Below are 256,352 nucleotides of genomic sequence, written 5' to 3'. Positions count from 1 at the left end.
GAGCAGGGCAAGCACTGCTCCTGCAGGGGCAGCTGTGTGGACCTCTGGCTGCTGCTGCTGGGGGTCCATGACTGCGTCGCCAGAGGTGTGCGTGCCTGTGGCTCTGCAGACCGCGTGCTGTGCAGGCTGAGTGTGTCTGGCAGGGGCCCTTTAAGGGAGTGGCTAGCTGTTGCCCCGGAAGTGCTAGTCCGCCCTGTGACCCTCTCTGCAGCTGTTCCTGGCACCCTTATTTCAATGTGGGCCGCTTTGGCGTGTAGACACTCCCTTGCAGCACCTACTTCGATGTGGTGCTGCCCAACGTCAATGTTGAACGTCGACGGCACCAGCCCTGGAGGACGTGTAGACGCTATTCATCAAAATAGCCTATTTCGATGTCGCTACATCGAAATAAGCTCTGTCGATGTAGCCTTCACGTGTAGACGTAGCTTAGGAAAGGTAATGAGGTAAAGAAGGAAAAGGACATCCGGGGGGCGGGTGGGGAGGAGAAAAAGTCTCACATCTCAGGTGGTATTTAGGATGTGGCTGGAATTGGTGGAGGGGGCGATGTCATTTGTGTCCCTCTCTCTGGCCCAGGTTAGATCACTCTAGGAATAGGTTGAAGAATGCCTGGAACAGTGTTCCCTGTAAGCTGAGCACTTGGGCAGCCTCCCAGGAGAGATTCAGGTGTCGCCCAGAGAGCCTACAGCTGGCAGCGTGTGTTTCTATTGGTGACACACATCCACGCATGCCTTGGTGCACATAACAAAATTTATTGTGCCCATGGATGGAAAAAATTAGAGGGGACCCTGGTCTGGAGTCTCAGAAGATGGTGGGGGTTGGAGCAATAACCATAAGCCTCACTGGAGATGGTGTGGCTGACTGCTGTTTCCTCTGAGTCTTTTCTTTCTGTGAACAGTTCCGCCAGCATTATTTTATCTAACAATAGGGCTCATGTTGGACACACCAATTTTAGTTAGCTGGCTTCTAGAACTTTGGCTTTCTTTTCTTCTTGCTTAATAGAGTCCTGGAGGGGTATCGGTGAAACCTTTCTGTTTAAATTAATTCAGTCTTTCCGATTCTTTCTTGCAGCTTTTCCTTAGACGATTTTAGATGACCGCTCACCTTGGCCATGTAGGAACTTTTACTCCCCTTTTACACATGAGCTAAGATCAGGGTAAATCTGTACATCCCAGTGCTGCAACAGACCAGACCGTGGGATTCTGCACATGCTTCTGGGCCAAGTTTTATAAAAGGATCTTCAGAAGTTGGGGGCAGTGTAGAGAAGTTCCACAAAAATAGTTTGCGGTCTGGAAAAGTGCTGTCCCGGTGGAGATGTAGGGCTGGTCTGTATCTGAAAGGGTTCTTGGTGCAACTGTGTTTGACATCGGTGTGTTACTTTGCCAACATAATTGTACATGTAAAGGTTTTAGTGTTAACTAATTCCTACTGCATTGCCCCAGCACTGCTGTTCATCTCCCTCCCTGCTGTCCTCCACATATCTCCTGGAGGAGGCTGAGGGACTGGACCTCAGCTTAAACCCACGTGTCAGGGCATAGGCTGATCCCTGACACCCAGCGATCAGACTATTTTCTTACGGGATTTCTTGTTCCTTCCTTTAAAGTCGCTGCTGCTGGCCAATGTTGGGGTCAAGCTACTGAGCTAAATGAACCATGGGTCTGACCCAGTCTGGCAAACCTCATTTGGTTCTGTGAATTGGAACAGTGAGATTTTAATTTTGAGTCACAAGAAAATAAATTAAGTATAAACACCAGGGAAGGCTTTTGCTTTCATTCACCAAGTTGAGCACTGTTTATCCCAGGCCTTTTCCAGTTATGTTACACAAGCCTGTATAAACAGGAAGGAGGAAAAACTGTCTCTCTGATTGATTGGGACTGAGTCAGGCTAATCCTAACTGATAAGCAAGGCATTGCCCCACCGCCTACTAACCAAATATCCCTATTGAGTGGATGGCATGAAGGAAATACTGAGAAAATCACAAGGAAGCAGACACAAGGACTAAGGACACTAGGTTAGGCCCTGCTGGTAAACCAGGACACATGTTAGGATGTGAGGCTATATTAACAATCCCCGAGGGCTCAGCTGAGTGCTAGTTCACCATTAAGTAGCTAGACGTTCCCTAAGAAATAGTCCACACACTGACTCCGCCACCTCGACCAAGCGTCACAATCCCCATCTGTATGTACCGGAGTCAGATATTGGTTTGAAATGGTTTAAAACTTCCACTGTACATGTATATACTGACTTTTGTCTGCTGAAGAAATTTCCCCGGCACTGAATCCACCATTTACATTAAGTCCTGTGGGCAAATTAGATTCAATTCCCATCATTCTGCTGAAAGGACTATTTTTCAGGAACCAAATTCAAGTGTTAAGTGAGGGAGTTACTGGACCTGGCTGCCTGCTCTCACTATTTAGGTACCAGTGACATTCTCAAAACCACCCTTTAACTGCCCCGACCCTGTAGGATTCAGAAATCCTCCAGAAATTGACTCCCAACCATGGTTAGCAAGATGCTTGGAGCCTTAGCAATGCTCTCAACCAAGGCAGGTTACCACCCTCATTAAGTAAGGGTCCCAGACTTTCTCAGCAGTGAGCCCAATGCTGTAGCCACGCTCTGAGGACACCTCACGGACCCTGTGTCAGGAAGAACAAGTGAAGGACCCCCACTGGTGAAGAGCAGCATGGCATGAGTAGATAGGACAGCAACATTGTTTAGACCTGGTTTGGAACCAGGGCCCACTGGGCAAATGTAAGAACAACCACACTACAGAAGCCACAGCTAGAGAAACCATGTGCATGTCCCCCGGTGGTTGGGGCATTCCCCAGGCATGTGAGACTTGAGTCAATTTCAACTCCCTGCTGTACATGATTGAGAGCAGGGATCTGAGCCCAATCTCTCACGCTCAGGTGAGTCCTCCATTCACCAGGCTTGGGGCTTGTCTGGTTGCTGTCCCTGTCTCCACTCTTGTGAAAAATGTCGACAGGGCTGAGATTCGGCTTGTGGGGCTTTGGCTGCTGGGGCAAGGGCTAGAGAAGGAGCTAACCTGGCTTCGGTGCCTAACTCCAGGAGGGTTTTCAGTTGAGAATCCTATGTGGAGGGAGGTGTTTTTCTGGACCTTACTTGTTGGTCTACAGCCCTTGGTTGAAAGTTAGCCTTCTATTGCCCATGCCTAAATAAATAAGCCAGTTACACTGACTTATGTAAGAGAATTTTCAGCCAGCGGTGATGGATCATCATCACCTGTCAGGTCTGATCAGTAATCTCATGTACTACATATGCATCTTTGACCTTAAGGCTAATGGCGCACAGTCACAGGCGGAGGAATACTACTCCTGGGGAAATTCTGCGCACGCGATTTAAAAATTCTGCAAATTCTGCATATCTTATTTATAATCACGCCGCTTTCACTTATTTCAGTAACGTATTTCAAGGTACCTACCGCCGAGTGTGCCCATAGCACACAGATGTTCTCTAGGAGTGGAGAGTTTAGGAAACCCCCGTGACAGCCCTTGTTTCTCTGCTCATGCACCCTAGAGTCCAGCTGTGTCCTCTTCTGAGCCAGACACTTGCACACAACCTCTCCGTACTACTCAAAGCCCAGTCCTAGGATGCTCCCTAACCCAGATACACCCCGGCTGTGGGCCCCCTGCCCAGGCAGCCACACCGCTTCTCTCACCCACCCCAGATCCCTGGGATTGGATCCAGAATGACCTAGACAAATTGGAGGGTTAGGCTGTGGAAGTATAACGCTGTATAAGTATAACGTTGTATGAGGGGACATGCTGGATACATTGTATGTGAGAGGGACGTGCCAGAACACGTTACAAAGTATCCGAGGGAGCACACGTAGGGACAGTTCGCTTTTGAATGGAGAAGCAATTAAGATGGAGCCAGCGCGTCTAAGAAGCAGGCATCAGAATGGAAGGTGTGAAGGGCAATTAGTTAAGTTAACTGGAAGCTGTTAAAGGAGATTGTTAAGGGTGGCAGGTAATTGAAGATACGTGACTGGTCTCAGGGATCTCGAAGGGTGGTGGCTAAAATCTTTTTCTTCTTTTGTCTGTAACTTCTCCGTAACTTGTTCTCCAAAAAACTGTATAAATTAAGAGACACAAGCCCCAGTCGGGGGGCTCACTTCTAAATGTATTAGCAGAGCGGCTTTGCTAATAAAACAGAGTGGTCTGATAAATTGTGAGTCTGAGTCAAACTTTGACAAGGCCAAAAGAAATTTGAAGAGGTTCAACAGAGTCCTGCGCTTGGGACAGCAGAATCCCAAGTATTGTTACAGGCTGGGGACCAACTGGCTAAGCAGCATTGGCTACTGGCTAGGTAGCATTGCAGCAGAAAAGGACCTGGGGATTACAGTGGATGAGAGGCTGGTTATGTCTCAACAGTGTGCCTCTGTAGCCAAGAAGGCTAATGGCATATTGGGGTGCATTAGGAGAAGCATTTCGAGCAGATCTAGAGAAGTTATTACTCCCCTCTACTCAGCACTGGGGAGAACACATCTGGAGTATTGCATCCAGTTTTGGGGCCCCCATTAAAGAAAGGAGAGGCCAGGGAGGTGCAAGAGGTAGTGAGATCATTACCCACATTCTCCATGCTCCGCTGCTTGTGGGTTATCCTGGGAAGGAGCAAGGCTAAGGGAGTAAACCCTGATAGAAAATCCGGAGGGGAGTCCTTAGGTGGTTCTGTGCCAACTTCTGGCTTTGATCCGGCAACTCCTGCAGCTGAGCTGGTACCAGACGTAGAGGTTATCCTCTCCTTTGGACTATATCAGCAAAGCCGAGAGGGGGACACTGGCGTCTGGGCAGCCCAGGGTCCCAAAAAAAAAAAATTGCCCAGGCTCACGCCTGGAGAGGTACTCCAGCATCGCTTAGCAGTGTTGAACCAACACGGGAGGTAACAGATACTGGTTTTAAGCTCTTGCTCGATTGGCGTAAAGAACGAGCGCCAGGGGTTGCCTTCGATGGTAGGAGAGATCATCGCATCTCACTGGACAGTCACTGCCCACCTCAAGCTGGGCAGCCCCCAACCAGTATTTTTTTTTTGATCCATAGTCGACTTAGGCTGAAGGATGCCTGCTACTACTACTATTAAAGAAAGGACGTGGACGCAATGGAGCGGGTTCAGCAGAGGGCAACAAAAATGATTAAGGGGCTGCAGCAGAAGACTTATGAGGAAAGACAGAGATCTGGGCTTATTTAATTTGCAGAAGAGAAGACTGAGGGGTGTTTTAATAGCAGCCTTCAGCTTCCTGAAGGGGATCTCTAAAGAGGATGGAGAGAAACTGTTCTCAGTGGTGACAAACAGCAGAACAAGGAGCAATGGTCTGAAGTAACAGAGGGAGAGGTCTAGGTTGGATATTAAGAAAAACTATTTCCCCAGGAGGGAGGTGAAGCGCTGGAATGTGTTACCTAGAGAGGTGGTGGATTCTCCATCCCAAGAGGTTTTTAAGTCCCGGCTTGACAAAGCCCTGGCTGGGATAATTTAGTTGAGGTTGATCCTGCTTTGGGCAGGGGGCTGGACTCAATGACCTCCTGAGCTCCCTCCCAGGCCTAGGATTCTCTGATTCTATGATCCCAGGGAACAGAGGGAGAAACAACCTGGCGCTGGGTACTGACCTTGTCTGGCGATTCTTACATGCCACCCCAATCCTTCAGGATGTGCTGGGAACTGCAGCTGCTGGGATCCTTCCAGCTCCCCACACCCCAGCAGTGTCTTCTACATGCCAGCTGGGCTCTTCCGGGTTCAGTGGCCTCCAGTTGCAATCAGTGGCATCACAGCTAATTTCTGTGGAGGAAAAGGAAATTGTCTGCAACACACATTAACTTGCGGGCAAATTCTGAATGGGCAGTGGTGTAGGATTCCCCAGGAGGGAAATACATTGAGCACCTACCCTTGATTCTCACGGCTGCACATTTCTTGGATACCTTTACTTGAGTGAATTGTCCAACATGCCTCTTGTTAAAACCTGGAAGGGTCTGTGATTGGGCCAGAACCTGAGCCAGAAGGAAGGGCAAGGCTCCCCAACAGCTCCTCACCAATGATCTAACCACTGAGGGCCCTGCGTTCTGGGTCTCTCAAGCCCCTAACCAGGGGAGATGGCGCTTCCTCCCAGCTGTGCGTGGTGCTGGTGGTGGGTGTTTCAGGACTTGCCATCCTGAGCTGCTACCTATGCAAGTCCCTTTAATGGCCGCCCAGGAGAGATTGTAGGGTGAGATTCTCACCTGCATAAAGCCAATGCCCACACCGTTGGGGCACCTCTGGAGCCTCCCCTGAGCACAGAAAGACTTCCTTGCCACCAGTCGCTGCACTGGGAGGCAGGTTGCATCTGTGCCTGCAGGCCAGAGTCTAGCGAGCTCCTGCCTCTTTGCCGCTCAGCCTGACTGAGCCTGCCTGCCTTCTTCTCTCCCCACTCCAGGCCTGGAACTGGCTGCAGCTACAATGGGTCAGGGCTAGTCAAACCCACCAGTTTTCTTTAACCCCCGGCCCCCCCGCCCCCCCCCGTGCCCACCAGCAGTTGCTCTGCTCCTTTGTGGCGTCAGCCACAGGTGAACTGATTTGCCAGCGCCACCGAACCCTGGCTTTTCCCTCCCTGTCTCAATGAGAACACACCCCATTCTCTAAATTCCTTCCTCCATGACAGGACAGGCCAGCTGCTTTCAGCCATTCCTGACTGCTTCACTTCCTCACAGTACAATGCCCGACAGCTCTGAGTCAGGTACTGGAATCTGTTGTGACCTTTTCAAGCAGTGTGTTGCTGGGGTAAAGTCTGAATACAAAAGGACTCGCTGCAGAGAGCACGAGCTGTTGCTGCAGTTCTTGCAAGGAGAGGTTTTTGTTCACATGGAGAAGTGGTGTTTCAGCTGCATAGGCAAACACTGCGTGTGGTCTTCTCGCGGTGTAGATCTGTACAGCCATTGAAATCCTGTGGCTGGCCCTGGCCAGCTGATTCAGGCTCATCAGGCTGTTTCCTTGGGCCTCTCGGGGGGCAGAGGACCTGGGTTGAGCCATCTACCCTGCAATTAACCAGACCCTTCCCTCGAGTCCTGCGAGCCCGAGCCAGCCTATGTTGAACTGCAGTGACCAGTCCTGAGATCCCTTATGAGCAGGACACCAGAAGTAATTCTTCAGCTCTACTCTGCACTGATACACCCAGAGCTGGAGAACTGAGCCCGGTTCCAGGGCCCATGGACACTAAGCTAGGGGAAGAGGTAGATACACTGGAGGGTAGGGATAGGGTCCAGATTGACTTAGACAAATTGGAAGACTGGGCTGCAAGAAATCTGATGAGGTTCAGTAAGGAAAAGTGCAGAGTCCTGCACTTGGGCCAGAAGACTCCCAAGCATTGTTATAGGCTGGGGTTCAACTGGCTCGGTAGTAGTTCTGCAGAAAAGGACCTGGGAGTTGTAATGGACAAGAAGCTGGACATGAGTCAACAGTGTGCCGTTGTAGCCAAGAAGGCTAATGGCACATGAGGTTGCATCAAGAGGAGCGTTGCCAGTAGATCCAGAGAAGTGATTATTCCTCTTTATTCAGCTTTGGTGAGGCCGCATCTGGAGTACTGTGTCCACTTCTGGGCCCCCATTTATAGGAAGGATGTGGATACACTGGAGAGGGTCCAGCGGAGGGCAACCAAAATAATTAGGGGGCTGGAGCATATGACTTATGAAGAAAGGTTGAGGGAATTGGGACTGTTTAGTCTGCAGAAGAGAAGACTGAGGGGGGACTTGGTAACAGCCTTCAACTTACTGAAGGGAGGCTGCAAAGAGGCTGGAGAGAGGCTGGTCACAGTGGTCACGGATGGCAGAACACGGAACAAGGGTCTCAAGTTGCGGTTGGAAAGCTCCAGGTTGAACATTAGGAAAAACTTTTTCACTAGGAGGGTGGTGAAGCAGTGGAATGGTCTGTCCAGGGGAGTAGTGGAGTCTCCATCCCTGGAGGTGTTTAAGTCTCGGCTCGACAAAGCCCTGGCTGGGCTGATCTGATGGGTTTGGTCCTGCTTAGAGCAGGGGGCTGGACTCGACGGCTTTTTTAGGTCTCTTCCAGCTCTATTGTTCTATGATTCTATGATTCACGTCCATCCCACTGTAGGTGACACCCACGCAGTCTCCACCCAGAGGCAGGTGAGAGTCCAGGGCTGAGCGGGAAGCAACACAGCTCTGCTGAGCCCAGCAGCATCGCCCCTTGTTTCGTTTGGCGTGTAGTGGATGTCTGCACTCACGGCCACGTGGCTGCCCGACAAACATCCTGGGTGGATACATGCGGCAGGAGCGCCCAGCAGAGTCTAGTGACCTGGCTGAATAAGCTCTCACAGTCAGTGGTGGGTGCACCCCAGCTAAGCCTGGGGAGGTTAGAGTTAGGGTTAGGCTTAGGGTTAGGGTAAGGGTTAGACGAAGACATGGAGATGGGCCGGCTCCTCATCCTCTTCACCGCAGAAGTGAACCGTGGGCAGATTTCCAGAACGGTTTACTCCAGTCTAAGGAAGAGGTCGGGGCCCTTCTTACCAGCAGGATGTCGCCTCTCACTCAGTGTGCTTGGGGGCAGAGGCCTGGGAGGAAGATGTTCTGGCTCGTGTGAAAAGTGGGCACCACCTAGGAGAGAGATGCTGCGTATAGCTGGATCTGGACCCGATCCTTGCGCCACACCATGGACAGAGGTTCGAGGACAAGGCAGAGCGCTCAGTGTCACGTGGCTGGTGGTACAGCCATGAGGCGAGCTGCTTTCCAGGACGGATGGAAATGCAGTGCCAGTCGGAGAAGGCAGAGCCATGGGGCGTGGGCGGGGGGATGGAGTGTGTGTGTCGGGGGGGGGAGGGGGGCTCAAGTATAGCTCTAGTCAGGGGCAAGGAATGAGGGGTAACACAGGGCGACAGACCTTGTGACCCCTCCCCAGCCTGGTTAAGGGCTGGGAGAAGCTCCCTCCTCCCCAGGTCCCACATCTTCCCCCATGGATGCAGCTTGGAGGACTAGCAGGGCAGGGATCCCAGCAGTGGCAGAGGGGTGTGCCCCCACCTCCACCCCACATGCCCAGAGGCAGCTGTGGCCCCAACACAATCTATTCCCCTGGCCACATCGCTCCACTTCTGCAGGCGAGTGCAGGGCGGTCCCACCCCTCCTCAGGTGATGTGCCGGGACAGCAGAGCAAGCTGGGGCCACTTTCCTCTGCTTCCCACTCCGCTGCCGGTGACTGTGGGGCAGGGCAGGGCAGGGCAGGGCAGACAGCTCCCCCTTGTATCCCCTGAAGGCGCAGAGACCCTGGGCCTGCCGGCTTCTGGCCAGCCCCGGCCCCTCCCGCCCATGGCATTTGGGGGCATACGCCCTCCTGTTGCCCTGATGTGTCACCTCTGGGTGTAGTCAGACTTCTCTTTTGGGGACAGTGGCCAGCAGGCTCAAGCCAGCTCCATATGGCACCCCTGGGGAGGCAGCACCACCTCAGCAGGGCACCCAGCCAGGCCTGGCAGTGGTGGGTGTGGTGAGGAGCACCCAACAATTCTAACTCAAATGGGGAGTCAGCTCAAAAAGCTCAAAAACAGCCTAGGGTGCAGGCAGGGGGCAGCTTGGGGTGTAGGAAGAGTGGGTAGCTGAGGCTCTGTGGAAAGAGGGTAGCTGGGGCTGTGTGGGAAGAAGGGGTAGCTGGGGCTGTGGGGGGGGGCGGCTTGAGGTGTGGAAAGAGGGTAGCTGGGGCTGTGTGGAAAGAGGGTAGTTGGGACTGTGTGGGGGAAGGTGGGCTGCTCCGGCTGCAGGCAGGGAGAAGCTGTGATGGGGTTCAGGGGTCCCCATGCACTGCACCCTGGCCTCAGGCAGGAGTGACTTTCACTCAGCAGGTAGAATAGGAAGTTTATTAGGCAACAGAGGCCCAGTTTCTCACCGAAGTGTCACTGCAGCAGTCAGAGACAGTCCTTCCAACCCGTCCTGGGGAGAGGAGCCCGAGGGGTGCCCCTCTGGGGTGTAGCTTCCCCCTCGCCCGTCTGGCTGCCTTCCAGCTCCCTCTCCCCTCAGCTTCTAACTGCCGCCTCCATTCACACCCAGCTCAGCTCCTCCCTCCTCTTTGTTCAGGGCAGAGGTGTTACCTGCCAGCCTGGGCTATAGCCCCAGGTTCATCCTTAGCCACTGGGAGCTGCTCTGCTTGTCTCTCACATCTAGCCTGAGTCTCACACGTGCACTCCCCCCACTCCATCACAGAAGCTAAGGACTGTGTGGGAGCAGGGGTAGCCCAGGAGGGGGTGCGAAGTGTGTAGCTAGGGATTTGTATGGCTAGGGTGTAGCTAGGGGCCGTGTGCGAGGAGAGCTGCCCTGTGGCCCATTCTCTGAGGACTCTGCCAGCCATGGGGCCAGGTACCCCACCGCTGCAGCTGTTACTGGCTATATAAGAGAAGGAGCTGGGAGCTGAGGGGCAGCTTCATCCCACTGTAGCAGCAGGAGAGAAAGGGGCCCCGTGGCTGTCGGCCCCTTGGCACCTGGCAGAGCTGTTGGCTCCTTGGCACCCAGCTCCACCTTCCTGCCTCCAAACTGGCTGGGCGGACGTGGGGCGGGGGGAAGAGTAAGAAGGGTGGTGTCTGTTCCCGGGATTACCCTGCACTTCCACTGTAGCTTGGGGGAACAACCTCCCCAGTGCCCCCCGCTCTGCCCACAGGCTCGAGGGGCTTCTGCTGCGCGGGACCCTGGGATTCAGCCCTGCCACTCCTGACTGCAGCATGGGGTGGGGAGGGAGTCGGGACTTCACACAGGGCCAGGGGCTGACTAAGAACAGGTGGGGCCCTGGGACAACACGGTCTCCAGGGCCCCCCAGTGTAGTAAAATGTGATGCCTTTATTTACGCTTTAAAATCTACTCGTGCTTGTTACTCCTGCTGTGTAAGAAAGTGACGCTTGAATTCCTTTTAAGAACGATGCCCTGTTCCGTGCATGCCATGAAAGCAAATTGTTTAAACCACATGGAGTTATGAAGCCATTATGAAGCCACTCCTGAGGGCTGTGGGGCAAGTGCCCCTTTGGCCTCTATGTTACTCTGCCGCCGGACAGGGCACGCCCGGGATTCAGGCTTCAGCCCCACAGCTCCTGCTTCAACCCCGAGGGGGTCTCTGGGGTTCAGGCACAAAAGGATTTAAGTGGGAGGTCATCCCCCCCACAAGGTGGACTCCCCGTGTACCTGAGATTACCTCTGTCTGCATCTCCAGCCAGCCCGAGGCAAACGCTTGCTCTCCCTGACCAGCCACTGCCTACCTGCTCTTACTGGCCGTGGGAACAAAGGGGGCTGGGAGCTGAGGGCCAGGTTCACCCCTCTGCAGCAGGAGGAGAGGGGAGGGGAGGGGAGGGGAGGGGAGACAGCTGCCCCATGTCTCAGGCTCCTGCCTCTGACCTGGCCAAGGGACAGGGAGAAAAAGGGCCAAGGAACTGTCCCTGGGACTGCTCTGCCCTGCTAAGGAGCCCCCCAACTCTGCCCATGGACGCTGGAAGCTTCTCCCCCAGTGGGAGCACCGCGCATGCAGGCTCAGGCCCAGGGATTGGGACTTTAGCCGGAGTTGTGTCCTGGGTGTTCAAGGCACTGTGGAAGAGGTCACTGTGGAGCAGGCCTCCAGCCTGGGGGGTTCTGGGAATTCAGTGTGTGTGTGGGTGGAGGGTGGGGAATCCACTGGAGCTGGTGGCTTCAGCCCCACACAGGGCACTGGAGATGGTGGCTTCAGACTCACAGCCTGAAAGGGCTGGCAGGTGCCCCCCTCCAGCAACTCTACCTTGCGGTGCACATGGGGAGGGTCAAGAAATATCCCTCATTCACTTACCCCACACACGCTCTACCCCTCTATCACACACAGCCTGCCTCGCCTACTGGCGTCCCATGTCTTCTGCACCCGTGCCCTGCCTCAGAGCACCACCTGCTGGCCACAGACGGCCCTCCTTCACCCACCAACTACCACAAGAGGCTGCTGTGGCTGCACCGACCACAGGTTGAGCAGCAGAAGCTGAAAAAAATAGGCCAATTTGCCTGTTTTTCAATAAAAAGTCGGGACACCCACAAGATGCTGTAAATGAGGGTCACCCTACTCCACATCTTTTCTCACCTCTTTTATTTAATTAGCTGTTTGCTTTTTACATTTATTGCTTTTTTTAGTAGTAGTAGGCATCCTTCAGTCTGCATAGACTATGGATCGTGCCCTTTATAGTTTCAATTGAGGACTTAATTTACAGCGTCTACTGTGACTATGAAGACCCACACGAGAGTGACAGTCCTTGCTGCATCTCTTGCAGATGTGGTGGGTGTCTGGCAAGCCCTTAGTGTGCTTTCTGTGCGCTCACTTCTCCTCTGCTAGCTGTCTGATCCTCATCTCGCCCTTCTGAAGGCCCTTGTGTAACCCCTGCCTCCATCTGCTGCGGCCGTCTGCTAGTTCTTCCCAGTTGTCCAGCTCGATGTCTACCTCTCTGAGGTCTCTCTTGCAGACATCTTTGTAGCGCAACTGGGGGCGTCCGGGAGGTCTTTTGCCAGAGGCTAGCTCACCATACAGGATGTCTTTTGGAATCCTTCCATCATTCATCCTGCGGACATGGCCAAGCCAGCAGAGCCGACGCTGCCTGAGGAGGGTGTGCATGGCTGGAAGTCCAGCTTGCTCGAGGACGGCGGTGTTGGTCAGTCTGTCCTTCCATGATATTCCAAGGATGCGCCTGAGGCAGCACAAGTGGAAGACGTTCAGCCTCTTTTCCTGGCGGGCGTACAGGGTCCAAGTCTCGCTGCCATAAAGGAGGGTGCTGAGGATGCAGGCTCTGTAGATTTGCATTTTGGTGTGAGTGTACAGCTTGTTGTTATTCCACACTCTCTTGCTGAGTCTGGACAGAGTTGTGGCCGCTTTTCCAATCCTCCTATTTAGCTCAGTGTCCAACAACAGGGTGTCAGTGATGGTGGACCCGAGGTAAACGAACTCGTGGACGACCTCTAACGTATAGTTGTCAATGCTGATTGATGGGTATTCAGCAACATCCTGACCGAGTACGTTTGTCTTCTTTAGGCTGATGGTAAGCCCAAAGTCCTTGCACGCTTTGGAGAACTGATCCAGCAGTTTTTGAAGCTGGTGTTCTGTGTAAGACTAGAAACACGAACGACTGGTTCGAAGCTAACTCCGATGAGATGATTCCAGTCATTGAAAAGAAGAGCGCTGCACTCCTGGAGTACAAATGCTGACGGAGCCAGAGTACCCAGCAAGCACTTAGAGCAGCCAGAAGAACAGTACAACAGACAGCCAGGTGCTGTGCCAACCACCACTGGCTCCAGCTATGCAGCAGCATCCAGACCTGTGCTGACTTTGGTAATGTGAGAGGAATGTACGAGGGTATGAAGAAGGCTTTAGGACCCACCCAGAACAAGATGGCACCTCTGAAATCCAAATCTGGTGGAGTCATAGCTGACAAAGCCAAACAGATGGAGCGCTGGGTTGAGCACTACTCTGAGCTGTACTCACGCGAGAACGCTGTGGTTGACGCAGCCCTCGATGCCGTCGAGCTCCTACCAGTAATGGACGAACTGGATCAAGAACCGACTGTGGATGAACTGAAGAGCGCCATCGACAGCATTGCAGCAGGAAATGCCCCTGGTCAGGATAGTATACCACCAGAGGTAATCAAGTGTGCCGCGGACACACTCCTAGAACCCCTACATGAGTTACTGTGCCTGTGCTGGAAAGAGGGTGAGGTTCCACAGGATATGTGCGACGTTAACATTGTAACGTTGTATAAGAACAAAGGAGACAGAAGCGACTGCAACAATTACCGTGGAATTTCCCTCCTAAGCGTCAGTGGTAAACTGTTCGCTCGCGTCATCCTTGGCAGACTCCAGAAGATTGCTGAGAGGGTGTACCCCGAATCGCAGTGCGGATTCCGTGCAAAGAGGTCTACCGTTGACATGGTCTTCTCTCGAAGGCAGCTGCAGGAGAAGTGCAGGGAGCAGAGGAAGCCACTCTACATAGACTTCATCGACTTGACCAAGGCCTTTGACTTGGTCAGCAGGGATGGTCTGTTCAAACTGCTCCACAAGATAGGCTGTCCTCCACGGTTACTCAAGATGATCCAGTCGTTCCACGAAGACATGAGAGGAACCATCCAATGTGATGGCGCATTATCGGATGCTTTCAGAATCAGGAGCGGCGTCAAACAAGGATGCGCGCTTGCTCCGACGTTGTTCGGGATCTTCTTTGCACTCCTCCTGAAGCATGCCTTTGGATCTTCAACAGAGGGCATCTTGCTGCACACAAGATCTCGTGGGAAACTGTTTAACCTTGCAAGGCTGAAAGCTAAGTCTAAGGTGCGGGAAGTCCTCATCAGAGACATTGCTTTTTTTATTTTAAGTCATTCTCACATCAGTCAACCTATTCAAAAATCTTTGGCTACGTCTACACTACAAGATAAATTCAACTTTTAATAAATTCAACTTTTTAAACTTGTTCTTATGACTTCAAATTTAAGTGGCCTCAAATCTCCTGGAACTTTGACCCACCTTTTCTCCGTGTCGAGTTACTACATCCCCAGTGCCTTATCCAAGTTTGACTGCGTGAGCAATGCAACGTGGGTACCTATCCCACAGTGCCTTAGCCCTGTAGCTGGTCTGGGAGTTTTGTTGCGGGGAAAAAATATTGCCATGGTTGCTTGTGGCCGTTTGATGTCACTATTTGAGAATGCAAAGCACTGTCCCAGAATTCGGAGTACCCATTCATTGCATGAAACGAATACGAGACAGTGCCATTTTTTTCTGGCACAGCGCTAGCATGAGCATGGATCCTCAAATACTTAAAGTCATTGCACACACTGTTATGGCTCCTTCCTGGACTGGGAGGCACTTTTTCTTTTGACTACAAAGGGCAATGATGATGGATATTTTGAAGAGGAAATCACACACAAGACCTCACAAATGCTGGCTGCTCTGCATACATTGGTGACAGCGGAGTTGCGGTTTTGGACTTGTGAGACCAGCACACACTGGTGGGACTGCATCATTTTGGAGTCCTGGGCTGACCAGCTGGGGGGGCAGAACTTTTGCATGCGTAAGTCCACTTTTATGGAACTTTGTGATGTGCTGAAGCGCAGCAACACAAGAATGAGGCCAGCTTTAACAGTTTGGAAGCGAGCGGCAATTGCTCTGTGGAAGTTTGCAACACCCAACAGTCAGTGGCAAATCAATTCAGAGTGGGCAGGTCTCCACGGGGTGGGGCACATTGGTGCAGGTAGCCAGGGCACTCTGTCGGCGTCTCCTGAAGAAGACCGCGACCCGGGGAGATGCACAGGCCATAGTGGAGCATTGGGGTTTCCTAACTGCGGTGGGGCAATAGATGGCGCACACATCCCTATCATGACCCTGGACCACCTGGGCTCTGAGCGTACGTACAGAAAGGGGCACTTCTCCATGGTGTTGCACGATCTCAAAGGCCGTTTCTACACAGGCTACTTTCTCCGAAAGTGGCATGCTAATAAACGGCTCAAAATATGATAATGAGGCACGGATGTAAATTCCCAGTGCCTCATTAGCATAAGGTCACATGATCTGGAGTCCTGGAGAGCTTATTACGGACCCCCAAACAGGGCGTAGAAGCTCGGGCCCCGGAGCATCTTCCGGAAGGACTTGTTTCTTTCGGAGGCCCCTTCTTCCCGAAAATTTTCAGGAACTCACCTCCGTGCCTCATTAGCATATTTCAGGCCGTTTATTAAAGGGCCCTTGCTGGGATCTTTGGCCCAAGTGCCTGGTCCATTTAGGGTGACCATTTTTCCCCCTCTGATGAATACGGGGCACCTGGTAAAATTGCTCAAATTCCAGCGAGCTCAATGGCAATCGAGCAGAACTACGCGCCACCCTCCCCCGACCTGGGCCAATGGGGCGGGACGGAGACACACGCCACCCTTTGACCTTGACCTCAACTAAAAAGGGGGGGGGGGCTCAGATTTAGACAGTGTCACTTCAGCATTCAGCTCCGCCGCTCTCAGCGGCAATGGAGGCGGGTGGGGGCTGCGCAGCCTGAAAGGGCCGGTAGAGCCCCACCCCCAGCTGAGAAGCGCCGCGCCGCGCCGGGCCGCACGTGGTGCGGGGCAACCGGGGCAGCGAAGCGCTTTCGGTTTCCCGGGTACGAGAAACGAAACTGCGGCCGGCGCTGCACTCACGTGTCCGCCGCAAGGGGGCGCCGCGGGGCCGCCGTTCCCAGCAGCGTGGGAGCGCTCCGGCCCCGGCCCTCCGGCAGCGGGGTGGGGCGGAGGGTCTGTCTGGCCGCGGCAGGCGCCGCGCTCCGGTCCGGGACGAGCAGGCAGGCGGTGAGAGTCGTTCCTGCGGCCGGGGTGCGGAGCGGGTGGCGGGGTGATCTGGGCCCGGAGGGGCGGAGCGGGGCGCGGGTGGAGGGGCTCGTGCCCGGATCGGGGCCGGTGCGGGAGCGGGGCTCGGTTCTCCTTGCGCTCAGGAGCACGGTGCGGGGCGAGCCGGTGTCCGGCTATTGCAGCGGGGTGGGCGATCCGGGGGTGGGGGCTGCCGGGCCGGGCGCTCTACCAATCTGCTCTTCAATATTGCCAGCAATGGAGATTCCACAACCACCTTAGGCGATTTGTTCCAGTAATTAAGCACCTGACACTCAGGAAATTTTTCCTACCATCCAACCTAAACCTTCTTTTGCTGCAATTTAATCCCATTGTTTCTTGTCCTGTTTCCAGAGGCTAAGAACAACAATTTTTCTCCCGTCTCTTTGCAGCACTTTTTTAGGTATTCGAAACCTGCACCATATCCTCTCTCAGCCTTCTCTTGTCCAAACTAAACAGTCCCTGTTCTTTTAATCTCTTCTCTCATAAATCATGGTCCGCAAACCTTTAATAATTTTAGTTGCTCTTTTCTGGACCCTCTCCAGTTTCTTCCCACCTTTTCTGAAATGTGGTGCCCACAACTGCACACAATACTTCAGTTGAAGCCAAATCAGTACTGGACAGAGTAGAGCAGCAAGATTTTTTGTGTCTTGCTTACAAGACTCCTATTAATGCCTTCCAGAATCTCTTGCGTGCGCGTGTGTGTGTGTGGCCACAGCATCACACTCCTATTCAGCTTGTAGTCCACTATGAGCCCTGGGTCCCTTTCTGGTGGACTCTCTCCTTTCCCATTTTGCATGTGTGAAACAGTTCCCGCCAATGTTCAGCGCTTTTTATTTGTCTTATTAAACATCATCCTATTTGCCTTAGACCAGTGGGTCCCAGCCTGGGTCTGTGGACCCCTATTGCTGGGGGACCGTGGGAAACAAAAAGAAAGGAGTAAAAATGATCGTAGAAAATAAATTTTAAATAAATTGCAAATTGACAATCAGTTATTTTGAAATTAACTATCTTCCAATAATGCTATTAATTTCTGCCTGAAAATCTATGTTGTGGTTTCCTTTTTCATTTTATAAAGTGTCCAGAGTGGTTAAAATTGGCTTTGATGATGGTCCAAGAATGGCTGGAGGGTGATTGGGGGTTCACCACGGCCTCAACCCATTGCTCCAGTTTGTCCAGATCTTTTTGAATTCTGGCCCTATCCTCCAAAGCACTTGCAGCCCCTCCCAGCTTCGTATAGTCCTCAAACTTGATAAGCCTACTCTATGCCATTATCTAAATCATTGAGGAAGATATTGGACAGATATTGCTTGCTTTTTGTGATGCTACAAACTGGTAAATCCCCACTGGAGTATTTCAGCCCGTGCTAATCTCAGGAGGAGTTAGGCAGGCAGGCTGGTTCCTTTCTGTGTGTTTCACTGTTTCTTCTGAGACAGTCTGAAAGTGAGTGGGGAAATAATTAATCCCCTGGAGTGGTTCCCAAGTCAAGCAGCCATATTAGAAACAGGGGCTGTGGCCTGCTGAGCCATCCACTTGGTTGTGTGTAATGTTTAAGGGAGCTCTCTGTCTTTCGTTGTTTCAGGAACGCCATGGCCATGCAGGAGAGTATTCTGCACCTCGATTGTTCCATAAACTACCCTGATGTGGTTGTAGAAGTTGGAAAAGTAACTTTCGGCGAGAAATCCAGGAACCAGATGCGGGATGGCAATTTAAAAAGAAAACAAACTGGTAACATTTCCCAAGCAGCATGTGCCTTGCTGAACTCAGGTGGAGGCGTGATAAAGGCAGAGGTTGAAAATGTGGACTACGATTATAAAAAACATGGGATTGGACAGGATATAGAAAAAGCTCTTACAGAACTTATTCCATCTCAAACATTTCTAAAATATTTTGATTTTGAATATATACAGAAAAATAAGTATGTTTTAATTTTTGTGAAATCATGGAGCTGTGACAATTCATCCTCTCCGCGTATTTGCAGCCTAAGAACAGGTTTGTGCCGAAGATCTTTTACTCGAACTGAGACCATGAGTCCTACTGAAGCCGCACAATTTCTCAAAGAGAAGGCAGATTTTGCCAGGAGACAGTGCGATGAGGAGTCAGAACCAAGAGCTAAGAAAGCTCTACTTAGTGATGTTCGGCAAGAACAAAACATATATGTGTCTGCTGAACGCTTTTATACAAGAGACATTCTCACCTTGGGGGAAAAACTAAATTTCACTGAGTCAACACATGTTGAATTTAAGAATTTTGCAACAAAGAATGTTTTGAAATACGTTAAAGAGATCCTGCCGACTTACATCTCTGCCTTTGCAAACACACAAGGAGGATTTCTATTTATTGGGGTGGATGATAGTGGGAGAGTTGTTGGATGTAGGAGGGACAGAGTAATTATCGATGAATTAAAAGAAGCGGTAGAACATGTTCAGGGGAAACTGTCCATTGCCCATTTCTGTACTTCTCAGCATAGAATTAAATTAGAATGCAAAACGATGGAGGTGTTCGATGAACATGAAAGCTTGTATGGCTATGTCTGTGCTGTGAGAATCCAGCCATTCTGTTGTGTTGTGTTTTCTAATACTCCGGACTCATGGGCTGTAAAGGACAAAAAGATCACGAGGATGGCAGCTGAAGAATGGACAGACCTGATGATGGCAACTGACCCAGGTCAACATGGGGGGGCAAATATCAAGATTTGTAATTTTTATTTCCATATGAACACTAATTTCAGCATTTCTAGCATAACAGTGTCATGGTACCTTCATGATCAGTCACTGATTGCTACCCCAAACTCAAAGTTACAAAACTTTCTATCTGAATACATATTACCTGATCTGATAAATAACATTTAAGCAGAGTGGCCTTCTACTCTTTTGGTCAGATGCAAACAGCACTAATCTTTGATTCATGGTGCACCCTGTAACCAGTCAGTGCTAACTGTGCCAACCCAAATTCTGCAAAGCCATCTACGTGTCGAATCATAAATAATGGAAAACTTATTGGTGTCCAACTTTGCCTTTATAGCGTGAACCAAATACTGAGGATATTTATCCCAGGACAATCCAAAAGATAATTACAGATAAAAACAGCAGGACTAAGGTCCAATATCCTTAACCCTTTCCTCCCTTATCTCCTTTTGAGGATTTCCAAAGGGATGGAGGAACTCAATTGTTTGCAACTGAAATCTCCCCCTATACCCCAAGCTTCTGGCAATAAGATTCTGCCCTTTCAGCCGCTCGAAGGGACACACTGAGGCTGTGGATGTGTTCCCAGATAAGCATTTCCAGTTACTTAACCGCATCTCATTTTAAGTGTCCACAAGGTGCATATGCTGCACCAGTTTCAATTCTCTGCAAACAGAATAGAAGTCCGTATGATTAGGGTCCTACCAAATTCATGGTCCAATTTGGTCAAGTTCATGATAATAGGATTTTAAAAATCATAAATTTCATCATTCCAGCTCTTTAAATATGAAATTTCATAGTGTTGCAGGGGTGCTGGTCCCTAAATTATAGGGGTGGGGGAGAGTTGCAGTGTTGTTACCTTTACTTTTACACTGCTGCTGGCACTTCAGAGCTGAGCAGCAGAAAACAGTGGATGCTGGCCGGGAGCCCAGCTCTGATGTTAGAGCCACCAGCAGCAGCAGCAGAGAAGTTAGGCATGCATGGTAGGATATTAGCCTGCTTACTTCTGTGTTGGTACTTGCACTGAGCAGCTACCACTCTATGGCTCCCCAGCTCTGAAGGTACCAGCATGGAAGTAATAATAGCATTGTACAGTGTTATTTGAGCAGCTGCAGACAGGAAACTGCCTCCAGAGCTGGGTGCCTGGTGAACATCTGTCGCTTCCTGACAGTGGCTCTGCAATTGTAAGAGTAGCAATACTGTGACGCCCCTAAATAATCTTGTTTTCCCTCCCCACTCACTTTTGGTTCAGAACTCTCAATTTGAGAAATGAGTGTTCCCAGGGTAAAAGCGCACACACAAAAAATGGGATTTCATGGTGCGAGACTAGATTTCATAGCATGTGATCCATTTTTCATGGCTGTGAATTTAGTAGGGCCGATGTATAATGATCAGGGGATGCAGTAATAGTGTGTTAACATGAGCTGTAATTTATTTTTCTAGTGATTTCAGATTTATGTCAAACTTTCACAGCTGAGCTGAGTGTGTCCCGTTCACCCCCACTCACCAAAACAGTGTTTTCCATCAAAGGCCTCAAGTGTCTGCGTGACCTGCCACAAGCTCTATTTTCAGGTATGCATTTTTGTTGTATCAGCCTGATTTACATACGTAAACACAGAGATCAGAGCTTTCATTCAGAATGAACATTAGGATGTAGTGGCAAATTACTCCCCTTTTGCCTCACATGGTATTTCAGATAAGCATGAGGATGACAAGGGTGTGTCTACACAGTAAATTTATTTCGAAGTAACGGCCGCTATTTCAAAATAACTTTGCAAGCGGCCACACAATGCAACTGTGATTTTGAAATAATTTCAAAATAGCGGTTGGTTTATTTCAAAATTGGTAAACCTCATTCCACAAGGAATAGTGCTTATTTCAAAATAGGGGCTCTGTAGAGAGGAACTAGGGGCTATTTCAAAATAAAATATTCCAGAATAGCTTATTTTGAAATAAAGCTGCTGTGTAGACATAGTATTTCAGATTAGCGCTCTTCCAGGGGCACTAATCTGAAACATGCTCTATTGTGTATAGACAGAGGAAATGCACAGGTTAGGTCATCCAAATTCTTACCCATCTTCTTCTGCTACCCTTTACTGCTGCCAATCTTTCATATTCACCTTAAACATTTATTGAGTGAATTTGTTTTCATTTTTTTAAAGTGGAATAGCAACTCTTTTATACGGAGTACATGTGAAACACAGTAAGTATGTAAGAATGTTTAATATGGGAAAAAAAGTTTATATTAAGATAGGGTTGCTCTTGGGTACTTTAAAAGCAATAACCTAATGCCCTCAAGTCTGGGAAATGCACAGTTAAGGAAATGACAAAAATATTGCAGTATTTTCCAACTTTTTTTCCTTTTTGTAGTAATCCTTTCAGTTATATTAACTAATGAGTTGTACAGGTTGAACCTCTCTAATCTGGAACTCTTTTGTCTAGCAGCATCTGTAATCCGGCATGATTTTAAGTCAGCTGGACAACCACTTGTCATAGGTGTGGCCAAGTTTCCCATGGTCCCATAAAGTTGTTTCCAGCCACCTGTCCTGGTTCTGAGTGTTCTGTGATGTTATTTACCTGTAAATTACACCTATGTATCTTCTAAGAGTCCAGTAAGAAGTAGAAATGTTGATAATGCTGATAGACAATACTGACCTCTGGTGGTCTAGTAAATTCTCTCATCTGGCACCAATCAGGTCTTGAGGGTGCCAGATTAGAGACATTCAAACTGTAATATATTTTCAAGCATAAATTCAATTGGAATAAGTTGTAAAAATGCTTTGTGGTGCTTTTGAAAAAAGAGAATTGCTATAAAAATATTAACGTTTTTCTAATTCTCTCAATTCCTAGTAAATTGTGAAGGGATAGTATACAACCCAGATAGCCTCTGCAGAGAGCTGTTCTCGGAGTATCCAGGTCTGGAGGAGTTAATGAAAGAGGAAATGGAAGCGCAGCAATGTTCTCAGGGGCTGCTGATATTTGCAAGAAGCTGGGCTGTGTCTATCGGATTGCCAGAGAGTCCACATGTTGTCTGTGATGCTCTCTTAATAGCTGCAGGCAAATACCCAACGTTGTACACAGTCAAAAAGAAGGATTGTTCTGAGATGATGTTTGACTATTCAAGATTAATTGCTCATACGTTAAAACAGAAACTTGTAAATGATGGGGGATACACTCAGAGAATGTGTGTGATTCCCCAGCTCCTAGAGCTTGGAAGCAACAGACAGGACAGTAATGACTTGCATGTAGAAGTTAAGTATCCCCTTACCTATGTTCTTTCGCCTGAAAACAGGCCAGACTTACTTCAGTCACTTGTGATAATCTTGTTGAGTTTTAGATCCTTCTTAAGTGACAGGCTTAAATGTGAATTTTTCAACCTTCTCACCATTAAACAGTATGAGATACTAACAAAGAACCTTCACAAATCCAAGAAGCTGTTTATCTACGGCCTGCTGGGAACAGGGAAGACAGTTGTGGCCCTGAATATCATAGAGAGGATTAAGAACGTGTTCCACTGTGGATCTGATGAGATTCTGTACATTTGTGAGAATCAGCCCCTGAAAACAATTGTACAGTGAGTATTTTGTAGCTAATTCAAAAATGCTGTATAATAATAATAATATCCAGTGTCAAAGGGATGATGGGGAATAGATGTTGGCAAAGAATGTTTCTCACTCTTTGAAAAGGCCTTTCATCCTTCATTAAAAAGGTATGTAGCTGTTCTGTCAAGCATTGGCTACATTAAAGACCATCAACCCATAATTCTCCATCAGTGCAGTTATACTAACTAGAATCACATAAACCAGCAGGTAAAATATGCATATATACGTGCTTTCAACTGGCGCTTAGCTTGTGTTAACGCAAGTTGAAATCCTGGGGTTCCTGGGGGCTGGCGGGAGTGTAGCTCCCTGCTCCAGACCCCCCTGCCCCAGTTTCCTCAGCTGGGGGAAGCTGGACAACTGTACTGCTGTAGCTTCTCCGTGGCTCCCCACCACTGTGGGAGCTGGGAAACTGACCAGTGCTGGTGCTGCCTCTCGGTTCCCAGCTCCATCCAACTTGCATGAAACTTGAGTTATGTGAGGTTGCCCAGGAGTGCAGCCTTTGTGTAACTTGGGGTCTGCTGTATCCTCCCATTGCTGCCACCAGTGGTGCTTTATCCGTCAGAAGTATTCCAGTGCTGCAATGCTGCCGTAGGTGAGAAGGTAGTTTGCATGTTATTGGAAAAGGCGGGGCACGTCTGATGGCATTTGGAGGGTCATTCTTGATAAACCATTTGGGGTCGGAGTCATCCCTCAACTGGAAGGGAAAAGCTGCACCTTTGTGGGCTGGCTAAGCCCTGGCTCCCGGGAGTGGTTCACCTGCTAGGAAGATGAGGCAGTGTTTCTTTTCCTCTCCTCCCTTGGGTCCGGATGTGGTAAGGTCAGCTTTGCTGCATGGCGCCTTCCTCACATTTTACCTTTAGTTTCCTCTTCACCATTTCCTTCCCTTAGTCGTACTGTCTCTCCCACCTCTGTTTTCTTTGCCTGTCTCTCCTTATCCAGAGCTGTTCCCTTGCTCCACACTACCCCGCTTCCAGTCCTCTTCCCCGACCAGCAGCCCGAGTCCTTCCCCTCTCCTGTACTTATCAAGCCTCCAGATCCATTTCCATTGCCCAGCATTGAGGTTATATGCTACTCCTCAAAACCCCTGCCTCCCCCTTCAATCCCTGATTCTGCATCCAAACACACACAGGCGCTGCTGCTGCTGAGGATAAGGAGGTGGCTGGTGAATCAGCTGGTAGCTGCTTCCTACACCCACCGCCTGCCAGGAGGGGAGGTTTGCCGTTGATGCAGAAGGCTGTAGATGGTATGACAGTCCATTTAATAGTTTGCTCATCTGGCCTCATTCCTCCCAGGAGTCAAGCTTGATTTTCTTGCCCCCTCCTCCATGGCCAGGCAGGAGGTGTTTCGCTTTTCAGTCCTTGGGAGTCCAGTTGAGCAGCATCCCGGTCAACATGTGATCACTGACCCACATCAAAGACGTAAATAATTTATCTACTGAAAGAACCCCCACTTACAACAGCTCTAATCACATTTACACTAAGGGTACAGCTGTGCCACCAGCCAGATTGACTCGGTCATGGTCAATCCTCTTGGGTTCATTTTTGTGCTCCTAGTGGGGACTTGAGAAGTAGAATCATCAGGGGTCCACATCAACCCCTCTCCTCGTTGGTCTCATGAGGAGTAAGGGAGGTTGACGGGAAGGTTCTCAGTGAGGACGGATAAGTTGATCATAGGTACACCGATTCCAGCTATGAAATTACCGAATCTGGAATTGCATATCTACAATCGACTTTAAGGTCTAGTGTAGACCCGACTTAAGGCTAGAGGGGGGTATAACGTGGTCTTAATGTGAATGAGCATAAGGCCCATACCTTACATAGTACTATATAAGAATCATGGTGAATGAAATCCTAAGTACATGTTGTTTAATATATAAGCAGGTTTTACATGTCTGCAGTGTCATAAGTGTTAGAACTGTAAAATGGCAGACAAATTATAAAGAGCCTCATAACTGGCTGTTGCAGCAAATTATAATGCTTTGTTTTCTGTAATGTTCTTATTGTGTTGTGTCAAAAACAATGTTTGTCACTCTTTTGTCCCTAGAATGACAAACTGTAAATTAATAAATTTTTGTGTGGGGACTATATATCATTGCATCCTTCCGACAATCTGCATGAGATGTCTCCCAACAACAGTAATGATTTTAGTAACATTTCTACTTCTGTTATATCAGATGTTCATTTTTTGGCTGAAAAAACTCTCACATTATGTAACACATTTGAGATATGCAATTTCTGGCATAACACCACTAAAGGCATGTAGTTAATTGATTAATGCCTGTTGCCGTTTGTAAATTTAGTCTTTTCAATATCAGCAACCAAATTTTGAAGGCAAAAAGTTTGCAAGCTTCTTCATACTCAGAAGTGTTTTGATACACTTGTCACAGGTGCACAAACCAACAGAAAATTCACACTAATTATGCCACATGTTCTTTTATTTTGTAGGGGGAGAAACATTTGTGAGTCTGTGACCAGGGTTGCTTTCTTAAAAGGGATTTATCCATCAGTGAAGCACATAGTTATTGATGAGGCCCAGAATTTCCGGTCAGAGGATGGTGATTGGTACGCTAAAGCTAAGTGCATCACCCAAGGAAGTATTCACCGTGAACCTGGTGTTCTCTGGATCTTCTTGGATTATTTACAGACAAGTCACCCATTTCCATGTGGTCTTCCAGATCCATCAGAACAATATCCTCAGGAGTGGCTAACCGTAGGGGTCCGGAATGCCACACAGATATACGACACCATGCTACGAGAGATGCAAACTATTGTCAGAAATCCACAAATTGCTATTCCTTCTGACCGGTTAAGCATGTTGCTCGATGAGGCCACATGTGGCCATCCCTTGCCAGGTCTTTGCACTGAAGAAAAAAACTTGGAGAAGGAGGAAATAGCAACATACGTGGCTGACGCCTGTTCCCGGTATTTTCGGAATGGTTACAGTGGGAAAGACATTGCTATCCTGTGCAACACAGTGAATGAGGTGAAGTGGTATAGGCATCTACTCCAACTCAAAATGAGACGTTGCAGACTAGATGCCTGTTTCACAGGTGCAGATGGTGTGCTGGAAAATGCGATTGTTCTCGACAGCGTACGCCGCTTTTCTGGCCTGGAAAGAAACATTGTGTTTGGTATCAACCCAGTCCCTCTCCCTAAGCAGGCAGAGATTTCTAGCAATCTTAAACTCTGTGCGGCATCCAGAGCTAACTTACAACTTTATTTGCTGTACGAAAGGTAATGCTTGAAAACAGGAGCTGCTTAGTCAGTCAGGAGGGATTTCCTGTAGCTGTGTGTAGAGACTGATAGTCGTGTCGCCTTTGTGCTTTTTCACTCACAGTTCAGTACGAAGCTAGCAAAGTTCCACCTTCGAGGGCTCCCAGGCTAATGAACTTCACGAGACTTGGCAAGCCCTCAGCATCTGAAAAAGCCCGTCCCTGATAGAAAGCAAAGGCGTTACCTGGGGTATAGCCCACCTGCAGCTAATCAGTCCTCCCTGCTCTTGTGTCCATGTTCCCTGCAGCAACACCTGCTTTGGCTTTGGTTGTCGGGTGGCAGGTCAAGCGACTGACAAGTAGGAGGCAATGCGCTCTTGCAGCCAAACTGGCAAGTGGGAGAGTTCCTAGCTGCAGTGTCCAGCTCAGCGTTGATTCTCTCTGCAATCCAGGGCCCAGTGTTTCAAGAGCAGCCTCTGATTTGGGGTGCACCAGTGCTCTGGTTCCCAAGATGCACCGAGCAGGATCCATGAGGAACTTAGGTGCCTAAACTCTGGATTCAGGCAGTTAAGTCTCTGCACAGCCCTCACTGTGACCCACAAAAATCCAGCTTGGCTTTCACCCTCACCTTAGCAGGGCCTAAATTCACTCAGTCCCGGTTAGGGATGTTAACCAATTAAATGGGATTTAACTGGTTAAATGCTAGGTTTAATGGGAGAACCAGTTAAAACAGGTGTGGAGTGGGGCTAGGGAGCCTGCAGCAGCCCTGCTGGTTTGGAGCAACCCCCTGCCTGCCGTGCCATAGCTTTAAAGGTTTTAAATGCTTCAAAAAAAGTAAAAATTAAGATTGAACAAATTAATGGTATTTTAGAGAATGGCAATCATTTTTAACTTGCAATTTGTGTCATTCTGCATTTGGATTGAAATTGGACTTCTATTAAAAGTGTGCAAAACCAGCACTTTTTAAGGTTGTTTATTAAATAAATGCCTTAAATGTGTTGGCTAGAAAAATAAAGATGTAACAAACCATGTTTTTCATTGAAAATGAACTCATTAAACAAAGGACGTATTCATTGCAGATAGCGGATTGATGGATTGTTTCTGGTCATCCCAGGGGAGATTTTCAAAGGTATTTCGATATAAAGATTTAAAGAGATGTCTGAGGAGAGTTACCTTAAAGAGTGCTTAGTTTTTTAAAAATAAACATATTTTCTTTGTAATTTACTCAGATTTCAATTGGATTCCCCACGACGAGGAAACCAAAGTGAGCCAGTTGTCGCAGGAAAAGAGAACGTTTGACTTTATTTCTATTCCTACTTGACTACAAAGCACTGCCTTTTACTTTGGGGCTTGCGTGGGTTCGCTCTCATTCAAAATTTTTGCTTTTTATTCATTAGACGGCAGCTCTTTGGAAGTCTACAATGTTCTACATCTTTTACAGTTGAATAACTTGTACCACATCTACAGAAGAGGTACCAGCGCGTTTCTCTTGTTGCGGTCCATTAGGGTTTGAGCAGGTTCAGTTAAAGGAGTGGTTACTGAAGTTGATCACTGAACCTTGATTAAAGGAGTCTGTTCCACCCCCTCATGTTACCCCGCAAAAGAGCCTTCTGCTCTGCTCATTGTCCTTGGATACTCTGAAAAGTGTAACTTGCAGGGGACACAGACTATAGACTTCCCATGGCATAGAACCACCCTGCTGCTTCCCACAACAGACTATGTAAGGCGAGTTTGACCCATGCCTCAGCTGTGCTCTCCAGAGAATTGTCCCACCTCTCTCTGGGCTGACTGGCTCCCTCCATGACACCATTCCACAGGAGCTACAACATTGCTACCCTCAAGGTGAAGCACACATGCTGGTTTGAGCATTGGCCTGCTAAACCCTTGGTTGTGAGTTCAATCCTTGAGGAGGCTATTTAGGGATTGGGGCAGATAGATGTCAGAGATGGTGCTTGGCCCTGCCAAGAGAGCAGGTGACTGGACTAGATGACCTCCCAAGGTCCCTTCCAGCTCTAGGAGATATGTATCTCCAATTCTAGCTTATAGAACTGACCCGGTCAGCAGTGAGATTTGCATCATGCTCACCTCCACCAAGTGATAGGGGTCATCAAACTGTCAGGCACTGTGGAGCTGTTCCTCATCAGCCTCAAACATACCAACGTGATTGCTGTGATGTATCGCTTTAGGTCATCGCACAAACAAACTGCTTAATATTCTAATAGTGAAGAGAAATGGTGATGACAGGGTGACTGAATTGCTGGGTCTGTCTTAACTGCATGGTGTGTAGACCAAATGATTATCACTTTAATAAAAAAAAAACAACTGCTTATTGCATGGACTCATGACCCGGTGTCTCCCACCCTCCAGAAGAGGACTAACCGGGGGGGGGGGGGTCTCTGTGAAGATGGTAGATCTCTTGGAGGTGAACATTCAGGGGAGAGACTGAGGGGAGTCACTCACTCTGGGGTGACTCCCTTGGGGGTGGGGGAAGGACTGGACATTGTCTATGGGACTGATGGAAGCTGAGGGGTGATAATAGCAGATAGGGGCCGTGCACACATGCACAGGGAGGCAGAGCATGGACAGAGCTGGGCTTCGAGTGCCCAGAAACAGCCTCAGGCAGCTGGACCGCCCTGGTCCAATCTCAGTTGCTGGGTCTAGAGCGTGGGGCCAGTTGCCTGCGGTGTACAGGCAGATTGCAGTTGGGAGCCAGAAGCTCCAAGGCCAAGAGGACAACACAGACTGTTTGAGCATTGGCCTTGTAAACCCAGGGTTGTGCGTTCAATCCTTGAGGCGGCCACTTAGGGGTGTGGGGACACAGATTAAAAAAAAGAAAAATCTGTCAGGGTGGTGCTTGGTCCTGCCCAGAGGGCAGGGGACTGGACTCAATGACCTTGAGGTCCATTCCCATTCTATGAGATAACTTATGTATAACCTTACAGTGAAGGCTATGGGGTAGAGGCCTCCCCTACACACAGATGGGGAGGAGGAGAATAACCAGGAGCATCTCTGCAAGCATATTCCAGGGGATAGTGCACTAGACTAGTCCCCATTTCTTGTGATGCTCCTCATGCTGTGTCTCAGGTAGCTCCCTCCTACTCTTCCTCAGCACCAGCATGGCAGCTTAGGGACCCTTTCCCTGCTGCCGTTGGCTTGAGTGACAGAGCAGCTCCAGGTGGTCAGAAGGAACATTTATGGAAAAATTTCACTTCCACCAGGCAGCACTAATGGGATGCCCGGAGAGGAGAGCACGCAATGCTTGGCACGTCTGCCGAAGGGCCAGCTGCTGGTGCACTGGTCGTACATACTCAGCATACGCGGAATCTGCAGAGGTTTTTGCTCCCATCCCCATAACGCACTCTATTGAACACATCCAACAACTTTGGCGCCAGGGGCTTCCATAGCCACCGCTTCTGGTTATAGGACCTACGAAAGGCACCAGGCTCCTACCATGTTAGAGTTCTAGAGTGCAAGGTTTGGAGCAGCCACTTGCAATGCAGACAACTTAATTGTAGTTTTTTTCCATAATGTTAAATATAGGCGTCAGCTTCAGCTCTTCATATAGTTTCTTCTTGCAACCGTTGCACAATGAAAGCTAGATAAAGTGAGAAATCTTTCCCTAAGCCTTAACTGCACACACTAGATTTCAAGTTTCAAGCATACTAGGGCCATGTCAAAGCAACCTAGCTACCTTTACACAGTTGGACGTGCAGGGACATCACACAATCATATCACAACATTTGACTACAAGATTGTAGCTGGGTTTTTTTTGTGCCATGTTTCTGAGATTCACTTGCTTGGTTGGTACAGTGGGAGATTGAGAGAAGGAACCCACATAAAACAAAGCACAATTTATTAATGAAGACCCCCACCTAATACTCCCACTAAATATTTGCATTCCATTATAAAAACATCAGATATTTTAATAAATCCAAACACACACACTTGTGATGTCACAGGAGACAACTCGACCTTTCTTCTCTGTTCTTCTAATGTTATTGGAACTGCTCAAATATGAAAAGTTGTGATTATCTTTCAGGAAAAACATCTACTTGGAACCTCTACTTTGCCCTAAACTTTTGAGACTTCTTGAGCCAGCAGCAGTTGAATGCAGTGCTGGGATTTATTCTTTTATGGTGGAACTTTGATACATTAACGGCTAGCAAATGGAATCCTAGCACTAAAGATGGTGTAGGAATTACTCAACTTGATTTTTCCCAGGCATAAAATAAGAGGTGTTCTGAACACAGCAAAGCCTCAGCAATTCAACTGGAATTCCTTCTATGGATCCAAGAGATGTCCACCCCTTCCACGTGCTTTCTCCTTCTGCTCTGTTTCTCTCGACAGGCCGGCTTTGCCTTGGGTCTCATGGCTGGGAGAAAGGTTTGATCAGCCCATAGTCCATGAACTTCACAAGACACTCGCGAGCCACATTAATGACATGCTGCTTTGTGGAGTTATCTTCCTGTTTGCCAACAATTGTCAGGATTTCCAGCATCTCGCTCCCCACCAGTTTCTTGGCCAGCTCTTGGTCTGCGCTGATGAGGTTGTAAGCAACCACCAGCCCCCGATGCTGCACATCCAGCTGATCATGCAGGCAGAGCCTCTGCAGGATTTCCAGCCACTGGGTTGTCTGCAAGGAAGCAAGAGCAGTAAGTTTTAAAAAAGTTGAGGTTTTCTGTCACAGAGGAAATCACTGACATGCCAGGTTAATTTTCCCCTCTGTAAGGCACTTTGCAAGGAGGTGATCGCCGCAATTTAGAATGAGGAGAATCTGCCAACAGGCCAATTCCGCTTGTGGCAGGGTCAGGGTGGAGGGCCCCTCAGAGGCAGCCCAAACAAACAGAAGGGCCTGCAGGACAATCACAGGCAGCTGGGTGGGAGATGGCTCAGCCTGACTGGGGACAGCTGTCCCCAGTGGATGGGCCAATAAGAGGCCTTTAAAAACCTTTCACAGTGGGAAGAGCGAGGAGAGAGTGTGAGCGGTGAGCAGAGAGACGCAGGGAGACCGGAGTAGTGGGAAAGAAAAGGTTTGAGAGGAGCAGAGGAGAGCAGCAGGAACGCCAGAGATCACAGAGGGAGAGCGGGAGCTTCTACAGATCAAGAGTGGGGACCCGTGAGTGCTACAGCCTGGAGAAGATACCAGGGGAATTGTCCCAGGGAGCTGCTGTGCCAAGGGAGTCAGCTCCTCCCACTGGCAGCTGCACAGGGTCACTGGGCTGGAACCTGGCATGAATGGGTGGGAGCCAGGTTTCCCCTAGACCACTCCTTGCCCCAGCAAGGGCCACTGGGCCCTTGAGTGGTCCCAATGGACTGAATAGAGGCCAAAGGCCCAGGAATATGACTGACTGCCACACACCGCGTGAAAACTGGTCTCTGTAGAATACATATGAGCTGTGTGCAGGCAGGTATGTGAGAAAAATGAAATAAGCTAGCTACAAAACCAACAAGGGGTTAAGAGCTCAGGTAAAGGGTGGCTGAGAAGGAACCGGGGATGCAGTGCATCCCCTCACCATCATGACTCCACTTGGAGAGAACAGATTATCAGTAAATGCTGGTAATGATTTCATCGCACACACACAGATGAAAAAATATTTCCATCAATAATCATCCAACTGCTCAACCAGGCAAAGAGAAAGGCTGCTTGAGAACTTGAGCATTTGTCAACATATACCAAGTAAATGACCTTACGTCAGTTTGGGTTTTACCTATGATAGAGCTTCAGCTTTTTAAATCTCAGCATTTATTTTCATTAAACAATTGTCTGACAGCCCCACAAGTTTCCTACAACTGCACAGAATGCTAAAACTGGAAGGAAATTTGAGAGGTCAACAGGTCTATTCCCCCACCCTCATGGCAGGAACAAGACCATCTAAGACCATCCTGGATAGGTTTTTGTCTAGTTGCCTTAAACATCTCCAATGATGGAGATTCCACAACTTCCCAAGGTAATTTACTCCAGTGCTTGACCACTCTGTTGGGAAGTTTTTCCTAAAGTCCAATCTAAAGCTCCTCTGCTGCAATTTAAGCCCATTACGTCTTGCTCAGTCATCAGAGGTTAAGGAGAATAATTTTTCTCCCTTCTCCATTTAACAGCTTTTTAAGTATTTGGAAGCTGTTGTGTTCCCTCTCGGTCTTCTCTTCTCCAGCCTAAAATCCAATTCTTTCCATCTTTCTTCAATCATAAAACCACAAAAATGGAAAAAATAATTTATAACAATCCACATTATCCACTGCTGTGATAAACTAACACAAATGGAACCCTGCTAAGCCTAGTTGTACTGATCGTGAGGTTGCACCAATCAAAGGCTTTGAATCAGAGTGTGACTAGGGACTTGTCGTAGCAGTCTCTGTCCCTGCACAGAGATGTGTAGCCACTCACAAGAGGGCTCAAACCTAGGACCTTGGGAGCTTAATACAGGAACACGGTTGGAGCTGAAAGCCAGCTGACTCTCAGCGAAGGCTCTAGAGCAGACCCATTCTCTCTCTGTGTAAAACCAAAAAAGCAGTCCAGTAGCACTTTAAAGACTAACAAAATAATTTATTAGGTGATGAGCTTTCGTGGGACAGACCCACTTCTTCAGACCATAGCCATACCAGAACAGACTCAATATCTAAGGCACAGAGAACCAAAAATAGCAATCAAGGAGGACAAATCAGAAAAAAATGATCAAGATGAGCAAATCAGAGAGTAGAGGGGTAGAAGGCAGTGGGGGTGGGGGGAAGGTCAAGAATTAGGTTAAGCCAAGTATGCAAACGAGCCCCTCCAGTGACTCAGAAAATTCCCATCCCGGTTCAAGCCACATGTTAATGTGTCAAATGTGAATATAAAAGACAGCTCAGCTGTCTCCCTTTCAACAGTGGTGGGAAAATTTTTCTTCAGAAACACGCAAACTCTTAAGTCATTAACAGAATGGCCCACTCCATTAAAATGTTGACTAACCGGTTTGTGGATCTGGAGTGTTTTTATGTCTGTTTTGTGCCCATTAACTCTTTGTCTAAAAGTTGTCTAAATTTGTCCCTTAACTTAAGAGTTTGCGTGTTACTGAAGAAAAATTTTTGCACCACTACTGAAAGGGAGACAGCTGAGCTGTCTTTTACATTTAAATTTGACACATTAACATGTGGTTTGAACCAGGATGGGAATTTTCTGGGTCTCTATAGGGGCACATTTGCATACTTGGCTTAATCTAATTCTTGACCTTTCCACCCTCCCGCCTTCTACCCCTCCACTCTCTGATTTGCTCACCTTGGTCATTTTTTTCTGATTTGTCCTCCTTGATTAATGTTTTTGGTTCTCTGTGCCTTAAATATTGAATCTGTTCTGGTATGGCTATGGTCTGAAGAAGTGGGTCTGTCCCACGAAAGCTCATCACCTAATAAATTATTTTGTTAGTCTTTAAAGTGCTACTGGACTGCTTTTTTGTTTTGATAGTGTATAGACTAGCACGGCTCCCTCTCTCTTACTCTCTTTGTAAGTGATCTAAGTCCCACTAGATGGGACAGTGAACCACAACCAGTAGGTGTGTGGGTTACAGATGCATGGGTGCACCTCAGGCAGAGAAGGGTGTTTCAGTCCTTGGAAGCGTTAACATGGGCTAAACCTGACGTAGGGACTTCAGAATCAGTTTTAGTAGGTCACGCTGTTGGAAATTAGATGGCTACCTTGAACACATATGATTTTATACCCCAACATTTGAAAGACTGCTGTAAGATTTAACATAAATACTTTGTCTGTTGCTATAGAACTTCTTTGAAATGCTGAGGGGCTCCTTTGACCAGAATTTTACAACATACTCTGGCTGCAGTTGAGTTTTTTTGCTGAGTTTGGGGCATCTGATTTCTCCTCTTACCACTTGGGTCATCTTATGGCAGAGTTTCTTGTGCGCCGCTGTCAGCATGGCCAGAGCTCCTGCCGCTGCATTCTGCAGCTTCACATCATCCTCCCCACACAGTAACACAACCAGCTTGAGTCTGTCGTTCCCATCGGCCAGAAATCTCTCTTGAACCTCAAGAGAATGAAATGTGAAAATCGGTGGTGAGCTGCAAGGCTTATGGAACTCAGACTAGCAGTTTCACAAGCCATCAGCTGGAAATACACAATAGAAAACAAGCTTTAAAGAGTAGCTAGGAATGGCCCCGTTACATTGGACCAGTGGCCCATTTCCATAGGGCACCCTGTCTCAAACAATGGCCAACACTCGATGTTCCTAAGGCAAATGCAAGCAGCCCCAGTGGGGAGATGTGAGAAACTGCTTCCTGATGAGCGTTAGCCCAACCCTAAACTCTGATGCAGGACAGTTTATAGAATTCCTAAAAAAAGTTTGGCACTAGCTATTATAGCTCTAGATATTCTTGTTATTCTAATAGTCCAACCTCTCTCTGAATCTTTCCCAGGTCCTAGCCTCCTCCCCATTCTGCAGAGTAATTACGTGTGGAGCCAAAAAGTTCAGAGTTGAATTGGACTTGTCAGTTTTACTGCACTTCCTTGTTCTTATCCAGGAGACCAATAGTTTGTTTAATTGGAGAGACACATCTCCTAGAACTGGAAGGGAGCTTGGGAGGTCATCTAGTGCAGTCCCCTGCCTTCTTGGCAGGACCAAGCACCATTCCTGACATCTACTGGACCTAAACCCTGGATGGCCTCCTCAAGGATTGAGCTCACAACCCCGGGTTTAGCTGGCCAATGCGCAAACCACTGAGCTACTCCTCCTACCAAAAAAAAACCACACAGGCCTCACCGTGAGCAGGACCTGAACCTGCGCAGGGAACCCCTCTTAGATTTCAAGTCCAGTTCCTGATCCACCTTCTATGTGCCACTCAAAAGGCAGTGCATCAAGTTAACAGCCAGCCGTATGGCAAGCAGCACGGTCTTTACCTCTTTGTTCACAACCAGATTGCACATGCACTCTGTGGCTGCCTGTCTGAGCTGGTCGTGGTTCTCAAACATGTAGTTCTCAATGTCCGGTAGGGCTTTTTCTTTGATTATCTTCTGCCTGAATTGAAGGAGCAAAAAGATGCGATCATAGCATGTGCGACAGTGTGCTTGCTAGGAAGGATCAGCCAGCAGAAAGTGGCGGCAGGGAAAACCCTTTAAAGACAAGCTCTTTCCATCTAAGCCATGAAACATTTTCTCATCTGCTAATTTATGAAGAGTCATTCCTTGAGTCATCCCTACGTACCCCTTCCTTCTTAGAACAGGAGTTACTCTCAGATCACGGCAGTGCCCACCCTTCCAGATTTATCTCCGTTACATATTCTTCTAGGGTAATAGAGTTACCCAACAGCTAGAGATCAGTCAGAGCCCCATCGTCTTATTACTTAACATCTAGATTGTGCCCTGTGGTCAGAATCATAAAGTCCTAGGGCTAAAAGAGTCCTCAAGAAGTCATCAAGTCCAAGTCCCCTGTCCAAAGGAGGATCAACTCTAATTAAATCATCCCAGCCAGGGCTTTGTCAAGCCAGGACTTAAAAACCTCTAGCGATGGAAATTCCACCAACTTTCTAGGTAACACGTTCCAGTGCTTCACCTCCCTCATGTAATTTTTCCTAATATCCAACCTGTACTGCACAAGTGCAGGCATGACAGAGCTCTGCAGCTTGAGCTCCTGCACTGTAACAAGACCATTGCTCTTCTTTCTGCCATCTATCACTGAGAACAGCCTCTTTCCATCCTCTTTAGAGCCCGTCCTTCAGGAAGTTGAAGGCTGCTATTAAATCACTGCTCACTCTTCTCTTCTGCAAACCAAATAAGCCCAAATCCCTCAGCCTCTCCTCACAGGTCATGTGCTCCAGCCCCTTGCTCATTTTGGTTGCCCTTCACAGGACCTTCTTGTATGGTTGTAATGGTCTCTTCATGGATAGGTTGGGGAGGAATTCAACGGTCCTTTTGCCGAGTTGGAAGAGTAACTACTGCAGCTGTTGATCAGAGATTCTGCATGAGTTCAAGTTGAAGGAATAAAATTACAATGTAGACCCTGACTTATCTTCCTAATAAACAAGCAAGTTAACAAAGACAAGTCAGTATTGTGACAAATGGTGATTTATTGGGCACTGAGATTTGACATCCTTTTCAGGATCATGAGAGAAGTATTGAGTATTCCTTATAACTAGGGGGTTTGGGTGTTTTGTGAGATCGGGGATGGGGAGAGTTATTTTTAGAAGTTGTTTTTTGAATGTCCAAACATTAGGGAGGTTCAGGACTCCGACACTGTCATGAGAAGATAGTTGTGTAGTGGTTTCTAAAACTTTTTTCTAAATAAAACCACCCTCCCACTCATGCACCTGATGAAGCAGGTCTTTGCCCATGAAAGCTTACGCTTCAAAATATCTGTTAGTCCATAAGGTGCCACAGGACTTCTTGTTGTTCTCGAAGCTACAGACTAACACAGCTCCCTCTCTGATACTTCTAAATAAGGTCTACTTTAACTTTTACCGAATGTACAAAAATGACTTGTGCTTTGTTCCTTCTTATTGAACCCTTTGTGCAGCTAGTTCTGCCTTTGTTCAAAAGTGTGTTTCAAACTAGCCCATATGACTCTGGACACCATCTTGGGATGGCAGTATCTTTCCATCAACAGATCTGGGAAGCCAAGTTTTGGGTTCCCACCCTATGTAAAAGTGCTATGAGGCAGGGAGTGACATCAGCGGTGGTTCTTCACTCCCCACACTTGGAAACACCTGAGAAACAAACTGAACTGGGAGAAGGGTTGCACCCAGGCTAAAGGGATTTCTAGCCTGTATTTGCAAAACCTGGGGTTGGGGTTGGGTTAGGAAGGAGACAGTAGCTGCTGGCCCTCCCCCAGAGCCCCAGGGAAGTAGCAGTTGCCAGCACTTCCCGAGCCCTGGGGAATCAGCAGCCACCAACCCTCCCTGAGAGCCCCAGGGAAATGGCAGGGACGCAGCAGCCACCCACTCTCCCCTGCTTCCCCAAGGCTCGGGGAAGGCTCCCGCCAGCAGCTGCACCTGCGCAGCTGCTGGCAGAAAAGGTAAGCGGAGGGATGGCCCAAATACAGAGCATTAATCTATTTTAAAAAATAAGTAGGGACACTGTTTTTGGCACACCAAATACAGGACCATCCCACCTAATACTGGATGGATGGATGGTCACCCTAGCTGAAACCTAACCCAGAAGCTCTACTTATCACTGAATTTCTTTATCCCTGAATTCCGTCAGTGCAAACTGATGGGGCAAATGCCTGCCCCACTGTGAATGCACTCTCACAGCCAATTGGCAGAGACCTGATCTGCAGCCACTTTAGTTTCTTTCAAGAATTTCTGTCTTTCCGCCTGTTCTATTCCACGCAGCTACACATCCTACAAACACACCCTTCTTAAGGGATGCACATGGATACGTTATCTCTGGCTTTTCTTCAGTGTGTCTCCATGTTTTGCTGCTCCTCTTATACCTTTCCCCCTCGAAGCAAATTCAGTCACAAAAACCCCGTTGTTTGTGGCAGCATGGTGGCAATGAAACCCGGTGGGATAACTGAGCCACAAGTTTGCCTTTCTTTTGAGGCCTGCATCTGTTTTCAAAAGTTCACAAAGCATCACAGTAACCTGCAACAATAGATGTTATATTTGCTCCTATCAAAAGGGAGACAAAAATGAAAATAGTTCCAACCAAAAGACCTCCTGATCAAGGTTTTCTTTAGTTGTTTCCATCCACATGTGGATTTTTCCATGCACGTGCAAAATAAATTATGTGAACGTGCACACCAGTGGAAATAAAAACTAGCTGTGGGTGCTGTGCTAATCAGCTGGGCAGCATCAGAATCTCTCCTGAGTGGCCGCACAAGCACCCAGCTGACAGGGAGAGCTGCCCCTGGTATTACTCAAGGACCATGTTAAGCTCACACCTGGTAACCAAGAAAAGCAGGCACCAGAAATCAGCGAACCAGAGTGGGTGCGTCAAAAATTAGGCCTAGTTGGCAAACACAATAATGAGGGGAAGGGCTTTTCCACCCACCTCTCACTTCTGGGATTCTTAAAAATAAAGAGAGTTCTGGGGGGAGACGAGCAGATATGGATGGACGAAGCTACAGCAACTCCAGCCGATCCTGATCCTGAAAGGTGTCCTGGCCTGACAGAGGGAGCCAGGTGACATTGCCACCTCAACGGGCCCCTACCAGCACCTGGGATGTGACATAGTTATTATTTCCCCTTCTGACCACCACCAAATGTTTTTTTCCTTACCCGTCTAATTTCTCCTTTGTTCTATCCCTCTCCTTTTGCCTTCTATTTATTAAGACCCTGGCTTGGCTGGCCCTTGGTGAGAAAGAGTCAGCTAAAAGGGATGACTTATACAGCCAAATACTGGTACAGGTTTACCAGGTCATGGCTGGTCAGACGATGTACCAGGACAGTCCCCCCCAGCAGTGAGGCTGCAACTGAGAGGCAACGCCAGAGACAGAATTTTCTATTCGTGTTGTTCTTTCCTCTCCTGCCTGGTATGTGCACGTGTCTTGTTTTGTCTTACAAAGAGTGGGTTGGACTTGGACAGCAACCATATTTCCAGTCCATCTCAACTAACTTCTTCTGTTTCCCTGCACAGGACAGTTCTTACCCCCATAGAGACTAGAGATTAAGGCAGATGAGGCAATGTCTAAATTATCTCATCCACCTCGTGCTGCCAATATGCAGAAGCCCCCATGGTTATAACACTGCAAACACTTTGTCTCTAGGACATCTTTCTTCTCCCTAAAAATTCTCTCCAGCTAAGGGATAAAGGAACAAAGGTTGGTGTTAAATTGAATTTCTTACTTTATCCTTTCCCTTTCAAAAGCTTTAACTGTTTTCCCTTCTTTTCTGTCTCTTTAACAGGGTCATAGTACTAAGCAGGTGGAGGTCATAGAATCCTAGGGTTGGAAGAGGTCTCAGGAGGTTATCGAGTCAAGCCCCCTGCCTAAAGCAGGACCAACCCCACCTAATCATCCCAGCCAGGAAACTGTTAGGTGGGACTTAGAAACCTGAGGTCTTGGTATCCCAAACAGTTTAAAACTCTTAAATGCTGGACAGTGACAGAGTCCTGTTAATATCTTCAACACTCAGTGGCTTATATCAAAATGCTCGGTGATCTGTTGTAGTAATTAGATCATGGTTTCCTAAAGCGGGAGGGGGGGTGCCCCATGGGGTTGGCATGAAGAAATTCCAGGGAGGCAGTGAGGTGACCCCCCCAGCCCTGCTTCATTCCCCCTACTCCAAGAAAGAGTCGGCCTTTGCTTCTGGCTCTCAGCCCATGCTATTTTACATGGTTGACCCAGTGCAGCTGCTATAAAAAGCAGGCTGCTGGCAAAGACCCACATGGAGCTAGCTGCCTTCTGCAGAGGAGTGCAGGTTGTGGGGGAGGGAGGAGGATGGGGTTAGATGGGGGTTAGGGGAGCCTGGCTCAGGGAAGGGGAGGGAGACACGGTAAGAGCAGGGGGCTGGTGGTACCTGGCTTTGGGGGAGGGGAGGCTTGAGTGGGCAGCTTGTAGGGCTCGGGCGGCTGGCCCCAGCTTGGGCTGGCAGGGAAGAAGTGCTACATATTATTCTTCCATTTTTGTAAATACACCCCTGTGAAAAATGCTTTTCAAGTTTACTGTCATTAAAAATGAAACAAAGAAATCGACTGGCTGTCAAACAATTTGCATTGTGCATTTTCGCCTATCAAACTGAGGATTTCCCAACTTGTGAAGAAAATGCAGCGCCACCCTTCACATTAAATTAATTTTGTTTCTGCTGTTTCTGACATTCAATTACATTTTTATTAACTTTTTGGGCCAAGAAAAACTATTTGTGCTTATTTTTAATTTTAGATAACATTTTTACATCAAGTTTTTGTGTTTATTTTAAGTTATGAATTGAATTTTTGGTTAAAAGGAGGGTTGGATGATGGCAAAGAAAAGGTGGGGGGACGTGAAAGTCTCAAAAATCAAAAGCAGGGGGCATGATGCTGAAAAGTTTGGGAACCACTGATTTAGATGGAATATGTGGATGCAGAGGGCTAGAAATTTTGGGCACTGGTAACCAAGTGCTGCAACAATATGTATCTGTTTAAAAAAGTTCCCTGGAGATTGGTTATTAAACTGGGAGGGAATCTGAAGGGGAGGACAACTCAGGTATACTGCCAACATATGCCAAGGGAAATCTGAGAGAGAGAGATTAAACGGAATTCTCTTCTCCTGGTCTTGAGTTGATACATAATGATAGCACTGCTCCACAGTACAAATCCAGCTCCCGGGACAGAACTGACTAGAGTGGGGTGAAAATACTTCACCCATATTTTCACATGAAAAGTGGCTTTCAATAATTTAGCTTTTAAAAACCAGTTATGTTCCTATTTTCAGTTTTCAGAGAAAAACAATGTTTTAGCTTTTCAACAAAAAAAAAAAGAGCTAAAGGACATTTGGATAAAGGCTACAAATTGTAGTGGGAGCAGGGGGAGAGAGAAATCTTCACACGCATCTAGGACTGACAGCTGAATCACGGATCTGCAGGGGCCATTTACCGAGCTACACTGACCCAGCCCGAACTGAGAGTCTGAGTGATTCTGACGTTTATCGGACATCCCACAGTCTGGTTCCCACAGTCTAGTGAAGTAGCAGCCTGGGATGAAGGGGACAAAACCACCAACTTACCTGAGTTTGTCACTTCTTCCTGACAAGTTAGTGAGACTTAACAGAGCCTCGTAATTCTGCAGCCCGTCTCTCTCCGTATTCAACAAGCTGACCAGCGGCCGCACCACTTCATATACCTAAGAGTAGAGAGCATTGGATTGTCATTGTTTGGTTGCTGATTCCCCATCTGTTTCCACTGGCTTATCCAAAAAAAAACTGCAAGGACAAAGTGGCAAATACTTACCCTCTCCCCTGGGAATGCAATGTCTGGATTAGAGATGGCTGCAATTTTGGCTAGGGCATAAGCAGCCTTCACTTTGCCAACATCTGTACCTTCCAGAGCCAGAGGTATCAGGGCCTGTTTTACACAACAAAGAATTTAGGCTTATGAAAAGATTTACCATAGTCTTTATTTTAGTCTCATTTATTACAGAAAAGTCACTGGAAGAGACTAGGGGTTATGGTGGGTGAAAGGCTGGATATGAGTAAACAGTGTGCCCTTGTAGCCAAGAAGGCTAACGGCATACTGGGGTGCATTAGGAGGAGCATTTCGAGCACATCTAGAGAAGTGGTTGTTCCCCTCTATTTGGCACTGGTGAGGCCACATCTGGAATATTGTGTCCAGTTTTGGGCCCCCCAGTATAGAAGGGATGTGGATGTGCTGGAGCAGGTTCAGTGGAGGGCAAAAAAAAAATCATTAAGGGGCTGGAGCACAAGACCTATGAGGAGAGGCTGAGGGATTTGGGCTTGTTTAGTTTACAGAAGAGAAGACTTAGGGGTGATTTAAGAGCAGCCTTCAACTTCCTGAAGGGGAGCTCTAAAGAGGAAGGTGAGAAACTGTTCTCTGTGGAGTCAGATGGCAGAACAAGGAGCAATAGTCTGAGGTTGAAGATGGAGAGGTGAAGGTTGGATACTAGGAAAAACTACTTCACCAGGAGGGTGGTGAAGCACTGGAATGTGTTGCCTACAGAGCTGGTGGAACGTCCATCCCTTGAGGATTTTAAGTCCTGGCTTGACAAGGTCCTGGCTGGGATGACTTAGTGGGGGTTGATCCTGCTTGAAGGAGGGGGCTGGACTAGATGACCTCCTGAGGTCCCTTCCAGCCCTGTGATTCTGAGAGTTAAATTTTGTCCACATTTGGCAAACAGCTCTGAATTGCAAAGCACATTGGATCTCATGCTTCTGTGTTGGCAAATACCCACACATGAGCCTGCAGACAACTTCAGAATACTTGAGTCTTAGTATTGGTGGCATGCATGGGGCAGGACAGAAGGATCAGTGCTCCAGGAGTCCACTTCAAAAGACAACTTCTCTTGCACAGTAGAACAAAATTCCTGGCTGATGGAGGAGGCAGTAGATACTAGAGCATGGTTTCCAAAACTGGGGGAGAGGATGAAGAAAGTCCTGGGAGGGGTGCAGCCTAGCCCCCTCTCATCATTCCTCCCACCCCAAGGAAGAGCTGGCCCTTACTTCCGGCTCTCAGCCCCAACCATTTCACATGGGCGACCCAGCACAGCTACTATAAAAAGCAAGCAGCTGGCAAAGGAGCTAGCTACCTCCTGCAAAGGTGAGGGAGTGAGAGTTGTGGAGAGGGAGGAGAATGGAGCTAAGATGGGGGGCTGGTGGTGTCTGGCTTTGGGGGAGTAGAGGGGCTTGGGCAGCAGCTCAAGGGCGGCTGGCCCTGGGAGCGCGGTGGCTTGGGTGGCTGGCAGGTGGGAATCTGGCCGCGGCAGTGGGGGGCTACGGCGGATGGCCTTGGCAACCTGGAGGTTTGGGTGGGCGGCTGGCACCAGGAGTGCGGGGCCTTAGGTGGCTGGTGGCTACTCCCGGCAGCACAGGGGCCTGGGCAGGCATCTGGCCCCAGGAGCGCAGGAGTTCAGGCAGGCGACTCAAGCAGCTGGCCCGTGGTTGCTGGGCAGGTCGTTTGAGTGGCTGGTGGGTGGGCAGCTGGCCCCAGCAGCATGGGGGTCGGGTGGGCAGCTCAGGTGGCTGGCCCATGGCTTAGGCGGGCATCCCCAGCAGCATGGGTGACTGGCTAAGGCAGCTGGCCAGCTTGAGCGGCACCAGGCACCCACAACTTGGGGCCTGTGCCATTAGCCTGGATGGTCGATAGTCTCTTAAGATTTCACAACTTCTGAAGAAAACGCAGCAGCATCTTTCACATTGAATTAATTTGTTTCTCCTGTTTCTGATGTTAAATTACATTATTAAGTTCTTGGGCCAAAAAAAAATTATTTGTGCTTTTTTAAAATTTCAAATAACATTTTTAGATCAAGATTTTATGTTTATTTTAAATTACAAATTGATTTTTTTTAAAGGAGGGTTCGATGACGGTGAAGACGATGTGGGGAGGGGACATGAGGGTTTCTCAAAAATCAAAAGAGGGGTGTGATGCAGAAAAAGTTTGGGAACCACTGTAGTAGAGGAAATCATTACTGAATCGCCTGGTAGAGGCACTACCTTGGGGAGTTAACAGCACAACATCAGCTAATGAGCTCAGCCATCAAGCATCTCATTAAGAAACGCCATCCCTTAAGAGGATGCAAGAAATCAAAAGCCACGTCTGATCTGGCAAACCTGCTAGCTTTGCTCTAAATGAGGCAGCTAGCTAGGGCAAATATTTGAATCCTTGATTGCTTCCATTTGTTTGGGGCTGACATGAGTGTACGTATTTAAAATACTGAGGAAGGTGGCTTTCCTTTGGAGAAAGTGCCCATTTTACAAGACCAGCCTAACCTTTCCACAGCTTTGCTTGTCTAGAGGTGTTGCACATGTTCATTTTGTTGGCGGTATTTTTCTGAGCTCCAGTGGTGCCCATCAGGGCAGCCCGAGAGCTCTCTGCTGCCTCTGATGCTGGCAAAGGACTGAGCTGCCTGGAACCTCTTCAGTTCCTGTTTGCTGGAAAGACTCAGATGGCAAGGATGTGGGTCGGGGTGTGGGACGTGGGGTGGAAATGGGCAATGTATCTTGAAGAGCAAGTTAGAGAAAAGGTTTTTTTCCAAGTGTCCAACCCACTCTAGGTGATTCATGAGGAAGTGATGGGTTTGGAGTCTGTTTGAACAAGCACCAGGTGCTACTTTGCAAACATTCAATGTGGACATGCTAGCCAGAAAAGCCATAGAGGCCACTTGGGACCTAGTTGAAGGACTGAATACTATTTGGCAGCTTTATGTTAGCTAACTGGTCACATAGTTGGATACAACTGGGTATCTATGACAAAATCCTTAGCATGGAAACACGATTGCCTTTTAGTCTCTTCTCAAATGTAATGGGCAATTGAAAGGAAGACCTCAAATGTTTTCTCTGTTCCATGTAAAATGTTTACTTGCTAATATTCTGTTGTATCTTCTTCCCTTTATTACCATGAGGGTTTGGGAACAAGGCTGGTTTAAAAAAATTGCTTGGTTAATATGAAAAGTGGAGGCCACTGTAATAAGAAAACTTGGGTGAGGACAAAGGTAGAATTAGTCTGCAAAGAAATCCAGACACAAAGGCTCAGATACTCCACCACAGTGTCTGCAAAAATGCTACCTTCTTTGACAGATGTGACAAAGAAGGTCACTAGAGGCTCATAGCAAAGACTCACCAGCTTCGTCAAGTCTACATTCAGGCTCTGTACCTGCAAGAACTGTCTGTCCAATCCCTTTAAAAAAATCTTGTAGCCATAGGGTTGGAACAGAGAGAACAGTTCTGCGCTTGTGAGTGCAATGCTGAAATAGCCCTGAGGTAAATTCTGATGGAGCTAATCCCCAAACCTAGTTGGTGACAGACAGAAGACGTCTTTTGAAGTGGACTCCTGGAACACAAACCTGTCATGCCCCATGCAGACCACTACCGAAGCAACTGTAAGACTCAACCATCCTGAAGTAGTCCACAGGCTTGCATGGGGGTATATAACAAGTGCTGAATACAAGCGAGAACAGGGAAAATCCTTTTCAGTCTGGACCAGATGGAAAACCTCTTCCATTTAGGTAGGTAAAATACTTCCATCTGGTGAATTCCTACCATTCAGCATGACATCCTGAAATTCTCTAGAGCGGGACCCCTCTGCAAAGATAACCACAAAGCTTCCAGGTGCAGGCCTAAAGACTGGGGTGGAGGAGGCAGCTGCAATTCTGTGATTTGTGGGTGATGGGGGCCGACAGAGCAGAGCCCTTGGAGAGCACAAACACTGATGGGGAACAGGCATGTGCAAGCATGCAAAGAAGAATTTTGTTTTCCTGCATGCTCAAGTTAAAAATCTAAGATGTACACTTTCCCTTGTTTAGGGGTTAAGGTTTTAGACCATTTAAAAATATGCGTAATTGGTTTAGGTGTTCCTCCAGCTAGTGTTAAACTATGAGGTTCCCCACAGACGCAAAAATAGATAGCTTGGAGTGGACAATGTTACCTTTCCACCACCTTGAGCTACGATGGTACCACGGTCCTTGGGATCCTCGCACAAGGCAAGGAAGACCCTGCAAATAACAGCAGTGCAGAGTTAAACAGATCCACAAAGAGACAATATCCCACCTGCTCACACTGTTACGATTGTACGTGCAGGGGGAACTGAGAGCCATTGAACCAAGCTATAAGTCCTAACGGCCCCACTGAGTCAGACCAAAGGTCCATCTAGCCCATATCCTGCCTGCCAATGGTGGCCAATGCCAGATGCCCCAGAGGGAGTGGACAGAACAGGTAATGACTGAGCACAGTTATTTTGGAATAATGGCCACTATTCCAATAAAGCTTTGTGAGCATCTATGCAGCAAAAATGCTAATTTTGAAATAGCAGGTGGCCTATATTGAAATCTGTAAACCTCATTCTACAAGGAAGCGTGTCTATTCCAAAACAGATATTTCAGAAGAGGGGCTAGTTCAATTTTAGGCTGATGTGTAGACGTAGCCTATTTTGAATTAGAGTGCTTCCAGGGGCTTTAACCTGACATAGGCTCTATTGGGTGTGGACACACTGTTTCAGAATAAGTTTTGCTTATTTTGGGGCTTCTCTATAGCATGGAAACGTTATTTCAGAGTAGCTTATTTTGGAATAACAACTCTGGAATAAACTACTCCAGAATAACACTGTCGTGTAGACATACCCTGAGTGAGCCTCTTCAAGCCAGGAGGTGCAGCAGTGCCAATTTCCAGCACTTACAGGCCTATTCCCCAGTGATGCCAGAGCTTTATTACTGTGCCATAACAGCCTAAATTAAGCACTGCTGCAGCTTTTAGCCCTTCTCCAGTTTCTCCAACATTCCATAGATTGAGTGTTTTGTAGGATTAGAAATTCAAACTGCAGCCGAGTGCTAACGAGGAGTCCTGTGAGCCCCTGAAGAGTAACAAATTGATTTGGGTACAAGCTTTCATGGGGTGGAACCCACTTCATCAGATGCATGACGTGAACACTTCCATTTGGCTGATACATACACAGGGAAAGACGTGTGTGTTACAGGGTGTCAGGTACCTAAAAGGGTGTCATGAGGAGGAGGGAGAAAACTTGTTCTTCTTGGCCTCTGAGGATAGAACAAGAGGCAACGGGCTTAAACTGCAGCAAGGGAGGTTTAGGTTGGACATTAGGAAAAAGTTCCTAACTGTCAGGGAGGTCAAACAGTGGAATAAATTGCTAAGGGAGGTTGTGGAATCTCCATCGCTGGAGATATTTAAGAACAGGTTAGATAGATGTCTGTCAGGGATGGTTGAGACAGTACTTGGTCCTGCCATTGGGGCAGGGGGTTGGACTCGATGGCCTCTCGAGGTCCCTTCCAGTCCTAGTGTTCTATGATTACAGTGCAGAGGACCAATGCTACTGAGGTCAGTTCAGTCAGGGTGGATGCGGCCCACTCTCAACAGTCATTGAGAAGGATGAATCGTTAGTCTTCAAGGTGCCACGTGACTCCTCGTTTTTGCTGAAACAGACGGACACGGCTCCCCTCTGAAACTCGTCAGCCTTGTGGTAGATTGCACTCAAGCTCTGCCAATTCATTTCAGGACCAGCATTCCGATTTCTGTAAGAATTCATTATTTTCCTCTGTTGCCACCTCCTGCCTTGATTGGCAGAGCTCACTGGTGTGAATCCACCCCAGTACGTCTGTCTTTTGGGCTAAGAACTTTCATGTGGCTCAAAGGTTAACACCAATTTATGCTGTTCAAGCTCCTGAGCTGTAGAACACAGTGCGCCCTCCCTAGGGTTATATTGCCCATGAAGATTTCCTCTTGGAAGCCCATCTACAGTAAACTGCCCAAACAACTGCTCTGCAGAGTGGCATTTGCTGCTCCTGGGCCTCACCACTTTTGAGTGAAGGAGATATACCTGGCGAGTAGCTCCTTGGTCTGGTCCGTTAAGATGGCGTTATCAGCCTTCACCATGCAAGCCAGGGCCGAGATGACCCCAGCTTTGAGCAGCCGTTTCACTCGCTTCACAACAAAATCCTTTTTGTCCTGAAAGGGACATTAAAAAACAAGAGAGGATGTCTCCAATCAGGTCTGTCATGCAGCCAGCACCCCTCTGATCACAATCACACGCTTGGGCCCTGTCTGCATGAGATGTTACGTTGGAGAAAGCCAGACTGCATGACAGCTTGGTCCCATGTGGACACTGGCACTGTGAGCTAAGGCTGGGTCTACACTAGAGCGCTTTTGTCAGCAGAAGGGGTCTCCCTCTGTTGACATAGCTCAGGGAGCGCCCACCCACTGAAAGCATTCTGTCAACAGAGTCTCGACAGAACTCTGCATTTGCCTCGACAGTTTTATTCCTCAAAAATGTTAAGCATAACAATCTCTCAACAGAGAACTGCCGACAGAAGTGCAACATAGCTACTTCCATCGACAGAGAGGACCTGCAGCTGCCCGGCAGCCTACCTTGCAGAGCTGCCATTCTGCTTTCTGGCACCAGAGGGCAGTGCAGTCTGGCAGCCCTTTGTAGACACAAGTTGTGTGTAGCTGCAATCTATTGACGGGGTTCTGTAGAGACTTATCTGTCGACAGTAACTTCTGTAGATATCAAAACAAAAAGCAGTCAAGTAGCACTTTAAAGACTAGCAAAACATTTTATTAGGTGATGAGCTTTCGTGGGACAGACCCACTTCTTCAGACCCACTTCAGTCTGTTCCACGAAAGCTCATCACCTAATAAAGTATTTTGCTAGTCTTTAAAGTGCTACTTGACTGCTTTTTGTTTTGATAGCGTATAGACTAGCACTGCTCCCTCTCTGTTACTATTCAACATGCCAGGCACTACATTTCGCCGATCGGAATGGAGATCCATCAACTACATGAAAAAACTTGCCCAGATCCAGACAGACATCATCTTTCTCTCCAAATGCAAGAAAATGGACATTGTACCCAAGGGACTGACAGTGAAAAACCCATTACAATAACATACTACACTGACTTCAGCGAGTATCTATGCAACATGCTCTCTAAGAAACTGAGGAACCACTTGATCAAAATCCTTTACAATAAACAAAAGGTGATAAAAAATGAACTTTCTGTAGATATATGCTTCTAGTGTAGATATAGCCTAGAGTTCTGTAGTGTGGGGTAACTACTTCCTGTTTTAAATGATGGTCTGTTACTGCTCACTCTGCGGATATGCCTACACTGGAAGCATCCATCAACCAATGTTACTGTCGACAGAGAAATCTCGAAGACCGAACCTCTGTCGACAGGGTGCATCTGCTCATGCCTTGCTCTGTCGACAGAGCCCTCGCAGACTGCGCTGCCCTCTGGTGACAGAAAGCGGAATGGCAGCTCTGTAAACGACTGCCCACACTGTCAACATAAGTGTCAACACTGCACTTCTCTCGACAGGACTCTCTAGTGTAGACACAGCCTCACATTTTTGAGGGATAACTCTGCCGAGGAAAGAGCACAGTTCCGGCGAGAGACTGCTGGCAGAAGGCTTTATGAACATAGCCGTTCCTTGAGTTCTGTCGACAGAACTCTCCAGTGTTGACACAGCCTGGAGCTTTTAGTGGCCAGCACCAACATCCACACAGGACATCACTGCAGTGCAGGCTATTGTGCTGGACAGTCACGCCCTGCCTTGCTACCTGCTGAACTCCTGTCTCCTCAGGCAGGCAGGCACCATGAGTGTAATGGGCTAGGACTCAGGAGCTCCTGTTTCTAGTCCCATCTCTCCCACTGAGCAGCTGTGACACCTTGGACAAATCACTTCACTCTGCCTCAGTTTCCCTCACCCTTTTTTTTACCTATTTAGATTGTAACTTCTTCAGGACAAGAAGAGACTTGGTGGCTATACGTTGCCTAGCACAACGGGGAGGGCACTATCTCAGTTTGGAGCCTCGAGGCAACCCTGTAATAAAAAGCACTACTTCATTTTAAACATTCTGCATCTTCCTTTAGTGCCTGGCACACACAACCCAAGATGCAAAAACCTGAACTTCAGGCGACAGGTGATGTTATTAGTTGGAGGCCATAGTTAGGTCTTCCCAGGAAACAGAAGTAGATACAGCACTTCCCAGGAGAGTTGTGGGCAGTGGGTTTTATTTTTGAATTTCTACCATCTGACGCAAACAATAGGGTACTACAGTCCGGCATGTAACCAGCCTACCTTGGGGTGCTCCTCAGGCACGTGCTGTTTGGAAAACTTGGCCAGCTGCACAAGCTCTGGGATTAGCTCCTTAACATCATAACTGTTGGTACAGTTCACCAGTGTGGAAGCCACTGAGTACAGGATGGTCTTGTCACTTGTCTGCAGAGCAAATAGGAAGACAAGAACGAAATGACACGTTGGGAGCCCAGCTGGTCGTGTGGTGTAGCCACGGGAGAAGAATATGGGGATTTGGACTCTAAGAATTTATTTTAGGTTTTACAGTGAAGTTACTTGGCCTTATTACCACCACGTTAATGGTGCATAGTTGCCGCACGAGGCAAGTAACACGCGAACACGCCAAAGGGAGATACCGTTCAGCTGGTGGATGACTATTTTTGGTGGCCTGACTGGACAGTAAAAGGCATTGTCTCTTTTCAGGAATGATGGCAACCAACACCCTTTCGCTCTGTCACCCATCAAGACGACTAACCTGTGCAATGTTCGCCAGGTTGGAGGCAGAAGACAAAGGATTATTTTAGTTTGGCAAGAGGCTGAAGAGAGGAGACTGTACCTTCGCTAATTCAAACATGGCTTGCAGGGCTGGCTTATCTTCCACAAACTCATCCTTCACATCTGCGTCCAGGGTCAGGTACGCCAGACCTTCCACGGCCCACTTCCTGGTGCAGACATCGATACTGGGGTTGCACAGCCACCTGAATGAGACAAAGGCCCCATAATTTTACCTGAATTTTGCTAACAGAGTTTCAGGAGCGGAAGAGGTGAAAACTCAAAGGGATACTGGGGAGCACCTTCCTATTGCACCACGAAGATGACACAGGAAACCATAGAGCTTAATGGTGAATGTTATCTTTGGATATGAAGTTCCTTAGGGAATCTGGGGGCTGTGTTGTTGTGCTTATTCGTTTTACAAGAGAAACACCTTTAATAACAGGAGCAGCTAACGGGGAATTTACCTGGGAAAGCATCCAAGAAGAGCTCAGGTGAATGTGGCTTTTGGGGGGTTGCATTGTGAGCTGGTAGGTTAAATATCTGCCTGTATGTCTGAGCATCTGTTTTGCAAGAGGAGCAGTTTGAAAGCGTGTTTGGCAGTTTGATAAGTTCTTCCTTTCTTGTGTCAGGAAGAGCATTTGATAAGTTTGCAAGGTATGAATTGTGGGTGCTTTGTTCCAGGTAGGTCTTCGGGGGCTGATTACATTGCAGGCAAGGCTTTGAGCCAGGCCTAGCCAGCCCCACAGCCTTATAAGAAGACAGCCAGAGCGAGCACTGAGCAGTGAACAGGAGCAGCTACCAGGGAGTTCACCTTGGGGGTGAGCCCCATACTAGTTGTCCCTCTCTTACAGGTTTGTTTCTCTTGTGCCCTTCAAGGCAGCACTAGAACCATTGAGGGGAACTCTCTGAAGAAAGGGGAATAATGGATGGTGACAAGGCTACTGAGAAATCTGCTGTGGGTCCATGCCATGCAGGTTACATCTTTGTCTTTCTCCTGGACAATAGGAAGAATTTTATATGTCCCAGGTGCAAGCTGGTTGCCATTTTGGAAGAGCAGGTCAGAGGACTTGAGGTACAAATATCAACCCTTAGAGCCATCAGAGAAGGTGAAGACTTTCTGGACAGAAGGCACCATTTAGTACTGCAGGAACAGCAGGTTGTTCAAAACAAGGCAGAGAACTGGAAGTATGTTACCTCCAGGAGAAGAAAACCAATCCAGGTCTCTCCAACTCCAGTGGAGATAAGCAACTGCTTTCAGTCTCTCTGCACAGGTGATATGGTGGGGCAGACACTTCACAGGAAATGGATAAGACGATGACCCGACGGATTGTAAGGCATGGGATATGCAGTTCTAGGGATGGGAGATTATGACCACCACCCCTAAGAGAAGACGACGGGGGGGGTGGTCAGGGACTCCCTCCTAAGGGGGATGGAGTCATCCATCTGCTGTCTGGACCTAGAATCACAGCAAGTTTGCTGCTAGCCAGGTGCTAGAATCCAGGATGCGACGGAGAGTCTTCCAATAATCATCAAACCCACAGACTTTTACCCCTTCCCACTTCTCCATGTAGGAACTAACGATACAGCCAAGAGGACCTTGACGAGATCACTGCGGATTATGTAACCCAAGGAAGAATATGGAGCACAAGCGGTGTTCTTGTCCATCTTTCCTGTGGAAGGAAGGGGGCCGGGTAGGGATTGTCGAATCACTGAAGTAAATGGTGTTGTACCAGAGAAGGATCTGGTTTCTTTGGCCATGGGATTCTGTTTCAGGAACAAGGACTGCTAGAAAGAGATAGGATCCATCTAACAAAGAGAGGAAAGAGCGTCTTTGCAGGCAGGCTTGCAAACCCAGTGAGGAGGGGTTTAAATTAGGTTTGTCGTGGGAGGACGACACAAGCCCTGGGGCAAGTGGGGAAGGAGTAGGGTACAACAAAGTAGGATTCCTGGGTGAAGAGGAGAAAGTGGGTCAATCAGCCACTTCGCTAAGGTGCTTGTACACAAATGCAAGAAGCCCGGGAAACAAACTGGAGGAACTAGAGGTCCTGGCACAGTCTAAGCAGCATGAAGTGATTGGAATAATGGAGATTTGATGGGATGACTCACGTAGCTGCAGCACAGTCATGGAAGGGTGCAAACTGTTCAGGAAGGACAGACAGGGGAGAAAAGGAGGAGTTGTGCTCTATGTGAGGGAGCAGTATGATTGCTCAGATCTCCAGCATAAGGAGGGAGAAAAGCCAGATGAGTGTTTTGGGGTTAAATTTAGTGGTGGAAGCAATAGAGGTGATGTTCTGGTTGGTGTCTGCTACAGATGGCCAGACCAGGGAGATGAGGATTTCTTCAGACAGCTAAGAGAAGCTTCCAAATCACAGGCCCTGGTTCTCATGGGAGACTTTAATTATCTAGACATTTGTTGGGAGGCCAATACAGCAGCACACAGACAATCCAGGAAGTTTTTGGAGAATGTTGGGGATAACTTCCTGGTACAAGTGCTGATGGAACCGACCAGGGGCCGTGCACAACTTGACTTGCTGCTCACAAACAGGGAAGAACTAGTAGGAGAAATAAAAGTGGGTGGTAACCTGGGCGGCAGTGATCACAAGATGGTAGATTTCAGAATCCTTACAAAAGGAAGAAAGGTGAGCGGTAATATACAGACCCTTGATTTCAAAAGAGCAGACTTTGACTCCCTGAGAGAACTGATGGGCAGGATCACCTGGGAAACGAAGATGAAGGGGAAAAGAGTTCAGGAGAATTGGCAATATTTTAAAGAAGTCTTGGTGAAAGCATAGGAACAAACAATCCTGCTGCATAGTAAGAAATGCAGATAATGGTAGGCAACCATCTTGGCTTAACAGGGAAATCCTTGGTCAGCTTAAACTCAAAGAGATGTGTATAAAAAGTGGAAACTTGTACAGTTGACTACGGAGGAGTATAAATATACTGCTGGAAAATGCCGGGCAGTAGTCAGGACAACAATGGCACAATTGGAACTGCAGCTGGCAAAGGATGTGAAGGGTAAGAAGGCATATTAACAATAAGAGGGTTACCAGGGAAGGTGTGGGGCTGCTACTGGATGAGGGAGGTAACCTAGTGACAGATGATGTAAGAAAAGGTGAAGTACTCAATACTTTTTTTGCCTCAGTCTTCATGGACAAGGACAGCTCCCACACTAAGGTGCTAGGCAGTACATATGGGAAGGTGAAGGGCAGCCCTCGTTGGGGAAGGAACGAGCTAAGAGCTACTTAGAAAAGCTAGATGTACACAGATCCATGGGTCTGGATTTAATGCACCCAAGGGTACTGAGGGAATTGTCAGACATGATTGCTGAGCCTTTGGCCATTATCTTTGAAGGCACTTAGAGACTGGGAGAGATTCAGGATGATTGGAAAAAAGGCAAATGTAGTGCCCACCCTTAAAAAATGAAAGGAGGACAATCCAGAGGACTATAGACTGGTGAGCCTTACCTAAGTCCCTGGAAAAATAATGAAAGAGATCCTCAAGGAATCTATTTTGGAGCACTCGGAAGAGGGGAAAGTGAAAAAAGTAGTCAACATGGATTCACTAAGGGCAAGTCCTGCCTGACCAGTCTGATTAGCTTCTATGATGCAGGTCACAAGCTCTGTGAACATGGGGAAAGTCAGTGGACATGATATACTCTGACTTCAGTAAATCTTTTGATACAGTTTCCCGCAACATTTTTGCCCATAACTTAAGAAAGTATGGATTGGCTACGTGGAGTATAAGATGGATAGAAAGCTGGCTTGATGGTCAGACCCAACAGGTAGTGGTCAATAGCTCAATATCTGGATGGCGGTCAGTTTCAACTGAAGAGTCCTAAAGCTTGGTTCTGGGGCCAGTGTTGTTCAACATCTTTATTAACGACCTGGATGAGGGACTGGATTTCACCCTCAGCAAGTTTGCAGATGACACTAAACTAGGGGGAGAGGTAGATACATTGGAGGGTAGTGATAGGATCCAGAGTTGGAGGACTGGGCCAAAAGAAATCTGATGCAGTTCAACAAGAAGTGTAGAGTCGTGCACCTGAGACAGAAGAATCCCAAGTACTGTTATAGGCTGGCGACTGACTGGCTAAGCAGTAATACAGCAGAAAGGGATCTAGGAATTATAGTGGATGAAAGGCTGGGTATGAGTAAACAGGGTGCCCTTGTAGCCAAGAAGGCGAACGGCATACTGGGGTGCATTAGGAGGAGCATTTCCAGCAGATCTAGAGTGGTTATTGTTCCTGTCTGCTTGGCACTGGTGAGGCCACATCTGGAGTATCATGTCCCATTTTGGGCCGCACCCCAGTATAGAAAGGACGTGGATGTGCTGGAGCAGGTTCAGCAGAGGGCAACAAAAACGATTAAGGGGCTGGGGCACATGACATATGAGGAGAGGCTGAGGGATTTGGGCTTATTTAATTTGCAGAAGAGAAGACTGAGGGGTGATTTAGTAGCAACCTTCAGCTTCCTGAAGGGATGCTCTAAAAAGGACAGAGAAAAACTGTTCTCAGTGGTGAAAGACAGCAGAACGAGGGGTAATGGTCTGAAGTTACAGAAGGAGAGGAGTAGGTTGGATATTAGTAAAAACTACTTCAGCTGGAGGGTGGTGAGACACTGGAATGTGTTGCCTAGGGAGGTGTTGGAATCTCTGTCTCTCGAGGTTTTTAAGCCCCAGCTTGACATAGTCATGGTTGGGATGACTTAGTTTGGGCTGATCCTGCTTGGGGCAGGGGGCTGGACTTGATGACCTTGAGGTCCCTTCCAGCTCTGTGATTCTATGATAACTTTTAGGCAATAGGGTGATCTTCTCTTGTTTCTTAACAGATGAGTGAGTGAGGAACCAGATGGATTTTGGTGCTAACAAAGGCAATGGAGGGACATGGATTGATAAATGTTTCCTGAAGTCCTAACCTTGATTAAGCATCATCAGGATGTTATCAGCAACTCAGTGTTAGGCAACTGAGGGAAAGTACTAGCTCTGTAGTCAGGGACCTTCTCCATAGAGATGGAGCTGAAAAATACTTTGGCATGCAAGGAGTGGAACACATACAACAGGGGAAAACTCGCAGAGCATGTTTGGGTCCTGCTTACTTTCTACACTGTTTTGCCAGCTTTTCCGTAGACCCCTCAGCAAATTGTCGCAGGCCATAGTCAGTGCCACCAGCTGATCCCAGTTTGCAAAGACCCTGAGAAAGAGAATGAAAGGGCATTATGCAGCTAGGTTCAGGAATATGTAACATTTCCAGTGCCAGCTTCAAGTTGGAAATTTAAGAAAAAAGGTAATAATCTTCCATATAACCCAAAACAGATTACAGCAAATAAAGTTCTGTATTGCTTTAAGCAGGTTTTCCATTTATATTCCAAATACTGCTTCCATTCACTGTCCATTACTGGAATGAAACCACTTCAGTCCTCATGCACAAGCCTTGAAAGAAACTTGACACAGCCATTCAGCTTTGTATAGCTGTCACTGCTATTCCACTGCCTCTTGGAGAGGAATCCAAGAGAGCAGGTATAAGCGGGGGCGAGAGTCTTGTAGCATTAAAAAGCTTGTTCTCTGTTGAGACCTGCAAGATACCACGTCCTACTCCTCCCCCTTCCTCTTTAGAAGGATGCTAATTCAAGCTCTTACTGATGGTACCTGGCTGAGCAGAGGATGCTCTTACTGTGCAGAATGGAAAAAGGCTAGATGGAATCTGTCCCCTGGAATGGGTACAGAGGTAGAGCTCACTTGAGGGTTGAAAACTCACCACCAGAGCTCTAATTTTGATCTTCTCATTCTTGGTGTTCTTGTAGACTTCCTTCAACAGCGTCACTCCATTGGTAATGATGAAGGTGGCCCGGCTCAGCTTAGTGGAGGCATGGATGAGGGCCTCCACAGCCACCAGCTGGTCAATCTCTCTTTCCGAGCCACACAAAGCAACCATCATCTCCATGACGCCGCTCATGCCCAACAACTTGTTGCCCAAGTCAAAAGGCCCTTGCATGATCCCAGAAATCGTCTGGATGGCATGCAGCGTCTTATCCATGTCCTGGGGGTCAATCTTGCTCCTGTAGGGGGCAGCAGAAAGAACATCAGAGGGATCAGAGTGGAGGGGGAGATTGTAGAGCTGTTGTCGGCTCTGGCGTGTTACCAGACTCCTTCCTTGAGGGCTAGGCAGTGTAGCCACTGTACTCTGTCAAATAGGGCACCCTTTCCAAACTGGAATTTAGTCCAGCACCTTTTATCACAGAGACCACCTCTGAATGAATTTACCTCGTTTTTATTCGCCAGAGAGGAACAGCAGAGAGTCATAGAAACCTAGAACCAGGAGGGACCCCAAGAGGTCATTGTGTCTAGTACCCTGCCCTCACACCAGGACCAAGCATCATCTATAGCATCCCTGTTTGATATTTATCGAACCTGTTCTTAAATATCTCCAATGATGGAGAGTCTACCACTACCGTAGGCAATTCATTCTAGTAATTAACCACCCTGATAGTTAGGAAAATTTTCCCCATGTCCAACCTACACCTCCCTTGCTGCAATTTAAGGCCATTGCTTCTTTCCCTACTTCTAGAGGCCAAGCAGAATAATTTTTCTCCTTCCTCCTTGTAGCACTCTTTTAGGTACTTGAAAGCTGATACCATTCCCCCTCCCAGTCTTCTCTTTTCCAAACTAAACAAACCCAGTTCTTTTAATCTTCTCTCATAGGTCATATTTTCTAGAACCTTTAATCATTTTATTTAGTTGCTCTGCTCTGGACCCTTTCTAATTTCTCCACATCTCTCCTGAAATGTGGGGCCCAGAAATGGACACAATACTCCAGTCGAGTCCTAATCAGTGCAGATTAGAGTAGAGTAATTACATTGTGTGTCTTGCTCATAACCACTCCTGTTAATGCACCCCAGAATCACGTTTGCTATCATGACTATGCCATGGCTTGAAGGTTAGATCTTGGTGGAAACCTGGAAAGGAGTGGCTCAGTCCTTACACTGACAATTTCTGCACCTTTCCTGGTTGCCACCAGAGCTATTTAACTACAGAGGAAGAAAAAAGACGACATAGGACACATCTTATGTTTGCCCAGCTCCCCGATAAGAATCTGAAAGGATTACACAGCATTTGACCCAGTCCCAGGCTCCTGAGAGTTCTACATAGCATTTCTGTGTGTCCACGCCTGCTGCAACTCACTTGATGTACTCTTCACAGATCTCTCTGAAGTTATCTCGCTCAGGATCACATCGCAGATCATCATACAACTTATTCAGGAGAATGGAAGCGATCATCCGGGTGTTCTCTGTTAATGGCAGGCAGTTGGGTAGCTCGTGAACTTGGCCTACAACTTTCAATATCTTTTTTAGACCTGAAACACAGAATTAATAGAGGTTTTAGAGAGGACAGTTCTGTCTCGCGTTCTTTATACTTTGCAGCATAAATTCAACTGCAACAAACTATGCACCATGCAATATTTTTTGATACCTGGCATGTAAATCATTTTAATACAATCTTGTTGAGCCTTAAACAAACAAGCCATTTACAGAAGCTAGTAAGGACAACCCATGACAATAAAGTTTGCAGAACTGAGTTGGTAAATAGATGCCACAAAATTTATGAGTAAAATAATGTCTTTTTCACAGCATTTATTTATCAAGGCTGCGTCTACACTACAACGCCCTTTTGAAAGGGCAACTTTTGAAAATAAATGTCGATACACGGCCTTTCGAAAAGGAGCATCCACACTGGCAAATGGGAAGAGAAGGTCCGACCTGCCCTTTCGAAAGGCCCCACCACACTTTTGAAAGAGAGCGTCCACAGGTCCTGGGAGTTGTTTGTGAGGGGTCAGCAGCCAGGGCCAGGTGGGCGGTCACGGCCTGTATCAGGGCTTCCAAGTGGGCCACCACCCGGTCCCCAGACTGGCCGCTCCATGGCATGCCACTGCCACAGCACGTCCATGAGGTCCTGCAACGTTACAGTGTGGGCAGGTTTCCCCGCTTCCTCCTCTTTGGCCGGGTGCCAGCTGCCAGTCCTGGATGATCCTCAACCTCTGTCCCCATCTCCAGCTCTGCTGTGGCCTCAGGCTCCGTGGTGTTGAGGATAACAGCTGGGGAATCCCGCCTGCTTGGGCTGGAGGAGGTGGTCCTGTTTTTTATAGTAGGGGCAGCTGGTGGGTGCTACCTCTGATGGCCCGCCTGGGCCTTGAAGTAGCCCCGATGTAATTCTTTAACTTTCGAGGGGACCTGGTCCGGGGTGTGGCTGGGGTGGCCCTGGGTGAGGAGGCCCTTAGACAGCCACTTGAAAGCCATGGCCTTGCTGCACCAGACTCCTGTCTGATGCAGGACCTCCCCATCCTCCCAGAGGGAGAGGATGTCCCAGAGCTTGGCCTCTGTCCAGGAGGTGGCCCGGTGCTTTGGGGCCTGGCTTGCCTCCTGGGAGGACTCCTGGGGTGGGCAGGGGTCCGCCTGGCTGACCATGGGTCCTGGGAGGCTGGCGGGCTGGCTGGGCTCCCTGCTGTCTGCAAGCTCTCGACTTCTGGCCTTGGGGTTTGTGAGAACCTGACTCTTTAAACACAGGCAAACGCTGGAGCCAAAGAGCTCCACTTGTGCTGTGAGTAGCACCACTGCCCATCAGCTGATCAGCGCCATGGAGGACTCCCTCTTTCGAAACAGCCGTCCATGGCGCATCTACACTTGCTCTGTTTCGACAGGGGGTAATCTTCCGACTCCAGGAACAGAGGACCGACTGCAACGGAAAGGCTCTATTCTTCCTAAGCCAATTTCAAAAGCCTGCAGTGCGTGTGTAGAAACTCCATGGGGAATTGCAAAAGAAGGCCTTCTTTCGATGTCCTTTTCGAATGTGCTTGCTAGGGTAGACGCAGCCCAACTGTATCTGTCCCTTAAAGAGACACAATGTCCGTGTCTGCACTAGCCAAAAACTTCGAAATGGCCACGCAAATGGCCATGTCGAAGTTTACTAATGAAGCACTGAAATGTATATTCAGCGCCTCATTAACACGTGGGCGGCCGCAGCACTTCGAAATTGACGCAGCTCGCTGTCGCGCGGCTCGTCCAGACGGGGCTCCTTTTCTAAAGGACCCTGCCTACTTCGAAGTCCCCTTATTCCTATCTGCTGAATAAGGGGACTTCGAAGTAGCCGGGGTCCTTTCGAAAAGGAGCCCCCCTGTCTGGACGAGCCACGTCAATTTCGAAATGCCGCGGCCACCCGCATGCTAATGAGGTGCTGAATATGTATTTCAGTGCTTCATTAGTAAACTTCGAAATGGCCATTTGCGTGGCCATTTCGAAGTTTTTGGCTAGTATAGACGTAGCCGATGCCTGCTGTTGTTAAGTGTCATGATGCCCTGGCAATGAGGAAGAAGGGCTCTGAAACGGAGGAGATTTTGAATCAAGTGTTGATAACACCTTCATTCATCGCAAGATACGAGGGTGGAAGGGCTTCCACAGCACCCAGCTCAGCCCACAAAAACAATATTAAATCCACACGCACACACAAAAGTTCTTCCTTTTTGGATAACATCTCGACTTTGGGAGGGAAACCTCACCACATCTGATTACTTTTCTAGATAGGAGGGTCCCTACGGGAGACAGGGTCGAGACGTTTCACCCCACATGACACACATTCACATCTAGACATGGGGAAAGGGCATTCACCATTGTCAATCACAAAGATGGTTCTAGAGTTGTCATGAATCCTCAGATCCTTTCTTGGTATGTTCTTGCTGAGCAGGTTGAGAGCCTGGTCCCGACCTTGCCCAGACACCTTCTTACTGACCAGCATGTCCAGCAGGTGCACCATGATCATCTTCAAATCCTTCTTTGTGTCTGCACCAAAGACAGGGCAGCAGCATGAGGTTAAGAGAAGGGGCACCCTGAAAGCAGGTTACCTACTGAAAATTTATTAGAATGTACATGAGCCTGTGTCCTAGCCAATGTATCAGTTCCATACAAGCCCACAAGAGCCTTACAGCTGTGCATGCTAGTTATGGTTCTGGGGCCTGCAGGTTGTGTAATAAAGGTGTTTCTAACAGTACTCATTGCTGGGCACTAAGTAGCCTAGATGCCACCTATTTGCAGGCTCCACCCACAGGCAATTAAATGCCAAATTTGCATAATTACTGTTAAGAGCAATGGGATCCCTAGATCTTTTCACATCTCTGACATCATTCAGTGGCTACGCGTCATTACCCAGCACCATGGCATCTTCTTTTCCAGGGTGCTCCTTCTTTCCCTCCCCTGATAAGGAGTCCGTAATGGCTTGTAGGAGGTTGCAAACGGCCATAGAGATTTCTTCATTATCCACTGCCATCCACATGCATATTTTATCAATTCCCAAGAGATGGAGGATTGCTGTGGCCTGCTCGGATAAAATATAGGTTCAGTGTTACAGTTCACGCCATCTGTATAAAGCCATTTTCTTCTCACACATTGAAACGTCATGCTTGGCATGGACAATGGAACAACAGCAGAATACTGAATTCGTCCACTATGGGCACAGGGAGTGGTTTCGTACTTCATAAGAATGGCCATTCAGGGCTGGACAAATGGTCTATCCTGTCTTCTGAGGGTGGCCAGTGCCGAGTGCCCCAGAGAAAATGAACAGAACAGGGTAACTGTCAAATGACCCATTCCCAGCACGTGGCAAACAGAGGTTAAGGACACCATCCCTGCCCATACCGCTAATAACCAGTGATGGAAATATCCTCCACAAACTTAGCTAGCTGCTTTTGGAACCCTGTTATAATCTTGGCCTTTATAACATCCTCTGGCAAGGAGTTCCACAAACTGAGTGTGGATTTTGTTTGTTTTAAATCTGCTGCCCATTAGTAAATGTGGAAGTGTTATTTACTCCTTCTCATAATGCAAGAACTAAGAATCATCAAATGAAACTATATCATCCCCCCTTAGTCATATCTACCAAGCTGAAATATTAACCTCTCTGTGTAGGGAAGCTGGGCCTTGCCCCTAATCATTTTTATTGCTTTTTTCTTAAACTTTTTCAGTTCCATAGTAACAGAGTATATAGACTAGCATGGCTTTCTATCAAAACAGAAAAGCAGTCCAGTAGCACTTTAAAGACTAACAAAATAATTTATTAGGTGAGCTTTTGTGGGACTGACCCACTTCTTCAGACCATAGCCAGACCAGAACAGACTCACTATTTAAGGCACAGAGAATCAAAAACAGTAATCAAGGTTGACAAATCAGAAAAATACTATGAAGGTGAGCAAATCAGAGAGCAGAGGGGCAGAAGGCCGGGGTGGAGGTGGAGTCAAGAATTAGACAAAGCCAAGTATGCAAAAGAGCCCCTATAATGAGCTAGAAAATTCCCATCCCGGTTCAACCCACATGTTAATGTGCCAAATTTGAATATAAAAGAGTTCAGCAGCCTCGCTTTCCAAACTGTTATGAAAATTGCTCTTCAGTACAACACAGACTTTGAGGTCATTAACAGAATGGCCCACTCCATTAAAGTGCTGGCTGATAGGTCTGTAAATCAAGAGTGTTTTTATGACTGTTTTATGCCCATTAATTCTTTGTCTAACAGAGTTTGAAGTCTGTCCAATATACAAAGCATCTGGGCATTGTTGGGACACGATGACATATATGATGTTAGTTGAGGAACATGAGAATGTGCCCATGATTCTGTGACTACCCTGGTTAGGTCAAGGGATGGTATCCCCAGAATAGATATGTGGACAAAGTTGGCAATGGGCCTTGTTGCAAGGAAAAGTTCCAGGATTGGTGTTCGTGTGGTACAGACTGTGGTTATTGGTGAGAATCCTCATAAGAATCCTCCCAACCTTATACTTGGCTTTATCTAATTCTTGACCCGCCCCCCTCCCCCACTCCCACTCCACTTCTGCCCCTCTGCTCTCTGATTTGCTCACCTTCATAATATTTTTCTGATTTGTCAACCTTGATTACTATTTTTGGTTCTTTGTGCCTTAAATATTGAGTCTGTTCTGGTATGGCTATGGTCTGAAGAAGTGGGTCTGTCCCACAAAAGCTCATCACCCAATAAATTATTTTGTTAGTCTTTAAAGTGCTACTGGACTGCCTTTATTTTTTTCCTCAGTTCCAGTTCTTTTTTTGAGCCAGGCAACCACACCTGCATGCAGTATTCAAGACGAGGGCTGGGGTGGGGGACACAATTATTGCAGATTCTTGGGATAAAGAACAGCGGGGAATGACTAGCTCTTGGGGTGAATTGCCTATGTGGCTCAGGGTGGGGTCAAGAGGCCTAAGGAATCATGGTATAAAGGGTCAGCCTGACTGAGTGACCTGCATTTGACTTTCCACTTGCCAGGAGAATAGTAGAGGCGTAACTCCAGAGGCACTGAGACCACTGACAAGGGTCGGCCAGCTGGCTCTCAGCAGCACGTAGCTTTAGCCCCGAAGGTTGCGGGTACAATCCCTCCGGCCAACCACCAGGGTCCTCTGGCCTTGCAGAGGCCCAAAGCCTCTTGATAGGAGAGGTGGAGGTCCAGAACCTGACTGTATGCAGACTATCTGGTTTTGCAAGATGTGTTCTTCAACGTGCTTTTATTCTAAAAAAAATATTTACTGACCCAGCAAAAGGTGACTGGTCACTAGTAGACACTAGAGTGCTGTCTAATGGCGTAGTGTCTGTCCCCATTTACAGCCACAAATCATGGTCTCAATCGCGGCTGCTTTTTCCACTCAAAACTTGAAGTCTTACTGCTTCTCAGTACAGAGTCTGGGCTGTCGCGAGTCTCACATGCTGCTACATAAAAAAGAGCTACTTTTTGACAGCCGTGGGAGGCACACATTGCTCTCAGGGGCAGATTAACTTAAAAGGTGGCTCATGTTCCACCAACATGTTGGAGCTCCCACTTTCTAGAGCCTACCAAAACTTTCTACCAACTCTCTAGATACCCTGATCATCCTCCTCCAGGCCCTCTGCCCTCACCTAATGGAGCTCTTGGCTAATCACCTCCCAGCCTTCTCAGAGACCACGTGTCTAACTGCTCTATGAAGCCACCTCAGACTCCTTGGCTTAACTCACTTTTGGTCACTGCCTCCTAGAAGACTGTGGCTGTCCATATGCTTCATTTCACCAGCACCCCTGTTAAACCACACATCTCTAGGTGCTGAAAAATATCTTTGAACCTGAAGCCCAAAAAGACGTTGAGCCTAGGAAGTCATCACCCCATAAACTAACTTTCACCCACCAGCTTCTCTATATTGCATTCAGTGCAAGGGGCATTTCTCATTTTAGTTTTAGAAACAGACTCTGTTTCGTGAACAGCCAAACCAAGACTGATTTTCCTCGTCCTTCTAGAAAGTGAGGATGACATGGAAGTGAGAATGATCATTCTGAAAACAGTCAAGTCCTTTGATCACAGTGAGAGACCGAGGCAGAGTCTCAGAGCCATGCAACTTACCCGGGCCTTGTGCCCAGTGCACATGCCTGAAAGGGTCCTTACAGCAGCTAGGATCAGCTCAGCATTTTTGGTTTCTATCAGCTGCAGCAGCAGATTCACCCCGTTGTTCTGGAATATCTGCTCGGCCCCTGCTTCCTCCCGCCCCAGAACGATGAGGTTGTTCACAGCCTGGGGAAAACGGGTGAAAGAAGTCCAAGGATCAGTCAGCAGGGAGTGGTGGCCAATGGCCCTTCCTCGGCCTCTGTGTTGATCGCCTCAATCCATGTCCTAGTGGACTGGCTTCAGAAGAAGAGTTTGATGCATGAAGGAAGGGAATGACTTACAATAAGCGTACAGCGCATGCTGCTCTCAGCAGAACATCCAGGGAGCCCTCGAGCCCACCAAGGATATAAATAGTGCCATCAGGGACGTCCATAGGATTTAGGATGCCCTACACACATTCCTCCCCCATGGGACTAGTACCTGCCCCCAGCCCTGGGCTCCCCTCCCCGTGGCACATTCCCCAGCAGCTGCAGTGCCACATGGGCACCAGGTACAGTCCAGCAGAGAGGGGGTTAATTACCGGGCTGCCGCTTGGTTCACTGGCATCAGAGCCGCTCTAGCAGCAGCGGCGGTAACAAGGACAGGGCACAGCACTGACCCACTCTTACTTGCTGTCCCAGCAGTGCTCTTACAACCACATATGCACAGGGAGGGCCCTGAGCAGCACCGACAAAGCGACCTGGCTTAGGTGAGTAAAGACGCCTGAAATAGTTGAGTAGGTACGTGGGCCTCTTGTCACCCAAGCCGCACCCCCAGCGATGCTAGCAGGGCAGCATCCCACTGCCACCTTGCTCCCAGAGCCCTTCTGTGTGCTTTCGGTGCAGCCCCACATTGGGGAGAGAGCACCACAGGGGGGCAGAAAGCAATATAGCTCAGCTCAGGGGCGGTTTGGGAACCTCAGGAACAGCCTGCAAATATTTGAAGGCTTAATGCCATGACCAAAAGGGAATCATGGAGGGTGGCATAAAGGGGAACAGATAGGAATAGTGAGAGAACAACAGTTGCCTGATAGCAAGATCCGTTCGGCTGGAGAACCCTGTCCCATGGAAGTGGGCGAACGCCTTCTGCATATCCCACCTCCGCTGGGCAAAGAGCTGTCCTGCAGACAGAACTGGGCTCCATCCCTCGGAACACCAACAAAGGTTTTGGGAAAAAGGGAGCGGTGTTCAGAACAAGCAGGAGGAGGAGGAGGAGGAGGAAGGACAGATGTGTAGCTAGAGACAGGCCTAAGCTGCAGGCTCCAGAGCTGGTTTCGAGTGGAGTGTGTGATTCGGGGGCTCTGCAGGGCTGTCCGTGAGGCAGGAGCAGGCCAGTCCTCTGCTGTGTCACTGAGCTCAGCTCCTCCTCTCCCTGCTTCTTTGTTCATGGGTATTTGGAGCCCTGTGAAAACAGCTAGAGGACAAGGAAGACTTTGGCTCCTGGCTGTGGGCTTTGACACCTGATACAGCAAATATTAGGAATCTCACCAGCTGCCTGTGACTCACTCTCACCTTTTCTCGCTTCTCTTTCTCACTGTTGCCATCCAGCAGGATTTCAAACATTTTCTGCACTCTGGCATCGGTGGAGAACTGAACACGGAGCTGTAGAAGGATGAAAGAACAAGCAGGTGTAGGGCCCAAGGGCAGAAACCTGAGGTGGACTTCTCCCTCCCACCTCTGGGAGAGCTGTGGGCAGCCTCAACGAACAGCAGGCATTTCAAACTGCTTCTAAGTCAGCTTCAACTAGGCACAGAGTTTGGGTTTTGACTTTTTAAATGCCCCTCTAGCCACCTCTGAAGCTCAGGGAGAGACCCAGAGAGTCAGCCTGTAGTCAGCAGTTCTTGGTCTGGATTGCTGGCCTTTGAACACATGGCCAGGCATCCTCCAGCCCTTGAGGAGCAATACCTAGACTCAGCAGATATGCTTGCTCTGGAACACGCTAGTGCATCTGCAGCTTTCACACGCCTGGCCTCAAAACTCTGGGTGCACTGCCCACATATGCAGCGTTTGCAAAGGCATTTACCTTTTCCTGAATATTGGCTCCCAGCCGCCGCAGGGTGTCCTGGAAGTTTTTGTTGCGGGGCTCAATGGTGGCACACCTCTGGACATCTTTGAAGGCTTGGTCCAACTTTCCCAGCTTCTCCAGAGCCTGGCTGCGCCTGTACAGGGCCTTAATATCCGAAGCATTGATGTCAATCGCTAGAAAAGTGATCAAGTACAAAAAAGGTGTCAACACCTGCTTCAAAACCTGCTCCGTCAGTAAACCTCTTTCCTGTCTGTGTCAGCGATCTGTACACCTGTTTCCAAAAGCCTAGAATGATGCTCAAAAGAGCAGTGACTTAAAGTTGGTGGTTCTTCGAGATGTGTGGTGTGTCTTGCCCAGAAGCTTGAGGTCCGATTCACCACCAGACTTAGGATCAGGAAGGAATTTTACCCTGGGTCAGATTGGCCGAGACTCAGTTTTTCCCCTCTCTCTGCAGCCTGGAGCACAGGGTCACTTGCCAGTTTAAACCATGGTAGATGGCAGATTCTCTGTCACACGAATCTTTAAACTACGGTTTGAGGACTTCAGTAACTGGCCAGAGGTCAACAAGGTTCTACGATGGGTGATACGCAGGAGTCAGATTAGATGATCAAGCGGGTCCTTCTGGCCTTAGAGTATGTTGGCAGCGTGGGTTCTACTTTAAGGGCTTGACAACCAGCATCCCACTGGAAGGAGAGGTTGAGTCAACCTGACTGATCTAACCAAGCGGGGATAGTAAGACATGATGTAGTGGGGCAAGTGCCCCACTCTGGTGTGAAAAGGCTTAAAAAGCAGCCTTAGAGATGCAGTGCAAACCAGCAGCCAGTCAGAAAGGGCACATAGGGAGCCAGTCAGGGTAGGCACACATGATGGGGCTGAGTCTAGCCCTGGCCAGGGAGGGCGAAGGACTTGCTCCCCGTAGAAGGAGCGCCTTGGAACAAGCTGTGCCTGGCAGGCTGAGAGAAGCAGAAGGAGCACTCCAGATGGACACCAACCAGGCTCAGGCCCCTGACAAAAAGGGCTGAGCAGGTGCAAGCCCACATGGATGCAGCCCAGGGAATATAGGCAGTAGAGGGGAGCACAGGAAGGCAGTATATGGCTGCCGCTTGAAGGTCCCTAGTCAGGGAGTAGCAGGCAGGCCTGGGTCAGCCCCTCTCTCCTTGCAGTGAAGACTGTGGTTTGCCCTGAGGCAAGGGGCTAGACCTTGAGGCCACAGAGGCAGGCGCAGAGACTACAGGTGGACTGCCAATTAGAATGAATTTGGAGGTACAGCTTCAGTGTACCCTGGCTCTGGGAGTGACACAGGTCCATATAGTGGAGACAACCAATCAGACAACAGGCAGGACATGAGCCAAAGGTGGCACGTGCCATAACTGGGCTGAGCTCATTCTCTCACTGACCAGCAGGAGGTGCTGCAGTGGTGCGTCAGTTACAGTGGAAAGGCAGTTCAGTGATGAGAGCACCAATGTGGAATAGGAGTGGAATATGGCAGGACAGCCCAGTGATTTGAGACCCATGTTTCAATTCCCTGCTGTGCCACTCCTTGGGCACCCTGGGGCAAGGCACTCTCTGTGGGCCTCAGGTCCCCATCTGTGAAATGGAATGACAGTCTAGCCCATGGGCGTCCAACCTTTTGGCTTGCCTGGGCCGCATTGAGTGAAGAGGAATTGTCTTGGGCCGCATATAAAATATACAATATAGTTAATGTATATAAATCACATAATAACGTTAAAAGTTTACAATCTTGTGGGGCCGCATTACTAGCTGTCCAGCGCCGCATGCGGCCCGCGGGCTGGACATGCCTGGTCTAGCCCCACCTCACAGGCTGGGAGCTGCTCAGATGCTACCACAATGGGCACTAGAGACACACTTCAGTTAGCTAGACTCACAGCGAGGCAAGGAGGGCAAGTGGCAATCACTGAAAGGGGTTAAGCCATTGCAATATGGATAAGCCTGAAGCTCGGAGTCTGCCCTTAGTTGCAAAGTGCTAAATTTGGCAGTTTTGAATTAAAAAGGAGACCAATAAGGGTGGACCAAATGGATTCCAGTTGGACTCAGAATCAGAGGAAAAAGCACTAAGCCTTATGGGCCTAGTTCTATCTCCTGCCATGGGTGGAAAGAACGACCTGAGAGATGGGAGTGGTCACCATGGCCTTCAATTTGAGGACGGGGAGCCACAAGGACCTGAATGACAGCCGTAGCCCTATGGACACTGCTCATCAAGAGATTCAGATCTTGCATGCGTGAAGCTCATGTGCACCTCAAGCAGGATCCATGGAGTTTTGTCTAGACAAGAGACTTTTCCCTTTTGATTCTCTGTATGGATTTGCCAAAGTGAACGTAAGAGTGGCCATATTGAGCCACACTGGTGATCCATCTAACCCAGTGTCTTGTCTTCTCCCAATGGCTGATGTCAGGTATGTTCAGAGGATATGGACGAACAGGCAAACTGAGTGACCCAGCCCCTGTTGGCACTCCCAGCTTCTGGCAGTCCAAGGGTAGGGAAACCCAGATCACGGGATTGTGTCCCTGAGCATCTTGGCTAATGGTCATTGATGGACCTATCCTCCATGAGCATATCTAATTTCTTTAACCCCACTATAGTTTTAGCCTTCACAATGTTCTCTGGCAACAAGGTCCACAGGCTGACAGAGCACCGTGTGAAGTGGCTCTTCCTTTTGTTTGTTTTAAATGTGCTTCCTCCAAACTTCACCGGGTGATCCCTGGTTCTTGCATCGTGTGAAGGAGAAAACACAACTTTTCTACTGACTTTTTCTAACACCATTCTTGATATTACTGACCTCTATTATATTGCCCTGTAGTGAGCCGGTGTGGCCTCCTGCTGACTCAGAGGCAGAGGAGGCTGCGCAGAAGCCCTGGTGGGCAGGCCCGGAGCCAGAACACCAGGGGCCTGCCCCTCAGAGGGCAGGGCCTAGAGCCAAAAGGGCCAAGGGCAGGGCTTGGGACCCATTAAAGCCTGGGCCTCCGGGCAGGGAGGAGGTGCCTGCGTGAGCTCCCCGGCGCCAGGGGCAGAGAGCCTGTCGCCGCCCGGCCGGTCCGGAGGAACAAGCCCCCAGCGGCTCCGAACAGCCCCGGATCCAGATGCCCCAGGGGGACTACCCGGACTTCCCAGGACCCTCACGCCGGCGGAGACCCCCTGCCTTGGAGGAAACCCCAGGCCCTGCCAGTCCAACAAGGGGCAGCGACCACGAGGCCCCAGGAGCGGCCTGCCCCGGAGCCCTGGAGGGCCCCTGCAGCCCCCAGGCCCAGGATCGTCTCGGGCCCACCGTGCTACCGCCGCCGGACTACCCCAATGATGTGGACATGACCAACCGGCCAGAGCCCCCGAAGGTGGACGACCTGGAGGGGGCCGACCCCGCGGGACCCCCTGACCAGATGGACTGGGACCTTCCGCCGGGGAGGTGGAGGTAGGAAGTGGCCCGGGGAACGCTGCTCCCGAACCCATGGCGGGGTGTTGCGGCCTGGATCCCCACCGCCGCGGTCGCGTGTGAGCGACCCCCAGGGCCCCGGGCTGGGGCGCAGTGGAGTGGGAGGGCCTGCGACCCCCTACCCCCTCCTTGACAGGGGCAGCCTGCGCTGGGCCTGCGCTAACCTCCTTGTGCTGCTGCCCCGCCCCAAACTGAGGGCTGGGCCGGGCTTGTACTATAAACTGTGGACTGCCGCCCGCCCTGGACTGAGGGCTGGGCCTGTGCTGTAACCCTTTTGTTACTGTGCTGCCCTGAGCCAAGGGCTGGGCCTCCCAGGACCGCTGGTGTGGCTGCGGTGCCCTCCGGAGCTACAGGCGCTGCCCTAGCACTGGACGCCTACACATGGTGGAGAATGTGGGTACTCAGTCCCCACCCCTGACGTAAGGGGTGAGGGAGTGGGCCCGTGGCCCCACAGTGCAGAAGAAGTCCCAGACGGGGGCAGTAACTATACACTGGTTTTTTTTGTTGTTGCTGTTGTTATCCCCGCTCCAACGATGGAGATTGACAAGCTGCTGAAATACTTAGCAGACAGTCAGCAGAAGCAGCAGACGGCCCAGCTACAGCAGCAACAGCAGCTGCTCCAGCAGCTGGGAACGCAGCACACCCAGCTGCTGCATGAACTGATGTCCCAGAACCAGGAGCACCAGAGACAATGTCTACAGCAACTGGCAGCCCTGGTGCCGTTGCCAGCAGAGCCACGGCAGGGAGCCCAAGGGGGAGGATCCGCATCAGTCCCGCCGGTACGGTTAACAAAGATGGGACCAGCGGATGATCCGGAGGCCTTCCTAGTCACCTTCGAACGAGTAGCAGTGGTGGCTGGGTGGCCTCGGAACCAGTGGGCTACACTGCTGGCCCCTTATTTGACTGGGGGGCCCAGAGGGCTTATCGGGTGTTATCTACTGAAGACTCCCAAGATTACGATCGAGTGAAAGCAGCCATTCTTGATGCCCTGGACGTTAGCCCTGACACCTTCCGCCGGCGGTTCCAGACCTTGACCTATGCCCCGGGGGCTTGGCCGCAGTGCGTGGCGCAGGAATTGAGGGACGCGTGCCAGCGGTGGCTACAGCCGGAAGCAAGGACCCCCCTAGAACTCATGGAGCAGATCATTTTGGAGCAGTTCCTCTGCATCCTCCCACCAAGAGGGCGGGCTTGAGTGTGGCGCCACCGACCTACCACCGTTCAAGCTGCCGTCAACCTCATGGAGGACTTCCTCGCCGCAGAGGAGCCAGAGACACCCACAGGCTCGGCCCCGTCATCACGACCCACGTGCCGGGGAGTCGAGAAGCAAGGGGAGCCCTGCTCTGAACTGCCCGGCCTGCTACGGGAATCACCCGGTCTCCATCGGAGGCTACCGCGGAAGCCAGGCCCCGGTAACCCCCAGATGGGACCTGAGGGGGCCACCAACATGCGGCCACCAGGTCCAGGGGGGCGCCAGACCCACAGGGGGCCCCAACCAGCGCTAGGACCCTGCTTCATCTGTGGGCAATGGGGACATCTCCAAAGGGACTGTCCAGAACAATTCTGCAGTTTTGGCCAGGTATGGACAGCCGAAAGGAGGGCCTGACCCCCACAGGCACCCCCGATTATGGTCCTGGTCCTCGTTGGAACTGAGCCCACGACCACCTTAGTGGACTCAGGATGCAGCCAGACCCTGGTCCGCCGACGGGCTGGCCTGGAGGCTAACTCTGCTCTAGGGACCATTCGACTACAGTGCATCCATGGCAACGTGCGTCCATACCCCAGAGCGTGGGTGGGCCTGACCGTTGCGGGGGTGACCCATCATGCGGTGGCTGGCTTAGCGCCCCGACTGGCGTACCCAGTAGTATTAGGGTGGGACTGGCCAGGCTTCATAGGCATCTTCCGTCCAGCTGTCGGACTTAAGGGGGAAGCGACCTCTGTCCTGGAGGGGAATAAGCCGGAGGATCTGCCCGAGGAGAGGGTAGGGCTGGACCTTGAACCCCTAATGGAGGGGCCCACCGAGGGCTCAAAGGGGACCAGCCCCAACGATGAGCTAACCTCAGATTTTTGTAGGGACCAAAGAGACGACCCCACGCTAAGCTGGGCCTACGCCCAGGTTGCGGCAGTCAATGGGGTGGCAATGGACCCCCCAGCTCATGGCACAGTGGCCCCACTTTGAGCTGCACCAGGCATGGCTGTACCAGGTGGACTGGGATCCCCAAACCGGGGAGCAAAGAACGCCGCTACTGGTGCCGAAATGCCACCGACGGGCCGTAATGAAGTTAGCCCATGATATCCCCGCCACTGGCCACTTGGGCCAAGAAAAGACATTAGCCCGGATACTTTCCCTGTTCTTTTGGCCAGAGGTCCACCAGGAGGTCAAGAACTATTGCAGTTCCTGCCCCGCGTGTCCCTAAGGCCCCGTTAATCCCAATGCCAGTTGTGGGGACCCCGTTTGAGCGGGTGGCCATGGATCTGGTGGGCCCGCTCCCTAAGAGTGTGGCGGGGTATCAGTTCGTGCTGGTCCTCATAGACTATGCCACATGTTTCCCAGAAGCCATCCCGCTACGCAATATTACAGCCTGTACCATTGCCGGAGAGTTAATGAAGATCTTCGCCCTAGTGGGGCTGCCACGGGGGCTTCTCACAGACCAAGGGACCAATTTTACGTCCCGCCTGATGAAACAGGTCTCCTGGGGATCAAACAGCTACATACCTCTGTATACCACCCCCAGACAGACAGCCTGGTAGAGTGGTTCAGTCGGACCCTGAAAGACATGATGCGGAGGTTTCCTCCGGAGGACCTGCGCCGATGGGACCAGCTACTACCCCCCCTACTCTCAGCCATCCGGGAGGTTCCCCAGTCTTCCACGCGTTTCTCCCCATTTGAATTACTATACGGTCGCCGCCCGCGGGGAGTGCTTGACCTCATGCGGGAGGTTTGGGAGCAAACCGCGTCCCCCTCAAAGGGGCTACTAGACTACATCTTCCAACTCCAGAAGTGCCTGGAATAGGTGGGGGCCCTCGCTGAGGAAAACCTGAAAGCTGCACAGGTTTCCCAAGCCCGAACATACAACCGGGAGGCGCGGAGCTGCAGTTTCGAGCCAGGTGACCGGGTCTTAGTCCTGCTACCCTCCAGTGAATTGAAGTTACTGGCTAGGTGGCAGGGACCGTATGAGATTATTCGAGCCGTGGGCCCTGTTACCTGTGAAGTTCATCAACCAGACCGCTGAAGGAAAACGCAGCGATACCATGTCAACCTCTTAAAACCATGGCGGGACCGGGAGGGCTTCATGATCAATCCCTGCCCCCCGGACCCTGAATTGGGACCCCAGGTGCCCCGCGGGGAGGAACCTGCACAACCGGCCCTTGGGCCCACGCTGACAGGAGAACAACATAAACAGGCCCAGTACCTCCTCCAAGCATTCCAGGACAACTTTACCGCCCTCCCCGGACACACCTCCCTGGTCTGCCACGTTATCTGTACAGAGCCTGGGAAGGTGGTTCACGACGCCACGCGCCCACTACCCTTCCGGATGCGGGAAATAGGGAAGAGGAGGTACAGGCGATGCTGGGCCTGGGAGTGACAGAACCGTCTCAAAGTGAGTGGCGCAGTCCCGTAGTGCTAGTACCTCAGCCTGACGGCACTCGCAGGTTCTGTATTGACTTTAGACGGGTGAACGCAATCTCCAAGTTTGATGCGTATCCAATGCCCTGGATTGACGAATTGTTGGGACATCTGGGTGCGGCCCATTATTTCAGCACCCTCGACCTCAGTAAAGAGTACTGGCAGATCCCCTTAGCACCTTCGTCGCAGGAGAAGACGGTCTTTGCCACTCTGTCGGGACTGTACCAGTTTACCTGAATGCCCTTTCGTCTCCACGGCGCTCCAGCGACCTTCCAGAGGCTTATGGACCATCTACTTCAGCCTCACTGGGACTACGCCGCAGCCTACCTCGACGACATCGTGATATATAGTCGCCATTGGGAGGAACATCTGGACCGGGTGGCTGCGGTCCTTAGGTCACTGAGGGCAGCCGGCCTGACGATGAATCCGAAGAAGTGCCGCATTGGGTGGCAAGAGACAACCTACCTCGGGTACACTGTCGGAGGGGGCCAGGTAAAGCCCCTCATGGACAAGGTGCAAGCCCTAGCGGCCTGTCCTCCCCCGAGTACTAAACGGCAGGTACAACAGTTCTTGGGACTGGCGGGGTACTATCGGCGCTTCATCCCGCAGTTTGCCTCAATTGCTGCCCCCCTGACGCAGCTGTTGACAAAGGCCCAGCCGCAAAGGGTGGTATGGACCACGGCCACGGAGAAAGTGTTCCGAACATTGAAACATTGCCTAACGCAGGAACCCGTCCTCTGTAGCCCAGACTTCGCCCGTCCGTTCATCCTGCAAACTGATGCCTCGGGGGTAGGCCTAGGGGCCGTCCTATCCCAGGAGATTAACGGGGAAGATCATCCGGTGGTCTACATAAGCCGGAAGCTTCTCCCAAGGGAACAACGCTACGCGGTAATAGAAAGGGAGGCCCTGGTGGTGAAGTGGGCCTGTGACGCCCTTAGGTATTATCTGTTGGGAGCCCCCTTCACCCTAGTCACGGACCATGCTCCTTTACAATGGCTGTCCCGGATGAAGGACAACAACGGCTGAATCATGCGTTGGTATTTGGCGTTACAGCTCCACACCTTCGATGTACATCATCGGGCAGGTAAGGACCATACCAACGCTGACTTCCTTTCCCGTCTGGGGGAGATGGAGGAGTCCACCCCCATGACACAGGAAACGGGCTTGGGGGCGTGGGGGGAGTGTAGTGAGCCGGTGTGGCCTCCTGCTGACTCAGAAGCAGAGGAGGCTGCGCAGAGGCCCTGGTGGGCGGGCCCGGAGCCAGAACACCAGGGGCCTGCCCCTCAGAGGGCAGGGCCTAGAGCCAGAAGGGCCAAGGGTAGGGCTTGGGACCCATTAAAGCCTGGGCCTCCAGGCAGGGAGGGAGCACCTGTGTGAGCTCCCTGGCGCCAGGGGCAGAGGGTCCGCTGCCGCCCGGCCGGTCCGGAGGAGCAAGCCCCCAGCAGCCCAGAGCAACCACGGATCCAGATGCCCCAGAGGGACTACCTGGACTTCCCAGACCTGCCAGGACCCTCACGCCGGTGGAGACCCCCCACCTTGGAGGAAACCCTGGGCCCTGCCAGTCCGACGAGGGCAAGCGACCATGAGGTCCCAGAAGCGGCCTGCCCCGGAGCTCCGGCGGGCCCCTGCAGCCCCCAGGCCCAGGATCGCCTCGGGCCCACCGTGCTACCGCTGCCGGACTACCCCAATGATGTGGACACGACTGACCGGCCGGAGCCCCCGAAGGTAGACAATCTGGAGGGGGACGACCCCATGGGACCCCCTGACCAGATAGTAGTAGGCGGCATCCTTCAGTCTGCATAGACTATGGATCGCGCCCTTTATAGTTTCAATTGAGGACTTCATTTACAGCGTCTACCGTGACTATGAAAGCCCACACGAGAGTGACAGTCCTTGCTGCATCTCTTGCAGATGTGGTGGGTGTCTGGCAAGTCCTTATTGTGCTTTCTGTGCGCTCGCTTCTCCTCTGCTAAGCTGTCTGATCTTCATCTCACCCTTCTGAAGGCCCTTGTGTAACCCCTGCCTCCATCTGCTGCGGTCGTCTGCTAGTTCTTCCCAGTTGTCCAGCTCAATGTCTACCTCTCTGAGGTCTCTCTTGCAGACATCTTTGTAGCGTAACTGGGGGCGTCTGGGAGGTCTTTTGCCAGAGGCTAGCTCGCCATACAGGATGTCTTTTGGAATCCTTCCATCATTCATCCTGTGGACGTGGCCAAGCCAGCGGAGTTGACGCTGCCTGAGGAGGGTGTGCATGGTTGAGATTCCAGCTTGCTCGAGGACGGCGGTATTGGTCACTCTGTCCTTCCGTGATATTCCAAGGATGCTCCTGAGGCAGCGCAAGTGGAAGACGTTCAGCCTCTTTTCCTGGCGGGCATACAGGGTCCAAGTCTCGCTGCCATAAAGGAGGGTGCTGAGGATGCAGGCTCTGTAGACTTGCATTTGGTGTGACTGTACAGCTTGTTGTTGTTCCACACTCTCTTGCTGAGTCTGGACAGAGTTGTGGCCGCTTTTCCGATCCTCCTATTTAGCTCAGTGTCCAACGACAGGGTGTCAGTGATGGTGGACCCGAGGTAAACGAACTCGTGGACGACCTCTAACGTATAGTTGTCAATGCTGATTGATGGGGATTCAGCAACATCCTGACCGAGTACGTTTGTCTTGGGACCTTTCCCCGGTGGAGGTAGAGGTAGGAAGTGGCCCGGGGAATGCTGCGCCAGAACCCCTGGCGGTGTGTTGCGGCCTGGATCCCCACCGCTGTGGTCGCGTGTAAGCGACCCACAGGGCCCCAGGCTGGGTCGCAGTGGTGTGGGAGGGCCTGCGACTCCCTACCCCGCCTCCTTCACAGGGCAAGCCCTTGCTGGGCGTGTGCTCCAAACCCTTGTGCTGCTGCCCCGCCCTAAACTGAGGGCCGGGCTTGGCTTGTACTATAAACTGTGGACTGTTGCCCGCCCTGGAGTAAGGGCTGGGCCTGTGCTGTAACCCTTTTTGTTGCTGTGCCGCCCTGAGCCAAGGGGTGGGCCTCCCAGGACCGCCGGGGTGGCTGTGGTCCCCTCCGGAGCTATAGGCGCTGCCCTAGCACCGGACGCCTACATGCCCCCTGAGTAGTCCCAGTCTTTTCAATCTCTCTTCAGATGGAAGTAGTTCTGTACGCCGAGGAGTTTGTTGCCCTTCTTTCTTCTTACCTCTTCCAATTCGAATATACCTTTTTTGAAATGGTGTCACCAGAACAGCGAGCAGTATCAAGTATGATGTGTGATGGATTCATACAGCCACACGATGATATCGGACATCTTATCTCTTTCCCACTGAGTTTTGGACCTTTTTACCTTCAGTTTTTAAGGACGTTTCCCTGGGCAGAACACTTTTGTCCTGTAAGCACAATGGTCAGGAAGAGATACCACCTCTTGCTTTGACTTCCACACCACACCCTAATCCATGAGTACGTGAAACAATGATGGTCACATTTAATTCTAAAGTCAAGAGGATTAACTTTATATGGGTTGGTCTAGAATTCTGATATTTAACATTTGAAGCCAAACAATCACAGAGGATAGCTGTGTTAGTCTGTAGCTTCCCAAATTTGCATTCATCTGAGGAAGTGGGTTTTACCCAAGAAAGCTGATGACCTAATAAATTTGTTAGTCTTTAAGGTGCTACAGGACTGCTTGTTATAAGCAAAACAGTGAATAGCTAACATCTTGATCCACACAAAACAGTAAAGCTACCCAAGTACTAGGGCACCTTATAGACTAACAGAGATTTTGGAGCATAAGCTTTCGTGGACAAAGACCTGCTTTGTCAGAGCTTCAATTCATTTGCAAATTTGAGTCCATCCACCAAGGATGGAACAGAGACAGGGAGTGGTTGGCCCCTTACAAAAGCAGTTTCTCCACTCTTGATGCTCACACCTCTAGATCAGCAGCTGACAATGGGCCACATCCTCCCGACTGAACTGATTTGATTTCTCCTCTCAGTGTTCACAACTCCACATTGAAAACAACAAGTAGTCCTGTGGCATCTTATGGACTAGCAAATATTTTGGAGCATAAGCTTTCATGGGCAAAGACCCACAAAATCTTATGCTCCAAAATATCTGTTAGTCTCTAAGGTGCCATGGGACTACTTCTTGTTTTTGAAGATACAGACTAACGTGGCTACCTCTCTGACACCTCCACATTAGCAACTGACAATGAGCCACATCCCCCGACTGAACGGATTTGATTTCTCCTCTCTTGATGTTCACAACTCCACATTAACTGCCAATAATGGGCTATATCCACCCTGACTGAATAGACCCTGTCAGCTCTGGCCCTCCCCTTTACTGAGACCCCTTCTTTAAATCCTCCTCTGAAAATCCCCCACTCACGCATCTGACGAAGTGGGTCTTTGCCCACGAAAGCTTATGCCCCAAAATATCTGTTAGTCTATAAGGTGCCAGAGGACTTCTTGTTTTTGAAGATACAGACTAACTCAGCTACTAGGATACCTCTTCTGTATTTTCCTTTTCATTTATACCACACCTGCTTATAAATCAAAACTGAAAAGTATGACTATGAGTTTAATCTAATTATATTGAGCTGATGTAAAACCAGATCTGAGGACAGAATAAATGAAGGAGGAAGTGGGATTTGATTCTCACTACCTGCACATTTTAGAAATCTGCTTACCTCTAGAAGCGTCCGATGCTGCTTGGGCATAACTCTCCTGTCAATTGAAAGGGAGTGGAAATTAATTAGCTACAAAGGTGGGTGACGGCACATATTCACAATACTGATTTTGCATGGTGATCTTGGGCAACTCACTTAGCTGTACTTTCCAGGGGGGTAAACAAAGGCAAATGCTAGCTACTTTTGTAAAGCCCCAAAATCTGTAGATGAAAAGCATCCCATGAAAGTCTTATGATATGACTGAAGATGACAGAATTGTAGACACATTTCCATACTGGTATACTGCAGGGGTGCAGTGACCCATTCTGGAAGGAGAGATGCTGTGCAGAGCCCCGCCAATGGAGAAAGGTCCCTTTGGAAGGGAGGAAGGTTTAGAAGCAGCCAGTAAGGCCAGGCTGGGCCCCATAACAAGAGCTGAAGGCAAAAGGAGCTGAATCTCTCGCTGGGCTGGAAGGGAGAAGGACTGGCTGCCTGCAGGGGGACAGGCAGAGCAGTGCTGGGCTCAGTAGGAAGTCCCAGTCTGATCACTACCAGACTGAGGCTGTGATTCAGGGGCCGAGAGGGTGCTGGGGCTACAGGGAAGTAGCCCAGGGAAACAGACAGCAGAGCTTGCAGGAGGACAGGGAGTAACAGCTGATTAGGTGTCCCTGGGCCACGACGCAGTAGTGGGTGGGTCTGGGTACCCGCTCCCCACCTCCACTTGCCATGAGAGGAGCGGCCAGCAAACCACTGATAAGAATGGCTAGATCAGGACTCCAGTTTGCCCCCAAGGCTGAGGACACTCGGGCACAGAGCACGCTGATGGAGTTAATAGCACAGGACCGTGGCTCTGGGCAGGTTGGGAATAACAGAAAGCCTCTATTTCTATGGTCCCTGGTGCCTGTTTCCTTTGGTTTGTTCTGGACCGTGGATTCCAGCGAGACCCTGTTTGTCCTCAGTTGCTTGTCTTTGCATTAGGGCTATTCTGCCTTTCTAACAGCATCCCAGCTCCACCCCCCAGTTCACAAACCCCTCCTGATTTCTAGTCCTTCACACTAGACCTCGACACATATTCAGGCCCACAGTGAAATCCTGCCACAACAGCAACACTCCACTGAAAGACGATGCACCTCAGCAAAGTTCCCTCCAACTTTTTCCATTCATGGGTGGAATAAATTTTGTTATGTGCACCAAGGCACACGCAGATGTGCACCCCCAATAGAAACACAGGCTGCCAGCTGTAGGTGTTCTGCTAATTAGCTGGGTGGCATCTGAATCTGTCCTGGGCGGCTGCCGAAGTGCTTAGCTTACAGGGAACACTTCCCCAGAGAATCTATGTCGATGCAAGGCGTTAGGAACTAGTTGTGTTGCAGGGGCTGAAAGCTACAGGGAAACACCAGTACCCGGGATGTTTCCGGGCTCACAAGTTTATAGGCTGAAGAGAGCAAAACAGTTTGGTATTGGGACAGTGAGCAGCAGTGGGAGCCGATAAACCCCTGCCCCCCAATCTCCTATCCCACCTGTCCATCACCACCTCCCCTCCCACCCCCACATCGAGACCCAGTTTGGAGGTTCTCCCCTTACCTTTTTCAGGAAGCAGGCTGCCCTGTTCCTGTACAGCACGGCCTGCAGGGACTTGTCCTTGGTAAGTTTCAGGGCCTTTGTGTAGCTGTTGAGCGCATTCTCATAGTCCTCAGCCTGAAAAAACTTATTACCTTCCTCCTTCAGTTGAGCTGGGTCCTCCATCTGGGAAAGAAAGTGACCATTTAGTCCAAGAACTTTAGAGAACGTATCCATTTACATTTGTCTTTTGAGCAATATGTACACAGCACTCGGCGGGGCCAACAGCCGCTCCAGGCTCTGGGGCAAGGCAGGAGGGAGGCCCAGCTCCATGCCTCCAGAAGGGACAAGCGGAGGCATTCAGCCCTTAGTGCTGTTCAGACTGTGGTGCTGCCCCGCCAACCCCTTCAGAGGGGCGAAGCATTTCCCTAGCATTTCAAAGGGACCTAGAGCTCCAGCCATGATCACTGCCAAAGTAGCAGCAGCCAGAGCTTCAGAGGCCTTTGAAAGACTGAAGGGGGGCTCTAAAGAGGCTGTTCTCAGTGGTGACAGATGGTAGAACAAGGAGCAATGGTCTGAAGTTGAAGGAGGAGAGGTGTAGGTTGGATATTAGGAAAAACTACTTCACCAAGAGGGTGGTGAGGCGCTGGAATATGTTACCGAGAGAGGTGGTGGAATCTCCATCCCTAGAGGTTTTTAAGTCCTGGCTTGACAAAGCCCTGGCTGGGATGATTTAGTTGGAGCTGATCCTGCATGAAGCAGCAGGCTGGACTAGATGACCTCCTGAGGGCCCTTCCAGCCCTAGGATTCTTTGAACTGCCCCGCCTTGCCTCTCTCACCGCAGGCCTTGAAAACCCTCAGAACTTTCTATGTGCAGTTACCTACCACATAACATGCAGGGAGAATTAAACATCTCCCTTGTATTGTGGCACATAATGGTAGGTAACTAGCGCAGGACAATGCAGCAAGTCAGAGGGTAGCAATACTGGGAGTGGGAGCTACTCAGTCTTTTCAGAGCCCTTTCTGGACACTCCTGAAAGCTCAAACACCTTAATGGGGCCAGGCTGAAGAGAGTACCACACTGGAGACCTGAGCTCGTTAAAGGAATCAGCACCATGAACTACAAACTCAATAAGGATTTCTAATAAATCTGTGAACTTGGGGGGGGGTCAGACCCTATGGTGGAAGAATTGCTAATATAATTCATATATTTAAGAAAGGGGGACAAAGTGCCCTGGGAAACCATAGGCCTGTTAGTTTGACCTCAACTGCATGCAAGGTCTTGGGTCAAATGTTGAAAGAAAAAATAGTTAAGGACGTATATGGTAATTGGAATAAGACACCAAATGGTTTAGACAAGATCAATTGTGCCAGACCTACATCATCTCCTTTGCAAAGAGAAATGATTTTGTTTTAGATAAAAGAACTGCTGTGCACCCGGGTGGAATTTAGTAACGTATTTAATTCTGTTTCACATGGGAAATTTGTCAGTTAAACTGGAGAATACGGAGATGAATGAGAATTGAAAGTGGAACTGGCTGAAGAGGAGACAATTGTAGGTCCTACCGAAAGGTGAGCTGTCAGACTGGAGGGATGTTAGTGAAATTGCTCTAGAATTGGTTTGAGAACCAATTTATGATGTTGGTTACCAAACTTTATATGCAAAGTGAGAGAGTGCTCATAAAATGTGCTATTAACTGCATGGCTGGGAACACAGCCTGGGGAATTATTTGTCTCCCTCAGAAAGAGAGCATTCCCTTGGTGTGAGGGGGACAGGTCTGGGGAGCTGCCTCCACTCATAGCCATTGGTTTTTGTGGCTACATTCCTCAGGAAATGGGGAAAACAACAATGTGACAGAGTTCAAAGGTTCCAAACAAACCCAAAGTGGACAGGTAATAACATGACAGCAGTTCTGTGGTAAGCATGGAAGCGGGAACAAGACTGAAATTAATTTTGCAAGACAACAGGTGCTCAATGTCACCATTACAGGGAAACGTGTCCATGGAAGTGGAAAGCCCATGAGTTTCTCAAACAATTCAAATGTTGTCACGGCCATTTTAATTCCCTGCTCCCTTCCCAGCCCCCCGCAAACTTCAACCAACTAATTGCTTGACTAAAAACAACCCTTTAGAAATCCAGCCAATAAGGTGAGTAAGAAAATGGCTGACTAGGGATTCCCTCAGATTAAGGGCTACTTTGATCTATATTCCTTGGGAAAGCGAGGCCTTCGAGCCCTTCCCCTGTCCAGAAGGGCTATTTGAGCAGCACGGTTTGGAGATTTTTGCTAAGCTGAAGCATTTAAAACAAACCCAAACTGCTCCTTGGAATAAAAGGGCTTCACTGGGCTTTTAAAAATCTTTACTTAAAGCCAGAAGAACTTTTTAATCAGCAGCCAATTGGGGAACGTGTATGTGGGGGTGGGGGCGGGGGCCAGGGCGGACAGTTGGGCGGGATTATTATCTGAGATAAAAACTAGCGCAGCAAGTGGTGGGGTCAGCGTGCCTGCGTTGCGTGGTGAGAAAAGACCCTAGCTCACATTTCAGTTCCTAGCCATATTTGGGCAGCATTAGCTGCCCCTGTGGACCGTCAGCGTCACCTGTCACTGAACTCCAAGTGCCTCGTCAACACAGCTGAAACGTATTTCAAACGCCAAAACTCAATTCCTTAATGTTAAACCCATATTGCATTGCATCCCGCTGATTCCTGCCCACCCCTGCCCTCCTACCTGGCGTGGATTCAAAGCGCTGAGAAGGTCACAGCTTGGGTCTCTCTCTCCCCGGCTGCAGAGCCTGTCCACTATCTTCCTCCCCTTGTACTACAGGGATATGGGGCCTCTTGTGCTTTATATAGCTCAGGGGAACGGTCATGAAGCCAAGGCCAACAGATAGCCAGCAAGTGGCTGGGGGTGAGGTCAGATTTCACAGTGAAGTTTCTCAGTTGAACTGGGGGAATTATGCCACCTCCTGTTACAAAGTCCAAATGCATTTCAAACACCTGCCTTGCTGTAGCCAAAAGCTGGAATAGGGCTTTTCAAGTAGGAAAAGTTGAGAGCTGGGGTGATGGGACACCCCTACCTAGAGTGTGCAGACTCCTTCCCATCTATTTAAGGAAGCATGAGATATCTGAGCCACAGGAGCAAATGGTTTGACTCCTTTATATGGGAAGAGACCTGGCAGCAGCTGTGACAGCCAGAGCCTCCAAGCACCTTCCAGAAGTTGTTTCAGAAGAATCCCATTCACACCCTCAGCTCCTCTTCCTCACCTCCATTTGGAATCCCCAGGGAACGCCTGAAAATGAGCGACTGCTGTGTTCATCACAACCAGCCCTGCAATGCTCCCAGAGTCACTCTCCTTTTGCCCCTCAGCAAATGACCCAGCAGTTTACCTAGAGATGTGGTGGAATCTCCATCCCTAGAGGTATTTAAGGTCTGGCCTGGCAAAGCCCTTGCTGAAATGTTTTAGTTGGGGTTGATCCTGCTTTGGGCAGGGGCTGGATTCAATGATCTTCTGAGGTCTCTTCCAGCCCTGGGGATCTACGAACAGCTGAACCCTACACCCTGGTGTCATGCCTTCTCAGAGGATAATCTCTAATCTGGGTGATGAGAGCTCTGGGTCTCAATTTTGGAGACAGACTAACCAGGACAATTGTTATAGGTTGCGTGGAGGAAACAGCTGAAAATATTGGTTTATGAGCAGTCTGGTTATCTAATGCCACTGGAGAAAGAAAGAGTAGCTTATGATCAAAGGAACACAGTCACTTTTGTTATCATTAGGGTGATATTGAGTTTGCAAACTAAACTCATGAGAGTTAAGGTGCAGAGAGAACACAACAGCATAAAATAGGGTACATTCTGGAGGACAGAGATATGAAAGGGACTTTCAAGATTTTTAAGCACTGGGTCACTGTCTTCTTGAAAAGAAAAAAATACTAGCAATTCCAAGAGTCAAATTCACCACAAGTTCTGTTTATGACTGTAGCATCCCAGCTTTAATGTGGAGATAGAAGTATCCAGGTACATACATAAGCAAAGCACAAGACAGAAAATTTAGGTTGTTTTTGAGAAAATGCCTGGCCAGTGTGAACTGTCTTAATTTTTTTTTAACCAAGATGTAGAGCAGGAAGTTTAGAGGTGTACACAAACGCTCACCTGCTTGTATTAGATGAAGGGATGCAATGGAGAACTAACACTGAAGTTTGTTGCAGTTTGATACAGGAGAATTCGTTACATGTAAAGTCCATGAAGGGAAGAAAAAGCCACCTTCCGAGGCGAGAGATCCTGTCCTGACCAAATAGCAACACTCAGTGATCATAGAACAGACGTTCGAATGGAATTCCCCCTGTACGTAATAACCTTCATAGACTTTGAAAAATACCTTTGACAGAGATGAGAGAGACACTTTATAGAAACTGTTGCAACACCACGGCTTCCCATCCAAAATTATGAACTTGATTCGTTCAATGTATGAACCAATGGTGTCTTGACAGAATCCTTCAGCACACTGTTGGGAGTGCAACAAGGGTGCGTATCATCACCTTTCCTGTTCTTGATCACAATGGACTGGATTATGAACAGGAGAACAGATGGCCATCAACAAGGCATTCAGTGGACACTTTTCAAACAGGTAGAGGACATTGATTTTGCTGATGTTACCTTCCTTTCACACCGACAGGAATGCACAAAAGAAAAGGTCACAGTAGTAGACTAAACTGCCTCAATGACTGGACTGAGAATTAACAAGGGAAAGACCAAGACAATGAGGATCAACCAGTCCAACACCACCATCATCACACTGGGAGGGGATGACCTGGAAGATGTGGAGCAGTTCACCTAGTTGGGGAGTATTATGGGCATAGATGGAGGAACAGACAAGGATATCAATGCCAGGCTAGGGAAAGCAAAGCTGCATTCAAGACTCTCTGTCCCCTATGGAGTTCACAAATATCTGCGAACATGAAATTGTGGATCTTCAATACAAATGTGAAGTGCACTCTTGTATGTATGCGAGACCTGGTGCACTAAAAAGTCTTCAGATCACAAGCTACAGACATTCATAAACAGATGTCTGAAATACATCCTTCACATCAAATGGCAAGCTTTGGTCACAAATGAGGAGCTTTAGAACAGAGCAGGACAAGAACCAATTGACATTGAAATCAAGTGAAGAAAGTGGGGATACCGAGGCCACGCTCTCAGAAAACCAACCTCCACCATAGTCCCTCAGTCTCTCACATGGAACCTGCAAGGAAAACGCAAAAGAGGACGACCTTGGCCAACATTGAGAAGGTCTACTGAGACTGAAGGACCATAACTGGTGTACCCCTGGAGCTAGTTAGAAGTTTTGTCCCAAGTTAAGTGGTGGAAATTTGTAGATGACCTATGCTCCATGCAGAGTACAAAGGTTAAGTAGTAGTAGTAGTAGTAAACGTCATGGACAAAACAGCAGGTGCTCTATCATACCAGGATGTGCAAGCACTTCCTACATCTGCCTGCAAGCATACATTTTGCAGTTAGCAGCAGGCTTTGGCATTCTCTCTCTCAATCAGTAAGGCTGTGTCTATACTACAAAATAACTACACATCTACATACAATTAGCCCCTACTTCAAAGTAAGGGGCCAGGAAATGATGCAGGCATGGGGTTGCATGGCCAACAAGCCCTTCTGGGCTTGCAGCCAGCCCACACTTTAAAAGGCCCCTCCCAACACCTCCACCCTGCACTTGCTCAAGGCTGCGGACAGCAACAGAGCACATGCTGGTGAGAACAGCTGAGCAACACACCCGCTCTCACCCTCCCTGAGGCCCTCTTCACCCTGGGCCACGCTAGTCACACTTATCTTCCAGTGGCATGGCCGGGTCGCCTGCCTGGGACCCAGCCTGCAGGCCCTGGCTACAGCACTGCTGCCCCTCCCCAGGCCACCCCAATCCAGTGCTAGAGGACCTTTGCCACCACCAGCAAGTGGTGGGACCCGCTGGTGCTGGAGGACTGGGATGATGAGCCGTGGCTGGGGAACTTCAGAATGACCTGCCAAACATTCAAAGACCGCTGCCACTGCTCACCCCATTTCCCCAGAACTGAGAGATACAGATGTGGTGGACAGTGGCCATCGCCCTGTGGACGGTGGCCACCCTGACAGCCTCCAGTCCATCGGCCACCAATTCAGTGTCGGCAAAGCCACCGTTGGAGCGGTGATGATTGAGGTAAGTCTGGCCCCCACCATGCACCCACCCTGGGGAGAGGGCTACTGGGCAGGATACTGGGGGACCTCCCACTTTGGTATCCGAGTGAGCAAGTGGGAGGCTGAAGGGGAAGTTTTGCTGCATCCTCACCAGGCTGGATGTCAAACTCACAAACATCCCCTCAGTCATTGCTGCCTGTTGTGCCAGGCCTTCTTGCAGGGCCTGCCCTCACCCTGCCTGCCACACACTTCATCACCAGCCCCCCCACTCCCCCTTCTCTCATGCTCCCCCCACCACTCTCCCACCAAGCACCAGGGACTGTGGGTTAGGATGGGAACATCAGTCTTTAGTTTCAGGGAATAAAATTGTTTTGCAAAACCAGACAGAACAATATGTGAAACTATTTACAGTGCATTGGGAGAATGGTCCACAGGAACGAGGCAGGGTGCTACATGAAACGACTGAACTGGGAGGGGGGCTAGGTGGGGGAAGGCTCAGTCGCCCAGAGACACGGGGAGGGGGGGCTGGGAGCTGCATCAGCTATGGCTGCCCCTACTGTCCTGGGCCCCTTGTGGGGCTGTGACAGGGAAGGAGGCACAGGAAGGTAGGGCTGAGGTGGGGGTGCCACTGGGGCTGGGCCAGGTGCGCCTGCCTTGGCCAGCAGGCGCCGAGGCAGCTCCAGGAGGGCAGACAGTGACGGGTCTGCCGGGAAATGGGCGGCTGCTGATCAGGTTGGCGAGGGGACAGGTGTTGGGCGAGGCAGGCAGCCAAGGCCTAGGCCACGGCATCCAGGCTGCTGGCCAGTCACACCCACGCATCCCACTCCATTGCCAGCCAGTCCCAGAGCACCCCGGTCATCTCCCACATGACTGCCCAGTTGGCCGCCACCTCCTCCTCACTCCAACACCATCTGTGGGAGGCCCTGCCACGGCCACAGGGGAATGCAGGCTGGGGCGATGGGGCAGCCACCCAGCCCCCTGTGGCTGCAGCCTGCTCCAGTGGGCTTCCCGACGATGAACCTGTGGAGACAGGAGGGCACAGGGGGATGGCCCATAAATGCTGGGCCCCAACCCCACAGGTTCCCACTCTGTTCCCCTGCTGGCCCATGAGCCTGTGGGATCCCAGGTGCCCAGAGGTTCCTGCCTGGTGATGGTCAGCCCATTCTCGCCCCAGCCCTGTCCCCAGGTGGGCCCCATCTGCAGCAACATCCCGTTTGTCCTGTATGTACCGGCTGTGACATCCTGCGGCTCAGGTGAGGCTCAGCTGGGGGAGGCTTGGCTGGGTGGCCCAGAGGGGAGGACAATAGGGAGGATCCCATCGCTGGAGCCCTTGTCACCGTGCTTGGTCTGGGTTGGCCACTCCCCATGCAGGGGGGCTCACGGTGCTGGAGGGATCCACCTCATCCTTACTGTGGGTGGGCAGGGGGGGAGTGGCAGTGTCCACCACGTGCTCTGGGGTGGCTGCCTCCTTTGGCCCCAGGAGCCTGTGCAGGCCCCCGACTGGCTGGCAGCATCATGGGCCTTGATGTCGGTCTGGCGGAGTTCTTTGACTTTTATCTGCACGCTGCCGTCAGTGCAGCCAGGGTGGCCTTGAGTGGCGAGGGGGCTGGCCAGGCAGTCGAAGGTCTCTTGCATTCCTCTGCCGGATGCTGGTTTGCCAAAGGATGACCTCCTCCCCACACAGAGCGAAGTCATCCTTCAGCTCATCCTTGGTCCAGGAGGGTCCCCTCCGGGCACTGTGAGCCCCCGGAGGCGCAGGGAGGTCCTGGCATGCCACCATGGTGGCTAGGGCTGGTGAAGATGGGCTGGTGCTTCAAGCAGGAGCAGTCCAAGCGGGAGCTCATGCTGCATCCACTTGCGGCACGGTCTCAGCTGCCTGCCTGGGGTTGTTGGGGAGCTGGTTCCTTTAAGGTGGCCATCAGGGACCATAGAGCCCTGTCTGGGCTGGCCAGAGTTTCTCTGTCCTTGGGGGTGGGGGGGCGCTCCTCCATAGTGGACTCCTTACTTCGAAGTAAGAAGTGCAGAGTCTACACACTTAACTTTAGAGTAAGCCACTACTCCATTCTCAGGAATGGAGTAGTGACTTTGGAGTTAGCCTCCCTTGCTTCGAAGTAAGGGAAAGTGTGTGCAGACGCTCTGCGTGCTACTTCGAAGGAGCAGCTCGCTTTGAAGTTAACTTCGAAGTAAGGTTGTAGGGTAGACACAGCCTAAATCACACAATAAAGAGGAGAATCTGCTTTTGAAGAGGTGCTATAGATCACCTGAACTAGGTATACAAGTTAATGCCTGGATAGTTGAGGGCTATCAGAAAACAGAAATTACAGGATAGAATCTTGATATTTGAAATGGGCTATTGGGCAGAAAGGCAAAGAAGGCTTCAGAGATGCCTTCCACCAAACATCAACCTTGGTGTAGGAAACAGATGCGGCTGCTCCCTGATGCAGAAGTGGAAGAATCCCTCCCTGCACCCTGGGGAACGAAATTTAGCCCCACCCCCTTACTTACCCAGAAGGCAAGGGGCAGGGCTACCAGCGTAGAAACCTCAGCTGAGAGCTCAGTAGGGTCCCAGCCACCAGGAGACCAGACTGAAGCTCTGAGCTCTCAGGCTGGAAGGAGGATCCTTTGCACCGCGAGACTGAGGACCAGCCTGGACCACCGGGACTCCTCCTAGATGTCCCCAAGGAGGAGCTCCCTGTTTCTCATCCCTTCCACGCTCGGGGACATGCACACACCTTTACCCAACCCATAGAGCTCAAGAGGTCACCCTGTTAATTTAAACTCCCACCTTTACCCAGCTCCTAGGGCGTAATTCCTTGTGGGTCTGCAGGACCTGTGCCCCTGAAAAAGCCTTACACAGCAACATTCTTATTCTCTATTTATTTACAATTCCCAAGAAAGCAGAATACACACTGAGCACACAGTGTCATGCTCACCAATCCCGATAAGGCAGCAGCCTTCCTCTGTTGGGACAGAGAGGGTACGTCTACACTAGGACGCTACCTGGAAGTAACGAGATTGAAATAGGCTACTTCAACACGTATCATCCACACATCCTCCAGGGCTGGTGCCGTCTGTGTACAATGTCGAAGTAGCAATGGGGAACGTCGAAAGGGGCCACCCTGGAAGGAAATGCGGAGCGTCCACACACACAAGCACCCCCCTTCGAAATAAGGGGCCAAGAAAGTCCATGGACGGGGTCATAGAGCAGACTAGCCCTTCCGGGGCACCAGCAAGCCACTCCCTTACAGGGCCCCTCCTGGACACACCCGGCCTCCACTGCATGAGCCCTGCGTTGGTGACACGAGCCTCACAGACCTCAAGCCCGCAGACATGGACGTCCAGCAGCAGCTGGAAGCCCTCCAAGCCACCTCCCGTGGAGCAGGTGCCCAGCTAGATGCTGCACGGGCAGCCGCCCAGCAGCTCCTGGAATGGGAGCCCTCCCCAGGGGCACAAGGGGATGCCCCAGACCATTGGGCCCTCCTGCTCCCCTGTGCCGGCTCTGGAGCTACCCCTCCAGCATGGAGCGGTGGGAGCACCTGGTTATGGGGAAATGGGATGATGACCAGTGGCTGTGGAACTTCCGCATGAGCCAGCAGACCTTCATGGAGCTCTGCCGGTGGCTCACCCCCACTTCAGGCACCAGGACACCCGGCTGTGGTGCGCCCTCCCTGTCGAGAAGAGGGTCGCGATAGCTGTCTGGAAGCTGGCCGCTCCAGACAGCTACCGCTCCGTGGGCCAGCAGTTTGGCATTGGCAAGGCCACCGTCAGGGCTGTCGTGATGGAGGTAAGGAGGCCTGGGGCTGAACCCACTGGGGAGGGAGGCCCAGGAGGGAAGCAGCACACTGCATACCCTCACAGACACCCATGTCCACTCCCTGCAGGTGGTGCGTGCACTCAATGCCCTGCTGCTGCAGAGGGTCATCCGAGTTGGGGACCTGGATGCAGCCGTCACAGGATTCGCCGCCATGGGATTCCCTAACTGCTTTGGGGCCCTCGATGGGACCCACATCCCCATCTGCGCCCCGGACCACAGTGGTGGGCGCTATATAAACAGGAAGGGCTATCACTCCGTGGTCCTGCAGGCCATGGTGGACAGCTGTGGCCACATCCACGATGCATATGTGGGCTGGACTGGCGGCACCCATGACGCTTGCATGTTCCATAATTCGGGACTATGCTGCTGACTGGAGGTGGGGACCTACATCCCCCAGAGGGAGATCCCTTTGGGGGACACCACCGTACCCCTCTGCCTCGTGGCAGATGCAGCCTACCCCCTCTAGCCCTGGCTTATGCAGCCCTATACAGGCCACCTCAATGCCAACCAGGAGCGCTACAATGCACATCTCAACCATGCCTGCCAAGTGGTTGAGTGGGCCTTCGGGCGCCTGAAGTGCCATTGCCGTTGCCTCCTGGCCCACCTGGACGTGGGCCTCCCAAACATCCCCAGGTTGTGGGTGTCTGCTACATGCTCCACAGCCTGGTGGAAAGCAAGGGGGAGGCCTTCGTGCAGGGCTGGGACAGGAGGCCGGAACAGGCTACCCCCAGCTGGTTGCTGCCCCTAGCTGCCAGTCCCACCAGGATGGGGTCCGGGTCTGGGAGGTCCTGCGGGAGTACTTTGACCAGGGGGCCTAGTGAGCGCCACCCAGGCCATCCCTGGCGGGTCCCCTGCACACTGCCTCAGCACCTGCAACCCGCCCTCACCGAAAGCACACGGGACATGGGTTTTTGAAAAATAAAACTGCCTCGTTGTTTAAATAACCAAAAACCTCACCTCTGTTGTGCATATAAAACTAATACAAACAGCATCATGCAAAATAACTATATACAGGGTGGGGACAACTATATACAGAGAGGAGACGTGGGCAGGCCAGACATCGGCCCATCATTCCAGGGCAAGGGCACGACCCCCGCTGTGTTTGGGTGGCCGGTTCCCCCCTCAGCCAGGGTGCCCGGCGAGGCCAGCTGGGGGACAGGATGACGGGGAGGTACAGCCAAGGTGGGTCTTTGGCCCATTCGTCGGCCCCCATCGGCTCTTGCCCTGTGGAGCTGGTGGGTGGGGCAGCAGGCAGGACGTCAGGTGGGGAGGCAGGGAGGGCAACACAGAGGACATTGTGCGGGGTCAGGGGGGCAGTCGGGCCACCAGCTCCTCAAAACATGGCGGCCACCCGGTTAAAGGTGGCCATAAAGTCCCACCAGGTGGCCTCCCACTCCTCGAAGTGCTCCACTCCATGAGGTCCGCCTGGCAATGGAGGGCAGCGGCCACCTCGGGGTTGTGTGTGGTGCGCCTCTGGCCCCAGCGGGGGTGGGCCGGCCCCGGCGCAGGCGGTGACCCCGGGCAGTGGTGGTCTAGGGGGGCTATCTGGGACCATGGATGGTGCGGCTGTGGAAACAGGGGGGAAGGGTGGAGGGAGGCTGTGAGTTCCCGGCCCTGACCCGTGGCCCACGCCCCATCACCCCAAGGCCATCTGATCACCGTCCCCTGTTTGTGCATACAGTGACCCTGTGGGTGGCCCCTTCCAGTGGTCTGCCCGTCCCACCTCGGTTGGGGCACAGCCCTGCCCATGGGTGGAGGCGCTAATGGGCACTGGTGGCTGTGGCACCATCCCTGGGCCATGGTCTGCCCAGGCCATGGCAGGCTGGGGTCTTCTGGGGATATGTGGGGCCTCCGGTCAAGTGGTGCCCCCACCCCATGCCCTGAGGGTGTGTGGCCTGTGGGGTACGTACCTGAAAGTCCACTGCCATGGTCAGGGGAGGCCCGTCTGGCGGATACCCGGCTGGAACTGTGGGAAGGGCTGTCCAGCACGAGCTCCCCCTCCTCACTGGACCACTCCGTGGCCAGGGTGGAGCGTCCCGGCTCTGGCCCTGGGGGTGCAGGGCTGGGCTCCAGACCCAGCCCTGGCTCCGAGGCCTGCTGGGGCTCATTGGCTGTGGTGTCAAGGGTGGGAGGAGGTGTCCTGGGGGCCCAGGATAGCTCTGAGCTCCCAGTAATAGGAGCAAGCAGCGGGGGCGGCCCCAGACCGGCTGGCCAAGTCCTGGGCCTGGGCGTAACCCTGCCGCAACTCCTTGACCTGACTCCTGCCATGGTCAGGAGTGGGGGCAGGATGACCCCGGGCGGCCAGGCCCTCGGCCAGCTGAGCGAACGCATCCGCATTCGGCCGCTTGCTCCCCATTACGTGGAGCACCTCCTCCTCGCCCCAGAGGTCATGGAGCTCAGAGTCTGTCCAGGAGGGGTCCCGCTTCCTGCCCCACCAGCTGGAAGCCTGGGAGCCCTGGGATGGCCTGGGGAGTTGGCTTGCTGCCATGGTCTCCCTCTGGGCCATGCAGGGGTACCTTGTGGCACGGCTGCTGCCTGCATGGTGTCAGCTTCCTACTAAGGGATTTCCGGGTCTGTGCAGCTTTAAGAACTGCTGGGCACAGAGATCAGAGAACCCCGCAGGGGCTGGACAGCACGTCTCCGCCTAACAGCTGATTGCCGCCATGGCGGACCTCGCTATTTCAAAGTAGCGCGACGTGGAACATCCACATGCGTCCTACGTCGATGTTAGACATCGATGTCGGGCGCTCTTCCCATCTTCTGACAGGAATAGCGGTTTCGACGTCTTGCCGTCTAACTATGATTTCAACCTCAAAGTAGCACGTGCCACGCGTAGACGCGACATGCGCCATTTCGAAGTTGGGCTTCCTACTTCGATGTTGCATTCTAGTGTAGACACACCTACACAGTCACTCTCCAGCTGCTGGTTGCTGCACCTCAGGGTCTTGAGGTGGGGGGCGAGTCCTCCTTAAGGTGTTCCTCCTATCTTTCCGGCTTGAGGTTCTGTTCTTCCTCTTCCTGCTTGATGTTCTGTTCTTCCTTTTTCCTTCTTGGACCCCAGTTTAAGTAGTGAAACTTGAGTCCTGCTTAGCACTACCTTGACCAATTATTTTTGTATAATTTTACTAACCAATCATAACCTATTGTAACAATTACCTAACCAGTTGTAACCCACCTACTTTCACTGATTTACACCTAACAAAATTAATTATACAGCACATGGGAGTAATTACAAACCAGGCAGAGAATATACAGAAAACAGTGGACGAGCAGAGACAATCATCATAGAATGGTGATTCCACAACCTCAGCTATTGATAAGTCGTTGCCTGTCAGAAGAAATGCTGTTAACTAAGTTTTCTTTACCCATCTCGAGATCTGTTGAGCACTGGGTGGCATTAGGATGTGGTCTTCTTACGAGCCTGATGTGACACTATTATATTGAAATGTAGATGGACTGTGAATATGTGACCTGTAGCTTCACAATTCATGGCTGCTGCTCTTTATTTTGGCTGCAGACGAGCTCTAGACCTCTCAGTGTATTGGTTATACTGTTACACTCACCAAGGCACCACAGCCCCCAGAACCCAGAGGAGCCCAGCCTGCATCTGACCAAGAGGCTGAGGACTGGCCTGGACCACCGGGACCCCTGCTGGAAGACCTGGAGGAGGTGATACTCACAGCACTACCTCACCCAACCTAGAGAAGCCAACCAGCATTACACCAGGTATCAGAGGGGGAGATTGAAGTGGCCCAGGGGTTACAGGGGTTGTTGTGTTTCGGTTTGGAGCCTTGTTGATCCTGGCAGCAGACCATTGCTGCCAACAGGGGCCTGGGCTGGGCTGCAGTAGAGTGGGTGGGCCTGCATCTCCTCATTACCCCAACCTGTGGGTGATAGCCCCCAGTCGAGGCACATGCCTGGGTGGTCCTGCTCTTGCTGATTGTGAGAACCTGGGCCTGCTCTGTAATTTGATTGGTCATTTGCTGCCCCACCCTGCACCAGGGCCTGGGCCTGCTCTGTATTTTGATTGGTTGTTCAGGCCCAGGTGCAGGGTGGGGCAGGGCAGTGTTCTGTATATTGACTGTTTATTCATTACCCTGCCCTGCAGCAGGGCTTGGGTAGTTTGACTTTGGGGCTAGACTATTTGTGGGGCCTGCCCAAAGAGCTGGGCCTCAGTTCATTGGGGCCTAAACAGAGGACTGAGCCCCAGGACTGCATGGTGTAGGGAGCAGGTGTGGCCGCTCCCTGAGGCAACTTGCCTACACTAGGCAATGGGCTGAAGAGCAAAAAGAAACAAGCTGACTATGACAGAACTTCGAAGCTATGGGATCTGCCAGACTTCGGAGAAATTTCCCATGGGAGGCGGTGGAGGTTCTTGGCTTGAAGCTGACATCTAGAGAGGAAAGCAGCAGATGCAGGAGACCATATGGCAAGGCAATTGACACTCTCATAATAGGGTTGAAATTTATCAGTTTAACCTGTTTCTTGCCAGGTCGCTGGGCAAGTGTTAGGAGATGTGACGGGGCCAAAGTTACTAGGCTCAACGTTTTAAAATTTCTTTTGGCTCTTGTGCCTGAGGGTGGCTGTCCAATCCCACATTGGCATGGCTGAGACCAAGATGACCTAATTGGTCTCTTCCATCTCTAACTTCTGTGGCTGCATGACACAGCTGGATCTCTGAGCTAAGGTGACTAATTTTGCCAAGAATATTTTATAATCCTGTCGCACAAGATGCATCTCTTTAAGCAAGCAATATAGAAGAACAGGCAGGGCCCCATGGCTGGGGAACCCAGAGCCTATCTACATATGCTTTGAAACGTGACGCAAGAACTGCCAGGCCACCACGAAGTGTCCTCAGGGAGACTGTGGACCATCTCTTTCCTGGTGGATGGGAGGCATGACCACCACCTTAACACCATCACCACCTCCAGTTGGATTGCATCTATTTGTTGCATTTCCATTTGGGACAGGCTCACTCCTCCAGCATCAGGTCGGCCCCATTCTCAGACTGTTGTAGGAGCAGCAGTGAGCTGTATGTCTAGAAAGCCATCTCCTGTCTCTCACTGATTGCCTGGGATATGGCCCTCCCTCCACCCTCTCCTGGAATGTGTGTTGGGATGAATGGGCTGTTTGAACAGTTGAGATCAGCAGAGCTCCCAGCTAGACAAAGCTTCTGGGACCCTGAGCAGGCAGCAATCACATACTCAAGGCTTTTAAATTTTTTAAATTTAAATTTTAAATTCTTTTAAACCAATCAGAGCGAGAAATTTGGGAGTTGGAATTCACTCAAATTCAACACTAACACGTTAGCTGTGTCTACACGTGCACGCGACTTCGAAGTAGCGGCACTAACATCGAAATAGCGCCCGTCGCGGCTACACGCGTCGGGCACTATTTCGAAGTTAACTTCGACATGAGGCGGCGAGACGTTGAAGTCGCTAACCTCATGAGGGGATCGGAATAGCGCCCTACTTCGACGTTCAACGTCGAAGTAGGGACCATGTAGACGATCCGCGTCCCGCAACGTCGAAATTGTGGGGTCCTCCATGGCAGCCATCAGCTGGGGGGTTGAGAGACGCTGTCTCTCCAGCCCGTGCGAGGCTCTATGGTCACCGTGTGCAGCAGCCCTTAGCCCAGGGCTTCTGGCTGCTGCTGCTGCAGCGGGGGATTCATGCTGCATGCACAGGGTCTGCAACTCATTGTCGGCTCTGTGTATCTTGTGCTGTTTAGTGCAAGTGTGTCTGGGAGGGGCCCTTTAAGGGAGCGGCTTGCTGTTGAGTCCGCCCTGTGACCCTGTCTGCAGCTGTGCCTGGCACCCTTATTTCGATGTGTGCTACTGTGGCGTGTAGACGTTCCCTCGCTGCGCCTATTTCGATGTGGTGCTGCGCAATGTCGATGTTGAACATCGATGTTGCCAGCCCTGGAGGACGTGTAGACGTTATTCAGTCGCCACATCGAAATAGGCTACTTCGATGTAGGCTTCACTTGTAGACGTAGCCGTTATGAACACAGATGATATCAATTACCTCACACATTACAAGGACTACTTCCCTTTCTTTGATGCTCGTAATTATCTCAGGAACAACAATTAACATCCCTCCTCCCCATAGCCCCCTTCTTCAGTCGTATTTATTTGTCAGTTTTTATTGCAATGTTTTTGGTCCTCTGTACCTATGACAGTCTGTATTGGAAATGAGATTGATCTGATGAAGGGGGTCTGTCCCACAAAAGCTCAGCACCAACTAAATCATTTTGTTAGTCTTTGAAGTGCTGCATTTCTGCTGTTCTGTTTTGTCAGACATGGCCAGGTCATCTCTAGCCCCAGACCAGAAGGAGCAGGTCTTGAAAAGGGGAAGAAGCAAGATCCTCAGGAGCGTGCTCACAAGATTGTGTCACCTGGGAAGGCCCTTTGGGTGGACTGCCTGGCCAGTGGTCCGAGCGTCACATTCCATCGTGCCTTGGGAAGACGTATCCAGAGCTGTGCCTGTCCTGAGAGAAGCCCAACACCTCCAGCGCTTGGGAGCATGAATACGAATCTGATCCCCTACCCCCAGCCCTTTAAACTTAGTTATCATTGTAATAAACATGTTGGGTTCTGCTGAACTCTGATGGGTCATTAGTCCTCCCTAAGCTTAGCAGCTGGCCTAATTTTGGGTAACAAGATGACTGCCTGATGGCCATGACGACCTCCCTCAGTGTTGTGTGCTCTCCTGTCCCTGGACCAGGAGAAGGCTTCGATAGGGTGGACCATAGGTATCTCCTGGGCACTCTGCCGGCCTTCAGCTTCAAGCCCACATTAGTGGGCTTTCTTTGGGTGCTGTACACCTCTGTGGTGTGTTTGGTCAGGCTCAAATGGACCCTGACCAAGCTGGCCAGCTTTGGGTGGGGAGTAGGTCGGGGTGTCTGCTGTCAGGCCAGTTGTGCATCCTGAGGATCAAGACCTTCCTCTGTCGGAGGTTTTTGGGATTAGTGCTTTGGAAACCAGAGCTGCAGCTGGTCTTGTCAGCACATGCTGATGACGTGTTCCTTGTGGTCCAGGATCCCAGTGACCTGGTGCAGGTGGAGGCCTGCCAAGCTGCTCACTTGGTGGCCTCCTCCACCTGGGTCAACTGGGTCAAGAGCTCTGGTGTGGTGGTTGGGGGCAGGTGAGCTCCCTCCCAGCCATGATTCAGGACATCTGGTGGCTCACGGGTACCCTGTTCTATCTAGGTGTCTGCCTTTCTGCCATGCATCTTTCCCCCACCAGAGAACTGGCAGGGTTTAGAGGCCAGGGTGGATGAGCGGCTGCAGAAATGGATAAGATTGTTTCATTCAGTGCCTCTTCCTTCAGGGGAGGGTGCTGGTGCTCAACCAGCTAGTTCTGTCCATGTTATGGCATTGGCTCAGCACCCTGAAGCCTTTCCTGAGCTTCTGTCCTGGCTCCAGAAAATGGTGCTGGAGTTCTTCTGCCAGGACCGCACTGGGTCTCTGCAGGGGTCGAGTCTTCCCCTGAAGGGACAGGGGGCTCAGGGCATGGTCTGCATTTGCAGCCAGGTCCACATCTTTTGCCTGCAGGCCCTGCAGAGTCTGCTTTATAGGGCGGGTAGTCTGGCGTGGAGCAGGTTGGTGCGTACCTTCCTCTGCCACCTCTGAGGGCTCCAGTATGACCAGCAGCTCTTTGTTCCTCAACCCGAGAGGCCTTCTGTGAGACCTCTCAGAGCTACTGGAGTTCTACCAGGACCTCCTGTGGACCTAGAAGCTTTTTGGTGACCAGGTCCTTTGTGGCCACCCAGGGGGTAGACCTCCTTGTGGAGCCCCTGCTATACAATCCATCTCTTTGTGTGCAAGCGGCAGACTCTCCCTCGGTGTGTCAGGGGTTGGTCCTGGCAGCAACCACTCATGTTGGAGACCTCCTGTACTACACCACGGGGTGGTGGGTGGGGATCCCTGGGTGCTCATGTGCTGCATGGGGCTTTCCAGCATTCACACCCCCTTCCATGTACTCCAGGATATATGGGCGGCCTTGCTGTGCCCTTCACTCACCTTCCTGGAGCAAACCCTGCAAGAGGATACACCCTGCCCCCCACGCCACTGGAACTCCTCCAACACTGGTTTTGGGGCCCCAGTTCCACAAGCCCCCCCACACTCCCAGCCAGCTGCACCAACTGCAGCTGGTCTGTTTTAGAACCACGCCTAGAGAACAGCTGTACAAGCTTGTGCTCCATACTCTCCATTTCCTCACCCTCCGGTCCCACCCTGACACCAAATGGCAGGACTATCTGCCACCTAGGGGGGTGAGGAGCCCCGGTGGGCCAGCCTGATTTCCACCTGGATCCCGAGGCCCACTGGGGACATCAGTTGATGGCTCCTTCACGGAGCTGTGAGCCTCCGCGTGTACCCGGCCTGGTTCACCCCCACCCCTGAAGCCTGCTCTGTTTGGGGGTGTGATGGAAAACCTGGCGCACGCCTATCTAAAATGCGCCAGGTTACAGCCCTTGGTCCAGCTCCTACAGAACCTCTTCTTGAGGTTCTGGCTGTACTTCTCCCCACCCCAGTTCCTCTTTGCACACCCTATCCATGGCCCCACAAAGTCGCAAGACCTCCTCATCCTCCTCCTCCTGGCCCTCACCAAAGCCACAATCTATCACACCTGGAGGAGGATGGTGGATGAGGGGTGCTCTGCAACGGTGGGACCTACTTCCGTTCCTCCCATCTCTCTCGTATCTGGGCAGAGCTCTCCTGGGTGACATCTGGTGGCTCCTTAGCTAGCTTCGAGGAGCAGTGGGTGCTGTCTGGGGTTCTCTCCTCAGTGTCCCACTCCGGTTCCCTCGTTTTAAACCTGTGACCCACACTGCCTGTCCCTAGTTTTTTCTTGAATTTGTCCCAAGTGTTCAACTGAGTCTGGGTCCAGTTAACCCCTCCCACTGGGCTGCGGGAGGGGCCTTGGTGTATAGGTCTAGCCTTAAAACCACTGCCACCAGCAGCAGCAGCAGCATTCAAATAGTGCTACACAATCCCTCCCTTTGTCTGCAGGCTGCAGTCTCCCTCGGTGCACCAAGGGCTGGTCCTGAAGCAACCAATCCCATCAGACATCTCCAGGACTATGACGGGTGTGTTGGGTGGATCGCTGGGCACTCTGCCACACGGGGCTCTCCACCATTTGCACCCTCATGCCCGTACTCCAGGACATACGGCAGCATTGCCGTGCCCCTTGCTCACCTTCCTGGAGCGCCCCACCCTGCCCCTCCTCACTGCTGCATTTCCTCTGGCACTGGTTTTGGGGTCCCAATTCTCTGATCCCCTCCCAACTCCAGCCAGCGGCACCAATTGTGGCCATTCTGCTCTCCAACTGTGCCTAGGAAACATATGTGCACTCTCCATCTCCTCACCCTCAGGACCTACCCTGATACTAAATGGTAGGACTGTTTAACAGCCTTCATTCCACCTTGGTCCCAGGGCCCGGCACGGACATCAGTTGGTGACTCCTATATGGAGCAGCGAACAGAGGCACGTACCTGGTACAGCTCGCACACGTCCAGTGCCTGCCCCTTCTGTGGTGTGAGGGAGAACCTGGTGCACACTCATCTCGAGTGCGCCATACTGCAGCCCCTGGTCCAGCTCCTCTCCCCTGCATCTCTTCATTTCTGCACACCCCATCTGTGGCCCCACAAAGTTGCAAGACTTCCTCATCACCCTCCTCTTGGCCCTGGCCAAAGTGGCCATCTATGACACCAGGAGGAGGATTGCTGGATGAGGGGCTGTCCTGCGACTGTGGGGCCTACTTCCTTTCCTCCCTCATGTCACGTATCTGGGAAGACTTCCTCTTAGTGGCATCCACTGGCTCCCTCACGAGCTTTGAGGAGCAGTGGGCACTGTCTGGGGTTCTCTGCTTGATGTCCTTCTGCCGTTCTCATTTTGAGCTGCTGAGCTCTGGGTCTAGTAGCCCCTCCCAATAGGCCAGGAGAGGGTCCATAGTACTGGTCAGGCTTAGGCCCACCCACATTCCCAGCATTCAAATACTGCTACCTAACCCATCCTTGGGTGTGCAGGCAGCAGATTCTACTTTGGTCCTGGCAGTAGCCACTCAGGTCAGGGAGCTCCTGACTACAACAGAGAGAGCTGGGTGGATCAGGCACTTCGTGTAGCCACATGGGGCTCTCCGCAATTCCAGCCCCCTTGCACATACTCCAGGATGCATGGGCAGCCTTGCCACACCCCTCACTCACCTTTCTGCAGCAAACCCTGCAAGGGTTTGCCCTATGCCCCCTTCAGAAAACCCCTCCAACCATCTTTCTGAGGCCGAGTTCGGTGAGCTCTCCCACCTCTGAGCTCCCTCTTGTAACCCCAGCTGGCTGCATGACCTGCAGATGGCCTGGCTCTTGACCAGGTCCAGGGACCATCTGTATATCCTTGTGCTCCACCTCCTCACCCTCGAATCCTGCCCAGACACCAAATGGTGGGGCTACTCCACCTCTGGAGGTCAAGGAACCCAGATGGGACAGTATCTACTCTCCACAGTCCCACAGCAGATATCAGTTGGTGGCTCCTGTATGCTGCCTTGAACACGGGAGTGTACCTGGCGTGCTTCACCACTGTCCCACCCCCATCCTCCTCTTAAGGTTCTGTAACCAGACAGAACCCCCACTTTTGCTCTACTCCATCTTGCCTTCCCTAGGTGCTTCAGAGCATGAAAGGGTTAAAAGAAACAGCCCAGCCCTGGAATTCCCGAGAGCACAGATGGGCTTATTTTAGCCATGGCCTTTGAAGCGCCAGAGCAAACTAAGAACAATGGGCTAATTAACAGATGGGCCTCGGACTGCCCTTGGCTAATTACCATCAGTTGATTCGCCCACAGGGTCCCAGACAGGAGGAAAAATCTCCGGCCCATTAAGACACAAATGTCCTTAATTGTCTCTGCCTCACAGGTGTGAACTACGCCCTTGAACTGCCTGTCAGAACCAGTATGAGACAGTCTAATTCAATTGGCATTTTTTTTAAACCAAGGAAGACGCCTACATGACCCAATGGGTATTAAAGAGGGGTCCGGCAGACCCCCTATTTGAGCTCCAATCATCTTTCCTGCCAGACAGGAGGGTGGGGGTCTCCCCAGATCCCCGGGGACACTCGACTCCTGGGGAAAAAAGGGACAAAGGACTTCTTCTCAAGGGATTGAGAGGAAACTGGCCAAGCCACGTTGGTGATGCAGGGGTGAGGATAAGACCTGCTAGGTATTTTACTTTTTATTTCTTTTGCGCGCATTTAACAAGTATAGATCTATGAATAAGAGTGTATGCTAGCTATTTGTAATCAAAGTATAAACCTTGTAACAATTGTAACCACAAGAGCTTAGCTCGCTAGGTAAACAAATAAAGCAACATTGTAACAGTAAGAGATTAACTTGTTAGATAAACAAACAAAGTAATTGATTAAGTGGTAACCTCATGTGCCAACAATGCCCAGATGCTTTGTATATTTGGACAGACTTCTAACTCCCTTAGACAAAGGGTCAATGGGCACAAAACAGACATCAAAACACTCCAGATCCACAAACCAGTTAGTCAACATTTTAATGGAATGGGGCATTCTATTAATGACCTAAAGGTATGTGTGTTACAGAAAAGGAATTATCGCACCGTTTTGGAAAGGGAAACAGCTGAGCTGGCTTTTATATTCAAATTCGGCACCTTAACACATGGTTTAAATCGTGATGGGAACTTTCTGAGTCACTATAGGGGCTCGTCTGCATACTTGGCTCAGTCTAATTTTTGACCTTCCCCCCCACCCCTCCACTCTCTGATTTGCTCACCTTGATTATCTTTTTCTGATTTGTCCTCCTTGCTTACTGTTTTTGGTTCTCTGTGCCTTAAATATTGAGTCTGTTCTGGTCTGGCTATGGTCTGAAGAAGTGGGTCTGTCCCACGAAAGCTCACCTAATAAACCATTTTGCTAGTCTTTAAAGTGCTACTTGACTGCTTTTTGTTCTGACTCCTCCTGTTACTGTGCAAAACCGAACACAAAACAAAGAACCTAGCTGCTTTTCAGCAGCTCTCAGCCTGGTCACTAGTGACCTCTGCCCTGGCAGTTGAAATCTCATATTAATACAAGGGCATAGTGGCATTTCACCTGACCATCGGCTAACAGGTTCTGCTACACTTTTTCCCTTACCTTTTCATTTACACACACTCCATTCTCAGCCCCACGAAGTCTCGGGAGCTCCTTGTTGAGCAGAAGAGACTTATAACCGAGCAAGCTAGAGTACACAAAGTGTGATGTATAATGACTTGCTACTCAAGCTCATAACATCCTTTCACGAAAACATGAGTAACAGTGCAATAGGATGGATCTACATCAGAACGGTTTGCCATGAACAGTGGGGTCAAACAAGGGTGTGTTCTTGCCCCCTATCCTCATCAGCATATTCTTCTCAGTTCTGCTAAACTGCACATTTCAAAACTCCCGTAGTGATGTATTTCTCCACACAAGATTCGATGGCTCTCTCTACAATCTGGCAAGACTCAAAGCCAAAACTAAAGTAAAGAAGTCCTCCTTAGGGATCTCCTCTTCACAGATGACGCAGCTCTCGTTGCTTATAATGCCATGAAAAAAAATTTAACATCAATCTAAACTAGGGATCTACATCATCAGATCCAAATACCTGGCAATGATTGCTACAAGGCACATCATCCTTCAATGCTCTATGTGCAAGTCACACAAAAGAACTTTGTCGTAGAAGGAAAAACGCTCAGACTCCAGAATTCGGAAATAGACTGACATGAGATTATTGCAGTCGACCATGCAAATCCAATACTGCATCTTCTCTCATAGCTTATCTGTCGAGAGATCCTCACCACCACTGCTAACCACCGTCTCTTGAGATGAAAAGGGGCCATATATATAATGACTTACTTATAAGATTTGTAGCTTCTATTTCCCTCTGTGTCTCTCATGATTAGATAATGTTTATTGGAAGGCCTTGCTCTGTTAGCGTTATAAATTAAGTTGTAACCCTTATCTGCATCACCAGCTTAAGTAGTCTTCTAGTAATTATTGATTTTCTCGGAAACTCTATAGTTGGGTGTGAGTGAAAGCCACTACAGATGCCCAACTGGTCAAGAAGTGGAAACTCTGAAGACAACAGGAAGCATACACAGTGTTTTGAGGCGGAATTGAATTAGCAGTACTGATGAACCCTGGAGACAGGCAGAGACCGCCCACCCCAAGAATGAGACACAAGGTTGAGGAGCCAGACCATCACCATCAATGGACAACTCTGAAAAACACAGATCAACGCCTCGTAAGGGTGGGTGATTGGAGTGTGACGCTGCCAAACCCAGAGACTCAAATAAGAACTTATAGGTATAAGGAGGAAAGCTCTTGCCATGGGACTCTGGGTTCAGTCCTGCAAGCCAAGCCTCAGAGGAGTCTCAGGAGAACCACAACTCCTCACTCAGCCAGCCTTGCCCAGCCAGTAAGACTGACTTGAGCCACCATGGACTGGTAACTATACACCGTCTGCAGGACATGCATGTGTGTGCCTGTGAGTAGGCCGAGTATATCATATGCAGATAATATAATGGTGCTGTAGTCTTAATAAACCAATGTTCTTGCCTTATCCCTCTTAAAAAGAAGCCATGTGCTTCTTATAAGCAGAACACTCATCAACCTCCTCCTGGCCCTGGCTAAGGCTGCCATCTGCAACACCAGAGCTAATGCCACGTCGGATTAGTGTATTTCGACATAGACACATCAAAATAAGCTACTTCATGGCGCCAGCCCGGGAGGACGCATCAGATATTCAATGTTGATGTAGTGATGGGAAACAATGAAAGCCCCCTAACCCCCAGAGAGCACCTACACACAAAAGCAGCTTCTTTCAAAGTAAGGGGCCAGGAAAGCCTGCGGACAGGGTCACAGGGCAGACTAACCCTTCTGGGGCAACAGCAAGCCACTTGTTTAAAGGTCCCTCTGAAACACACACAGCCTGCACACCATGAGGCCGGCAGAGCTGACACCAGGCTTGCAGACCCAGCGCAAACAGCCATGGACCCCCAGCAGCAGCAGCAGCCAGAAGCCCTCCAGGCTGTCGCTGAGGCAGCAGCTGCCCGGCTCAGTGATGCACAGGAGGGCGCCCAGAAGCTCCTGGAAGGGGAGCCCTCCTTGAGGGATGAAGAAGATGCTCCAGGCTATGGGGCTGTCCTGGTCCCCCTCGCCAGGTGCTCCGCCAGCTCTAGAGCTACCCCACCAGCTCAGAGTGGAGGGACTGCCTGGTCACAGGGGAGTGGGACGATGACCACTGGCTCCAGAATTTCAGGATGCGCTGGCAGACGTTCCCGGAGCTGTGCCAGTGGCTCACCCCACCCTGAGGCACCACGACACCCGCATGCAGCGCGCCCTCACCGTGGAGAAAAGGGTCGGCATCGCTGTCTGGAAGATAGCCACTCCAGACAGCATCTGTTGGACACCAATTTGGTGTGGGCAAGGCCACAGTTAGGGCCATTGTCATGGAGATAAGAAGGCTTGGAAGGGAATCCGTTGTGGGGGGTGGTGGGGAGTCAGGGAAGGGGTCTGGGGAGGGGAGGGGGCAGGGCTGGGTGCACCCTGCACATCCTCACTGGTGCTATGTCCCCTCCCCACAAGGGATCTGTGCGCTGAACATTCTGCTGCTGCGCAGGCTCATGTGGAATGGGGGTCCTGGATGCAGCCGTTACGGGGTTTGCTGGTGTGGGGTTCTCCAACTGCATTGAGGCCCTGGACGGGACCCACATTCCCATCTGTGCCCCAGACCACAGCGGTGAACAGTTTAAAAACAAGAAGGGCTGCCACTCGGTGGTCCTCCAGGCCATGGTGGACAGCTGGGGCTGCTTCCAAGACATCTATCTTGGCTGGCCCAGCTACACCCATGACACCCGTGTGTTCTGCAACTTGGGTCTGTGCCACCAGATGGGGGTGGGGACCTGCATTCCACAGAGGGTTCTTGCTGTGGGGGACGCCACTGTGCCCTTCTGCCTGCTGGCAGATGCAGCCTACTCCCTCCAGCCCTGGCTTGTGTGTCCCTACACAGGCCACCTCAATGCCAGCCAGGAAAGGTTCAATGGCCATCTGAACCATGCCTGCCAGGTGGTGGAGCAGGCTTTTGGCCGTCTCAAGGGCCACTGGTGCTGCCTCCTTGTCCTCCTCGATGTGGGCCTCCCGAACATCCCCCAGGTTGTGGGCACATGTTGTAAGCTCCATAACCTGGTGGAGAGCAAGGGGGAGGCATTTATGCAGGAGCGGGTTGTGGAGGCTGGCATGGCCTACCCCCAGCCAGCTGCCACCCCTAGCCACCAGGCCCACCACGAAGGGGTCCAGGTCCGAGAGGCCCTGCAGGCATATCTTGATCAGGGGCAGAGTGAACGCTGCCCTGGCCATCCGTGGCAGGCCTCCCACACACTGCCCCCCTAAAGAGCAGACACCACACAGGAAACATCTGAAAACATCCACTCATCACGCAACAGCAATCAAGAAAGCAAAGACTGTGAAGAATAATTTAAGAGAATGAGAGAAAATATCTAAGTGCCTCTATATAAAGCTATGGTATGCCCCCACATCTTGAATACTGCATACAGATGCTGTCTGGCCTCATTTCAAACACATATTATATATATATATATATATAGCATTGGGGAAAGGTTCAGAAAAAGGGCAACAAAAATGATTAAAATTTTAGAATGGGTGCCATATAAAGAAAGAGTAAAAAGACTGGGACTTTTCAGCATAGGAAAGAGGAAACTATGGAGGGATATGATAGAGGTCTATAAAACTCATGACTTGGGTGGAAAAACCGAATAAGCAAAAGCTGTTTACTTGTTCCCATAAACACAGGAACTAGGGATCACCAGAAGAAATTAATGCACAGCAGGTTTAAAACTAACAAAAGGAAGCTTTCCTGCAAGCCGCGTGTGGTCAGCCTGTGGAACTCCTGGCCAGAGGAAGTTGTGAAGAGCAGGACTGAAACAGGTTTCAAAAATACTAGATAAATTCATGGTGGTTAAATCTGTCAATGGTTATTATCGCTTGCCTCTGTCAGCAGCTGGAAATGGATGACAAGAGAGGGATCACTTGATGACCTGTTCTGTTCACTCCCTCTGGGGCATCTGGTGTTGATCGACGAGCAATACTGAAAGAGCCACTTGGGCTACGTCTACACGTGAATGCTACATCGAAGTAGCTTATTTCGCTGTAGCGACATCAAAATAGGCTATTTCGATGAATAACGTCTACACGTCCTCCAGGGCTGGCAACGTCGACGTTCAACGTCAACATTGCGCAGCACCACATTGAAATAGGTGCTGCGAGGGAACGTCTACACGCCAAAGTAGCATACATCGAAATAAGGGTGCCAGGAACAGCTGCAGACAGGGTCACAGGGCGGACTAGCGCTTCTGGGGCAACAGCTAGCCGCTCCCTTAAAGGGCCCCTCCCAGATACATGCAGCCTGCACAGCACGTGGCCTGCAGAGCCATAGGCACGCAGACCTCGAGTGACGCAGTCATGGACCCCCAGCAGCAGCAGCCGCCAGAGGTCCACACAGCCGCCCCTGCAGGAGCGGTGCTCGCCCTGTTCCATGCCATGCAGGAGGCAGCTGAGCACCTCCTTGCCACAGAGGAGGAGCTGCCCGCAGGGGAGGAGGACTCAACCCCCAACCCTGCAGCACCACGCCCCCCCCGCCGCCGGTTGTGGAGCTACCCCACCAGCACCGACTGGTGGGAGCAGCTGGTGCTTGAGGAGTGGGACGACAACCGCTGGCTCAGGAACTTTAGGATGAGCCGGCAGACATTTATGGAGCTGTGCCAGTGGCTCACCCCCGCACTCAGGCACCAGGACACTGCCATGCGGCGTGCCCTCAGCGTTGAGAAACGGGTCGGCATCGCTGTCTGGAAGCTGGCCACTCCAGACAGCTACCGATCCGTGGGCCAGCAGTTCGGCTTCGGCAAGGCCACCGTCGGGGCTGTCCTCATGGAGGTAAGAGGACCCACGGGGGGAGGGGGGACCACACACACCCTGCACACCCCTCATTGGTGCTCTCCCATGTGCTTCCCCTGCAGGTCGTCCACACCATCAACGCCCTGCTCCTCCACAGGCTCGTGCGGCTTGGGGACCTGGATGCTGCCATCGTGGGCTTTGCCACCCTGGGCTTCCCCATTTGCTTCGGGGCTCTGGATGGGACTCACATCCCCATCCGTGCCCCGGAGCACAGTGGAGAACGCTATCTAAACAGGAAGGGCTACCACTCAGTGGTCCTCCAGGCCTTGATGGACAGCTGGGGCCATTTCCTGGACATTTATGTGGGCTGGCCTGGCAGCACCCACGACACCCAGGTATTCCGGAACTCGGGCCTGTGCCACCGGCTGGAGGCGGGGACCTACATCCCCCAGCGGGAGATCCCTGTGGGGGACACCACCATGCCCCTCTGCGTCATCGCAGATGCGGCATACCCCCTCCGGCCCTGGATCATGCACCCGTACATGGGCCATCTGTCAGCCAGCCAGGAGCGCTTCAACCAGCACCTGAACCACGCGCGCCAGGTGGTGGAGCGCACATTTGGCCGCCTCAAAGGGCGCTGGAGGCGTCTCCTCACCCGCCTTGATGCGGGCCCCACCAACCTCCCCCAGATTGTGGGTGCGTGCAGCACCCTACACAACCTCATGGAGAGCAAGGGGGAGGCCTTCTTTCAGGGCTGGGCTGGGGAGGCCGGCAGGGCCAATGTGCAGCCACCCGCTGCCCCCAGTAGCCAGGTGGACCCCGAAGGGACCCGGGTCCGGGAGGCCCTGCGGGCCCAGTTCAATGAGGCAGTGGGGTGAACGCTGGCAGGCCCCCCACTGCACCCCCACATCCTCCACAACACTCCCTGCCCCTACGCCCACACCACAGAGCACCCAAGAGCACACCCCGACTTTTCTTGTAAAAATAAAAGCAGACAGTTGTTTGTCAAATCAAACATCTTCTTTACTACAACTCATTATTATTATTATTATTATTATTATAAATATTCTGAACAAGACAAACTATGTACAGGGGAAATCTAACTGATAAATATATATACATTATAAAAATCGGGATAACATGAAAGGGGAAGACAAGGAAGGGGAGAACTATTTAATGGGGGGGTAAGGATCAGCATAGTAATGGGTCACAAATACAAACTATTTACAAGAAAAGAACAATAAACTGGGGGGAATATATAACAACTGGGGGGGCCACGTCCTGGGCCTCACGCCCCTACAGTCCAGCACTGGGGGTGGGCGGCCAGGATCCCCACCTCGGCCGCAGCCCTGGCCGGGGCTGGCTGGGGGCCGGGCGGACCTGGAGATATGGCCGGCGAGTGTCAGCTGGCCCCAGGTCCCGCTTGGCGGAATGGCCCTCGGTAGCGGGTGGCGGTGTGACGGCGGACGGCGCAGTGGCTGGAGCAGGCAGGGCGGGCGCTGCGGCGGCCGGCGCGGCCTGGGGGGCCAGGGAGTCCACGATGTGGTTGAGGGTCCGCATGTAGGCCCCCCATGCCTCCTGGCGCCAGGCCAGCGCCCGCTCCTGCAGGTGGAGGCGGCGTTCCTCCACCCGCAGCCGCTGCTCGGCGACCTCCAGCTGCCGACTGTGGAGGGCCAGCAGCTGGGGGTCTACCGTCTTCCCCGCTGTGGGGCTGGTCGGTGCTTCGCCGAGGGGCTGGCCTGGAGTGATGGCCCCGGAGGGCTTTCCGGGACCACTGACGCCTCACCGGCGCTCTCCAGTCCTTCCGATGGTGCAGCTGCAGAACACAGGAGGGGGGAAGAAGAGTGGAGACAGCCGTTAGTGTGGGCCCCGAGCCGTGGCCCTTGTCCCCCCACCCTTCTGCTGCAGGTTCCCCATCCCCGTCCCCGGGAGATGCTGCTGTGATGGGGTTCACGGGTCCCCCTGCACTGCACCCCGTCCGCTGGCAGGAGTGACTCTCACTCAGCAGGTATGACAGGAGGTTTATTAGGCAACAGATGCCCAGTTTCTCCCAGAAGTGACAGTACAGCAGTCAGAGACAGTCCTTCCAACCCGTTCTGGGGAGAAGACCCCGAGGGGTGCCCCTTTGGGGTGTAACTTTCCCCCTCCTCAGGCTGGCTGCCTTCTAGCTCTCCCTTCCCCTAGCCTCTAACTGCGGCCCCCGATTCAAACCCAGCTCGGCTCCTCCCTCCTCTTTGTTCGGGGCAGAGGCGTCACCTGCCAGTTGTAGCCCCAGGATCATCCTTAGCCACTGGGAGCTATTCAGCTTGTTTCTCATATCTAGCCTGAGTCTCGCATTTGCACTCCCCCCACTCCATCACATGATGCTGCTGCTGCTGCTGCTGCTGCTGCTGGGTGTCCGACCCCCCTCCCCTGGGGGACCCTAGAGGTTCCGCTCCCCCCAGCCCCGGGGATGGGGCATGGCACTGTCATGCTGCGGGGGGGCAGGGGCTGATGCATTCCTGTGGGGGACATGCCACTGCTGTCCTTGGGGCCATGGTCATCTGGGCATGTGGAGGGCCCTGGCCATATCTATTACCCCCGCCCCTCAACCCCGGGCGGGGGGTGCACCCAGGGGGTACATACCTGACGGTCCACTCCCACGGTCGGGGGACACCCGGGGGGCGGACGCCCGGCTGGAACTCCTGGATGGGAGGATGATGTGGAGGCCGACCTCACTGGAGGACGAGTCCCTTTCCTCCTCCTCCTCCTCCCCCTCCGGTGCCCCGGGGGTGGGCTCCTGGGCAGTCCCCCGGGGTGCGGGGCTTGCCTCCAGGGTGGACTCCGCCTCTGGGGCCTGCTGGGGCTCCTCGGCCGAGGTATCAAGAGTGGCCGGAGGGGAGGAGGTGTGCTGGGGGCCCAGGATGGCCCTGAGCTCCCTGTAAAAGGGGCAAGTGACGGGGGCGGCCCCAGATCAGCCAGCCACATCCCAGGCCCGGGCATAACCCTGCTGCAGCTCCTTCACTTTACTCCGGACATGATCCGGAGCGCGGGCAGGGTGACCCCGGGCGGCCAGGCCCTCGGCCAGCCGAGCGAACGCATCCGTGTTCCGTCTCTTGCTCCCCATTACCTGGAGCACCTCCTCCTCGCTCCAGAGCCCCAGCAGGTCCCGAAGCTCGGCCTCCGTCCTGGAGGGGCCCCGCTGCCGCTTCCCCTGCCTGGCTGCTGGGCTGTGAGCCCTGGCTCCCCTTGAGGGGGGTCTCCTGGGTGCGCTGGGGGGGGGGGCCAGCACGGTGGGTGGGGGTGTGTGTGGCTGCAGAGGAGCGTGCAGGCTAGCCGCGTGTTACTGCTGCTGCCTGCATGCTCTCTCAGCTTCCTGCACAGGAAGAGAGGGGGCGGGGAGCTTTAAGGGGCCACACCACGTGGCCACCATTGAGCTCAGGGGCTGGAGAGAGCATCTCTCAACTCCTCAGCTGATGGCCGCCATGGAGGACCCTGCAATTTCGATGTTGCGGGACACGCAATGACTACATGTTCCCTACTTCGACGTTTAACATCAAAATAGGGTGCTATTCCCATCCCCTCATGGGGTTAGCGACTTCAATGTCTCGCCGCCTAACATCGATGTTAACTTCGAAATAGCGCCCAACACGTGTAGCCGTGATGGGCACTATTTCGAAGTTGGTGCCGCTACTTCGAAGTAGCGTGCACGTGTAGACGCGGCTTTGGCCTGTCGAAAGGGACCACCCTGGTTGTGGAAAGAGAGCATCTATGCTTACCAGTGGCATCTTTTGAAAGAAGGGGCCAGGAAAGGCTACAGCCAGGGTTGCAGGGCAGACAAGTCCTTCCAGAGCTGCAGCATGCCACTCCTTTAAAGGGCCCCTCGGAAACACTTGGCCTGCACAGCACGAGGCCTGCGGAGTTGCCTCAAGCCATGCAGACACAGTGCCTGCAGGAAAGGACATGGACCAGCAGCAACTCGACACCCTGGTGTCTGCCATCAGTGGAGTGGGTGCCCTGCTAGCCCTAGCCCCGGTGGCTTCCCAGCAACTCCTGGAAGGGGATCTCCCTCCAGGGGCAGAAGGGGACACCCCAGATCATTGGGTTCTCCTGCTCCTACCCATGTGCTCCACCAGCTCTGGAGCCACCCCACCAGCTCCAAGTGGTGGGAGCAACTGGTCAAGGAGAAATGGTACTATGACTGGTGGCTCCAGAATTTCCAGATGCGGCGGCAGACCTTCCTCAAGCTCTGCCAGTGGCCGATTCCCCACCCTGAGGCACCAGGACATCCGGATGTGGTGCGTCCTCCCCATTGTGAAGAGGGGAGTAATAGCTGTCTGGAGGCTGGCCACTCCCAGACAGCTACCACTCCATGGGACACCAGTTTTGTGTGGACAAGGCCACAGTTGGGGCTATTGTGATTGAGGTAAGGAGAGCTGGGCACACGCTTACTAGGGGGTGGGTGGGGAGCCCAGGGAGAGGATGGGGGGGCCCAGCACACCCCACACACCCTCACAGGTGTCTATGTCCCCTCCCCGCAGGTGTTCTGTGCATTCAACACCATGCTTTTCCAGACGGTCATCTGCATCAGGGACTTGGACGTGGCCATCACAGGCTTTGGTGCACTGGGGTTCCCAAACTACTTCGGGGCCCTCGACAGGACCCACATACCCATCCAAGCCCCAGAGCACAGCAGAGGACAATTTATAAACAGGAAGGGCTACCACTCAGTGGTCCTGTAGACCATGATGGACAGCTGGGGCCAGCTCCAGAACATCTATGCGGGCTGGCCCAGCTGCACGCATGATGCGTGGGTCTTTCGGAACTCAGGCCTGTGCCACTGGATGGAGGCAGGGACCTACATCCCCCAGAGGGAGAGCCCCCTGGGGGACACCACCTTTCCCCTCTGCCTGGTGGCCAAGACCACAGACCCGGTCCAGTCCTGGCTCACGTGGCCCTATATGGGCCCCCTCACCACCAGTCAACAGCACTTCAATGGTCAGGTCAACCACACACACCAGGTGGTTGAGTGCATCTTCGATTGCTTGAAGGGACGGTGGCGCTGCCTCCTTGCCCGCCTGGACGTGGGTGTCCTCAATGTTCCCCAGCTGGTGGGCATCTGCTGCACTCTACATAACATTGTAGAAAGCAAGGGGAAGGCCTTTGTATGGGGGTGGGTGGTAGAGGCTGGCATGGGCTACCGCCCCAGCCAGCTGCTGCCACTAGATGCCAGGCACACCAGGCACTTCGACCAGGGGTCCAAGTGAGTGCCGCCCCAGCAGGCCTCCTGCACACTTCCCCCACCAAGCACATGGCAAACAGAGGTTTGGGAAAAATAAACGTGTATTACAAACTACTAAAACTGTGGCCAGAAAGTATTTGTCAACAGCACAGTGGGGATAACTATATACAGGAGGGGGCATAACTATATACAGAGGGGAGGGAACCTAAGTGGCTTGGGCATTGGGCCATCACTCCAGGGCAGGGGTGGAGGGCCATGCCCCCTGCCAGTTCCAGGTCCCATGCCCCCTGGTTGTCCAGGGTCACAGAATATCTCTCTCTCTCTCTCTCTCACACACACACACACACACACACACACACACACACACAGAATCACAGGGCTGGAAAGGACTTCAGGAGGTCATCTAAGTCCAGCCCCCTGCTTCAAGCAGGATCAACCCCCACTAAGTCATCCCAGCCAGGACCTTGGGACTGGATGGGGGCAGGGAATGCAGGCAGGTATGTCCGGGGACTGGCCTCAGGCTGGCAGTCAGGCCCAGTGGGCTCTTCTCCCGAGGGGCTGGCAGGTGGGATGGGTGGTGGGAGGGGCAGCCGGGCCAGGAACTCCTGCTGTGAGCCTGTGATGTCCCTGAAGGTGGCCATAAAGTCTCCCCAGGCTGCCCGGCGCCAGGCAGCCTCCCCCTCCTCGAAACAGATGTGCCACTCCACCAGCTCCACCTGGTGCCAGATGGAGGTGGCGATGTGAGGGTCCTTGGCTGGCAGCCTCTGGCTTCCCTGAGAGTGGAGTACCATCCTGGTACTGGTGATGCCTCTGAGAAGTCGCTATCCCTTGCTTCTGGGGGGTGTTCAGGACCATGGATGTGGCAAGACTCTCCTGGCCCTCAGATAGTGCAGCTGCAGAAATGGGGCAAGGGGAAGGGAGAAAAAAAGGCATGATCACCAACCCCTGCCCCATGCCCTCCATCCCCTTGTGGGCACCAGGTCCCTCTCCCCAGGTCTGGTGATGCTGTGGGCGGCTCCTTTGTGTCCAAGTTGCCTGGAAGATCATCTCAGGAGAGCCCAACAGAGGTGGTTGTTGTTTTGTTTTGTTTTTTGTAGTGGGTTCCTAACACCCCCCCGCCCCCCGTTTTCTCCTTCAGGACCCAGTAAATACAGCCTCTGGGCAGTCTCTCAGAAGGAAGATGGTGTGGATAGTGAGATATCAGCTGTTGTGACCTGCACAGGATGTGCCACGTTGGTCTTCCACACAGAGGATAGAAGAGATGTCATCTGTAAGAAATGCAAGCTGGTCTCCATACTGGACCAACTGGCTAAGCAGTTCTGCAGAAGAGGACTTGGGGATTACAGTGGATGAGAAGCCAGATATGAGCCAGCAACGTGCCCTTATAGGCAAGAAAACTAAAGGCATGTTTGGTTGCATTAGTAGGAGCATAGCCAGCATAGCTAGGGCAGTGATTATTTCTCTTTATTCAGCACCGAGGCGGCTACATATGGAGAGAACAGAGCAGCAGCCAACAGGGAGTTTGCCTGGGAATTCACCTTGCGGGGGAGCCCCATACTGTTTGGTGTGTCTGACAGTTGATTCTCTTCTGCCTTTCAAGGGCAGCAATAAAAATCTCCAAAGGAACTCTGACGAAAGGGAAAAATGGATCATGACAAGCCAGCTGTTGTGATCTGCACAACATGTGCCTACTGGAAGACAGAAGGGATCTTGTATGAACCAAGTGCAAGCTGGTCACCATCTTGGAAGAAAAGATTAGAGGACTCGAGGTGCAAATATCAACCATTTGGTCCATCAGAGTTGACGACGACTTCCTCGACAGAAGACAGCATTTAGTCCTGCAGGCACAGCAGGCTGAGAAAGCAGTGAGGGCAATACAGAACAAGGAAGAAAATTTGGCAGCATGTAATGTCTGGGAGAAGAAAGCCAGCTGAGGTATCTCCAATTCTGGTAGAGGTAAGCAATGGCTTTCAGGCTATCTGCACAGGTGCTATGGGGGAGAAAGCTGTGGCAGAGATGTCTCGGGGAAGGAAGCAGAAGATGACCCCACTGACTGGAAGGCAGGGTATGCATAGTCCCAGGGATGGGGGTTCTACCACCAACACCCTTAAGAGAAGACGGGTGGTGGTGGTCAGGAACTCCATCCTAAGAGGGGCAGCGTCATCCATCTGCCATCCAGACCTGGAATCTCAGGAAGTTTGCTGCTTACCAGGATGTAACTGGGAGTCTTCAAAAACAAAAACATTACCCCTTCCTACTTCTCCATGTAGGAACTAATGACAGCAAAGAAAGACCTTGAGTAGATAACTGCAGATTTGGTAACTCTGGGAAGATAGATCAAGGAATACAGAGCACAAGTGGTGTTCTCATCCATCCTCCCTGTTTAAAGAAGTGGTCTAGGTAGGGATCATTGAGTTGTGGAAGTAAATGTGTGGTTGCACAGGTGGTGTCGAAGAGAGGGCTTTGGTTTCTTTGACCATGGGATTCTGTTTCAAGAAGGAGGATTGTTAGGAAGCTAGCAAGGTATGTCAAGAGTAACAAGAAGGGTTTCTAGAGGCACATTAACAATAAGAGTGATCAGGTAGGGCATGGAGCTGTTACTGGGTGAGGGAGATAACATTCTTTCCCTACAGAGGGCTGCCCCCCTCCTTCCCATACTGCATTGCCTAGTGCCGTAGTCTGGGAGCTGGCCTTGTCTGTAAAGACCAAGGCACAAAAAAACATTGAAAACTTGCACCTTTCCCACATCTGTCACAAGGTTAAGAGCTATTCAGGAAAGCTAGAGGCACACAAATCTATGGGTCCAGATTTAGTGAATTGAAGAGTACAGAGGGAACTGGCAATTATCATTGCAGAGCCTTTGACCATTATCTTTGAAAACTCAGATCAGGAGAGGTCCCAGATAACTGGAAAAAGGCGAATGTGGTGCCCACCTTTAAAAAAAGGAAAGGAGGACAATTCAGGGAAGTATAGACCAGTGAGCCTTACCTGAGTCCTGGTGGGGGGAGGGGTTTGAAATCGAGGAGGCAATCCTCAAGGAATCCTCTTTGAAGCACTTGGAAGAGGGGAAAATTATCAAAAGTAGTCAACATGGATTCACCAAGGGCAAGTCATACTTAACTAATCCGATCATCTTCTATCATGCGGTAACTGGTTCTGTGGACATGGGGAAGTCAATAGATGCGATATACCTTGACTTTAGCAAAACTTTTGATACAATGTCCCATAATATTCTTGCCCATAAGGTAAGAAAGCATGGATTGGACATGATGGGTAGAAAACTGGCCTGATGGATGGGCCCAACAGCTAGTGATCACTGGCTCAATGTCTGATTGGTGGTCGATTTCAAGTGGAGGGCCCCAAGGATCGGTTCTAGGGCTGGCATTGTTCACCATCTTTATTAATGACCTGGATGAGGGTTTGGATTGCACCCTCAACAAATTTGCAAGGGACACTAAACTAGGTGGAGAGGTAGATACATTGGAGCGTAGGAATAGGGTTCAGAGTGACCTAGATAAATTGGAGGAATGGGCCAAAAGAAATCTGATGAGGTTCAACAAGGAGAAGTGTAGAGTCCTGCACTTGGAAGGGAAGAATTCCAAGCATTGTTACAGACTGGGAACTGACTGTCTTAGCAGAAGTGCAGCAGAAAAGGATGCAGAGATTACAGTGGATGAGAGGATTACAGTGGGTGAGAGTCAACAAGTTGTACCTTTGTAGCCAAGAACACTAAATGGCATATTGGGGTGCATTAGGAGCAGCATTTCCGGCAGACCTAGAGAAGTTCTTATTTCCCTCTATTTGACAGTTGTGAGACCTAATCTGGAGTATTGCATCCAGATCTGAGCCCACCCCGCTAGCCCCAGTATAGAAAGGATGTGGATGCATTGGAGCAGGTTCAGCAGAGGGAAATAAAAATAATTAAAGGTCTGGAGCACATGACCTATGAGGAGAGGCTGAGGGATTTGGGCTTATTTAGTTTTCAGAAGAGAAGACTGAGGGTTGATTTGATAACAGCCTTCAATTTTCTGAAGCGGGGAGGCGGGGGCGCTATAAAGAGGATGGAGAAAGACTGTTCCCAAAAGTGAGGGATGGTAGAACAAGGAGCAATGGTCTCAAGTTACAGAGCAGGAAGTGCAGGTTAGATATTAGGAAAAGCGATTTCACCAGAAGGGTGGTGGAGCACTAGAATGGGTTACCTATGGAAGTGTTGGAATCTCCATCCCTAGCGATTTAAGTCCCAGCTTAAACATCACCCTAGTTGGGATGAGTTAGTTGCGATTTGTCCTGCTTTTTGAAAAGTGTTGGGGTGCAGCGAGCAAAAGTGAGGCTTGTCAAAGTTTTGCTTACTCCTGCACGAGCTCTCCTGAAGTCTCTTCCAACATTTCTATGATTGTTTGATGTCAGTGAACGTCTGTGAAAGCCATCATGCCTGTCCAGATGGTCAAGACATGAGAAACTTGGGAGCTCATCAGAAAACATCTATTGTGCTGGAGGCTGAACAAATTAGCAGAACTGAGTAATAAGTTTGGGAAGCCTAACCATAAACATGAAAGGATAATTTTAGGCTTTTCCTAGAATTACCACCACTTAAGAGTTAATGATTGCAGTGTGTCTCTTTGCAAAACTCAGAGGCAAATGGGATCCTACAAATATAAAATGGAGTGCTTTTCCCATAGCATTCAGTCCTACAGGCCAAGCCTCAGAGCCTTGAATTGCTAGTGACAGAGCCTGGCTTTTCAGTCGTTCAGTTTAACTGGTCACTAGACTGATTTGCGCTGCGACAGACAGGTATATAGAAGATCATTTGCAGGACCTGTGTGCGTGAGTGAATGCCTAGGCTGCTTCTCATGTTGTAGTTGTAAGATGCACAGAGGCTCCTTTGCAGGGAAAAAGGCAATATGCTGCCTTAAAAGCACAAGAAGCTCATACGCTCTGGGATACTCTGAAAATCGTAACCAAGCTGGTTGAGAGTTGCTGCTCTCCATTGCATAACAGTACTGTGAGGTAGAGGAAGCTGGTAGGATCAAGACAGGATATGACTGGAGGCTTCCCAACACTGACAGGGCTGTTTAGAATTCCACAGGACTATTCTGAGAAGCCAGTAAACAATTTAAAGCTCTAGACACGGGACAGATGTTTCCCCTGGATCTCGAGCTTGTTTCCTCCAGGAGCAGGGAGGAGTAAGCCGGAACATGGTGTAGAGAAATTTCTGGACCACCCTCGGAGGTCACTGCTCCAGACTCAAAAATTGTTACACCGATTGCCTGAGCTGGTTTCCCTTCTAACAGTGTCTGCGCATGGGGCAGTGCCCTGTTACCTCTCTAAGAGGTTTGGGCCCATCAACAGCAGGTGTCTTTTGACCAAGACTGGATTATTTTTCTGCCCTCATATGAGAGGTCTAGAAAGCTTCCCCCAGGCCATTACTGGTCCTAGAAAGGGGCTGGATGTAAGGCACAGTGCAGGGCCAGGACTGACCTCCCAGGGAGACGCTGGTGTGCTACGATGCTTAAAGGACCAGAGAAGCTGACACCAAAGTGCTGTCATTGTAAATGAAGTGGGACCTCAAGACTCCCCGCACAGATAGGGGAAGCTGCCAGTGGGTAATTTAACCCTCCCATGCCCTGCCCCCATTGGAGGCATTTCACCCTACCGCCAGTTTTGCCCAATGCAGTGATGCTCTCCCTGTTAGAGGTTTGCCTCTGTAAAATAAAAATACGCAGTCTGCAGCGGCATGTGCACATTTTCCCTTTCCCCTGAGCCATGGCAGAGATGGGCTGGAGGGTGGGGAATGTGTGGCGTTAAGTCTCTATTCCAGGAATACGAATATAGTGAGGGAGATGCAATCTCCTGCCCTTTAAGGGGCTGTTTCTGACCACGGGGGCCGCGAGTTCTAGGGCCCAAGAGCAGGTGACACCCATTTGTGGAGATGGGGTGGGAGAGTGAAAAGGAGGTGCCTCTGCTCTGAAGCACCCTTGGCCATTCTGGATCTGAGGAGGAAAGAACTGCCTCAGATCAGACCAGTGGCAAATACCTGATGCTTCAGAGGAAAGTTTAAGAACTCCCAAGTGGACAACCAGGGAATCATCTGCCCCACAAACAGATTTACTAATCAGTGTGTTTCCGAGTGAGAGAGAAGGGGGTCATGCAGGTTTGGGGGACCTGCCTGGACTCTGGACCATGGTTTACATGCATACAAGCTCCATTTTAGCTATAAGACCATCCAGGACCTTCACCATAGCTCTGTAGTGTCTACACTGAGGTACAGCAGCCAGAAAGTGCGAGGACAAATACTTCAAATTGAAGGCTGCTGAACAATTTTGTATTCAAATTTGACACATTAACACATGGCTTGAACCAGGATGGGAATTTTCTAGCTCATTATAGGGGCTGTTTTGCATACTTGGCTTTATCTAATTCTTGACACACACACACACCCCACCCACTTCTGCCCCTCTGCTCTCTGATTAGCTCACCTGGATAATATTTTTCTGATCTGTCAACCTCGATTACTATTTTTGGTTTTCTGTGCCTTAAATATTGAGTCTGTTCTGGTCTGGCTATGATCTGAAGAAGTGGGTCTGTCCCACGAAAGCTTATTACCTAATAAATTATTTGTTTAATCTTTAAAGTGCTACCGGACTGCTTTTTCATTTTGATGTAATTAAAGAGTTCATGAGTCTAAGGAACGGCAAAAGAGAACAGCAAAATAAAGACCATGGATTTCAGGAAGGCAGACTAGTAAACTCAGAGAGCTGGTAGGTAAGGTCCCATAGGAAGCAAGACCAAGTAGTAAAACTATTGAAGAGAGCTGGCAGTTTTTTTTAAACAAACAGCCATACTGGGTCAGGCCAAAGGTCCATCTCGCCCAGTATCCTGTCCAATAGCTTTTCTTGATAGGATAACTAGTTTTGTGAATAAGGGAAAAAATGGTAGACATGGTATACATATATTGTAGTAAAGCATTTGATGTAGATTTGCATGACCTTATCACTAAACTAGGGAAATGCAACCCAGATGGTACTACTGTAAGTGGATACCTAAATGGCTGGATAGCCATTCTTAGAGTGGCTATTAATGGTTCACAGTCCTGCTGAAAGGGAAAAACCAGTGGGATTCCCCAGGGATCAGTTTTGTGACTGATTCAATTCCGTATCTTCATCAACAATTTAGACAATGGCATAGAGTCCACTTATGTTTGCAGGGGATACCAAGCTGGGAGGGTTTGCAAGTGCTTTGGAGGACAGGGTCATAATTCTCAATGATCTGGACAAATGGTCTGAGCTTAAATAGGATGAGTTTTAACAAGGGCAAACGCAAAGGATTCCACTAAGGAAAGAACAATCAGTTTCACATACACAAAATGGAAAGTGGCTTCTTAAGAAGGAGTACTGCAGCAAGGGATCTAGGGGCCATAGTGGGCCACAAGCTAAACATGAGTTAGTGTGACACTGTTGCTAAAACCCCAAACGTTACTTTGGGCTGCATTGACAGGAGCATTGTGAGCAAGGAGGAGGAAGTCATTTTTCTGCTCTACTCAAATAAGCTGAAATTGAATCCAGATAAACTGAAATTTAATCCAGATAAGACTGAGGTTCTGTGATCAGGAGGCCATGTATTCAGGAAGGTGGCATAGTACCAGTGCAAGAGGAGCTTACTCTTCCCCAGAAAGATCACTTATACAGCTTGGGAGTCCTCCTGGACTCTTAAAATTTGAGAATCTAATTTCTTCAGTGGCCAGGAGTAATTTTGGGCAGCTGCATCTGATCCACCAGCTGCGTCCCTTCCCGAACAAGCATGACATGGCCATAATGATCCACATTCTTGTTACACCTTGACTGGATTACCATGATGTGCTTTATGGGGGGGCTTCCTCTGAAGAGCCATTGGAAACTTCAACAGGTCCAACACATGGCTCTTCGTTCAACTAGTACTCGTTATGCCGAGCACATTATGCCAGTGCTCTGGCAGCTGCAATGGCTTCCAGTATGTTTCCAGATGCAATTTAAGATCATGGTTATGACACTTAAAGCCCTAAACAGGTTGGGTCCAGCGTATCTGAAGGACCATCTTCTCCCATTTGAAACTGCATTGTGATTGAGCTGAGCTGGGGAGGCTCTGCTCAGTATTCCTCCACGTAGGGAGACAAGATTAACATCTATGTGGAGCAGGCCCTTCTCAACTCTTACCCCCAGGCTGCGGAGGTCTCTTGCCTGGTATATTCACATGGCGTGAACGTCAGCATTGCTTCAGTGTCAAGTTAAAGCCACCCTTTTCACCCGTACTTATGTTGGGGGGGGGTGTGCTCCTCCTCTTGAGATGTCTTAGTAAGTTTTATGTCCATGTGGGGCTTTGTACATGTTTATATTTTAAAGAGTTTTGGAAGCTGCCTTGAATATTTCAAATGGAGAGGCAGGATCAAAATATTTTGAAATAAAATAAATATGTGTCCAGTTCCAGGCACCACATTTCAAGAAAGACGTAGAGAAATTGGAAAGGATCCAGAGAAGAGCAACAAGAATCGTTAAGAGTAAAAAAAAACATGACCTATAAGGGAAGACTGAAATAACTGGGTTTGTTTAACTGGGAAGAATAAAGCCAGAGGGGGCACGACAGCAGGTTCCCAGTACCTCCAAGGTTGTTAACAAGGTGGGAGGGAGATAAATTATTCTCCTTAGCCTCTGATAGGAGAAGCAATGGCAGACTACAGCAAGGGAGGTTTAGCTTGGACAACAGGGAAAGCTTCTTAACTGTCAGTGTGGTTAAGCATGGAAATAAATTCATCTTCATCATTGGAGATTTAGAGCAGGTCAGATAAACATCTATCAGGGGTGGACTAAACTGCCTGGTCCTGCCAGGACAGCAGGAGACTGGACTCAACCTCTCGAGGCCCCTTCTAGTTCTATTATTGCATAATTCTATGATAACCTGTACACCATCTAGCTTCAGGCAGAGCGGTTGCATCCTTTCATGTACTTTTTCATCCTGTAATGCATAGATAACCAAGTTCTTTCTTTATGCTCAACCTAGTTGCATGGGCCAACGCACCTTTGTACTTGTAAGGGGTTGCAAAAGCACCAGAGGAAGCTCACACAGAGTTGTAGGTTTGTCCCTCAAGGATTTTAAATTCACTTCCTAGCTAGCTATTCTCAGAGTCTGGCTGACCAGGTTAAGACAGGGTTTGGTCCGTTTGCTGGGCTCTAGCAGTTCAATCATAAAAGCACCCCCCGTTTGATTTCTTTGGAGTGTCATTCTGAAAGCTGACAGCTCAACAGACCTGAAGTTAGAGTTGGAGCAGGAAAACAAAGATTAACTGCTTTCCCAAGTGGAAATGGTGGGTAGGCTTGGAATGAGTGTGACTGGAGAAGGGAATGCAACCAAGGCCAACCCCTGTGGCAGTTTCGCCTTTGTCGCCTAATTGATGTCAGGCCAGGGTCCAGGAGAACTGAGTTTTGCACAAGATATTGCTGTTCCTTCTGCTCTTCACACCATGATGAGCTGAATTTTTCCATCTTCCATCCCTAAACTGAGCACTATGGAAAAACACAAATAAGGCATGCAGTCTGCTTGGTCCTTCTTTTAACACCATCCTAGTCAACAAGCAGAAAACCCGATGAATCTCATTCCAGCAGCTTGGGTTGGATTGTTCCCTGATTTTCAGGCAAGTCTTTTTTTTTTGTTCAAGGGCACAAAACATACAGCAAGGAATAACTTTTGTCAACTCATCATTCAAGAGCAGAAAGGCTTTAGATTAAGTTTGTTTACTGTTCGTACATGGGATTTGGAAGTGCTAACGTACTACAAAATGCTAGATCTTACAGCCTAGGCAATCATCTAAACATCAGCGTTACTGCTACCTGTTACTTTTTTCTTATAGAAAGCTTAAAACAAATGCTAACCATAGCTGGTACACAGCACACAGAATTCACATTTAAGCCTCACGTCAGAGCGGTTGATCATACAGTCCATCCAGAAATGAAAGTCCTGCCGTGTGTGCAGGGTACGGGACTAGAGGCCCTCTAGATTCCTTCCCATCCTGTGATTCTACTGTACGATTCTAGTTTTGGTGACAGAAGGGCCTGATGGGGAGACACCAGCGGTTCACACAGACTGGCTGCCGTCCCACCAAAAATATTTGGGTTAAACATGAAAACAGACATTGTCTTCAGCCAGTGCGACGCCGGAAGACGGCTTTCAGAGCAAGATGGCCTCCCAATGTCGTTTCCCCACTACTACTTCCTCTAGTGGATTTTATACCCAAGGGGGAGTTTTTATGTAAAAAAACCTGGCTGCCTCCCAGACTGCAGCAGGAGGGAGAGAAGGTACGTGGCATAGAGTTCGTATCTTGTGGAAAACGCATGCAGCAACATTTGGCTTTGCACTGTGGGCCCCCGTGGAGAACTGAGGTGGTGGGGAGGGAGAGCTCAGTGGTTTGAACATTGGCCTTGTAAGCCTGGGGTATGAGCTCAATCCTGGAGGAGGCCACTCAGAGTCCGAGGCAAATTGTGCTTGGTTCACCAGGGCAGGGGATGAACTCAATGACCTGAAAAGGTCCCTTCCAAGATTTATGTGACATGTGTCTCCATGGATATCTATAAAGCACAGCTCTGAAAGGTGAGGAGTGTTTGCTGTGTTCCTCTTCACTGATGAGTGCTCCCCAAGCAAAGAGGGGGAGACCCAAGAGAAGGACAGAGAAGCGTCTGTCATTCATGGCTTTGCCACAGCTAAAGCTAAGGGGAAATAAGCATTTGATGAGCTAACTAGAAAGTAGAATAAACTTGTCAATTTTACATAATTATGTATAGAGGTAAATGTTTGATGACTTCATAACTATTTTGCAGTATGCATGTCATACTTAAGCCCTCCCCTCTCATTTGCCCGAGGGCCCCTCAGAACTTTAATCCAGGCCCGATTCCAATAAGTGAAATTTCTTGGTGAGAAAGCGAAAAAAAGAGTGCCTGAAACCAGCTAAAGAGTAAGCATAGGCCTGCCTAGGTGAATAATTTACAGTGCAGTTCTGGGGTTGAGAAACCGGGAAGAATAAGTTTAAATGGGGCTGGGTGTCATCCGCAGATCTGGGAAGAGCACAATTTAAGCAAGGTAACTTACTAGCTCTTTGAGTGCATCTCAGAGTTGAGACTTCCTACTGTATGGTCAAACACTAAACAGAGTAGCGGAGCGAGCTGCCAGCCATGTCCAAAGCCATGTAAAAGGAAATAAACCCTGCTGTGTGATAGCCTGTAGTCTACAGGGTTTCATACCGTGTGTATCAGTACTCAAGCATCTTGCACTCACGCATTAAGCAGGGTGACTAACAGCTTGTATGGTTGCTCTCATTTTCCCCGGGGAGAGTGCATGCAGGGGGAATGCTTTATTTTGCAGGTTTTAAAATAGCATATGTACAGTGCTGTGTTTGGAAGAGAAATCCAGGTCAAACAAAACCCAGAACCCTTCACTGTAGGATGGAAAGTGGCAAAATTTGCAATAAATCTTGGATCCTGTGGAAGTTCATTTCACAGACTAGCATCTGTACCCAAGAACAGTCAGTTCTATAAAACTACTTGCCCCCATGTGACTAGAAAGGGAGATCAATTCAGTTATTCAGATGTGACCGCAGATGATTAAGGCAACAATTAAACATATCTGCTTGGCCCTTGTTTCATTTCACTGCCATCATACAAAAGCCTGCTGCTTTTTAGAGAATTAGTAGCTGGTTAGTTTGTCAGAGCCAGTCTGGTACAGGACAAAGATTTTTTTCATTGCTTTGAGGATTATATGCTAGCCACAGCAAACTCAAGGGTGCGAATGCCAGAGCCAAAGTTTGTGAAGTTGTAAGTCAGCAGCAAGTGTTACTCATTCTGAAACTATAGCAGTATGTCAAATCTCTAGAGAACCTGCTATATTGCCTAGTGATTGTAGCAGGTTTGTAGAAAGTTATTAACTGAACTAGTTCAAGCCTGGAAATAAAACATCCCTCCAGTAACCCCCTGAAGAGCATTTTAGCTTCTTCTACCTCTACACCTTTCTTTAAAGAAGGGCTTCAGCTGTTTTGCTTACAAACGGCTATTTGGTTACAGTGCTCAGAGCTAAATAATATCTGTACACTCAGCATTTTATATTTGCTACCTCAAACTACTGGACTAACTAATATGAATACTACAAAGAATGCATTTCATGAGCCTCTCCTAGATGGTAGTTTATGGAAGAGAAAAGAGTTAGACCCCAGCTTGTGTTTGTTGCTCATTCAATACTAGTAGCTATAAACTTTTGCTACCAACATTTACAGAGTGACTCTTTCTAGAAAACCAGTAGCCTCATCTTGCTCTTTGTTTCTGCACCTAGTACCTGGCTCTATTCTCTAGCTAGGAGCAATATTAGCTTCCCTGCCCTCTGCCACTCAGCACCAGCATTCTTCCCTCCAGCTAAACATTCCCCACAAGCAGCATCTGCTGCTTTGACAATCAACTGGCTAATGCCCTTTTCCCCCTATTTATAGATCCAGGGAGGCACTGAATTACAATCACCTGTGCTAAGTATGGACTGCCAGAGAGCTACAGTCTTCCACAAAGCTGCTGATTAGAAATGCATTCCAGCTGGGAGGGGGCCCCCGGCTTCTCTGTCCCTCCCCCTCTCCAAGTTGTCTTGCTGAGCCTAAGACAGGTTGTGGTGCTTCTAGATCACTAACCAGGCCATTGGGCTTTTAGCTCATGCCTCTGAACCTTACATATGAAGCATTAAGCAGGTTCAGGAGAGTTTGGGGTCATTGATGGGGGATTTCTACAGCCCCTTGGTTGGTACATTGTAATATCAAGATACTGCTGGATGGTGTACATGCTCCTTGGTCAAAACAAAAAGCAGTCAAGTAGCACTTTAAAGACTAGCAAAATAGTTTATTAGGTGAGCTTTCATGGGACAGACCCACTTCTTCAGACCATAGCCAGACCAGACTATGGTCTGAAGAAGTGGGTCTGTCCCACGAAAGCTCACCTAATAAACTATTTTGCTAGTCTTTAAAGTGCTACTTGACTGCTTTTTGTTTTGATAGTGTATAGACTAGCACGGCTTCCTCTGTGTTACTATGCTCCTTGGTGTTACTGGTCAGTGTGCTTTTAACAGGGATCCTGTTATCTTAGTTTTTCACTTTTTTGCAAATGCCTATCAAAGACAGTGCAAAAAGCTGCTGCTTTCTTGGTGGAAGAGCATTTTGGCAAGGAAGAAATACCCAGTCTCTCAAAGGTATTTAAGCCTGAAGAGTTGAAATGAATGAGAATCAGGGGTTTAAACTGCAAAGGTAGCTAGTCAGCTTTGAGGATCTGAGCTAATTTGAAGGCCTGCTCATGTATGTGTTGGGTTAGATGCATACATGCAGCCTCAGTGTACGTGATGGGGGTTACTCACAGGTATGAAGTTAAACGTACAGCACAGGGATGAGCGAAGGGGTTGGTTTTCAGACTTGTCTACTGGTGACCTCTTCTACATAATAAGCTTTGAAGTGTGACCCCTCCCCCACTAAATCCACTGCACCTGTAATATATTTAACATCATTCTGAATGCCAAGGGGAGGGTGAAGCAGGGTTTGGGGAGGGAGGAACATGGTTGCAATCCCCTTCCCTGTAATAAGCCCCAGAAGGGCTCTGAATCCCAGTTTGGGAACCTCTGGAGTAAAGGGTCTGATCTACGATAACAGTGGTTCCCAATCTGGGGTCTGTGGACCCTGCAGGTCCATGAAAAAAATAAAAGTACATAAATATATTGTAACTTTACAATCAACTATGTTAAATTACTGTAGCTATCTCCCAGCAATGCTATTAATTGCTGTCTGAAAACCTATGTTGTGACACTTTCCGTGTCTACACTAGCCCCAAACTTCAAAATGGCCACGCAAATGGCCATTTTGAAGTTTACTAATGAAGCGCTGAAATGCATATTCAGCGCTTCATTAGCATGCGGGTGGCAGCGGCGCTTCGAAATTGACGCTCCTCGCCGCCGCGCGGCGCATCCAGACGGGGCTCCTTTTCGAAAGGACCCCGCCTACTTCGAAGTCCCCTGATTGAGCTCATGGGAATAAGGGGACTTCGAAGTAGGCGGGGTCCTTTCGAAAAGGAGCCCCCTCTGGATGAGCCGTGTCAATTTCGAAGCGCCGCTGCTGCCCGCATGCTAATGAAGCGCTGAATATGCATTTCAGGGCTTCATTAGTAAAGTGGCCATTTCGAAGTTTGGGGCACGTGTAGACGTAGCCAAGGTGTCGAGGGAACCAGCGGATGCTGCCCAGAGGATTTGTGAGCCGATGGCGGAATGGAAATAGGCCCCACAGTCACAGTCTTCTGCCCCTTCCCCCAGTCTTATATTTGGCTGCTGTGGCCAGGAGGACACTGACGAGGCGGTCCCCGGACTTTGTGGGGTCAGGGATGGGGTGTGCCAGGATCAGCGGGTGGCGGGAGACGCGCAGCCGCCGGCTGCGGAGTTGCTGGCAGAGGTGGCGTTGCCGGCGATGGGTTTGGGGGGAGTTTGGGGACCCCCTGTGATCCGAGTCCTGTGCGCAGATGCCCCTCCCGGGGCCGGGGCCTGGGCACTCAGCAGCGGCGTGACCCCCCCTGCTGCACACGGGGAGGGCGCGAATCGCGGGGTGTCCCTGCGCGGAGCTGTCTGCGGGCGGGGGGCTCTGGCTCCCGGGGCCCAGCCGCGCCGCACGTGCTGCCCGAGCAGGAGCTCCGCGGGCGCGGCCCCGGCCCGGGCTCTCCCAGCGCAATGGCCGCCAGGCGGGGATAGGCCGGGGCCGGGGCGGAGCGGGAAGTGGCTGCCGCGGCCGGGGGCGGACCTGCGAGGCGGGCGCCGGGCTGGTAAGGGAGCCGGGCCTGGGCCTGCGCCTGCGCCTGCTGGGACCCCCGTCCGCCCGCCCCAAACAGGCCGTGGGGCGGAAATATGGGCCACGTGGGCCCGAGCCCGCAGCATCGGGGCCGCCCCCCTCCCGGAGGTGGGTCCCTGGGCCCCGTGCTCGGCGCTGGGCGGCCGGAGCGGTCGCGGGTCGCTGCGCACGTCCCCTCCGCCGCCGATCTGCCCTGGGGTGCCGGGTTTGCCGGCCCGGCGATGTGCCCGCGGTCACCCGCTAGCCCCGTGGCTTTCCCGACGCCGGGGGGCAGAGGGGGGACAGCGGCGGCAGGGGACGCTGCCCTGTGCCCAATCCTGCGCTGCTGGTGCCGGGGAAGGGGCTGCGGGCACCTGCTTCTCCTGGGGCACGATGGTGGCACCCCAAGGCCCTGCTCAGGGTGTGCTGGCTCCTGGCAGCCCCACACCCTAGGACCAGTCATTTCCCTTTAGCCAGGGCCGATGCCCGGGCAGTCAGGGCAGCCTGGCAGGTGGCTTGTGGGGGCTGGATGCGTGTGTCCTTCACTAGTAGCGTGCCAGTGGGGCCCCGGCTCTCTCCTTTCCACCCGCCAGCCGTGATGTTGTTAAAGAAAAGATGCTGGGTCCCGCTCAAAAGGCCGGGGGACATCGCTCCATTGGGAAAGATGGAGCCGGGGCTGGTTTTTCGTGGCGTGTGCCCAGTGCCTAGCCCAATGGATCTCGCAGGCCAGGTTGTGCAACATCTGTATTAATGACTTGGAGAAGGGACTGGGTTGCACCCTCAGCAAGTTTGCAGATGATACCAAGCTAGGAGGAGAGGTAGATACGTTGGAGGGCAGAGTGAGGATCCAGAGTGAGCTGGATAAATTGGAGGACTGGGCCGAAAGAAATCTGATGCGGTTCAACAAGGGGAAGTGTAGAGTCCTGCACCTGGGCCGGAAGAATCCCAAGCATTGTTACAGGCTGGGGACCGACTGGCTCAGCAGCAGAAAGGCACCTAGGGGTTATGGTGGGTGAAAGGCTGGGTATGAGTAAACAGTGTGCCCTTGTAGCCAAGAAGGCTGACGGCATACTGGGGTGCATTAGGAGGAGCATTTCCAGCAGATCTAGAGAAGTTGTTTTTCCCCTCTATATGGCACTGGTGAGGCCACATCTGGAGTATTGCTTTCAGTTTTGGGTCCCCCCCCCCGTATAGAAAGGATATGGATGTGCTGGAGCAGGGTGAGCAGAGGGCAACAAAAATGACTAAAGGTCTGGAGCACATGACCTATGAGAAGAGGCTGAGGGATCTGGGCTTGTTTAGTTTGCAGACGAGAAGTGTGAGGGGTGATTTAATAGCAGCCTTCAACCTCCTGAAGGGGAGCTGTAAAGAGGATGGAGAGAAACTGTTCTCAATGGTGACAGATGGCAGAACAAGGAGCAATGGTCTGAAGTTACAGAAGGAGAGGAGTAGGTTGGATATTAGGAAAAACTGCTTCACTAGGAGGGTGGTGAAGCGCGGGAATGTGTTATCTAGCGAGGTGGTGGAATCTCCATCCCTAAAGGTTTTTAAGTCCTGGTTGGGATGACTTAGTTGGGGTTGATCCTGCTTTGGACTGGTGATTGGACTTAATGGCCTCCTGACATCCCTTCCAGCCCTATGATTCTGTGATCTCACATGACAGCTTCAAGATGAGCCATAAATGAGAATCCTGCAGGAGTCTGTTAAAGCCCCGCAGTTGCAGGATCCAGGAACTGCTGTGAGGTTGAGGAGGGCTATGCAAAGGTGTAGTTTCAATTCGGTATGTGCCAGATCCTGAGAGAGGCTCTGCGGCCTGGCAAGGCCTATGCTGGGTGCAGAACTTGGCCATCAGGCTGGGATGCTTCAGTTGAGATGCATGTGGTGGCAAGGAGAATGAAGGGCTATGGTGTTTCCGGGTGCCCGGAATATCAGACCTGCCCTCGTCTGTCTCGCACAGGGTGCATGACTGGGTGGCATTTGGCCTCTCCACATGTAGGTCCTGCTCTTTCCCTTTAGGGGCTGTCACGGGGACATGGTGATCCTCCGAGCAGGCCTCTGCCCCGGCCTCACGACAGAGATGATCCAGGTTCTGAAAGCCAACAGCATCAAAACAGGTAATGTGGTAGCCTGGGGTCATAGCACCAGCATCTCCCCCACCTGGACATCTGGGGAACCAGGCTGAATAACAGTAGCAGTGGCCACTGGAGACCATCCAGTCCGTGCTAGCACTTAACTGCGCTGTAACTTTCTGACTCGGGTATGAGTCCTTCTCCCCCAAGTGCAGCACGTTCCAGCATTAGTTGCTCTGCTCGTGGAGGTACTTTATCCGGAGAGCTCGGGGTGCTGTTGCCCAGCCCTCCTGCTGGGGGCCACGCTGCCGTGTTTGTAGACAGAGCCAATGTGCGCACAGCCTGCACTGTGCGCGCTGCGGCTTCCTTGCGACAGTTACCGGAGCTTGACGCGAGCTCGTGTGCATGCTCGTGTACGGGGTACCCTCAGGCTTCAGTGGCGCGTCCATCACTTGGCACGCTTGGGATATCTCACACCACACATTTTCTGCTGGGCCTCTCCACGCTCTGCAGAGGCACTTTGAGTCTGTCCCTTGGTGCTGTCTGCTATTCAGGCCGTGAGCTTCTGCCAGTGCACCTGAATCTGGTGTTACACTCCCTGCTGTTGCAGCCTTGGGCATCTCCCGAGCAGCTAACAAGGACGGGGCAATGAATTTGCCAGTGGGAGATTGATACGTCCCAGAGGTCATTTATTCTTTGTGTTCTATTACCAACCTAGGGGTGCACGTCTTAGACTGGGCCCATGACATCTTTGATGACCCTTCTTGGGCCTCGTTCGTGCTCAGGGAGCCCTGCTAGCCACTGGGCTGAGCTCAGATAACACGATTTGGTGTCTGTATGCGTATAGCTGCGTGTAAGGGCTCAGCCCAAAGCTGGCTTGAGCTCTGGCTTGCAGCAGCAGGGAGGACATAGCAGAATAGCATCATGGTGTGTGGTACCTGAAGAGTTGGTTCTCTGGCACTTCAGAGCTGTTATGGTCTAGTGTTCAGCTGTTACCTCTGACTGTTACTTGCAGTGGTGGATCTTGTCTCCTCGGACCTGGAGGAAGTTGCCCGTAAGTGCTCTCTGTCCTACAAGGTGAGAAGAGATTCCTTGGTATGGGTGTTTAACTGTGGAGCCAAAGCTGTAGCTTTCTGAGAGAGCTGTGTTTAGTCAAATGCTTTGAAATACATGGTCTGTCTGCAGAGACCCCATCATAATGCATGGCTGGGCTAACAATGCATCATCCACCTCAGTCAGTCCACCTGCTGCAAGCTGTCGATCTGAATCTTTGTTGCCTAGGGCTGTCAGTGTAGCTGAAAAAAAAAAGAAAAAGAAGTCCTGGGGCACCTCACAGGCTAACAGGTTTATTTGTTAGTCTGTCAGGAGCCCCAGGACTCCTCATTTTGTGCAGAGAGGCTGAGGGATTTGGGCTTATTTAGTTTGCAGAAGAGAAGATTGAGGGGTGATTTAATAGCAGCCTTCAGCTTCCTGAAGGGGGGCTGTAAAGAGGATGGAGAGAAACTGTTCTCAGTGGCAGAACAAGGAGCAATGGTCTGAAGTTTCAGAGGGAGAGGTGTAGGTTGGATATTAGGAAAAACTATTTCCCCAGGAGGGTGGTGAAGCCCTGCAATGTGTTACCTAGAGAGGTGGTGGATTCCCCATCCCTAGAGGTTTTTAAGTCCCGGCTTGACAAGGTCCCGTCTGGGATGACTTAGTTTGGGTTGATCCTGCTTGAAGCAGGGGGCTGGACTAGATGACCTCCTGAGGTCCCTTCCAGCCCTATGATTCTATAACACAGCTACCCTTCTGAGCCTTGTCTCTCTCTGTAAAGATTCTTTCTTGGGGGAATCATCATTCTTTGTACTGAGGCAACCCCCAAGCAGCCCCTGTTGTGCTAGGTGCTGTACAAACCCTGGATCCCAGAGTGCTCTTGAATTCTTCACTGTCTCCTCTGGGGATGGCCGTCTGCCCACAGGCTCTGGTCGCTGTGAGACGTGTTCTCCTGGCACAGTTTTCAGCTTTTCCTGTCAATGGAGCAGATCTCTATGAGGAACTCAAGAGCTCCACGGCCATCCTGTCCACGGGGAGCGAGAGGTGAGGCCATCACGTGTGAAGGAAAGGGGGACAAGGGTTAAAGCGAAAAGGTTCATCCCCGCCCCAAGAAGCTGAGTTGGATTTTAAGCTTTGGCCTGGAGATAGCCAGTTTAGACCTCAGCCAAGTGACTCAGGCTACCTGGCAAGTTTCCCTCCCAGCAAGCAGAGAGCTGGGAGCCTTGAGCATCCGGAAGCAGCAAAGCTGCCTTTTGAATGGACGTGGACGAGCAAAGCAGAATCCCTACTATTAGCATGTTAGCACAAGTCACCTATTTCAAGCCACCAGCCTACGCTCCTGCAGCGGAGCTGTACTCTAACCCTCACACCTCAATGTTCCTGTCTCCCCGTGCAGCTACGCAGCAGCTGCATCTATGCCAGAGATTTTTATCCCATTCGGTTGCAGAATGGTACGAGCATTTGCACAGGTCGTGACTGGCGCCATTAAGGAGGGTTATTGCTCTGGTGCAGCATGGAGTCCTGCTGGACCTGAGTGCGAGGTCCTATATAGAAATGACCAGCTCGCTGTGCAGTATCAGCTTCTCCCCTTTTCCTTCCAACCAGGTGATAATCAGATGTGACCCTGCAGAGAAGCTCACCGTGTTGTATTCAAGCCTGCAGAGCTTCTAACCAGGCATAGGCTTTCCCCAGGCGGGACTCGGTTCCTGTACCTGCCGCACTGTGATTTTTTTTCTCCCCTTGCCAGAACTGGGAGGAGAGCGATGAGATGGGGAGAACTCATGGGGATGTGGATTTTGAAAGGGTTTGGCCAGTGGAGGAGTTGCTGGCTGAGTACAGCTGAGACACACATACAGAAGCTGCTGATCTCCAGCCTTCACTAGCTCAGCATTGCTGTTTCTCTTTGTTGTTCTTGTGTTTTTCTCCTTCAGCTTAGATAAGCTGCTGGACTCCGGCCTGTACACGGGGGAAGTGACAGAGCTCACAGGAGCGCCTGGCAGTGGCAAGACACAGGTGGGCAGTTGTGGGTCCAACCTTTCCTTGCCTAACAGGGCTGATGTTATAATTTCCCCCTGTCCCTGTTTTCTTGGGTGGTCTCTCTTTACACCACATCACCTGTGGCACGTTTGGCGTGAGGGAGCTTGGATCTCGTTTGCTGAGCTAGCAAACAATGAAAGGTGGAATATGCTGTGCTAACTGGGGATATTTACAACAATTGGAGACCAGTAAACAGCTAGGGCCAGACACCTGGCAAGAATCCAGACTTCTCCTACCCTCAGTGGCCACTGACCTTCTCTGCCTCATAGGCCAAAGGAGGCATGCTCAATGGGCATATCTCAAACCGTGTCTGAAACCTGAGGCTGTTGGCTGTGAACCATGCCATACCCAGAGCACATGGCAGTCAACCAGCCCCGCAGGATCAAAGGCCTGGACCTGTTTGAGTCCCTGGCTGCGTGAGTCTTGCTGGTAGCTGAGGTCCAGGGCCCAGCAGCTGTCTTGTCTTGTCGCAGTGTGATAGTGGCTTGCACGTGGCTCTTTGGCTTGGTTCAGGTGTAACCTGTGCAGTATGGAAACAAGCCCCTCCCCTCAGAACGACGGCTGGAATGGGGCAAGATCCATGTGGGTGATCTCCCTCCTAGGTGTGCCTCAGCATAGCTCTCAGCACGGCGCACAGCCTCAAGCAGAACATCCTCTACATTGACTCTACGGGTGGGTTCACAGCCTCTCGCCTGCTCCAGCTGGCTCAGATCAGGACACGGGACGAAGGGGAGCAGGTCAGTGCGGTTGCGTCATTGACCCGACAGCATCCCTAGTGACTCTTAAGCTGCTGTTGCTGACAGCAGCCAGCCTTGAACCAGTGGGGCGGGTGCCCACAACACCCAAGAGTCCCACCTTTCCTCTGACAAACTTTAGACAAATCCTTGCTCCAGCCTTTTGTCATCTGGCTCCCTCTGTGAACCAAGATTCTCCTGCCTCAGTGGGAGCTCTGGGTGCCTGGAGAATCAGGCCACCTGTTCAAGTCCCTTGTTATAGATGTAAGCTGCCAAGCAGTGGCCTTCATTGCTCTGTGCCTCAGTTTTCCCACCTGTAAAATGGGGATAGTGACACCACTGCGTGGGGACAGCAAGAAGGGATGATGATCCTTGGGTTAGGGGTGCTTCTAGATGTGTTGGCCAGGAATGCTGGGCAGCAGGATCTAACCTGTTGTAGCCATGCTGGACTTGGAAATGTTTCGATGTGGGCGTGGTACAGTTCCTGGAGAGGGTAAGGCTGGGTTTGAATCAGCTGTCTTTGTGTGATGCTGCTGCTTTCCTCTCTGCAGGTGGAGGCCCTGCAGAGGATTCAGGTGGCCCAGGCGTTTGATGTCTATAAAATGCTGGATATAATCCAGGAGCTCCGATGTAGCATGTCCCAGCAGGTGGGGCTCTGGCTGCGAGTGTGTCGAGATCCACCCACTCAGAGCAGTGGCCCGATCCTGGGAATCCTTCGGGTTGCTCACATGAGTACAAATACCCACATACAGAATGAGGAGAGACTGTCTAGGAATGACTGCAGCAGAAAGGGATCTAGGGATTATAGTGGACCACAAGCTAAATATGAGTCAACAGTGTGATGCTGTTGCAAAAACATCAAACATGATTCTGGGATGCATTAACAAGTGTGTTGTGAACAAGACACGAGAAGTCATTATCCTGCTCTACTCTGCGCTGGTTACGCCTCAGCTGGAGTTTTGTGTCCAGTTCTGGGCGCCGCAGTTCAAAAAAGATGTGGAGAAATTAGAGAGGGTCCAGAAAAGAGCGACAAGAATGATTAAAGGTCTAGAGAATGTGACTTATTTAGAAAGGCTGAAAGACTTGGGCTTGTTTAGTTTGGAAAAGAGAAGATTGAGGGGCGACATGATAGCGGTTTTCAGGTATCTAAAAGGGTGTCATAAGGAGGAGCGAGAGAACTTGTTCTTCTTGGCCTCTGAGGATAGAACAAGAGGCAATGGACTTAAACTGCAGCAAGGGAGGTTTAGGTTGGACATTAGGAAAAAGTTCCTAACTGTCCAGGTGGTCAAACAGTGGAATAAATTGCCAAGGGAGGTTGTGGAATCTCCATCGCTGGAGATATTTAAGAACAGGTTAGATAGATGTCTCACCAGGATGGTTTAGACGGTCCTTGGTCCTGCCATTCGGGCAGGGGGCTGGACTTGATGGCCTCTCGAGGTCCCTTCCAGTCCTAGTGTTCTAAATCTGCAGGATCTGGCAGGTGGCTCTGTTGGTGTCACGATTTCCAAGCTCCTTTAAGACTCCAATAGATTCATCCTGCCCCAGAGCTGCTGGTGACCCCGCATCCTGTGCTGGCAGGAGCTGTACTGCAGCCACTCTGCATGGCACTTGGCGCCCTGTGCATTGCCCTCTCATGCTCTGTGCTTTGCTCCCCAGGTCCTGAGTTCCTTGGTGCCAGTGAAGTTGCTAGTAGTTGACTCCATCTCCGCCGTGATTTGTCCGCTCCTAGGAGGCAGGCAGGCAGAGGGTGAGTGAGGGTCTTTGCAGCAAAGAAATAGTATAGCTGGCCATGGTGTGGACAGCCGGTGAGGCTTCCACCGTCCTGTCTTCTGCCCTTTACTGATGAGAATCCATCGCTTCCAAATCATCCCGAGATGGCAGGGATTGAAATAGACGCATTTTTGGGACAGTGGGGAAATTGCTTCCCATATTTCTTCTGGATCCGTTTATTACCTGGCAAATTCTCAGCTGGCGTTCGGTGCCATCCACAGCCCCCAACACTTTCTGATCCACAAGCCCCCAGGATGCATGGAACGGGGAGAGGAACAGTCACTGCTGAGCTGGGCTGCATTGGAGTACATCTGGGAGTGAGAGATTCTACTGTCAGTTCCCTCAGTTCCCTGCCCTGTGGCTTTGCAAGTCAGGGGAGAAAATGCCACCTAACAGCTGTTTGGGGGCCTGAAACAAACTGGGGACTTGCAGTCCGGTTTTTAAAGGACCAGGCCGACTGCTGGTCATCACGACCAGGGCCGCAGGGTGGCCGCCTCTGCAGAGGGGCCAAAGATTGAATGGGTTGTAGATAGTTGTGTGGCCTAGCGGAGGAAGGCATGGTTCAATAGTGGTTAGAGTACTCAGCTGGGACTCAGGAGAACTGGGATCTGTTCCTGTCTCTCTAGCTGGCTTATTTGATGACCTTGCACAAATTGTGTTCCTGCTCTGTGCCTCAGTTTCCCCATCTAAATTGAGTAACTGTGGTACAGACCTCTTTTTCTGTAAAGCGCTTTGAGGTCTACTGATGGGAAGACCCAGGTGGGGAGAGGATATTAGCACTGGTCTCCCTGGCTCAGGGGTGGTGTGTATTAACGGTGCATGCGCTGGGGAGGGTGAGGGAAAGATGGAACTGCTTCTGCTGTATTTTCCCTGGATATCTAAAAGCCACCCAGGGCGGGACTGACTCAGCAGGTATCAACTGCAGTAAGTTGACACACTGTGGAGGGGTCACCTGCATGGGTGAGAGTGCAGAGGACTGATTCACAGAGCCATGGGTCTCTACGACCCTTCCAACCGAAGCAGGCCCTGATGTACACTTGTATTCTCCTCCACAGGCTTGGCCCTCATGATGCACCTGGCCAGGGAGCTGAAGACGCTCGCCAGAGAACATAGCATGGCTGTGGTGGTGAGTTCACTGGTCCTTGCCTCTCTCTCCCTGAGCTGGGAGCAGGTGATTGGAGTCGAAAAGGAGGGGGGGCGGATGTTTAGGGTGGACATGAATCCATTCAAAGTTGCACAGGAGAGGGGACTGAGACTCCTGCAGCTCTGCAAGCATCCGTCCATCCCCTGGGAGTATCTCTCAATTGCAGCTCAGTTTCCATCCAGCCCTCACATGCACTGTAGCTGCAGGGCGAGAACAGAGGTGGTTTTTATTAAGTCTGCCAACAAGCCTCCTCTACTCACTGATCCAGAAGGAGTCAAGGACAGGTAGGTATTAGGGCTGTTTTCATTGATCTCTGATGTAACAACTGAGGTAGATTTCTAAATAATTTGAGTGCCTGTGTAGATGTCAGAGACAGAGTAGACCTAGTCCAGTGGTTTTTGGGTAGTGCAGGGCATTTATAAATGGATGGTGATTGGAATGTCCTCTGGACTCTTTTTCTTTGATTCCGGGGCTATGCATTTGCATGGAGGGCTTGACTCCCAGGACAGCCGCTGTGACCTTGATCATCGGGCTGAATGGAGAGGGCCTGGTAAAGAAGCATGGTGAACAGTTGATATTCTGGAGCAGGCATTAAAATGTGTTGGGAGAATCCAGCTTCGTTCATAGAATCCTAGGGCTAAAAGGGACCTCAGGAGGTCATCTAGTCCAGCCCCTTCCCTAAAGCAGATCAACCCCATCTAAGTCATCCCAGCCAGGGCTTTGTCAAACTGGGACTTAAAGACCTCTAGGGATGGCGATTCCACCACCTCTGTAGGTAACACATTCCAGTGTTTCACCTCCCACCTGGGGAAATAGTTTTTCCTAATATCCAACCTACTCCTCTCCCTCTGTAACTTCAGACCATTGCTCCTTGTTCTGTCATACGTCACCACTGAGAACAGCCTCTCTCCACCCTCTTTAGAGCTCCCCTTCAGGAAGTTGAACAACACCCATGGTCTCAGTGCTGGTTGACATCTGATGCCTCCCTCACTATTTCCTTCCATCTTTTCCTGTCCAATGTGGAGTGGCTTAATTTCTGTAGACTAGTTCCGCACCAATCTACTATATCATCTACCCATTCTCTGCAGGATCTGCCTGTCCTGTTTGAACCGTCAATTATGCTGAACACCAGGGTCTTGATTTTTCATTCGTCATTCATTCTGTGGATATGCCCAAATAGCTGTAACTTCTGTTGTATTACCTTCTGCAGTAGGTTCTCTTTCGGTGGTATCTTCTTATATAATCCCTCGTTGATGATCTTCTGCATCCATCCTGTTCACAGAACCACAGAATCCTAGGGCTGGAAGGGACCTCAGGAGGTCATCTAGTCCAGCCCCCTGCTTCAAGCAGGATCAACCCCCACTAAGTCATCCCAGCCAGAACCTTGTCAAGCCAGGGCTTAAAAACTCATGGAGATCTCTTCTTAAGCTCTTTCTAAAACAACTCCTTTTGAATGCCAATATCCTTGTCTTTGAATCTTTCGTTATCACCCATGGCTCACATGCGTACAACGTGCTGCTGAATACACATGTTCAAGACACTGAGCTTTGTTCTTAGCTAATCACTTTGCTTTTCCACAGCTTTTCCATCGCCTTCAAACTCTCACTTGCTTTTGCTATTCTAAATGCTATTTCCTTCTTACAATCTAGATCATATGTTATGTTGCTTCCCAGATATGTGAACTTCTCTATGTTCTCCCATCTACACTGATCTTCCTTCCTGTTTCATTATCTCCAAGTGCACTTGTTTTTGTTTTATTGATGTTCATAATCAGACCATTCTGCTTCCTTTCCTCATTTAGTACCTGCACCGTTCTTGCTAGCTCTGGAAGTTGAAGGCTGCTATCAATTCACCCCTCACTCTTTTCTTCTGCAAACTGAATATTCCCAAATCCCTGAGCCGTTCCTCACAGATCATGTGCTCCAGCCCTCTCATCATTTTTGTTGCCCTCTGCTGAACCCGTTCCAATGCTTCCACATTTTTTCTATACTGGGGGGTCCCAGAACTGGACACAATACTCCAGATGCGGCCTGACCAGTGCCAAATAGAGGGGAATAATAACTTCTCTAGATCTGCTGGAAATGCTTATCCTAGTGCACCCCCATATGCGGTTAGCTTTTCTGGCTACAAGGGCACACTGTTGCCTCACATTCAGTCTCATCCACAGTAATCCCCAGGTCCTTTTCTGCTACACTGCTATTTAGCCAGTCGGACCTCAGCCTGTAACAATGCTTGGGATTCTTCCATCCCAAGTGCAGGACTCTACACTTGTCTTTGTTGAACCTCATCAGATTTGCTTTGGCGCAATCCTCCAGCTGATCTGTGTCACTCTGGATCCTATCTCTACACTCCAACTTATCTACCTCTCCCCCTAGCTTGGTGTCATCCGCAGATTGGCTGAGGGTGCAATCCATCCCCTCATCCAGGTCATTAATAAAGATTTTGAACAAGAACAGCCCTAGAACTGATCTTTGGGGCACTCCACTCGAAACCGACCGCCAACCAGACATAGAGCCCATGATCGCTACCCATTGGGCCGGAGCGTCAAGCCAGCTTTCTATCCATCTCACAGTCCATGTATCTGATCCATACTTCCTTAACTTATGGTCAAAAATGTTGTGAGAGACTGTACCTCATCATAGAAGACAGTCGGGTCGGTCAAACATGACTCGCCCTTGGTGAATCTATGTTAACTACTCTTGATCACTTCTCCACTTCCAAGTGCTTCAAAACGGATACCGTGAAGATCCCCTCCATGATTCTTCCGGAGACTGAGGTAAGGTTGAGTGCTCTGTAGCTCCCTGGATTGTCCTCCTTTCCTTTTTTAAAGATGGGCACTGCCTTTGCTTTTCTCCAGTCATGGGGGACCTCTTCCGATCTCCATAAGTTTTCATAGACTCATAGAATAGAACACTAGGACTGGAAGGGACCTCGAGAGGCCATCGAGTCCAGTGTCCCTGCCCTCACGGCAGGACAAGTACTGTCTAAACCATCCCTGATAGACATCTATCTAACCTGTTCTTAAATATCTCCAGCGGTGGAGATTCCACAACCTCCCTTGGCAATTTATTCCACTGATTGACCACCCTGACAGTTAGGAACTTTTTCCTAATGTCCATCCTAAACCTCCCTTGCTGCATTTAAGTCCATTGCCTCTTGTTCTATCCTCAGAGGCCAAGAAGAACAAGTTTTCTCCCTCTTCCTCATGACACCCTTTTAAATACTTGAAAACTGCTATCATGTCCCCCCTCAGTCTTCTCTTTTTCAGACTAAGCAAGCCCAGTTCTTTCAGCCTTTCTTCATAGGTCACATTCTCTAGACCTTTAATCATTCTTGTAGCTCTTTCCTGGACCCTCTCTAATTTCTCCACATCTTTCTTGAACTGCAGTGCCCAGAACTGGATACAATACTCCAGCTGAGGCCTAACCAGCGCAGAGTAGAGTGGGAGAATGAGTTCTCTTGTCTTGTTCACAACACACCTGTTAATGTTTTCAAAGATAATAGCCAAAGGCTCTGCAGTGACATCTGCCAATTCCCTCAGTACCCTCGGATGGATTGAATCTGGACCCATGAATTTGTTTGCATCCAGCTTTTCTGAATGCTCTTAACCTGTTCTTTCCCCACCAAGGGCTGCCCAGCTCCTTCCCATACTGCATTGCCTAGTGCCGTAGTCTAGGAGCTGACCTTGCCCAGGAAGACTGAGGCAAAAAAGCATGAATACTTCAGCTTTTCCCACATCCTCTGTTACCAAGTTACCTCCCTCATCCAGTATTGGTCCCACACTATCCCTGATCACCCTCTTATTGTTAACATGACTGTAGAAACCCTTACTGTTGCCTTTCACGTTCCTTGCTAGCTGCAGTTCCAATTGTGTTTTTGCTTTCCTGATTACTGCCCCGGCATTATCCAGCCATATATTTATACTCCTCCTTAATCATCTGTATAAGTTTCCACTTCTTGTATATGCATCCCTTTTGAGATAAGCTCATCAAGGATTTCTCTGGTAAGCCAAGCTGGTTGCCTACCATATTTGTTTTTTGTTTTTTTTTTTTACTGCATATCAGGATGGTTTGTTTCTGTGCCTTCAATAAGTCTGTTGTTGGTCTGATCACCACCTGTAAAGCAGCCAGCAAAGAAGAGGAACAATCACAGATTCAAGGTTAAACTCATCCACTGGGATGCACTGCAGTCCTGAGGAACGTGGGAGTCAGCTATATATCAGCCTCTGCTCAGTGGTTCCCAAACTTTTCAGCATCATGACCTCCCTTTTTGATTTTTGAGCAACCCTCACGCCCTCTCCCCATCTCTTTTTTTTAACCACGCGCCAGCCACCCCAGCCACCTCTGAATCCCTCCCCTCCCCTCCCCTCCCCCAAAGCCAGGCTCTGCCAGCCCCTCATCTTACCCCACCCTACTCCTCCGTGCCAACCCACATTCACTCACCTTTGCAGGAGGCAGCTAGCTCCACGTGGGCCTTCGTCGGCTGCCTGCTTTTTATAGTGGCTGTGCCAGGTCGCCTATGTGAAATGGCAGGGGCTGAGAGCAGGAAGCAAGGGCCAGCTTTTTCTTCAGGTGGGAGGGAATAACTGTGGGGAGGGTGCGGTCACCTTGCACCCCCCTTGCACCCCTCCTCACCCCGGAATTTCTTTATGCCCCCCAGTTTGAGAAACCAAGTCCAAGCTAGTCTGTGGCCAGCATTCATTTTAAGCTGGTGCCTAGGTCTTATTGCAGCCTTCTGTGGCGTTTCAGCTCCCTCTCCTGACTGGACCATGTAAAGTGAAGTGATCCCCTCTGAGCTAGCAGACAAGTAGCTCAAGTAGTAGAGGTTCATGCTTCTAAGACCTATCAAGTGGTGGCCACACAGGGATTTGGACAGTGGTAGCCTGGAGAACTGCCTGTTGGGGGGACGCTTGTCCAGTGCTCCTTGAGCGGAAAGAGAAGCTTGGAAGCAGTAACGGATTTATAACGTACGTGTGGCGTAGCTGGTGGTAGGGCACAAGCAGCTAAATGATGATATATTTAGAGGGACAGGATGGCCAGTCAGACAAGGGCGAAGAAAATCAGTGGCAGCACCTGATTGCATGCATGAGCTCCCCAGGTATCCCGGTGCTTCGTTGCAAGTTATAGTTATTGCTGGTGACTGACTGGAACCGAGAGTAAGTTTGTCGTGTTGCAGGTGACGAACCATGTGACCAAAGACAGCAGCAGTGGCCATCTTAAACCAGCCCTAGGGCGCTCCTGGAGTTTTGTGCCCAGTACCCGGGTGCTGTTAGAGCGCAGAGAAGGATCATGGGGAAAAGCCAGCACTCAGCGTGTTGCTTCCTTAACAAAATCTCCACGACAGGTGAGACTTCCCAGGAGGGCTCATGTGGGAATGGGAAGGTAGGATGCCAGCCAGGGATCATGTCCTTCGGAGAGTTTTGCTGGGGTTCTGGCCTCAGCCAGGAGACAGTGTGCTGCCTCTGTGATGGACTTTGGGAGCTTGAAGAAAATGCAACCGAGCTATAAACTGTGGAGTGTTCATGCATTTTCCCCACTTTCTAAGTGGCTCATTTTCTATTTCCATGCACTACAAATCAGCCGCACCACTTCTGATTTGGATTATGTTGATGTAGTTGTCCCATTCAGTTGCACCTCTGACTACGCACAGTTGTTAAAGATCCTGAACCCCTTCTTGCAAAGTGGGGAATGTTTGCTCAGATGTCCTGGCCACTTACCAACATGGGCGACTATCATATTGTTCTCATGGCAGCTTCAAATTCGATATTATGGGTCAGGCCCTCCGGTAGTATAAGTCCATGTAACTCCATTGAAGTTACAGGATCGATGCTGATTTAGACCATTTGAACATCTGTTTCTCTTCTGAGCCAAATTGCTGTTGACTGGTGGTATTGGTATTGCAGTAGCATTGAGAAGGCCAAATCAAAATCACAGCTATATTTATCCTGGACACTAAATAAAATAGAGATGATCCCTATCCCCAAAGAGCTTACAGTATAGTGCTGATACCAGGTATGGATGTGCCATTAATTATGGGTTCTTAGGGCTCTTTGACATGGAGACATTAAGGAAAGTTAATCCAAGTTAATTAAAGGCATTGAAGAGGATTACTTAAACCGTACTAGATCCCTTTGTATATTTACTTAGTTTACTTTGGAAGTGAATTCAGATAAACTGGAATTAAAATCAGTTCAAATTTGTGCTTTCTGTTAACTCAGATTAATTTTTCTGAATGCCTTGCTATAGACAAGCCTTTGGGCCTGTGAGCTTAATTTCCCCTTGGCTTCCCTTGCAGCCGACTGGAATTGAAGTGGAGGTGGACATTGGAAGCTGTGGGATGTTGAAAGAAAGCCCAGCTGCATCTGGAGAGGGACCCTCATGAAGGCTGAAAAGCAAATTACAAGAGCCTTTAGCTGTGGGCATCTTTGTAGCTACTCTTCTCTGAAGACTGTGGAATCAGATTGCGTTGGCCAAGCCATCTTGGGGGCAAGGAGAGATGACTGGGGTACTAGTAGAAACAGTGATATCTCCTGTTACCCCCAGCCAAATAAGGAACTCCCTCCTCCTGAGGCTCGACAGAGGCTTGGGGTTCCAAGGAGAGCTTGGAGGGAGGTTAGCGAGTCAGACAATTGCTGTCCTTAACTGTAGCTCTTTCCTGGAGTGCATTAAGACCATAGAATCACAGGTCCTTTCCTGGGGGCTTTGTGGATCATCAGAGGAACCTCTGTCTTAGGGCTTCAGGAAATCGGTGGGAAATTTGCTGAATTCTTTGATGGGTAAATATCTTGTCTGGGTAAATGTCTTGTCTGTATAAACATGCGGCAGTTGGCCATGTGGCTTTTTATAGGCAGCTGCTGCCTGATCCCAGGAGCACCAGTTCTCTGGGGAGGGCGCCTGCTGGCTTGGCTCTCACTCTGCTTACCCCATAGCAGGGCTGGAGGGGACACAGGCTGCTAAAAGGAAACCAGATGGTAAGTTCTCAGAGGTTTTTATGGTCACATGTTTGCTATCCAGAGTAGTCATGGGTAGTTTGTAGGCAGTGGTAGTGGTATTTTCATTACACTGAATGAAGAGTTGCTGTTACCTCATGGAAAAGGGATAAGCATCTTGGGCCAGATCCTTAGCTGATGCAAATTGGTGTTGCTCCTGATTTACACCAGTGGAGCATCTGGTCCTGTGTTTATGCACTTTTTGGCTGATGTATTTGATGTCACTTTCTGTATTTGTCTTCCTTGGACGTTTAAAAAATATTATTAGGAATATTTTTGCTTGGAAAACAGGAACCTCATTTTTGAATGAAATTACTCTACACCTTCGGCTGTGCCTGCAAGTGATTGTGATCTCATGTGATGACTGACAGGAAGCCCTGGAAATTGTAGAGAAAAACGCTCACCTGATTCAGCTGAATCAGTGCTTGCATCCATTAGGACGCTAGTGTGGAAAAGGCTCTGGCATCGAGATCTATTTTACTGTATGTCGATTAACCTACTTTTCACTAATGCTGCAATATAAACAAATTTAGCTTCTTTCTATATCACAGGTCCCATTAGTGCTAGCATGGCTGCCGCCGAACCACTGTTGGACGCAGTAAGGAATTTTTGTAAATTTCTTCATGCTGTGCTATGGGCAAATGGTCTCCTATTTTTGTCTCTAAACAAACATCCCTGGCAATGCAAGAGACAAAGAAAAACATAAAATAGATGTGAAATCTCCATCTAATCACCCTAGATTGCATATTTTTCAGAATTTCCAAGGAAACAACAGCAGGTTGCAGTTTTGCTACCAATCGGTTTTTGGTTGACTCACCTCTGAGTTGCTACTGTGCTCGTGGGAACCTGAGATCTCTATTTTACTTCTTGTTTAAATTATATCCCTAAGAGAACAGCTTCTGTTAAGTCAGCCAGCGACCAATTTAATGCATATGCATTGCTGCATAAGCCAACAATTAAGTACGGTAGTTGTCATCACTGTAGCCTAGGAAAGTAGCAAAGAACAGTATGACCTGATATAAATAAAACTGCTTCCAATGACGATAAACATATATGTAATTATTATTATTGGTCAGGAACCAGGGCGCCTATGTTCTGCACTGTACGAACACAAAAGGAACAAGCTGTTGAGGATCGCTTACAATCTTTTCTGTGCAAATAGTCATCATGTATGCATGGTGGAGACATAGTGGACCCCAAGCAAATTTGTCCTATTTTGTCTCTTGTACCAGTTGTTTTATCAGGTTGTAAACACATTCCAAGTAAGCTTCTATCTGTCATACTGTGTCCATTTCGTTTGGGCATCATCTTCTTGTGTGGAAGTGGAGTACAGACTGGAAAATATGGAGTAGAGAAGGAAACAGATAAACACGTTTCCACATGCTGTCATGGGTCTGGAGTTTATGACAAGAAGGGACCATTCTGACCTCAATTTTATGTAAACTGCATTTGGTTTGAGATTGTTTTAAAGCTGTCCAAGATATGGGGATGGACACTGGGCATCCAAGGCCCGTAGGTGGCTTTGAAAACTTCAGCGTTAAGCCATTGACATGTGCCTGCAACTTTACTGGCTTCAGCAACATTCTGAGAGTGCTGTATTTGGCGTACCTTGAGAAGACTGTTAGCCTACTAGGGATCTGTGCATGGTCACATTTTCCAAGGGTGTCCAAGTCATTAGGGTAGAGTTGAAAACTTCCATGGTGGTAGAGAGCGCTTTGTTTCTAGCACATGACTGTGCTCTGTCTAGCCACCACCCATGCCAGTCAGAGGAAGGAGTCAAGGTGAAGTGACTTGATGATAGGGAAGGAGAGAGTTCCAGTTACCTGGTGCAAGGCAAATGAAGGAAGGTTCCACAACTGGAGAGGATGAACTGTGGGCTGGAAAGTCTGGGGATCATAGAATCATAGAACACTAAGACTGGAAGGGACCTAAAGAGGCCATCGAGTCCAGCCCCCTGCCCCGATGGCAGGACCAAGTACTGTCTAAACCATCCCTGACAGACATCTATCTAACCTGTTCTTAAATATCTCCAGTGATGGAGATTCCACAACCTCCCTTGGCAATTCCAGTGTTTGACCGCCCTGACAGTTAGGAACTTTTTCCTAATGTCCAACTTAAACATCCCTTGCTGCAGTTTAAGTCCATTGCCTCTTGTTCTGTCCTCAGAGGCCAAGAAGAACAAGTTGTCTCCTTCCTCCTTATGACATCCTTTTAGGTACCTGAAAAATACCTGATGTGTGATTGGAGGGTGGGCACAAGGAGCTATATGAAAGACCACCTCTGAATGTCATGGTGGCTACTCTAAGGGGGAGGAAAGCAGGCAGGGAGGGAGAGGGTCCCTGGAAAACTTCAGAGAGCACGTGTGGGGAACAGTCACGAGGCCCCAAAAGCTAGATCACATGAGCCCTGCTGCTTGTGCCCCAGCTGGTGCAGGGTTTGCCAATTTCCTCTTGTGGTGGCTCTTTGAAGAGCTGCCACGAGGGTAACTGCCAACCCTGCAAAAGCCCATTCGTGCTGGGAGGCAGCTGAAATGCCACTTCCTTGCCCAGAAGGGCTGGTGGGGAGCTCACATCCGCTTCCTGCTATGGCAAGTGGGGAGGGAGGGTGGGAGCATGTTGGAGCTGGGATGTGTTCAAATGCTGTCACGGTTCCAGCGGGCTGGTGGGGAGGGGAGCCTGCTCTCTGAGTTGCCTCCCCGCAGGTAAGTGAGTGAGTACTCAATTACTGTACTCAACATCCCATTTGATCCCTGTTTAGCTTGTTGTATGTGCTCCTATGTTGCAAACCTCTGGAGGAGTAGTAGTAGTAGGCATCCTTCAGTCTGCATAGACTATGGATCGTGCCCTTTATAGTTTCAACTGAGGACTTCATTTACAGCATCTACTGTGACTATGAAGACTCACACGAGAGTGACAGTCCTTGCTGCATCTCTTGCAGATGTGGTGGGTGTCTGGCAAGTCCTTAGTGTGCTTTCTGTGTGCTCGCTTCTCCTCTGCTAGCTGTCTGATCTTCATCTCGCCCTTCTTAAGGCCCTTGTGTAACCCCTGCCTCCATCTGCTGCGGTCGTTTGCTAGTTCTTCCCAGTTGTCCAGCTCGATGTCTACCTCTCTGAGGTCTCTCTTGCAGACATCTTTGTAGTGCAACTGGGGGTGTTTGGGAGGTCTGTTGCCAGAGGCTAGCTCACCATACAGGATGTCTTTTGGAATCCTTCCATTATTCATCAGCATTGGTGGTTCAGTGGTAGAATTCTCACCCACCATGCGGGAGGCCTGGTTTCAATTCCTGCCCAGTGCAGAAAACCTCTGGAGTAAGCCCATGATGATAGTAAACGTGATGTTTATGAGGAGGCCGTTCAGCTGAAAAAAGTGGGGGTGCTATGGGTTGTTTATCTCATTGAAACGTGCTGTGTTACTGGAAAGGTTGAGAACTGCTGGCTTACATGTTGGGGCATAAGCTGCCCACCAGAAGGGGTGAAATGACCTTCCTGGATCATGTACCTAGCCTATTTGGTATTTTATGCCTTCCTCTGAAGTAACGGACACAGGCTGCTGCTGACAACAGCATATTGGAGGAGGTGGACTGTCAGTTTGGGTGGGGGGGTTGCAACCTTCCTGTGGTTGGCTGTGAGATAAATAAGTGGGGACAGGGTTTCATAAGAGATAACACACCCAATCTTCTGGCTGCAGTTCAAGCACTTTGAACAGGGAAAGTGTGATACGTCACCTCTGTTTTATCAGTGACCCTATGATGATAGGGTCTTACCTTTAGCTGAAAGGGAAAGCTAGTGCAAGAAGCAGAGTACTGAATTCAGTAGACAGAGATGGGGGCAAAGGGTGACTTCCTCCTAAAGCTGACTTTCTTTATCTTTGCAGCAAAATCATGGTGGAACACAGCTTGTGACAGCATCATGAGGTTGCTGTGGTACATCCTCATCTCACTGCTCAGACCCAGCCTTACTTTAATGGAAAGCTGTGCACTGTGGTGTCCGCATGCTCTGAGATAAGGAACCTTAGACTGCTTTCAATCTCATCTCCTGCAGTTGGAAAACTGAGTGAAAAGTGTCTTTGGAGACGCCTCTATAAAGTGAAACAAATCTGATGGGAGCTGCTGTGCCTGGATTCTGTGGTCAAATACAGGAGTGAAATTATTTTACCTAACAGCACCTTTGTGCAGAGAGGACAGTATCATTGCAAGAGTGAGACACGCATGCAGCTCTACCTGGCACCACCAGTATGCTACAGGTTAGGGGCAACTGCAAAGGGCCCAGAAATCTATAATATCCCCCACCCAGACCAGGCATAATCTCAAGCCTTAGCCCCCTAAAAGCCAGGCAGGCTAATCTGCATGGAACTCAATGCATTGAAGAAGAGGAAGAGAAGCTGTAATTCAGGTCAGGAACTGAATCCCCAGTGGGGCTGGTCTTGGATTCAGATTGATTCCTGCTGCTTGACCCCATGCAGGGCCCTAAATCAGCCCCTGCCTGGGGGATGGGTTCAAAGCTAGACCCAGCAGTGGGAGTGGGATCTTACAGCCAGGTCCTGTTGGGCATGGGGAGGGAGGCTGTTGGTGGGTTATTCTTATTTGATCCCTGAACAGGGCTCTCCTTTCAGGATATCATCTGAGGGTGAGCCCCCAGCCTGGGAGCACCTGGGTGCTGGTGCCACGTCCCCTGATAGGGTGAGGGGATGTTAGGGCAAGGCCCCATCATGGGGTGAGGGGACCCTGCACAATTGAGTGGTGAGGGTGGAGTGACCAAAGGCTTTGTCTTCCGTAAGCAACTCTCCCCCTCTCCCTGGAACAAAGCTCACACTCGCTACCTGGGTGAGGGGACCCGGGAGCCAGATCCTGCCTCGGGCGGGATTCGAACCAGCTGCCCCACGGCCTCGTCGTTCCCACATCCCCCAGCCTGAGCTGCGCTACCCCGCCAGGCCAGCAGAGGTCGCCGTGGCAGCGCTTGGGCGGCCGGGCCGAGAGGCCGCTCTAGCTCTCCTCTCGATGACTCCTGCCGCTCTGGCCCACTCGTCTCTGTGGCTGGCGCCCGCCGGGGTGGGCAGTTACCATAGCGCCGCGGCGGTGCCGTGCGGAGGGGGAGGTTCGCTGCAGTCACCTCCGCCCCTCCCCCTCCCCCTCCCCCTCCCCCTCCCGAGGGGAGGGCCCGGGCGACACGAGACAGCCCCTCCCGCGAGCGAGCGAGCGAGCGAGCGGCCGCGCAGGTGATGGGCGAGGGGAAATGGGGGCGGGGTTCCTGGTGTGGGGGGCCTGGGGCTCCGCTCTCTCTGGGCCCGGGGGTGAGAGCGGGGCTGGAGAGGTGCAGCGCCCCTTTCTGAGGGCTGTTGGGGGTGACTGGGGGAGGGGGCGGGAGCTACTGTGCGTCTACCCCCGTCTTCAGTGCGTCCCGTCCCCTCGCTGTGCGCCTCAGTGTTCCGTCTGTGCAATGGGCACAGTGACACCGCCCTGCCTTCGCTTCGTTGGTTACTGTCCGGTAGTGCTGGGAGAAACAATGCGGGTGGGGGTGGGGTGGCTGTAATTGGTCAGGCGTTATTTTGCCTGAACTGCTCTCGCGTGGGCTGTATCCTCTCTAAGTGGCCTGGCTCAGTGCCGGGGGCACCAGGATGTTGGGCTTTTTATGGAGTGAAGGGCAAGCTAGTTGCTCAATGTGTAGCTTTAACTTCCTTGTTTCTACGTCATGCCTAAATGAAACCGGGTAAAGGTAAATATTTGTCCTAAAAATGTAAATAATGACGGGAATGTAACAGGAAGGTGAAGGGGCGTTATTTGTGAGTCAGGTGAAAAGGAAAGTTAAAAACATATTTTTTAAAAAAAAAGAAAGGAAATGTAGCATAACTTCTCCCGAGTGTTTTTGGTTTTTTGTTTTTGTTTTTGCTGTAAGCTAGACCAAGTGTGTCTGTGTTGTTGGGGAAATACTGACCTGCCTTGTTAATATAGGTCTCCAACAAACTTTGCAGTAGTCAGTTTAATTGTAGATAAGCTTGTCACATGGAAAACTCTCATAAACACAGTTCTGTTTGAATTTGTACACATTATGCAGTTATGAGCTGGGGCGGAGTGTAAAACATGTGCAAACACCTTACATCCATTGTGGGCAACCTGTGGCCCCTGGAGCCCTGGCTGTTCTCCCACCTTTATGTACCTGCACTTGCTAAGCCTTCCTCCTTCCTCCCAGCACTTTTGGAGGTACACGAATCCCCACTTCTCCCCCTTTCTCTCTCTCTCTCTCCCTCCCTCCCAGAGCTGGAATGCCGTGATTCAGTTTGAAAGTGCTGGGCGGGAGGGGAAGAAGCAGGTAAATATGGGGTTCCAGTGCATGAGAGGTATGTGTCAGGGGGTGGAGCATATGGGGGCTGTGGGGCTTCAGGTGAAACCCCAGTGAGCTATGGGGTACTGCAGCCCACTGAGGTGAAGGAGGCCTACTCATGTGGCCCACTTGCTATTCCTGGTTGCCTGTTCCTGTTTTACATGTTTTGAATGTTAATGGAAGGACTCTTGCACGTTGTAACCGTTCATGTATTTTAGTCTCATGTGTCATTAGGATAACAGAAGGCACTCCAGTACTGGACAGATGAGCAAGATAAAAGAATTTAAAAGGATTTAGCTTTTCAATTCACAGATTTTTGTAATGTGCAAGTTTTCTAATTTGCCAAGAGATATGGGAATTGTTCATTTATGTATTGTTTACTAAGCCTCTGCATTGCCACTATTTTTTTTTCCCACAGAGTAGATATGCAGTATGTCTTTAGCGCATATTATACCATCATTCGTAACTAGATTATCTGCTTAGAGAACTGTGATGCTATGGTGTATTATTTGGGTTACTAAAGTCTTTTTTACTTGACTGGATAAATAAGGACTTGAACTAAGGGAAATACTTGTCCAGTTTCAGCATTCCCTTTCGTTATGCTGGAGATGGGAAGGTACGGTAATTTGTTTACTTATGATTACCTGTTTGAAGGCATTGGGGTTTCTTTTTCTCAGGGTATTAACTGCAATCTGTTATTAAACAGATGGCTACATGAATCCTTTTGGTTTTATTTGAAGTTTACTAGTTGTCAAAAGTTTTACTAATACCAAATCCAAATAAATTGAACCCATGTAAGTATTAGCAGAAGACTAGTGAGTGTTAACTACTTTTATTTAAACAATATTTATTATTTCTTGCATTTTCTAGATCAGAGGTTCCCAGCCTATTTACCATTTTGTGCCACATATGTTATGTGATATGCATCCACATGATATATACAGGTAGTGATCTGTATGGCCCTGAAAATGTCACATAGGCTGCCACTGTGTGCTTGATTGTGCCATGGGTTGAGAACCACTGTTTTGGACTCTACTTCCCCACATGCTCAAAATATGTCCTTGTAACACCTGTGTTCAGTGTTGGTGGTAAAGATTTTGTGATTATAGCAGCAAGCTGCCTTAGGGATAAACATAATTGGCGTTAATGGAACAACTGGATCCTTCTAAATACATTATCTTGTCTACCACCCAGGTCAATGCTTACTGCTTTAGGGGGAATCCCATGGGTGGTTAGGGAATGGTCTAAATATAGAGTAGTATAGTTTGCACATTTTCTCTGTCAGAAATAATCTGACTTCAATGAAAGTGAAAAAAATATTGTCTGTTGTGAAACAAACAAGGAGTCATATAGCACTTTAAAAGACTAACAAAAATATATATTAGGTGATGGAGTTCCATGGGGGGCAGACCCACTTCTTCAGATCTGGAAATAGGGCCTAATAGTGCACTACGTCCAGATATGAAGAAGTGGGTCTGCCCCACGAAAGCTCATAACCTGAAATTATTTTGTTAGTCTTTAAAGTGCTACCTGTCTCCTTTTTTTTTTTTTGTGAAAGGCAGACACACACTGCTACCTCTCTGCGACTGTTTTTCCGTTGTGAGTTATATCTGTAAATAAATGTTTGTTTACTTATGCTTTTGCTGAGGTGAAATAGACTAAGAACAAGCCAAGGTTCCACAAGAGTTACTCCCTTTGAATAGTGTGTCCCTCTGTCATTTCTTCTGATGTTTACAGCATTACAAATAAATTTAAGACAGAAACTATTGGGGCTTATTAGCATGGTAGATGCCTCTATTTTGTCAAACTAATTCCTTCTTGCCTTTCCCATCCCAAGCCTGTTTGTTTGTTTGTCATTGATAGTCTATGCTTTTAGGTCTTGTAGCTAGAGATGCTTGTAATAGTATAGCTTGTAATAGTGTAGCTTAAAATGCAACCCGCCAGTTTTTTTTGGTTTCATTTACTTGTAACCTAGACTGTAAATTCCTTGGGCCAGGGACTAATTTAAATGTTTATTCAGTGTCTTAATATTTTGGAAAGAATATTAAACCTAATGTTTCAGGATTTAAGCTAATCTCTATAGAGATCATAATGAAACCTCATGCTGAGGCATGCTCTCCTACATTTGTCTACTGACCAGTCAGGATAGTTGGCAACCTTAAATCAGATTCTTTAAACTGGGAGTGAAGCACATTGGTCTGCAATTCCTGGAAATGCTGTATGTTCCCTAGAAGATACACTTCCATGTTAATGATTTTTCAAGTCTTTAGAAATAATTGTAGCTTGTAGAGACAGGATGCATCTGTTTCAATATGTCCCCATATCTACTGAGTGTATGGTAATTTACTGTACTTGTGATGTGGATTAAGGAAGGTGAATGTAAGAAATGCTCCCATTGACCTTCTTCTATGAGTTCAGCCCTAACAGTTGACCACTGGTAAGTCAGTTTTAGTTATGTGATTGGCCTGAGTCTGATCAAGCACAAGGCTGCATTGATTTAACTCCATTAGTGAAAAACCACGCCTTTAGGTATGCTAGTGCAATTTGTATGTGTATATCAAGCGTAAGTTGATATTGTCGACCTCCCTTGTCAGTGTCAAAACAATCTGCTCTAAAGCCAATGACTTTATAGCATCAGTAAATTGCTTAATATCATGCTGTTTCATCAGTTTTGTGGTTGTTAAAATCACCAACGGTAAAGATGAGAGATTGCTAATGAGGTAATTTACAGTACTTTGTTTATGTGCAATGATGACATGTTTTATAAATTTGTATCATGCATTCATAGTTTGCTTAGACATTCACATGAATATTTCTTTGGAAATATTTTCTCTTAGGTGGCTGTGGTTCAGATTCTTCAGAGCAAAGAAATTCTTTGGATGTGGAAAGTGTAGTTTACAGCAAGTTAAAGTTGCATTGTATTGTGCAATTAGTGCATTCTGATACAGCACAGCTGGTAACCCTGTCAGTGAAGTCCCCATTAAGAGATTTGAATTGGTGGAACCCTTTGTCTTACAACTGTCTGCAATGAGCTGCTTTTAGTCATTGCATGCCTGATGGACTCTTCACAGGTTGTAATTCTGAACACAAATTTGTAATTTTGAAGAGAAATGGCTATTGGATCCCCTGAATATTTTTTAAATAATTAGTATCTCAATTATAAGAAAAAGGGTGTGTGCATTTATAATTAGCATTTTTTCTTTTGTAAATCCAGGAAACTCTTCCCATATTGACATTCTATCTAGACTAACTGCAGAAATGGGTGAAATGTGAAGTGAAGCTTAATTGATTGTTAGATGGGTTTTTTGGGGGTGGGGGAGGAGAGAGGAGCTAGTGGTGGTTAAACAATAATGAAACTGTTAGATGCTTGCAGGGAAACACTGCTGCCTGTGTGTGATCTTCACGCTGGAGACAGTTTCAGTTGTTCCAAAGCAGGGTTAGCTCTAAACTATAGCTTCTGTGACTGCTAGTAGCGTAGTTGTCTAATTACTGGCTCTCTTGAGGCCATTACACAAGCATTGCAAAATATTTTTGGTAACAGTTTGTTTTTCACATTCCAGATAAAGCTGTGTCTTAAAAGTCCCTTCCCAGTATATAATCAAAAACCTAGAAACTGAGGAAGATAATTCTTATGCTTTTTTAATTCACAGAATTCTGCAGTTTATGCCTTGTAGCTTTTAAAGAAATTGAAAAACTTGTCAGTCATGGCTTTCTCTCTGTTACTTGTCAGTTGTTGAATGTGATCGCTTGTTTCCTGTAACATCACTCTGCTTCTGCTCTGTGTTGCTGTTTCATACTCATTTTGTGCACACTGACCTCTTACTATAAGGGCAAATTTATGCTACAAAATTAAGTCAGCTTGAGTTATGTCGATGTACAGCTGTCAATCATTAAATCACTTTTGAATGTCTTCAGTATGCTCCTTGTGTCAGTGGTGTGCAGCCACACTAGCAATGCTTGCACTGATGCAGAGAGCAGGGCACCATCTGTAGCTACCCCACTGTGGAACTTGTCACCATCTAGCATGGGTATTTGGATGGGAATAGGGGGAGTTAACAATGCTTCATAACGGCAAACGAGTTGTGCAGGGCTGGCTGGGAACATGGTGCAGTTCTTTCAAGATTGATGAACTCTTGCCAACTTTCATGATATTTGGTGGGTTTTTTTCAAGCCTCAATTCTAGGAAACATATTACAGTCCCAGTCCCTTGACAATCCCAGCTCTTATTTATATCTCCCTACTTCCCCCTCTCTCATTGTTGCCAAGAAAAGCTTGAAAATGTGACTCGTGTGTCCTATGTTCAAGAATCAGAAGAGACAACTCCCCAGATGTTTTTAAAATCTCATTTTCGGGGGGCCTTATTTGTGATTATTTAATATTTGGGGTTTGCAATACTGTATCAAGTTGGAAATACAATATGAACCAGTATCAGAGAGGAAGCCAAGTTAGTCAATCTTCAAAAGCAACAAGAAATCCTGTGGCACCTTATAGACTAACAGATATTTTGGAGCATAAGCTTTTGTGGGCAAAGATCCACTTTGTCAGATGCACCAGGTCTGCCTACTGCCTTGGATCACATACGAGGCATTTACTTTCTGTGATACAGATCTGGACTATCACTGATGTTTGTTACTGTGGCGCAGTTGGAGTGATCAATAGCTATTATCCACTCCCTATGTTTAAGAATTGGTGTGGCTTTTGAATTACTTGCAATGATGACAGTCTGTTGTTTACTGGGCAGGGCTCTGACATCTTGTATAACCGGATAATTTAATATGTATGGTATTGAAATACAATTTTGAGGGGAGCACTATGAGTTCCAGTTCCTTCTGGTAAATCATAATTCAGACTGCAGCACGATTTCCCTGCACTGCTCCCAACGTTCTACACAGATTTTTTTAAAGTATATACTAAATCAGTGGTTCCCAACCTTTTCAGGAACATGGCACACTTCAATGGGACAAACAGTTCCATGGCACATTCACTTTTTCAGCTGCGTGGATTGCTTATAAGTTACATTTACTATGGTTAGTCTTACAAGAGAGATTTGCAACATAATAGTGTATACAACAAGCTAAGGAAGGGCTGAAGGCATTAATGTTCCAAATCTACCACAGAATACACCATCTTAGTGAGCACAGATACATTTTCAAAATCTGCTCAATGCTGTGCTGTGGAAGTTGAGTGATTGAGTAACTGGCTACTCAGTTCCTGGTGGATGGGGGGGGGGGGGTGCCTCCAGAAAGCAGGCTCCCCTCCTCTCCAGCCCATAGGAGCATGGACGCTTAAAAAAATCCTGTGTGTGTAGCTGACACCTTAGGCTTGAAAACATGAGCTCCAGCCTGAGCCTCCAAGTCCACACTATTTTTAGCACTCAAGCTAGTACAGATCTATCTTGGCTTGGAGGGTCACTCTCCTTTGTGCTATATCTTGGTTACCATCCCTACAACCTTGTGAGATCTTTCAAACTGCAAGGTACATATTATTGCTTTATACCATTGATAGTTGGGCCTGCATGTTTCCAGATGATATCAGGCACTGGCTTCTGCTGCCTCTAGTAATTCACAGATTGCCAGCCATTTGTATCTCGCTGGAATTAAGGTTGGTTAAAGACAGAGAAGCAAGATGGCAATTGAAAAGATGTTGTTCTAAGCTTATCTGATTCTGAATTTTCCAGGCCTCAGAAAGATGTACTGTAATACCAGGACACTGAGGGATTCAGCACTGGGATACTGGACAGTTGCATAAATGCCATACAACATCTCCTGTTAGCCGTAATGATTTATATCAGACATCCTATTCAGTCCTCTTGGATTTTATCATAGCAATTGCCCAAACTGAACAGGGCAGATCTTGGACTTCAAAACGTTTGGTACTAAATGGACATTGTTTTCAGAGCCATAATTATTTTTATGTATTTTAAAAGCGTGTGTAAAGCATAGCTTCAAAATGCCTGCAGTCTTTTTCCCATACAGAACTCTTTCATTCCTATTTTACAGAGGAGGGAACAGAGGGTCTATTTATCGTACAGGGACTATACCAGGATAGCTCTGTTTTCATAGCTATGTCTACAGCCCTGTGGGGTAGATGCAGCCTACATGGACTGAAGGGGTTTTTCTTTCATTGTAGGAACACTCTCTACTTTGAGCAACTATAGCTAAGTTGATGGAAGCATTCTTCTGTTGACCTAGTTGTGCCTGTATGAGGGACTAGGCTGGCATAACCGTAGTGATCAGGAGTATGGGTTTTTCACATCCGTGAGTGACATAGCTCCATCAGCCTAATTTATAAGTGTCAAAGGCTAATTCGTTTTTCAAGACCTTGGAGAAAATTGGAGTTTAAAACCAGAAATAGCATGCAGCTCTCTTACCTGTTAGACACTTGTTAAAAAGACAACGTATCCGCTATCTGGAAACGTAAGTTTTTCCAGCTATTTTAGATGCTGTGAAGTAAACTCTGCCATCTGTGTGCCATACTGAATGATCAGGTGTTTAGTTTCATATACATTTTATTTTGCATTTCACAGCTAGTTTGGGTTGGAATATGATGTTTATCCTGACTAACACTAGTTAAACAGCAAGTTTGCTGTATTTGTAAATAACTAATATTGTATCTATAATGCTACACTCCCCCTAATTAAAATTGTGGAGATATTTGAGGTCTTGTTCAATTCAGTCAAGTAGAATAAGGACTCACAAACATGAGAATCAGCTGAAATGAGAGTTTTTTTCAGAATACAGATGAACCAAAAGGGTTTTATGTTGTGCTTACAGATCTACTTTAGTTTTATACCTTGATGCACAATTCTACTGGAGTAACATGGATCTTGACTCCTCCCTTGGACATATGCTTTCCGGCATCATGGTTTCCTCAAATTTGCATTGTGTCATTTTTTGATCTTCTAGTGTATAAATGTGAATATAAGCACATTTTGTGTATGACTGGTGGCACTGTTCTTTATTTTTTAACTTGGAAATGATTTTATAAGTTGAAGTTTAATTAAAAATGACAACAGAACACCAGACCTGGCTTGGAGAATGTAGTGAGGATTTTTTCAGCTAGCTTTATAGCAAACAATGCTCAGTGATCTCTTTTAGTTGCTACTGTGGAAGAAGTAGTGAGCACCCCAACAAAGAACCTTTAAAGAATACTTAGTTTTATCATTATTATTTATATTACTGCCTAGGAGTACTACTTATGGGGGAACCCATTGCGCTATATCCTGTCTCCTTAAAACTCTTGTAAACAGCTGTAATATAGCATATGTGTGCATCTTCCTGCCTTGGTTTAGTAAACTGGGGAGATGATGATGATGATGATTAATCCTTTGGGCTCCTAGTGGAGCATAGGGCCTCCACAGTCATTCTCCATCTCTTGTGATCCTTGTCTGTAGTCTTGATTTGATCCTACTTTAAGCCAGCTGCTTTTACTTCGCCCGGGAAACTTTGTCGCCATGTTTGTTTGGGATGTCCCCTTTTCTTCTTTTGCTTTGCATTCCATTCTGATACTTGTCTCATGATACATTCCTTGCAGTTCTTACACAGTATATGACCTGCCCATCACCATTTTCTCTTCTTGATCTGGACCACCATTGGCTTCTGGTTTGTTTTGGTCCACAAGGTTTCATCTGGCATTCTATCATACCGCTGTAGCTGGAGAATGCATCTAAGGCATTTATTAACAAATGTCTGAATTTTCTCATGTTGCTCTGGACAACGCACCACGTCTCTGAACCATACAGCAGCATTCATTTCACATTGGAAGTGAAAATACATAGTTTGGTTCTTGTTGAAATGGCTCTTGTACACCCGATTGGTTGTAATGTGGCAAAGACTTGCTGTGCCTTTTGTACTCTTGCACTGATGTCGTCTTCAGTGCCCCGTTCTTGCTGATAACACTTCCCACATATACAAACTGGTCAACATCTTGCACAGCTTTTTCTTTAATTGTAATTTTGCTTCTCTGTCTATTAATAACGTGCATCACTTTGGTCTTCTCTTGACTGATTGTGAGGCCCATTCACTCAGCTGCTTCCTGTACGGCATCCATCTTCACTTTCATATGCTGTAGTTTATCTGGAAACTCTTGATCTTCAGGTTTTCTAGTTTTGGGTCCATTGGAGTCCCCTCCTGAGTTGGCATATGCTATTTTTGTGACACAGTCTAGGGCAATCAGGAAGAGTAATGAAGAAAGAAGATAGACTTCGTGTACACCTGTTGTAACCTGGAATTTTTCTAACAGTGTTCCATCGTGGATGACATGACAGGAGTATTCTTCATATAGTTTTTTGACGGTAATCGATTTGCCTGGGACTCCATTATGTGGCGCAGTGGTCCAGCTGGGCTGCCTGTCCACACTATCGAAGGCTTTCATGAAGTCTGTGAAGTCGATGTAGAGTGGTGCTTGCCATTGGATGCATTGGTCTGTGATGATCTGACGTGTTACTCTCTGGTCTGTGCAGAATCGTCCTCTCCTAAAACCTGCCTGTTCTTCCCATAATTTGCAGTCTATGGCATCTTTCATTCGTTCCAGGATGACTCTGGTTAGTACTTGGCTTGGAATGGACAGGAGGGTGATCCCCCTCCACTTTTCATGCACTGAGAGATCTCTGGATTTAGGGAGTTTCACTAGCAGCCCTTTTCTCCAATCCTTTGGGATCCCTTCTGTTGTCCATATCAGATGTAGCAAACGGTGTAGTTAGTGCACTGGGGAGATAAGAACAAAAAGCAGTCAAGTAGCACTTTAAAGATGAGCAAAATGGTTTATTAGGTGAGCTTTTGTGGGACACACCCACTACTTCAGACCATAGCCAGACCAGAACAGACTCAATATTTAAGGCACAGAGAACCAAAAACAGTAAGCAAGGAGGACAAATCAGAAAAAGATAATCAAGGTGAGCAATATTTCCTATTGCTTTGGTTACGTTGATGTCTGCATTCAAGAATCAAGCAGTTCTGTAGTACCTTGAAGACTAACAAGCAAATTTATTTCTGTATCTTGTCAAAAAGATTTCAGATTATAATATGAGAGAGGTAGCCAAGTTAGTCTGTATCTTCAAAAACAAGAAGTCCTGTGGCACTTGACGAAGCGTGTCTTTGCCCACGAAATCTTATGATCCAGATTATGGTAGACCCCTGAATTACACCGGGGGGAGTTGCATTCCTTGCACCCTAGCGTAACTCAGATTTCTGTCAAGTTTGGGGGAAATGGGAACCAGGCTGGCTCCTGGTTTCCCTGGGCTCGTAGGAACTGAGAAATTGACCAGCCCTCCAGGGCTCATCAGTTTCTTGGGTCCCTGCCACTGGCAAAGGGCCTGTGAAATATCATGAACTTTACAAATTGCTTCCAATTTAGCTTAACTACCCTAGAGATAAGCCTTCTCCACACATGCCTCTTAACTTACTTCTCACTTGATTAACCCCAAATGCTGCTGCTCAGTTGGTGGAAAGCTGCTTCTCTCCTAATAACAAAAGTAAGGCATTACAGCAGCTTCCTCTGTGCTTCCATGGCAGCAGGAGTGCCAGAGTTTGTTTTCCCACTGTCTGATGCCTGGGACCACAATAAAATTTCTCACCTGGATTTTGTGAGCATAGGGACTAAAGCCCTGTGCTCTACACGTGAGCTAAAGGCGAGCTGCCTCCTGGATTTCGCCATCCTTAGTTCCGCTGTGTATCCAGCAGCACAGGTGTATCAGGTAAGGGGGGGGTGGGTCCAAGGTTTTTACTTGTGTTATCTGCCTTTGCCAAGGACACTGTGAGTCCATGAGCCGCTGTGAATCTCTGTGCCCTACTTTTGTTGTTAGGACAGAAGCAGCTTTCCCCAACTGAGCAGCAGCGTTCCAGGTTAATCAAGTGACAAGTACATTACCATTTCTGCTGGGTGAAGTTGAGGTTCAGTTTGAAGCAGCAACAGCCCCCACAATTTCTCCAGTGCCTGAGAGACATGCAGGCAGGGCGAGATGGGGAGTAGGATCAGCCCTCCTTGGCTTCTGGGCTGTGCCGTGTACCCTGCCTCATACTAAGGAGAACAGAAGCGGCATGCCAGCACTTCTGCCCCAGGATGCCATCCTCATTTCCAACTGTTTTTCAGAGGCTTCTTCCAAGCAGACTTTCTTCTGTGCAAAGCTGGTTGCTGAAAATAACCCTTGAAATTACAGATTGGATCCTGGCAAGCGTGGGAGAAAGTGAACTACAAATGCTCATCAGATCCCAGTATAGAAGTGCCTCTGTGCAAAAAACACAAATGAACAGAGCGATTGAGCCCAATATCAGGGGATGTCCCTGGAGTGGCAGCTGGTTCAGGGGCTGTTTGGAGGGAGAAGACTGCATGGGGTATGAAAAACGTATATGCAAGACTGCAGGAGTTTGTGTGCATGCGCGTGCAAAGCATATTTCCTCCCTCTTCCTCCCCTGCATCGCTCCTTGCACAACTTTGGGGGCACGAGCCGTAAACACCTGCCCTCTGCAACGTGGAGAACAGGAAAGTGGCTTGCAGGGAGGGCTATGCCGGGAAGAACAGGAATTGTACAGTAGGGTCCCACCCCCCACCGGACTCGAACTGTGTTAATATAAAATGCATAAGTCGAGTCCATGCAAAGCGCTGGTCTACTGTAGTTGAAAATCTGAAGAAGCAGGTCTTACCTATAAAATAATTGTTAGTCTTTAAGGTGCTACAGGACTGCTTGCTTTTTGTGAAGATACAGGCCAACATGATTACCCCTGTGAGTGCGTTCAAGAATGGCAGCCTTGTACTTTACTTCGGATTAACTGTAGATGGACATGCAATTTATTCTCCTTGGTGGAAACCAACTGTCATGATGAAATAATTGGTGCAATTGTCAATGGTCTATATGTGTTTTTTGTTGTGATGTTAGCTTGAAATCAAGCTCTAGATAGTATGGTTAAACTAGTGCGACAGGCTATTCCACAGGAACAACATGCATGTCTTCTTAAAATCTGAATGATTATTCTTTTTAATATTGTATGTGTTTGTGCCTCAGTACAGTTCTTGGTTTTCCAATTTTCTTCCTATAGGATGACCTTTGTACTAGTTTATGGTAAGATAGTGTTTACTAACACAATTTAACATAATTGTCTCATATGCTACTTTTTCAGTGGCCGTATTCACTAAGGTCAAGTAATCTGGTGGTATGCTATGCCAAAGGCAATCAATGAATAATTGTTCCCATCAATTTTAAAGACGACCAGCTTCTTAAATGTAGAGCTGCTGTACCACTGTTAATAATACAGTGGCACTGTGCATTTAGCAGGAGTTATCTCTTGCAATCTTCATTCAGGGTACTTTAACTTTAGAAGCAAAACAGTGGATTGGAATGAACTGTATTCCATGCTTTCCTCTCAAACCATAACAGCTCATCAAAATAAAAGGAACCAGAGATCCTTGTGCCACATTGATTTTTAGATTAAAGTATTTTTATTATAGTAATTCTTGACCTTCCCCCCCACCCCTCCACTCTCTGATTTGCTCACCTTGATTATCTTTTTCTGATTTGTCCTCCTTGCTTACTGTTTTTGGTTCTCTGTGCCTTAAATATTGAGTCTGTTCTGGTCTGGCTATGGTGTGAAGAAGTGGGTCTGTCCCACGAAAGCTCACCTAATAAACTATTTTGCTCATCTTTAAAGTGCTACTTCACTGCTTTTTGTTTTGATATTTTTATTATGTTTATTTCATACTTAAATTTGTGTAATGCTTACATGAGCTAGTAAACCAGATTATATGGGGTGGGGCATCCTGGTCTTTTTTTAAAAAGTACAGTGGAATTTTCACGGAATATGAGCGATCAAGACTTCCATCTGACTGTAATAAAAATGTTATATGTATTAAAACTATCTTCACTGAGGGTGAGGTATGCAAAAACCAGCTGGAAAAACAAGAACACTTGGTTATACTTCCATAAGTATAAATACTTAACCAATATCCCCAGCATGATGTTGGGAGACTTATGTGCTGCTGTGTTTTTTAAAAAAAAAAAAAAGCAGATGCCTATAGATAGTTTCTTTGGTTATCAGTCTAACAGACATCCTGAGAAAATAAATTTCTTTTAATGGGATATTTTGTGTAGCTGATGTAAATAGATATAATACTAATGAAAGTATCTAAATGCTGGTGTGTGTGTGTGTGTGTTAACTAAAACTGGTGAATTGTCCTTTAAAGAACTGATGTGCTTGACACAAATGAGTCCATTCCCCATGTTACCTGTTCCCATTTCAGAGATTCTGAAAAGTTTTGGAAGTTTACTTTTACCAAATTACTGGAGCTGTGAGTAAGACCCTTCCAGTTCATGGTACAGAGGAGAACACAGGAGCTACTTTTCACTGTCTGTCTGAAGATGCATTCACAGCTTTCAGACTAACTGGATAGTGTTGATGGGACAACCATTGTTTGTAGAAAGCATCACAGTAAGGCTTACCATCTAACTGCAATACTAAATTCAGGGGCGAGAAGTAACGTATGGCAGTCATGGAGCGCTTTTTGTAGTATTGTGTAATAGATAAAGCAGAAGTCAGAGTAGACTTTGCACTATAACTGTGAGGAGGGCTTAAAACTAGGTTCATTGGGGGACCGTGACACAAGCCCTGAGGTTAAGTGGGGAAGGAGTAGGGTACAACAAAGTAGGATTCCCGGGTGAAGAGGGGAAAGAGGACCAATCAGCCACTTCTCTAAGGTGCTTGTTATACAAATGTTAGAAGCCTAGGAAACAAACAGGAGAACCTAGACACCCTGGCACAGTCTAAGAAGTATGGAGTGATTGGAATAACGACTACTTGGTGGGATGACTCGCATAGGTGGAGCACGGTCATGGAAAGGTATAAACTGTTTAGGAAGGACAGGCAGGGGAGAAAAGGAGAAGGAGTTGTGCTCTGTGTGAAGGAGCATTTTGTTTGCTGAGTGCTCCAGTATAAAGAGGGAGAAGAGCCAACTGAGTGTCTTAGCATTAAGTTTAGAGGCGGAAGCAACAGAAGTGGTGTTGTAGTTGGTGTCTGCTATAAATGGGCAGATCAGGGAGATGAGGTAGATGAGGATTTCTTCAGACAGCTAAGAGGCGCTTCCAAATCACAGGCCCTGGTTCTCACGGGAGATTTTAATTATCCAGACATTTGTTGGGAGACCACTACAGAAACACACAGACAATCCAGGAAGTTATTGGAGAATGTTGGGGATAACTTCCTGATACAAGTGCTGATGGAACTGACCAGGGACCATGCACAACTTGACTTGCTGCTCACAAACAGGGAGGAACTAGTAGGAGAAATAAAAGTGGGTGGCCACCTGGGCTCCAGTGATCATGAGATGGTAGATTTCAGAATCCTTGCACAAGGAAGAAAGGTGAGCAGTAATATACAGACCCTTGATTTCAAAAGAGCAGACTTTGACTCCCTGAGAGAACTGATGGGCAGGATCCCTTGGGAAACGAAGATGAAGGGGAAAAGAGTTCAGGAGAACAGGCCATATTTTAAAGAAGGCTTACTGAAGGCACAGGAACAAACAATCCCACTGATAATAAAATGCAAATATGGTAGGTAACCATCTTGGCTTAGCAGGGAAATCCTTGGTCAGCTTAAACTCAAAAAAGATGCGTATAAGAAGTGGAAACTTGGACACATGACTAAGGAGGAGTATAAATATATGGCTGGAAAATGCTGGGCAGTAATCAAGACAACAAAGGCACAATTGGGACTGCAGCTGGCAAGGTATATGAAGGGCAGCAAGAAGGGCTTCTACAGGCATGTTGACAATAAGAGGGTTATTAGAGAAGGTGTGGGGCTATTACTGGATGAAAGAGGTAACCTAGTGACAGATGATGTAAGAAAAGCTGAAGTACTCAAAGCTTTTTTTTTTCCCCTCAGTCTTTACTGAGAAGGACAGCTCCCACACTGAGGTGCTAGACGGTGAAGTATGGGAAGGTGGAGGGCAGCCCTCGGTGGGGAAGGAATGATTTAAGAGCTACTTAGAAAAACTAGATGTACACAAATCCATGGGTCTGGATTTAATGCACCCAAGTGTGCTGAGAGAATTGACAGACGTGATGGCTGAGCTTTTGGCCATTATCTTTGAAGACTCTTGGAGACTGGGAGAGATTCAGGATGATTGGAGAAAGACAAATGTACTGCCCATCCTTAAAAAATGAAAGAAGGACAATCCAGAGAACTATAGACCAGTCAGCCTTACCTAAGTCTCTGGAAAAATAATGGACGGGATCCTCAAGGAATCTATTTTGAAACACTTGGAACAGGGGAAAGTGATCAAAACTAGTCAACATGGATTTGCCAAGGGCAAGTCCATGTCCAATCTGATTAGCTTGTATGATGAGGTAACAGGCTTTATGGACATGGGGAAATCAGTGGATGTGATATACCTTGACTTCAGCAAAGCTTTTGATACAGTTTCTCACAACATTCTTGTTAAAGAAGTATGGATTGGATCCATGGACTATAAGATGGATAGTAATTTAGCTGGCTTGATGGTCAGGCCCAACTGGTAGTGATCAATGGCTCAATGTCTGGATGGTGGTCGGTTTCAGGTGGAGTGCCCCAAGGTTCGGTTTTGGGACTGGTATTCTTGAACATCTTTATTAATGACCTGGATGAGGGACTAAAGTGTACCCTCACCAATTTTGCGGATGACATCAAGCTAGGGGGAGAGGTAGAGGGAAGGTTCAGTGTGTCCTGGATAAATTGGAGGATTGGGTCAAAAGGAATCCGATGTGGTTCAACAAGGAGAAGTGTAGAGTTGTGCACTTGGAATGGAAGAATCCCAAGCATTGTTATAGGTTGGGGACAGACTGGCTAAGTAGCAGTACAGTGAAAAGGGACCTAGGGATTTTGGTGGATGAAAGGCTGGATATGAATAAACAGTGTGCCCTTGCAGCCAAGAAGGGCGAGGGTATATTGGGCTGCATTTGGAGGAGCATTTTGAGCAGAGCTGGAGAAGTTGTTGTTCCCCCCTATTCGGTACTGGTGAGGCCACATCTGGAGTATTGCATTCATTTTTGTGCCCACCAGTGTAGAAAAGATATGGATGTGCTGAAGCAGGTTCAGTGGAGGGCAACAAAAATGATTAAGGGGCTGGAGCACATAACTTATGAGGAGAGACTGAGGGATTTGGGCTTATTTAGTTTGCAGAAGAGAACACTGAGGAATGATTGAATAGCAGCCTTCAACTTCCTGAAGGGGTGCTCTAAAGAAAATGGAGAGAAACTGTTCTAAGTGGTTACAGATGGCAGAAGGAGGGGTAATGGTCTGAAGTTACAGAAGGAGAGAAGTAAGTTGTATGTTAGGAAAAACTACTTCACCGGGAGGGAGGTGAAGCACTGGAACGTGTTACTTAAAGAGGTGGTGGATTCTCCATCCCTAGAGGTTTTTAGGTCCTGGCTTGACATAGTTCTGGTTGGGATGACTTAGTTGGTGTTGATCCTTCTTGACACAGGGGTCTGGACTCAATGACCTCTTGAGGTCCCTTCCAGCTCTGTGATTCTATGATTAGCAGCTCTAAGTCATTGTACTATGTAAAATTTAGTCCATTGCTGAGGTCATACTTGCCCACAGATATGTCATCAAGTATTGCCAGTGACTCAGTTAGAAAGCTGCTGTATGTTCTCCATGTGGTTCGGTTATCTGAAAGTGATCCTAGAATTCTCCTTCATATGGAGACCCTAGCAGGAGCTATCCCATTACTTTGACATGTTTTGAAATTCAACATCACCTTAAAATATTCTTTATGTCAACTTCACATATTTTTCTTTCTTTAACTAGTTTTTTTTCTTTCCTTACTTTTGCACTGGTATTCAGGAGTATATCTATATCATCAAAATCTGTAAGTTTAGGCATGCTCAGAGAGAAGGTACTTGCTAATAAAGGGCTTTTGAAGGCAATACACAAAAGGGGATAATAAGATTCAGTTACTGGAAATTTAAGCCAGCTAAGTTGAAACTGGAAGGTATTTTTAACACAGAGGACAGTTAAGCACTGAACAGATTACCAAAGAATGTGGTAAATTCCCCATCACTGAGCGTCAAAACAGAATGTTTCTGTAAAAGGTATGCTAGTTCAACCACAAATTGATTGAGCTTCATGTGGGAATTACTGGATGAAGTTTTGTGGTTAGATGGAGAGCATAATGGTGTCTTCTGGCCAGGAAATGTATGAAAGCACAGAGGTTACTAAAATTAGAATCCGGTTATCAGTGTTAATTGAGTATAAGCATGCATTTTCTGCATATTGTGGCTGCATTTACACTACCTCTCTGTTTCAGAAGGGGCATGAAAATGTAGCAGACTAAAAATGCTAATGAGGCTCTGATATGAATATTCAGTGCCTCGTTTGCATAACGTCAGCACTCACTGCGTCGAAAGTGCTGCTTTTGAAATGCAAAATAGCTGTGTAGATGGAGTTTCTTCGAAAGCAAGCCCTGTTTTCAAAAGCACCAGCTAAATCCAGGATTGTGAGCTCAATCTTTAAAGAGGCCATTTAGAGGCCTAGGGCAAATAAATTAAAAAAAAAAAAAAATTGTCAGGCATAGCGTTTGGTCCTGCAAGATGGCAGGGGACTGGACTTGATGACCTCTCGAGGTCCCTTCCCGCTCTGTGAAATATGTATGTATGTATGTAAGAAGGGTGCTTTCGAAAGCAGGGCTTCCTTTCAAAGGAACCCCATCTACATGGGTATTTTGCATTTCAAAAGTAGCACTTTCAGTGAGTGGCTGTCATTGTGCAAATGAGGCACTGAATAGTCATGTCAGTACCTCGTTAGCTTTTTCTATCCACTGTATTTACATGCCCCTTTGCCCCTTCCAAAAGGGAGGGGCACTGTAGACATAGCCTGTCAGGGTATTGAGCTGAATTCTGAATCTCATAATCTACTAAGATGTAAACCTAAATGTTCAAAGTACTTCTGCTTCACATCTATGGGAGCAGCATAGAATCATAGAAGAGTTGGGCTAGAAGTAACCTAAGGAGGTCATCAAAGCCAGCCTCCTATGCTGAAGCAAAATGAGGTAAACCTAAACGTTTCCGAACAGGTATTTGTCCAAACTATTCTTAAAACCCTCGATGGTAAGGATTCTATGTCTTCTCTGGAAAGCTTATTCTGGAGCTTAACTAACTATCCTTAGAGTTAGAAATTTTTCCTACTATCTAACCCAGAGGTTGGCAACCAAAAGAGCAAGAAGAACCATTTTTTTTTTCCAAATTCAGTGAAAACCTCAAGAATTCAAGAGCAACAATGCATGTGAACACGAGATGGTCCTTAATAAATAATGTGAAATCATACTTTTGTCAAACCTATTTTTAAGAACAGCACACACATATCCCATAATGTACTGTACATATTAAAAAGGGAGTTATCCAAGGTTTCGAGATCACATTATTCTTTAAAAAATCAAATCCTCATACTGCCTTAGGTTAAATGATCTTCAATAGTAGAATTAAATCAATTAAAACTAAAGACACCACAGTTAAGGTTTGCCCTAATTCTATAAATCTCTTTAGAGGAATTGCAGTTTCTCACGGTCAAGATCATACAGTATTTAGAGATCTACAGTGCCTAAGAGTCCCTTATTCATGGAAATAAGTGTCTTAGTTGTATGCTGTTTGACCACACTAGAACATCTGGCCCCTCAGTATTGTGTATATACATACTATTACCATGGGCTGCGTCTACACGTGCACGCTACTTCGAAGTAGCGGCAGTAACTTCGAAATAGCGTCCGTCACGTCTACACGTGTTGGGCGCTATTTCGAAGTTGAAATCGACGTTAGGCGGCGAGACGTCGAAGTCGCTAACCCCATGAGGGGATGGGAATAGCGCCCTACTTCGACGTTCAACATCGAAGTAGGGACGTGTAGACGATCCGCGTCCCGCAACATCGAAATAGCGGGGTCCTCCATGGCGGCCATCAGCTGGGGGGTTGAGCGATACTCTCTCTCCAGCCCTTGCGGGGCTCTGTGGTCACCGTGGGCAGCAGCCCTTAGCCCAGGGCTTCTGGCTGCTGCTGCTGCAGCTGGGGGTCCGTGCTGCATATACAGGGTCTGCAACTAGTTGTTGGCTCTGTGTATCTTGCACTGTTTAATGAAAGTGTGTCTGGGAGGGGCCCTTTAAGGGAGCGACTTGCTGTTGAGTCCGCCCCGTGACCCTGTCTGCAGCTGTGCCTGGCTCCCTTATTTCGATGTGTGCTACTTTGGCATGTAGACGTTCCCTCGCTGTGCCTATTTCGATGTTGGGCTGAGCAACGTCGAAGTTGAACATCGACGTTGCCAGCCCTGGAGGACGTGTAGACGTTATTCATCGAAATAGCCTATTTCGATGTCGCAACATCGAAATAAGCTATTTCGAAGTTGGGTGCACGTGTAGACATAGCCATGGTGATTTATGAAAATCTTTTTTAGGAGTTGAATATGAGCATCTAATGAAATGTATATCAAAATGCAATCCTGGGGCGTAGGCAGGTCTTTTATGAGTATTTGTGCGTCTTGCTAATTGTAACAAATTTTATTGTGATGAATTAGCAACTAAATTAAAATTTTTGTTGTGCTTTCTTATCTTACTGTAGTTGATGGAAATCTATAACTGATGATTGTTGTTTGTTATATTAATGGCTGTCACTTAATTTGTGTTCTTACTCATTTCTCTTAAATTGGGAAAGCAGTTTCTTAAGAACTTTGCAATTCCGTGCCCTACTGTAATTAAATTTTTGCACACAGTCTGAAAGAGTAGCTTCTATATCTGATAAGCATGTTTAAGGATTTCCTGAAATCACATCTGTCATTGTCAACCTTCTGATAACTCCAGAATAAAACATTGGCTTAATAACACTGAATTCAATCTTTGTTTTGTCTGGTTTGCTTATTCCTTCTTTGCGACATTCAAACTAGTGCAAAGTTTAAATGAATAATGGACCTGATAGGCTAAATGTGCATGTAGTTTTCATCTCTTGTAGAGGTGGTGAATGCCTTGTTTAGTGGGTTCATATCTTGGGTCTATAAACCTTGGGATCAAATTAAATCTCTCAAAACCATTATCATTCCTTAAAATAGCTATTGGGAAAATAACTTTTAACAGAACTTTAATGCTCTGAACTTAGAGTTCAGAAAAAAAGCATAGATAAGTTCTGGTTATATGTATTTATGGATTGTGCATTTAGAGCGATCATCACGAAATATTTGCTATACAGGATATATCCCTCTTTTTCCCCACTGTACTATCACATTAAAATATCTGAACAGAAATGAAGCAGACTAGCCGCCTCAGCCTATTTACAGAACAGCTTCAAATGGTGTAGAAGTAAAGTCCGTGCACCGTGGAAGTTAGAAAACAGGCTTTCAGCACTTGGTGAATTATGTAGATGAAAGTGTAATAAGCTAATCCATTTAATTTGAAAATTAAAAATGGCATGCATTTGCTGATGACGTCCAACTATGGCCCTAAATGTGTACGTAAATCACGGTCTGACACTATATGAACTGTTTCTCCTGTGTCATTAAGACTCTTGTTTTCTATTTGTACGTTAAAATTTGCTGAACTTGCAAGCTTACCATTGTCATGCTCAGGCATGTGTCTTCTGTAGTGACAGTGGTAACTTTGACAGGCCAAATTCAGGTAGAGTTTGACAGGATTAGAGAGTCCAGTAAATATGTTGATTACTGGAACTGCACCAAACTGCAAAAGCCTCCCTCGTTAAGTATATCAGCCCACGTTCAAATATTGGGTATTAGCTCCTCATGCCAAAAACTCCTCAGAGCTTGTATTGATTAAACATTTTCCAGAGTATGGTTTAATTGGGTCATAAAAAGTTTACCTAGTGAACATGCATTAACAGACTAGCTAAGAAGAACAAGGTTGACTCCATTGATTTGGAAAATTTGAGCAATATGCATTGAGCTGGTGCATTCTGATGCTGGCAGAAATTGGGAGATTTGAGGGGTGAAGCTCCCTGTGAATCAGAGGTGTGGAGGGGCAGTGAGGGGATCCACTGAGGCATGGAGAGGGGCAACCGGTGCAGTGCTGGGAAGAGGAATCCTCTGTGCCCAGTGCCATGTATTCATAGAATTGTAGGGTTGGAAGAAACCACAGGAGGTCATCAAGTCTGACCCCGCCCCCCCACTGAAAGTAGGACCAATCCCAACTAAATCATCCTAGCCAGGGTTTGTCAGGATGGGACTTAAAGACCTCTAGGGAAGGAGGTACCACCAGCTCCCTAGGTAATGTGTTCCAGAGCTTCATCACTCTATTAGGCTATGTCAACACTACAGAGATCTTTCAAAAGAAGCCCTTCCTGAAGATCTCTTCGAAGAGAACTTCTTTCGAAAGAGTGCATCCACACACAGAAAGGCATATAAAAAGAGTGATCTGCTCTTTCAAAAGAAAGTGTCGACAGACCCCTGATCTTTCACAAGAATGGGCCCTGGATTGAAAAATCAGGTGCCATGAGGACTGCCCTTTTGAAAAGCAGGGCCCTGCAGAGCATCTACCCACATTTTCTCTCAAAATGAGCTTTCAAAAGAAGGCGTTCTTCCTAAGACGGGTGTGGAAGAGTGTAGTCGAAAGGAGCGCTGCATTCTTTCGATTTAGTTTGGAAAGAATGCTTTTTGTGTATAGATGCTGCGTGGGATCTTTCGAAAGAGCCCCCTCTTTCAAAAAATCTTTTGAAAGAACTTGCTAGCATGGATGCAGCCTTAGTGAAATAGTTTTTCCTAATATACAACTTACACGTCCCCCACTGCAACCTGAGACTATTTTTCCTTGTTCTGTCATCTGTAACTACTGAGAAGTGCCTCTCTCCATCCTCTTTGGAACTCTCCTTCAGGTAGTTTGACGGCTGGTATCAAATCTTCCCTCACTTTTCTCTTCTGTAGACTACACCCAAATCCCTCAGCCTCTCCTCATAAGTCATGTGCTCCAGCTCCCTAATCATTTTTGTTGCTCTCTGCTGCAGTGTCCCCAGTGCTTCCACATCCTTTCTGTAATAAGGCATCCAGAATTGGACGCATTACTTCAGATGCACCCTCACCAGAGCTGAATAAAGGGGGAATACTCACCTCACTAGATCTGCTGGCAGTTCTTGTTCCTTTTGTCCATTGTTGGCTGGCATAGGGACACCTTGTCCCCAGGCACACTGGTTGGAACATATGTTCCTGCTCTTCCCCGTGGGTTAGGTGCCTTTGCCAGGACCTGTAGCATCTGTAAGGTGGAGAGAGGAGAGCATCCTGGCTGCTGCCTGGCAGTTGGCCTAGTCCAACTTGGTCCATTCATCCATTCTATCAGACATTGGGTCAGAAGATGTCTCACCTCCCTCCCAATATTTCCATTGGTGCCCTCCGTCTCTGTTCCTGCTTTATCATTTCTGCTGCCTCTGGACAGAAATAAGCTGAAAGATGTATAAAAACCTTAAAAGTGTGAACTGAAAAATGAATGCAGCAAATACAAGATAGATTGTACTGACAGCTTCTAGTTTCTGTGTTTACAAGTCTGTTCTATGCTGTGTCCCCATTGAGAGTCACATCTGACTGCAGATGGGGATGCAGACCCTAGTGACCCTCACATTCCCTGACAGCTAGTAAGCAGTGACACCTAACACATGATTTGAGTGCCCAGGGGAATGTTTACAGGTCTGTGTGCTTAGTAGATTACAAATAGGTAATATAGGTATAAAGCGGCACCACACTATGGGAAAGTTATTGCATAAGTGATTTTGCACCAAAAACACTGACGTAGTCCCACTCCCTCCTCCATCCTCTGTTTCCTGATCTCTCCCTGCCCCTCCCCTGACTGTTTCCTCAAGGAATTTAGATAAGAGTACATATCCTGCCACCCATTCTGAAACTCCACCCAGACATTTTGTATTAAGGGTTTAAAGCACGTTGTGTTGCAGATATTCATGTTTTTGGCGTATGTTTGTAGTTCATAAGAGGTGTGTCAAGTAGCTTAGTTAATGAAAAAGTATCAACATTCACTTTATGCCTGGCCTTTACTTTGGCAGCAGATATGTGGCCTCCAGTATGCTATGTAACTGATGTTTTTTCTCACCCTTTTAGTTACTATGTGGGCAACCTGTTGTAACTGGTTTTGTCTGGATGGACAACCTGAGGAGATGCAGCAGCGGCCACAGCAGGGTACCAGACCCCAGGCATATTCCAACCCAGGTTACAGCTCCTACCCTTCTCCTACAGGTTCTGAAGAGAACTGCAAGGCGTGTGGGGTGCATTTTGAAAATTCCTCCAGGAAGGTAAGTGGTGAGCTTGGTCAGTGAATTGGGCATCCGCTTGGTTTGACTGACATACACAATCTGAGTCCCAGATTGTTTATTTAGCATGTCAGTTTCAAGTGCCTCAAAAACACAGAACCAAAGGAAGCCCTTGATTTAGGGACACAGTGTATGGCAGATGATGACTTACTTTGCTTTTTTTTTTTTTTTATTTGAGTCACTTTCACAGCTGGCATAAACAAAAATAACGAACACTTTAATGGTTAAGGCACATCTTGGCTGTACTAGATGCTTTAATAAAGGATAGCAAGCTAATTTCCATCAATTAAAAGCTACTGTTATTGCCATTGTTACCTAGGATAGCTTATTTACTCTGCGTATTTGACAGCACTTTGTTATATATTCTGTTTCCCCTAGTTTTCAGTAATAGGGGAGGAGAAAACATTTTAAGAATGGGAAGCTGTCACTGCAAAGCCACAACAATTAGTTGGATGTAGTACCTGAAATCATCTTGACTATTTTCAAATGGAGTTGGTTTGAAGGTATGCCCTTTTAAGAAGCAGATATGACAGTAAGCAAAATCCATCGTGCTTACAGAGAAAAATGAGTCAACTCTTTTAGCCTTCAGCTAAAAAGCTGTAACTGTTTGTAGGGAGTGAATGGTCAGTTTAGCATTCATTCCCAAATTTGTCACAAAAAGAAGTGCAATCTTTACACTTTTTTTGTTTGTTTTGCTTTGTTTTACTTGTTATCCTGTGTTTTGTATTTCATCCTTGTGCATTGCAGTACCAAAGTTTAGTGTCACAAGATTCAAAATTAATTAGCAGCCTTAGGTTAGGGAAATGATTTAAACAGGGAGGTTCCCATAGTGCTTCATGAAAGCGTTCAGGAGCCACTTAGAATCCACACTTCATGACTCAGCTAGTGTCTGGTCTGTACTATGTTCCCAGCATTAGGGTGATGAATAAAGAGAGGTGTTTTACCTGGATAAATTAAAAGTTTTTAAAAGCTCAATTTTAATGTATAGTTTCCTGAGAGAATCTTCAAAAGGAGCTATAAAACTTGCCATAAACTCCACAACTGCTAAAGAGTCAAATCAGTTTTGACTTAATCCCGTTTTAGGCACTGGAATTTTCAGACTGGGAAATTCATAGAATTGGACTCTCATTTTTAGTCACATTTGGAAGCTCACATTGTGGGAGAAGATAATTCTCCATCAGGCTGCTTTACTTGTTTGTCCCTGGAGACATCATGGCTATATGCTTTTGTATTGTGAGAATATTACATTGCTGAAACTATTCTCTAAGGATTGCAATTTTGGAAATAAATGTCTCTTAAGCAGGGTTCAGGCACATATGTACAGTCAAAGTAGGCAGCTTACTGGTGTATAGTAGTATACATACTGCACTAGGCATCCTCTAAATATTGTCCCCAATGTGAGAGCATCTCTCTCTAGAGAATACATGGGAAAAGAATTGTTCACAATCAAACTTTGGCCCTTTCTGCAACAGGGAATAAAGGGTAAGAAGCAGATGATTTTTGTCATTACAGTGAAAGATGGAAATGCAATACTGCTGCAAAAATCCAACACAAAAGCAATGTAACCCTGATTTTTTAAAATGTGTATTTTAATAGAATTCATCCTGAAAGTGATGACCTACTACTTGAGTCATCAGTAGCATCCCCCACAGTGGTGTCAAGTTCACTGAAGGCAGAATTGTTTACTGATTCACATTTCTTGAGTTACTTATTCTCTAGAGCAAGACATTTTGGACTCACCATTCAGTCCATAATTGACTGAGATTTGTGCTCCTAAATAAAACTGACGAGTATATGTAGTGTTTTGAAGGATACCTGTTACTCATTTGTTTACCAGTATGTTGTGTACTCTAAAGTGATACCTCGTTAGGCCACCATCAGGGAAAAGAATTAAAGGACATGATAGAGTCTGGTTGTATTGCAGCAAGATCACGGAGGACTGTAGCCTAGCATAAGATGGGTGAAGGAGTTACTTTGAGCTGTGATACCTAATTAATATTTAAATAAGACACATATATAAAACATAATGAATAGGTAAGCAAACGCTTTCGACATGGAGGCCATATGCTGACCTCTCAAGAAATGTACTGTATTTTTTCAGGATATTCAACTTTTATTTGCATGTGAGAAACATTCCTAATACATTGGAAAACTTGATACTTGTTAAAAGGATCAGGGCAGAAAACAATGAAGGCATTTGAAATGAAATAAGTATGGACATTTTCTTTGTAATGAAAAAGATGCCTTTATATAATCATCAAAGTGTCTTTAAAACTTTAATTTGTTCTTGCTGATGAAAACAATCTTGTTTTTTCCTGGACTCCAAGCTAACTTCTGATCCTGGCTTCCTATATTCACAGGATGATTGTTAATTTAAGTCAGGCTTTTGTGATTTTTATTTTCCTGCTTTAGTGAAGTGTGCCAGGCATTTTTGGGGACAGAATCAAGTTCTTCTTGCCTCCTTCTCTGCCGCCCGTAACAAAAATTTAAATGTCTCTGCTAATGTCTGAAAGACCATTGTCTCTAAAAACATACCTACTATAAAAACTGGCAAGTTTGGGTGTATGATACAAAACAGCAGCTTCTGGTTAAAGCTTGAATGATGGTTTTGAGACACCTCTGTTTTAAATAAAATTAGCCAAGTGAATTGAACAGAAATTCTGGAATCTGAGCAGAAACTGAACCTTTCACAATTTACAGTGTTTGGTCAACAATTAAGTTCTAGGCAGGCTTTTGAATAAAATATTACAAGATGAGCTGAGATATATGTGACAGGTACAGCAATTTCTTGCAGTATCCTTAACAAAATAATGAATTACATTTAAGTATATCTGGAGTCCATTGTATTAAAGGTAACATATTGATCAGGGCCAGGATTGTGTAACTTCTGTAGGGGAGACATTGAAATAAGGTCTGGATGATCAGAGGATTATGTTGAATGTTACTGGCACCTGCCAGAAATGGACTTTTGGGGACAATAAATGTGAAATCCATTTCATGGGAAATATCAATAGAGAGGTGAATGCAAATTCTCCACTTCCAGTTATGCAATTACCTGGCTTTTAGAAGCTACGCCTGGAGGAGTGGGCCTTTGCTTATCATCTTTTATCAGAGACGTAGCCATGTTATCCTGTAGCTTCACAAATAACAAGCACTCCTGTGGCACGTGGAGACTAATAATTTTGTTAGGTCATGAGCTTTCATGGGCAAAAACCCACTTTGGTTTTTTTTCATCTGAGGACATGGGTTTTACCTATGAGAGCTCATGGTTTAGTAAGTTTGTTAGTTTCTACGGAGCCAGGGGACTGCCACCAGACTTCCTGCAACTGAGATCAAAGATCCAAACTGTATAAAGGAAAAACTGGTTGTTCTGGTTCTGAGCTAAAGCTGTCACCCAGCTTCTGAAAAAAACCCTTTTGTGGGGTTTGAAAGATTGACTCTTACCAGGACCTTTGTTGGAGTTGGGAGCTGTTTTATGCTAAGCTTTTTAGACTGAGTATAGGTTTGTATGGTTTTAAAACGTGTTTTCTCTGATGCCTTCGTATTAAAAATAAACCTTTGCTTGAAAAGACTGTGATAACTTGTAACTGTTGGTAATTAGAGCTGTTCGCAGCTTTTAGAGAGAAAGCAAAGCACAGATATTGGCCTCTTTTAGGTATTCTAATTTGCTGGGGAACTCAAGTGTAGGTAAGTAACTGTGCAGCCCTAACAATGATTGGTTGTGGGAAAGATGTGAGTATCGTCCCAAGAGAGGTGGTGACTGAGGAACTGGGAGCCTGTAGCAGGTGCCCTTGAGGGACCATGGAGGAGAATACAGGTTCAGTCACCCTCAACTGCGACTGTTGTTGCTACTGATCCCTTGCTGAAATAAATTAGATGATGCGCCTCATACATTTCCTTTGTGGTATCTGAACACCTGTGCACTCTGGAGTGTTAAATACAGGGACATTCTAGGCAAAGAGTCCTTATCTGTGGAATCTGGTCCCTGTAGAGTTTGGCAAAAGGCTCATCTTTGCAGATCCGACTACCAGATGCTTCTAAACTAAAACATTCCGTCTTCTCTGGTGCCTGTTTGGTGACCACTACTACATCTTTTCCATAGATGCTTGCCATTAATATTTGTTCAAGGTTTCCAGATCAGAGATTCTTTATGAAAAGTATTTGCTCCGCTAGTGTAGACCATAAACAGAGAACAGTCCCCATCTTTGCACTGAACTAGATTCCTTCAGGCATCCAGTATCCAACAGATCAGACAAGCAGGAAGATTTTGTATTAACAAGGGGGAAAACTCTTGAAGCTGGACAGTAGGCAGAGACGTACCTTCCTGACAGCAACCCATTTTGCAGTTAGTGGAGTTGAATTAGTTTTGTCTTGCATAAGAGAAATTTTGCCCTGAGATGGATAGTTTATTTTGGTGGATAGGACTCTTGAGACCAGATTTACAAGCTGTACTGGTTATGTGACTAGCTCAGGCATAACTGGGTGGACATGATTCTGGTCCAGGAATGTTTATGGTTTTAAAGGATGCAAAATCACCTGAGCCCCATTAATAGGTCTTTTATGAAGTTCCAGAACACTTGACAGAAGTCAAACAGATGTTAGCTGGGCAGGGATTCAGCTGGATATTTGCCCTTCAGTAAGGTAAAATGTGGGAGCATTTATGTTATGTGATTTAGTTTGACAGAGTGTTCATATTCATAAGTCTAGTAGCTACGCCTCTGAAAGTGCTCTGTATGAAAGGAAAACATCTGAACAGATCAAAATCATAAACCACGCCTTGAATTACTGTTGTGATTCAGAAGCATTGGCCTCTAACTCTGCTTTCTTTGAACTTTGAACAGAGTTGTAGATTTTCTCATTCACCATGAGTAATTCATAAGAAAAAAGATTTTGTCTGTGATTTGAGTTTACATCTATTACTTCCAAGTGTGAGTCTTGACTACTTATTGCATAGCTCTAAAGAGTTTTTTTGATGGTAGTGCAAATTTATGTGGAATTCAAAAGGAAGGAAAGACAGTGACTAATGGATGCAGGAATTGCGGGATTAGTAATAGAATAAAATCCAGTCCAGGCTAAAAGTGATAGAAAACGATCTGTCTGGTGGCCTTTGCAAAAAATGTATGGTCTCAGTCCAGCTGCCGGTGGATGCTCCCACACAAATCTCCTTTGTGACTGAAGTGGCAGACTTAGGAGAACACAAAAAAGTTTGCACATTAATGCATTATGCTACATATCTGTTTTGCAGCAAGCGGAATTGTCCCAAGTACTGGTGACCTTTTTACTAGCACTGAATTCATATACACATTTAAAAAAAAAATCAGGAAAGAGGAAGAATTGAAATGACTGTTTTGATGATGATCCTGCTCTCACCTGACTTTCAGAAGTGCTCAACAACACAGCTCTAGCTGAAGCCAGCAGGAGCTGTGCGAGTGTTCAGAACCTCTGAAAACCAAGGCCTGTAACCTGGATGCTGGGGATTTTAGAAGTACTTAAATATGAACTAATAGAACTTAAATATTAAAATCTGTTTAGATACCTGAAGTTGCTCAGCTCTCAGAAGAGATCAGATTTTCCAAATGCTCAGCACCTCTCATTATTGTGACATTAAAGGCCAGATTCTCAAGTGTGCTGCTGAACTGTGAAAACCTGCCTACTTATTTTGATGCCTAAATAGAAATGGAATTATTTTTTAATACTAACTGCTGTTGTAAAACTTGTTCTTGTTTCCTGTTCCTTGTGCTGGAATGCTCCCCCAGCCAGTAATGCACACATGCTACCTATTTACATTTTTAAAGTAGCATACAGATCCGATTTTACTGTAGAAGGTCTTTGACCTTATAGGACAGATAGTTTTATTGCATTCCATCTGTGATTTAACAAGCCAGATGGGTTCAGAATAAATCATTGAAAATTTTTGCAATGTTGGTGGAATTCATTATTCTTTCAAAAAAAATGTGATTTGTGTAACAGATTTTAATTTATAAGAACTGTGTGTTGAAGCCAACCACGTCAGAAATTTTTCTGTTCATTTTCTTTGTCAGCAGTGTGTTGTGTGCTTGACTTATCTTTTATACATAAGTTTGAGTTGTCTAAGATGTGATCCACAGTTTATATTATCTCTGGCTTCCATGTTGTGGTAGCCCCAATACTATTCTTCTCTTTTTCTCTAAACCTTTGTGGCTTAGTGTCTTTTCTCTCCCCCTATTCTCTTTGGGCAGCACATCTGCTTTGACTGTAAAAAGAATTTCTGCTCTTCCTGTTCAAGCCAGCCTGTAAGCAGTCCCCTTCTCTGCCATCTTTGTCAGCGGTTCCAAGCAACAGCATTTCAGCGGGAGGAGTTGATAAAGATGAAGGTGAAGGACCTACGAGATTATCTGGCACTCCACGAGGTTTCCACAGAGATGTGCCGTGAAAAGGAAGACCTGGTGTTTCTGATTCTTGGTCAGCAACCTGTAATCACCCAGGAGGATAGAATACGAATCCCACCATTAAACTCTGGCACATCTGGACAGCTAAGCTTCACTGTTCTGCCGCAGACTAGCACAGCATCGTCTACCTCACAGGATGCTTCTCCAGTGTCTGCAGATTCCATCTTGAGTCCTGTAACTCAGGAGCAGCAACAGGTACAACCAATCTCCAATTAGAAGCAACTTTCATGTATGCATTCCCTCTCATTGTCAGGTTAAGTATTGAGATGCTACTTGTCTTGCCCATTACAACTCTGCAGATATCTTTTTTTATTACAGATTAGTGCTTAATGAGGATACGGGGCTTCTATGTACTGCAAACGACTGAGTGCTTCAGCTGCGTAGCATACATCTGATCTCCCTATAGTCATAACAAAGCTGAGTTCAAGGAATCAAGCCCTAAGGTCCTTCCTTAGGCAAATACCCACAGACATCACTGTTTGCTTAGAGACCTCCCTAGGCTGTAGAACAATTCAGAACTAAAGGAATTCTGTACATATCCATTCCAATGCCTGGATTTCCTTGTTGCTGTTTGTCTGTTATGTTGTTTGTCCTTTCTGCATTAATGGAATTTATTTTTGGGTGTATATTCAATCTTATTTTGGATCTAGTTTGGATATATTGGATACTTCAGCCACCATTCTAAGGCTGATCATTGCTTTGTGTTCTCTGCTTGTAAAAGCACCAGATATCCCTGTGACTAATAAATCATGAGGATATTTGATATCTGTGCTGAAATGAAAGTATATTTTACTTCCTTTTCTGGCCAGGATGTTGCTATCATACTGACAACTACAAGCAGCTGTTAAAATATTTTACCCTCATTCTGTATTTCCTTTCCATAAGGCAACTAAAATTTCAAATAGGAGAATGGGAGAAGATGGCTGAGGAGCCTTTTGGAGTCTGCTCATCTGCTGATTTGAATTGCAGAAAGGCTTTGACTGAGGCCAAAAGTCATTAGACCTGGCACTGACACTGCCAGAAACTGCCTCACTGAACTCTTTCAGAGGCAGTTAGTAATCTGAGGATTTACATTGCTTTGCTTTTTTTAGTAGTCTCTCTCCTTACTGCTCTGGAATGTTTCCTTACAGCTTGTCTGTACAAACACTAAGTTCACAGCAGGCTGGAGTGTAACTCTACCTCATGTTAGCCCGTCTAACACGCAAAGTTCGCCATTGTGGTTGGATCTACTCCCATTTCAAAGTGGGGATAGATCAGACTGCACAGTGGAATTGCTGAGTGCATGGCAGCAGGGGCCATGCAGATGCTTAGTGCTTGCACACTAGTGTAAAGTTCATTTACGTTCCAGCTTCCCATGAGCTAAGCATCTGTGTAGACAAATTCTTAATGTTTAACATCTGTTCTGGGCCATCCTGGTGGGCTTATTTTTAAAAAGTGCACCTCTTAGTTTTTCTGTATGTGCACCATGAGGCAAGGTATCTTGTTTGAAAATGCAGTAATGGTTGAGGACCTATTTGTGGGTGTAGTTAGACGTGCCTTCTTGCTGCCATGGAGGCAACTCGTGTTTGGAGATACCCGAGTGCTGTGTTTTCTCCAGCAAACTTTAGCCCTGGTTTGACTTCTGTTTTCATTATCTGGTGGGAACTCATGGTAATATCAGCTCGTAAAATGCTTTTCATTTTGCTGGGGTTTTACAGATACTAACTAATCACAGCTCCCCTAAGTAGCAGGGGAACATTCTCTGCAAGTTTATGTCAAAGGTGGTCTGAAATGGAGAGGATAAATATCCTGAGCCAACCTACGGATGTGGGGATCCCTTTGAACAGGGATTAGAGCTCAGTTCTTCTTCGAGTGTCCCCGTGGGTGCTCCACATTAGGTGTCGGGCTCGCCCGGCGCCGCAGATCGGATCTTCCAAGCAGTTTCTGCCGGACCGCGCATGCGCCGGTGCGCGCCGCTCCCCCGCGCACTCCCGGCCATGTGCGCGATCCGGTCCCCGCCAGTTCCTCTTAACCGCCGTCGGCTGCAGACGGAATCCAACTAGGCTAAGGCCAAGTAGTGTATTCAACGACTTTATCTGTTTTTTCTTAAAGTTTTTTTCAGGCACTTAGGCTACTATAAGCTAGCCGGTTGTTATTTTGTAAAAAAAAAAACAAAAAAACAACAACGAACAAGCTAGGAGAGGGACAGCTCAGCCAGTCCCAGTAACAAGCGCCGGAGGCCAGGAGCTAGGGCTATCAGCCCTCCTGCTAAGGCAGGCCATCGGACGGGGAAAACGGCACAAAGAAGGTGCTAAGTACCCACTTAAAAACTCAAAGACTCATCAACAATGTCCTCTTCAGGCTTTAAAAAAAAAAAAAAAAAATGCTGCTTCTTGATAAGGCCCTCCAGTCAGAAGCGCCGGAGCGGCCGCAGCAGGAGGGACCCTCCGGGGCCCTTAAAAGGAAAGCTGCCTCCCTCACTCCATCAGCGCAGAAACGGAGGAAAGTATCTCCAGCCCGATCCCTGCCGGCAGCAGCAGCTAGTGGGACGGGAGGAGCAAACAGCCCCCAGCCGCAGCAACAGCTGATCGGCGGCTGCACGGAGAGCCACGTGGAAGCGGCTCAGCCTCCGATACTCAGCCAGCCGCCCCGCACCGCAGGCAGGGCGGCGGCTAAGCAAACGCCGGTACCGGCGGCACCGCAGGCAGCGACACCGACCTCTGGGGAACCGGCGGTGCAGAGCGCGCAGGCACGTAGCCTGCCGGCACCGGAGGACACCGCACATGCGGCATCGCCCTCAAGCGTGCCTAGCACGGTGCGGACGGGGCCGGAATCCCCTGTATGCTCCCCAGCCCGATCCCTGCCGGCAGCAACGGCGAGCGGGACGGGAGGAGCGAGCAGCCCCCAGCCGCAGCAACAGCTGATCGGCGGCGGCACGGAGAGCCACGTGCAAGCGGCTCAGCCTCCGATAATCAGCCAGCCACCCCGCACCGCAGGCAGGGCGGCGGCTAAACAAGCGCCGGTACCGGCGGCACCGCGGGCAGCGGCACTGACCCCCGGGGAACCGGCGGTGCAGAGCGCGCAGGCACGTAGCCTGCCGGCACTGGAGGACACCGCACATGCGGCACCGCCGTTGAGCGTGCCGAGCTCGGTGCAGACGCCGGAATGCCCTGTATGCTCCCCAGCCCGATCCCTGCCGGCAGCAACAGCGAGCGGGACGGGAGGAGCGAGCAGCCCCCAGTCGCAGCAACAGCTGATCGGCGGCGGCACGGAGAGCCACGTGCAAGCGGCTCACCCTTCAATAATCAGCCAGCCACCCCGCACCGCAGGCAGGGCGGCGGCTAAACAAGCGCCGGTACCACCGACCCCCGGAAAACCGGCGGTGCAGAGCGCGCAGGCACGCAGCCTGCCGGCACCGAAGGACACCGCACGTGCGGCACCGACTTCGAGTGTGCCGAGCTTGGTGCGGACGGGGCCGGGATCCCCTGTATGTCAGGGGCGGAGTTACCTCCTCAAGGGAGGGGGAAGACTGCACACAAGAGGAGGCATTACAGCCCCTCTCCGCACAGGGCTGTGGAGTTGCTTTCTCACAGCCCTCCGCTATGTTGCAGACTCCAACTAGAAGGCAGGGGTCCCCCCCGCCCCACTTGGCCTACCCGGAGCCCCCTTCTCCATTTCTGCAACCAGCCTCACCCTGGCTGGGACCACCTCCACCCTTCCTGGGATTTGAACCGCTGGACTATTAGGCAAAGTCGCTCTCTCCGGGGTCTCAACGGTCTCCCTCCCCCAGACGCACAGGGTATGCACCAAGGGAGTGGTCTAGGTCACCTTCCCAAGACCAGTGCTTATACTGCCATGGTTGCCCCTACCACGCAGGGCATAGACACCATCGGCAATCTACTAGGGAAAGATCCCTACGAACGATCTCGTACCCCCGAGGGCAATTGCGACCGGGGACAGAGACTTAAGCATCTCAGGGGGGACTGGTTATGGAACCCCGAGATTTTCCTCGCACACCTCTAGTGAGAGGGTGTACCATCATCAGCAGGAACCGGAAGGGTCCAGAGAGACGTACCCCAGCGGTTCCTCGCTTTCCTCCCCGGATGAGGCTACAGCCCCGGGGGCGTCCATCCTCCGGACGATCTCAAACAGTTCCAAGAGCTGTTTTACGAGGGTGGCCTTCACGCAAGGCTTCCAGACAGCAAAGGTGCAAGAGCAACACCATAAGCTCCTCAAAAATCTGAGACCTCCGGCCTCCTCCAAAATAGCAATACCGCTGATGACGCAATCTTGGAGTCTGCCACTATGATATGGCAGACTCCTGCGACTATTCCGCCTGTCCACAAAAGAGCGGGGAAAAAAAAAAAAAAAATACTTCGTGCCCACGAAGGGCATGGAGTTCCTGTTCAGCCACCCACAACCAAATTCTTTGGTGGTGGAGTCGTCGCAACGTGGGGGAATAGACAAATATGCCAAAAAGCTAGAGCTGTTGGGCAGAAAGGTCTACTCCTCCTCCACGCTACTGTTGCCAATGGCAAATTACGCAGCGCATCTAGCGAACCATAATTTCGACAACCACATTAGGTTGACCTCCCTCATGGACTCGCTTCCAGAGGGCACGAAACCAGTGCTCAAGGCCATCATCCGACCATTTTATAACCAGTGGCAAAGGATCACCACAGACAAATGGGTGCTGGAGATCATAGCCACGGGGTACGCCATCCCCTCCCAGTTGCTCCCACCGCCATGACCTCCACCCGGGGCCCCACCTCCAGGAGACCTCCCATGTAGCGAGGCTCAAGCAGGAGGTAGACCATCTCATGCTCGTAGGGGCAGTGGAAAGAGTGCCGGAGCAACTGCAAGGGAGAGGGTTCTACTCGAGGTACTTCCTCACGGGGAGGCCCATCTTAGATTTTCGAGGCCTCACCGGTACCTGCGCAAGCAACGTTTTCGGATGATCACAAACGCCTCCATCCTTACGGCACTAGACGATGGAGATTGGTTCGCAGCCCTCGACTTACAAGGTCCTACCGTTTGGGCTCTCCTCAGCCCCCAGAGTCTTCACCAAGACCTTGGCAGTGGTGTCAGCCTACCTGCACAGACAGGGGGTATTTATATTCCAGTATCTGAATGACTGCCTACTCAAAGGGGCCTCGAAGGAGGAGGTACTACGCATAATATGTGTCACAGCAGGCACGTTCTCTTCGCTCGACCTGCTTATCAATCTGACAAAATCAAAGACAGACCCCACACAGGACATAGAGTTCGTAGGGGCACGCATAAATTCTATTACAGCGAGGGCGTATCTACCAGAGACTCGTTTTCGGGCCATCGGCTCCCTCGCGCAAGGCTTCACCTTCAGCCCTATGGTGCCGGTTCTGACGTGCTTACAGCCGCTGGGCCACATGGCAGCAGCGACGTTTCGTAGAACAGAACGCCAGGTTACACATGCGCAGCATGCAGCATTGGCTGGCGAACGTATACAAACCGGCAGCACACACTGTTCACAGGATGGCGTCGCCCACAACGGAGGTGCGCAAATCCCTGCAATGGTGGGTAAACCCCGAGAACCTGCTAACAAGGGTACCCTTCCACCAACCACACGTATTGGTTTTTCTTACTACAGATGCCCCCCTCATAGGGTGGGGAGCACACATGGGCGAAGAGGTGACGCAAGGGCTGTGGTCCTCTATGGAGCAGTCACTGCACACAAATATACTGGAGCTCAAAGCAGTGTTCAACGCCTGCAGACACTTTCGAGACCAACTGAAAGGCAAGGTAGTCGGGATCAGTACAGACGATACCTCCACCATGTTTTATATAAATCGGCAAGGAGGAGCTCGGTCCCGTGCCTTATGTGTAGAAGCAGTCCGGTTGTGGAACTGCTGCATCGCCAACAATGTAACCTTGAAAGCCTCGTACTTACCAGGCGCTCGCAATGTGAAGGCAGACCAGCTGAGCAGGCGTTTCGCACTCACGCACGAGTGGCAGATCCGTCCCGATCTGCTGCAACCGATTTTTCCACGCATGGGGTTTTTCCCCAGATAGACCCTGTTTGCTACTCAGCACAACAAGAAGTGCCCACGATTCTGCTCCAGGGCAGGACTGGGACGGGGGTCCCTGAGGGATGCCTTCGCGATCTCATGGAGGGGCCCCCTGCTTTACGCTTTCCCTCCCACAGTGCTCATCCACAAAGTGTTGCAGAAAGCCAGGAGGGAAGGAACCTGAATGATCCCGATAGTCCCAACGTGGGATCGACAGCAATGGTTCCCCCTATTCCTGCGCATGTCGGACCGGCCACCGATGTCCCCTCCGGTGGCGCGGGATCTGCTCACGCAAGCCCAGGGGTCCATAGTGCATCCGCACCCCCAAAGCCTGCGACTACAAACGTGGTTAATCCATGGCTCAGCTCCCTAGAGAGCACATGTACGGAGGAAGTGCAGCAAGTCCTAGAAAGTAGCAGGAGGACTTCCACCAGGAAGACCTTCAAGCAGAAATGGACTCGCTTTACGGCATGGTGTTCTACCAAACAGCTAGCCCCCTTTCGGTGCCTATGGCTGTGATATTAGAGTATTTACTGGACCTCAAGAGAGGAGGACTCTCGCTATCCTCGTTTCAGGTCCACCTGGCCGCCATTTTGGTGTTCAGACACGAAGAGGAAGGGCACACGGTGTTCGCCCATCCCATGGTTACCAGGTTCTTCAAAGGGCTGGTAAGCCTATACCCCCCTCAGAAACCGCTTCCACCTCTGTGGAACTCGGACCTGGTGCTTAATGCGAAAGGGGACCACCGTTTGAGCCTTTGGCCACGGTTTCCCTCCGCCTCCTTATGATGAAGACGACCTTTCTTCTTGCAATCACGTCAGCTCGCAGGGTGAGCGAGCTTGAGGCAGTTATGGCAACGCCGCCCTGCACTGTTTTTCCAAGGAGGCGGTAACCATACGGCTGCATCCAGCCTTTGTTCCTAAAGTTTCTTTCTGAGTTTCATACTAACGAACCTATTGTTTACCCTTGTTTATCCCAAGCCTCATAACTCTAACAAAGAGGCGCGCCTACACCTCCTGGACGTGAGCAGGCGCTAGCCTTCTATATGGACAGGACCAAGTCCTTCCGGAGAACGGATAGGCTCCTAGTCTCTATCGCTCCCAAATCAAAAGGAGAATGTCTCTCTTCGCAGAGAATCTCTAAGCACATCGTATCTTGCATAAAAATGTGCTACAAACTCAAAAAGACTCCTTTACTGGCCACGCCCAGGGCTCATTCCACTAGGGCGGTGGCAGCATCAATAGCCTTTTTTTCAAGGGCGTTGCGCTAAAAGACATTTGCAGAGTGGCGACCTGGTCATCCTGTGACACCTTCGCCAAACATTACACCCTTCACAGGGTATTCCAAGAGGATACCCGTCTCTCGGCAGCGGTCCTCTCGGGGACAAGCTGCACATAATCCGATTACCCACCTCCTATCTTGGGTTACTGCTGGGTAGTCACCTAATGTGGAGCACCCACGGGGACACTCGAAGAAGAAAGAAAGGTTACTCACCGTAGTAACGGTGGTTCTTCGAGATGTGTCCCCGTGGGTGCTCCACTACCCGCCCATCCTCCCCGCTCCGGATCTCTGTTTAGTGTTTTGCAGGAGCATCCGAGGCGGTTGGTCAAGGAACTGGCGGGGACCGGATCGCGCACATGGCCGGGAGCGCGCGGGGGAGCGGCGCGCACCGGCGCATGCGCGGTCCGGCAGAAACTGCTTGGAAGATCCGATCTGCGGCGCCGGGCGAGCCCGACACCTAATGTGGAGCACCCACGGGGACACATCTCGAAGAACCACCGTTACTACGGTGAGTAACCTTTCTTTCCTTTCACCCAGTCCTGTGCCCAGAGCTCTGGCCCTCCCATCCTCTGCATCTGCCATTGCGGTTCCACCACTGTTCTGTCACCATTGCAGCTTCTCACCTCTTCTTGCCCAGGCAGCACTCTGTTGTAGGGAAGCTGTAAACTCCAGAGCAGCTTGTGGAGGCACTTTCTTCAAACCTGAACACTGCACCTGGGGAACTGGAAGCAGGAGGCAACTAATCCCTCACTGAGCTTCTCCAACACAATACCCCAAGCCCAGAGCACTGTGCCATTACGCTCAGTGAGTAACTAATATAAGCAATCTAGAAAAGCACCATCAAGTGATCTCACAATGATCAACATTGTACAAATTCTCATTGTAGGGATTGTGCTGTGCTGACATCACACACTGGTGCCACCTCACAATGAAAGATTGCAGAGACTTCACATCATGATAAAGTGTGTGCAATGCCATTTTGAGTGTGTCTACCACCTGTTTTCTTCCAGTCCAGACTCATAAGCCCCATGACAACAACATGTGGGGATATATTGTACATCATCCAATCTTCTAACAGGGCTCTATATATAATAAGGTGGGACATGAAAGCCAAATGTAACACTAAAATTTCATAACTGAGTTTTATTTGTTTGCATATCAGAAATGTAGTATCAGAAACTTACTTCCTGTTAACCTGGCTCCATTTTATCTTGTAATGAGTTTCTTAATTCCACTGCTGTCAAACCCACTTCCCTTATGGGTATGCAGGGAGATTCACAGTTGTTGAAAGAACTATTTCCTCTTCTAGGCAAATGGGCACGTGCCTCCGAGCCAAGACGATATGACAGGAATTGAGCATGCAACAGAAGCCCCAACGGAGGAAGAGACACAGGTTTGTGTGTCTTAAAGACTAACAATGTTATGTATTAGGTAAGACACACTTCATCGCAAGCTCATTACCTAATATATAAAATTGTTAGTGTTTAAGGACTGTTTGTTTTTTGTGAAGCTACAGACTAACATGGCTATACCTCTGAGGTTTATATATCCATGTCCTATCTCAGGGAGCTGGAAGGGACCTTGAGAGGTCAAGTCCAGTCCCCTGCCCTCACAGATTTCTGCCCCCACCAAATGGCCACCTTAAGGATTGAACTCACAACCCTGGGTTTGGCAGGCCAATGCTCTAACCACTGAGCTAGCCCTCACCTTCCTAATATCAGATAAGAGAAATGGGAAGGGTTCTTATTAGAATTATCTTGTCCATCACACAGCCAGTACAGAATTGCCACTTCCAAGGACATTTCATAGAGTAACAGAATAACAATTCAGAATACAGCCACCCTAAAAAACTTCCTTGTATATGGAGAACGGTAGAGGGATTCCTATGACTGGAGGGATTCATGGGGCAACGGTAGCTCTTGCAGCGGGAATGGATGAAAGATCATAGAATGCTAGGACTGGAAGGCACTCATGGCAGGACCAAGTACTGTCTAGACCATTGCTGATAGCCATTTATCTAACCTGTTCTTAAATATCTCCAGAGATGGAGATTCCACAACCTCCCTTGGCAATTTATTCCACTGTTTGACCGCACTGACAGTTAGGAACTTTTTCCTAATGTCCAACCTAAACCTCCCTTGCTGCAGTTTAAGCCTGTTGCCTCTTGTTCTATCCTCAGAGGCCAAGAAGAACAAGTTTTCTCCCTCCTCCTTATGACACCCTTTTAGATACCTGAAACTGCTATCATGTCCCCCCTTAATCATCTTTTTTCCAAACTAAACAAGCCCAGTACTTTCAGCCTTTCTTCATAGATCATGTTCTCTAGACCTCTGATCATTCCTGCTGTTCTTTTCTGGACCCTTTCCAATTTCTCCACAACTTTCTTGAAATGTGGCACCCAGAACTGGACACAGTAGTCCAACTGAGGCCTAACCAGCACAGAGTAGAGTGGAAGAATGACTTCTCATGTCTTGTTCAAAACACATCTGTTAGTACATCTCAGAGTCATGTTTGCTTTTTTTGCAACAGCATCACACTGTTGACTTGTATTTAACTTGTGGTCCACTATAACCCCTAGATCCCTTTCTGCCATACTCCTTCCTAGACAGTCGCTTCCCATTCTGTATGTGTGAAACTGATTGTTCCTTCCTGAGTGGAGCACTTTGCATTTGTCTTTATTAAACTTCATCCTGTTTACTTCAGACCATTTCTCCAATTTGTCCAGATCATTTTGAATTATGACCCTATCCTCCAAAGCAGTTGCAAACCTCCTGCTTGGTATCATCTGCAAACTTAATAAGCGTACTTTCTATGCCAATATCTAAATCGTTGATGAAGATATTGAACAGAACCGGTCCCAATACAGACCCCTGTGGAACCCCACTTGTTATCCCTTTCCAGCAGAATTGAGAACCATTAATAACTACTCTCTGAGTGTGGTTATCCAGCCAGTTTTGCACCCACCTTATTGTAGTAGCCCCATCTAAGTTGTATTTGCCTACTTTATTGATAAGAATATCATGCAAGACTGGATCAAATGCCTTACTAAAATCTAGGTATACCACATCCACTGCTTCTCCCTTATCCACAAGGCTCGTTATCCTATCAAAGAAAGCTACCAGATTAGTTTGACAAGATTTATTCTTTACAAACCCATGCTGGCTGTTTCCTATTACCTTACCACCTTCCAAGTGTTTGCAGATGATTTCCTTAATCACTTGTTCCATTATCTTTCCTGGCACAGAAGTTAAACTGACTGGTCTGTAGTATTCTGTTGTTCTTATTTCCCTTTTTATAGATGGGCACTATATTTGCCTTTTTCCAGTCTTCTGGAATCTCTCCTGTCTCCCATGATTTTCCAAAGATGATAGCTAAAGGCTCAGATACCTCCTCTACCAGCTCCTTGAGTATTCCAGGATGCATTTCATCAGGCCCTGGTGACTTGCAGACATCTAACTTTCCTAACTGATTTTTAATTTGTTCTTTTTTTATCTTCTAAACCTGCCCCTTTCCCACTGGCATTCCCTATGTTGGGCATTCCTTCATCAGATTTCTCAGTGAAGACCAAAACAAAGAAGTCATTAAGCATCTCTGCCATTTCCAAGTTTCCTGTTACTGTTTCTCCTTTCTCACTGAGCAATGGGCCTACACTATCCTTGGTCTTTCTCTTGCTTTTAAAGTATTTATAAAAAGTCGTCTTGTTTCCCTTTACGCCTGTAGCTAATTTGAGCTCATTTTGTGCCTTTGCCTTTCTAGTCTTGCCCTTGCATTTCTGTGTTGTTTGCCTATATTCACCCTTTGTAATTTGTCCTAGTTTTCATTTTTTATATGATTCCTTTTTTTATTTTGAGATCACGCAAGATCTCCTGGTTAAGCCAAGGTGGTCTTTTGCCATATTTTCTGTCATTTCCTACGCAGAGGAAAAGCTTGCTTTTGGGCCCTTAATAACGTCCCTTTGAAAAACTGCCAACTCTCCCTTTGTTGTTTTTCCCTCTCAGTCTTGCTTCCCATGGGACCTTACCTGAGTTTACCAGAATCTGCGTTCCTGAAATCCACTGTCTCTATTATGCTGTTCTCCCTTCTAGCCTTCCTTAAAATTGTGAGCTCTAGGATTTCATGATCACTTTCACCCAAGCTACCTTCCACTTTTAGATTTTCAGTCCGTTCCTCCCTATTTGTTAACATCAAATCCAGGACAGCTTCCCCCTCCAGTAAGTTTTTCAACCTTTTGAAATACAAAATTGTCTCCAATGCAGTCCAGAAACTTATTGGATAGTCTTTGTGTCCCTGTGTTAGTTTCCCAACATATATCTGGATAGTTGAAGTTCCCCATCACCACCAAATCCTGGGCCCTGGATGATTTTGTTAGTTGTTTAAAAAAAGCCTCATCCACCTTTTCCATCTGGGTTGGTGGCCTGTAGTAGACGTCTAGCAGGACATCACCCTTGTTTTTTACCCCTTTTAGCTTAATCCAGAGGCTCTCAACACGTCCGTTTCCTATGTCCATCTCCACCTCAGTCCAAGTGTGTACACTTTTAATACACAAGGCAACACCTCCTCCCTTTTTCCTGTCTGTCCTTCCTGAGCAGGCTGCACCCTTCCATACCAACATTCTAATCGTGTATTATCCCACCAAGTTTCTGTGATGCCAACAATGTCATAGGTGTATTTATTTATTAGCACTTCCAGTTCTTCCTGCTTATTACCCATACTTCTTGCATTTGTATATAGGCATCTAAGATACTGATTTGATCTTGCCTCCCAGTTTTGCCCTGACCCTCCTTTTTCTCTGCCTTTATAGCCTGTGCTCCCTCCCATTTCTGACCCATCTCCTGGGTCTCCATCTTTTCTACTTGCCCGTGGGCTTTGCTCCCCTGTCCCCGTCGAACCTAGTTTAAAGCCCTCCTCACTAGGTAAGACAGTCTGGGTCCAAATAGGGTCTTCTCTCTCCTCAAAAGGTGAAGCCATCTCTGCCTAGCAGTCCTTCGTGGAATAGTGTCCCGTGGTCAAGGAAGCCAAAGCCCTTCCTGGCAACACCATTTACGCAGCCAGGCATTCACCTCCAGGATGCACCTGTCTCTGCTTGGGCCCTTACCTTTGACAGGAAGGATGGTAGAGAATACCACCTGCACCCCAGACTCCTTCACCCTTACTCCCAGAGCCCTGTAGTCACTCTTGATCCGCTCAGTGTCACACCTTGCAGTATCATTAGTGCCCACATGGATGAGTAGCATGGGGTATGGAATCATAGAATAATAGAACTGGAAGAGACCTAAAAAAGCCATCAAGTCCAGCCCCCTGCCCTAGGCAGGACCAAACCCCTCAGTTCAGATCAGATGGGTAGTAGTCAGAGGGCTGGATAATCCTTAACAACACCTCTGTAACATCTCGGATACGGGCCCCCGGCAGGCAGCATACCTCCCAAGACGAAATGTCAGGGTGACAGATGGGCGCCTCTGTCCCCCTCAGAAGAGAATCGCCGACCACCACCACTCTACGTTTCTTCCTCACAGTGGTGGTAGCTGACCTCCTAGCCTTGGGGGTACGAGGCTTCTCCTCTGCTGTATGGGGTGATTCCTTGTATCAAGTACAGCATAACGGTTGTCTAGTACCACGGTGGGAGGGTTGGGAGCAGGGCTGGAGCACTGCCTGCTGCCAGAAGTAACCAGCTGTCAGTGTCCACCCTGAGCCATCTCCTCCTCTCCAGCCCTGTGTACTGGGACAGCTACCGCAGCTGTCTCCACATGAATACTGTCCAGGAATTGTTCATGGAGTCGGATACTCCTCAACCTAGCCACCTCCTGCAGCTCTCCCACCTGCTGCCTGAGAGATTCCACCAGCAGGCACCTTTCACATTGGCCGCTCCCCCCAGCCTGGATATCAGTAAGTGGGAATTGCAAGCCACAATCCTTGCAAAACCACACCAGAATCTGGGTACAGGCATCCGTAGTCAGGCAGTCTGTCTGGCTACAGGTACAGGCAGAGGAGACAGAAGCAGTGCTGTCACAGGTGTTGCGGGTCTTCCTGACCCTTGTAGGCCTCCCTCTGTTAAACTCCCCTGTCTGCTTTGCTCCCCCCGTCGCTCTACCTCTGGCTTATGAAAGCCTGCTGGCTTAGGTCAGGCCTTACCCCTCCTTAGTCACACAGGGGAAGGCTGATAAAAGGCAGTCAAGGGAACAAAGGGCAGGAACTCAGTCCCAACTGCCACAGAAAGTGAAACTGAAATCACCCACCTGAAATCAGAATCACAATTCAAAATTCAAACAGTCAAGCACACTCGGTCACCCCAAAAGCTAGTACTCTCACTGTGCCTCCATGCATGAGTCCCTGCTCGTAAATCTTAGAAAGACTGCTTTGAATTCTGGCCACACTGTAAGGTCAAACACTCTCTGTCTTTGGTCCCTTTCAGTCTGTTGATTCAGAAGATAACCTGGTGCAGGGGCGACGGGCCTCTCTTTCTGACCTCACAAGTGTAGGAGACATTGATGCGCTCTCTGTGCGACAGCTGAAGGAAATCCTTGCTCGCAACTTTGTCAACTATAAAGGCTGCTGTGAGAAGTGGGAGCTGATGGAGAGGGTGACTCGTCTTTACAAAGAGAGAGACCATCAGCTTCTGGGTAAGGTGGAGAAACTAAATCTGTTTGCAAGACTATCTCTGCTCTCAGCTGTGGCCTCAGCAGTAGCAGGCAGCAAGTCAAAGGAAGAAGGGAGTTTGGTCTCCTTTCTCTTCTTCTTTCCTTCCTTTACAATTCTTGAATGCCTCCTCTCAACTTTCTACCTCTGCCCTTTGCAAGGGAGAGTCAGAACAGACAAGAGGCCTCAAGGACTGAATGATGTGCTGTTGCTTTGTTTAGAGTGAAGGCTTTAAACTGTGGTAAGGCTTAGAAAAACAAGATGATGACATAACATCTTTTACTGAGCCAAGTGCTGTTGGTGAGAGGGACAAGCTTTGGACCTGAAGGGCTCTGTGTAAGCTCAAAAGCTTGTCCCCCTCACCAACAGAAGCTGGTCTAATAAAATATATTCCCTTACCCACCTTATCCTCCTACTATTCTGGAGCAGACATAACACCACTTCATGGCCGTGTCTACACTAGCCCAAATCTTTGAAATGGCCATGCAAATGGCCATTTTGAAGATTACTAATGAGGCACTGAAATACATATTAAGCATCTCATTAGCATGCCAGCTGCCACGGCACTTCGAAATTGCTGCAGCTCATCCAGAGGGGGCTCCTTTTTGAAAGGACCCCGCCAACTTCGAACTCCCCTCTTCTTATCTACTGATAGGAATAAGGGGATTTCAAAGTTCCCAGGATCCTTTTGAAAAGGAGCCCCTTCTGGATGAGCCATGTGGCAGCGAGCCATGGCGATTTCGAATTGCCACAGCTGCCAGCATGCTAATGAGGCGCTGAATATGAATTTCAGCGCCTCATTAGTAATCTTTGAAATGGCCATTGCGAAGATTTTGGCTAGTGTAGATGTAGCCCATATGGATAGACTTTGGCAGATTTTTAGTTTTGTTTTCTAAATTTAATAGTAGGGTTTATATTTAAGCCTTTTATTTAGATTTTTATCCATTTAAATATTCACAGTTGCATATTATGGTTGGGGGAAGTCAGGAAATTATTTAATGATGTGTTTAGATTCAAAATGTTAAAGCTAAAGTTAAAAATACAAATACTCAAAATCACATACCAAAATTACAAAGTAAATCTCCTTAAATCAAACTCTGTATTTGTGAGCAGCACTGTCTTACTTTGCTTACGTGTACATTTTAGTTATTGATGGAAATACGATTTCATCAGGTTGTGTTTATAACATGGAAACCTCTGTTTACCGATCATCTAAACTCCCAGGTCTATGGTTTACTATTGCATGTGTTTAATCATGAGAGCTTTATGTTAGTGAGAGTCAAGTGAGGAAAGCAGCTACTCAGTTTTGTTTTGAGAGTAAGAATGGTTGACTCTGACAATAAATACAAGTTCTTCCTGCTTGTTAGCCCTGCCAGAGCCAACATAGCTGTGGAAGGTTGAGCTCCAACCTAGTTCCTCCACATCGCCAGTACTGTTGATTAAATTCAAACAAGATGCATTCCCATTGCCATCAGTCTGTACAGGTTGTCGCTAAGAGGTAATTGGGAGATGGTTGAGTTATACAGGTGTCACTGAGGTCTTAGCTTTTGCAGATCCTTTGTCCCTGGTGGAGATTTGCTAGAAGAAAAGAACGCAGCTTACCTGTCAGAACTCAGGTTGAGTTTCAGGGTGAGCAATTAGGGAAAAAAATATATTTACTTGTAAACTGAGGCTGTTTTCTATACATGGAGATACACACATCTCACAGAGCAGGAAGGGACCTTGAGAGGTCATTGAGTCCAGTCCTCTACCAAGCACTATCCCTGACAGATTTAAAAAAAAAACAACAAAAACTATTTGCCCCAGATCCCTAAATGGCCTCCTTAAGGATTGAACTTTCAACCCTGGGTTTACAAGGCTAATGCTCAAACCACTGAGCTATCCCTCCCTATGAGAGGACATAATAGGTGTGTTGTGAGCAAGACACTCAGTCATTCTTCCTCTCTACTCTGTGCTGGTTAGGCCTCAGCTGGAGTATTGTGTCCAGTTCTGGGCCCCACATTTTAGGAAATGCCACAACTCTGTCCAGACTCAGCAAGAGAGTGTGGAATAACAACAAGCTGTACACTCACACCAAAATGCAAGTCTACAGAGCCTGCATCCTCAGCACCCTCCTTTATGGCAGCGAGACTTGGACCCTGTATGCCTGCCAGGAAAAGAGGCTGAACGTCTTCCACTTGCGCTGCCTCAGGCGCATCCTTGGAATATCACGGAAGGACAGAGTGACCAACACTGCCATCCTCGAGCAAGCTGGAATCCCAACCATGCACACCCTCCTCAGGCAGCGTCAACTCCGCTGGCTTGGCCACGTCCACAGGATGAATGATGGAAGGATTCCAAAAGACATCCTGCATGGTGAGCTAGCCTCTGGCAAAAGACCTCCCGGACGCCCCCAGTTGCGCTACAAAGATGTCTGCAAGAGAGACCTCAGAGAGGTAGACATCGAGCTGGACAACTGGGAAGAACTAGCAGATGACCGCAGCAGATGGAGGCAGGGGTTACACAAGGGCCTTCAGAAGGGCGAGATGAGGCTCAGACAGCTAGCAGAGGAGAAGCGAGCGCACAGAAAGCACACTAAGGGCTTGCCAGACACCCACCACATCTGCAAGAGATGCAGCAAGGACTCTCACTCTCGTGTGTGTCTTCATAGTCACAGTAGACGCTATAAATGAAGTCCTCAATTGAAACTATAAAGGGCGCGATCCATAGTCTATGCAGACTGAAGGATGCCGCCTACTACTACTACTACTACTATTTTAGGAAAGATGTGGAGAAATGGAGCAGGTCCAGAGGAGAACAACTATAATTATGTAAGGTCTAGAAAATATCACCTATGAGAGAAGATTAAATGATTTGGGTTGGTTTAGTTTGGAAAAGAGAAGGCTGAGAGGGGACATGATAGCGGCTTTCAAGTACCTAAAAGGGTGAGAAGGGAGAAAAATTTTCGATAGCCTGTGAAAATAGGACAAGAAGCAATGGGCTGAAGTTGCAGCAAGGAATGTTTAGGTAGACATTAGGAAAAATTTCCTGCCAGGGTGGTTAATTATTGGACCAAATTGCCTACGGTGGTTGTAGCATCTCCATTGTTGGAGATACTTAAGAACAGGTTAAATATTTAACAGGGATGATATAGATGGTCCTGCCATGAGGGCAGGGACTGGACTTAATGACCTCTTGAGGGCCCTTCCAGTTCTAGTATTCTGTGATTCTAAACATGGAAACCCACTATGCCAATATTGAGAATCTTTTAAGAGCAGACTCTTGTTTTAACTCTTTACTTTTCAGGTTTAGTGCTTATTTATTTTTAATCATCATTTACAGGGGCAATATCAACTTAAATCTCTCTCTGGATTTTGCCACCTACTATAGTGATAAACCACATTGATAAGAACCAGATGATTTTTTTCTCATTTTGTTTACTTCCAAGCACTTCGCATATAGTCACTCCGTTTTCCTAATGTTAGGGATCTTTCACACCACAACACAGTGAGACAAAACATTAGAAGTGGAGAAATTGTGTAAACCCACAAAAACTGGAGTTGAACTGATGGCTTTTTATAAATTCAGAAATAATTGAAGATGACCATTTTTCTTTGTAAGGTCTTAAATTAAGTATACTGGAGTTAAACAATCTATTAGATAACCCCTTGTCTTTCTACGTAATGCACTTTTTCCCCTCTTTTTTTATATTGCAGTTTCTGACACGGATGATCAAAATGGTAAGTAATTTGTTCGCCTGTCACTTCATACAGATTCTCAGCGCCGGCTGTTGCTGTGGTGCTCTCGTACAGGGGAGTCTTTGTTCTAGAAAAAACTTTTCAGCTCCTTTTTCCCCATGATCCCACATTGATATTGATCTAGACCCAGCAGCAGCCTGGTTTACAAGTCTCCAGTTGTGTTCAGTGCAAAGATGGTGCTTGTCAGCCTTGTTCTCACACAATTACATATACTTCGACATTTGACACTGAAGCCACTACTGATAAATGCATGTGTATTAGACACCATGGACTCCCCCCGCCCCCCAACATCATGGTGTCTGTTTTTTTCTAAATCTAATCTGTAAAACCCTTTATATTTTCGGTTTCTTCAGGTAATACTGGGCTCCCTAGCACTGAAGAGAATCTCTGCAAAATCTGCATGGACTCACCCATCGACTGTGTCTTGTTAGAATGTGGCCACATGGTCACTTGCACCAAGTGTGGAAAGCGTATGAGTGAGTGTCCCATATGCAGGCAGTACGTGATAAGAGCTGTCCACGTCTTCAAGTCCTGAGTGAGCACAAGCAAGCCCTCTGTTACGTGAACTCTCATCTGCTATTAGAGATGGTGACAGTCTCTACAGCTAGGTCCAAGACTGACACGTAGGACCCCACAAGAAACTTGCGGTTCCTACGCGAGATGAGGAGAGACGGAAACTTGGGGAATTGTTCTGATTGAAGCCATTGACTGGCTGTGCCCTTCACACCACAGTGCTTTACCCTGCAGTGCCTAGATGCCCGGAGCTCACTGTCAGCAGCCTACTCAGAAATACTGAACAGCCAGCATTCTGGGCTAGCCTGATCAACTGGTGATGGGGGACAAAGAATCACTTGGCTTTCCAAAAATAATTCAGGAGTCTGAGGCTTGTCATTCCTTTGCGGTAATAAATGAGGTGGACTGAGATTACGATACAGGAAATTTTTCCTTTGTTTTGCTGCTACTGAACTCTCCCATTCTGATTCTTTAATTTGATCTGGGCCAGGCCACACCTCCATTGATAATTTTATTTTCAGGGAAAAGAATCCTATTGGGCTGGTTTCCCCTCCCTTTGTGTTTTTTTTTTTGGGGAGGGGGGCAGAAAGCAGGGGGTGGAGTGTCATGGAACTTTTATTTTTCTTCTTACTTCCTTATGCTTGCAGGCCAGGCGGAACATTTCTTCTCTCTTGTTGCCTTTAGCTGTTTCGTATTTTAGAATTAATTTAATCCTAGCCTAGTGGGATCCAGGTGCAATGTTTGCTACTGCTACACATGAATGTGGAAAGGAGGCAAGACTTCAGACTGTTAAAGATACACACTCTCCCTTTCAGTGGTAGAGGCAGTGTACTCTCCTCTTGAAGCTTACACAGCAGGAGGCAGTGTTTGTCTGTCTCTCCCTCCCTCCTACCATTTACCTTTCCTTTATTGTAAGGCCGCAGGGGAGAGTATTGCTTGTACATGGTCCCTCCCAGTTTGACTGAACTAGCTGTAGAGTCAGCCTCCTCTAGTGACTAACAAGCTGAGACCCTAAGGCACTATTCCCCTGCAATATCTGCATGGCTTGAACACTAGTGGAAAAAGCCACTGTGGCCCTAATACAGTGCTTTTTGTCTAGGCTGCCCATGCTCCCAAGAAGCCTTGGTGAGCCATTTCAGTCATGTGACCCACCTCATAGGTTCATTCTTAATCATCTCCTAAAGCCTAGAGATGAAACTGTCAAAATGAGACACACTGAAGTTTGGAGGACTCCCCCCATGAACCTCTGTGGTTGGGCTGTAGATCTTCGCTTTCAGTTCTTGTTCTGTCTGCTGATTAGTCTTACGATTTGAGAAGATAATGGTGATCACTCCTCTCTTTTCTGCTGGTTTACCAATTACTGTTCCCTAGCCCTGAAGGGTTGCCAGACATGCAAAGATGGTTTGCTGAAGAGCACAAGATAAGATCTCCATTTTCCTTTTATGGGGATGAAGCTATAGATTCACCCTTCTCAAGAATTCTACAAGGTAGACGTGGGACATCAATCACAAGCTGTTGATAATTTCTGTGGTTTAGAAAGTTTCACTGGAACCAGATTTTGATAGCAGTGTTTTTTCTCCAACGGGCAGTACAGGGTGAACCTCTCTCATCTGGCACCTTTGGGATCTGAGTGGTGCTGAGCGTATTTGCTGAATTACGGAAGGTCTGTATTGTCTAAGACATTACCAGCACTTCTGCTACTTACTGGGCTCTTAGAAGACATTTAGGGGTAAATTACACCTAACTAACAGCACAGAACACTGACAGCCAGGACTGGTGTCTGTAAACAAACTTTATGGGACCATGGGAAATTTGGCTGCACTCATAAGTGGTCATCCTGCTAACTACAATCATGCCAAATTACAGATGTTGCCAGATGAGTGTGCCAGACTTGAGAGGTTCAACCTGTATTAAAGAGAAAAGACATATCCTGGAAGCACTCCATTCTGAACCATCAGAAAAACATAAATATCAAAATAATCCTATTAGCCTTAAATAGGATTTTTCTCCTCACTAATTTATAGTTACACTAGTGTCTTATCTTCTCCCAAAAGACTACTGGAGCCATTTGTGGCTTAATGTTTGCTTCAGATTGTTTTTCATAAACAGCTGTAGGACTTACATGATGCACTCACTATAATAATGTAAGAACTGAAGATACAGTTCATGGGTATTGAGAATGAACCTCCGTGTGTGCATGGTATGATACTGGGTTAGGAGCAACAGCTATATAGAAAAAAAGAGTTTATTCTAATAGAATTGGCTGCTCCTAGGCTCTGCAGTACCAGCTATGGACTTAAGGAAGCAGCCTGTATTAATGTATCTATGCACACTCATGGTAACAGTTGGTAATCTAACTGCAAATTCATGTAATCTTTGCAATTATTTAACAGAATCACAGGGCTGGAAGGGACTTTAACAGTGCTCTACAACAGTAGCAATGCCTTTGCTCCAAGAAATGCATGTCTGTCTCTCTTTTGGAAGAGAGAGTAAACCACTCATGGTATTTGATAAGTATCTCATGCATGGATATTGAAAGGAAGCTTTACTTCTGCACTGTGATCTGCAGCACCTGCACGATAGAGGGTCCTTTGCTTTTTTTGGTATGATTCCTGTGAAGGAAGGGCTGAGGCCTGGCCTAGTCCTGTGGATCTATGTCCCTCTTCATTTCATGTTAAGAGACCTGCTACTTTTGGACATTCTGACGTGTTTTAAAATCTCTGGCTCAAGGCCTAGCACAGACTTGCTTGGGGTGGGGGGGGTGCGGTGCTGACGTGTCCTTGATACCAGCAACTGAGTTATTGCAAGTTAAATACTTTCTCCATGTAAGGGATTGCTGAGATATTCAGTCATGAATGGGAAGAGGTTGTCTATAACAATCTCTAGGTGTGAGCTAAACTTATGAACCCGATCTAGCAAATTCACTGTGAAAAACATGTAATCATGCTTATCAATAACCTCAGGATAGGAGGCTTGTATGGAGGAAGACTTACCCTAATCGGTGAGCAAGTTTACTTACCTGCTGCTCTCTGATGTTCTTCTGCCTATAATCTAAAGCCGAAAGGACCCTGTGCAGATCAGTCTCGGTAGGGTTGATTTTAAGGAGATGTACACACTCACCTCAAGCTTGCAATTTGCCTTCCTAGTTTGATAGTGAATAGCTTTTCCATGGGGGCGGGGGGAAAAGATTCTCAGCTGTGGGTGTGACTGATGGCATTTATTTTAAGTGAAACTGGTTCATAACCAAAGGAATATACTGATGTGAACTAATAGTGTGTGTGAAAATATTCAAGTGCTTTATGTATAACAATTCTGTTAAAATATTTTGAAAGTTAACCATTACTTGAAATGGCTTCTATTAAATTGTTTAAATCCTAGCTGATAGTTTTGGTACAGAGTTCTGCTTTATAATTTTATAATAAAGTGAAAATTTGATTTTTCCAGTCAAATCTTGTTGGTATTTACATCTCTCTCCCCCAAACCAATCCTGTTGGTATTTATGTCCCTCTGCATCAAACAATGCAACAATGGAAAAGGACTGCTCGAGCTGCTAAGTGCCCCCCATTGATGTCAGTGGCAGTAGACAGTTCTCAGCACCTTGCAGAATTAAACCCTAAAAGAATGTTGTTTGCTAGAGCTAGGTTGAAGAACTCTGCTATTGAGAGTTGAGCATTCACCATTGTCTCTTCCTCAGATTTTTGAGGAAGAATAGCTGCAGGGTGGGGTGGGGACACGGGGATGAATATACATGATACGCAGGTTCTGCTAGCACTCAACGGAGTGGTACTTAAGAATCTTTGTTGCCTTAGAACACAAACACGTTTGGCAGAAGTTTAGCAAGTTGCTTTACGTACTGCACAGCTGAGTGGCAGTGGAAGCTGGACATGCTCATCACCTGACAGTCAGATCCATTAGACCAGTGGTGGGCAACCTACAGGCTGCATGCAGCCCATGGGGCTTCGCCTGCGGCCAGCAGACCCATGGCTGCCCCAACTCCATCCTGTGCCTCTTGTGCACCAGGGCTCTCTACTTCAATGTCTCCCCACTCCACAGCTGAAATGTTGTAAATCAGGTAGTCCCTGAAAAGGTGTCTCACCTTAATTGCGTCTTACAATGGCAGCTGTTCCACACCCCTCATTCGTGATCACATCTGCACACAGGATTCAAGATGCACGTGTACCGTGGATTTATGTAGAAGCAATGTGATATCTTCTGTCCTTTCTTAATGATTCCCCATATTCTGTTTGCTTTTTTGATGGCTGCTGCACATTGGGTGGGATGTTTTCAGAGAGCTGTCCACAATGACTCCAAGATCGTAGTTGGGATTGTTCTCCAATATGCATCACTTCATATTTATCAACTTTGTATTTCATCTGCCATTTTGTTGTCTGCTCGCCATATTGTGAGATCCTTTTTTGAAGCTTTTCCTAGTCTGTTGTGGACTTCGCTATCTTGAGCACTTTTGTAGCATCTGCAAATTTTGCCACCTACCCGAGTACCCCTTTCTCCAGACCATTTATGAATATATTGGATAGGATTGGTCCCAGTACAGACCCCTGCAGGACACTGCTTGCTGCTTCTCTCCATTCTAAAAAGTGTCCATTTATCCCTATTTCCTTTCTCTCTTCTAACCAGCTACCAACCCAGGAGAGGACCTCCCTGCTTAGTCCACGACAGATTACTTAACCCTTTGCTGACAGAACTTGTCAAAGGTGTTCTGGAAATTTTCATGCACTATATCCACTGGATCCCCCCTTATCTGCCTGCTTGTTCACCACCTCAGAGAATGTTAGTGGATTGCTGAGGACTGCCCTTTTCAAAAGCCACGTTGACTCCCAATGTATGTTCATCTATATGTCTGGCAATTCTGTTCTTTACGACAGTTTCAACCAAACAAACCAAAGCAGCAGAAATGTAGTACTTTAAAGACTAACAGAATTACTTATTTAGTGATGAGCTTTCGTGGGACAGACCCACTGCTTCAGATCCAATCAGTTTCAACCAGTTTGCCTGGTATTGAAGTTAGACTTACTTGGCTGTAATTGTCAGGATCACCTCTGGAGCCCTTTTATTAAACATTGGCATCATATTAGCTATTCTCCAGTCATTTGGTACAGTAGCTCATTTAAAGGATAGGTTACAAACCACAGTTCATATTCTGCAATTTCACATAGGAGTTCGCTCAGAATGCTTGTGTGAATGCTATCTGGTCCTGGTGACCTTTTACTATTATCAGGTTGTTACAAAACCATCTCTGACTCAGTATGAGACAGTCCCTCAGATTTGTCACCTGAAAAGAATGGCTCAGGTTTGTGAATTTCCCTCACAGCCTTGGCCACGAAGACTGATGCAAGCAATTCATTTAGTTTCTTTGCATCGGCCTTATCATACGAGTGCTTCTTGAGCATCTCAGCTGTTCAGTTGCCTTATTGGTGATTTTTACAGTCTTCCTGCTTCTGACGTACTTGAATGTTTGTTATTTTTAATTTTTGGCTAGCTGTTCAAATTCTTTTTCGGTTCTTCCTCGTATTTTTTTTAAAATTGTCAGAGTTTATGCTCCTTTCAGGTTTTCCTCACTGGAATTTAACTTTCACTTTTCCAAATGCCTTCTCACCAATTCTTTCACATGTTTAGCCATGGTGGCAGTTTTCTGGGATCTCTTACTGTGTTTTCTAATTTGGAGTATATAGTCAAGTTGAACCTGTTATGGTGTTTCTATTTGTTTCTATTCCACTTGTACCTTTTAATTTCTGTGTAACCAGCATCCTCATTTTCATGTAGTCCCCTTTTCTGAAATTAAACGCTGCAGTGTGGACTGCTGTAATGTCCTCCCCACGATTGGGCTGTTACATACATTATATATAGATATATATAGATGGTCAACCAGGTCTAGCAATATTTACCTCTTGGACCAGATCCTATGCTTCACTTAAAACTAAATCAAGAATTTCCTCTCTTCTTGTGGGTTCCAAAACCTACCTGCTCCAAGAAGCAGATCTTAAAGGTGTCACTTTGCTTCTGCATCTTGTCCTGAGGTGATGTACCCAATCAAGGTGGGGATAGCTGAAATCTCCTAACATCTTGAGCTGTTCTGTTCTTCCAAAACATTTTGTACTCTGGTAGTGCTGTTCCCCATTATCTTCATTATTCCCAGTTTGTGCGATGCCTGTTCTCTCAATGTTCGTATTCAATATAAGGCACTCTACTTCACTCATCTTACTTAAGATTTCTGGGATTTGTATACTAGTACTTTAAAAATTGTCCCTTTGTAGCCGGCATTGGACTGTCTGTCAGCTTTTACCCATATTTTACATTCTCTCATTTCCTCATAACTGGAACATAATGGGGATTCTCTAATTGATCCTCCCCTAAGCAATATCATGTTTGATGCTGGTGCTCTTCCACCTGTCTGCCTTCTCACCACCCTTAGTTAAAAAGGTTGTAAAGCAGCTCTTAAATTTGAAGTGCCAGCAATCTGGTGCCATTATGGTTCAGGTGGAGTCCATCCTGGCTCTGTAGGCTTCCCTAACACCTTTTTCCTCAATCACACATTGGGACCCTGCAGTTCTGCTGGTCTGTGGCCCTGTATGTGGAACTGGGAGCCCTTCAGAGAACACTCTTATGGAGGTCTTGGAGTTCAGTCTTACCAAGCAGCCTAAATTTGGCCTCCAGGACCTCTCTCTTATCCCTCCCTTGTCCTTGGCATTTACATGTATCATGATCATGGGGAAGTCAGTGGATGTGAGATACCTTGACTTCAGCAAGGCTTTTGATATGCTCTCCCACAACATTCTTGTCCATAAGTTAAGGAAATATGGATTGGATCCTTGGACTATAAGATGGATAGAAAGCTGGCTTGATAGTTGGGCCTAATGGGTAGTGGTCAATGGCTCTATCAGGATGGCGGTCTGTTTCAAGCGGAGTGCTGCAAGGCTCGGTTCTGGGGCTGGTGTTACTCAACATCTTTATTAATGACCTGGATGAGGGACTGGGTTGCACCCTCAGCAAGTTTGCAGATCACACAAAACTAGGGGGAGAGGTAGATACATTGGAGGGTAGAGAGAGAATCCAGAGGGACCTGGATAAATTGGAGAACTGGGCCAAAAGAAATCTGATGCAGTTCAATAAGGAGAAGTGTAGAGTCCTGCACCTGGGGTGGAAGAATCCCACACATTGTTACAGGCTGGGGACCTACTGGCTCAGCAGCAGTAGGATGGAAAGGGACCTAGGGGTTATGGTGGATGAAAGGCTGGATATAAGTAAACAGTGTGCCCTTGTAGCCAAGAGAGCTAACGGCATGCTAGAGTGCATTAGGAGGAGCATTTCCAGCAGATCTAGAGAAGTAGTTATTCCTCTTTATTTGGCACTGGTGAGGCCACATCTGGAATATTGTGTCCAGTTTGGGGCCCCCCAGTATAAAAAGGATGTGGATTTGCTGGAGCAGGTTCATCGGAGGGCAAAAAAATGACTAAGGGGCTGGAGCACAAGACCTATGAGGACAGGCTGAGGGATTTGGGCTTGTTTAGTTTACAGAAGAGAAGACTTAGAGGTGATTTAATAGCAGCCTTCAACTTCCTGAAGGGGAGCTCTAAAGAGGAGGGTGAGAAACTCTTCTCAGTGGTGTCAGATGGCAGAACAACGAGTAATGGTTAAAAGTTGAAGAGGGAGAGGTGGAGGTTAGATATTAGGAAAAACTACTTCACCAGGCAGGTGGTGAAGCGTTGGAATGCGTTGCCTAGAAAGGTGGTGGATTCTCCATCCCTTGAGGTTTTTAAGCCCCAGTTGGACAAGGTCCTGGCTGGGATGACTTAGGGGTGGGTTGATCCTGCTTGAAGCAGGGGGCTGGACTAGATGACCTCCTGAGGTCCCTTCCAGCCCTATGATTCTGTGATCACTGCCTCCCCCACAGCACTGCATCTAGCTGATGTCTTCAGAGATCTGCAGTCTCTGCAGTAGGCAGGCAATTAACCAAGTGGTTCACCTGGTCATCACAAACTCACCCTGTGTTTCTAATGATTGAATCATCCATTACTGATACATCTCTGATAACTTCTCTGAACTTATCTTTGGTACAAGAGGATACCACAATGTGTGGAAGGAGAGATTAAAGAGCAGGACTGTTCATCTTAGAAAAGAGAAGACTAAGGGAGATATGATAGAGATTTATAAAATGAGTGGTATGGAAAAGATGAACAAGGAAAAATTATTTGTGCCCATAATGAGAACTAAATGAAATCAATAGGCACCAGTGACCACAGCATACAGTCAGCCTGTGGACGTCTTTGCCAGAGGAGGCTATGACAGCTAGGACTATAACAGCGTTTAAAAGAACTAGATAAATTCATGGTTCGGCCCATAAATGGCTGTTAGCCAGGATGGGTTAGGAATGGTGTCCCTAGCCTGTTTGTCAGAGGCTGGAGCTGGATGGCAGGAGAAAGATCATTACCTCTTTGGGTCACTTCCTCTAGGGCACCTAGCATTGGCCACTTTTGGCAGACAGGTTATGGGGGTGGATGGGCCTTTGCTTTGACTGTTTGAGGGCTCGCACTATGCAACTGATTCCCTCCCCTCCAAGTGAGGCTTTCACACTTCTCAGCAGCACAGAGGTTGTTTGAGAAACAACAGAATAGTCTCACTTCTGGTCAGTCTCCTCTACCTCTTTGCCTCCTTTAGCTCCTCCAGTTCAGTGATCCTGTTCTCCAAAGCCCATACATGGCCTCTGAAGGACAAAAGTTCCTTACCTTGACTGTACATGTGCCACCTGCTCCTAGGGCAGGTAATCACACATGCTACATCAGGTGCATTACACTGGATTACCCCTACCCCCCACTGGGCTTTTGCCCCCATTTGTTTTACTCTTGGAGCTTGTTACTGTCAGGGTGGGATTTTTGATTCAATCAGGTGGTTGGGGTTAAGGAGTCAAACACTCAACAACAAGCTCCCAACCTTGCCCAGCAGGCTGCTACCCTCAGCACACCATTCTCCAGCCAAGCACCCCACAAACAGGGTACAACCACCTTACCCCCATGGTCACATAATTGCTCCTCTTGCTGAAGAACTCTCAAAAACTCCTATTAACTGATGTTAATAGGTTTAGGAAAATCTTCAGTCACCTTCAGCCAGTTTTCCTTATGGTACCTTAAATGCTACCCTGAGCACTGAAACAAGTCTCGTCCACACCTAGTCCCTCTCTTGGGTACAGCCGTCATTAGACCCTGCTATGATGGGGAAACAAATGGTGCATTCAATGCTCCCAAAAGGTCCAAATTGCTCTGAATTATGGGTGCATGGAGGCTTCGTACAAGGTAGGGCTGGAGAGAAGATGCAGGCTGGAGCTCTGGTAAAAAGGAAGTCTCGGTTCCATGGGCACTTACATCTCTACAGAGCTAACCAGCTGCCCAACGCATCCACTATTGTGCATACCATGGTCCTGACCCACCAGGAACAGCGGTGGCTGTTCTGAACCACCCTTGCCTGTAACACCACCACCATCAGCAATATTGCAGCAAGCCTCCAATAAACTTAGCCTCCCAAACCTATGAGTCTTATTTCAGAAGTTTTCAAATCCTTATTAGATATTTCTCTGCAACCTGCCCTACATGTGTTGTGGAACAACCTACAGAACACTGATATGGAATATAGGTACTTCAGGACACATTATTTTAGTAAAACCTCTGAACGACTCTCCTCCCCCCTTTCTTTCCTTGAAACATGAACTGAAGCAGACTGTTACCTCTACTTGGCACTGACAGACCTGCCTGCTACTGGAGTACTCTGGTGCCCACAATTGGAGGAGGTGGAGAAATGAAGCCCCAAGACTGGGGAAAGATGGGAACACATTCTGGCTATCAATGGTGACACTGTGGTCTGTTTATCTTAAAAAGAAGATTGTGATTGAGTCATTTTAGTCTCATAAGTACCAACCTGAACCACAAACATTATTAGATAAGGGGCTCTCTAGCAGACTGAAGCAGAGCAAGGTAACAGTGCCTGGAAATTGAGTTAGACACATTAGGACTGAAAATGAGACAAATATTCAAGAGTGAGGGGAATTAACTCTTGGAGCAACTTACCATTTTTAAGAGACTTTTTCCCCTCCAGGTCTCTTGTAGTTCAGACACAAATTCAGGAAAGTCCTATGGGCTCTTGTTAGGATTTATAATCTAACCTCAGACTCCAGCAAGTCAGCTGTGACAGAAGAATATCTTGGTAACACCAGCTCTTAGGGGAAGTTTATTTGCCCCACTTTTAAAATGAAACATTCTCTAAATGGTGTGTGGCCTATGGGTTTGATGTTTAAAACAGGAGAAAATACCATGCAGCATAAACGGCAGCATTTAACCGAGCCTGGGTCTGAATTACAGCAGTGCAACAAGTTCATACAGGTAATATGGCTGTAGAGAGTTATGCACACCACGAAGGTTGTCCTCTGTTCAGACACAGAAGAGCCTGAGAGGAACAGGTGTGTTCTTACTGGAAGGGAGCAGACACTGGAGAGTTTTTATTTATAAAAATACCCCAACTTTAAAACAACAGATGAAACCAGAACCTAGATTGAATGAATTGGTTCAAAGGATAGGCAGAAAGAGAAACTTACTCCAGAAGTGCCATCTTTTAGCAAGCTCTCAGAATTCATCTCAGCTGGCATTGATAAAAACAAAGGGGTACTATGGATCCTTAGAATCCAGCTTTGAGGAACTCTAGGCATTCACAGAGATGATGGTAGCAAAGGAGCTCAGCTGTCTTCCAGTTACTTAGTCTCCACTGTTCCCTTGGGGAGTTCCTTCCCAGACATTAGGCCAGGCAGCTGCTGAGAGTTCTTAACAGGGGGCTACTAGCCTCCGTTTCCGGATACACTCCCAGATCCAAGCAGGAGAGACATGCTTGGCCCCAGGGTTCTCATCGACATCACCTATTACATGTGTTGCTGAGGCCATGTCAAACTCTTGCACAAGGTCTCCATCATATGCCACAAAGTATCGACGGATTTTGCTGAAGTCCTCCACGGAGGGTGGTAAGTACAGCTTCACCCCTGTAAATATGTCCAGCAGTGTCTACAAAGTGGGGGAGAAAATAAGCTGGTGAGGAGAAATAGGAGTGAGAAAAAGAGCAGAGTAGTCATGGTACTTTACTAGCACCAACGCTCTTCAGGCCTGGACTGTCTCACTACGTCCAGCACCGAGCAGGATGGGACCAATGGAGATTCTTTGAGAGCTACTGGAACACAAATAGTAACGCGTCTTTTTTCAATTAAAACACTGGGAACTGAGTGGGATGCTGAAACCGTTCACTGTTTCAAATGAAACATCCAAGTCCAAGGGGCTCACCCAGCAGGAGATTAACAGGGAGCACGCAGAAGAAGTAAGATGTCCCCGAAATGCAGAGCGTGGGGCTTTACCTGCTAGCTGCCACTGCACAGTGTGAAAGCTGTAGGATGTGACAACTCCTCTGAGACACCTAGTGGTGGATTAGCAGATGGTGCTGAAGATCAGGGTGCATAAAGCCAAGGGACTTTCCCCTCTGCCAGCAGCAACATCCGCTAAGAACCCAGCAGGCTTCCCCTGAGCTGACACTATCAAACCGAACAAACGCCTTCCAGTGCCCCAGTCTGAGTCCTTTTAAAGTATGAGCCAAATTCCAAGCACAAGTACCTCCACTATACAGGCTAGCGCCCTAAGAAGCTCTGAAGAGGGGTTTGCAAACCAGGACAGAGACTGTCTCACCTTCATAAATCCCTCTCTTTGAAGGCATCAGTTACTCCATCTGCGCTGGGTCTCACGCACAAACCCACTCCTGGGAAGGCAGATGCTGTAACCGGACAGTAGGTCCATAGCCAGGTACCTCATCAAGAGCTCAATGGGCACTCTGTTAGCTCCAGTGCTAGCACCTCTAGCTGCTGCTTTCAGGGCCCAGTGACTACAACACGCTAACGCTGAGATGCCCAGTGCCTTTGGCAGCTGGTGTTTCTCTGCGTACCTGGTGCAGCACGCTAGCCAGTGCTTGCTATTCACATGAGGAGCGTTGCAGCCCCCACAAACCTAGGGACGGCTCCCACTGTTCTCCCTGGGCTTTGTCCCCACAGCTCATACCGAGCAAAGCATGCAAAAGTTACGCTGCTCTCTCCCAGGACCAGCTCAATTTTCCCTCCACGAGCTCAGCAGGGCAGCGTGAGCGGCTCCAGCAGCTAAGGCACTTGCACCTTGAAAGATCTGGTGCTGGTTAGCACAGCAAAGCCCAGTTTGTCCAGCTGTTGATCCTAAGCTACCATGGCCTGCGAAAGCGCCTGTTCCTCCCCTGCCCGTTCCTGAGCAGCTCCACCAGACTCTCCTGTTGTACTATCCTCTCTGCCAGTCTGTCCAGGCAGCTCACAAGTGGTTGGGCCATGCACTCTGCAGGGACCATCCCCCTTCCTCCTCCTGTCCCATGACTCCTACTGGCAGACCCCCAACTAAGGGGTAGAGCTGAGTACTGGTCAATTCACTTAACCCTGGCCCCCAACTCTACTGTGCTCCTCTGACTGGTCCTTCTGGCCACATGACTACCCTCCCAACAAGGGGTCACTTACGTACGTGGCAGAGTTACGCTGCTTACTGCAGAACCTGGAATGGCTGAAGTGGCCCATCCTCCAGATGAAAGCAGGCCAGGCAATTCCTCCCCTCTGCCCCCCCGACCATGTCCATATGCAGCATTGCGCAACCAGCTAGGTGCAGTGACAGGAGCTGGCCTTCTGCTGCGACAGTGAGCCCAGCCCCCATGCTACTGCCAGGAGGGCACACAGCCAGCTGCTCTGGGGTGACAAGCCCCACCTCTGTGCGCAATGGAAAGGAGGGGAGGCCCAGTCTGCACGCTGCACAGAGGAGCTGCTCTTACATTTCACTGGCCTCAGCCCCGCAGAGTGGCTCACAACCAATCCAGTGGGCAATGACGGAGCCCGTGGGGAGAGCAGAGGGGGACTGAACGCACTCTCCATAACACACAGCGGCAGGAAGGGAGCCATGTTCCTGAACAAGCCACTGTGCCGGCTAACCCCACCTCCCGGAAGCCTCAAGGATTTCCTGCAAACCCAGCTGCAGCACAACACACCCCCAGGCTCCTTTGCAACAGAACCATCTAGCCAGAGTTCCCGGTTTTGTTTCAGTCTTTAATGACTGGCTGCTCTAGGAGGGTAGCTGGGGAAAGCTTTAGCTCTTCTACATGCTGCTCTGCTAGCACCTTCCTAGGTCCACAGCTCGCCTGCTGCGTCTCTCCACCAGGTCTGCTCTGCAACAACAAACAGCCACCCTGAGCAGCAGGTCCACTTGCACCAAGCCCGCTCGGCTCTGCGTGTGCCTGGGGGTCTGAGAGCCCAGGTCCCCTGGAGTCAATCACAGCTCATTCCCTTGTACCCTTCCTCCTGGCAGCCTGCCCTGTCCCATGGGCCCACTTACCAGCTTCTCCTAGAGATTCTACTTCTAGCCTGACTGCGCTTTTTGCTTAGCCCAGAGGTGGGACACAGTTCTGGCGGATGTTCCTCCAGCAGGCGCTACAGCCAAGAGCGGCGCAAGGCTGAGGTTCAGGCAAGGAGGTGTAAAGTGCCCTTCTCCCCAGGCCAGTCCTCACATAACCCTCATTTTCTGCCCATCTTGCTGCTGACATGCTAATGCATCTGCCTCAAAGCAAGAGGCTCACCCCCGCCTGCCCCCACAGCTCCTCTGGGCCCACTACCCTGTGCGGGCAGCAAACCCCTGCAATGCTGAGACAGAAGAAGCCCCTCCTTTCTCCTCCCTCTCACCCAAGCGGCAGCTCCAGAGCTTAATCTCCCAGGGGTGGGAGCTGGGTCTCCACAGCTCCTTGGCTGGATGCAAGGAGGCAAAGCTGGAAGTGAGCTATGGACTGTGCCTCCTCCTGGCAGTAGCTTGTGCCAGGCCCAGCAGGAGGCACTCGAATTGTGGGAAGTTGTCAGGGGCTGGCTGTGGACGGATTGGGCAGAGCTGTGAGAGAGAGAGAGAGTGTGTGTGTGGGGGGGGGGGGCGGGGGGAATCTTAGGCATGGCACACTGGCTCTGTGAGAAGCCCTTGTCTGGGTGGCCATTCCCACCTCAGAGTGGAGCTGCTCCCCTGTGTGTTCCTCTCCCCGAGCCCTGCTCTGCAGGAACGGACAACTCCAAGGCAGAGGCCAGCTGCCGTGCAAGAGGCCCCCCCGGCCCAGCTGGCTAGTTATCGCTTGCTGCCTGGGCCATGCTACAAACAGCCGTTTTCCTGCTCCCCTGAGACTGCGACTGCCACCCATGGCTCAGGGGAGGGCTATGTCAGGCCCATAGGTTCGAGTACGGTGGGCGCCTTAGCGCCTCGCTGCACCTGCCCAGCACGTGGCCTCTGCTTCAGATCTGATGTGGAACATAAATGGACGGAGCAGAGTTTTCCCTCTCTCAACTGCCCCATAGCTCCCCACCTGTCCGAAGGCGCCCCTCCCCCCTTACCTTCTTCCCGTCGGTGTCCAGCTCAGCTGCTTTCCGCTTGTCCCCTCGCTTCTCCTCTGCCTTCTGGGGGGATCTGCCAGCCACTTTGCTGCCTGTCAGTAGGCATGGCCTGCGTCAGTGCATGGTGCGGAGACTGGGGTGCGCGAAGGCAGTTTGGATGCACAGAGGGGAGAAGAGGAATTGTCCTGCACCAAATTTATTATCTACCCCTTTACCTCCGTGTGGGCTGGTAGGACCACATCAGCCTGGCTTCCCCTTCTCCAACCCCAGCGAGCCTCAGAGCCAGGGCCATCCACTTTGTGCTGTGAAATCGAGCCCCTGAACCAGAGGCGCTCGCCCCTCTGCACAGGGCACGTGACGCTAACCATTAGGGATGTGGTGATGCACTCCAGACACCAGCGATTGGCTTCAGCTGACCCAACCCCCAGTCCCCAGAGGGCCTGTGCATGACCCTCACTTACCTTCTGCCTTCTTGGCTTTTGCGGGTGACTTGCTTGGGGGTGTCTTGGGAATTTTGTGTGGCGTGGAGGACCTTGAATTTCCCTCGTTCTCCCCACTGCTGCTAGCTGTGGACCCCTCCTCCTCGGCCACAACGACACTGAAGTCAGACTTCTCTTTGGAGAGCTGGTAGAGCTCCTGTCTCACAAAAGAACAGACCCTGCCTGCTAGCCACGGGGACGTTCCCCAATGCCAGACATGAAACACCCAGAAACATGAGTCAGGAGTGACAAAGGCGGCACCCGGAGGATTCCCTCTCATGCCCTTTCAGCATCCTCTGCGCTCCCCAGAATTCCTTCCAGCTGCTCTGCATGCGGGAGAACATGCAGGGCCATGATTAAAGACCCAACAACAAAGAGGAGGCTGAGACCAGCGGCCAACTGGTGAAGACAGTCACAAAACCACTTTTGTCCATCAAGGAAGATGGCAGATGGCCATTCAGACCTTACTGTCAAGCTACGGCCACCACTCCTTTACAGCCAGCTCACAGCTGGCTCCCCATCCTTTACGGGGCAACTGACAAAATGCAGCCGCCATCATGACCACCACTTCCAGCGCAAGTTCCTGTATGTACCATGCAGTCAGGATCTGCTTCTCATGTGCGAAGGGGTTTCCCTTCCAATTGACTCGGTATTGTCCTGCAATTGTTGTAAACGTACTAAAAGTCTCACCCGGAGCTGAGGCAGGTTGGTGGCCGTCTTCCAGTCTTTGTCATCTCGGATCCGAGTACAGCGAGGGAAGCGGATGGAGATCCCATCTGCAGTGTGAGCTTCTGCCTTAGAGAACTCAGCACCTGTGATCTCCCACACCGGGGCTTTCTAGATCGGGAATATTGGAGAGCCATCAGCAAGGAAACCGTGTATTATTTTCCTTTGCAATCCTCTGTATGCGTGTCAGAACTCTCCTGCCTCTTTCTCTGTAAGAGGCCTGGCCAAGCTGAGTTGAACACACACAAATCAACCCTTTTATCGTTGCCATGAGATCTTCCACCAAATACTCACAGGCAGACGTAAGTCATAGCTTTATGGTGGTTTCAGCATGGCCACATGTATCAGACAGTGGGTGAAATGTCACAGCATGAATGTCACAGACATATGGCACACAAGCTCAGACTGCAAAATTATGCGGGTGAAAGTAGCAACTGCAGAGCTAAGGTTCCAGCTCAGTTTTCACCAGATCTTTGACTCTGTGAAGTTGCTTCCTGCCTGACATTTCACATGAGGTCCCTAGCCGGGATGAGTCCTTTAAAGGCTTCTGTCAATCCACTTCTTGGCAGCAGCTTGAGCTGCAAGCCTTGTTAAAAAATTAAATCTTGATGAGGTTTGATGCATCAGTAGATTTTCCCCAAGAAAGGCTGCAAATGCAACTTTAAGGAGTTGTGCTTCCCCTCAGTGCTCTATCATGGAAGCTACTTGGCAGCATACAAAACCTCTACCTTTCCTAAGAGATAGTGCATTGCCTCATGCCCACCCCGGAAACCAGGATGCGTCCATGGAAGTACTTGCCTTTGGGTCAGGAACAATGAAGTCTGGATAATAGATCTTGTTAATTTTCAGCCAGCTTGGAATTTTACTGGGATCCTAGAAGGCCAAGAGAACAGGATCAGAACTAGAAAAGGTGATTACTATAGCAACATGCCTGTTAAAAGATGGACCTGCTCAGGTGCAAAGACCTGCTGAAAGGACAAAAGCCTGATGGATTAGCAGTTCATTGCAGCTCTGCACAAGACAGCTCTACTGCAAAGAAACAGAGGTTCTGCCTCACACCTGCTGGGGAGCAGGTACCGCACAGCACTGTATCCCTGAGGTCTGCAGTCCCCATCTCTGCTCACACAGACTTCCCAAAACTGTTTAACTCAAACAGACTTTAACCTACTCAGGTGTACAAGGCAAAGTTCATTCTCAGCCTTCGAAAATACCATATCAACGCTCCAAGCCCGAGATTGCAAACTTGGTATTTAAAAGGCAGCCCCTAGCTTTCTCAAAGGCACTCAGTTGGCCTGAGATTTGGGCATCAACAGCACTCGAGTTACAAAACTGTGGCCTGACTAGGCAGGTTAAACACTGCAACCCAAACAAATGATCACTTGCTGCTTCTCTTCTCTGTAGTAACCAGAGAGACTGGCTGAGGAGCTGCCTCCAACGTGGAGCTTGGCTACAGACACGTCTAGAAAGTGACACTCCCAAGCTCAGAACTCCAGAGCACAAGATGTGAAGGTCTAATGGCAGGACTGCTAACTGGTTCTTAACCAGCCCCCCACCAGCAGCCAGTTAAATCCGGACACAGCATTCTCTAGCTAGCTCCCTGCCCTACTCAAGCCCAAAGGGGAAGAGTCTTTCTTCAAGCCCTTTGCTGAGCACTTCCCCCAAGCAGGTACATATCAGAGCCCCCCTCACCTTGCTGATCTTCACCATGTCCAGCTCCTTCTGCAGACGAGCCAGCGTGGCATCGTCATGCCCGCCAGCACACTTTGTCACCGTGCACCACTTCTGGCTCTTGGGGTCATAGCAGCCCATGAGGAAAATGGACATCATCCCACCTGGAAGAAGGAGGAGGGGCTCCAGTACTGCAATGCCAGGATGAGCCAACCACTTCACGGCACACAGGGCCAGCAAGCCGAAGAGCAGTTCCCAGCTTCTGGGCTCAGAAGAATGGCCACATTGGGTCAAGACCAAAGGGCTGTCTAGCCCAATGTCCTGTCTTCAGGCAGTGGCTAATGCCAGACTGCCCAGAGGAAGTGAACATAACAAATAACCAAAGCGATCCTTCCCCTGTCGCCCATTCCCAGCTTCTGTCGAGCAGGGGCTAGGGACACCATTCCTGCCCATCCTGATGGGCCTATCCTCCAGGAACTTATCCAATTCTTTTTGAACCCTGTTAAAGTCCTGATCTTCGCAACACCCTCCGGCAAGGAGTTCCACAGCTTTACTGTGCGTGGCATGAAGAAACACCTTGTTTTATACCTGCTACCTATCAATTTCATTTGGTGACCCCTAGTTCTCTAGTTCTTTTCGTTACTCACTTTCTCCATATCTCTCGATTTTATAGACCTCTATCATACTCCCACTAATCTCCTCATCTAGGCTTAAAAGCCCCAGTCTCTCTCATCTCCCTCATATGGCAGCCATTCAAACCCCTAATCACTTTCATTCCCCCTTTCTGAACTCTCTCCAATGCCAAGATATCTTTGAGATGAGGCGACCACACCTGTAGGCAGTAATAAGGATGTGGGCGTACCATAGATCTACAAAGAGGCAATAAGATATTCTCGGTCTTATCCTCTTCCTTTTTTAGTGACTCCTAACATTGTTTGCTTTTTTGACGGGGGCTGCGTACTAAATGGATATTTTCAGAGAACGAGCCACAGGGACTCCAAGATCTCGTTCTAATTTAGTTCCCATCACTTCAGATGTTTAGCTGGGACTGTGGTTTCCCAGATGCATTACATTGCATTTTTCAACATTAAAATTCGTCTGCCATTTTGTTGCCCAGTCACCTAGTTTTGTGAGATCCTTTTGAAGTTCTTCCCAGGCTGCTTTGGATTTAACTCCCTTGAACAGTTTTGTATCATTTGCAAATTCTGCCACCTCACTGTTTACCCTTTTCTCCATATGGCTTATGAATAAGTTGAATAGGTCTGGTTCCACTACAGAACCCTGGGGGACACCACTAGTTACACCTCTCCAATCTGACAACTGACAGTTTATTCCTATCCTTTGTCTCCTTTCTTTTAGCCAGTTGTCTATCCACGAGAGGACAGTCCCTCTTACCCTTGGGACTTTGGGATTCTAGCCAGGTGCACTAGAACTCACAAACAATGAGCACTGCACACCAGCCCACAGTGCACCTCCATGGCAGCTCATTCAGCTGCGAGCACTCCAGCCCACAGTGCAGCTGGGCTGCTGGTTGTTTTGTGGAAGTGGCACGCAATAGCTGGTACGGCCATGTCTTAGCCAGGTGAGAGCATAGCTGTCTGCAAACCAACGAGCCAGAGATTTTTTTTTTCCCAGCCAAAGGACAGGAAGTTATTGACTCACGTTATTTCTTGGAGACACACCTTTACTGCCCTGTCCATAGAAAGCTCCCAGAACCACCAGGTCTGCCGTGTCAGCCATGGCTCCTTCATTCAGATAATCTTTTTTCACTTTCAGCCAGTGACGTTTTCCAGGCTCGTACGTGCTCTGCGCCAAACAAACAAGAACTCTGAATCAGAAAGCAGCACGCTTGAATTTTTGCAAGGACCCATTTTAAACCCAAGTCTTCTATTTCATCACACCGGCAGAGAGCCGTATTTCAACCACTGATCCCTGGACTGGGGCCAGTGCCAGCGATCTTTCTGACACAGTGTAGGAAGGCAGCAAGTTGGTCACTGAACTAGAGCGTTTCAATACTCTCATTCCCAGGGAAAGGCTTAGACTAAGTCTTCCATTGTTCATGGAAATGGCACCTACTGCAGGCTCCTAAATGAAAATGCTGCATGCCATTTATCCAAAGAACTCGCATCACTTTGCAGAGGGGGCTAATGTCTCTTTCTGAGGTGCGGGGTGATGCAGTGACCTGCCTGTGTCACACACCTAGCCAGTGGCAGAGCCACGACTTGAAACATTTCTTGACACTCAACTCAGAGTCGTTCCCACTGAACTGTGCTGCCAAAGGCACATGAGCACAGTACAGCCCTGCCTTAGGGACAGCAGGGTGTATAATCAAGAGAGCAGGTGGCAATTGGAGACCAACAAGCGAGCGGGGGGGAAAAGGAACAGCACTGGAATTCAAATGAAACCCACTGTAAGGGAACTGCCCCACTCCTGACATTGCTTGAAGGCTCTTATCTGTGTAAGAGCAGGGTTTGTGGTAAGACTGGGCGACAGTACTGGCGCATGGGGCAATCTTATCCAGAGAAAGCCCAAGCAAGGAAACACCGTGGATGTAAGCACACTTGCCTTTATGTCTTTAAGCACCAGTCCTTCCAGCCCCTCGCGGATGACTCGATTGATCATATCGACCAGATCGGACGCTTTCTGAAAGGAGAAGGAAGCTGTTAGAAGATCACCACACCAGAGGGGGCTGTGTTCATGGGCACTCCCTTTTGCAGCTCTTGGGTGGGAGCAGAAATGCCTAATGAAAGCAGAAAGTGACCATAAAGGATATGAGCAAGCCAGTTTCAGCAGAGATTTTCAAAGAGAGTCAAGCCCCACTATTTGCTTTTCTTCACTGTCTGCTTTGGGCATGCAACGGCTACTCCCACCGATATCTCCCAACACAAAGAACTGTCATTGGCTTTACAGTAAATGTGGTTATTCAAGATGCATCATCCAAATGGATCCTAATCTGGTGCACATGAATCCCACACATACAAAATCAGATTCTTTGGCCAGTGGTGTCATTTGGGACCTGTACTTAAGTGTTTGATCTCATCATGCCTCATCTTTGGGTATAAAAAGTGAAGCAGATCTAACTATCCCTTGGTTCCTTCACCATACAGAATCCAGATGGATGAACAGCAATGGGGGGGTTGGGCAGTCCTGGAATCCACATGGACAACACAATCACTAAGATAAGTAACTGTTGTCTCTTCAAGTGACTGTCTATATGGATTCCACTTCTGGTGACCAGAACGTAGTGACTGCATTCAGGAGGTGAACATTAGGAGTGCTATTTAAATATGAGCAGGACAGCGCTACCAAAGCGGGCATCAAACTTCGATGCCTCTGCTAAGATGCTGTGGTGGGTGAAAGTCTGGGCTGACCACCTGCTGAGATATCTCAAATTGAGCATCTGGGTGCTCATCTCCCTTCTTCTTGGGGATTAGATAACATTAGTAAAGCCTCTGAGCTCCAAATGCACCATCTTCCACCGCTCCAAGCCTTAGATGAAATCCACTTGTTTTAACAGTGGGGGCCAGGAATGAGGTGGAAAAGCAGCGACTAGGGCAGGGTGGATCACCCCACATTTAAAATAGCTAAGAATTGTCAATCCAAATTCAGCCCTGCAAAAATAAAGTATGTGGCTGCCAAGGGGGGAAAAAGGGACATCAATCTTGGAATGGTTCTGGCTGGCTCTCAATAATGGTGTTAAATTGCTGAGGTAGTCACAGGATGTGCAGTAGGGGAGAAAAGCAAAGGGGCTCTTGCATTGGAACCTTGGTTTTTGCCTCCGTGGCTCCAAAGTCATTTGTGGATTGTAGTAATAAGCAGAAGGTCACTGCATGGTGAACCTTTGGGATCTTGCCTGATTTCTCCTAGAGGCTGGTATGCAGACTGAGTGAGTGGAGACTGGCTCTTAACGAAGAATGCAGGATTCATCAGTAAATGCATTAAACAGGTCACATAACTCTCACATGGACGGTCCCCAGATGTCATTTGGGGCCCTCTTTCAGTAGTTCCAAAGATGGAATCCATGAAGCTCTGCTTATGTTGATGGAAGTAGCCATGGACAGAGTTGCTGTCTCTGACCCATCTAATGCAGATGTTTGAACTACTAACTATCCCTTACTCACAATGGATTGCAGCTGCTCCCTAGGTTTTTGCAGGAACCTTTCAGTGAGGGTAAGCGGACACGGCAAGGTTCTCCACTGTTTTCACAGGTGGTAAGATGACATTAAAGCAATGATGAGCCTGTTCTGCCCTTTATGCCCTCAAGCAGGGGGACTGTAAAAGTCTGTAAGATGCAGGTGCAGCCTCAGACACTGACAGCTGAATGATTCTGAGCACTCCAGAAATGGAATCCATAAGGCCAATCACTCAGATTAAAAAAATTTATACATCTCACAATTGCAGCCCTAATTATACCGTTGCTCCATTAACCAGGGAGATGCAAATACCCAGTTCACAGGCCAAGAGATGACCATTTAAGAAGTCTTTTTGCTAGTTGAAACTGAACTCACTGTGACATGCTTCATCTCAGAGAAGAGTATCCGATTGGGGATTTCCACCATGTTATCATGGAGAAACTTCCGACGCTCACGCAGAGGCCTAACAAACAGTACAGCCACATCAACCAAGGGGAAACAAAAGATCCCAACCGACACTAAGTACGAGTCACACAAATGTTTAAACAGCATTTAGCAAATCTCATCCTATGTTTATTTCTACACAGAGAAGTAGAAACTTCTGTTTTTAGCAAAAACTTGCACTTACAGGATAGTGCAAGGATCTCAAAGTGCTAAGACAACCTTGAGGAAGCCTCAGTTGGAGAATGCCTTTTTCACAATTATACATCGTGTATTACATATACTATATACAAAAAGTATGGCACATGGCAATGACCTGCCAAAGTTCACAGCATGAGAAGCTAGTGGCAGAAGTCTGAAGAGAACCAAAGGGTCTTGTCTAGTGTTCCCTACAAGCAGGGCACTTGGGCAGCCACTCAGGAGAGAATCAAATGCTGTCTAGCAGATTCGCAGCGTGTCCGTACCTACCAGCATGTGTTTCTATTGGTGGTGCACTTTGTACATGTCATGGTTCACATAACAAAATTAATTGGCATACGGATAGAAAAAATGGGAGGGAACATTGGTCCCAGCTTCTACTTTTTTGCCCTTAAATGTGGACTACAATATAAGCTGCACTAGGACTGCAGGTTGTTTTATTTCTTTCCATCGTGTACTCGATTTGCCAGTGTGCCGCCCAGACTTCTGGGGAAGAGTATGTGCCACGCTATCTTCATACTAGGTGTAATATTTTCGAAAGGAACTTCAGTATTTAGGTGCCTAAATGCTATTGTATTTTATTGTGACTTAGGCTCTTAAGTGCTTAAGTGACTTTTGAAAACAACCTGGGTGCTTTTAAAAATGTTGTCCTAGAACTATTTCTCCATCTTGATTCACCAACAAAGCTACGTCTGTCAAACACACCTGTCCATGAGGCTGGTGTCATTGAAATAGATGCAGTCAAACACGAACAAGCAGACATTGGCATCCTGGAAAGCAGCTTTCTGTAAAGGCAAAGTCAATGTCAATTAAGGAACTTTAGTAGTTAGGCGCCTTTTTAGCATCAAAAGCTATTCTGCAAGCAGGTATACAGGAGAGATGCGACTATGTGTAAAGTCTCTCAAGCATTAAGAATACTAAACAGAAAAATATTTTCCCCGCTGCACTTGTATTTTGGTAATAGCCGTAAACATTCTCCCTGATGTCAGATTTAAATTCACAGTGTCTCTTTACACGCAAACTAGGAAAATAAAACATGTTAATAATTTCCTGGTGACCTGGCAATAAAAAAAAACCATGGCTATTAATGGCTTAAAGCAACCCAAGCATGAGTAGTTACTGCTGTGAGGAAAACCCAAACAAATCTTTCATTGATTTCTCAGAAGAGGCTCCTTAGAAATCAGTAAAACAGTTCCAATTTAATTTTCAGTTTCTGGCCTTGATCCACATCTCAGTTTACCACAGGTCTGAGTTTAAAACCATATTCATGTGGATCTAAAGCTCATGTCACTGTCATTTTGGCCTTTTCCACTTGCCAAAGAACATAGCAAGCAACCCTGAACATTCAATGGCAGCAAAACCTATGACTGACTTTAGAATCCTAGAATCGTCGACTCCTAGGGCTGGCAGGGCCCATAGGAGGCCATCTAGTCCAGCCCCCTGCCTAAAGCAGGATCAACCCCAACTAAATCAGCTCAGCCAGGACCATGTCAAGCCAGCACTTAAAAACCTCTAGGGGTGGAGATTCCACCACTTCTCTCGGTAATGCATTCCAGTGTTTCACCACCCTCCTGGTGAAATAGTTTTTCGTAATATCCAACCTCCACCTCTCCCTCTAACTTCAGGCCATTGCTCCTTGTTCTGCCATCTGTCACCACTGAGAACAGCCTCTCTCCATCCTTTATAGAGCCTCCCTTCAGGGAGTTGAAGGCTGCTATCAACTCACCCCTCACTCTTCTATTCTGAAAACTAACTAAGCCCAAATCCCTCAGTCTCTCCACATAGATCATGTGCTCCAGCCCCCTAATGGTTTTCACTGCCCTCCACTGAACGCACTCCAATGTGTCCACAATGTTCCTATACTGGGCGGCCAAAAATTGGCTGCAACACTCTAGATGTGGCCTCCCCAGTGTCGAATAAAAGGGAATAACTTCTCTAGATCTGCTGGAAATGCTCTCTTACTGCACCCCAAAAGGTTGTTAGCCTTCTGGGCTACAAGGGCTCACTGCTGACTCATGTCCAGCCTCTCGTCCGCCACAATCCCCAAGTCCCTTTCTGCTGCACTTGCTACTTACCCAGTTGGCCCCCAGCCTATAACAATGCTTGGGATTCTTCTGTCCCAAGTGGAGGACTCTGCACTTGTCCTTGTTGAATTGGAGAATTGGGCCAAAAGAAATCTGATGAGGTTCATCTGGTCACTCTGGACCCTATCCCTACCCTCCAATGTATCTACCTGACTCCCTAGCTCAGTGTCATCTGCAAATCTGCTGAGGGTGGAATCCATCCTGTCATCCAGGTCATTAATAAAGATGTTGAACAATACCTGCCCTAGAACCGATCCTTGGAGCACGCAACTTGAAACCGACTGCCAACCAGACAGAGCCATTGATCACTACCTGTTTGGCTCAACTATCTAGCCAGCCTTCTATCCATCTTACAGTCCATGTATCAATCCATACTTCCCCAACTTATGGGCAAGAATGTTGTGGGAGACTGTACCAAAAGCTTTGCTAAAGTCAAGGTGTATCATATCCACTGACTCCCCACGTCCACAGAGCCAGTTACCTCATCATAGATGCTAATCAGACTGGTCAGGCATGACTTGCCCTTGGTGAATCCATGTTAACTACTCTTGATAAATTTCCCCTCTTCCAAGTGCTTCAAAACGGATTCCTTGAGGATGCCCTCTGTGATTTTTCCAGAGACTAAAGGTAAGGCTGACTGGTCTATAGTTCCCTGAATTGTCGTCCTTTCCTTTTTAAAAGATGGGCACAACATTTGCCTTTTTCCAATCATTTGGAATCTCTCCTGAGCTCCACAAGTTTTCAAAGATAATAGCCAAAGGCTCTCAATGACATCTGCCAATTCCCTCAGTACCCTTGGATGCATTAAATCCAGACCCATGGATTTGTGTACATGTAGCCTTTCTGAATAGCTCTTAACCTGTCCTTTTTCCATTGAGGGCTGCCCACTTCCTTCCCATACTGCATTGCCTAGTGCCTTAATCAGGGAGCTGACCTTGTTCATGAAGACTGAGGCAAAAAAGCATTGAGTACTTCAGCCTTTCCCACATCCTCTGTCACCAGGTTACCTCCCTCATCCAGTAACTGCCCCACATACTCCCTGATCACCCTCTTATTGTCAACATGCCTGTAGAAACCCTTCTTGTTGCCCTTCACATACCTTGCTAGCTGCAGTTTCAATTGTGCTTTTGCTTTCCCGATTACTCCCTGGCATTCTCCAGCCATATATTTATACTCTTCTTTAGTCATCTGTCCAACTTTCCACTTTTTATATGCATCCCTTTTGAGTTTAAGCTCACCAAGGATTTCCCTGGTAAGCCAAGCTGGTTGCCTACCAGATTTGCTTTTCTTACTGTGTTGGGACAGTTTGTTCCTGTGCCTTCAATAAGGCTTCTTTAAAACACCACCAGTTCTCCTGAACTTCTTTTCCCTTCATATTAGCTTTCCAGGGGATCCTTCCCAATAAGTCTCTCAGGGAGTCGAAGTCTGCTCTTCTGAAATCAAGGGTCTGTATTTTACTGCTCCTCTTTCTTCCTTTTGTCAGAATCCCGAAAATCCATCATCTCATGATTGCTGTAGTCCAGGTTGCCACCCACTTCTATTTTACCCACTAGCTCTTCCCCATTTGTGAGCAGCAAGTCAAGCAGCTATTTCTTTCTCAGACATTTTACTACGTATCCTGGGCTGATGTTGCCCAACTATCTGGGCCACCACTTGATCAAAACCCATCTTTTGAGAATAGTATGTTGCATGTCTTGGCTGTACCTTCTAATTTACACTATAACATCCCTGGCCAGTCATCAGATCTTCCTCTAAAGTTCTGTTTAGGACTGAGCATGTCAATAGCCCTAAGTGATGATAAAATACAGGATAAAACGTTTGACAGACAAAGAGCATCTAAATAACTAGTGACCACAGCCTGAAGGTTAAAGCTGTATAGGGCAAGTGCCCTCTTTGGTACCTTATGCACTCCAAGGGTCCCAAAGGGTAGTGGTTTGCCAGTTTTGTTGTCAATCAGGAGAACTTCTGAATCCAGAATCATACTGTTTCCACCAGCAAAAGCCTTGGGGATGAAGTCCTTAAAATGGGCTACCTGCAAAAGCACACAGCAATGCCTTACTTTTAAGTTTGCCTTGAGGCCTGTCTCATTCTTTCAACATAGAGCAGTACACTCAATGTTTGCAACTCAGAACGCAGCGTGGTTGGCTAGAGACCTTCTCATTCTATCCCAACAGTAAGCAACTATACACTGGAGACAGCTAAATCAATCTGAGCTACACCTGGGAACATACCAGCAGCAACCTGCAGAAGGTACAATTCCCCCTTTCAATTCTGTGTAGGAGATAATGCTGTAGTCTTAATCACAATGCAACCACGTTAAACACAATGCCATTGAGAAACCTCCTTACATCCTACTGCAACTAACCCAGGCCACAGGGACAGGCAAAGTACCCTGACAAGGACAGTGGGAAGGAGACTTGGAAAGGTACAAAGGAGGAACAGAAGTGTAACCTCTCACACTTCATGGGACAGGAAGACATTGTGGAGCATCATGGAAAGCAGAGGTAGCAGCAGGAGGGAGGAAGGACATTTGTGTGTAGAGCATGAAGATGGAGCGTTGAGTTCAGACATAGGCTTTCAGAACAAGGAAGTCAGAGCCTCTCGCTGACCCATTGCACTGATTTGCAGAAGGAAGAAAGCAGGGCTTTGGCTCAAACCAGAGTCAGAGCCTCGGTTTACTGTACAGTGTAGACATAGCCCAAGAGGTTAACAATGAATTTTGCTGACAATATTGAATGGAGCTGTTTCAAATTCCTGAAATATCTGATGTGCTCCACAATGGTTCCCAACAGAAGCTGGACTTGTTGGCACCCAGAACTGCTGGGGAATTCAGTTTGTCACACAAGTCCTGAGAGGACAAAAGCAAACAGAAGACAAATTACAAGACCGACGTAGGACTCTGCTTACTTTGTGAGGGAGGACAGGTTTGAGGCTTCGGCTGAAATAGCTGAAGTGATCTCCATTCTTGTGGACCTGAACTCGTTCCCCATCATACTTGATCTCCGCATACATCCCATTAGGGCACTTCTTCATGGCGTACTCGATTGATTTGCAGGCTTCAGCCTTACATAAAGCAGGAAAGAAGATGCCCATAAAAAAAAGACTTCACTTGCAACAGTATTAATTGACATTGCTTTTAACTACAGGTTGGACCTCACTGGTCTGGTATCAGTGTTTCCTGCAGAGCACTTGGGTGGCCACCTAGGTGCTGCCAAGCTGATTAACAGAACTCTCCCAGCTGGCAGCATGTATTTATATTGGTGGTGCACATCCACACATAACTTGGTGCACATAACAAAATGTAACCTGCCCTTGAGTGAGAAAAAAAGAGGGAATACTGTCTGACACTCTTGGCACCTGTTTGGTTCTGGACAAGAGAAATTGCCAAACCAGAGGAAGTCCCCTGCCTCAGACCACTGCTCCTCCCTGCTACCAGCTCTAATTCTATCCCAGCCAGCCCCAGCCCCACAGATCAGCTTTGGTCCCCACCACATGGATGCTAGGCCCCCCAGCCTTGGCCTGGGACACACAGATGCCAGCCCCCCAGCTCAGGCTGCCATCAGGGAAAATCTCCCGACTTTCAGGCCAAATTCTTTTTCTTAATTGAACTCTATCATATTTAGAACTCTGTCCCACTGCACGTAACCCCATTTCTGTGTTAAGCTCTTAAGAGGGGAAGGAAGGTGCTTATTCTCTAAGGAAGCCAAGATCTCAATACTGAATTCTCTTTTGTTCCAAAAACAGGAGAACAACTATTGGAACACTTCTGCTCTAAAGCGGTTGAAATGATTTTTTAAAAACCTTCCAAAGAAGAGCCAGAAGAGATGCGAGAGCCAGAGAGAGTTTGTTTGCTTAGGTCTCATCACGCCAATAACAATTTTATAGCACGCCTAAGTGTAGGCCTTTCCACAGAAAAGCAGTTTAAAGCCAGACATTATCCCAGTACCTCACACTCCATCACCCCCTCTTGCATAGCTGGGTGTGTGTTTATTGCTCAGAATCTCAGGAAGGTTTCTATGAGGATTCTCATCCCTCCCTCTGCAGGGTACTGGGGAAATCTACATTACCAGCATGGGCTGAACAGGGGTCATCAGGGAGGCCTGCACACTGAGGGTTCGCTTCCGCCCTGGTAACTTCTCAGCCTCCTTCTGGTTCCTCAGCACTCGCTCCACCACGTTCTGGAGATTGCGCGATGCTTTGAATGCCTCATAAGCATTAGGATCCAAAGCATCCAACCTTCAAACAATTAAGTGGGGAAGAATGTTACTCTCACGCCGAGCCTCTCTGAATACAGGTAAGGAGGCTGTGGCTTGCTTCCAGTTTTATTTCTCATACAGAGAACATGGAACTCACACATGCTTGGCACCAGCATTCATTTTCAGATCATGCTTAATTAGCCTGATGATGCATTTCAGGTCATTGCCCGTGCACCTAAAATGAAAAGAAGATTCCATCAGTGGATGTTCATCTGAATTACTCCTTTCCCATGGGAACGGGATAAGAAATCTGCTCCACCCCTTAGTAACAGGAGGTAAACCCCAGAGCAGAGTGAGAGCAGGACTGAACAGAACCAAAAATCAAAGCCAAGACTCTCCCCAGGCCTCTGAGATTGGAGTCCCAGAGAGGATTTTAAGCCCACAGAGTGACACTGCAATCAATAGCAGTGACACAATACAATGTGGACCACTCTGTGGAAGAGCACTTTAAAGCCAGGCCACCAGCCTGCCTCCCACTGCAATGCCCTTTCTAGGGCTCAGAATGGCTGAGAATATGGAACTCCCACCACTTTCCTTGGAAGGTGACGCATCTAATCAATCTGACTGTTACATGAGTGTTACACAAATAACGAGGCAAGTGGCACAGTCACATTTCAGCAGTGCCACCACTGTCAGACAGGAGGCAGGTGCACTGTCTGCAGAAGTTGGAGCAGACGCATGCCACACACTCAGCAGGTCACTGTACTGATACCAGGATGTCTGTTACCGACAGAAGTGCTCATACAGCTCCCGACTACCTCTGTAAATGGCCAAATGCAAATGTAGGGGACAGCTCTGACAGTGATCTAAACTTTAGGGTGAGGCTCCAAAAGCCTGCAGAACCACATGTTCAAATCCCAGTAGGGTCTAAACTGTTTACCCTTCAGTAGCAGACATCCATGGCCCATGGAATTTACTGGGGGCTTTTTAGAGGTGCCCTTGTACAGAGAGTTTAGCTATTTAAGACACATGGGGATTTAACACAGGGATCTGCCCTTTTCTCACTGTTGCAAAGCGGGTTATTTAGCTGCTGCAGCCATCCCTGGGGTGAAGGGCAATTCAGTGCACTTCTGCACACGTAGTTTGCAAAGCAGTGTGCGATGATGCTACACAGACAGTCCAAGGACAGATATCTTTGTATCAGGGCTCCTGATATTGAGCTTTACTGTCATCTCGGTGGGATCTTGACTTTGGGACCCAGGGGTGAAAATTTTACTGACTTCCTACAACTTTACGTCTAACTCAGTTGAAGGATGATTCTCTCAAGCTAATATTTTCTAGTGAGGCTGACTCCTATATACATATAGGATATTTGCAAAAACCAAGAAACAGGCACTTGACAAGTGGCCATTGCGAAGAGCAATCAGGAAGCTGGCTGCAGTGGAATCTGCTCACACTTCAGTTAATAAAACAATTGATGGTGGTTACAGTTCAGTCTCCTTGACTGAAAGGCATGTGTCATCTTGCAGCCCAGCACGTTAAACACTGGTGGTACAACATTCCTAGCCACATCACTTGAATCATGAACAAAGTAGAGCTGGAATGAAGTATCAAACACTTGTCTTTGGAGAGATGCGTGACACCAGATCAATGTGGCATGGTTAGTGCTTCTTTTGTGTCGGTACTCACCAGTACTGAGTCCTGGCACCTCGGCAGCCTCAGCTGTGGGATTGGCTGGGGAAGGAGGGTACGGACCTGGCTGAGTACCAGCTCCTCTTTTTTTTTTTTTAAATAAAAAAAACAATAAAAGCACTGGGCATAGTAAATATAAGAGTCGAGACTTTTAATACTGATTTTTAGTGTCCAACGTGGCATGCCTTCAAGAATCTGATTTTTCGATATCACTGGGCACTGCAGATCAGGCCTGTTTAAGGTATCTCAAAAATCAAACACCTAAAAATGGAGGCAGCAAAAACACTAGCCCCTCAATTCAAAGGCCTTACTAATGAAAAAAAGACCAAAATGTATGGGATTTTACATTCCAACAGTCACAAAAATCTTAGGGCTTGAAAGACTTTATAGAGTCCTTCGAATTTAGTCCCAACAGTAATTCTATTCCTTCATGTATTGGAGTTGGAGAAAGATAATTAACAAGTTAATTTTGAAATGTAACAAATGTAAAATAAAAGTGCTATAACTGATCAACAGCCTGAACCCTGTAGGGTTACTGAACAAGACCACACAACCAGGTTCCTTAGACTTTCTACCTCTGCAGTGGCTGAGAACAGCAGTTTCACCTGCAGGTAAGTCACCACAGAAGCTTCTGGTCCATTTACTTAGTGCTGGTACAAGACACTGACTTAATCAAGACCAACATTCTTTACACACAGCATGAGCAAAAGTAACACACTTGCTATGCTGATGAGTACTCATATGGAGATTTAACTTGGATACTGAAGGATCCTCAATAAAAACAAACAGAGTTCAGACTACATGGCTTTTTTGGTCAGTAACAACTGATAAAAATTTCTCATGTGCGTATGTATCCATTAGGATCTGCACTGAGACCAACACATTTCACTCAAACTACTGACAAGCCAGAGTGCAAGGACTGTCACTATCAATGAGGGCTGAATTCAAACCACTTATCTAAATGTAAGACTTGGCTCCTCATACCATAAAAACATAACCAGAACCAACCACTGGTTGGCCTTAGAGACAGATTTAACAGTGTCTCACCGTACCTGCCAGTGATATCTTGCAGCAAACTTTGCTGGTCATCCTCCTTAGAAAGCTTTGAAAGTTGGGTGAGGAATGCATCTACTTCCTGGATGGTAAGGAGACTTTTGGCAGCAGGAGGGCAGGACGTGCTCTCTTCAAAGAAGATGCGCACTGTTTCAGAAACATCTCCCTGTCTCCAAAGCAAACAAAACCAGGATGTTCATTAAATCATTGGCAGGAGACTAAGAACAAAAGGAGATAGAAATACCATTGACAATACCTAGATCCTTAGTAGGAAGTGAAAAAAGGCGGCTGATCCCATACCTCTACGAATGGGTCACAAGAGAACAAGGAAGAGAAATCTGTCACAGCACTGGGATTTTCATACCAGTCATTTCTTTTCTGAGTGGTATATGCAAAGAAAAGATAATACCATAGTACCCTGCTGTGGTATTTTCCTCAAGTGCAACAGATGGAGACTTTAATTTCATCACTGTGACTCTAATCTTGCAGAGTTTATGCATCATGAACCCTCACTGATTTCACAGGACGCTAATAAGGTCTAAGCATACCGAAGCAGACCCATCACTTGGATAGTATTTTTTTAAAGTTGTTGCAGTCAGTTAAATGGGGATAAGGCAGACAAAACAAGAACTCTTGAAACTGCTCCAACAAAGATTTCAACAGTGTCAAGCATGACCAGCACAGTGTTCCTAACCTTTGTATTACAACAGGTTTAGTCTTGAATGGTAGAGCTTGACTGATGACATCACACCACCTTCCTGTATTCTGTTAGAATATCACTAAAAGGTTCACTTTGAGACAAGCATCATGCTAAACTGCCAAAATGAAAGAGACCCACCAACTCCAGCTGTGGAACCCTTTCAAAGGAAGGCAGATGTGCATCATTTCAGTATCAAGGGGCTGAACAGTGAGAGATGTAGCAAACATGCTGTCTCCATCCCTTTACTGACCTGCTCTAGATCCTGCACCATCTCCTCCTGGCTGCAGTTGAAAATCCTGCTGAACAGCTTGACAATCTGCTTGTCGTTCAAGTTGTAAACAGTTTTAATGACACCTGGTAACAGCAGCTTAATAGTAAGGTACAAGTCACCATGGAAGCCATCTAAAAAAGGATGTGTAGATCATCAGAAAGTCAGAAATTGGTCTGAACTATGAGCTCAAGATTCATGTATGCAGGGGCCCAGTAGACAAGTACCACCTCTAAAAGACAGCAACACAACACACTGCCCCTCTGGGGTTCTCCTCTCCATTTAAAAGTGTTTCATAGTTGATCCTCCGTGGCTAATCCTGGCATTGCAAATTTAGCCCCAGCTCCAAAAGTTTCCCCATGAAACCAGCATCATTGCACTTATTACCTAGATAACAGATGAAAACATGGCAGTCCACACTGCAGGCACTGACCACATCACAACAGAGAAAAGTAGTGCAGCGCAAACTCTGTGAACTGCACCTTACCCGTGGACAGGACTGTCTTTTATCCCCATGCCAGACAGAGCTGGTGACCTTTGTTCATTGTTTTCAGATGCCCGTCCAACACAAAAGTCACACACACCTCCTGCAGTTCCTTTTTGCAAGAAGTCCTGAATGATCTGTGTTTTAACGTTATAGCTGGGCTTCTCAGCAACCATAGCACATAACTTTCGAAACTCCCGCAGCAAGCAATCCTTATGCTTTGGGTCACACTTCTTTGCAGAGAGGCTAGACTGGTGGGTAGAGCTCACAAGGGCTTCATCAGAATTGCTCGCTTTAGCTGTACAAATGGAGACACATGTATTTAACTGTTTAATAAGCAGGCTAAGGTGATATGGTTTGAAGAGCTGGTCACTGCTGTTAGAGAAATTGAAAAGCAAGAAGAAGCTGTAACAAGCTGGAAGAGCTTCAGATGTGAGCAGTGAATGCAAAGCAATGAAAAAATTCAGTATGAGCTTTGCCATTCTAAATACGTGAGAATTTTCTGGCATTTATAAAATAAAGTTAAAAATCTCAGTGAAAAATCATGCTGCCCAGTCCTTTCACCTTAGTCTCACTTTAGGAGCAATTTGCCACACCAGCACCAGGTTTCCCCAACACTCCCACAGCAAAAGGCAATCTGCAGAGGCAGGAAAAGGCTCAACAAAGCGGCAGGCTTTCTTCCGAACCTATTTTCATTTCTTCCCACTTACACTCCAGAGGCAGATGCCAAGACGGAGGCCACCCCATGAGCCACAAACCAGATGAGACCCGCTGTACAATGCAACGAACCAACCAAATAAATCAGGGGACTTGGAATTTGGATTAACAGAGACCTTTCCTAAGCAAGAGATGAAGTTGAGGGGACAAAGTCCAATTTCCAATTTCATACAAATAAACTATGTTCTATTGCAAGAACATACTTACCCAGTGAGTCTCTGTTCCTCAATATCCCACCAATAACTATCAACTCAGCCTATCCCACCCAGGTTTCTTTACTGCTCACAGAGTTCAGGAATTAAAAAGGAAATGTTCAACTCATTGCACAAGTTTTCAGTTAACAGGCTACTCCACTTGGGAGGGATTAAGAGATCTGCACAGCTTCTGGACAGTTGGATCCTGTAAACCATGAGAAGTTTTTTCTCCACTTGCCAACTCTATGGTTTAGCATTCCTCACCCCTCCTTGCAAAAAATGGTAGCTCAGTTTCTTAAAACTAAAGTGACCAAAACTAGAAGATAGCACAGGAGAGAATTCTACATAGGCAAGAAAGACTCGGTAAAGTAATACTCTTTCCGTCGCTAGCTTCTGTTACACAATTTTAGTCGCCACGAAGTAACCCACAAAATCAGAGTTCATCCAATAAACATTAAATGAATTTTCATTTTAGTTTTTTGCAGTGGTACCCAAACAAGGAATGGCTGGGCCCACAACTTTATACTGTTTCACAAATCTAGAAAAGTTTTAGCAGTTCAGTTATAATAGTGCATGTCCTCAACTTTCAGAGAAAGTGATTTTACTTCAATAAGCATCACTAAATATTTTTAAAAAATTGTTTATTTCAGCCCCTTTCTGTGGGGAAAAAAAAATGTAGTTTTCCAAATCTCAAAGGCCCTTCAAAGAATCAGCCAAGTAGCCAGTGTAAGTCACAAAATTAAAAACACTCTCCAGTTCAGTTGCAGGTTTCAAAGTATTGTCACTGTTCCTGCACACTACTGAGTCCAGGTCCTTCACTCGATAATGTAAGTCATAGCTTTCTGCTCATGCTGACTTGAGGAGGTCCTTTGCTGATTCCAGATAACTGGAGTCAACATTCCATTTAGATCAATGGTTTTCAACCTACGGTCCATGTTTCCCTGTGAGTCCACAGACCGCATTCAATATTTTCAAAGGGATGCTGTACTTTTGCAAATGAAAAAAATATTTAAAAACCACTGATCTAGAATTATAATACAGTTCTGCAGTCCCCTTACTCTTTCTGGACAAAGGTTTAGTCAGTTTTATCCCTTTTGGTGAGCTCACCAAAATAATGCAAGCATCAGTTCTTTTATGACTACCAGCTTAGAAAACAATATTTTGCCTACACATAGTAAAACTAAACATCATGTTTTGTTTGCACACAATCGTTTCTTATTCACTAGACAAACTACTGGGGATGGACTCAAATTAAAACTCCACTGCTGTTAGCATCAGCATTAATAAATCCCACCTGTGAAGCCAGAGAATTTCTTTGGTGAGGGATTGGCGGTAGTTTGTGGCCCCTTCTTGGGAGTGGTTATCTGTCCGCTGGGGGAGAGCTTTGCCTGGACTGTTGCCTTTTTCTTAGGTGTGGTTGCAGCCTTGGAAGTGGCTTCTGTGGAACACAGGAAGAGGTAAAACATCAGAGTCAATGACAAGGCAACCCGTAAACTGCCATCAACAAAAACAGGTAATTAACTTATCACATTTTGCAATAAGCAACTTGTGCCAGATGTTGAAACAGTAGTAGTAGTAGGCATCCTTCAGTCTGCATAGACTATGGATCGCGCCGTTTAAAGTTTCAATTGAGGACTTCATTTACAGTGTCTACTGTGACTATGAAGACCCACACGAGAGTGACAGTCCTTGCTGCATCTCTTGCAGATGTAGTGGGTGTCTGGCAAGTCCTTATTGTGCTTTCTGTGCGCTCGCTTCTCCTCTCCTCGCTGTCTGATCTTCATCTCGCCCTTCTGAAGGCCCTTGTGCAACCCCTGCCTCCATCTGCCGTGGTCGTCTGCTAGTTCTTCCCAGTTGTCCAGCTCGATGTCTACCTCTCTGAGGTCTCTATTGCAGACATCTTTGTAGCGCAACTGGGGGCGTCTGGGAGGTCTTTTGCCAGAGGCTAGCTCACCATACAGGATGTCTTTTGGAATCCTTCCATCATTCATCCTGTGGACGTGGCCAAGCCAGTGGAGTTGACGCTGCCTGAGGAGGGTGTGCATGGTTGAGATTCCAGCTTGCTCGAGGACGGCGGTATTGGTCACTCTGTCCTTCCATGATATTCCAAGGATGCTCCTGAGGCAGCGCAAGTGGAAGACGTTCAGCCTCTTTTCCTGGCGGGCATACAGGGTCCAAGTCTCGCTGCCATAAAGGAGGGTGCTGAGGATGCAGGCTCTGTAGACTTGCATTTGGTGTGACTGTACAGCTTGTTGTTATTCCACACTCTCTTGCTGAGTCTGGACAGAGCTGTGGCCGCTTTTCCAATCCTCCTATTTAGCTCAGTGTCCAACGACAGGGTGTCAGTGATGGTGGACCTGAGGTAAACGAACTCGTGGACGACCTCTAACGTATAGTTGTCAATGCTGATTGATGGGGATTCAGCAACATCCTGACCGAGTACCCAACTCACATAACACATGGAGAAAGGAGACTCGTAAACATTTTACAAATAAGAAAACTAAAAGGTATTAAGTGACATGCCAAAGTTCACACAGCAAAATAGACCTACTGTGGAATGATATCCAAGATTTGAGGCTTCCAGGGTCCCGGCTCTCATCATTGGATGGCAGTGCTTCCCCCCACAGCAGAGGCTGAGGCATTTGTTTAGAGGTTGCCTCTAACCCCCTCCCATCCAGACATAAAACCTTCTCCCATGAGGGATACTTTAAACCTGGGCTTCACAAGCCCAGCTAGGGGGACAGGCTGGTGTCTGGGTGCCACTTTCACTCAGGCTGGCAATCCACCCATGTTTTTTAGTGAGGATGTTGGCCAAGGCACTTTGGTCAAAGAACCCTCTTTTTGCCTAATGTAATTGGGTGCTGGTCCGTGAACATGGCTCCTCAGGGTCACAGTTATACAAATCATGATAAATCACTGGCATGCTGATAGTCCTCCAATGCCTTCCCATAGTTCCTCCAAGGGCCCTGAAGACCAGATACGTTCTCACAACTCACTGGGAAAGAGTCAGAGCAACTCAGCAGTTCAAAGAACTCTGGGATACACCCCCAGAGGACCTATGACACAAAAGTGGGCATGTAACACCAGTAAGGACACAGTAATTCAGGGCTGGCTTTGCAGCACGGCTGCTTTCACTCAAAACTAGGCTAACCAAAGTGATCACTCAAATGACCTCTGCCATGAAGACAAACATGGAGCATTAAGGAGGGATCCAATCCAAGGCCTTAACTGTCACAATCTCCGTGGAAAGAAATCAAGTTTTAATATTTAAATAGTTTCTAAGGTAGCCCAGGGTCTGTTACAATTGCAGAAGCAACACATTCAGGCCCAGTGGAAAGAGGAGGAGCCTTATATCATTCAACAGTGACAACTGTCAACTGATTAAATAGCTAGCGTATCTGCCAGACTCCGAAAAGAGAAAAGCTTTACAAGGAAATCACTTAAAGATCAAATATGGCAACAGAAGTACTCAATACTGAAAGGGAATAGAAAAAAAAAATCAACTCAGTGACTAACTGATGTTGTAGAAAACAAAAACATAGATGCAGTAGTCATGTTTTACAAAGCAATGGCAAATGCATTTCTACCACCTTCAGTGCAAGCAGGCAATTTTTAATGGAAAAAGGCAGTGGCAACCAAGTGGTAGGTCCACATGGCAAATTTATTTCAGAAGCACAGCCATTATTTCAACATTACTAGACTAACATCTACGCAAGACAACCACTGTTTCAAGATAATTTCTAAATAGCAGTTGGCTTATTTCGAAATTGGCAATTCTATGAGAAACAGCACATATTACAAACCAGCTCTTTAAAAATAGGTGCCATTAGAACAGGAAATTGAGTTTATTTCAAAATAAATCACAGAGAGTCCAATGGCTCTATTACAAAATAGGCTCTATGCGTGTAGATACACTCATCCGTTGTTTAACGAGTACTTACGAGTGCTCGTTAAAACAATGGAGACACATACCTACCAATGTTCACTAGATGAGCGAACTTCCCCCGCTAATACAAGCCAGCCACTGGCAGGGGCTGCGAGATCAGCTGCCTTGCAGCTGGCTCCTCTCCAGCTGCGGAGTCCCCGGCGAGTCAGGCAGCCTCGTGGCTGGAGCCCAGCCGGGGTCCCTGGCTGGGAAGACTGCACCTCCTGCTGACCCAGTCCCATCAACCCCATCCCGTTCCAGCCCCCCTCCAGCCCCCCCGCATTCCCCCCAGATCTCTCTGCTACAGCCAGGAGTAACAAGCCGCCACCTCCTCCACCTGAGCCGCCTACAGGTTTTAACCCCCAGTATGGCCCCAAACTGTCCCCAGCCTTTAACCCCCTCTCAACCTCAAGTTCACTTACCTTTCAAAAGCAGCGCCACCTGCTGCCATTCTGAGTACTTGGAACCAACCAGAGTGTTTTACAAGTATTTTAACAGGAATTTAGGAGCCCTCTTACGAGTTTTCGCCTTTGAGCAAAAAGTTAGGAACCAATTGTGCTCGTACAGAGAGGAATGAGTGTATTGTTTTGCAAAATAGCGAAGTGCTATTTCAAAATGCATTTCTGTGTATAGCAGTGTTATTTCAAAATAAAATATTCCAGAACAGCTCTTCCAGAATAGATTATTTCAAAATAAGGCTGCTGTATAGACATATTGGGTGACGGCAACCATAAAAGCTTGTAGATTTACAACATATCACACTAACTTCCTATTTGTCTTGAGCAAGCAGATTAACTTAATCCAAGAATTTGACTGTTTGCTAGCATCCGACATCTCCCATTAAGTGGTTCACCACTGAATTTGGGCTTCTCCAAATCCACTCACACCACTCAACCTCAAGACAGACTACAGCACCAACAAACGGAAAACAGACAGTATTGGAGGCTCACTGTGATGCAGAGAAAAAAATCAACTGCACTAGTCACAAAAATTGCAATTCCATTTGCTGGCACATATACCGCTCCATGTCAGGGATTTCAACTCAGTATTTTCTAATATTACTGATTATTATGACGCACAACAATGGCACAGAGGTTCTCCCTCTAGCATCCATACCTGAGATGTGCTGGTTTATCATCTCTTTCTCTGCATCCTGGAGCTCTTCCCAACCCTCTAAGTCTGTGATGTCCTCAATCTTCTTTGTTGTGGCCCGGGCCCTCTCTAGCTTCTCAAAAATGCACTTCACATGGTACCACTCCTTCATGTCCCCACCTGACTCTGTGAATGGGTTGGGGACCACCTTCCCAATGCGCACCATCCCCTTCAAGATCTTCTCCTTACACTTTTTGCAGCCGGCTGTGCCGCGCTTGGCATAGTCCACGCAGTACCTCTGTTCCGCCATCTCATCGGGGGCTATGCAGACCCTCCGATGCCAAACACGCAAAGCTGAAGGTGGACTGAAGTCTTCAACACAAGCACCCAGGTGTCTGCTGGCAGACAGGAGAGACTGATTTCTTCCCAGCAGGCGGTACCACGGAAATGGTTTAGCCACGTGAAGACACGGACAGCGCCTTTCAAGTCTCAGCAGAAGATGCCGTCTGTGGGGCAAGCAAAGTCCTTCCCGTCTGCTCAGTGCCCTGGCGGTCTGTCCGACGAGAACCTGGAGGCTAGCGGGCATACGATGCGGCACTAAAGGCACAGAAACGGGAGGGGGGCAAAACCGGGCACCGTCCTACATCTCTGAGCAGCACAACTCACCCCACCCCGCCCCAGGTTGGCCCACGTGCTGAGCACCTCCGAGCCCCAAGCCACCAGCGGGGTGGGGAGCCCCCACGGCCCGCGCCCAGGGTCCCAGCGCAGCAGGGGTCGGAAGGCGGGGGACGGGCGGACTCCCAGCCCTGGCCCTACTCAAGCGGCTCCGCGGCCGAACCGGGAAAGGACCCAGGCGCTCAGCGGCCGGTTCTGGAGCCCCGGCGGGGCCCACTGGCGACCGGAGGCGCCTATCAGCGCAGCCCCGCGGCTGTGGTCAGCGGGAGAGGAGATAGGCCGGGAGCGGGACAGGGGCTCGGGGCCGCCTCGGGCCCGGGCTAGGAAGGGATTCCCCACCGCGCCTTCCCCTCGCGCATCCCCGGCACCTGGTCCCGGCCGCCGCGGGCGGGCAAGTCGGGGGACTGACCGGGCCAGCCCCCCAGGCCAGCGCCGCCGCCGCCGCGTTCCCTTTAAATCCGGGACTCGTGGCCACGCAGCGAACCGCGCGTGCGCACAGGCTAGCGATGTACGGCGGCTGGGCCGGGACTAGGGACCCAAGCTAGCCACGCCCCCTGCAGCGGGCCACACCCCTCAGGCCTAACCCCGCCCACAGCTTTACCGACCTCGCCTGACACCGAAGCTTCCCCACTGGAGCAGAGACCCCGCCCCTCAGTAACTCCTGTGTCCGCACAGACGCCCTGGGCTCGTGGCAAACCCCGCCCCCTCACCACCGACCCTGCCCCCTCCAGGCAAACCCTTCCCCCACCACACAGGCCGCCCGATTCGAAGCAACCGCCACGCCTGCACCGCAGACTCCACCCCCCACAACAAACCCCGCCCTGCAAGGTAAACCGTGGCTTCCCAGCACAGGCCCCGCCCCCGGCAGCAAACCCCACCTCTTCACAAAAGACCACACCCCCTCACAATAGGCCCCGCCTCCTCACGACAGGCCCCGCCCCCCACCGTGAGCTGACAACAAACCCCAGCTTCTCAGAAGAGCCCGCACTGCCTCACAACAGACAGGGCCCCGTCACAACAAACCCCACCCCCTCACAACAGGCTCCACCCCCTCACAACAAACCCCGCCTCCTCACAACAGATCCAGCCTGCTCAGAACAGACTCCACCCCCTTAAGGCAAACCTTACGGTTCGCCACGGACCCCGCCCCCATAGCGGGGATTTGTGTGCGTTTATTCTTTTATGTGTGCGTTTTGTTTCTTTTAAACTGCAGTGCCCACCTGGGGAAGTGAAAAAACGGATCAACAGAGCCAGACGTGTGCCACGAAGCCTCGTACTACAGGACAAGCCCAAAAGAGAAACCAACAGGACACCACTAGCCATCACCTACAGTCCTCAGCTAAAACCTCTACAGCGCATCATCAGGGACTTACAACCCACCCTGGTCAGTGATCCCCCACTTTCACAGGCCTTGGGGGGCAGACCAGTCCTTGCCCACAGACAGCCTGCCAACCTGACGCAAGTCCTAATCAGCAACTATACACCACACCACAGTCACTCTAACTCAGGGACCCATCCATGCAACAAACCTCGTTGCCAGCTCTGCCCACATATCTACACCAGCAACACCATTACAGGACCTAACCAGAACAGCCACACCATCGTGGGTTCATTCAGCTGCACATCTACCAATATATTATGCCATCATGTGCCAGCAATGCCCCCCTGCTATATACATTGGACAAACTGGACAGTCTCTACGTAAAAGAATAAACGCACACAAATCAGATATCAGAAATGGCAATATACAAAAACCCGTAAGAGAGCACTTCAATCTCCTGGGCCACATAGTAGCAGACTTAAAAGTAGCTATCCTACAGCAAAGAAATTTCAGGACCAGACTCCAAAGAGAAATTGCTGAGCTACAATTCATCTGCCAATTCGACACCCTCAGCTCAGGCTTAAACAAAGACTGTGAATGGCTGGCTAAATACAAAAGCAGCTCCCTCTCCCTTGGTGTTCACACCTCCAGATCAACTGCTGGTAGTAAGCCTCACCCTTCCTGACTGAGCTAACCTTGTTATCCCCAGCCTTGCTCTGGCTTATTTATACCTGGCCCTGCAGATTTCCATGACCAGCATCTGATGAAGTGAGTCTGTGCTCATGAAAGCTCATGCTCAAAACTTTTCTGTTAGTCTGTAAGGTGCCACAGGACCCTTCATTGCTGCTCCACGTAGTGGTAGGAAGACCACTTCACAGAGAAAGAATGTGTCCTCTACAGCCTAAGCTGAGAGCCAGCTGGCCTTTTGCTCAAGCTATGGCGGTGCCTGCACTAAGTTTCAGAGGTCCCAGATTCCAGTCTGCCTGTGGGCAGTTATACCAGCATGCAGCCCCCTGGCTTCCAATTCCCTATCCTGAGATCCAAGGGGGTGGGAAGGCTGGGGCTGAGCTGCAGTGGCCCAAGAGCTTGGGGATCCAGGGCTGTGCCCTGGCATAAGCTGAAGAAAGGAAGTAGGGGGGACCCATGGGGGCCAGGGCCGGATCATGGCACTGGGCCCAGCCTGAGCTCCTGATGGGGGGTAGCGGTGGGGTCAGGGTCAAGGGCTGACCCACCATGGTAGGCCTGGGCTCGGCCTGAGCTCCAGAAACAAAACCAGATTATGTCATAGTACTGGGCCAGGCCCCTGGGTGAGCTTCGGGGTGGGATGGGGCAAGATATCCAGGCTGTGGCTCTTCCCCATCCCTGTTCAGAGTGCTTAACAAATTGTGTGGTCATAACTCTTAGAGTTTAAAAAGAGTTCTTGAGCAAATTTAGCACTGACAGACAGATGGATGAACTCTAAAATATCCAACAGACAAGCCAGAGCAGTCCATTGTGGTCATCTGGTATAGCCTCCTCCTAGCACAGGCCAGATAATCATCCCAAAATAATTCCTAGAGCAAATGATGCAGAAAAACATCTCATCCTGATATAAAAATTGTCAGTGATGAGACTCTTTCCCATCTGATTTTGGCTGACTTCATCTGCCAGCCACTAGTTCATGTTAGACCTTTCTCCGCTAGAGTGAAGAGCCCATTATCAAATATGTATTCCCCATGTAGGTACTTAACAGACTGTGATCAAGTCACACTTTAACCATTCCTTTGTTAAGCTAAATAGTGTCAGCTCCCTGAGTCTATCACAGTAGAGCAGGTTTTCTAATCCTTTAATCACTCTGTTGGTTTGTCTCTACGCTCACAGTTTTGCAGCAGCAGCCACACTGCTGCCAAATACAGAGGTTGAAATAACCTCTCTGTTCTTCCTTGAGATGCTCCTTTTATGCATCACAGAATCTCATTAGCTCTTTCAGTTACAGCATCAAAGTGGGAGCACATGTTCAGCTGATTATCCACCACAACCTTCAAATCATTTTGAGAGTTGCTGCTTTCCAGAGTATAGTTTCCCATTCTGTAAATGTGGCCTATACCCTTTGTTCCCAGATGTGTATCTTTACACTTAGTCATATTAAATCCATATAGTTTGCTTGCATCCAGTTTTGTCATGTTTACAGTACCACTTTTCTCAGCAAAACATATGTTGCTCTGGGATGTGAAGTGAGTGACATAAATTTAGCTGGCATAAGTCCCCTCCTCCTTGACACAGACCTTACCCCTTCTGGCAAACCCCTCCATCTCAGCACACATCCCACCACTTCACGGCAAACCCCTCCCCTTGCCATAAATCCCATCCGTTCAAGTCTGCCTGTAGACCTTTGGGCCCTAAATGCTGGGAAATTCATGGCCTGGAAATCAGAATTACAGTTACTAACCAGAAAAATATAAACGTGTAAAGAAAACATAAATAGTTAACATTTTACATATTGGAAAGTTGGATACCTGTACTGCTTGTTGCTGTGGATATAAACAGGGTTCACTTTACCTGACTAGCACTCTAAGATCAGTACGGAAGCCAGTAGGAAAGCAGGACTGCAGTATCAACATTCCATTAGCTTTATAATGGAAGATCACGACCAGGACCCAAATCTGTACATCTTTGGCTTTGGTCCCATTTTTTTCCACACACCTGTAACACAGAGCAAATTTAGCTGCTGCATTATGATACATTACTGTAGAGATTATCAGACCAATAGGTCACTCTCTCCAAATCTTCTGGGAATCCTTAAGTTTTTAGTCTGAAATAAGTTTTTAGTCTGAAATTAAAATCTTGGTGAAAGCCTCATTTCAGAGTTGCATTCCAATGAATCCAATCTTCCTGATATTGAGGAAATGTCTGGGATTACACTATATCAAATAAAGGGAAGATGTTTAGAATTTTAATAACTGCTGTGAACAAATATATCTCCTCTGTGGCTGCTAAATTAGGTACTGAATCTAGGTATTAGCAGGAAAGAGATAAGAGAAATAGACAGGATTACCAAAATCAAGCATGTACATGGAATTATAACTTGAAGAAAGGTGAAGTAATGTTGGTCAAATAAGGGCTCAAACTGCTGTATAACGAGCCTATTCAGCTGAGTGTTATTTATTTGCATATATATTGCACTTATTTGCCAACAGGGTTTGTTCTGATACAACTTAGAAAGGAACATCTATTTCAGCCTGTTAGGTCTGCCTCCCCACTCTGACACTGTGAGTGCAGAAAGTGGGGTCCCATAAAAACCTTAAAAATACCTTGCCTGTAAAGGCTCTGCTTAAAAAGATCCCCAAAGTCACAGATTCCCTGACCTTGGGTTGGTAGACTGCCACCACCCATGTGAGAAAAAAATCCTTTAGCCAAGGAAGATACGCTTTGCGTATCTCCCTGTGGGGTAACCCAAGCTCTTAATCATCCTTCAGGGGAGATCTTAAAAACAAAGTGCTGTAATCTCGGTCTAAGGCATGAATATATACAGACCCTTCTCAGGACACAGAGATCAAATAATTACCTAAAAAAAAATAATAAAGTAATTTGTTCAAAAAACAAGAGAAAGCACTCAAGCATTTCAGTTGCAGCACAATTACTTCCCTGGGATTTATCTTAGATTTTACAGGGTATAGAGGAAAGAAATCTTTAATTAGAACAACTCCACACCAAGTGCCAAAATAATTAATAACTTGATCGCATCTAACTAAACATTTCCCTTCTACTTATCTATGGCTGATTACGAGATGGCCAGGATATTTACTGGATTCATTCCAGCTGCATAGGAGTAATCATTTCTCACTGTCCCTTCTGCATCAGCCACACAAAGACCCTGCAGACTGCAGTTGTTCTTAGTTTAAAAGAATTTCTCTTACTCCCATTGGCTTACCTGACCACCCCCTGCTGAGAGCCCTCTGTAACACTAATGGCAGAGTCACAACTAAAATAATGTGTAGACATTTATTTCAAAAGGGATTTCTAATTTTTTTGTTTGAGAAGTGGTTTTTAGGACTTTACCAGGTTCTGAAGTTAGAAAATGTATGTGTTTGAATGACCCCTCAACTTTTTTTCATGGTTATACACCCATCCCTCATTTAAAAAGTACTTACAAGTACTCGCTAAAATGAGGGACAGTATACCCACCTATGTTCACTAAATGAGTGAACTTCCCCTGCTAATACGAGCAAGCCATGGGGTCCCTGGCCAGGGAGCGGGGACACCCGCACCCCCAGGAGCCCCAAACTGCCTCCAATCTTACTACCCCCCCGCCGCATCCCTAAACCACCCCCAGCCTTAGATTCCCCACTCCCATCCCACCGCAGCCCTAAACAGCCCTAGCCTTAGACACTCCTCCTCCTCCCGCAGCCCTCCTGCTCCCAGCAGGTAACAGTCATTGAAACCAATTAACTCAAGTGTTAAGCTTTCAGCATCTAGGCATAAAGTAAGTGCTGTCGCTAATGATAGATATCTGCCTGAGGCAGCAGTGTTAAGAAACTGCAAATGGCTTCTTTAACAGCCATTTGCAGCTGGGAACTGCCCAGCTGGCAACCCTTAACAAAGCTAATGGTGACCCATGTTTGGGTCCCAACCCATAGGCTGGGAATCCATGTTCTACATACATACACTACATCCTATCTCTGGTGCCAAACTATTTGAATATATCAGAAAAGTACCTAAATTCAACTGGTTTACATCAAGTTACAAGCCCTTGGAACAAATTAGAGACTTTTACACATATTCTAATGGGAATTTAGTGTTGCTCTTATGAGTTTTCACCTACAAGCAGAAATCTGAGAACCAATTGTGCTCGTATACCAGGGATGAGTGTATCTGTTTAGGTGAAATCCCCTCTCAGTAGAAAGTTATGCATCACTTTAGTTCTACTAGGCTATGTCTACACGAGCCAAAAACTTCGAAATGGCCATGCAAATGGCCATTTCGAAGTTTACTAATGAAGTGCTGAAATACATATTCAGCGCCTCATTAGCATGTGGGCGGCCGCGGCACTTCGAAATTGACGTGGCTCACAGCTGCGCGGTTTGTCCAGATGGGGCTCCTTTTCAAAAGGACCCTGGCTACTTCGAAATCCCCTTATTCCTATGAGCAGATGGGAATAAGGGGGCTTCAAAGTAGCCAGGGTCCTTTCGAAAAGGAGCCCCGTCTGGAAGAGCTGCGCAGCGGCAAGCCACGTCAATTTCAAAGTGCCGCGGCTGCCCGCATGCTGAATACATAGTTCACCGCTTCATTAGTAAACTTCGAAATGGCCATTTGCATGGCCATTTTGAAGTTTTTGGCTAGTGTAGACACGGCCTTAGAAACCTGTCTTAAATTGGATTATGAAGTCTAGACTGTTGCTGCTCCTCTGTAAAGGATGAATATCATTTGCTGAGAACTCATAGACAAGGTCAGGGGTTGGGAGCTGGACTAGATGAGATACAGAGGTCACTTCCAGCCCTAGAATTCTACGATTCTATGATTAAGGTACACTTTCATTCAGATCATGTGCATTTACACAGATGGACAACGAGTTCTCTGGAACCAAGAGCAGGAATAGACCTTGGTTTAAAATGAAACAAAAGAGCTCTCAGGAGAAAAAATTTCCTTTGCCAATGCACAGGCTATAATGATTATTGTGGTTTGATCAAATGCTCAACGATGCTAATGAAAAACAGGGACACTTTTGGGGGGCGCTAAGAGGAGTTGTAAGTGCTCCTGTGAATTTTGAACCAGATGTTTACTCACCATAACCCAGGGGCTGGCAAGATACATCCCATGGGTCAAATCCTGGAGAACCAAGCCTTTTAATCTGGCCCACAGCCCACCCCATAGGCAATGTGGGGGAGTGCCTGGGGGCCACACTTTCCCAAGAACTGCCCCCCCCCCACTACACTCACCATCATCTCTGCATCACCGTATGGAGGGAGGAGGAACTGTTCTCCATGCACCTGAAGCAACAGGCATGGGTGTGTGGAGAGAGGAACGGGCAAGGACAAGTTGGGGCATGGGCAGTGCAGGGAAAGGTCAGGGCAGTGGCATGTGACCAGGCCCCACTCTTGCTGTCACTGCACTGATCACCTCTGTCCCACCTCTCTCACAGGGAGCAGTGCCACTCAAAGTCATTATATTGAACTGAGGATCATTACATGATCCCAAAAGCATTGTTACTCACTCTAGCTTTTTTTTGAGAAACAGCTGCCCTATTATAGCTTAACTTTCTCACCAAAAATCAGTGTAAAGCTGATGCCCAGAATAAAAAAAAATAGTTAAAAGGGTTAAAGTGTGCAAATGTGATAAGCAACTGAAAAACAGGGTCTTATCATGGCAAATACTGGGCAACATAGACAGATGTATTGCCAGATCTACCTATAATAATGTCATCCTATTCACCCTCCTTTCTGCATTGCTGGTCAGCCTTCTCCATAATGATTACCGCTATTATTACTTCCTTAACATGACATCTATGGCTACGTCTACACGTGAAGCCAACATCAAAATAGCTTATTTCGATGTAGCAACATCGAAATAGGCTATTTCGATGAATAACGTCTACACGTCCTCCAGGGCTGGCAACGTCGATGTTCAACTTCGACGTTGCGCGGCACCACTTCGAAATAGGCGCTGCGAGGGAACGTCTACACGCCAAAGTAGCACACTTCGAAATAAGGGTGCCAGGCACAGCTGCAGACAGGGTCACAGGGCGGACTCAACAGCAAGCCGATCCCTTAAAGGGCCCCTCCCAGACACAGTTGCACTAAACAACACAAGATCCACAGAGCCAACAACTGGTTGCAGACCCTGTGCCTGCAGCATGGATCCCCAGCTGCCGCAGCAGCAGCCAGAAGCCCTGGGCTAAGGGCTGCTGCCCACGGTGACCATAGAGCCCCGCAGGGGCTGGAGAGAGAGCATCTCTCAACCCCCCAGCTGATGGCCGCCATGGAGGACCCGGCAATTTCGACGTTGCGGGACGTGGATCGTCTACACGGTCCCTACTTCAACGTTGAACGTCGAAGTAGGGCGCTATGCCGATCCCCTCATGAGGTTAGCGACTTCGACGTCTCGCTGCCTAACGTCGAAGTTAACTTCGAAATAGCGCCCGACGCGTGTAGCCGCGACGGGCGCTATTTCGAAGTTAGTGCCTCTACTTCGAAGTAGCGTGCACGTGTAGACACAGCTTATAATAGCAGAGGTATGGTAAGCTAATGATGGCTAATTTATGATTGTATGTTGTCAAAGTTATTTTTAAACAGCAAAGTATAATTAAAATAGGCTATAAAATGACTGTGGTGAAGGGCATGAAATATATACAATAGAGACAGCCATGTGCTGAAATAGCTTTATTTAAAACAAAATTCATAAATCGATCTCCAGATTGCCTGAGCTGTCTCTTTAAGAAAGAGTGTGGTAGTTTCCTGAGACCCCTGTTTACTGGGGCTGGGAGCCTTCCAGCTGCTGGTGATTAAACCCAATTTACCAGCCTCCTGTTGCTCTAAAGCTCCCAGGGAATCATAGAATCATAGAATGCTAGGACTGGAAGAGACCTCGAGAGGCCATCAAGTCCAGCCCCCTGCCCCAATGGCAGGACCAAGTACTATCTAAACCAGCCCTGATAGACATCTATCTAACCTGTTCTTAAATGTCTCCAGCGATGGAGATTCCACAACCTCCCTTGGCAATTTATTCCACTGTTTGACCACACTGACAGTTAGGAACTTTTTCCTAGTGTTCAACCTAAACCTCCCTTGCTGCAGTTTAAGCCTGTTGCCTCTTGTTCTATCCGCAGAGGCCAAGAAGAGCAAGTTTTCTCCTTCCTTACGACTCCCTTTTAGATACCTGAAAACTGCTATCATGTCTCCCCTCAATCTTCTCTTTTCCAAACTAAACAAGCCCAGTTCTTTCAACCTTTTTTCATAGGTCACATTCTCTAGACCTTTAATCATTCTTGTCGCTCTTTTCTGGACCCTCTCCAGCTTCTCCACATCTTTTTTGAAATGAGGTGCCCAGAACTGGACACAATACTCCAGCTGAGGCCTAACCAGCGCAGAGTAGAGCGGAAGAATGACTTCTTGTGTCTTGTTCACAACACACCTGTTAATGCATCCCAGTATCATGTTTGCTTTTTTTGCAACAGCATCACACTGTTGACTCATATTTAGCTTGTGGTCCACTATAATCCCTAGATCCCTCTCTGCTGTAGTCATTCCTAGACGGTCTCTCCCCATTCTGTATGTGTGAAATTGATTGTTCCTTCCCAAGTGGAGCACTTTGCATTTGTCCTTATTAAACTTCATCCTGTTTACCTCAGACCATTTCTCCAATTTATCCAGATCATTTTGAATTATGACCCTATCCTCCAAAGCAGTTGCAACCCCTCCCAACTTGGTATCATCTGCAAACTTAATAAGCGTACTTTCTATGCCAATATCTAAATCATTGATGAAGCCATTGAACAGAACCGGTCCTAACACAGACCCCTGCGGAACCCCACTTGTTATACTTTTCCAGCAGGAATGAGAACCATTAAGAACTACTCTCTGGGTACGGTTATCCAGCCAGTTATGCACCCACCTTATAGTAGCCTCATCTAAATTGTATTTGCCTAGTTTTTTGATAAGAATATCATGAGAGACCGTATCAAATGCTTTACTAAAGTCTAGGTAGACCACATCTACCACTTCTCCCTTATCCACAAGGCTCGTTATCCTATCAAAGAAAGCTACCAGATTAGTTTGACAAGATTTATTCTTTACAAACCCATGCTGGCTGTTTCCTATTACCTTACCACCTTCAAGTGCTTGCAGATGATTTCTTTAATTACCTGCTCCATTATCTTTCCTGGCACTGAAGTTAAGCTGACTGGCCTGTAGTTTCCTGGGTTATTCTTATTCCCCTTTTTATAGATGGGCACTATATTTGCCCTTTTCCAGTCTTCTGGGATCTCTCCGGTCTCCCATGATTTTCCAAAGATGGTAGATAAAGGCTCAGATACCTCCTCTACCAGCTCCTTGAGTATTCTAGGGTGCATTTCATCAGGTCCTGGTGACTTGCAGACATCTAATTTTCCTAAGTGATTTTTAACTTGTTCTTTTTTTATTTCAACTTCTCACCCTGCCCCTTTCCCACTAGCATTCACTATATTGGGCATTCCTTCATCAGACTTCTCAGTGAAGACCGAAACAAAGAAGTCATTAAGTATCTCTGCCATTTCCAAGTTCCCTGTTACTGTTTCTCCATCCTCCCCGAGCAATGGCCCTACCCTGTCCGTGGTCTTCCTCTTGTTTCTAATATGTTTGTAAAAAGCCTTGTTTCCCTTTATGCCTGTAGCTAGTTTGAGCTCATTTTGTGCCTTAGCCTTTCTAATCTTTCTCCTGCATTCTTGTGTTGCTTGCCTATAGTCATCCTTTGTAATTTTCCCTCGTTTCCATTTTTTATACAATTCCTTTTTTATTTTCAGATCATGCAAGATCTCCTGGTTAAGCCCAGGCGGTCTTTTTCCATATTTTCTATCTTTCCTACACAGCGGGATACCTTGCTTTTGGGCCCTTAATAATGTTGCTTTGAAAAACTGCCAACTCTTCTCAGCTGTTTTTCCACTCAGTTTTGCTTCCCATGGCACCTTACCTACCAGCTCTCTGAGTTTACCAAAATCTGCCCTCCTGAAAGCCATTATCTCTATTTTGCTGTTTTCTGTTCTACCCTTCCTTAGGATTGCGAACTCTATGATTTCATGATCACTTTCACCCAAGCTGCCTTCCACCTTCAAGTTCTCTACCAATTCCTCCCTATTTGTTAAAATAAAATCTAAAACAGCTTCCCCCCGGTAGCTTTTTCAACCTTTTGGAATAAAAAATTGTCTCCAATACAATCCAAGAACTTGCTGGATAGTCTGTGCCCCGCTGTATTAGTTTCCCAACATATATCTGGATAGTTGAAGTCCCCCATCACCACCAAATCTGCAGCCCTGCTTGACTTTGTTAGTTGTTTAAAAAAAGCCTCATCCACCTCTTCCACCTGGCTAGGCAGCCTGTAGTAGATGCCTAGCAGGACATCACCCTTGATTTTTACCTCTCTTAGTCTAACCCAGAGACTCTCAACACGTCCATCTCCTACGTCCATCTCCACCTCAGTCCAAGTGTGTACATTTTTAATATATAAGGCAACACCTCCCCCCTTTCTTCCCTGTCTATCCTTCCTAAGCAGGCTGCACCCTTCAATACCAACATTCCAATCATGTGTATTATCCCACCAAGTTTCTGTGATGCCAACGATGTCATAGTCATATTTATTTATTAGCACTTCCAGTTCTTCCTGCTTATTACCCATATTTCCTGCATTTGTATACAGGCATCTAAGATATTGATTTGATTTTGCCTCCCTGTTTTGCCCTGACCCTCTTTTTACTGTGACATTGTTGCCCATGCTGCCTCCCATTTCTGACCCATCACCCAGGTTTCCATGTTCTCCACTTACCTGTGGGCTTTGCTCCCCTGCCCCCGTCGAACCTAGTTAAAGCCCTCCTCACTAGGTTAGCCAGTCTGTGTCCAAATACGGTCTTTCCCCTCCTCAAAAGGTGAACACCACCTCTGCCCAGCTGTCCTTTCTGGAATAGCATCCCGTGGTCAAGGAAGCCAAAGCCTTCCTGGTGACACCATCTTTGAAGCCAGGCATTCACCTCTAGGATGCACCTGTCTCTGCCTGGGTCCCTACCACTGACAGGCAGGATTGAGGAGAATACCACCTGTACCCCAAACTCCTTCCCCCGTGCCCACAGAGCCCTGAAGTCACTCTTGACCTGCTCAGCATCATACCTCACAGTATCATTGGTGCCCACATGGATGAGAAGAATGGGATAGTAGTCAGAGGGCCTGATAACCCTCGACAACGCCCCCGTAACGTCTCGGATACGAGCCCCAGGCAGGCGGCATACCTCCCGAGATGAAATGTCAGGGCGACAGATGGGCGCCTCCAACCCCCTCAGAAGAGAGTCCCCGACTGCCACTAGTGTACGTTTCCTCCTTGCAGTGGTGGCAGCAGACTTCCCAGCCTTGGGGGTACGAGGCTTCTCCTCTGCTGTACGGGGCGATTCGTTGTCTCCTGTATCAAGTACAGCATAACTGTTTCCCAGTACCACAGTGGGAGGGTTCTGAGCAGGGGTGGAACACTGCCTGCTGCTAGAAGGAACAAGCTGCCAATGTCCACCCTGATCTATCTCCTCCTCTACCACTGTTTTATCAGCTGTCCTGTTTACTGCGACAGTTACCTCAGCTGTCTCCATATGAATACTGTCCAGGAACTGCTCATGGAGTCGGATACTCCTCAACCTGGCCACCTTCTCCTGTAGCTCCTCCACCTTTCACCTGAGAGATTCCACCAGCAGGCACCTTTCACACTGGATGGTCCCCCCAGCCTGGATATCAGTGAGTGGGAATTGCACGCTACAGTCCCTGCAAAGCGACACCAGGATCCGGGTAGAGGCATCCATGGTCAGGCAGCCTGTCTGGCTACAGGCACAGGTGGAGGAGACAGCAATAGTGGTGGCACAGGCGTTGTGGGTCTTCCTAACCATCGTAGGCTCCCTCTGTCTAACTCCCTCTTAAAATCCCCTGTCTGCAGCTCCCTGTCCGCTTCGCTCCCCTGGTCGCCCTTGCCTCTGGCCTGCTGTTTCATTCGTCTGTGTGGAAGAAAGGTGGGTGGAGGTTTTTTGCAGGACTTAAGGCTAAAAGGTGGGCTTGGTCTACGGTAGGAGTTTAGATCAAACTTAGCCACATTACGTCAATTTTCTTATCAGTGAGTTCACACCGCTAAGCTACTTCCACCAACTTTGTAGTAGTAGGCATCCTTCAGTCTACATAGACTATGGATCAAAAAAAATATATGTCACCCAAAATGTACAGTTGTTTGCGAGCAGGTATTTGCGCTGTGGCATCACTAAGCATGTCATAGAACTTGTCTTTTACTTCTGGTGTGGCATACAGGGTTGGAGTGTAAGCGCTGATCAGGTGGACAGGACCAGCGCAAGTTTGAACTATGACCTGAAGGAGTCTTTCTGATCCGCCCATGACTAATTCCACCATTTGTAGAAGGGTGTTTCTGATGGCAAAGCCAACATCATGCTCTCTGGGTTCTTCTTGGGCTTTACCCTGCCAGAAAAAGGTGTAGTCCTTTTCCTTTAGAGATCCCAAATCTGCAAGTTGCATCTCTCGCAGAGCAGCAGTGTCAACCTGGAGCCTTCTCAGTTCCTCATTGATGACAGCGGTCTTTTGGGTGTCGCTGATGTCCTGAAGATCTTCAGTCAAACCGGTCAGCATGGTCTACACATTCCAGCAAGCAAGCTTAAAACTTTGATGGTTTCCTTTTCTTGTTGATTTTCTTATTGGTTTGCCTGGTGCTCAAATTTCAGTCACTTGTCAGGTTTGGGAACCTTAAGCCTCATGCACCCAGTGAGGAAAGTGAACTGTGGCGGGACAGTACTCTGCTGGCTGGGGGCTGCCCAGCTTGACGTGGGAGGTGACTGTCCAGTGAGATGGAATGATCTCTCCCACCGTCGAAGGCAACCCCTGGTGCTTGTTCTCTACGCCAATCGAGCAAGAGCTTAAAACGGGTATCTGCTACCTCCCATGTTGGTTCAACACTGCTAAGCGATGCTGGAGTACCTCTCCAGGCGTGAGCCTGAGCAATTTTTTTTTTTGGGACCCTGGGCTGCCCAGACGCCAGTGTCCCCCTCTCGGCTTTACTGATATAGTCCAAAGGAGAGGATAACCTCTACGTCTGGAACCAGCTCAGCTGCAGGAGTTGCCGAGTCAATGCCAGAAGTTGGCACGGAACCGCCTTAGGACTCCCCTCCGGATTTTCTGTCAGGGTTTACTCCCTTAGCCTTGCTCCTTCCCAGGATAACCCACAAGGTAGTGGGGCAACAGCTTTAAGGGCTCTGAATCTGAGCTTTCATGATCAACTTTAGAGCAGTGCAGAAGCAGTGCTGTGCAAGTTGATGTTGGCCTCCTGAAGGCAGCGGGGCTGACAGCCACTGCAGGCCCTAGGCAAGGAGGGAAAGGGGTCTGGCTCCATGCCCCTGGAAAGGGTGGGGCCAAGAGTGCGAAGGGTGTAAGCTAGGGCATTCAGCCCTTAGCACTGCCCCAGTGGTAGCACGGCCTCAGCTCCCCACAGCCATGTGGCATGGTTGGCCAGGGCTGCCGTGGCATTTCAAAGGGGCTTGCAGTTCCAGCCAAAGTAGCAGCAACAGCAGCAGTAGCGCTGGGCCCCCTTGAAATGCCAGGCCCCAGGGCAACTGCACCCTTTACCTCCCCAGCTTCGGTGGGCCAGCCTGGAGGTATCCCACAGTGCCCCAAGATGACCGCTCTGGCCAGCTCTTTCAGCACTGCTGCTCTCCAGGTGCACAGGAAAAGGCCTGCCAAAATTTCAAATTCATTTTCTGTTTGGCCAGTGTGGTGAGTGGAACAGGCAGCACCACCTGACCATGAAAGCCTAGAGTCGCAGATGAGCTCTAGCATGGAGCCTGCAGAGATCCTGGACCTGATTGCTATGTGTTGATGAGCCTGGTTTGGGGAGAATAGCTAAGTGATTAGTGCATTGGCCTTGTAAACCCAGGGCTGTGAGCATGTATGAGATGCATGTTCTGTGCCTTGCCTAGGGCCTGCAGAACTATGAAGCAGCAAAAGAAATGCTCTTACGCATGCCAAGATTGCACAGGGCATGGTGAAAAGGGTTATAGATTCCTCGAGCAAATGCAGTCTGCTCACATAGACAGGGTGCAATTAAATGCATGGAGGTAAATGATGCTGCAAGAGAGGCAAATGGAATGTGAAAAGAGGAGAGCATTCAGGGAACATGGATGCAGGAGGGGATATTAAGGCTTGTGGAGCAGCAGACATAGCTGCTGAGGTGCCTGATAGAGGCAGATGGAGCACAAACCCCCACCCTCCAGCCCTTGCTGAACCATATACTCTCCTTACCATAGTCCTCTCCCAGATGCCGTAGAATGTGTGAAGGGATGGTGGAGAAGTCAAGGGCAGCCTTCCACTCAACCCCCAGGGAGCATAGGGTCTTATTTAATATACAGGGACACACTCCTTTCTCAAGTCTGTAGCTTTACGGTATTCTAGGGAATTTACTGCTCAGACATTGCAATGCAGGGGTTGTTTCAATTTATTGCGTTTATAGTCTGAGTAGCAAGTTCCACTGAGATTAGAGTTACAGCATCAAATTTTTGTTGCAATAAGAATTTGTTTAATTCGCATATTTGGAAAATTTAAAATTATTTCCAGTTGTTTTATAGTTTTTGCTCCAATTAGGTTTTCTCTTCCAGAAACAGCAGCACACTTCTCCAGAGCAGTATACGCACCAAGCTGTAGAGGTAGCTTACTGGATCACTCACAACAGGATCATTCAATTCATGAGTTAACATATTTACTTTAGCAACTTTTATTACACCTTTTTACTCTGACTTCCGAGATTTCTTGCTAATCATACAAACTTGCAGCTGCACTCGCAGCTTCTCCTTCTTCCCTGTTTTAAAATTTCAGGCTGCACCCACTCATTTGCTTGACTCACTCCACCTCTTACCATTCTGCGATCTCTCCAACTTCGGCTGCAGTCATGGGGTGAGAGTATCCTGATCTCTCTGTTCTCCACAGTGCCATTTTAGACCCTTTCCTGAACCTGGGTCTGTGTCTGTAAGGAGAAGGTATCAAGGTCTTTTTTAATGAGCTGGTGAGACCTTGTGATTTCAGCTTATCCTAATTATTGTTCTTCACCTGGACCAATTACCAATTCGTCTTTTGTACTCTCAGCCCTGTCATTGCCAAAACTTCTGTTAGCAGAGGACTGCCTCTTGCTCACAGCTTAACTTTGCTTTGAGCCATGTTTTGTCCATTGTTGCTAGGCCTTAGGCTTCACACCTGGCCCCACACTTAGGCCTTTCATCTCACTACACTAAGAAGTCTAGAATATGGATGTTTCCACTGCATATCTGCAGAGGCTGGGCTTCTAGAATCTAGTATCAGAGAAGAGGCTGACTTTCCTTGTTTAGAGATTTGAGAACTCTTCTGCCAGTAAAGCCCCAGAGCCTTTAGATTTAATCTATAGCAATACAGTACCTCAACTAGACGTGAGAAACCTTTCCTGACTTTTGCCTTTCTAAATCTATTATGTCAGTAACTATTGCCTCATGGTAACTTAGCTGTCTATCCAACCTTACCTTCTTTCTACAGTTGCATGAAACTAGTGAAGGGATTTTTAGAAATATATATTTTAAAGCTATACATTCTTAACTTTCCTGCTGTAAGCTGTCTGAGGCAAGATGAATACAGGTTGAACCTCTGTAGTTTGGCACTCAGTCATCCGTAATCCATCATGATTGTTGTTAACCAGGTGATCACTTATCATGGGCAGGGCATGGCCAAGTTTCCCCTGGTCCTGTGAAGTTTGTTTCTGTTGGAACAAAGTCTGGATACCATGTATGAAGCAAGCAGGGAGGTTTATTACACACAGCACTGGTGAAGTGCCACTTTGCCCATCAGGACTCAGTGAAGCACTGCCGGACAATAGATTACAATTGATTATACAGATTATTGATGGGCGGTGGGGGGGGGACTACGACATGGGTGTCACCCATGCCTGGATAGGTTCGAGCAGCAAGATGAGTTGAGCACAGTAAGCCAATAATCTAGAAAGGTTACAGAGTATCCCCGCCCATAGCTTATCTCTAGTACAGGTGGTTTCCTCTACGTGTTAACCAAAACAGACATCCAATGACCAGTTTGTGTCAAGATAGGATAGAGAACGTGGCGATGTCTCCATGCAGGCGCCTCTGGGGGGGTTATCGAGAAGATTTAAAGCACAAGTTATTAAAAGCCATTAACAGCACACAGCACTAACAATTGGTTTCCACATGCAGGGCTTCTTCTTGGAATGCAGTTGCTGAAACAACTATTCCTCCCTTCAGAATTCAAGGCCCTTCCTGCCCTTCTCTGGGTACTGTGAGAGAGGTAAGGGAGAAGGGGGGCCCAGCGAGGTATTGTTCCACTCATGCTAGCTGGGTTTCTATATTATAGGCCTATTCCAGACTTTAAACATTGAATGGGGGTCTTTAGCACAAACCATGACCTGTCTGAGGAATTTTCACCCTATAGTTTCCAGCCACCAGTCCTGACTCTCAGGGTTCTGTGCTGTTATTTAGCTGTAAATCACCCCTAAATGTCTTCAAAAAGCCCAGGAAGCTGTGAAAGTGTTGGTAATGCTGCTAGACAATATTGACCTCCTGTGCTCGGGTGCATTCTCTCATCCGGCACTGATCAGGGTGGTTCAGCCTGTGTTACTACCCAAAGATAACAGAAACATACATTTTTTTATCTTAAAAAATCACTTGGTTGATATCCTGGAATATATCTGTGATGGGGGTGAAATAACTCTTGGGAACTTAGAATAGACCCCATTGTGCAGTGTTGTAAGGCCAGTCAGGATTTATGAAACGGCAGTCTGATGGGCAATGGCTATGGGAAATGTCTAGAGTTCCCCCTGTCACAAGAACTTAACGTCAGGCATAAAGCCAGTAGAGCGCAGGAGTCTTTTTAGCTCAGGTGTTCAACAGAATCTAATTCAATCAATGCTCTGAAGTAATTAGCTTCAGCATATGCTGCTTGACAGCTATAGGTGCTTCTCTGGAAGCTGCTACAGCTTTTAGGCCCCTTCAATAGTCTATAGGATGTGCGGAGTCAAAAACAAAGCCTTTAATCTGAACAGGGAATGCTGCAAATGAGATCTAATTACTTGATATAATTCAAATTGATTTTCGATCTCCTTTCTAGAAGAAAACACGTTAAAGGAAGACCAGCTAGTTGCTAGGAAAGAGCTGCTAATGCATCCTTGCTTTAATGAAATGGCAGTGGGGGAGAGGGGGAGTAATGTTAGGAATAAACATGGTTTGGACTAATTCACTGCAGTAAATAAAAAGCAGATAAATGCACTAACTGAAATGGCTGAAGCTCAGGAGGAGAAGAGAACCTGAAATCCAAGAGAAACTGGGGACCTCAGATTCATCTGCTTGCTATGTACTACATTGATGTCTACACTAGAGCCTAAAGTCGATTTCAAGGCATTTAGCTCAATATTACAATGTGACTGTCTTCACTGCAAATACCGTTAGGTTGATCTTAACAGATGCTAAAGTTGCTTTCTTGCCTTGACCTTCTGATGCAGTGTAATGCAAATTCAAATTTAAAAAGTTTTGGAACCAATGTTACTTTAAATCAGTTTTATTGGCCTCCAAAGGTATCCCACAATGCCCAGAATGTGTACGTTCTGTCCACTCTCACCTCCACTGCTCTCCAGAGCTGCGTCTACACGTGCACGCTACTTCGAAGTAGCGGCACTAACTTCGAAATAGTGCCCGTCGCGGCTACACGCGTCGGGCGCTATTTCGAAGTTAACTTCGACGTTAGGCGGCGAGACGTCGAAGTCGCTAACCTCATGAGGGGATCGGAATAGCGCCCTATTTTGACGTTCAACGTCGAAGTAGGGACCGTGTAGACGATTCGCGTCCCGCAACGTCGAAATTGTGGGGTCCTCCATGGCAGCCATCAGCTTGGGGGTTGAGAGACGCTGTCTCTCCAGCCTGTGCGGGGCTCTATGGTCACCGTGTGCAGCAGCCCTTAGCCCAGGGCTTCTGGCTGCTGCTGCTGCAGCGGGGGATTCATGCTGCATGCACAGGGTCTGCAACTCGTTGTCGGCTCTGTGTATCTTGTGCTGTTTAGTGCAAGTGTGTCTGGGAGGGGCCCTTTAAGGGAGCGGCTGGCTGTTGAGTCCGCCCTGTGACTCTGTCTGCAGCTGTGCCTGGCACCCTTATTTCGATGTGTGCTACAGTGGCGTGTAGACGTTCCCTCGCTGCGCCTATTTCGATGTGGTGCCGCGCAACGTCGAAGTTGAACATCGACGTTGCCAGCCCTGGAGGACGTGTAGACGTTATTCATCGAAATAGCCTATTTCGATGTCGCCACATCGAAATAGGCTACTTCGATGTAGGCTTCACGTGTAGACGTGGCCCAGGTGTGCAGGAAGTAGGAAACAGGAAGCAGGGCAATTTGAATTCATTTTTTTTCTGATCAGCGTGGTGATTGCATCTAGCCATGACAGAGCCCTAGCATGCAGCCATCAGGAGAGCCAGGATCTCATTTCGGCTGGCGAGCTAACACCTGCTTCACCACACCATGTGGCAACTTGGCTGTGGGGACCCGACAGTGGCATGTCTTGCCCTGTGGGAGAGGAAGGTTTCTTCCCTGCAGGCTGTAGCAGGAGAGGCTGAGACATTTCTTTTCTGTGCTTCATATTTGTATGGGGCAGTCCCCTGGCCAGGTACCATGTGGTCAGTTGTTTAGCTCCCACTGCACCATGTGGTTAGGCCTCCCCGCCAGCATAATGCGGCTGGTGAGCCAGCTCCTGCCCCACCACACCATGCACTGGCCGTGCAGTGTGGACCATGCTTCCAGACAACAGCATGTCCTGGCCTGGGCAGGGTGATGGCTTCTGCGCTTCCCATTTTCTGGGGCTCACCAAGTGCCAGAGGGCTGGCCCTCCGGTGGCAAATATTTTGGGGCTCCGCCCCTCTCCTTAGGTACACAACTGATTGAACAATGTCAACAGGTTACTCAGGGGCTGACTCCTCAGAGGCAACACGTGCTGGGGGGGCTGTCTCCCAGCAGCAAATATTTTCAGGGGCTGGCTCCTCAGAGGCAGCATATATTTTCAGGGCTGGCCCCCCGGCCTAGGCACACAGATTGAACCCTATCAACACATCATTCAGCTGGCTCCTGCCAGCTGAGTTTTTCAGGGGTTGGTCTCCAGTGGCAAATATTTTTGGGCCTGACCCCCCAACTAGACACACAATTGATCAAAATATGTCAATAGGTTACTCAGGGGCTGGCCCTCCAGAGGCAGCACGTGCCAGGGGACTGGCTTCTGGGAACCGATATTAACAGGCTCCAGTACTCTCCTTTCCCAAAGCATGTGGCCCAGGGGGAGCCACAGTCTCAGCAGTGAAGTGTTTGGTATGTTTTCAGTGGGGGAGAGGTAGCTGAGCGACCTGTGGACATGGCATAGTCAGATGTGTGCTCCCTTATTTTCAAAAGTCACTGCTTTACTTTCCCCCAGGATTCCCTACTTTTCCTTCTTTGCTTGATTATAATATAAAGTCTTTCCCAAGTTGCATGGGCATAATGGGCACATAGTTCTCAGTCGGCTGAGTGTTCCAACAGCTCCTTTGGGTGCTTCAGCTGGTGAAGCACACCTGTTTGCTGTATTTTCACAGGGGGAAGATTAGTTGAGGAAGCAGTTGACATGGGACAGTCAGCCGGGTGCTCCCAGAGCTCATTTGCCAACGGTGCTTCACATTCTGAAGCCCACTGTTTGGTGTTTTTTCCCGTGGGATTCCCTACTTTTCCTTCTTTCCTAGAGAATAATAGGATGTCTTTTCCTTGCTGCATAGAGTTACTTTGTTCTGCTTGGGCATCATAGGCTTCAGCTTCTGAAGCCCATCTGTATGGTGTATTTTCATCAGGGCAGGAGGGGGAGAATTAGTTGAGTGTCCTGTTGACATGGTACTGTCAGATTAGTTTTTAAAGTCACTGTTGTTTAAAAAGGGACAGAATGAAGCACAGTCCCAGTAATGGATGCTTAGAAATGGCTTGGCGGGGTGAGTGTGTGACGCAAATGACTCAATTTCTCTCATTGAGCAAAGAGACTTCAGAAAAAAAGGCTGTTTGTTTTCAATGGGAGGGGAATGAGGGCAATGCATTCTGGGAAGATGACATCACAGACTCACAACCACTTGTGAGGCATTTTTTTCCCATAATACACCAGCAAGAAAACCCAGAATGCCACTGGGCTGAGGGAACTGTGGGATAAGCTCATACAATATATTTCTGCAACTGTCGAACTTTGGCAATTTAGTAGGGACATGCTAAGTTGATCTTCTGGGCAAGTGCGGACACTCAACTTTGACTTTATAAAACCCAGTTTTACAAAGTCAACTTTAATAAATTCAGCTTTCTTTCATAGTGCAGATGTAGCCTTAGTGATAAGGGTATTAAGAAATCCAATGGCTAGACATAAGCTAAAAATTGCTCCTTCTTGGTATGTTTAGAAACCTACCTGTCTGTATCTCTTCTGGTGACTCCGAGTCACCCATCTTGATACTTTGCTTTTTGTTTTGTTTTGCTGTTAAACGGACTTTTTCCATAACCTAGTGTTAGGGAGCAAACAATTACACAAAATAATTAGAATTCATAGCTCACTAACACAAGCACTTTTATTCTAACTATTAGAAGTCTAAGTGGTGCTTTAAAAGATGCAGACAGAAGTGGCTTCTCTTAAACGACTTCAGCAGTAATACAATAACTCTGGATTGCTAGCTGAGCCCAGGAGGGAAAGAGACCACAGAAAGGCCCAGCTTTGCCATATTTACCAATCCTCTGTTTTCTTACTGGAACTTCAAACATCACTCTAAATAAAACCATTCCATGTTCTTAGACTGTCTGAAGCTTTTGGAAATAACAAGCAGTCCTGTAGCACCTTAAAGACTAACAAATGTTTAGGCCACAAGCTTTTGTAGCTAAGATGCACTTCCTCAGATTATTAGACAATTAGAATCCAGGGTTTATGGGGGGGCAGGGGGGATGAGAACAAAAAGGAGTTACCTGTCACTAGTAGGATCAGGCAAATAAAGTTAAAACAAAAGCAAATAAAGTTAAATCAAAAAAGTAGTAAAGTAGCACTTTAAAGACTAACTAAATAATTTATTAGGTGATGAGCTTTCGTGGGAGAGACCCACTTCTTCAGACCATAGCCATATCAGAACAGGCTCAATATTTAAGGCATAGAGAACCAAAAATAGTAATCAAGGTTGACAAATCAGAAAATAAAATTATCAAGCTGAGCAAATCAGAGAGTAGAGGGGTGTGGGGGGGCAGGAGTCAAAAATTAGATTAAGCCAAGTATGCAACAGAGACCCAGAAAATTCGCATCCCAGTTCAAACCACATGTTAATGTATCAAATTTTAATATAAAAGAAAGTTCAGCAGCCTTTCTTTCCAAAGTAGTGTGAAAATTCTTCTAAAGTAAGATGCAAACTCTTAAGTCATTAACAGAATGGCCCACTCCATTAAAATGTTGGCTGACTGGTTTGTGGATCAGGAGTGTTTTTATGTCTGATTTGTGCCCATTAACTCTTTGTCTAAGAGAGTTTGAAGTCTGTCCAAAGTTACAAATAAAGTTAAGTGGGATGTGTGCCTTTTCTGTGAATATCAAAGGTGATGGCATTTCCTTTGTAATGCATAAGATAAGTGAGATCTCTGTTAAAGCCTAATTTAAAAGTGTCAGGTTTGCAAATGAATTCCAAATCAGATGTCTCCCTCTGTAATCTTGTGGTAAAAATCTTCTTTAGAAGAATAGCTCCTTTTAAATTAATTATTGAATGTCCAGAGAGGTTAAAGTGTGCCCTTCTAGGTTTATGTGTTTTCCAAATCCTGATGACAGATTTTTGTCCATTAATCCTTTGACACAGAGACGGTCTGATTTGTCTAATGTACATGGCAGAGGGGCATTGTTGGCACATGATGACATATATCACATTAGTAGATGTGCAGGTATATGAGCCCCTGATGGTGTGGCTGATGTGG

General features: G+C 48.4%; 5 protein-coding genes across 15 annotated transcripts; 3 read left to right on the top strand and 2 right to left on the bottom strand.

The window, feature by feature from the left end:
• Nucleotides 1-16,106: 16,106 nt before the first annotated feature.
• On the top strand, nucleotides 16,107-28,291 carry LOC142023181 (protein SLFN14-like). Of its 6 annotated transcripts, none has more exons than XM_075013881.1 (7): nucleotides 16,166-16,279; nucleotides 17,898-18,982; nucleotides 20,443-20,571; nucleotides 21,850-22,573; nucleotides 25,046-25,583; nucleotides 26,892-26,941; nucleotides 27,042-28,290. In XM_075013881.1, exons 2-6 carry the CDS (start codon nucleotides 17,905-17,907, stop codon nucleotides 26,901-26,903), a joined length of 2,481 nt encoding a protein of 826 aa, XP_074869982.1. In that variant the 5' UTR covers nucleotides 16,166-16,279; nucleotides 17,898-17,904; the 3' UTR covers nucleotides 26,904-26,941; nucleotides 27,042-28,290. The 6 variants fall into 6 exon arrangements, with proteins under 6 accessions (XP_074869983.1, XP_074869984.1, XP_074869982.1 ...); XM_075013878.1 differs by having other exon boundaries at nucleotides 25,046-25,834; nucleotides 27,042-28,289; XM_075013882.1 differs by lacking the exon at nucleotides 26,892-26,941 and having other exon boundaries at nucleotides 16,107-16,279; nucleotides 25,046-25,834; nucleotides 27,042-28,286.
• A 1,303-nt stretch (nucleotides 28,292-29,594) lies between these two features.
• UNC45B (unc-45 myosin chaperone B) lies at nucleotides 29,595-80,996 on the bottom strand. 2 transcript variants are annotated; one of them, XM_075013914.1, is made up of 20 exons: nucleotides 80,912-80,996; nucleotides 78,210-78,371; nucleotides 76,647-76,683; nucleotides 64,909-65,084; nucleotides 64,398-64,487; nucleotides 62,866-63,033; nucleotides 59,645-59,813; nucleotides 59,111-59,281; nucleotides 56,634-56,805; nucleotides 55,210-55,510; nucleotides 54,551-54,645; nucleotides 49,516-49,657; nucleotides 48,963-49,103; nucleotides 46,702-46,829; nucleotides 44,800-44,866; nucleotides 40,654-40,767; nucleotides 40,431-40,546; nucleotides 34,691-34,808; nucleotides 33,666-33,821; nucleotides 29,595-30,445 (listed from the first exon to the last, which is right to left on the bottom strand). In XM_075013914.1, the coding sequence occupies exons 2-20, from the start codon at nucleotides 78,369-78,371 to the stop codon at nucleotides 30,179-30,181; spliced, it is 2,790 nt and encodes a 929-aa protein (XP_074870015.1). In that variant the 5' UTR covers nucleotides 80,912-80,996; the 3' UTR covers nucleotides 29,595-30,178. The 2 variants fall into 2 exon arrangements, with proteins under 2 accessions (XP_074870015.1, XP_074870016.1); XM_075013915.1 differs by lacking the exons at nucleotides 64,398-64,487; nucleotides 64,909-65,084; nucleotides 80,912-80,996 and having other exon boundaries at nucleotides 29,596-30,445; nucleotides 78,210-78,348.
• Nucleotides 80,997-125,056: 44,060 nt separating this feature from the next.
• RAD51D (RAD51 paralog D) lies at nucleotides 125,057-145,044 on the top strand. Of its 4 annotated transcripts, none has more exons than XM_075013509.1 (11): nucleotides 125,057-125,177; nucleotides 127,199-127,296; nucleotides 128,267-128,328; nucleotides 129,209-129,327; nucleotides 130,215-130,296; nucleotides 130,923-131,057; nucleotides 131,606-131,701; nucleotides 132,711-132,801; nucleotides 133,880-133,950; nucleotides 139,144-139,311; nucleotides 140,263-141,280. In XM_075013509.1, the coding sequence occupies exons 2-11, from the start codon at nucleotides 127,215-127,217 to the stop codon at nucleotides 140,347-140,349; spliced, it is 993 nt and encodes a 330-aa protein (XP_074869610.1). In that variant the 5' UTR covers nucleotides 125,057-125,177; nucleotides 127,199-127,214; the 3' UTR covers nucleotides 140,350-141,280. The 4 variants fall into 4 exon arrangements, with proteins under 4 accessions (XP_074869610.1, XP_074869609.1, XP_074869612.1 ...); XM_075013508.1 differs by lacking the exon at nucleotides 125,057-125,177 and adding an exon at nucleotides 125,194-125,311; XM_075013511.1 differs by lacking the exons at nucleotides 125,057-125,177; nucleotides 139,144-139,311; nucleotides 140,263-141,280 and adding exons at nucleotides 125,194-125,311; nucleotides 144,829-145,044.
• Nucleotides 145,045-146,043: 999 nt separating this feature from the next.
• Nucleotides 146,044-197,587, top strand: RFFL (ring finger and FYVE like domain containing E3 ubiquitin protein ligase). 2 transcript variants are annotated; one of them, XM_075013821.1, is made up of 7 exons: nucleotides 146,044-146,169; nucleotides 169,321-169,511; nucleotides 175,748-176,152; nucleotides 184,571-184,654; nucleotides 189,671-189,878; nucleotides 193,590-193,613; nucleotides 193,985-197,587. In XM_075013821.1, the coding sequence occupies exons 2-7, from the start codon at nucleotides 169,326-169,328 to the stop codon at nucleotides 194,164-194,166; spliced, it is 1,089 nt and encodes a 362-aa protein (XP_074869922.1). In that variant the 5' UTR covers nucleotides 146,044-146,169; nucleotides 169,321-169,325; the 3' UTR covers nucleotides 194,167-197,587. The 2 variants fall into 2 exon arrangements, with proteins under 2 accessions (XP_074869922.1, XP_074869923.1); XM_075013822.1 differs by lacking the exon at nucleotides 193,590-193,613.
• A 6,538-nt stretch (nucleotides 197,588-204,125) lies between these two features.
• On the bottom strand, nucleotides 204,126-233,805 carry LIG3 (DNA ligase 3). Its single transcript, XM_075013925.1, has 20 exons — nucleotides 233,696-233,805; nucleotides 232,677-233,249; nucleotides 228,930-229,073; nucleotides 226,825-227,022; nucleotides 226,223-226,374; nucleotides 225,272-225,438; nucleotides 222,685-222,762; nucleotides 222,399-222,567; nucleotides 221,239-221,394; nucleotides 220,232-220,363; nucleotides 216,953-217,032; nucleotides 215,984-216,071; nucleotides 214,041-214,118; nucleotides 213,158-213,281; nucleotides 211,497-211,639; nucleotides 210,606-210,680; nucleotides 209,772-209,918; nucleotides 209,064-209,238; nucleotides 208,603-208,694; nucleotides 204,126-205,198 (listed from the first exon to the last, which is right to left on the bottom strand). The coding sequence occupies exons 2-20, from the start codon at nucleotides 233,236-233,238 to the stop codon at nucleotides 204,965-204,967; spliced, it is 2,994 nt and encodes a 997-aa protein (XP_074870026.1). The 5' UTR covers nucleotides 233,239-233,249; nucleotides 233,696-233,805; the 3' UTR covers nucleotides 204,126-204,964.
• Nucleotides 233,806-256,352: the final 22,547 nt, after the last annotated feature.

The sequence above is a fragment of the Carettochelys insculpta genome, chromosome 19 (assembly GCF_033958435.1).
Source record: "Carettochelys insculpta isolate YL-2023 chromosome 19, ASM3395843v1, whole genome shotgun sequence".
NCBI classification, from domain to species: domain Eukaryota; kingdom Metazoa; phylum Chordata; order Testudines; family Carettochelyidae; genus Carettochelys; species Carettochelys insculpta.
Note: the sequence above shows the minus strand (reverse complement) of the source record. Positions and strands in the feature narration are given on the sequence as shown.

What these genes read in the sequence shown, in the direction of transcription:
- LOC142023181 (XM_075013882.1), top strand. Translation starts at nt 17,905, where the DNA reads ATGGCCATGCAGGAGAGTATTCTGCACCTCGATTGTTCCATAAACTAC. An exon ending in GATGATGGCAACTGACCCAG is followed by an intron (nt 18,983 to 20,442) that starts GTCAACATGGGG and finishes TTATTTTTCTAG; the next exon opens with TGATTTCAGATTTATGTCAA. An exon ending in GCCACAAGCTCTATTTTCAG is followed by an intron (nt 20,572 to 21,849) that starts GTATGCATTTTT and finishes CTCAATTCCTAG; the next exon opens with TAAATTGTGAAGGGATAGTA.
- UNC45B (XM_075013914.1), bottom strand. Translation starts at nt 78,371, where the DNA reads ATGGAGGACCCAGCTCAACTGAAGGAGGAAGGTAATAAGTTTTTTCAG. An exon ending in CATCTTTGTGATTGACAATG is followed by an intron (nt 56,806 to 59,110) that starts GTGAATGCCCTT and finishes TCTGTGTTTCAG; the next exon opens with GTCTAAAAAAGATATTGAAA. An exon ending in TCAAAATTAGAGCTCTGGTG is followed by an intron (nt 54,646 to 55,209) that starts GTGAGTTTTCAA and finishes TCTCTTTCTCAG; the next exon opens with GGTCTTTGCAAACTGGGATC.
- RAD51D (XM_075013509.1), top strand. Translation starts at nt 127,215, where the DNA reads ATGGTGATCCTCCGAGCAGGCCTCTGCCCCGGCCTCACGACAGAGATG. An exon ending in AGCCAACAGCATCAAAACAG is followed by an intron (nt 127,297 to 128,266) that starts GTAATGTGGTAG and finishes TGTTACTTGCAG; the next exon opens with TGGTGGATCTTGTCTCCTCG. An exon ending in CTGGCAGTGGCAAGACACAG is followed by an intron (nt 130,297 to 130,922) that starts GTGGGCAGTTGT and finishes TCTCCCTCCTAG; the next exon opens with GTGTGCCTCAGCATAGCTCT.
- RFFL (XM_075013821.1), top strand. Translation starts at nt 169,326, where the DNA reads ATGTGGGCAACCTGTTGTAACTGGTTTTGTCTGGATGGACAACCTGAG. An exon ending in GAGAGACCATCAGCTTCTGG is followed by an intron (nt 189,879 to 193,589) that starts GTAAGGTGGAGA and finishes TTTATATTGCAG; the next exon opens with TTTCTGACACGGATGATCAA. An exon ending in TGACACGGATGATCAAAATG is followed by an intron (nt 193,614 to 193,984) that starts GTAAGTAATTTG and finishes CGGTTTCTTCAG; the next exon opens with GTAATACTGGGCTCCCTAGC.
- LIG3 (XM_075013925.1), bottom strand. Translation starts at nt 233,238, where the DNA reads ATGCCCGCTAGCCTCCAGGTTCTCGTCGGACAGACCGCCAGGGCACTG. An exon ending in GAAATTCTCTGGCTTCACAG is followed by an intron (nt 227,023 to 228,929) that starts GTGGGATTTATT and finishes CCATTTGTACAG; the next exon opens with CTAAAGCGAGCAATTCTGAT. An exon ending in GGACCCTTGGAGTGCATAAG is followed by an intron (nt 217,033 to 220,231) that starts GTACCAAAGAGG and finishes TTGCCTTTACAG; the next exon opens with AAAGCTGCTTTCCAGGATGC.